Source organism: Megalops cyprinoides, chromosome 17 (genome assembly GCF_013368585.1).
Source record: "Megalops cyprinoides isolate fMegCyp1 chromosome 17, fMegCyp1.pri, whole genome shotgun sequence".
Classification (NCBI taxonomy): domain Eukaryota; kingdom Metazoa; phylum Chordata; class Actinopteri; order Elopiformes; family Megalopidae; genus Megalops; species Megalops cyprinoides.
The window spans coordinates 30,955,697-31,211,248 of NC_050599.1; the positions used below are offsets into that span (position 1 = coordinate 30,955,697).

The window sequence follows — 255,552 nt, forward strand, 5'->3', positions numbered from 1 at the left end:
TCCTCTGAGTCCACCCCTTCCAGACCTCCCAGGGGGCCAAGTCGGACACTCTTTCTATTTTCAGACATAAACATACAGTTGATCAAAATTAAATGGAAACCTGTGTATTATGGCACTTATACTGATTCTGTTAAATAATGTTTAATACAAGACATATATTAAATGGGGCTTGAAAGTGTATAAGGTGAAGAAATAGTACTGATATGCTGAGCAAACCGACATACTTTTTACGCCTAATTGGCCTTTGGCCAAATCAGAGTAGAGGTCTGAGGTCATCTCCACCTCCTTTGCTTTTTGGCGACCTTCTTCATAGCTCTCTGTAAAATAAAGATGCACTACACATTAGTAATTATGTCAGCTATATCCAACCCAAAGGTTAAACATAATACAATAAAAATTTAAGGTGGAATTTGGATTCAGATGCTAATACTTGAGCATTAACAGAACAAACAGCTAAAAGCAATTTACATTTACATTTATTTGTTTAGCTGATGCTTTTACCAAAAGTGACTTACAAGTGAGGACTGACATTCAAGCTATGTCACAAAAGGAGACATTAGTGTAGCAATAAATACTTTGCAAAAATCACAGGACAACCAGGGGATGAGAGTGCAGAAGTCAGAAGGTAGTCAAAAGAGACAGTAGTGGACAGAAAAGGAAGTGCATGGTAAATGCATGATAATCATGTTGGATTTGCTAGAATTTGCAGAATTTGGCAAAAATATACTGTATAAGAATAGTGGAAGCACGAAAAATTCAAACTTACAAGTTGTAAACATAGTGGGAACCTCCCACCGTTCCCAGCTGTGGTCTGGTTCTGTTCCATTTTTCATGGCCTGGTGGAGGGCCATGCCTCTCAGTGAAATGGGCCAGTAGCAGTGGCCACCAAGCATAGAACAGGTTAACGTGCAAGATACATACCGTAGTTGACAAAATAGCCTAAATGTCAGTGTCAAATGATAGAGAAATAAAAAGGTGTGTTAAACAATGTGTACCACTGCTATACAAGGCAGCTAAACTGATTATTTGAGTGAAAAAATGAGACCCGTTTAGTTGAAAGCCTACTCACCACGGCAAGGTATGGGTTCATGAGTGAGGTGTTAGTAAGACGGGACAAGACAGAAGACAAGGTTAATGAAAAACAAACTTTCTTTTTTAAAATTTTTGTTAGATGACTTATTATATTTTTTTTTTTACATTTTTTTTTACATTACACAACAGATACACCTCAACAACAGATACACCTCTCCACAATAACCATGATCATGAAGCACTGTTTCCCATGGAGAACAAATCCTTTGCTCAGCTCTTGTAATTCACTGACCAAATCTCTTAAATAGTCAGTGAGACAATTGGCTTTGAGTTGCCACAAAACAGAGCAATGACAGCAGGCTTTCTCACAACACCCTATGGCAAGCCAAGGATTGGCCAAAACTGTAATGAGGAATTCTTAAACAAAGGCAATCCATCTACATTCACCTGCAATCTGAACACATGCCTGTTTGGAATACAAGACCACATCTGTTCCAAGCTTTTCTCAAAGGCCTTCAAAATGCCAAAGTAGTGGTAAGTACCACCAGCAAGATCCTGGATAGTGTCGGAGGTTATGGTTTTTAGGAGAGTTCTAGCATCCTTTGGTAGTGAGGGATAATGTATTCTCAAGATGGAAAGAAGGGCAGTCAAAGCTACCAAAGGCACCCTGAAATGAACTGCCCAATCACACAAAGACTCATCCAAAGGCGTGACATTTCCCATGTCATCATTCTGGGATTCATCATCACTGTCCCATATTTGTCCCTGATCCTCCTGATCCTAGTTTTCCACATGCTCACCACAATTCACTGCAGCAGTCTCAGGACCACAGGCAGTGAAATCATCCTCCTCATTGTGAAAGGAGGCAAGGAAAGAACTTACCTGCTCTCTTTCTAAGAGTACGTCTATCCATGTGTTCACCAGTGTGTATCGTACCTTAAATGTGTTTCCGTCCTCAGCATAAGGAGAAAGACACATTAGAAATCAACATCAAACACAAATAGCACACAAGTAACAATAGTAACAAACTGTTTATTTTAATAACATTATTTACAACTGATTAGCATCTTTCCTTTATATAGTATATGGTTTAGTGTTTCTTTGCTAGACAATATCTTTTAAATAAATTTAGTTTCTAATTTGATATGTTAGCACGTTTCCAGGCTAGCCATCTCTGAGCTCATCACTGTAATCAGACACTGGATGACTTGCAGATGTTTGTCAAGGTGCTTATGTAGCCTATATGTTGCTGTGGTTTAGATTAAATAACAAGTGAGGACTGTTAGGCTATTAAATAACATTGACAATTGGTATTTGATGGTTTGGTAGTATTTTCTATTTGAGAGTCATCTGATGTGTGGATAAATGCTGAGAACTTGTCTATAGACACAGATGTTAGTTTTTTTTACTCTCGCTTTGTCCCCTCTGTATGGTCTCTGGGATAACGCGATAAGGTGCACTTATAAGGAATTCTGCATTCGAACATAGCCTACACTCGACAAGGCAGGTATAATCGATGTGTAGCCCGCTGTACTAGCCTGTAAAAAGGTTGGAATGACGTTCTCTCACGGCAGTTCTGTACAGATTACACTATGCAGACATAACACTTGGTTTAGCACTGTTTGCTGGATTTAAAAAGGTCAAACAAAGTCCCATTTAAAGATTATCAATATTACACGCAATCACTCCTCCAGAAAATCTTGTGGCCCACCTGAAAAGCTGATTCTGAATGTGAATAGAAAGGGCAAGTGCGTGCACTTAGAAAGCAGGGTAGCTGTCAAATGCCCGCGTTAGAAGTTGAAGCTACTCATTTGTGGCGATTAAAATTATAACTTAAGCAGGGGAAGGACCCATGTACCTAAGTTAACTTACTGTGCCTACCATCAACACTAACCAGCTAACTGCCTGATGGTACCGATAAAGTTACACCCAACTGTTGAAGAATAGGCTACGATGTTTTAACCATTAGTTAAGATGAACTACTAGGCTACTTGTTTGTGCCATGCAAAGTTTTGTTATACTCTGGTTGATTATTCCGGCATTTTCTGTGACCATTTAGGCTACATTAATGACTGACAATGATGAATTACAAGTAAAATATCAGAGTGTTGGCCTAGCCTACTTACCAGTGCCAGACAGAATCCAGTAACAAAATTTGCGCCGTGAGGGCTTCATGAACTGATGACAGTCGGCCAGTGTTCGGTCCACAGGCAGTGAGCCGATAGCCGCTGATGGCTGTTCATTTTCGCCGTGATGACAGTCTGCTTGTGGAACGGGTGGTCTCTTGCGTTGTGTGTTTAATATGATGTTACGTGGGTCGGCGAGCGAGCGGGTTTCGAACCGAGGTTCTTACTGCTCGCTGCCAACCCCTTAAAGCCAGCGTCGTTGCCAGTTGAGCTAAAGGCAAATTGCCGTTAGCCTGTCAGCGACAACGCTACTTAACCAGGTCTCAGGGGGCAGTGACGTAGCCGCTGCAAACCACTCGGCTACCTGCTAACCCGCTACCTAAGGCTTTACGCAGGACTCACACGAGCTAATCACTTCAGCTCTGCTACACTCACCCCCCTTTGACCTCCTCTGACTCCTCAGCGACCACTGGCGGCCAAGCTGTGCTTTAGCCAGTGATCCGGGTCACGGCACCAATGTAACGGGTGGTCTCTTGCGTTGTGTTTTTAATGTGATGTTACGTGGGTCGGCGAGCGAGCGAGTTTCGAACCGAGGTTCTTACTGCTCGCTGCCAACCCCTTAAAGCCAGCGTCGTTGCCAGTTGAGCTAAAGGCAAATTGCCGTTAGCCTGTCGGCGACAACGCTACTTAACCAGGTCTCAGGGGGAGTGACGTAGCCGCTGCAACCACTCGGCTACCTGCTACCCGCTACCTAAGGCTTTACGCAGGACTCACACGAGCTAATCACTTCAGCTCTGCTACACTTGTGTTCGTTACTCAGGCAGTGAGCCGATAGCTGCCGATTTTTGCCGCGAACATGACCAGTTCTGGTCACTTAACCATATGTAATCGCTATAAGATTCAGATAGTGTTGCTCGCCTATTCTGCCATTGTTTATATCACCCATTGTGCTTCATTTAACCACATACTGTGTAATTAAATCCCTGACCCTGGACATGGTCTTCTATTCTACGACATCAGTGAATGAAATGTGTAATAAATAGGCCTAGGGCTACTTCGTATAATTATGCGATAGCCTATCCAAGTTTCCTGGGGTGGTTACTGGACAAACGATTGTGGGGAGAACTTCCTGTAAATAGATAGTTGTTGGTAAATTACCCACCTCCTCACTTTAATTCAATAGTACTCACAAACACCAGATAGTAATCCAGTGTTGGTAACTGCTCAGTAGTGATACAATAGCCTACCCCACCATTTAATTGTGTCATTTAAATGGGTCGGAAAAAAATCTTCGAACAATGCTAGGAAGCTGTGGATAGGCCTACATTTAACACCGGCAGTACACATATGGGCCAAGTAAAAAATATAGCCTAAGCTCTACTACAGCATGTCAGACTCGGGCCATTCAAAGAGACAGTGCGTCAGCCGATGTAAACCTCTGCTGGTGGTGCCAATACTCAGCCAAAATTGGACTGACAGCGTTTGTTATGATACTGGTCGATGTCCGTTCCCTTAGTGTCGGGCCACACACTGTATTACATATGTCTGCCACATTTGCGTCCAAAGCCGGCAGTAGGGTATCAAACCACAATTGGGCCAAATAAGAAAAAAAGTAATCAGCCCTACTACTGCGTGTCTATCTCGGCCCATTCAGGAAAAACAGTGCTTCAGCCGACCCGGACCTCAGCCGACACGGCCAGCTCTCAGCCAGAATCGGGCCGACTGTGCTTGCTATCTGTTATCTCGACATTCGCTGGTCAAAATCCTCGTAACTCCATTTGAGCTTGATTTTGGTAAAATGTTAGTAATGACACATGCAAGTGTCTGACCATATATACAGACACAACGACAACTGTGACAACACGGTGTTCAGTTATTTTAAAAACAGGGTTTTTTTCATCCTGATAACTTACGGTTTTGAACATACAAGGTTACAGCCTGACAGTGATGGTAATGCCAATGTGAACATAGCTTAAGTTGACAGTGAATGCCATAAGAAGAGAGCAGCAGTGCTGAACTTGGTTCAGTATGTATAGAAATAGCATTCCTGTTTTGATGTTCTGTGGGAAGAGTCAGCACAAAACCTGGTTGCCAGTATGTCCTAAAAGATTTTTTTGTTTGCTCCTATGTGTCCTGTCTGAATTTCACCTGCCTGTAGCGTTCCAAGTGACTAATAAGGTAAGTGAACACTCAAGCAAAGTACAGTCAGGCGCCACTTAACATCCATGATACATTCTGTGAAACAGGACGTTATGTGATTTGGTCGTTGTTCGAACACCGTACTATATACTTATGGAGTAGGCTACTGTAGCCAAGATACTGTAAACATACAGTACTGTACTGTATTTCAACTAAAAATAAAATGGGTTGAGTTGGTTAATACTGTACAATACTAAGCATAACACACATTAATATAATGTACCATTATATGCCTGGCAGCGCAATTGCTTTATTTCCATGAGACATGAGATACACGTGTTGCATGCGAGAAGCGTTACCTTCACAACGTCCAACTAGGGATGTTGTCCGATGTTAAGCGGCGCATGACTATTTTTTTTTAAGCATAAAATCATGATTTGCTATGTGTGTTGTATACAAAATGAAGCAGTGCAAATAGTAGGCTCTATTGTGTAGCTAAGTGGAGAAATCCTTAAGGGTGTTTCAGTGAGTAACTTGAGTATTCTTGATGTGAGTTTTTCTCACCATCATGATGCATCCTTTTTAAGAAGGACAGTCAGTGCAATAATGGCATTTTAACAAATACTATTTATATACCAGATGGGTAAAAAATTGCCATTATTAGGAAGTACTTTCTGAAAATAATTCAACCATTGGAGTTTAAATAGTTGTGAAACCATGAAGGAGGATGGCCTCTCAGTGAATGTCCTATTTGCTTAATTGCTAGAATTCTATTTGTACAGAGTTGGATATATGTTTATTCTGTCCTACACTGAACATTGATTTAGTTGAGTAGTGGTGATCTCAATAAGGTGTTGCGAGTCAACTCACACAACATTTTAAGGAGTTAGACTTAAGTGTTAAAAATTTGGGAAAGATGCATTTCCAAGATTACTAATCATGGTGCACAGTATCTGCATAAAATTTCTTAACATTTAAAATTGGGTTCTCCAAAGTCATTCCTGGATTTCTAGTGCACTGGATGTGTATACTTTTAACTGTTTTTGCAGTATAATTGACTGAAATGTTACCCAAAATACCAGCATACACACCAGCCCTCCAGGACTGACTTTGGACAGCCTTGCCATATAACTAGTCATTGTTTGGTTTATTAGTGAAATCTGTGTACTTGTAAGAATTTAGATGTGGTAATTCTATGTAAATGAAGCCTGTGCAGGTTTTTTGATTACCCAAGGAAAACATTGTTTACCTAACTGTGCAAATATAATAGGTTCCATCAAGGTTGAATGAACTATTTTGACATAATTAACAAAGACACTTGAATTGCTAATAAAGCACTAAACCAAATAAATGCTTTCACATGTTCACTGTGACAAAACTGTACGTTGTGTGGTGGGTTGCATTTAATTGATAAATGTTGTCTCAACTGGCACTTCAAGTTATTTTATGTTACAGTTTTTACTGTAGTGGTTCATTTATTTTGAGAGACAGCTATGTGCTGTCCTGTGTGTGTCTGTGTTCCATAGATGCCCTGTACAAAGGCGTTCTGGCGGCAGACAAGAGGAGGAGGATGGAGCAGGGGGTCACACCTTTGCTGCCAGCTGCCTTGACTGAGGAGGTCAAGGAGGAGGAGTTGTCTCCTCCTAAGAAGCCAGACTTGACTGACAGGGATTCATGGCCTATGGCCTGTGACATGACTGACAATGACCCAAACATGAACCATCCAAATGACTATCCAAATGGCCATCCAATGAACCATCCTGTCAATATCAATGATAGCATGAACAATACCATAAGCTCTGCCAACAATACCATGACCTCTGTCAAAAACCTTGCCAAAAATTCTATGAATGACTCTGCTGAAAACTCTGCAAATCCTACCAACAATGAATATGTAAATATGTCTGTAATGGCAAGTCCTGAATTTCCTCAGAATTCTGTCATTCAAGGTTCCTTTCATCAAAGTGATCCTCAATTTGGAAAGAACAGCAACAGACAATGTGCAGCAAACAGTCTGATGGTGATATTAAAGGGTAAGTTGAAGAACGTGTTGACCTGGACAACGGAAGACCTGGATGATGTCCTGCTTTGTGGAGACAATTTATACAGTGGTATGAGATGTGACGGTAAGATTTGTGATCCAACAGGCTGTGGTTTCATCTTTGTCAATGAATTACCAGATACATGTACAGTGTCTTATCACAGCTTCACGATAAAATACAGTGAATCCTTTAATGGTTTATTTGGTGTTGATTCATATGTGGATGGTTGGGCGGACATTCTGATGTCACCAGAAGCAGCAATCACAAGAGCACTTCTGGAGTGTGATGCATGTTTATTGAATGTAAATCTTAATGTATGTGCAATTGTCAAAGAGGGCTCGTGGTATGCACTGATTGACTCTCATTCATGAAGCAGCAATGGTAGATTTGATGTTGCAGGTAAAAGCCTAGTATTTTTTGAGAGATGGGTACACATCAGTGCAGCAGTATGTAACATCATCAAAAATGAAATACATAGGATCATGGGCAACAGAGGTTGAAATATGGGCAGCTGCTGACCCTCTACAGACAACTATTATGACTTTCAATGCTGACAGATGGAATGCATACTCGTGTTATTGTATACCAGGTAGTACACAGACTCCTGACATGAATGGTCATGCAATTTACTTAAACCACTGTAATTCCAACCACTGTGAAGTTGTGATATGTGTTCGAGAAAGAGATGATAAAGTTTGCGCAGGAACTTGCGATACAATATGCGATGACAGTATGAAAGTGCACTTGAGGAAAAAATCCAAAGTTAGCGATAAGTTAGAGAACTCAAAAAAGGTTAAAGCTGACAAAAAAGAGAGAAATATCACAATGACAGGAATTACCAGAAACAGAAACAAAGTACTGCATTGAAATATTTTAAGGGTAAATATCGGGCAGATCCAAAATTTCGCAGATCTGTGTGTGAGTATTCCAAGGCCAAATATCAAACAGACGCAGAGTTTCAGCAATCTGTGTGTGAGTATTCCAAGGCCAAATATCAGGCAGATCCAGAGTTTCAGAAATGTCTTTACGAATATACTAATCAGAAATACAAAAATAATGTGGGGTTTCGGGATTCTACTCGTCAGCGCAATTTAAAAAGATACCATGAAGATGAAGAAGCTAAAGCTGCAATAAAACAAAACAATCGTGAGGCCTATGCAACAAAGCAGAAAAGAAGGGAAAATATTGATTTTGCAATTGATTGTTTTCGTAGAGAAATAAGTGCTGGTCCTGAATATGTTTGTACTGTTTGTCATCGTTTACTTTTCAGAAAGCAAGTTATTGAATGTAAATGAAGTTGCTATGAAAGCAAAGGAAACAATATTGCTGCAATGGCAAAAAAATGTATTACATTTACATATTTGCATAAATGTGATAGTGTATTGTGTGAACGTGTCTGCCATTTATCTGAATCACCAGCATTCAAATTATGGATTTGCTTCACTTGTCATAGGAAAATTCTGAGTGGTAAAATGCCAGAGGAGAGTGTTGCAAATAATATGCATTTGGAAAAAATTCCTGAAGAAATTAAATGTCTCAAGTCTTTAGAACAACATCTCATTGCTCTCCATAATCCGTTCATGAAATTGCTATGTCTTCCATATGGTAAACAGGCTGGCTATCATGGACCTGTTGTGTGCGTTCCGGCAAACACCAAAGATGTCACATCTGTACTTCCCAGAAATGAATCTGATGATAAGATGTTAAAAGTGAAACTGAAACGAAAACTCACCTACAAAGGTCATTACGAGTATCAATATGTTCAAACTGATCATGTTAGAAATGCATTTCACTATTTTGTTAAACATAATAGTTGGTCAACAATTTAAGTGAAACAAATGAAATGAACAAAGACTCAGACAACGATGATGCAATGCAGGAGCAGGATATAACTGAAGAGAATGAAACACACAATGATGACAATGAAGACGAAACAGAAGAAGATTTAACGTACATCAAGGAACATGATTTGTTTTTGGACACATCATTACAACCTGTTGATATTGCCTCAGAAATACTGGATCAACATTTTGACAGCATAATTTCTCTTGCCCCAGCCGAAGGTAATAGTCCTGTTACAATGTTGTCGGATAAAACGAATGAGGCTAAATGTTTTCCTGGACCATATCCTACCGGTGGCCCAACTGACAGATGACAGAGAAGAAAAAATAACACTGTCACGCTATTTGAATGCACGAATACTCAATGCTGATGGAAGATTTGCCAAAAATACAGATTTTATATTTTATGCTCAGTACATATCAGAGCTTGATCAAATTGTATCTAATGTTTCAATTGCATTGCGAAAAGGGTCTGACAAAACATTACTCAAAGAAGTAACATCAGATATGTTAACAGACTCTGAGTCTTTACAGAAGATATTAAATTATGATGAAGGTTACAAGTTTTTACAACCTATTCATGGAACACATTTTGGCAATCTGCACAAAAAGATCTTTTTGCACTTATTAGACAACTTTCAATACCAACATTTTTTGAATCTTTTAGTTCTACAGACCTGAGATGGCCAGAAATGATCAAATCTGTGGTAAGACAAGAAAGAAAACACATTAATGTGGATGAACTTGACTGGTCTGAAAAGTGTGGCCTTCTGAAGCAAAATCCTGTCACAGCAGCAAGAATGATTGATCATAGGTGGCATTGTTTTTTGAAAGAGGTAATCATGTCTCCCACTAAACCTATTGGGAAAGTAAAATACTACTTTTATCGTGTTGAGTTTCAACAGCGTGGTTCTCCGCATGTTCACTGTCTTTTCTGGGTTGAGAATGCCCCACAGATTGATAAGCAAAGTGATGATGAGGTTGCTGATTTCATTGACACCTACACTACATGTGAGTTACCATCAGAAAATGATGGGGAACTTGATGAAATTGTCAATAGTGTTCAAAAGCACAGCACCAGACATTCAAAGGCATGCAGGAAGAAGAAAACTGTTTGGGACTGCCATCCAGTCGTACTGTTGTGACAAGAGGAGGTAGTTCAGAAGAGTTGAGCGGCAAAGATGAGAATACCAGTGCAACAGCAATTCTGGAGAGAGTCAAACATGCGTTATCAAATTCTGAGGTGAGTTTTGATTCAGCCAATGCATTTTTGCCTCTATCGAGGTATCACAAGGTCTTTTTGAAAAAGCTTACAACAGATGTTCTAAGAAAAAAGCATTGCTTTAAAGAGAAATCCAAACACCATTTGGATCAACCAATACAATAAAGATTTACTCTGTGCTTGGCAGGCCAATATGGACATTCAAAACATTACTGATGCCTTTTCTGTAGTAGCGTACATCCTCAGTTACATCACAAAAGCAGAGCAAAAAATGGGATTGTTGCTTGATGTGCAAAAGGAAGGCATGAATGGAAATCTTGAGGCAAAAGAAGCATTTAAACAGCTTGGAAGTATTTATCTACACAATAGAGAAGTCTCAGCTCAAGAGGCAGTGTATCGACTAACAAATATGCACTTGAAAGAATGTTCTCGTAAAATCCAGTTAAGATGAGTTTGCCTTTGAATGTGCTGCAAAAGAAAGCTCAGTATGATGAAACTGCAGATGAAGTGAAAAAAGTGAAGAGTACAGAGTACTGTCAAGGTCAGACATCTCCACAAAAACAGTTCTCTCCAAAAATGGAATAAGTAAATTGAACAACAACTGTGGCTTTGTAAAACGAAGGACACGAACACAACCTGCTGTTGTGAGATATCCAAGACTTTCACCCACAAAAGACCCAGAAAAGTACCATCACTCATTGCTTCAGCTTTTCCTGCCATATTATGAAGACAGCCAACTAAAGCCTGTGCAGTTTGAGTCTTATGAGGATTTTTACAAGTGTGGTGCAGTGAGATGTGGCATTGATGGTGTACAAACAGTGCAATAAATTGTTACTTCCAACAGAGCAATATTTGAAAAAGAAAATGATGAAATAGACAAGGCTCAACTTTTGGAAGAGAATATTGAATTGAAAGACGCCTGGGCTGAAATCTGTACTGAGTCAGAAAAAGAACGCCTTGAATGTGTAGAATTGATGAAAGAGAACATTGTGACGAATGAAGATGATGCTGTGGAAAATATTCCAGATCTCACAGCAAAACCCCAGACTGCTCACACTATTGAAACTAATAATGTTTTAATGCCAAGAGAAGAAGCATTGCATTTACTGAGATCATTAAATGAAAAACAATCAGTAATATTCTATAAAGTGCGTAAGTGGTGTCTGGAAAAAGTTCTTGGAGAAAACCCTGAACCATTCAGATTATTTGTTACTGGTGGAGCAGGAACAGGGAAAACTCATTTAATTAAAGCAATACATTATGAATCAACCAGACTTTTATCTCGAATGTCAGGCAATCCTGATGAAATAGCCGTGCTTTTGACAGCTCCAACCGGAGTGGCAGCTTATAACATTGGAGCTGCAACAATTCACAACACATTTTCGATTGGTGCAAATTGCCATATCAACCTCTCAGTGAAGAGAAAATCAATTCCCATAGAGCAATTGAACAATTGAATGAACAATGAAAATGAACAATTTACAGATATTAATCATTGATGAAATATCCATGGTTGACCGTCGCCTTTTAGCTTACATTCACGGAAGACTGAAACAAATTAAACAGACTGGTGACTATTCACTGTTTGGAAAAGTGAGCATTCTTGCAGTTGGAGATTTCTATCAATTGCCACCTGTCAAAGGGATACCTCTACATGCTGATGGAAAAGGAGTGAACTTATGGTAGGGTCATTTTGCAATTGCAGAATTAACTGAAATTGTTAGACAACAAAATGCAACCTTTACATTTACATTTACATTTATTTAGCAGACGCTTTTATCCAAAGCGACATACAAAAGTGCATACAGTAAGTATAGCGACAGTACGGGGACAAGATGTGTACGGTTCCACAATGAGACAGTAGTTCTCAGCTGAGAGCAAGGTCTGTTTGAGGACATAGTACTATCTGACTTGTACAACTACAGCGTATAGGGCAACTAATACGATACACCTTCAAACAGCAAACTTCAACAACTTCAAACAGCGCAATGAGTGTTGGAGTAAAGGCGGGTCAAGAAACAATTCAAAAAGCACACAGCAATTTACAACAGCACTGATTGGGGGGGGGCAGCAATTGTGTGCTGGGTCAGTCCAGGTAGAGTCTGAAGAGGTGCGTCTTCAGACCCCGTCTGAAGGAATTGGGTGATGGAGCTGTCCGTAGCAGGACAGGGAGTTTGTTCCACCACTGGGGAGCGATGTAGGTGATGTCTAGCAGAAGGAGTACCTCCTGCCTTGACCATGTAAGGAGCGAGGCGTCCAGTTGCTGTTGAGCGCAGGGGTCGGGCTGGTGTGTAAGGCTGGATGAGTTCTTGGAGGTAGGTAGGGGCTGTCCTGTTGATTTCAGAGAAGGTTAGGGTCAGGGTCTTGAATCTGATCCTGGCAGTGACAGGAAGCCAGTGCAGGGATTTAAGCAGGGGAGTAACATGGGAGAATTTGGGGAGGTGAGCCTCTGTCACTGCCAGGAGTGCGGTTTCCGTTGAGTGGCCAGCTCTGAAACCTGACTGATGGGGGTCCAGGAGGTTGTTCCTGAGAAGAAAAGGGGACAGTTGGTTAAGTACTGCATGTTCCAGGGTTTTAGACAGAAATGAGAGGAGAGATACCGGTCGGTAGTTCGTAACATTTGATGGGTCTGTGGATGGTTTCTTCAGGAGTGGTGTGACCAGAGCTTTCTTGAAGTCTGTGGGGACAGTACCAGAGATTAGTGAGGTGTTGATGAATGAGGAAAGAAATGGAGCGATCTCACCGGATATGGATATAGATTGGAGCAGAGTAGAGGGGATGGGGTCCAGAGGGCAGGTTGTGGCATGGTGGTCTGTGATGAGTTGAAGCACTTCCAAGTCTTTGAGCGGCATGAAGGAGGACAGCTGGTTGATGCAGTTGGTCATGGTGGTCAAGAGTGTTGTTGAAGGAGTGAAGGAGTCCCGGATGCTGGTCACCTTTTCCTCGATTAAACCCTGAAATCATTAGCAGAGAGGAGAGAGGGGGAGGGAGGAGGAGGAGGGGAGAAGAGGGTGGAGAAAAGTTTTTGTGGGTTAGTTATGTTAGCATTAATTTTGGATTGGAAGAAAGAGGACTTAGCTGATGTTGTTGCGGTTGTAAATGCTGTTAGCAGAGAGTGATAGGTAGCCAGGTCCACAGAAGATCTGGATTTCCTCCACTTCCTCTCAGCAGCTCGCAGTGCAGTCCTGTCAGAGCGGAGGGAGTCAGTCAGCCATGGACAGGAAGGTGATGGTCGCAATGGCCTGGAGACAGTAGGGCAGAGAGCATCTAAAGATTGAGAGAGACATGTGTTAAGGACTGATGTAGCAGACTCAGCAGGCATGATGGAGAAGGAGGGAAGGGGAGGGAGGGTAGAGAGAACAGTGGAGGTGAATGCGGAGTGGGAGAGTGTGTGAAGGTGGGGGGATCAGTAGGGGGGTTGAGGGTGGAGGGGAGAGTGAGGGAGAATGATACGAAGTAGTGGTCCTATATGTGGAGGGGAGTCACCGTGAGGTGGGTTGTGGCGCAGCTCCTGGTGAACACGAGGTCTAGCTGGTTACCGGCCTTGTGGGTCGCAGGTGATGGCGAGAGATTGAGAGCGAAGGACTGGAGGGGGGAGAGGTCATCGGTGCCGGCCATCGGGGATGTCGCAGATGGAATATTGAAGTCTCCCAGTAGAGTCAGTGGGGTGTCATCGGGGGGGAGCTCAGAAGAGTGTCGAGCTCATCAATGAAGAAGCCGAGGGGACCTGGGGCACGGTAAAGAACAACAATGGTGAGGTTTAGAGGATGACATACAGATATGGCATGGAATGCAAATGAGTAAATGGAGAGAGTATGGAGGGGCAGAGGGGAGTATCTCCAGGATGGGGAGATAAGCAGTCCCGTGCCACCTCCTCTGCCTAGGGGCCCGTGGAGTGTGAGTGAAGGAGTATGAGGAGGACAGGGCAGCAGGGGTGGCGGTGTTGTCCGGGGAAATCCAGGTCTCCGTGAGTGCCAGGAATTGGAGTGACATGGTCTCAGCGTAGGCTGTGATGAATTCAGCCTTTTGAACCGATGACTGGCAGTTCCATAGTCCACCCACCACTGAGAGCACCTCGGAGGAGGACAGAGGGGGATAAACCAGGTTAGCCAGGTTGCGTTTACGGGAGTTGTATCTCCTGGAACGAGAGGAAGAGTGGATGAGGATAGGAAGGCGGCACATGGTGTGATGAGTGGTGATAGAGTGACGAGAGGATTCAGAGAAAAACGCTGGTAAAATTGCCAAGGAAATGACAATGAGTCACTGGCAGCCTCTGTGTTAACTAAATACCTGTGATGCTAATTAGCTTGATCAAACAAACAAAGTACAAACAGCTGGTTACAGCTGAGCACAGGTGATACTTATTGATGATTAACACCACAATAGAACGAAACTGGTCACTGCAAACACGAAGTTAATTACAACTACAGCTGACAAACAATTATAAACAATTATGAAAGCGATATACACTTAACCGTGTCCTGTGCGAAGATGCTGCAATGCCAACTAGATGCACACACTAGATTTGCTGAAATACTGAATCACCTACGGGTTCGCAAAGAAGAGACTATGTACAAGTGATATTGAAATGTTAAAAAAGTGTGAAACAGGAGAAGAGGCTGCAGCAATTCACATATTTGCTACTAACAGTGAAGTTGACAAACATAATATTGAGAGACAACTGAGAGAAGCTGTCCTGAGGCCATCACTATACGCACTGAAGATTTTGACGCAAATTCCAAAACTGGGAGAATGACAAGGAAGGTTGGTCACCATACAAAGGTTTACAACACATTTGTCAGAAAGTGTCTCTAGGTATTGGAGCTTGAGTAATGTTGAAAAAAAAACATTGATGTGTCTGATGGTCTTGTTAACGGAGCATTTGGCACAGTTGTTGGCAAATCAAGTAAATCTGATAATGATAATTTCCCCCCTGCTATACATGTGGTGTTTGATGATGCAAAAATCATCAAACGCACAAAAAACATGCAGAGGGAGCTTCATGGAATGGGTTTCCATGGCCGAGCAGCTGCATGCAATCCTCACATCACCAAGTCCAATGCCAAGCGTTGGATGGAATGGTGTAAAGCACACCGACACTGGACTGTGGAGTGACGAATCACGCTTATCTGGTTGGCAGTCAGATGGGTCGAGTCTGGGTTTGGCGGATGCCGGGAGAACGTTACCTGCCTGACTGTATTGTGCCAACTGTGAAGTTTGGTGGAGGAGGGATAATGGTATGGGGCTGTTTTTCACGGTTTGCGCTAGGCTCCTTATCTCCAGTGAAGGGCAATCTTAATGCTTCAGCATAACAAGACATTTTGGACTATGCTATGCTTCCAACTTTGTGGCAACAGTTTGGGGAAGGCCCCTTTCTATTCCAACATGACTATGCCCCAGTGCACAAAGCAAGGACTATAAAGACATGGTTTGATGGAAAGCCTTTCAAGAAGAGTGGAAGCTGTTATAGCTGCAAAAGGGGGACCAACTCCATATTAAAATATATGTATTTGAATACAATGTCATTACAGTCCTTGTTGGTGTAATAGTCAGGCGTCCGAATACTTTTGTCCCTATAGTGTAGCAACATATTGCTAACGTAAAGTTAAAAGTAAAGTTGTCGAATGTTGTCTGAAATATATAGGGTGAGCAGTAGTAGTATAATTTAATCATCTGTCATTTATAGTATGACTGAAGTGCAAAATGCATCAATTAACCACCTTTAACACCACTTAGAAAATGTTGCATGGATCCAGAGTATAGATCCCCCTGCTATTGACAGGAGAACTAAGCCCCTGAACTGGAGTGTCAGACAAGGAGATGCTTTCTACAATCCAGCTGCTGAGATATTTCAAAGTAGGCATGGAATGGTAAAAAGAGAATGAATGAATGGAACAAACATTCCTGAATGTGCAGTGTTTGACTGAGATTACGTCACTGGCTCTCTGGGATTTGCAGAGGTTGTTTTAATGGATGGATGCATTAATGAGAATGTTCTTTTGTGTCAGGATTTCACCATGCATCGTTGATCTGATTTTTTAAGTGCATCATCACGCCGTTGTGGCTTGTCATGCCAGTTCCCTCAGGAAAGGACCATCTGCCATTCATATTATGAGGCTCATAAATACGACTGCACTATCATCTGTGGATGAGAGACAAATATCCTGTGAGAAAGGTGCTATTCATTAATATACAACTTACATTACAAGATCAGAATCAATTTTCTGTTTGTAAAATAATTTTCAGTATGATTATCTCAGGAATACCACTGTTTTTTCTGATTTTCATAAACAATTCTTTTGAGATTGCAGTCTAGGTAAGAGGAACCAACTTGCTAGCTAGTTATCTCCTTGGAATAAATTCTTAGGGTCTGTCACATCAGCATTGGAAAATATGTTCCTATTTACAGGTAAATGAAATGAGACTCAGCTTCTGCAATGAAAAGTATGCTAAAGGGGTCCTGCGTAGCTCAGTGTTTAAGCCATTCACTGTGAGTATATTAAGAGCCCTATGGCGTGGGTTCAATCCTAGCTGTGCTACAGCTGACACAGCCCACAATAGCAAAAGAAATTGGATTAATTCAGCTTTGGATAAAGTGGGTATGTCAGCAGTGGTTGCCTGTTATACTATTTTAAGGCACCCTGTAAGTGGGAACACATTTTCAAATGTTGATGTGACAGACTCCTAGAATAAACAGTAAGGACATGAACATCATTAGTAAGAAACAAACTGCAACATGCTAGATTACACACTTAGGATAAAAGCAAATTCAGATTTTCAGATGGTCCAGATGTGGTGGACTCCCAAGAGAATCCTGACTTATCTGAAATGAGCAGTGACAGTGGCAGAGACAGTGTCCCTATTCCTTGGTTAACTGGGGACATCTGATGGCTAAGTGTCAAAGAACAGTGTAACAGTGTACAGCAGTGTTCCAGCAGTACTGATGATTAAATATTAAAATAGCTTGCTGTAGCAGTGTTTAGTTAGTAACTAATGGCTGCTGATGATTAGATAATAAAAAGGCTTGTCGAAATACGAGTAGTAAGTACAGTGGTTAGCAACTAGCTAGCTATTCGGGGCGACAGTGGCTCAGGAGACAGAGCAGTCGACTGGGGATTGGAAGGTCCCTGGTTCGAATCTGGCTCATCCTGGCAGAGTGTCGAAGTGTCCTTGAGCAAGACACTGAACCCCCAACAGCTCCCAGTGGCCAGTTGGTAAGCCTGTATAGCAGCCTCTGCCACTGGTAGGTAGATGTGAGGCATATAACTGAAGTGCTTTGAGTACTCAAATGAGTAGAAAAGTGCTATATAAATGCAGTCCATTTACCATTTATTCAGTAATAGAGAGCTGGCAAATTGACAGCACTGAACCTGTGGCTGTTATTTACTTTAATGATATTTTATGGATAATATATTTCACTGTGTCAGGTGGTTTCCTACCTAGACTGGTCTTCTGAAAGACATGAACTGTGGAAGAGATGCATGAACAGCAGACAGCTGCATTGCTACTATGGTATCTAGCTAATGTAATGTGAGCCAAACAGCTACACACAGAAGATGGTAGAATCAATAAACTAGCTAGCTACACAGGTGTATGCATGATTGACTTGCTAGCTAAATGTCTGAAATACCTGTATTCAACTATTTTAAATTTAGTTTTGCTATCAGAAATAACTAGCTTGCTATTGTGCTTCCTACTCAAGACTCACCATCCATTCACCCAGTCAATGACATTGCAAGGAAGCAGTGGTGAATGGTCAATTAAAAAGGCCAGTTACATTAGTTACTACAGTTTTTGCACAAATTTTGCATCTGAAAATACTCAAATGTGCACAGAAAATGTGTGACCAGCCAGTATCCCAAGTGAAAGCATGGAATGAACTGAGTATAAGCAGAAGGAAAACAAAGCAAGCAGAAAGATTTTGTATGTGAGAACAGTGGATATTTGAGCATGAGCTGATGCAGTCTGAACATGAGGACAGAAATTTGAACATATAGGATACAGGATAAATTTGTGAGAAGGGATATATGCACATAAATTCATTTTTGCCTGCTTGACATATGGTGTTTATATCACTCCACATACACCTTTTCCATTTTATGCAATGGTGCAGTGCTGCAGAGTATGCGTGCAAATGCAGGATGAAATATGTGAAATCACTTCCCTATAAAGTATGAGCATCTAACAGAATTCTGCAACAGTGACATGTTGTGAAACACTATCAGAATGATGCCCTACTTCCCCATTTTCTAGCACTTTAAGAGTGAATAAGATAGACATCAGGACTAAAAAGAAAGTGTCTTTTTTAATATGGTGATCTACAAAAGAATAGCAAAGGAGCTCTTTTGCTGCTCCTGCATTATGAGGGCTAGATGGTCCCTGTGATTAAAAAGCCTTAGAACTTGGTTCAACTGATCACAGTGCGCAGACTACATCATGTTCCATCTTGTCTGCTTAACATCACTGAGGGGTCCTTACGGCCTTGTTAGAGTCAGGCTGTCAGAATTAATTATGTCTCTCCCCTCACTGTCTGAGACCTGCATTATACCCCTGTGCCATTGCTGGAATTAAGATCTGAATAATAATTACCACACAAACTGTGAATACATCAGAATCAAAGGTTATGTTCAACTCTGATACCCTTGCCCTTGCATGTGTTGCACAACAGAAGAGGCAGGTTTCTTCAGTGCCACATATTTAGGGGTCCAAGCACCGAAGGTGCTGGAACCCTCTTGTTTTTGCTCAGATTATTATTATTAGGGGTCCAACCACCGAAGCACCGAGCACTAGCTTGTGAAAATCTTCATCAGAGACTTTTACTGCATGAAATTAAAGACCCCCAGGCAATTAGCTTATTTGTGCCTGGACCCCGGAATCGCTGCTTGCAGCTATATTTATTATTAGGGGTCCAAGCACCGAAGTGTCGAACGGTGCCTATCAGAACTGGACCTTCTGTACCTCCCCAAAAGAAAATCACTAACAAAAAATACAGGGCGTCCCTGGCCATTTTTCCACTTTAGGCAAAATATAATTTTACTGCTCCATCCTCGAAAATTGCATTCTAGTTACACATACACACACACACACACACACACACACACACACACACAAATTATCGGATATCATGGAGGCAGTCACTTTATGTGTGATCTGATTTAGGCAACATTGCCAAGATTGTCGTATTTCCAAATTCACCACTAGTTAGCAATCATTCAAGTGTGTGGAAACAAAATGCAACCAGTTCAACGAGATGCAACACTGTAGAAAAACCAGCAATAAAAATTCAGTTTCACTCTCCAATGATGTTCACTTGAAGATGAAATCTTCAGACGAAATTTTTCAATAACCCGGTCATAAAGATGACCGTTGCCAACCCTTTCGCGCGTACGATCACACCGGTGTGATTTGCCATTTAGCGCATATGCTAACCGGTGTGATAACACTAGACTGGAAAAATTCTAGCTAATATTAGCTTTGAGGAAACAGAGATTTAACATTAAAAATTGAGGCGGTGAAAACTATGAGAAGCTTAATAATGCTAAATAATGAATAATGAACCATGTATAATGATTCATTATTCATTCATTATTCAACATAATGAACCATGTAATATAACACGCGCACTACACAGCGTAAAATAAGTTTCGTGCGAAAGGGTTAAGATGACCTGCTGTGTTCTGGTGTTTTTGTGCAGCCTTAGTTAAACAGCTAAGATTCTCATAGTCTTTCCAATTCCATGCACCCTTGTCGGTCCCAAACAACAAGCACTCCCAGCCTCTTGCGTCGAACTGAGCCTGTAAGCCAAGTGTATCACTCCCAGTTACTAGCCTGAAAATGGCGAACATAGCCTGTTTTTGCAGGTTGATTGATCTAAAGATGTTCGGGTATTGCCCAACCTTTTTTTAACAATGTCCATCTTTTCATTGAACGGTCGTCTTGAAAAGGGCACTGATAATAAATCCAACAACAATATCATCTCCACCTGGGACAATATCATCTCCACCTGCTGTGTCAATATCATCTCCACCTGTTGCCATTTTCGACGTTGGCTATCAGTCGCTAGTTAGCATTAAGGTAGGTCTCGTGTCTGAGACTCTAGCTGTTTCTCAAAGTCAAGGATGCTTCCTTGGTAGGAGGGGTTCCTCCAAGTCACGTCCTTCAGAGGCTAGGCAAGACTCCTTCCTAGCATTCAGAGAACAGATAATGGAACAGTCTAGCGAGTGTTCAGGTGTGCGTCATTGAAGAGGTTCCGCGCCACATTTTCAAAAACAATAATGGACGCAGTATTGCTGTTTGTGCTCTTCTTCTCATAGATTTTATCGTTTAGCTAGCGAAGTCAGTGTAAACCAGTTGCAGCTTTACCTACCATCCTGCAGCTACACTTGATAAACACATCAATTTCAACATTTCAGCAATGCATATATTTTACACTACTATTAATTAAACAGATAAAAATGCCACTGGATATTTCTATCTCAAACACAAATGTTATGTTTGAAAGTGGTAACAGCAAGCCAGCTTACAAACTTAGCCTATGCATTGACAGGTTCAGTTAGCCTATCTCGCAAGGTACACTATATGGACAAAAGTATTCGCACACCTGACCATTACATTGTAATGACATAATGTAATGATGTATTCAAATACATGTATAATAGGGAGTTGGTCCCCCTTTTGCAGCTATAACAGCTTCCACTCTTCTTGGAAGGCTTTCCACAAGATTTAGGAGTGTTTCTGTGGGAATTTGGAACTGTACACATCCTGTCCCCGTACTGTCGCTATACTTGCTGTATGCACTTTTGTAAGTCGCTTTGGATAAAAGCGTCTGCTAAATAAATAAATGTAAATGTAAATGTAAATTTGTGCCCATTCATTCTGTAGAGCATTTATGAGGTCAGGCACTGATGTTGGACAAGAAGGCCTGGCTCGCAATTTCCGTTCCAGTTCATCCCAAAGGTGCTCGATGGGGTTGAGGTCAGGGCTCTGTGCAGGCCAGTCAAGTTCTTCCACACCCAGCTCATCAAGCCATGTCTTTATAGCCTTTGCTTTGTGCACTGGCCTTCCCCAAACTGTTGCCACAAAGTTGGAAGCATAGCATTGTCCAAAATGTCTTGGTATGCTGAAGCATTAAGATTGCCCTTCACTGGAGATAAGAGGACTAGCCCAAACCCTGAAAAACAGGTGTGGCCAAATACTTTTGGCTATATAGTGTATATGATCGCTAACCAATGGCTACACCCAAAAGATATGTACCAGTAAGTAGCTTCACCACCAAAGCACTATAAAGAATTACAATGAAGCCACGATAAAATGACGCAGAACTTCAGGACTCTTACTGTTTCAAATGTGCTACGCATCAGTAACAGTCTGGACATATGTTAATCTCCCTAGATGTGTCTGACTTAAATATTCTCACCTTTGAAAATGAGGAATAACCTGCTGTTTGTGCCTTTTTACCTTTTACTATGATGACACAGAAAAAGAGCAGAGCATATCAATTATACTAGCTAGCCCAACAGATCAGATTGTGTAGGTTGTTTAATAAAGCTTCAATTATGTATTGACTGTCTGTAAAATATGTGTAGAACCGAATGGTTGAAAAAAAATAGTTGACCAGCTAGCTAACCTATCTAACTTAATTGTACGCTAACGTGTATGATGCAGCTGACTTTGCTGGATTGCTGAATATGATTTGGATGCTGGTGGGCACAATCAGATGTTCTGTGAAATGGATAGTGACATTTTTTCATAGCAAACTTAATTAAACTAATTTAGCTGGCTAGCTATGACATTTTTCCATAGCAAACTTAATTAAACTAATTTAGTTGGCTAGCTAGCAAGTGATCAAACAGCTTACAAGCTAGATCAAATCTAGATCAAATCTAGCTTACGTTAGAAAGCTAATCAAACATTACTTACAGTACCTCTTATGAAAAAATAATTTGGGTGAATCAGATCTTTTTATTTAAAAATGTAGAACTGATTTATATATATGTGGCATTATCTGGATTCTTGAAACTTATTCAGTATCTCTATCTTGCTAGCAACCTAGCTAAAACAATTTTTCTCATGTAGATACTTCAGCTGGATCACACTGCAATGCTTGTCTGTTAACAGTCTCACTGCATTCTTCTCCCAAGGGTGTCTCCAAGTATTCAGATACATAACACCACCTATCATGATGGAGTGTTTTTCACACCACACTGCGTACTAAAATCTGCTTCTATTGTAAAATCAAGGGAAATCCATTTTGAAAAAAGTGAGGGAGACAAATAATACCCTTTTCCTTTCTTGTCACAGTAAATGAATTTACCATGAACAAATCAACAAGCTGCTCCTCTTATTCACCAACAAATCAGCAATCTGCTTCTCTAATTCACAAATAAATCAACAAGCTGCTCCTCTCATTCACTAACAAATCAGCAAGCTGCTCCTTAGACTCACATGCTTCTGGAGGCATGGCAACAGTAAGGCTTCAGCTGTTTGAGGAAGAAAATGTGGAGCACAGTGGAGGAGGAGCGATAATTAAATCCTGCAATAATTGGGCATCAGTTTGAAATGCTGCCATTGTGGAGGAGTGGTGGTGTGGATAATCAGCAGTAAAAGTGAGAAGTGCTGTCTCCAGCATCAGAAAGATGGGGCTGAAAATTGAGATTTTTACCTTCAGATTTGTCATCTCTCTCATCGGACTTGTGGGCAACCTCATTCTTATAGTGTCCATTCTCAAAATCCCCCACCTCAAAACCTTTGAGATATTCCTTCTGGGACTGGCTGTGTCTAACCTGGAGGGAATCTTGATCGTGGATATTTATGACTTCATTATCATTATCAAGTCCTGGACATCCTCCCTGAGCATGTGGTCCTGTAACACTCTGAGGTCCTTGACAGTGACTGGAGAAACAGCGACGATACTCTTCACTATGCTCATCAGTGTTTTCCGCTACCAGAAGTTACGGGATGTTGAGACTCGTGTTAATCTGCCTGTTGCTATGGACAAGGTGCGCACAGCACTGGCAATGAGTGGCAGCAGTATGCTTCTGGCTGTCCTCTTTGGAATGCCCGTCTATGCCATGAACCTAGACGGACACATGCTGAACTACACACGCAATGACAGCTGCCCCCCAGACTTCTTTCAGTGCCCCAAAAACTACTGTCCTGTATTGAACAGGGCCTACAAGTACCTCTTCCTCCTAATTTGCATCCTGCTACCCCTCTTTGTTGTTACAGTGACCAGCTGTTTCATCATCAGAATCCTGCGGTTCCGGCAGAGGGCAGTGGCCCCCCCACCTGTCCGGCCCACCCATCACCACGGCAAAAAGACCTCTGCCTTCCAGCGGAGCACCACAGCAGTTCTGGCAGCCATGATCATCTTTCAGCTGGACTGGACAGTTTACTTAGTGTTGCACCTGGTCTTAGACCCATACAGCTTCTCATCCTGGTCTGAGACAGAGTTTTTCATCACCACCACCTACTCCACCATCAGCCCCTATATATATGGCATGGGAAATAACCTCTTTTCTGTTAAGCACTTTTAGTAAACCAGCTGTTATGTACCAGCATTCTAAATGGAGGGAAGAAGGCCAAGGATACAGGAAACTCTACTGCTGCAGGTATGAGGTGATTGATTCTGAAAATAGCTGTGTGTCACTGCCATAACATAATTGTTTTTGCCACTAAATTAAGAAAGATTGAAGTGTTTAATTATTTCAAGAAATTTGTTTGAGTAATGTAGTAACATAAAGTTAATGTAACTTCAATACCCACTGAAATTCTTAATTTTTTAAATTAAGGAAGCCTTTTTTCTCAAGTAACAGGTGTGATAGAAATGTGGAAATTTACACATATACTTTAACTGTTCAGTGAGATCGGATTTGTGAGATCCACTTTTAACTGATCATACAGTACTTCTAATATCAAAATTATTTGGTGTTTGAAATCAAACTAAGCCCACACTTTTGAAACATTTGCATACCTATCACAAACATAATCATTGGGGGTCTGTGTGCAGTTTGCCCTCCAGGCCCAGGCATGCCATTGGAATACACTGCATTGCTATGCATTTTGTATTCAGATTTTGCTGTGTGTTTGTAAAGTATTGATGTATTGGGTGTTTGTATTGATTTGTTGCTATGTATTTATCGATATATTCTGTGTTTGTATTGATGTGTTGCTATGTGTTTGTAATATACTATCACACTGCTGTGCATTTGTGTAGACGTTATTTTACCTAAGTACTCATGTGTTCCTGTGTACTTGAAGTTGCATACACATTGCGGTAAAATGACTGCATTTTTGCAGATAGTCAGGTTTGTATTGCAATATTAAAGCAATACAATGTTCATAAACAGGGAACTAGCTAAATAACTTTAATGCCCAACAAAGATGGCAGACCTCTTTTTTGGGGCGGTTCATTTAGAAATAATGACATGAACAATCTTATTGGTAGTATGCAGGGGAACATAAGGAGTTTACCAATGTCTGTCATAAAGTAATGTCTTTGTAATTGGTTACAATAAACAAATATTGCTATTGGTTGCATATGAGAAGAGACAAATGGAGAGAAGTATAATTTAACTTAAATAATATAATTTTGGCCATTTATGCTCTGGCCATTTAAAGTTAAATCAGAAATCTGTGTGCAAATGAAGCTAGGTGGTACAGAAGCAGATATTTTTGGGGTATGCCCCACTAACCAATAACTTTGGAGATGGCATTCTATTTACCATAATTTCTGTCCTATATGTGGAGTGTTTATTCTCAGTTTAGATGGTGTGACACAGCCTACTGGAGGAAACAGTATGCTGTCTGTTAGGCCGCTCTATACATTGTGTTACATATGCTCTTCACTTATGTAATTAAAGAAGTTCATCTCATTTCTGTCGATTACCCTTTTCCTTCCTTTTTCGTTTTTCCTCTCAGCTGACCCTTCTGGGTAAGAAAGGGAAAATAAACAAAATAAATGAGAAGGGCTGGCGTTGTTAATTAAGATTCTAATTTCATGCATCCCTCTGGTCCCAGTGTGGTCCATACACCTACTGTCAGTACTCAGGTAGGGACTCAGGAGCAGACAGAGATGGAGGACACACGAGGGATTTATTACAGTCCAAATCGAAATCCAGAGAACGAGGTCAAAACAGGCGAAGTCAAAAACCAGGAAAACACAGCGAACAACACCAAAAACAGATCCAGGAATCGTGGTCGAGGAAACAGGCAAGGTAATCTAACTGACAGGCAGAACAGGAAAAAGGCTGGTAGCGAAACAGTAAACAGACGAACTAGCAACAAGACAGAGACAAGCAGGGTAGATAAAGGGCTGGGCAGATGAAGAGATGGGATGCAGGTGAGCAGGCAGGCGAGTGGACGCAATCAGGTGGGCGGGGTAGGGCTGGAACACAAGGAAACAATAAACGACCCCAAACCAACTGTACCCACACTCGTTCTCCGGTTTTTGACGTTTTTTCATCCCTTTTTTTCCCATAGACTCCCATTCATTTTCAAAATCACCCCCCTCACACTTCATGGCCTTCCCACTTGGGCACTTTTCACCCCATAGCCACCATACCTCACATGTTGTCTTCGGACAAATCACCCAACACTCAAGACCATGTTGACCCGCACTCATCTTTTTGTCATTTTTTTACTCATTTATTCATCCCTCCATCTTGCCATTGACTTCAATTCATTTTTCAAAGCCCTATCACGCGGTCACACTTAGGCTGTCAGCAAACGGACCTCATATGCTGGCTCAGGTCATGCCATCCAACACTCATTGAAATCCATACTGACCCGCACTCGTCTTTTACTCGTTTATTCATCCCTCCATCCTCCCATTGACTTCAATTCATTTTTCAAAGTCTCACCGCTCAATCACCTTTCGGGCTATGGTCATAGTACCTCATAAGCTGGCTCAGGTCATGCCACTCAACACTCATTGAAAGCCATACTGACCTGCACTCGTGTTTTTGCACCGATTCTGGGTGATAAAGCTAATAAAATAACAGTATAAGTGTGGTTGGGTTTGCACTTACAGAAGAGAAAAATATATATCCGTGAACATTGCTTTCAGAAACATTTTATTTGCAAATATTAAGTGATCTATGAGAGGGCTAAGTTGAACAAACATTAGGAGCCAGGTGAGACAGCTGAAGTTCTGCAGTTTTACAGTTCACAAACTAACAGTGCACTGCCAATGCGGTGTACTCCAGAAGGAGATGATTACAAAGAGATTGGTAGTACACATCATCGAAAAAATTACTGGTTGATATGGAGCTTACTCTCACAAATACCATAGCCAAGACAAGACAACAAGAAAAATGTTAAAAATTTGCAACTAATCCTAAGACAAGTGTGTTCACACATAAAAGGCAACCTGGATGCAAGGGCCAGATTCACTCTCCATGTGTTCGCATGCTTTGTGCATACAGAGCAGATTACAATCAAAATGATGAACATTTTGGAATTCATCAATTTCTTCTTACTTCTTCCTATGTACAAATTTAATCATATGAATTACATGTTGCTGTGCACTTTTACCCCTAGATTACCTCTGCAAAGTCTACCACCGCATATTGTCAGAGCACACACACGGCCTCAAATGCAGACCAGACGTACTCAGGTTCAAGTGGTTTATTGAAGTCATAGGGCAGGTACACAATGTCAGAACAGGCAGGGTCAAAACCAAGGAAGCAGTCCGAAGCAGGGCAGATGAGGGGCCGGGGTCACAAACAAGGCAGACGAGGATCGGGACCAGGCAAGCAGGCAGAACAGGCAAACAGGTCAGAGCGGCAGGCAGAGACAAAGTCGGGGTGTCGGAAACAGGGCAGACAGGGTCGGAACCAGGCAGGCAGGTGGATCAGGCAATTAGGGAAAAACGGCAGGCAGAGACAAAGTCAAGGAACAGGCAAGGTCAACACAGGAAACTCCAAAGTAGAATACACAGGTGGGAATGACACAGGCAAAAAAAAAAAAAAAAACACTGCAACGAACTGGCAACAAGACGGAGACAAGCAGGGCAGATACAGGGCTGGGCTGATGAGGCGATGGGATGCAGGTGAGCAGGCAGGCAGGTGGAGGCCATCAGGGGTAGAACACATGGGAACAGTAAACAAAAGCACATGGACCACATAGACAGACAGGGAGAACACAAAAACAACAGCTAGGGGGCTGAAGTACTGACACATATATTCTATGTGTTGGGTACAAATTTCATTGTTGGAAAAGACAATATGGACAAACGTTTTTATCTAAAAATTGATTTAGTTAGAACATAAGAACATATGATGACGAGAACAGGCTATTCGGCCCAACTAAGCTCGCCATTTCTTAATTAAAGAGTATCCAAAACTGCATCAAGTCTAGACTTGAACACAGCAAGGGTCTCTGCCTCAACTACATGACCTGGCAACCTATTCCATGTATTGATAACTCTTTGTGTAAAATAATATTTCCTTACATCAGTGCGGAACTTATTCTTAACTAGTTTCCATTTATGTCCTCTTGTTTTACAGACTGAACTCACCCTAAAGAATCTATTATAGTTAACCTTATTGATTCCTTTTATAAATTTAAATACCTCAATTAAATCACGCCTAAGCCTCCTCTCGCTTAATCTAAATAGGTTAAGTAACTTGAGTCTTTCCTCATAGCATTTATATTTCATGCCAGGAACTAATTTAGTTGCCCTTCTTTGAACCTTTTCTAAAGCTTCAGTATCTTTTTTATAGTGCGGTGCCCAGAACTGCACACAGTATTCCAGGTGCGGTCTGACTAAGGCATTGTATAATTTCAATATAACCTCTTTAGATTTATACTCAATACTTTTGGCTATATATCCCAGCATCCTGTTGGCCTGTTTTACTGCTACAGCACACTGCCTAGATCCTGTTAAGCTTGGGTCAACCATTACTCCCAAGTCCTTTTCAAATTGAGCACATTCTAGTTTTTTTCCACCCATGAAGTAGTCTTGTTTAAGGTTCTTATTTCCTACATGCAAGATTTTACATTTATCTAAATTGAAATTCATCTGCCAGGTATCTGCCCACTTTTGGATGCTGTTTAGGTCTTCCTGTATTACCTTAGTTGATTCTATACTGTTGGCTAGACCCCCTAGTTTTGTGTCATCTGCAAATTTTACTATTTTACTTCTAACCTTTGCATCAAGATCATTTATGTATATAAGAAATAGCAAAGGCCCCAACACCGATCCCTGCGGGACTCCACTTCGGACAGGACCCTGCTCCGATACAATTCCTCCCACAGTTACAGTCTGCTTTCTATTAGACAGCCAACTTCGAACCCACTCGGTGATGGCTCCTGTAATTCCCGCAGATGTCATTTTCAATATGAGTCTCTCGTGTGGAACTTTGTCAAATGCCTTTTGAAAGTCCAAATAGATAATATCATAAGCCTGGTTTGAGTCCAGACATGCTGTAGCTTCCTCAAAGAAGTCCAGGAGGTTTGTTAAGCACGACCTCCCTCTGCGAAAACCGTGTTGGCTATCATTTAGAACACCATTTCGTTCCAGGAATAATTGCAAATTATCCCTAATGATGGATTCCAGTATTTTGCATGCGATACAAGTTAAGCTGACAGGCCTATAATTTCCTGGTTCAGTCCAGTCTCCTTTCTTGTAGATAGGTACTACACTGCCATGTTTCCAGTCATCTGGTATTTCTCCAGTTTTAAGGGATTGCTTAAAAATAACTGTCAGAGGCTTGTAAACCACCTCTGCTAGTTCTCTGAGAACTCTTGGATATATTCCATCAGGGCCTGCTGCCTTATTTGTTTTACGTTTTTGAAGTTTATCTAGTACTTCTGCATCATTTAAATCAATTTCCTCTATAAGTCTCTGAGAACTGACTGCACCTGAAGGCATATGCAAAAACACTTCACTAGTGAAACTCTCCACAAAGTAACTGTTTAGTGTATCAGCAATAGCTTTGTTATCGTAAACCATAACCCCATCCTTATTTTTTGTACCTCTTATTTCATCCTTAACTATCCTTTTTTGACCATAATATTGAAAAAAACGTTTAGAGTTGCTCTTTGCATCTAGTGCAATTTGTCTTTCATAACACCTTTTGGCTTCCCTTATTTTTTTCTTAACTTGAGCTCGCATATTACTGTATTCAATCTTATTTCTATCTGAGCTCTCCAACTTATATTTTCTAAATAATTTCCTTTTTTGTTTCAAACTGTTCCGCAGTGACTTATTCATCCACTGTGGATGCTTCTTTTTCAGTTTTCCTTTTCTCACTTGTGGAATGATTTTACGCTGTACATCCAGAATAATCATTTTAAATATGCACCACATTTCTTTGACAGTTTTACCACCTAGAAGAGGTACCCAGTTTATATTCCTTGTATAATCACGCATCTTAATAAAGTCAGCTTGCCTAAAGTTGAATACTCTAGCATTGGAGAATGCAGACTTAACTTGCCAAAAAACTTCAAATGTAATTGAACTATTGTCACTTGTATACTGCCGATTCTATCAGGATTATTACACAGAACCAGATCTAGGATTGTGTTCTCTCTCGTGGGTTGAGTAACAGACTGTATCAAAAAACAGTCATTTACAACATCCAAAAACTCTTCCTCACATTTACCTTGACCTGACACAGCTTCCCAATTAATTGAAGGGTAATTGAAGTCCCCCATTACTATTGTCTCACCCTCCTGACATGCAAGTTTAATGTTATCAAAGAGAGTACTACTGACATTGCTATCTGAGGCTGGTGGCCTATAGCATACTCCAACATTCAGGCCTTTTTGATTTTCCCCCAATATCTTAATCCATAAGTCTTCACTAACACCAAGGGGCTCCTTTCAAAGTGATTTACCGATGTTCCAGATTCGACTGCTCACACCACAAAATGTCGATTTTTTTGTTCTTGCATCCAGTCTGTCAAGCTTGTTTACATCTCTGAATCAAAGAAAATATCTTATTTTATCCCTTTCAGCAGCATGGGCCATACCGGGGATCCCAAAGTCAGAATGCCCTTACATGGGATTTGCGGGGTGTTTATGTATGGTAATTACGGATAACATACACAAGCATTTTACGTAAAAATAGTTGGTATTCATCATACAAATGAGGGAAAAAACACAATTCATGAATCCAACGCCACATGAAGGTCCTACTGAAGAAGGGAGAATACTCACAAAACACATATGTCTAACAGAGCCTGACTTTCCAAGTGTCATTATGGCATCACGTCAATGTCTCTTTGTCTGTTGTAAGTACTATGTCTGAATTCTTAATGTTTTTTTTAACATAAATATTCATGAAAGTAATGTCAAGAGTAAAAAAGTCTCATTATTTTTAAAAACTGAGAAATTGTGGGATTTGTGAATCATCATGGGAAAACCTGCAGGGCCCTTATAAAGTTAGCTGCTGATTTTATTGCACAGCATTTGACACATCTTTTTAATCTTACTTTAGTCCCAAATTAACCCCCCCGTTAAAACGGGGGTGACGCTACACTATTGATATTAGTATGGATTTCAGATTACCAATCTCAAAATCATTGGTTTTGGCTAAGGCCCTTGAAACTCTGGTTAGTGAATAGTTGATATAGTTACAATGAAATACCCTTTTTATCAAATTACTAATCTGGTTTTAGGAAGCTATGCAGCTATGCAGCTATGAAGGTGTTTAACAATATCATTCAAGCCCAGCTTGGTTGGTCTGTCTGATCAAGCTGTTGAATGGTTTATCAGCTACCTCACCAGAAGGACTCAGTGTATTCACTATGATGGACTCACTTTAGACCTGTTACATGTCTGTAAGGATGTTCCCAAGGGTTCAGTCCTGGGTCCACTATTATTCACTATTTATATCAATAACTTGGGACAATATGTACCCAATGCATATTTTCATTTTCATGCTCATGATACCATAATTTACTGTTCTGCATTTACACTCAATAAGGCTCCTGATAACTTGAAATCTGCTTGTGATACTGTCCAGTCTCAGCTTTATCAACTGAAGCTATTAAAAACAGATAAAACTAAGTTAATGATCTTTACAAACACCAGAAAGAAACATTTAAATTTCTTAAATTAAATTTAAATTTAACCTTAATCTAAATTTAAACACTGTAACCACTCAAGGTAAGCATATTGAGATTTGTATTGTTATTGAGATTCTTGTGAGTAAGTTAAGGTTGAATTTTGGGTTTTATTTTAGAACCAAATCATACTTTTCTTTTGAATCCAGAAAAGAAAACTGTATGCCGCCACTTTTTACCTGCACTAGGTTATATTGATATATTGTACATCAATGCATCTACTCAGTGTCTTTGCACATTAGATATAGCTGATCACAGTGGTTTGACATTTGTTACAAACTGTGGAGCCCTTACTCATCATTGTACACTGTACTCCAGAGCAGGTTGACCATTTCTGTCCTTCTGCCAGCTCGGTCACTGGTTGACTTTTATTTATGAATCAATCAATCTCTGCTCTGCTTTCTGCTCGATTGCTCTTGCCTGACGAGTTCATGCTGTGTTTGTGGAGTGGTCTGTCTGCTCCTACATCCAAACAGATAAAAATAAAAATTGGGGCTATTCACCTAGCTATTAAATAAGGGTAGGTCTGATCTGCTCCTAAAGTTGAATCTTTTGTTGCCATTAGGGGACAAAGAGGGAATTTTCCTCCATTGAAGCGTTGGCCAATGAGTTTAGCTCGTTAACAAATGTAGCTAATTTGGCACATATTCTACCTCAGAGGTTTTCAACCTTTTTGGGGCTAAGGCACATCAAAGTTCAAACCAGAACGTCAAGGCACACTAACATAAAGTTGGTTATCAAATATGAAGAATGTCACACACATTATGATAGGCTATAATGTCATTAGCAAGATTTGACCCATATTGCACTGCAGCAGACTGTCAAATTACCAAACAGATAGTTAAATCAGACAGGCAATCGTATAATTTATTAAAAATGCATTGAAGTGCATCGGAGCAAGAACTTGTCCGACATAGTGTGGCATCATGAACAGCAACATACTAAAATAAAATAAATAAAATAAAACAAAACATTACTCCATTAACCCTTTTGCACATATGGTCACACCAGTGTGATTTGCTGTTTAGCGTGAATGATAAAACCGGTGCAATTAGACTGGAAAAATTCTAGCTAATTTTAGCTTTGAGGAAACAGCGATATAGCGTTAAAAAATATAGCAAGTGCTAACTGAAAACTATTAGAAGCTTAATAACGCTAATGAAAACATCACGAACTATGTAACATAACACGCGCACTACATAGCATAAAAATAGTAGCGGATTATTTAAACTAGGGTCTAGGGGGGGCAGGGAGGTTATACAGTGAGATGAGTAGGGATAGACAGACTGCTGGAATAGAACACACCATGGCTATTTTATTTGGTAGTGAGGGAACCATGATTGCAAATCAGTCAGAGCAGTACTGTAATGGAGGTGGTTTTGAGCAGCTGGGAGTGGAAAGGAAAGACGGGAAATACACACGTAGTACCCTGAAATTCCTCTGTTTAAATGCTAGAAGCATAAAAAATACAATTTTGGAATTAGAAATGTTATGAGAAATAGTAATTATGATGCTGTTGGGATCGTAGAGACATGGCTTGGTGCAGGGGATGGGGATGAGTATAACTTAGAGGGATATATGCTGCTAAAAAAAGATAGAACCAATAGAAGAGGAGGGGGCATAGCTCTCTATGTAAAGGATAATCTTAATATTCAGGAAATTCCAGGAATGGAGCCCCTTGATGTTTGTGAAGACATATGGATTAAAATATTGGGGGAAAATCAAAAAGGCCTGAATGTTGGAGTATGCTATAGGCCACCAGCCAGTCAGTAGTGAGTAGTATGCTCTTTGATAACATTAAACTAGCATGTCAGGAGGGTGAGACAATAGTAATGGGGGACTTCAATTACCCTTCAATTACTTGGGAAGCTGTGTCAGGTCAAGGTAAATGTGAGGAAGAGTTTTTAGATGTTGTCAATGACTGCTTTTTGATACAGTCTATTACTCAACCTTCAACCTAGGTCTGGTTCTGTGTAATAATCCTGATAGAATTGGCAGTACTGAGGTAGGGGAGCCACTTGGAACAAGTGACCATAGTGCAGTTACTTTTGAAGATTTTTCGCAAGTTAAGTCTGCATTCTCCAATGTTAGAGTTTTCAACTTTAGACAAGCTGACTTTATTAAGATGCGTGATTACACAAGGAATACTGGAAAACTGTGTACCTCCTCTAGATGCCAAAACTGTGAAAGTAATGTGCAGCATATTTAAAACAATTATTCTGGGTGTACAGCGTAAATTCATTCCGCAAGTGAGAAAACGGAAGCTGAAAAAGAAGCATCCACAGTGGATGAATGTAGAAGTGGAAGTCATTACAGGACAGTTTGAAACAAAAATTATTTAGAAAATACAAGTTGAACAGCTCACAGAGTAATAAGATTGAATACAGCAATATGCGAGATCAAGTTAAGAAAAAAATAAGGGAACGCTTTTTCAATACTATAGTCTTAAAAGGATAGTTAAGGATGAGATAAGAGGTATAAAAAATAAGGACGGAGTTATGGTTCATGATAACAAAGCTATTGCTGATACCCTAACTTTCAAAAGGCATTTGACAAAGTACCACATGAGAGGCTCATAGTGAAAATGAAATCTGCAGGAATTACAGGAGCTATCACTGAGTGGGTTCGAAGTTGGTTGTCTAATAGAAATCAGACTGTAACTGTGGGAGGTATTGTATCAGAGCAGGGTCCTGTACGAAGTGGAGTCCCGCAGGGATCGGTGTTGGGGCCTTTGCTATTTCTTATATACATAAATGATCTTGATGCAGAGGTTAGAAGTAAAATAGTAAAATTTGCAGATGACACAAAACTAGGGGGTCTAGCCAACAGTATAGAATCAACTAAGGTAATACAGGAAGACCTAAACAGCATCCAAAAGTGGGCAGATACCTGGCAGATGACATTCGATTTAGCTAAATGTTAAGTCTTGCATGTTGGAAATAAGAAGCTTAGACAAGACTACTTCATGGGTGGAAAAAAACTTAGAATGTGCTCAATTTGAAAAAGACTTGGGAGTAATAATTGACCCAAGCTTAACAGGATCTAGGCAGTGTGCTGTAGCAGTAAAAAAGGCCAACAGGATGCTGGGATATATAGCCAAAAGTATTGACTATAAATCTAAAGAGGTTATATTGAAATTATACAGTGCTTTAGTCAGACCTCACTTGGAATATTGTGTGCAGTGCTGGGCACCACACTATAAGAAAGATATTGAGGCTCTTTAAAAAGTTCAAAGCAGGGCAACTAAATTAGTTCCTGGCACGAAATATAAAAGCTATGAGTTATTCAACCTATTTAGACTTAGTGAGAGGAGACTTAGGGGTGATCTAATAGAGGTTTTAAATTTATAAAAGGACTGGACAAGGTTAACTACAATACATTTTTAGGGTGAGTTTAGTCTGTAGAACAAGGGGACATAAATGGAAACTAGTGAAGAGTAAGTTCCGCACTGATATAAGGAAGTATTGTTTTACACAAAGGTCATGTAGTTGAAGCAGAGACCCTTGCTGTGTCAAGTCCAGACTTGATGCAGTTTTGGATTCTTTTTAATTGTAATGGTAGGCTTAGTTGGGCCGAATGGCCTGTTCTCGTCATAATCTGTTCTTATGTTCTTAAATTCATTTTAGGAGAGTTTACCTCCTATTTATGGGTTTATATTTTGTGGAAATGTGAAGATCAGTATAACCTGAGATCCCAAGATTCCTTTCTGGTGACTGTCCCCAAAGGCAGGACAGAGATGAGCAAGAAAGTCTTTATGATTCCTCCTGCATGGAATAGCCTGCAAAAATATTTGAAGCTAAAGGAACTGGGTTCTTCCTCTGAGTTCAAAGCTATTGTTAGGGTTAAGGAAGACAAGTCTCGGAAACTGTTGATGCTTTGAATAAGTTGTTGTCTGCTCTCTCTCTCCCTCACTCTGGATGCATTCTCACTCACTGTCCCTCATTCTCTTTTCTCTCTCCCTCTCTCCCTTTATTTCTTGTCAAACTCTTGTCTCTCCCTCTCATGCTCTTTCTTTTGGAGGATTTTATTGTTATACTGTGATTGCCTTTTAATTTATTATATTGAGTAACTTTATGTGCTGTTACCTTCTTGGCAAGGTCTCCCTTTAAATTTTTTTTTTTTATCTCAATGGCACTTACCTAGTTAAATAAAGGTTGAATAAAAGATTGAGGAAAAAACCCACTCCCCTTGTTCATGGAGCTTCCCCAGTTCAGCTCCTGATGCAGCATAACTTCAGCTCTCCCTTGCTTATTGGTCAAACCTCAAACCCAACTGAATCTTGAGTCCTTTGAAAGGAAGCACATGGAGGTGAAAGAAAAACAGGCAACCTGGTACAAAGAATGACATAGGGCCCAGGAGAGGCCCAGGCTCACCACTGGACAGAGAGTCTGGTGCAAGAACTTACATGGCACAGAAACCTTCAGCAGATCAGCAGAAATGCCCAGATCCTACGACAGCCGGCAGAGGAGCCGATCTCATCTGAGCATCATCTTGACACCACCAAGAGACACACCAGATGACCATCAGGCAACAAAAATTGATCATGTTGTTGAGGATGGATTTGTAATCCTGTGTATATTCATGAGTCAGAATAATCCCCCACCACAGCTGTGAGGTTCAGGTAGTCTATCCTGATGTCTTATGTTCCTGTAAGAGAAGAGAGTTCCTGGATGACATGATGAAAAGGGTTCCTATAGAAGAAAAAATACTTACTGTTAAAAAATAAATAAAAATTAAAAACAATCTTTACAAGAAAATGTAACAACAAAAACATACTGCATGAATGTTCTTAACTAAAAGAGAAATTCTTGGCCTAAAGGATAAGTTGTTATACTATACAATGCATTGTACGTACTGATGTGTGTGGTGGGCATTTAAAGTTTGGTTTGACTTCATACATACACTCCTGTGTTTGCTTTCAAAGATCTAAGAAAGATGATAACAACATGCATTTTTAAACAAGCATGTAATAAACAATGGGGCAGTGAGGACTTGTCTGAACTGGACAAATATGTACTGTAGCTACAAGTCTTTACATAAAATCTGATATGTATCTGATTTTTTTTTTTTCATAGTCTTACAGCATCTTTAATCTCTGAGGTACTTGGGAGCCCCAGCCAGCATTTTTGCAGATGCATTAAGTTGTACAAACTGCCTTAAAATTCAGACTTTTCCACTTTTGAATATATTGCAATAATACTTAAATGTCATTATCATACTTTGCTCTAACTTAGCTCTACTCTACTCTAATCTAACTTTTTATCATCCGCCAAAGCAATGCACAGCATTTCTTCCTGAATTATTAGGAGTCCAAGCACGTACTGCTGGAACCTTATTGTGTTTGTTATGATTTTTATTAGGGGTCCAAGCACGTAGTGCTGGAACCCTATTCTGTTTGTTCTGATTTTTAGGGGGTCCAAGCACGTAGTGCTGGAACCCTTTTGTGTTTTTTTCCGATTTTTATTATTTTTATTTTTCTGCCATAAAAGTGTCTGCACAGCAAAATTTATAGATGCTAGAGCTACCAAACTTGGAAGATAGGTTCCTATGGTCACCCACTACTCAGGTAAAAAAAAAGACCCCGATTGGCCAGATGGTGGCGCTATAAAGAGCCACAGCGCTTTTTGAGCTATAACTCTTGAACTATTTGGGGTAGAATCAAAATTATTTTTTCCCCTGATTCCCTGGCTTGAGATGAACAAAAAAGCCTCCTGGACCAAAATGATGTGCCATATTGGATTTTCCGCCATTTTGAATTTTTTGTAAAATCTTTAAAATCTATCTCCTCCTAGATGGTTTGTCCGATTTGCATGAAATTTGGTACACAACATCTTCAGAACAAGATCTTTAAATATTATATATAGAAAGTTGCTACGTTAAAAGATTTGGGTGCAGTATGCCAATGAAATTGGTGGGTGTGGCCTCTATTGATATAATGAGCTATAACTCTTGAACGCAATGTCTAATCATCACCAAACTTACAATCCCTCATCTCCAGGCCATTAGACTCCAGCCTAGCAAATTTAGTGTAAATCCGTCCATAAGTAGCACTATAGCAAACAAATGGTCATTACACCTAAAGCACTTGCCTGATCTAGTTCAAATTATTATAACAATATGGCCTCAGTGTACCCATAAATTCACCTGTGAAGTCACCATAAAGGAAGAGTGGCCATATCTCTGCAGTGCTTTTGTTCATTGGCATAAAACTCATTTACACATGCTTACCATGAGGCCTGGGTGGAACCCACCAAGTTTAGTGAAATTTGGCCACTTTGGGGTGCTGTACTGAAAAGCAGGTTTAAACACCCATGTGTCCGTGTACATAGATGTTAATGACATTTTGTTCCAATGGACATCACAAGGCACAGACCACACAAAGAAAATCAGATATTGTGACCAATTTCTTGTAGATCATTACATCATTACACGTCAGGTCCTAACTGGGAAATGAACACATAGTTCAATGTCCAAATGGCATGGTTGCTAAGATACAATCAATTTGTAGCACTCCTGCACCTTTTACCCTACTGCCACAACTAATACACTAAATAGTGTTGAAGAAACACTTGGACTTTCCATATTGGCCTGAATGAAAGACCGTCTTATTTTTTCTACTTCAAGTACTTAAACGTGGGGTTATCTTGCATGGGATGACTACACTTTTTAATGTCATTATACATTAAAAACAGCAGATGGTGCCATTTATCTGAGATTGTAGACTAGTTTATTGTTATTTTTATTTAAATAACTTATTCATTTCAAATTCATTCAAAATGTGATTGCATTTTATTTTCATTTAAATGTGACAATTTCATTTAAAAGATCAGCATGCCTTGTTTTATTCAGTGTGTTTTATTAAGTTCATGTCAAATGAAAGTATTTCCTTTAAAAATTAAGATTTGATCTTCAAAAAGTCTTTTACCAAATAAAGGTGTTGAAAAATGGGGGGTCGTTTTCTAATCAGGGACATGTTACTATATTCTGCTAATATGGTATGTTCTCTGTCATTTTTCCCACGATTTTGGATTTTTTCAAATACCCAAAAATGGCACTCCTCTGACAGCGTTGGCACTTCCTATTGCAATGTCCCAAGAAGGCACACTGCATGGCACTGCTTATGTTTAAGCTTGACATATATGTAGTGGGGGGCAGTACGGTTGTGCAAATGGGTAGCACTACTGCCTAACCATATGGAGGTTTCAAGTTCAGGGTGCGTCTGCTTTCAGTTTGTACCTTGTCCCTCTGTTCATGTGGGTTTCCTCTGAGTATTCTGGTTCTCTACAACAGTCCAAACACATTCAGGTAATGTCATTTAACATGCTATTAGGCCCATAGGTGTGAGTGTGAGAGTGGGTGACAATGTGAAATATCAAATCAAATTTCAGGAGCCCTGAAACTGACTGCCACCAGCTAATGAAATTTCAGCAGCATTTAAACTGACTTAATTGTGACCTATCATCATGAAACTTTGCAGGATTGTTTTGGATGTGTAGCAATCTGTATGAAAATGTCTCCAACTGTCCCAATGGTGGTGCTACATTCCAGACGGCTACACCCAGATCAACATTCATTGACCCAGACACCTAGGCTCAGGTCAACTTTCACTGACACGAGATGGCAAAAATCATTTGGGTTCTTCTAATGGCAAACATTCTTGCATATAATACATGTATTTCACAATGGCAAAAAATTACCTATTTAACATTTACACTACCTGTCACATTTACATGAGAACGGATATCTATAGGACAATAGGCTTAAGGTTATCACGTTTGGTGTAAATCCATGAATGCATATGAAATCCATGAATGTTAGCTGACCAACAGCTAGCTAGCTAGCCACCAATGTTACATTCGTAACATTGATGTGAGAAATGAGTAGCTTGCTAAACAGCTAAGGAATACATAGCTGGCTGGCAACAAGGCGAAACATTTGTAAAATAAAACTGGTTTTTCTTCTTCTTCTTTTTATGCAGACTAGAAGCTACACTAGCTTTTTTTTAATGGCGGTCACAAAGTTTTAGTTGGTCAAGATAATCCCGCCCCCAGCCCCTGATGTAGCAGTTCTTTGGTCTAGACCAGCAAAGTGTTGCTGCCGCTCTCGAACCAGTTTTCCTGCCTGAGAGCCGGTTCTTTGGCTGTCGAAACGCGAAGAACTGGTTCGAGATTAGGCACCGGCTCCGAATCAGCCCTCGAACTGTCTTGGTGGAAAAGGGGCATGTGTGGTCTCATGAGACTGCCGCCTTGACTAAATACTCCCTCTATGGGAGCACTGGAGGCAGGGACAGCGAGTACCCTTATGGCTACTTCATACAGTGAGGGGTGCTTCTCTTTGTAATGGTACCAGAATGGAAGACAATCATGATGATTTTCTCCACTTGAAATGATGTCCAGATATTTTACCAACTGGCTTTGGACTGTTGATGTATCTCTGTCTTGTGAAGGTGCTTTTCGATAATGTGCAAACATCTTCATTTGTTTGTCTGGAGGAGAGTTTTGGACATCACCCTCACTGCTTTCAGCATCTGGCGAGGCCTTGTCTTGCTTGACTCTTTCAAATTCTGCCTTGATGTGCTCTGAAAAACAGAAACAGTGAAACTTTTAATGAAATGCACAAAAGATTAAGCACTGCGACTCTAAGGATTCCATTTACATCATTCTTATTTAGTCCTCAAACTTCAAACCAGCCATGAACCAGCCCTCACCTTTAATTTCAGCCTTGATCTCAGCCTTTTAATCATCCTTCACAGAGACATCATGTTCAAGCCACTGGAACCCAAAGGTAGTGTAGAAAAGGGCCACATACCTTTGGCCCTGTTCACACCTGGTATTAACATGCGTCTTTGGTGATCCGATCACAAGTGGACAGTGCTAAGTACAGGTGTGAACACATCAAGATCCGATTTGAGATCTGATCTTTCAGACCACATTCAGAGGTGGTCTGGGCTGCATATGGCCACATTCTTTTAGCAGTGTGAACACAAATGCGTACTGAGCCACATTGAAGGACCGCCTACTTCACTGACGTCCTCTGCATAACAGAAGTATGTACTCATTCGTGCACCAATGGCATTCACACCAGTGTGATTAGCTGTTTAGCATGTAAGCTAAAACCGGTGCGATTAGAACACGAGATAAATCACCATGTGCACTACATAACATTTACATTTACATTCACATTTATTTATTTAGCAGACGCTTTTATCCAAAGCGACTTACAAAAGTGCATACAGCAAGCATAGCGACAGTACGGGGACAGGATGTGTACAGTTCCACAATGAGACACAGTTCTCAGCTGAGAGCAAGGTCTGTTTGAGGACACAGTACTATTAGATTTATACAAACTTCAAACGGCGCAATGAGCGTCAGGGTAAAGGTGGCAACAAGAAACAATTTAAAAACAAGAAACAACAAGAAACAATTTAAAAATCACAATTTAAAAAGCACAGCAACATGAAAAATATGTTACATGCGAAAGAGTTTTAAAGTGCAACAACAGGCAACAACTGGAGTTTGAAAGCTATGTCAAATGCTTCCAAGCCCCAAAGGTGTAATGCAACATATTACTATGAATATGAATAATATGTGAAGTGTTGTAGTTCTACAAATAAATGTTAGTAGACTATTGTGGGAGTCAAGATTTACGATAATGTGAATATCAAGGGGACATTCTAAAACGCTTAACGTGGCTTAATGTTCCAAAACTGCGATCAATGATCACCAAATTTCTCTCGGACATCTCTTGTCAGAAACAATTCCTCCTGTCAAAAAATCAAAACCAACATCCTAGGAGTATGGTCGTTATTTCACTACGTTTTCCTCTCCATCGACGCCCAATATAAGGAAAAAGCTTAATGTGACTTAATGTCCCAAAACAGCGATCAATGATCACCAAATTTTTCTGACATCTCACATGTCATAAACACTATCTCCTATCAAAAAAGCGTCCATACTCATCACTGTTTTGGAACACTAAGCCATGTTAAGCCATTTCACGTTAAGTGTTTTAGAATGTTCTTCCATAACAACACTTCAGTTTTAGAAAAGTAATTCATAGATGGATTCACAACACTAGCAAACCAGCAAACACCCTTTGACACTACATTATGAAAAATTTTCATTGCAATGTATAACGTGAGAAACTTTGGAAACATAATATCTTGCTTAGCCTATTTAGTTCAACCATACTGGCAAGTTGCCAGACAAATACGGTGAAGTTCAAAATGTTCTAATCTGGCATTTCTGTTTTTTCCAACGATAAACAAAAGATCAGCTGCAGCTGAGTTAAGGGTATTTAATTTCAGTGATGAACAGAATCTAGCTTCCTAGTCAACTAGGTTTTCATTTACAGATACAACATGCATTATGTCATAGTGACAGTCATAACAACATTCGTTCAAACAGACCTTTAAATGATACGTAAACTTACATTTGCAAACAGTTATGATGTTCGTGCTTATTTGCATGTAGAGCAGGGAAGTGAGATCCGATCACAAGTGGTCACTCAAGATGCATGTGGGGACGCATTTTAATGCCAGGTGTGAACAGCCGTATTTACAACCCAGTTGAAACCTGCCCAATCCAGTCCTGCTGCTCCCCTTATCAGCAGGACCCCCCCACAGGTAACCCGAGGCACAGGTGCACCCCCAAGGATGGCCCCAGGTCACCATTTACTGTCTGACGTGTCCGTATCCTTTGGCCACCAATAAGAACCTCAATAGGGCCAAGGATATGGGACAATATAAAGTAGTGGTGACCTCCCCCACCTCAGTACTGCACCAATACCTGTGGGGTGAATTACTGAGGACCGAGCATTGTGTTGTTGTGTACGTCTATGCCTGAGTAAGTACTATGCCTGAGCTCAACTGGTTGTATTACAATTGTCTGTAGAGAGAGAAGAGTGATATGCATTCTTATCCAATGTATGTGTGCACGTTAATGAAGATAGTGTTTGTCTGTTGTGTAAATGTTGTCACTGCCATAACCATTAACACAGTTAAGAGACTGTACTGACCGAATGCCTTTTTCCTGCTTATTCCTTGCAGGAATCCACACACACAAACAACACACACACACACACACACACACACATCCACACGTTCCACACCCACTCCACAACATTTACATTTATTCATTTAGCAGATGCTTTTATCCAAAGCGACGTACAAAAGTGCTTATAGTAGCCAAAGAGGCATAAGTGCAAGATGTGGACAGGTCATACAATGCAGATAGTGCTAAAGCTGAGCGCAAGGTCGGTGTAGCGAGCCAGAACTAATCTGATCTATCAAATACAATCACAGGGACAGTAAAGTACCGCTATACTATCTAAGCAAAAACGTGCACAATACAAGGTAAGAGATAGAGCTACAAGTACAAGTCAGGAATCTACGATTTACAAGGTCAAAGTTACAAGGTCAAAATGGCAAGGGTGTCAGTCCAGGTAGAGTCTGAAGAGGTGTGTCTTAAGTTCACGTCTGAAGGGTTGGAGTGAAGGAGTAGTTCTCAGGGTGGTGGGGAGTTCATTCCACCACTGGGGGGGGGGGGGGGGGGCGATGATGGACAAACATTGTTGTGAGGAGCGTGGGCCTTTCGTTCTGTTGGTGGGAGGAGCGAGGTGTCCGGATGTAGCAGAGCGAAGTTGTCGAGCAGGTGCGTAGGGTAGGATGAAGTCCTGGAGGTAGGTCGGGGCAATCTTTCTTGCAGCAGAAAAGGTGAGAGACAAGGTTTTGAAGCGGATGCTGGCTGCAATTGGGAGCCAGTGGAGGGATCTCAGTAGGGGGGCGACGTGGGAGAACGTGGGGAGATTGTAGATCAGCCTAGCAGCTGCGTTTTGGATGAGCTGCAGCGGCTGAATGGTGCAGGTGGGAGGCCTGCAAGGTGGGCATTGCAGTAGTCCAAATGGGAGAGCACGGTGGCCTCGACAAGTAGCTGGGTGGAGTAGGTGGTCAAAAAGGGTGAATCCTCCTGATGTTGAAGAGGAGGAATCGACAGGAGTGTGTTGTCTGGGCGATGTCGTCGGTGAAGTCCAGCCTGTTGTCGAGGGTGACTCCCAGCCTCTTCACAGAAGTGGAGAAAGTTACTGTGGTGCCGTTGACAGTAACAGAGAGCTCTTGAAGAGGGGAGGGCTTGGCCGGGATGAACAGCAGATCAGTCTTATCGAGGTTAAGCTTGAGGTGGTTGGAGGGCATCCATCTGGAGATGTCAGCCAGGCATGCAGAGATCTTTTCGTTGACCTGGGGGGTGGAGGGAGGAAAAGAAAAGATTAGTTGAGTGTCATCAACATAGCAGTGTTAGGAGAAACCATGTCAGTTAATGACTGAACCAAGTGAGTTGGTGTAGATGGAGAAGAGGAGAGGTCCCAATACAGACCCCTGGGGGACACCTGTAGTGAGGGGAGTGGGTGTGGAGGTGGAGCCTTTCCAGTAGACCTGGGAAGATCTACCGGTCAGGTAGGATCTGAACCAGGAAAGGGTGGTCTCAGAGATGCCAATCTCCGAGAGCTTGGCGATGAGCAGCTAATCACCAGGTTAGCTGGTGTCGAATGCAGCGGAGAGGTTGAGGAGGATTAGGACCAAAGACAGGTCTGAGGCTGTACCAAAAATCCTCAATAAACTTCTGAAACCAGAACCTGACTCCTGTGTCCTGATCGACATCCCACTGTGACAGCAAATTAGCCTGAACCTAGTTTACGGGTGGAACTGCCCCCTCAGTTTCAGGTAGGGTCTAGAACCAATGCCATCAGATAAGTGTTACATCCCTATGCGGTAAACCATGTGTTTCTGGTTAATATATTGTATGTATTTGAACTGTGTGCTGTATTATGTGTGATATGTGGGAGTGGAAATATGGCGCCGACTGATGGCGACATGCTTGAGCCTCTCTCTCGCTGTTCTTAGTTTCAACTTTACTTATTAGTTTGTTAACGCAGCCTACGTTCTCCTTAATCACCTTTGACCGCCAGACACTACTGGACATTAGACAAAATGCTCCAGATTTGTCCATATTTCCAGCAATGCCAGTGGACATTGTCAAACCGGAGGTACCCTGGCGCACTGGCTACAGGTGTCGAAACACGCGGAAGCGAGGAAGACACGGTGGGCTGCTGATGAGATTACGACGGCGTCCTACTCAGACTCCCATCCCAAGCATTTTGCTAGCCAATATGCAGTCTATTGGCAACAAGATGGATGAGCTTCGCTGTCGAGTCAGTGCCCAGCGCGATTTAAGGAACTGCTGTATGTTCTGTTTTTCTGAAACATGGCTAACATCGGATTACCCGGACGGCGCCATACAACTAGAAGGTTTCTCCGTACATTGCTTGGACCAGGCAAAGGACGCGACTGGCAAGTTAAAGGGCGGCGGAATGTGCTTTCTGGTGAACAACTCGTGGTGCACCGACACAGACGTGATCTCCCACTCTTGTTCACCGGTCCTCGAACACCTCACCATCAAGTGCCGGCCATTTTACTCACCAAGAGAATTCCCCTCAGTGTTGTTGACCGCGGTCTACATCCCACCTCAAGCCGATGCTAAGGTAGCCTTGGAGGAGCTCCATGATGCTATTAGCGGGTGCGAGAGGCAGTACCCGCGGGCCATTTCCATCGTAGCGGGAGACTTTAATCATTGCAACCTCAAAACAGCGCTACCGAAATATTATCAACATGTCAGCTGCTTTACCAGAGGCAGCAAGACTCTCGATCACTGTTATTCCACCATAAAAGGAGCATACAGATCTGTCCCACGGCTCCCTCACTTTGGGAAATCAGATCACTCTTCCGTGCTCTTGCTACCTGTTTACAAGCAGGAGGCAAGGAGGGAGAAGCCCTCCGTGAGGACCGTACAGCGCTGGACTGCTGAAGGTGAGCTCAAATTGTAGAGTTTCTTTGAATCTACTGACTGGGCAGTTTTTAAAGATTCTTCGAGCCTACATGAGTACGCTGAAGCGGTTTCTGACTACGTTAAATTCTGTGTGGACACTTGTATTGCGACTCGTACATTCCACTCCTATCCTAATCAAAAACCGTGGATAAACAGCGATGTCTGTAGGAGACTAAAAGAAAGGTCTATTGCTTTTAAATCAGGGGATGATGAACGCTACAAGACAGCCAGATACGAGCTCAGAAAGGCCATTAAGTCAGCTAAAAAACTTCATCGGGATAAACTTGAACAACACTGCTGCGAGGGTGATTCAAGGCGCTTATGGCAAGGCCTGCAAGCTGTCACAAGCTATAAAACCAAGCCAAGTGGTGTCTCAAATACCTCCGCTTCCGATGCTATTTGTTGATTATAGCAGCGCTTTCAACACAATTATTCCATCTATCCTTGTAACTAAGCTGATAGACCTTGGCCTCTGCTATTCCATCTGCAGGTGGTTACAGGACTTCCTGACAAGCTGACTGCAGATAGTTAGGGTTGGAAACAAATATTCATCCACTGTAGTTCTGAACACCGGTGCTCCACAAGGCTGCTGTCTCAGTCCTTTACTGTACAGTCTGTACACATATGACTGTGTGGCTAAATATCCTACTAACAGCATTGTGAAATTTGCAGAGGATACAACAGTTATAGGACTTACTACTGACAACAATGAGATGGCTTACAGGGATGAAGTGAGAAACCTAATCATGTGGTGTCACAAAAACAATCTGTCCCTTAATGTGGAGAAAACTAAGGAGCTCATTATTGACTTCAGGAGAAGTAAATCAGTACACACACCTGTTCCCATAAATAACACTCCTGTGGAAATTGTTAATAGCTTTAAGTTCTTAGGCATTCATATTTCTGACTCTCTCTCCTGGGCTCTTCACATCAGCTGTGTCATCAAGAAAGCACACCAGGGACTCTTTTTTCTGAAGTGTCTCAAAAAATATGGCTTGTCTACAAAAACTCTCATTAACATTTACCGTTGCAGAATAGAAAGTCTTTTGACAGGAAGCTTATTGGTGTGGTTTGGCAACATTACATCACATGATCATACACTCCTGATGAGGACAGTAAAAACAGCATCTAAAGTCATTGAATCACCATTACCACCAATACAGGACATTTACATCAAAAGCTGCAAGAAGAAGGCACTATGCATTATGCAGGACACAAGTCACCCCGCTCACAGTTTTTTCTCTTATCTCCCTTTGGGGAAGCACTTACAGAGCATCACAGCGTGGACCTCCCGCTTCAGGGACAGTTTTTACCCTCAAGCAATAAGGCTCCTGAACAACAGTTCAGTTAGGAGGGCTGAGGTCTGATCTATGGTTTTAGTCTTTTTTTATTGTACTTTTATTGCTATTTATTGGTATTTATTGTTATTTATTGATATTGGGTGGAGAGAGCGCCAGGGCACATTTATTTCATTGCTTATGGTATTCTGTACTTGTAACCACATCACAAATAAACTTGAACTTGATATGGGGAGGACACTGACGTTTGGCGGTGGTAAGGAGGCAGGAACTCCATGTTTGGCGATATAAAATGGTGGACTGGTATACATAAATAATTGAAAACCTGAAGCAATTGGAGGGAAGATCCTTTTTATACAGGATAACAGAGGCAAGAGGGAGAGGAGATCCAGGACTATGCTTCCCAGCTGCCCCATGGGTTGTTGGTTGTCATCAGGACCGCGTCGCTGGGCTGGAGCAGAGGAGACAGTGTTGCTGAGCTTGCTTGAGATGCGTGTTTACATGTCAGTGAAAGGAAAGTACTTAGTATCAGCATACCTTGTATGAATGAGCCATCGCTCGGCCTCCCAGTGTGTTGAAGGCTGTTCTTTCCGTCTTGCCAGAGTTGAGGAGGCTTGTGACCCTGGCTGGAGGAGAAGGGGAAGAGCGGTGTTGGTCACTCAAAGGAGCAAGCTGACTGCTGTTGATTCACTGGCAACTGGACTGATCTTGTGACTGTGGCCAGGTCGCTCGTGGAACTTTGGTTGCAGCTTTTATAAATATATTTGTTTTTTTTTTCTGGTCGGCGTGGGAGAGCCGCCGACCAATGGTGTTTTATATTTTATATTTTCCTTTTGTTTGTTGAGTTGGAACGGTGTGCGTGCTGTTGGGGGCAGGCCTGGGCTAGACTGTGGGTAAGCAACTCTCCCCTCTTTTCACCAAGTGAATTGCCAACGGGCTCAGCAGTGCACAAGGTGTTTGTGTAACCTGAAAAGACTGACAGTAACTGAATGTGTATGTATTTATTTTCCCTTTATCTTGACTGCCTGAACTCGCTGGGTTGTGTTACTTTTGCTGTGTTATGCTACTCGAAGTGTACTGAGCTAGCTGAATTGTGTGCTACTCGAAGTGTACTGAGCTATCCGAAGTGTGCTGTGCTACTTAAAAGGTATTGAGCTATCTGAAGTGTGCTGTGTTACGTAGGGTGTATGGGGTTGGTTATTGGGTTATCTTTAGCCCGGCTCACATTGTGTAGTACTACTCAATTTTTTTTTCTTTTTTTGTTTGTGTTCTTTTGTGCAGCTGATTGCTGCGGTACTAATCATTTGTTTATATTACTCATATCTTGTGGTCTATGGAGATTGCTATGCCTGCAGAGAAACTGTTTACAAATACATTTACCTTCACATAATAGTGAACTACTTCAATACTGAGGTTGTTGTTCCAGTACTATAGGAAGTGTAAGATGTCTCTGTTGTCTTCTTGAACAACAAAGCAGTAGAACATTACATTTACATTTATTCATTTGGCAGACACTTTTATCCAAAGCGACTTACAAGTGAGGTACAATACAACACAAGCGAAAAACCATACAGAGTCACAATATTAGAACTACTGCATGACAAAGTTCCAAAGGTTGGCCAGGCGAGGTACCTGTTAGCAGGAAAAGCTAGTGAGTGTGTTAAGCTATTGCAACCAAACCATTACAACCAAACCTTTACATTTAAACCATTACAACAAAACCACTACACCAAATCAATACATTAAACTATCACTGCCAAAGCATTACACCAAATCAATACGTTAGACTGTTACAGCCAAACCATTACATTTTTTTTTCTTTTTTTTAATATAGTTTAATAGGAGATAGGGGGAGGTGTTTCAGGTGCTCAGGTGATAGTGGAAGAGCTGTGTCTTCAGATGTCTAATTCAGAGAGGGACTCAGCAGAACGGATGAGGAGTGGAAGTTCACTCCACCAACGGGGGACAACGGCAGAGAAAGTCCTGGCTAGCGATTTAATGCCACGAGGCAATGGGACCACCAGGCGCCGTTCGGTGGCAGAGCGTAGCAGTCAGGAGGGAACATAGGGTTGCAGCAGTGAGTTCAGGTACTTTGGTGCAGTTTTGTTGGTCACTCTGTACGCGAGCATCAAGGCCTTGAACATGATGCGGGCAGCTACAGGAAGCCAGTGGAGTGAGACTAAGAGGGGTGTAACATGAGCCGTTTTTGGTTGGTTGAAAACCACACATGCAGCTGCGTTCTGTATCAGCTGCAGAAGTTTGATAGTGCATGCAGGTAGGCCGGCCAAAAGAGCATCTGCTGTATGTCATCAGTGATGGCGACAGGTTCCTTTCTGAACCTAAGCAGGACTCCTAAGCAGCTGTTGTTGAGGCCAGGTCCAGATAGCAGCACATTATTCAAGGATACTCTATAAAACTGTGCACTTGAATTGATTGATATCTGGCATGTGAATTAATAGGACATGTGAATGTAGGAACATAACAATGGAAACACTCCCTTGATGGACTGACACATGAGTTCCAAGAGTTCCAATGCATTTTCCTGCGGGCACTGCTCTGTGGCTGCTTCGTTGCGTTTCACGCTTGGCATTTGTGTCTTTTTATCCTATTTAACATGCTTTTATTGTGTTTAAGTCATGCTGTTTATGTGGATGTGATTCCTTTCTACTTCGCACCTTGCCCGCACTTAAGTATCAGCTATGGATTCTGCTTTATGGTACGTGATTGGATTGTTTACGGTGTTTTTAAAAATATACGGTTTTTAAAAATATATGGTGTTTCTGAAAATATATTGTGCTCCCCTACATTGCTCCTGCGTCTGTGCTTTCTTTGCCCCCCCTGCACTGTCCAAGCCAGCGGGGGCTGGTTTGTGTTGCGTCCCGCATACGTACCCCTGGACACCATTACCCATCTGGGACGTAACACCTTTTTTTGTGGCAATAGTGAGAGTGGCAATAGTGCTGAGGTTGCCACTCTGATGTCCCCCCCTTCCCCTAATCTTACCATCAAGGGATCAGAAGTCCTGCAGCTTTTTAGAGACTGTTACTCACAAAAAAAGTCCAGGCCCAGACAATATTTGTGGAAGTGTTTTAAAGCACTGTGCTGAACAGCTAAAATCTGTGTTTACTGACATTTTAGGTCCTCTTTTAATCCTCTCAAGGTTACTACCCTATGGAAAACATTTACAATTGTGCCCGTGCCAAAAGTTCCCAGACCCATAGCGCCCAACCACTTCCGACCAACAGCATTGACATCAATGGTCATGAAGTGCTTTGAGCGCCTAGTGAGGAAGTACATTGTATCACAAACACAACAACTCACGGACCCCTTGCAATTTGCCTACTAAGCCTCTAGGGGGGTGGAAGATGCAATTCTGACTCTATTGCACTTATTACATACTCACCTTGAGAAACCAAAAACTCACGCCAAGATTTTATTTGTGGACTTTTCATCTGCTTTTAACACTATCCAGTATTTTAGCAGATATATTGGCTACAGAATTTTCACTTGACGCTGGTTTGATTTCATGGATTGTTGATTTTCTTAGCTGCAGAACTCAGCAGGTCAGAGTAGGTACGTCACTCTCTGACAAAATGACAACTTGCACAGACAAAAAAGAATGTACTTTTAAAAGAAATTGTTATCTTTTAATGTCCACAAGAGGTGGCATGTGGCCGACACGGACCCGGTTACCCCTAACCTCCTCCTCATGGGGCGGTGGGATGCCTCCATGGCGCAAGTAATATACTCAGACACTGAGCTCCTGGGGCAGAGACGGTGGCAGCATAGCCAAGTTGACAATTTCTGGGCCCACTTCATTAAGTTTTATCTGGCAAGCCTACAAACAAGGCAGAAATGGCAGAAAGACACTAAGGCCCTTGAAGTGGACACTGTGGTTATGATCGTGGACCCTCAATGGCCCACTGGACGTGTCGTCGCCGTTGGCGCTGGCAGGGATGGACGGGTCCGGACTGCAGAGGTGCAGGTCAAGGACGAGACCTACACTCGCCCACTTGCTCGACTGGTTGTGCTCCCGGCCATCCCTGATGACACAACTGAGCACCCTTAGAATGTATGATGTGGCCCTTTGGAATGAGCAAATTTCCACAGGAAATTTGGGGGTGGCTGTAGAAAAGGGCACGTTTCTGTCTTTGTCTTTGTTTGCGTACCACCCCCACCTCTCACAGGCACTTTGTTTACAACCCAGTTGAAACCTGCCCAAACCGGTCCCGCTGCTCCCCTTATCAGCAGGACCCCCGCAGGTAATCCGAGGCAGAGGTGCACCCCCAAGGAAGGCCCCCAGATCACCATTTGCCCTCTGGCTGGTCCGTATCCTTTGGCCACCAATAAGAACCTCAATAGGGCCAAGGATACCATTAGTGGTGACATCCCCCACCTCAGTATCACACCAATATCCACAGAGTGAAGAACTGGGGAGACCAACCCCTTGGGGACCAAGCATTGTGTTGTTGTTGTGTGTGTCTAAGTAAGTACTCTGCCTAAGTTCAACTGGTTGTAATACAATTGTCTGTAGAGAGAGAAGGGTGTGTGTGCACTTCAATTAAGATAGTGTTTGTCCATAATGTGCACATGTTCTCATACCCATTAATGCAGCTAAAGCCTGTATGTCAAATAAAATGTATAGCTAGTGTGGTGACTCCACCACTCCCCGCCTCTACCGGTCGGGCCAGAGGATCCTTTCCGTTCTTGTGCCTTCAATATGCTGTATCAAATATAGAAATAACAATCTCCAAAATTAATACAAATTATACCTCAAGGTCTGATGTATATAGGTTTATTGTATATGGATCTCTAATCACATACAGTAAACCGGGCTGGTCCACATGGAGCAAAGCAGTCACTCCCTCTCTCGAGACCCAGGTCTGGGGAAGCCCCTCGAATTCCCCTTCTTATATACCTTTTTCCTAAACCTTCCCATTGCTGGGTTTACCTGCTAGCTCCCCCCTCTCATGGTCCACCCTCTTTTACTCTTTTTGGTTTAATTAAACTTTTACACAATTATTTATTTATTTCTCTAAACCATTCTCAAATTTTCTCAGGTTTCTCAGGTTCTTTCTTCCAATATTTTCACGCCAAGCCAAGCTATATTTTTTAAAATGGGTGGAACCCTCCCAAGACTTAAGTTGGCAGTGACCCAGGCTTCCTGGGTCCATTACACCTGTCCTGCAATAACCTTAAGCCGGCATGGCGAACCTAATACAACCTTTTGGCAGGGAGCTTATGCTAGTGCACAGTGTTGCTAGGCTAATACAGTTTTTCGTACCACACTAGCTATCCCATTGCAATGTACTTTGCAACATTGCTAGAATGCCTGCTTGTACCTATTGTGCATAAATGATAAAAGTATACTTATAAATGCTATAATAGCACTACAATGTGCTACAATGTGGCTTTGTATATTGCACATTCAAATATGATCCATCAGTTCTGATTTATTGTTCTTCTGAATCTTTCCAGAAACCACACACACATCCACACATTCCAAAATCCCCAAATAACATCTGAACCCGGAACCTGACTGTGTTCTGACCGACACCCCACTGTGACAGCAATTTAGCCTGAACCTAGTTACAGGTGAAACTGCCCCCTCAGTTTCAGTCATCATTATGGAGCTGTCTTACAATCCTTGTGGCATAGTGTAACCAGATATGTAAACAAGTAAATACCAGATAGCTCATGGTTTATTCAGTAATCTGAGAACGTAATGGTTCTGGGACACTAACTAATGCATTTGTTGTTGAACATATCTGTCACAGAGCTCAGGCAAAGACTCAGGCACAGACAGGAAGGCACGATGAAAAAACGAGTTTAATGAATCCAAATCGAAACCCAAAAACGAGGTCAGAACAGGCACAGTCAAAAACCAGGGAAATCACGGTGAACAAATCCGAAAACAGAATACAAAAATTGAGGTATAGAAGAACAAGCAGGGTCGCAAAACGGGCAGGCAAAACAGAACAAAGAACGGCTGGCAGCGAAACAGGTGACAGGGCGGAGAACTGAGCAGGGCTGGAACACGGGAAAAACAGTAAACATGAGCACATGGACAGAGAAAACAAAGCTGGCTAAGAAGCCACCTTACTGACAATATCACACTTTGAATGAAGGCCTGATTTAATCATGAACACTGGCTCTAATGATCTTATTCATTCAAATTGTTAGCGCCGGTGGTCGGGACACAAACGCGGACCGCAGGATGTTCCGGTTGCAGGCGAGAATAGAAAGGGACAGGCAGTTCGTAAATCCAGGGACAGGCAGGGTTCGAAGCACAGAGAAGCAATCCGGGGGCAAATCCAAAATCGGGAGTCAGGGAGAACAGGGTCAGGAATCAGGCAGGTGAGAGGCAGCGATCAGATCCAAAACGGCAGGCAGGAATCGTGGTCAGGAAACAGGCAGGATCGGTAATGTAGCAAACAACTCTCGAGGAAATAAAGCGCGGGGACGAGACAGGTGAAACACACTGAAACGAACTAGCAACAAGACAGAGACACGCAGGGAAGATATAGGGCTGGGGTAACGAGGAGATGGGAAGCAGGTGAGCAGGCAGGCAGGTGCAGGCAATGAGGGAATCAGGTGGGCGGGGACCCGGCGGGGAGCAGGGCGGGGCAGGAACACAAGGAAAACAAAAGCACAAGGACAGGGAAAACAAAAACACTGCGGCTTAAGGGGGCGGAGCCCTGACAGTACCCCCCCCCCCTACGGACGCCACCAGGCGTCACAGCGGGTTCGCCAGGGTGCCGGCGGTGGAAGTCCCGGATCAGAGCCGGATCCAGGATGTCCCTGGCAGGAACCCAGCTCCTCTCCTCAGGACCGTAACCCTCCCAGTCCACCAGGTATTGTAGACCGCGCCCCCGACGCCGAACTTTCAGCAGGCGGCGCACGGTGTGAGCTACTGCTCCGTCGATCAGGCGGGGCGGCGGAGGAGCCCGGGGAGCTGGGCAGAGACGGCTGCGGACGACAGGCTTGATCTTGGAGACGTGAAAGGTGGGGTGGACACGGCGAAGAGAGAGCGGGAGCTTCAGCCAGACCGCCGTGGGGCTGATCACTTTCGCGATGGGAAAGGGGCCGATGAAGCGGGGAGCCAGCTTGCGGGAGTCCACCTTGAGGGGAAGGTCCCGGGTGGAGAGCCACACTCGCTGACCCTGGCGATAGCGGGGTGCCTCGGAGCGGTGGCGGTCAGCAAACCGCTTAGCCCGAGCCGAGGAGCGGAGCAGTGCGGTGCGCGCGCGTCTCCAGGTGCGGTGGCAGCGCCGCACAAACGCCGTTGCCAAGGGGACCCCCACCTCCTCCTCCTGGGCCGGGAATAGGGGAGGTTGGTAGCCCACACAGCACTGGAAGGGCGATAGCCCCGTGGAAGCAGAGGGAAGGGAGTTAACAGCGTATTCGACCCAGGGGAGGTGCTGGCTCCACGCTGACGGCTCCCGAGATGTCAGGCATCGTAGCACCGTCTCCAGCTGCTGGTTGGCCCGCTCGGTCTGGCCGTTGGACTGGGGGTGAAAACCAGAGGACAGACTGACGGTGGCCCCCAGTAACCTGCAAAACGCCCTCCAAAAGTTAGATGTGAATTGGGGCCCTCGGTCGGACACCACATCGAAGGGTAGACCGTGCAGCCGGAACACCTGGCTAATGAGTAGCTGAGCGGTCTCCCTGGCGGAGGGCAGTTTGGGTAAGGGGATGAAGTGCACGGCTTTGGAAAACCGGTCCACGATGGTGAGGATGACGGTGTTACCGTCGGATGGGGGCAGGCCGGTAACGAAGTCCAGGGCGATGTGAGACCAGGGCCGTCTGGGAACAGGCAGGGGTTGCAGCAGACCGGCGGGAGGTCGGGTGGAGGTCTTGCTCTGGGCGCAGACCGAGCAGGCGGCGGTGAAGCTCCGGATATCCTCCGTCATGCTGGGCCACCAAAACCGCTGGCCAATGAACACCGCCGTGCGCCGGGCTCCAGGGTGGCCAGCGAGCCTGGATGAATGCCCCCACTGCAGGACCTGAGAACGGACAGACTGGGGAACAAAGAGGCGGTTAGGGGGACAAGAGCTGGGACCCGGTTCGTTCTGGAGGGCAGTGCGGACGGCGGTCTCGACGTCCCAAAGCGCCGCGGCGACAACGCATCTTGCTGGCAGGACGGTGCTGGGCTCCTGTGAGTCCTCGGCCGGGGCGTGCTGGCGTGAGAGGGCATCAGGCTTACCGTTCTTAGAGCCCGGACGGTAGGACAGGGTAAAATCAAAGCGGGAAAAAAACAGGGACCAGCGGGCTTGTCGGGGATTCAAGCGCTTAACCGATCTGACGTACTCGAGGTTTTTGTGGTCGGTCCATACCAGGAACGGAACACTCGCCCCCTCCAGCCAGTGCCTCCACTCCTCGAGCGCCAGTTTGATGGCCAGTAGCTCCCGATCGCCGATGTCGTAGTTGCGTTCGGTGAGAGTGAGGCGGTGGGAGAAATAGGCGCAGGGGTGGAGCTTGTTGTCGGCAGGCAAACGCTGGGACAGGACAGCCCCCACTCCCACATCCGAAGCGTCTACCTCCACCACGTACTGGCGAGCAGGGTCGGGTTGGGTCAGGACAGGCGCTGAGGTGAACCGAGCTTTCAAGTCGCGGAACGCCTCCTCGGCAATCGGAGACCAGGTGAACGCTCGGTTAATGGATGTAAGGGCGGTGAGGGGAGCCGCTACCGTACCGTAATTGCGGATGAAGCGGCGGTAGAAATTAGCGAAACCAAGGAATCGCTGCAGTTCTCTGCGGGAGGTGGGTCGAGGCCACTCCTCGACAGCGCGAACCTTCTGCCGGTCCATACGGATACTTCCTGCCGTGATAACGAACCCCAGGAAGGAAGTGGTGCTCTGATGAAAAGCGCACTTCTCCGCTTTTACGTAGAGGTGGTTTTCGAGCAGACGCTGGAGGACGCGGCGGACATGTTGTACGTGCTCAGGCAGGGAGCGGGAGTAAATTAAGATGTCATCCAAGTAGACAAACACGAACCGGTTCAGCATGTCCCGGAGGACGTCGTTGACTAGGGACTGGAACACGGCTGGTGAATTCGTCAAACCAAACGGCATGACCAAGTATTCATAGTGGCCAGACGGGGTGTTGAACGCCGTCTTCCATTCGTCCCCCTCTCGAATCCTGACCAGGTGGTAGGCATTGCGGAGGTCGAGTCTTGTGAAGATGGTGGCGCCCTGTAGCGACTCAAAGGCGGATGACAGAAGCGGCAGGGGGTAGCGGTTTTTTACCGTGATGGCGTTGAGGCCCCGATAATCTATGCAGGGACGGAGGGAGCCGTCCTTCTTCCCCACGAAGAAGAATCCGGCTCCTGCAGGCGAGGAAGAAGGGCGAATGAGGCCAGCCACAAGGGACTCTTGGATGTATTTATTCATGGCCTCCGTCTCTGGTGGAGACAAGGAAAACAGGCGCCCCCTGGGGGGGGACGAGCCGGGCAGCAGGTCAATAGCGCAATCATACGGGCGATGAGGAGGCAACGAGGTGGCGCGAGACTTACTAAAAACCAGCTTCAGGTCCATGTACTCTGGCGGCAGTGCCGACAGGTCCGGGAAATCTATGACTTTGATTTCACTAACTAGTCGTTTCAATTACTACACATTACTGAAAAGTGATCGCTATATTCTGCAGCTCCCCCCACCGAGTCAGGTGTGGGAGTTAGCGAGACAAAAGCCTGGTGTGGCAGCTGGATTACACCCACAACCTATGCATCAAAATGAAGCTAAGAACCTGTAGTTTTTAATTGTATGTGTTAATCTCCTCCATTTTAAAAAAATCCAGTCGAAAGTCATTTAATTTACTACAAATTATTGAAAAGTGATCGTTATATTCTGTAGTCGTCCCCACTGAGTCAGCGCAGAGCAGGCAGCGGACTGAGAGGTGACTGTTCCCAGCTATCACTCAGGGAAACTCTCGCATCAAGAAGGAGGAGGCGTCATGTGCGGGAGCTAGTGAGACAAAAGCCTGGTGTGGCAGCTGGATTTCTTTCAAACCCCCACAACCTATACACCAAAATCTCTCGATTTATAAACCTTTTTTTTTCAGTTTCTGATTGTGCAATGTCCCCCAGTTAAAGGGGGGGGGGGTGTCTTCAGACAGTTCATAAAACTTAGTTTAGTTAAAAATAAAAGAGAGAGATGAAAAGTACAGTATGAGGATGTGATATTTCATAATTAATTATATGCCAATATTAAAACAATTTGATGCTTTGAAGACACAAAAATTGCATTAGGTTAGAAAATACATTTGCCCGATTTAATGTGACTTCCGATATAAACCACGCCCACTTCCGGTATACTATCCGAATATGTTGTACCCCTGAAAGGGGGGTAGAGTCTGAAAAGGGGAGAGACTCATGGAGCTACAGCTCATAGTGCTTTCTCAACAATCGCTTTATTGTCAATCAATTATGCAAACATATTGATCACATATTTCAAATAAACACATAAGGATGTTTTTACATTCTCTTTCGGTTTGGTTCACTTAGTTTTCCAAATTAAATTTCAGTTTACACTTTTACCCTTTTCATCATTTCAGTTACAATATATGTACTTCTTTTACAATATCCCAAATGATAAAACAAGTAGTACAATACTTTTTCATTTATCCAAATGTTAATTGCTCTTGTAATTCCTATAGCTACAATGCAAACAAGAATGATACACGGATACATTTACATGCAGCTAAATAACCAAAAGAATGTCATTTAAATAGACTGCACTGACGGCGAGCTATCACACACATTTCACATGCATTCCATGTGCTGCTCTCGTGCACCTATCTAGCTAATATTGTCTTTTTGCATACTGAACTCGGTATAAACTTCACAAACCATTTAGCATATACACAGTTATTATTCCAACACATTCACATAAAGTGTAATACTCGGTAGTGACTGTATTAACTGCGTTAACAGTATATAACACCTAGGGAAGCTAGCTAGCAATTGCATTTCACTAACTAGCATTTTCTTACATACAGTCTGTTACTCAACCCACGAGAGAGAACACAATCCTAGATCTGGTTCTGTGTAATAATCCTGATAGAATCGGCAGTATTGAGGTCGGGGAACCACTCAGTACAAGTTACCATAGTTCAATTACATTTGAAGTTTTTTGGCAAGTTAAGTCTGCATTCTCCAATGCTAGAGTATTCAACTTTAGGCAAGCTGACTTTATTAAGATGCGTGATTATACAAGGAATATAAACTGGGTACCTCTTCTAGGTGGTAAAACTGTCAAAGAAATGTGGTGCATATTTAAAACGATTATTCTGGATGTACAGTGTAAATTCATTCCACAAGTGAGAAAAGGAAAACTGAAAAAGAAGCATCCACAGTGGATGAATAAGTCACTACGGAACAGTTTGAAACAAAAAAGGAAATTATTTAGAAAATACAAGTTGGAGAGCTCAGATAGTAATAAGATTGAATACAGTAATATGCGAGCTCAAGTTAAGAAAGATATAAGGGAAGCCAAAAGGTGTTATGAAAGACAAATTGCACTAGATGCAAAGAGCAACTCTAAACGTTTTTTTCAATATTATGGTCAAAAAAGGATAGTTAAGGATGAAATAAGAGTATAAAAAATAAGGATGGGGTTATGGTTTACGATAACAAAGCTATTGCTGATACACTAAACAGTTACTTTGTGGAGAGTTTCACTAGTGAAGTGTTTTTGCATATGCCTTCAGGTGCAGTCAGTTCTCAGAGACTTATAGAGGAAATTGATTTAAATGATGCAGAAGTACTAGATAAACTTCAAAAACTTAAAACAAATAAGGCAGCAGGCCCTGATGGAATATATCCAAGAGTTCTCAGAGAACTAGCAGAGGTGGTACAAGCCTCTGACAGTTATTTTTAAGCAATCCCTTAAAACTGGAGAAATACCAGATGACTGGAAACATGGCAGTGTAGTACCTATCTACAAGAAAGGAGACCGGACTGAACCAGGAAATTATAGGCCTGTCAGTTTAACTTGTATCGCATGCAAAATACTGGAATCCATCATTAGGGATAATTTGGAATTATTCCTGGAACGAAATGGTGTTCTAAATGATAGCCAACACGGTTTTCGCAGAGGGAGGTCGTGCTTAACAAACCTCCTGGACTTCTTTGAGGAAGCTACAGCATGTCTGGACTCAAACCAAGCTTATGATATTATCTATTTGGACTTTCAAAAGGCATTTGACAAAGTTCCGCACGAGAGACTCATATTGAAAATGACATCTGCGGGAATTACAGGAGCCATCACCGAGTGGGTTCGAAGTTGGCTGTCTAATAGAAAGCAGGCTGTGACTGTGGGACGAATTGTATCAGAGCAGGGTCCTGTACGAAGTGGAGTCCCGCAGGGATCGGTGTTGGGGCCTTTGCTATTTCTTATATACATAAATGATCTTGATGCAGAGGTTAGAAGTAAAACAGTAAAATTTGCAGATGACACAAAATTAGGGGGTCTAGCCAACAGTATAGAATCAACTAAGGTAATACAGGAAGACCTAAACAGCATCCAAAAGTGGGCAGATACCTGGCAGATGACTTTCAATTTAGATAAATGTAAAATCTTGCATGTAGGAAATAAGAACCTTAGACAAGACTACTTCATGGGTGGAAAAAATTAGAATGTGCTCAATTTGAAAAGGACTTGGGAGTAATGGTTGACCCAAGCTTAACAGGATCTAGGCAGTGTGCTGTAGCAGTAAAAAAGGCCAACAGGATGCTGGGATATATAGCCAAAAGTATTGAGTATAAATCTAAAGAGGTTATATTGAAATTATATAATGCCTTAGTCAGACTGCACCTGGAATACTGTGTGCAGTTCTGGGCACCGCACTATAAAAAAGATACCGAAGCTTTACAAAAAGGTTCAAAGAAGGGCAACTAAATTAGTTCCTGGCATGAAATATAAATGCTATGAGGAAAGACTCAAGTTACTTAACCTATTTAGATTAAGCGAGAGGAGGCTTAGTGGTGATTCAATTGCGGTATTTAAATTTATAAAAGGAATCAATAAGGTTAACTATAATAGATTCTTTAGGGTGAGTTCAGTCTGTAAAACAAGAGGACATAAATGGAAACTAGTTAAGCTGAGTTAAGGCGAGCTTAGCTGGGCCGAATGGCCTGTTCTCGTCATCATATGTTCTTATGTTCTTATGTTCTTTTTGCATATAAAACTCAAAATAAACAAAAACACTTAACATGGACTCAGTTTAATTATGGCATATTCACTAAACAATTACTGTTCAGTTATACATTAGCAGTATATAATGCCTGAAAAGGGGAGAGAAGCTCATAGCGCTTTCTCAACAATCGCTTTATCGTCAATGAGGGAAGCACCGCGATCTCCCCCTACTGGATGGACATAGGCATAACTAATCAATTAAAGATCAGTGTAAAAAGGCCTAACAGAAGATCACCATTCCATCCTTACATTTTAAACAATAAACTTCTTACCATATTAAAGAAACAAAAATTCAAACAAGCTATATTTAAATACTCATTTCTTTTAGCTTGTGCTTATGAATTGATATCATCACTTCATGAATTTAAACTGTGTTTTAATACAAATTTTTAAGGTGTCATGAATACAGATACAGAGACATAATTTTGTTGGTCGAACAGATGCAGATAATGACTTCATAATAATTGAACATTTGCACCATTCTTCAGGGATGGTTCCACTGTTCCAGATGTTAAACAGTGATGTTAGAACTGTGCTAGATGTTCCAAGGTCTGCTTTGAACATTTCTGTGTGTACAAAGTCAATGCCAACTGCTTTGCCGATCTTCATGGTTTGGAATGAATCTTTAACATTCTTTGGTGTTGGTGGATGGATGATAATGTCCAACATGACTGTTGGGTCTAAAGGTTTAGCTGGCGAAATCCAGGTCTGTTTCTGAATATGTTTGTGTGGGAAGCTTGTATCTTCGATTACAAGTTCGTTGTTGGTGCAAAATCCGATTATTCATTCTCCGTTGTAATTTTCTTCATGCACCCATAGTTTCTCATTGTTCTTGGGGTTAGGCTATTGTCACTCCCTACTTTAGTATTGATGTCTCCTGTCACAATTAACATATCATGCTTAGTGACACGTGAGACCACAGACTGTAATTGGTCATACCAATCATCTTTGACATCTGGGTCTGTGTCATAACATTTGTAAGATGGTTAGTTTACAATGTCTTGTATAGAAGTGTGCACACAACAATTGAGGACTACTAGGCTCCAATTCAATCAAGGTGTTCACCCATTTGTTTTGATTGGGTATGTGGGGGCAGTTATGTTTGACCCTCAGGGAGTTTTGTGCCCCTGTCCCATAAATGCATAGCAAGTGGACCTCCGGGTTGGGGGATTTGCATATCATAGAAAAAATAATTGTTACAGATACTGATACAACATTTCTATCAACTAATGGAAGGTCCAGTGTAGACTCGAGCCTATCCAATGGCAGTCTGACTGCATCTGTCCAAAGCCATCAGGACACCAGATGCATTAAATATAGTTTAATTGGATCAAAATGCATTGTGAAGATCAGAATGTGAGAACAATGAAGGAAACCACAAAGAATGCACAGGTCATCAAAGAGATGAAAAGATATCAGCTAGATATATATATAGCTTAGAATAAGCAAGCATAGGTGAGCTGGTTCTGTGTGACTTACCCACAACGAGGGATCAGTAATCCTGTAATCAGGTCATGAATCATCCCATACACATGGCGTGGTCTTAATTATTCAATATAAGCTTTATTGTGGACATTTTAAATGAAAAATTTTACTGTAGGTCCAATTTTAAAGACCTTATTGATTGGTTTGTTTTTGGACAGCAGACCAAAAGAAGGAAACAGATGGATGAGTGTATTCTAGCTAATTTGCTAACAGGTATGAAAAAAGATATTTGCATTTTAACTGGGAAAAGTTCTTCACTTGCAGGATAGAATATTTTTAGCCTCTACAGGGGAAAAAAGTCCCACAATTCCAGCAATTCTTTTTAGAAGTATTGAACCAAATCCACTTCTATCACTATTCATTTTGAAGTGAAACTATTGTTTATCAATAATTGATAAACAATAGTTTCACTTCAAAATGAATGGTAATAGAAGTGGATTATTGTACCAACCATTTATTTACAGCATCCCTACTATATAAGTATGTGTATATAAGTATGTGTCAGCATTCATGACAATTTTGATTGTATAAAAAGCAACATAACAATTTGATTTGTCTAATCTGTGACCAGTTCAAAATGTATTGAGACCAGTTCAAAAAGTATACAGTGTGAGGCTACATATAACATACACTATACGGACAAAAGTAGAACACCTGTTTTTCAGGGTTTGGGCTAGGCCCCTTATCTCCAGTGAAGGGCAATCTTAACGCTTCAGCATACCAAGACATTTTGGACAATGCTATGCTTCCAACTTTGTGGCAACAGTTTGGGGAAGGCCCTTTTCTATTCCAACATGACTGCCCCAGTGCACAAAGCAAGGACTATAAAGACATAGTGAGACATGATGAGTTCGGTGTGGAAGAACTTGACTGGCCCGCACAGAGCCCTGACCTCAACCCCATCGAGCACCTTGGGGATGAACTGTAACGGAGATTGCGAGCCAGGCCTTCTCGTCCAACATCAGTGTCTGACCTCATAAATGCTCTACAGAATGAATGGGCACAAATTCCCACAGAAACACTCCAAAATCTTGTGGAAAGCCTTCCAGGAAGAGTGGAAACTGTTATAGCTGCAAAAGGGGGACCAACTCCATATGATATATATATTTGAATACAATGTCATTACAATGTAATGGTCAGGCGTCCGAATACTATTGTCCATATAGTGTATGTGTGACTACTTTGAGGAGCCATTTGCTTTGATGTAAAGTGGGCCTGCTAAATCACCAGTGACTTCAATCTGCAGAGATTCAGTGTCTGTAGGGAAAGGCATTTTAACCTGCTGTCCTGGTCCTTATATCTCTTGCAGATGTTACACCTTACAATTACATGTTTCACAAGTTGCCTTACACGCAAGATCCAATATCTCTTTCTCACTGGCACTAATATGTCCCTCCCCTTGTCATGATGGTACTGAACCAGCATTTCTGAGTAAATGTGTTTAGGGGACAGAACCCAGGGTAGCAGTGTTGTGTAGTGGTACGTACCAGGGCTTGTAACCAAAAGGTAGCTGGTTCAATTCCCTGTTGGGGCAAGGCACAGCTGTTGCATCCTTGGGCAAGGTACTTAACAATTACCTCTGTAAATAGCTAGCTGTATAAATAGAAAAAAATGTAAGTTGGTCTGCCAAATGACAATAATGTAATGTAATTGGTGTTGCTCTCTGAAGCTGAAATCAGACTGTTGCAATCCTACTTCAGTGCTGAACAAGTCATATTCATCCAAGAATAGTTCCAGCCGTTGAATCTTTGCCATTGTTATGTCCTGTCTTCAGAAGATTAATCTCTTGATTGAAGGCATGCTTCTGTCACATAATTACTGTATGCTTCAGCTTCAGACAATTCCTCTGCTGTTAGCCTGCTTTGCACCCCTTTCATTTCAACAAGTTTGCCTCCACTATTTGCTGTCTATTACTATAAACAATACCATTTAAAATGCTTCTTTTGAATTCAGACACCAAATGGTGTTATGAAAACAAGCCCTTTATGTATTCATCCTTTTTATTATCCACTCTGAAAGTGTTCATGAGAAACTCAAAGTAAAATCACAAACAAAAATGTTAAAATGCAAAAATGCAAAATAACACAAAATGCTCAAACACAAAGTTTTATAAATGTAATGTTGCTTTATTTCAATCCACCTGGCTTACAGAGCTCAGCCTGTTCTCAAGATGAATGATTTGCTGACTGAGCCATTTGGGAGACGTGGTATGTTGACAATTTCTGAAATACAGTTGAATACCTTTGCCTTTTACAGTGCATTTTCAGGGTTGGGTAAGTCTGTAAATACTGAAGCAGAGTATGTGAAATATAATGACAAAAGCACTGTGAATAAAAAGAATGTAAAGGAAGGGGTCAGGGAATTAGGTATGTCCCTTATGTCCCTTCAGTCCCCCTGCCTGAGGACTCTCAGGGAAGAGTGTCAACATTGACAGATGACAGGGTGATGTCATTGTTGATGCTGACTCGGTTGATCTGGTTCAGCTCACGGACACGGTGCTTGAACTCCAGCACTTGTATGTTGTTGACTGCAACTCTAAACTCATTGTAAGTACACAAGATCTTCATCTAAAACAAAGACAAATATGCACCATAGCTGAAATCTTTGATAAGACATTCAGTTAGAAAAATTATCTGTTAGTTTCTAGTGTACATATCTTCATGTTTGTCTTTTTCTTGACACAGTAATATAGCCAAACCTTGTAATTTTCTCTTCTAAAATCAAGATCAATACACGATACACACAGAAATCACTGAGTATTGAAACTGTATCCCAGAATTAGCATTCTGGAATGTCACTTAATTCCTTTGTCGAGCAAACTTAACTCTGGCAAATATAACATTTATTCAAGGGAAACTGATCTGAATTAACATATGCTAAATGATGATATAACTGGTCTGACTCACCTCAAAGGGTTGGCCCTGGATGAATGGGAAATGTGACTGGATGTCCCTCTCCTCTTTGCCCCACCTTTCCCCCACTTTGTGGTTCCTAACAACCACCTGCTTCCCCCCCTCATTAAAGCGAGGGTTGATGTGGAGGGCGATGTCATTGCCACGGAGGAAATCAACTGTGAACCTGTAGAGTTCAGATGAAAAGCACAGTCACCATGGTGATATAGATGATGTCTGCTGAGTACAGCTACAGTCTGAAGATTAAAAAGTCTTCAGATGTGTACAATGCGCACTAACATTTTGGCATTGGGTTTGACCTGCCCATTTATGGTGATCAGCAGTTTGTCGTACACCCCCCTGGGCAGGCCCATGGTATACGGCACTGTCTGAGAGAGAGAGAGAGACATTCCATACAGTATAATGGCCAAAAGGACTGTCACATATTCATTATACTATTTATGGCATGTAGTCTGCATCTCATGCACTTTAACCATTTCTCCATAGAGTAGAGCACTGTCCCTAAATGCTGAAAATAAAGTGTCATCCACCCAGGAAACTCGTCACAATCCCCACACACAGAATAATATGTCAGCAGATTTAAGTGCATACAACAATTTTATTAAAAGGCCAGAAGGGCTATAATTTAATAGGTGTTATTTGGCCAAGGGCCTTCTTTGGATGGGAGATCAATGTTCAAATGAATCCAAGAACTGCTGACTCTGAGTTAAGAGACTTGAGGCATTTACTAGAAGGGCTCATCAGACTAGATTCAGATAATGTCAGCACAGTCACACTGCTCCTCCTTTAGTGCCCTGGGAAATTTGTAATGTGAAAATTAGTCAGTGTATGGTAGCATTTTCTACACCCAGAGCATCTGTGTGTCAGTACTTCGGCCCCCTAGCTGTTGTTTTTGCGTTTCTCCCTGTCTGTCAGTGTCGTCCATGTGCTTTTGTTTACAGTTCCCTTGTGTTCTGGCCCTGTCCCGATCTCCGCCCCGCACCTGCCCACCTGATTTCCTGATCACCTCCACCTGCCTGCCTGCCCAACTGTATCCCATCTCCTTGTCAGCCCAGCCCTGTGTCTTGTTGCCAGTTCGTCTCTGTGTTTTCTCTGTTACGGTCCCACCTTGTTACTTCTGTTATTGTTCCATACTGACTTCTGCCTGACTTCCTACCTTGTCCCTGCCTGCCGTCCTGCCTTGGTTGCCTGATCTGCCTGCCTACCCAGTTTTGACCCAGCCTGTTCCTGTCTTTGATCCCTGCTCCTGGTTTGTTTCTGCCTCAGACTGCCTTCCTGGTTTTTTGACCCTACCTGTACTGCCACCACAAACTTGCCCTGTGATTCCAATAAAACCCCTTGGAACCTGTACACGCCTTGTCTGCGTTTGAATCCATGGCTGTGCCCTGGCATTGTGTGAGCATATGGGAGAATTCACAACACCTAGTGATCCTGTGAGAGTGCATGGGAGGATTCACTGTACCCAGCACTCCTGTGCGAGTGTATGAGAGGACTCCCTGTTCCCAGTGTCCCTGTGGTGCTGTAATAGGATGAGATTATCATGAAGTTGGAAGATCCAAATTGGGATGAAAAGGGGGGAAATGAATAAATAAAAAGACGATGATAAATCATGATGATGATGATAAATGATAAATCAAGTCTACCCTAAATCCTGATTTACCTGCTTTTAAATGACATTTACATGTTGCATCACTTATTTCCAAGAGAAATATGTACTAAAATTTTTTCTTGGATTTGTTCTGTAGACGGTTTCCATGTTAAATGGACTTGTTTTTTTTTTTTTGTTTTTTTTGCATGTAACCCAGAAGAGTGTTGGTGATAAATGGGCTGGGTGGAACAATTCTCACCAAGGGTCCAGCAGGTGGTCCTGGCCACTGCTGTGGGGTGCAGGAGGGGTTCTGGCTAGGCCATCCTGGCTGACCAGGGTAGTTAGCCTGGCCTCCTGGCTGTCCAGGCCAGCCTGGTTGTCCTGGATTTCCAGGCCACACTGGAGCTGTAGGTAGGTTTTGCTGACCTGAACAGGAAGGCTGGGTAGGTTGACCAGACCAGGAGGGTGGGGTAGGCTGACAGGGCCACACTGCCCCCCCACTCCCCTGGCTGCTGTGGCCTGGCCAAAGACTGTTTGTCTGCCATTCGGAGGAGAGACAAGCCACTTAGAGCTCACAAACAATTATACAGACCAGTGGCAGCTGATGAGCCGGAAACAGGGGAGGCTGAAACATTACCTTTAAATCTATCATTACTTTCAACCTGTTCTCCTTTATACTCCTTGATTAACAATAAAACAAATAATTCACAGAATAATTGAGACCAATGCCTAAATAGAGTAAATGCTTATGCTCGCGAAACAGCGCAGATTGTTCGTAGTCTGTGCGCTATTGCGAAAGCTGCAGCATGACGTTGTTTAATTAACAAGGATGGCAATTTGAACAATTAAGTGGCAAGAAATCCCAAAGCTTTCACTTTAATGTTTCACATTATAGCTTTTTTGTGTTACAAAATTCTAATTACAAAACTGAGATAAATTTAGTTAGATCGATTTAAATTACTGAGAATAAACTTTTAAGTTAGGTTGAGTGCAATGAACAATAACGTTTAGAGCACAGACCTCACAAAAGCTATGATGTGTCATGAGCATTTAACGTAATTTAAATCGATAAATGCCATCCTTGTTAATTAAACAATCTCACGTTGTAGCTTTCGCAAGCACACAAACTAAAGACCATCTGCACTGTTTCGTGAGCATAAGCATTTACTCCATTTACGCGATTGGTGTCAATTATTCTGTGAATTATTTGTTTTATTGTTAATCAAGGAAGATAAAGGGGAACAGGCTGAAAGTAATGATAGATTTAAAGGTAATGTTTCAGCCTCCCCTGTTTCCAGCTCACCAGCCGCCACTGATACAGACACTCACAATGAATTGTACAAACACATTAAAACACACATTAAAATACTCACAAACAATCAGATATTCAAACAGACACAAACAGTCCTCATTTTGACTATGTATTGCATTCCTGGAAACTTTGAAAAAGGATCACATGACCTAAATCTTTGTTATTAGCAAGGGTCATATTCCTTAAAAGAGGTTATAAATTGAATTTTCCATAAGGGTTATATAAATACAGGATTAAGTGGAATATTTCCAAGGAATTAACACTGGATAATTATTAGTTCTATATGCTCTTGTATTTTAAATAGGCAGTATTTTATATGTCTAAGTATTTCATATTTCATCTTCCACACTTTCATAATAAACTCCCCTGCAACTATATGCAAATCCTAGAAACCACTGTCTAATGCATGCAGAACCAAACTTAACTTCTATGACTAGTAAGAGTGCTAATTTCCTGTTTAATACTAATAATCACTTAGTAAATCTAGCTATAGAGATATTGTTGATTCTACCCCTGAGTTATGTGAGACATTGTCATTTTTGGCAAGAATCTCAAACAGCAGCTCTCATGAAATCCATCACCAGTGCTGAAGATACTATTCCTACTATCTATATTATTCCTAAAATCCATCTATATTCACTAATCATCATTAATAGTTGTTACAGGATCAGCTCCAGCTACTTTCACAATGCACAGTTCAGCCGCTCCTTAATAAACTTATAAAGCAATAAAGAATGATAAGCAAACCACCCTTATAAGCAGGCAAGTACTTACAAACACACACACACACACACACACACACACAAAGAGACAATAAGATCCCAACACAGACATATAAGTAAACACTTAACACAAAACAACATAAAACACTTACTTACATTCATTTTGTCTGCAATATAAAGGGAGAGCACTGTGTCAGCAGTTACAACACGACTCTACATGCATGCAAACTCACGAGGAGGAGCAATTTACTTTGCTTGAGGACCAGCAAGAAGAACAACATAACCACCATCAGGGGGTGGTGTTGCAGCTTTTGTACAGTATTAACAGATCTGCAAAACTACATAGACATTTGTATTAGAAATCTGCCCAAACATTCTACACTGCACATAATAAAGTATAAAGTATACTGGTTTAGGTAATTGTTTTGTCTGTTCTGTCAGCACAAGAACAACAGAATCTCCTAATTTTTATTAATCCTACAGGGAATGAAACAGGGCCCCACACATTTCTAGTGTTTTGGGCAAGGTTGGACATTTCAGTGCTAGAAGAATGAGAGCAGATGTCCTGTCACAATCCACATGCCTACCACTCAGTCCACATACACTGCAAATCCATCTTGAAGAGACTCATGTCAATTCTATACATGTACAGTTACATGCAAGAAGTGACATAGGCAATTACTTTTAGTCATGAGTCATAAGTATATTTTTCAGCTTTAAAAAATAAATTAGCTTGGACTTGGCAGAATACACCTGAAACCAAAAGAGCAGAGAGTGCATTGCTGAACATGCTGAGTGGGTTTCCATTAAGCACATTTGCAGACCTCTACCAGCGCATTATTAAAAGCATCATAATCCTGTGCAAAGGACACAATAGGACACAGAGGACACAACTGTGACTGCACAACAGTGTCATAATGAGCCCCAGAAATGTTATGGATAAGATTCAATCCATTCTCTTCTATTCTAAGATATTCTATCCATTCTAAGATATTTTGATTTCTGATATTGTGAAGGATATCTTTTATGGTCTCAGCATTTTTACTCTTTTCATTTCTCTCTGGTGCAACTCCAGGAAAATCCTGTGTCGGTCTGCTGTTTCAGAGGCAGTATAATGTCCTGATTCCATGTGCAATGCTCATGTCAGCACCATTGCACACAATGCATGCCCCAAATTAAGAACACACAATGCAATTCACAATGCAAGTGAGTAAACACTGAACTACCTGTGTGTTGCTGTGGAAGTCACAGGGCTCTCTGTTCAGCTGGAGGCAGAGAGAAGCTGAGAGGAAGCAAGCTTATATGCCAATCTGGCGCACAGGAGGAGTCTGGCCACTCCTTGTTTTCTAATTCCAGTTTTGGGAAACCACACCCAAAAAAAGAAACATGACCAATTATCAGTTTTTTTCAAGTCATCTGACATGTTCTGACTGAAATGAAAAAATAACAAAAAATTTGATTTATAACTCCCTGCTTGGCATTGAGACACTGCCCTGCCATCTGTGCTGTTGCTAAGTTATCCTCTGGAGTCTGTTCCTACCCCTATACTCACAGGCCATGTTGTAACACAGGACAGTCAGCAGCTGCTCCAGGATGATTGCCGTACATATTGAGATAATTATGGTGATGTATTATAATTACAATATTATAATGAGTTAATAGCACCATGCTGTTAACACACAATATTGTGCATTTGGGGTTTGGTTCCTGCTGGGTGTTGGTGGTCTGCCTTATTTAAGGAGCTCAACCAGCACACTTTAGTCAGAGTCAGGGTGAAACCTGAAAGAATGTGAGAGCCACCACAAATTAATCTGTATGTGTAGCATCTGTTATGCTCTGTTTTTTTAAAGGCAAGGTCTTTTTCCTCTGGTATATGTTGTATGTGTATATAGTTTATTCAAGATCACTGTAAATAAACACTCCATGACGGAGTCAATGGTTGAGTCATGTTTTACCCACCACATAAAACCCTGTACCTTCCACAGCTACACCTACTCATGCAAAGACCAGGACATGGCACAGAGGCATTCCCAGTCTTTACAGTTTGTCACAGTCAAATGGTGCAAATACTGCACAGTGCTGTTTGAGGATATTAGTGTTGTAATTGAGCTGCCAGAGATGAAAAATCAGATAATCTGCTTTCCGCACGCTCCTCTTAAAAATTAACAAAAAAATCTAACAAGAGGCATTGTGATACTAATCATCTCTGTGAGAAAACACACACTGCAGTTTCTCTTCAGGGGACTCAGGGTACATGATGTCTAGAGTTACAACATATTTCTAGTCATGATCTTTTTTCTATAGATATGATAATTTCCCTTTAGTACCAGAAATCATATCACATTTCTACTGCATTATCTGGCAAAGATATTTTAATGCTGTTGTCTTTTCTGAAACAGAATGTCTTTATGACAAAGCAGATTTTTGACTAGAAAATCCTTTTAGTGACAGCAATGACAGCAGCAGAGAACATGTCCTGAATTGTAAATATTCCTGTTGTGAAGCGACAGTGTCATTTGTTTGCAATTCTGTCTGGATTATGTTGTTTACCTCATTTCAGTCAGCAGTCATGGGGCTTTGATTGGGCATGCCACATCATCGACACTGCTGTGCTGAGGTCAGGCCATGTCCTTCTTCACTCCAGGAAAACCCAGCTGAACACTCATCAGGAATTATGGTTAACCTTGAAATACTCAGTTATAAGTGCCTACTATTACTATGTGCCTACTCCCCAAATGTAAAACTATTACCACGTGCCATAAAAGCTGATATTCTTACATGACCACCTTGGGCCTGGATATACTTTCTTCAAGTGGTTCAATTACAGCTAAATGATTACAAGTATGAGCCATCATGACATTTCCAACATTGTCAGATCTTTCTACTCCAGCTTCAAAGTGGTGTGAAAGTGCAGATGCCTCTGAATTGAAGGATCAGATGATGGATTATCTTTAGCCAGGCTGTTAGTGACCAAAGCCTCAGGTACCTCCAATACCTAAATCTTTAATCAAATCATTAAGCAATTAAGTATTATTAAGTATTATTAGCATAATTGGTCAAGAGAGTTCAACTATGCTTAGAAACTGAGTGAAATGCTCTTGGAAAGGTTAACTGGGAACTAGTTATGATATTCATAGTTCAATCTGTTCATATTATTCCCTGTGAAGTTGGTCAAAGAATGTAAAAATTTGAATGAAACACTGCACATAAATATTGAATGAATGGAATATTCTGTTCAGGATGGTATTTCTTCACTCCCATTTTCTATTCATTTTGTGTGGCTAAATTCAGTTTAGTAGCAAGAAGGTAAGTGGTTGGAATCCAGGACTCAGAACATATCAGATTATTTCTGTAAATCAAATTACTCCATCAGAATCACATGCTACAAGGAAGAAACCCTCCAGCACTGTGCAAATACATTCAGTTACCAAGTGACAAATGCAACAGCATAAAAACACATTAGTGTGCGCACACATACTCCTTTGTATTTGGGCTGATTCAGCTTAATTAGGCTATTCAGGTAAGAAACAGAGGGGAATTGTGATGCTTAAAGGAGCACTTTTTCATGTTAACCCATTCCCATACAACATGAATTTTGAAAATGCAAAATTAGATTCTCTTCAAATGTATCTTACATAACAGAATTCACATCATGGAAATGAAATAAATTACTGGGCTTTCATGCTGTGCAATTAAAGCCTTTGCAGCAATACAATGGCTTGCTATGCAAATACAGTAACATACAGGACCTCAGGAGGAAAATAACTTTAAAGAGACTGAAAATGGAATCTTGGCCAACAAAACTGCCCAGATGGATTTTAGCTTTTTATGTTAGTATTTAAGCATTTTTGTATAATTTTTCATTTGTAACCCTGTGAAGCCTGCCCTAGTTTTTTTTTTTTTTTTTGAAAAAAAAAAAAAAAAACGTATGACGTATATTTATAGAAGTAGCAAAAGAGGAAATATTTCTGCGTCCTGAAATGACCAAGATATTTAACGGCGATAAATTGTAGTTTCTTTTTGAAGTAAACAACAGCCAAGCTGGTTATACAAAAAAATATAGGCAGATTTTCACCGCTGTTGTAGAGCCAATTGTTTATTTGCCGATGAAATATTCGACAGATGGAAAGCGACACGCCTCAAGTACACGACAAAAGAAAGGGGAAATTTCTCCGTGGAAAAATGACCGAGCTATTCAGCGAAATATGAGGTAAATTCATGGTGAAGTGAACGAGATCACCGCTGGTGATGCAAAAAATATAGGCAGACTTGGCATTGATTTTATATCATGTTTACCGATGATACATTTGACACATTGAAAGCCTCCTGTACTGCGAAAAAGAGGAAGTTTCTATGTGGCCAGGTTATTAATGGGAGAATGAAGGAAGCTCATATGGCCGAAATATGTGGCTTTCGGGCGAAACTAGGGGTTAAACTATTTTCATGACAAAGAAAAGTTTAAAGTAGTTATATTAGGGCAATAGAAGACGTAGTATTGACAATAATGGTGAGGTTAAGGGGTTTAGAGTTGTTTTCTCAACACAAACGAGTGATAAACCTGACTATACAAGCTACATAAAATATCTCAAGTTCAGAGTGCACTTGTTATTAAATTTTTGTCTGTTATTTCCCAGGTTTCCAGATGAAATGCCTGTGAATAGATTAGAAATTCTAATACCAACACTTTTAACAGTTACAGCCTTGGCCCAAATATAAGTCTGATCATATGCCAACCTACTCTTTTGCGCTAGAACCTTTTTTAAATAGTAAAATGGACTTTATCAATCCAGAATAGTAATAATACAACAACATTGGTAATCCGTGTAACCCTCCCACTAAGCTGACTTTTACATACATGTATTATTGCACCCCACTACCATGAACACGTGAATAATACACAACAAGGGAGGAGCTTAAGTGGAATGCACCAGGCAGGATATAGGTCTAGGGTTACTGTCTCACACAGGGTGTCTAAGAGGCCTGGGATAGCCTATGGGAATGGCTATAGTTAGATGCTGGATAACTGTCCTCCCTTGCATTAACTACTAATAACAGTGTGAGCCCCCACTTTGAGTTAATCTTCAAAGACTGAATTGTAAACAATGTATCCCACGAATTACAAATAATTGGACTGCAACACCACTAAAATAGCAGACTCTCTAAATGATAGCTGAATGCTCATTAATATCAAAACTCTCATGCATCAATTACTTTAGCGGCAGAAGATGACATTTATTTATCCAAGAAGTGCAATTACGGTTGGGAGAAATAAACAGACATGTGCCCAGATAAGTGCACAACAAAATACAGACAGCGTCAAATAAAATAAATAATAAAAAAAACACTCGCGTTGTAAACACACACATACACACACAGTCTGGGGTATCCTTTAGTTGGCGCGCATGGTGGAGCTCATAATGCCGGACAGAGGCGTGATTTTCTTACTCACGAACCGTTCGTCTGCAGACAAAGGAAACTTCAGGAACATCCGCGTATCCGATGCGTTGTCCTCACACAATCACCTCAGGCTCTGCTGAACACAGTTCTTTTTTCCCTCACCGTCTCCTCGCAGCAATCGCGAAATGGAGTCGTCGCTGCCCTCCGTTGAATCACTCGCAACGGTCTGAAACAGCTAAATGTCCCGTGTAGCTAACGGCTAATCCACAAAATGGCGATCAGGCACAGGAATTCTTACTGCTTCGCCACTGGCAGCCTAGCTTCACGTCCAAACATCAAAAAGTATGGACTATAACCAGTCAAATCATTTTCCGTACAGTTATATGCGTGGACTAGGTAACTAATGTGCTGGCTCCATTTGCTCTTCTTCCAAGCATATTGAGCAATGTCCGATTGAACCGCTCAGGCTGTGGGTCGCCCTGAGGGTGATACAGGGAGGTTCTGGATTTCCTCACTCCAAGCATGCCTAGAAGTTCATGAATGAGATGACTTTCAAAGTCTTTTCCCTGATCTGAGTGCACTCTTTTAGGTAAGCCATAATGAACAAAATACTTTTCCCACAGCACTTTGGCAACCGTAGACGACTTCTGGTCTTTAGTGGGAAACGCTTGGGCATACCGGGTGTAGTGATCTGTAACAACAAGTACATTGCATATATTCCTGGAATCAGGCTCAATTGACAGGAAATCTATGTAGATAAGGTCCATCACTAGTAAGATGCAACAGTTCAGCAGCTCTCACTGGAAGTGTCTTTCGTTGAATACGCCTGGCACAATTCTTGCAGTACTTTTCAATCTCTGCTTTCATACGAGGCCAATAAAACCTCTCTCGCACAAGCTCGTAAGTTTTGTCAAACCCTAAATGGCCAGAAGGATCATGTAATGCCCGAAGGACTGTTTCTCTGAACTCCTGTGGGAGCAACAGTTGCTGGCGCAATGGCTTATTGGGCGGCCTAGAGACTCGGTAGAGGACTGAATCCTTTAACTTCAACTTCTCCCACTCCTTGAGTAACAAAGGGACATCCAAGTGCTTCCTTCTGTCAGTACTATTTACATCCTTCTTGGCAACCGCTCTCAATACTTCCCCAATGCATGGGTCTGTGTGTTGCGACTGAACAATCTCAGCTGAACTCAGCTTGGGAAGCTGATGGGTGCTTACGGTAGACACATTGCAATATGCCCTGGGTATAGCCTGTTTAGATGCCCCAACTAAGTCAATGGCTCTGTGCGGTCCTAAGTATTTGGGACTGCCGACGTGGGATGCCACACATTGCTTTGACACTCGCAGAAGGAAGGATCTCCCACTCATCACCAGGAGTACTCGTCATCGAATGAGGACGGCGGGACAAGGCATCTGCATCTATGTTCTGCTTACCCGGACGATACTTCAAACTGAAATCGTATGTCGACAACACAGCCAGCCAACGATGTTCCACTGCATCTAATTTGGCTGTAGTGAGGATATAAGTTAACGGATTATTATCCGTATGCACCTCAAACTTCCCTCCATAGAGGTAATCATGCAGTCTGTCAGTAACCGCCCACTTTAAAGCCAGGAACTCAAGCTTGTGTGTGGGGTAATTCTTCTCGGATGGGGAAAGGCTCCTGCTGACAAACGCAATGGGACGTAGACCATCCCCTTGATCCTGATATAGTTCACCCCCCAAACCCTCTCTGCTGGCATCAACATGCAGAGTGTAGGGTAACTGCAGGTTGGCAAAGGCTCGGACAGGTGCTTCAGTGAGACTTTTCTTGAGCGTCTCAAAGGCTGTCTCACACTTTGCATCCCACCTAGATCTGAACGGCTCGGAAGGATGGAACATCTGCTTTGCCTCAACATCCTCACTGGGCTTTTGAGCACCTTTATCTTCTCTGGACTTTTGACCAGGCCTCACTGCAGTGATACAGCCCTTAAACAGCTGGTTGAGTGGGTAACTGACTCTGGAATAATCTTTCACGAAACGGTGGTAATATCCACTAAAGCCCAGAAAAGAGCGAAGAGCAGATATGTTCTTTGGACGTGGCCAAGTCTTCACAGCCTCCACTTTGGAGGGGTCTGTAGCAATGCCGTCTCTTGACACAACGTGTCCCAAGTAATTCACTGAAGTGCAACAGAACTGACATTTGTCCAAGGACAACTTAAGTCCTTCCTCTTTCAGCCTGTCCAACACTTTCATCAAACGCTGCTCATGTTCTTCGAGTGTCCTCCCAAAGACAATGAGATCATCTAAGTAGACAAGAACCTCCAAAAGGTTCATGTCTCCAACCGTTCTCTCCATCGCACGCTGGAATGTGGCCGGCACACCAGAAATCCCCTGCGGCATTCTCTCGAATTGGTAAAACCCAGCTGGACAGATGAAGGCGGTCTTTTCCTTGTCAGCCCTGGCCAGGGGTATCTGATAGTACCCGCTCCTCAGGTCTAGCATGCTGAACCACTGGCTACCACTCAGACAGGTAAGAGCATCCTCAATCCGTGGCACTGCGTACTGGTGAGGAATTGTTCTTCTGTTCAAAGTCCTATAATCCACACACATATGTATTGCGCCATTTTTCTTGCGCACCACCACTATGGGTGAAGCATAAGGACTTCTTGACTCGGAGATGATACCAGCTTTTAGAAGATCGTTAAGATGCTTCCTCACATCTGCAACATCCCCTGGAGGCAGACGTCTGGAGCGCTCTCTGAATGGCTTATCATCAGTCACACGAATGGAGTGTTCTGTGCTCTTTGCACATCCAACATCAAGTTCGCCTTGGGAGAAAACTTCTTTTCTTGCCATCATCTTCTTGCACAATCGTTCCTTCCACTTTTGGGATATTGGGGAATCGCCAAAGTTGAATGCAGACGAGGTCAGCTCAACCAAATCTGTGGGATTTTCCTTCACTGGGTCTGTATCTACAACATCAACTGGGAACAGGTGCGCAATGGGCATTTCACGTTTCAGTGTTACTTTGCGAGTGGACATATTCCTCACAATAACTGTGATGCGATGGCTATGAACATCTGTAGCCTTCTTGAGGGTGGGTAAAACCATAAGCTCATCAGGAAATGGCCCCTCTCCAGAATGATCAACTAGGACTGCCTGAGTTGACAGACGACCAGGGAATTTAGGGATGCCAGTAACAGTAGCAGTTCCCCCTGGGGGTAAAGTCATAGGCTTAGCTCTAGCGAGCTATACTATGCCCCTTTCCCTCTCAGCAGCCTCATTTGGGGATTCTTGAAATCTTTGGTAGGCCTGTTTAATCTCAGGATGCACAGTCATGGTGCTCAGGAAATTCTCTCCTCCTTGGAGTTTGCAGGAATTGAACAGTTGTCTCACCACAGAGGTATTTGTCCCCACTATGTTGGAAGCCTCCCCTTTGATGGTTGGGTCAGGACACACAAGCACAAGTGTCTCAACTGTCTCTGCTACTCCAACTACATCGCTATTAAACTCAAGCTTCACACACAGGTAACCATCATAGGGATATTTCTTAACACTGAGTCCCCATATCTCCAAACAATCAATCGGAGTCAATGGCATGTGTTTCAAATACTTGTCGTAAAATGAGCGGTAAAGAAGGGTAACTTGAGACACGCTGTCAAGTAAAGCTTTTGCATATATGTCTTCAATTCGCACTGAGACAATGGAACTAGGCCCAATTAGGCCCATCGGAAGTGCAGCTTTCTGTCTTTTTAGCGGTTCACACTTTGCGGAACGTGTCATCCCCGGGGCACCAGCCCGTTCCTCTACTGGGCCCCTGAGGAGTTTCCCGATGGCCGCTTCAGCTTAAGGAGGTGCTTGTTGACCTTCCTGAGGTTCTCAGGATTCTGGCATTCCCACTGGAAATGACCATCTTCACCACATTTGTAACAGAAGACATAAGCTCGGCTCAGCTTTTGCCGTCGTTCTTCGCATGCGTTTGTGAATGGCTTTCCCTCTAGCCTCTTGCTAGCACTCAGTGGCATGGTCTGTGCAACTGAGGAGGGTGAGGAAACAGAGACGGAGAGCAGGCGAGTTACCTCTTTTTAAGCTCTTGCACTTCTTTGGTAAGACTCTCTAAGGCGGGATCTTTTCTGCAGAAGCAGATACAGGACGGGACTCAAGCTGTGTTGATGCCGCTGACACAGTTGCACATTCAACTGGCGCAACCATGGAGTAAGCAGCAATACGTGTAGCACCAGGCATCTCCAGTATCATATCCTCCTCTTCTCTCACATCGCGGAGCAGCTCAGTGAAGGTAGGGGGAGACTGAAGTTGTATGTCATTCTAACACGAAGGGCAACAAGGTCATGAGGCAAGGCCCCTCTTGCAACCTGCTCGATGTGGGTTTTATCCATGTCAGCCAGGTTAATTCCCCCTTTCCGGAACACCGAGTGAAGCAATTTGTCAATTCTAAGCAGATATGCTGAAAGCTTCTCACCTTCAAGCTAGAATGTGTTACGGAACTTAAACATGAGATCTGTGGCATTCTCTGTAGTTCCAAAGGCTGTCTCAAGGGCTGTTAAGTAATCATTCGCTGTAGCATTAGGGTTACTGACTCTCAGACATCTGACGATATCTGCAGCTGGCCCTTTGAGGCTCTCAGCTATTCTCTGCTTCTTTAAGGAATCTGCACACTTCCACTCATCAAGCATGTGAGTTGTCTGTTCGGCCCACGCATCATATTCTTCTTCTCCATGGGGAGTTGGCTTCACCCCAGAGAATATATGAAGTTTGCGGTAGCCCGGATTTTCAACTGGTACAGCTTGACACTTCTCAACAAGAGAGGATATAGCATTGACTAGCTGGGTGTTCAGGTCTGGAGCTGCAGGGGGAGTGCAACAGAGTTAAGCAGGCCTTTCATGTCATCAAGTGTCTTTCCCTCATTAGCCAGGAATGTCCTCAGTTTGGCCTGAAAATCCCCCTTCTGAGTGGGGATTTGTAGCTGTGGAGCTTCAACAGCAACACTGACCAACCAGGGAGCCCCCTCACCTCTTACACCTATCTGCTCAGGTATTTTGACTGCATTGATATCATTTGAGATCTCAATAAGAATTAACTGGCTTCTCCCAACAGGTGCTAAACAACGGCCTCTCGCTTTGGACCGACGATAGACTTCTGCATTGTCTAGGACGTGATAAAGAATCTCATCTGTAGCATCGACAGGCACATTACTAAGCACAATGGCCTTTTTAGGATTAACCCCCTTCTCTTCACACCAGCTCAATATCTGTTCTGCCTCCATGTTGTAATAGGTTTCACGAAAACAGTCTATTTACAACCCTCAACAGCAAATGTAATGCATACAGTATAAGTTCACATGTGATACAGTATTAAAATTCCATTTCAAGCATCATCACATATTCACCTTAAAAAAAAAACAGCATACAAATTATCCCGGACGAGCCCCCACGTGTAACCCTCCCACTAAGCTGACTTTTACATACAGGTATTATTGCGCCCCACTACCATGAACACGTGAATAATACACAACAAGGGAGGAGCTTAAGTGGAATGCACCAGGCAGGATATAGGTCTAGGGTTACTGTCTCACACAGGGTGTCTAAGAGGCCTGGGATAGCCTATGGGAATGGCTATAGTTAGATGCTGGATAACTGACCTCCCTTGCATTAACTACTAATAACAGTGTGAGCCCCCACTTTGAGTTAATCTTCAAAGATTGAATTGTAAACAATGTATCCCATGAATTACAAATAATTGGACTGCAACACCACTAAAATAGCGGACTCTCTAAATGATAGCTGAATGCTCATTAATATCAAAACTCTTATGCATCAATTACTTTAGCGGCAGAAGATGACATTTATTTATCCAAGAAGTGCAATTACGGTTGGGAGAAATAAACAGACATGTGCCCAGATAAGTGCACAACAAAATACAGACAGCGTCAAATAAAATAAATAATAAAAAAAACACTCGCGTTGTAAACAAACAAACTACCTCTTCTTATATACCTTTTTCTAAACCTTCCCACTGCTGGGCTTACCTGTTGGCTCCCCCTCTCATGGTCCACCCTCTTTTCCCCTTTTTGGTCTGATTAAACTTTTACACGATTATTTATTTATCTCTCTTAACCATTCTTACTTTTTCTCAGGTTTCTCTGGTTTTTCTCTTCCATTATCTTCACGCTAAGCCAAGCTATATTTTTTAAAACGGGTGGAATCCTCCCAAGACTTAAGCTGGCAGTGACCCAGGCTCTCTGGGTCCATTACACCTGTCCTGTAGTAATCCCCAGGCTAGCATGGTGCACTTAATACAACCTTTGGCAGTGAGCTCATGCTAATACACAGTGTTGCTAGGCTAATACAGTTTTTCCTACCACATTCCCCCCTTTGTGACTATATAGTCACACTCGCTTGCACTTGTTAACCTGCTTGCCTGCTACTAGAGTTCGTCTGGCCAGGTAGCAAAACGCCCCCCTTCAGCCACAGCGATCATCAAAAAACGATGGCTGTCGCTTAGAGGGAGATCTAACAACAGCGCAGGGCACGGTGTGGAAAACATCCCCTCCCTTCCAATGAGGGAGCGGGTAAAAGCCACTCCGTGTCCATTAACATACCTACCAGGAGGTACCAATTACCTTCACCACATCACAAACTTGATCGTACCACGTCAAGCTCCGCTTCCCTCTAGCGGGGTTACCTCCTTAATGCATTTGGCACATTTTTGGTAGTAATATAGCTGGTTACAGTGGCACGATCATGCCTGCGTTTACATCAACTATGAGGTTACATCCCTTTAACATAGGTTCAGTGGATTACATTAGATTACATCAGCAATTAGGACCAGCCACGGTGTGATTATACAGTTTACAATGCGTAGTCATACGGTAACAGCAGTCATATATCAAAATCACTGAGTATTAATAATTTTTGATCTTTTCCAGTGTATTACAACTTTATGGCCCCTCTAATAGGGAGACAGTCAGTAGTGAGGTTAGTAACAATACATTTCAGTGCCAATAACATACTTCCAGTTATAATCAGGTGTAAACCTTAGAGTCCCTTCTTTCCGCGGCGTCCTCTGTAGGTATTGTTGGACCAGTGGGCGGAGGAGATGCTACCAGCTCATCACTCCGCCTCTGCTGGTCAGACTTCGTGGTAAGGGAGAGACCCAACTAACTATTCCAGTGCTCTGTACTTATTAGTAATTTGTGCATTCCTAGTATCTATATATACGTTTCTTCAACCCAGGTACTATGCGCACCGTAGAGGGTCCTCACTGTGGAGAGGTTACTAGCACTTACGATGCACAGTGAGATGGGGGCTTCTGTTACACCTTCAGCCACTCAGTCACCTCACACTGGTCGATAGCAGCGTCCTCCGGCAGTAAGCACAGTGGGGCTGGAACAACTGCAAGAGACACTGGAAATTGTCCCGACACAGTGGATATCATCCTCTTAATCATGGATTGGATCAGTGGGAACACGCAGCATGATGCCAACATCAGTAGAATCACCACCAATCCCACAATCCCACAGTCCAATGTTTATTAATGCAGCCTTCCAGGATGAGACGTTCAACCAGTCTAACCAAGTCCAGGGTTTCGTCTCACCTTTCGTATTCCGAACATGCTCATTTCCCAACCTCTCCAATTGCTCCAGTGCGATGGTGATGTTGCCTCCCGGCCCCGTGTGCATTGGGATTACTGCACAACATTCATCCCCAATGCGAGTACACACTCCCTGCTCCTCTGCCAACATTGTATCCAAAATGAGCCTATTTTGCAGTGCCATAAGAGATGTAGCATGTAGTTGTTCCTTTATTCCCCACATTGCGTGCACAGTGTAGTTAATAAACCTTTGCTGATTGTACCATAAGTAAGTAATCCATTCAGCATTTCTCTTCCCTTGCAGATGCGGCAGCCATGTAAGTAGATTGTCTATCGATGCTTCGGACATCGGTCTGTGTTCTTTTGGCATGCCGACTGGCACACCGGCCCAATTTACATATACTCCGGGGATTATTGCCATGCGTCCTGTCAGCATCACTGGTGCACATATGCCACTCCATCCATCTTCTAATGCAGTTCTAAATTGAGTGCCTTTGCCACAGTACCAATATACGTCTGCTATTGGATATGAGCCATTGGCAAAGTTTGGCACGGTGAAAGTATTTTGTAATACTGTCCCATTATCAGCTACCCGATCTGCTGTGTAACCATAGTTAACAACTACTTCTTTACACCTGATAGGTACACCCTTTGTAGTGGAGCATGCCCTGCTGCCGTTCTTATCCCATTCCTTACAAGTCAGCCACGGGTCTGTCTCCGTCACTGTAATCCCCCTTTGCCATTTGTCTATCAACTCTCCTGACCTGTCACTCGACATTATGCAGATTGGAAATTTAACGTTACTCGGCACTGTTATTACTGGTGGTATTCCAATTTCTTTGCTCACTCTCTCCGATTGTATGTATCCCTCTTGATGGCATTTACTCAGCTTAAGCTCCTTTAGTCCCTGCCTAGTTCTGACCCATCCGTCATGCAAGCGTCCATTTAGATCCCATCTCCAGCCTTTTGCCATGTAGTATAATATGCATATTAAGTTACACACTTCTCCTTTTAAACATCCTTTCTGAGTGTAAGGTAACGGTCTCACCTGGGGGCCTTTTTTCGCATTTGTGTTGTAGCATGCTATACAGGTTTTGTTGCTTACTTGCCGTGCTGAGTAATTCATCCACTGATAAAACAGGTTCGTTCCCACTTGCCACTTAAATTGCTCCCTCAGTGTCTCTGTCGGGTGCGGCTTCTGCTCTCTCTGCACTTCACTCCTACTCCCTATGAGGGTGGCACTTACAGCCCCTTTACTCTTGCCCCCTGTGAGGGCCCTGCTTACAACCTTTTGAAAAACTCTCAACCTTACCCCCGTCTCAACAGGGCGTGTGCCCACTATGAGCACCAGCATTATTATCACAGTCACTCCCCACAGTCCCTATGGTGGACACCCGCTCAACCTACTATTCTCCTGTCTCCTGGTTACCACCTGCTCCTCCAACTCCTGCAGGAGGCGCATCTCCTTCTGCTGGCGCTCCTGCCTCTTCTGCTCCAGCGCTGCTACTTTCTCCCGATTCTTCTTCTGCATCTTCTGCTGCTGCCGGGTCCCGCCTGTCATCACTCCGTTCTTCATCTCGCTCTTCCCTCTGTATGGCCCTTATTTGTTCCAGTGTCCGTCCTGGCTCTTCGGCCCTGCAGCACTGATTTAGGTGAAACCACACAGTCTTACCTTCAACTTTCAATGCGGTGGGGGTGGTTAAGACCACCTTAAAGGGTCCTTCACGCCTGGGCTCGTTCCACCTTCTTCTAAAGCACTTAATGTACACCCAGTCCCCAGGCTTCGTTTCCTGGAGGTCCCTTGGAATGTCGCTTTGTCTTCCCTCAGTGGCGCCCTTCACCTGTTGGAAGATGGCTTTATGTATTGCAGTTAGATGCTGTACGTAGCTCGACAGTTCTCTTTCTAACTGCTCAAGTGCCGGTCCACTGTAGGGGCCTCGAAGGTATGGTACTGGCATGGGTCTGCCAGTTAGCATCTCATGCGGGGTCAGGTGCGTAGTCCTATTAGTTTGCATTGTCATGCTCATCAATGCTAATGGTAGCGCGTTTAGCCAGTTAATTTTGCCGTCTGTGCATATCTTTGCTATTTTTGTTTTTAGTGCACCATTAGCTCTCTCTACCATTCCTTGTGACTGTGGGTGGTACACACACCCAAATCTTCTCCTCACACCTAGCGCTTTAGTTAGGGTCTTCATTAATTCAGCCACAAAATGTGGCCCGTTATCTGAACTTATTTTGTCTGGGATCCCGAATCTAGGGAATACCTCTCTGCATAGAAATTTTACTGCTGATTTAGCATCTGGAGTGTTTGTAGCTTCCGCCTCTACCCAACGACTAAACCTATCCACTACCACTAACACATAGCGTTTACCTTGAATTCTCTCTATCATGTCCACGTAGTCAATCATAATGTGTCTAAATAGTCCATCTGGTGGTGGAATGTGGCCGATCGGTGCTGAAAAAGCTTTCCTAACATTGTAGGTTGCACATACTTCACACTCATGCAGCGCACGATCCACCATGTGCGTCAAATAGGGTGACCACCAGGCATGTTGTATGCGTTTGATAACCTCCCCCCTTGCGCAATGGTCCTGACCATGCGCATCCCTAATCAGTGTGTGTATGAGTGCTGTGGGTGCCACAAAGTGTCCTTGTGGTCCTCGCCATAACCCTTTGTTTGGGCCTTCCTGTGTTTGCCTCGCCCTCCTCTTCTTCCAAATGCTAATTTCATATATACTGGCTTGTTTTTGCGCCTCAATCAGGGACAATAAACACCCCGTTGGATCCCCAGGATTATCAGGTTCTTCTGCCAACAACGGGGCAGTAAGGGTTGAACCCATGGCGGCTTCCCGTGCCATCCTGTCAGCAAAGTTGTTACCGTCAGCCTCCAGGGTGCGAGCCTTTTGATGTGCTGAGCATTTAACAATAGCTATTGCCGCTGGTAATTTCATTGCCTCCAGTAGGTCTGCTACTGCATTCCCATGTGTGATGGGTGTGCCATCTGCCCTACAGAAGCCTCTCTGTTTCCAAATTGTTTGTGTCTGAGTCTGTGAAAATGTTTACCTTTTTTCCTGCAGCTATTTGACATGCGACTGTTAGTGCTTTAATTTCTGCAAGTTGGGCTGAACATGGTTGTGATAGTTGTACGATGTGTATAGTACCACTGGGTGCCCCATGGTCAGCACCGATGCCTTTTGATAAGCAAACACAGCAGCTGCCAACCCTTGATAGCATGGAGGTAGACCCTGTTCTTCTGGGTCCAATTTTGTGCTGTAAAATGCCAACGGTTGCTTGCTTGTGGATGTTTCCTGCATTAGCACAGTACTAGCAAACCCTGACCTCTCAGCTATATACAGGTGAAATGGTTTGCTATAGTCTGGATTGCCAAGTGCTGGGGCTGTCTGCATCTGAGTTTTCAAGATCTGAAAAGCTTCCTCCGCTTCCGGAGTCCATTGTAGTTGTGCTGCACTGTAACCCTGTCCTGTGGTCTTAATTAATGCCCGTAGAGGCGCGGTGATGATTGCATAGTCACATATCCATGGCCTGCTAAACCCTGTCATTCCTAAGAATGAAAGCATCTGTCCTACAGTCTGTGGTTTGGGAGCTTTAGCAACAGCTTCTACCTGTGATGGTGCGATGTGTCTCTTGTCCCCACTTAATTGTCTCCCCAAATAATCAACTGTTTGTTGGCAAAACTGTAATTTGTCTTTACTGACCTTATGTCCCCCTTTCGCCAGTGCTGTCAAAACCGCGACCGAGTCAGCCTCGCACTGTTCTCTCGTAGGGCTGCAAATCAACAGATCATCAACATATTAAATAAGCGTACTTGGCATGTCTAAATGTTGTAGGTCCTGTGCTAACACTCTATTAAACACTGAGGGGCTTTCACAATAGCCCTGTGGCAACCTGGTGTATGTGTATTGCTGACCTTGATAAGTAAATGCAAAAAGATATTGTGAATCTGGGTGCAAGGGTACACTGAAAAATGCGGAACACAAATCTATTACCGTGTACCACCGCGTGTCCGGTGGTATGTTTGAGAGCAATGTATGAGGATCGGGAACAATTGGTACTTCTGCATCAACAACTGAGTTTACTGCTCTCAAGTCATGGACCAGGCGATAATCATCAGAATGTGGCTTCTTGATTGGGAAAATTGGAGTGTTACATGGGCTACTGGTTTTAATCAACACGCCTGCCTTCAGCAGGCCATCTATTATGGGTTTGATGCCATCTATTGCTTGTTGTCTCAAAGGATATTGTCTCTGGTTGGGCAGGTTTACTCCCTGCTTCAAGGTAATGTGCACTTGTTGTGCAGACTTTACACACCCAATGTCTGTTTTGTGTTTTGACCACAGGCAATCTGGCACCTGTTTTAATAAGTCCTCATGCTCTGGTTTCAGGGGCATCTGTTTTGGCATTCTGGCATCCAAAAAAACCTTTTCTGCAACGCTATCATCGTATGCTTTCATTGAAATTCTGATGAACTGCTTGATTCGGGAGGTGTGAATGAACTTGTTTTCTGTTGGAAGCCATTCCAAGACTTGTAATGCCCGTCTCACCATCGGTCCCAATTCATGCGATTCGTGGCCATGTGCCACCATCAGCGTCACATGTGGGGTGGCTTTTGGGACTCTATACCACTGCTGATGTTGCAGTGAGGGTGGCAGTGACACTGCAGTTGCTGCTCCTTGTGGTCCAATGTAGATGTCTTGACTAACCACGTGATATTGATGTCCATTGATTACTTCATCCCAACACTCTTCGTAGTCAATGTTTGTACGATACTCATCGTACATGAGGGTGCAGTGTAATGGCAGTTGTGGCTCCGCAGCTTTTCCCAGCTGTGCCTGCACCCACGGTTTCCATGTGTTCCATTGTTGCTGCAGCATTGAGTTTTCCGGGAACAAACGCAGCCAATACACCAGAGGCCGTGACACTCCACATTGTTGTATCAGCATAGACAGCATCGCGTGACATGAATCTTCTGGAATGTCTATATGGATGCCGTCTTGGGTGCACATAATGTTGGCTTTCAGTGGGCATAAAATATCTCTTCCCAACAGGTTAACAGGAGTGTGAGCTGAGTACAGCAGCGGTGCAACTATAGTTTTTCCGGCAATTCGCATAGGGACAGGCTGAGTAAGTGGAATTAACTGCGTTTTCCCAGAGAAGCCCGTTGTCTTAACAGATGAACTAGAGAGGGGGAGATTGGCGCCTGTCTTACCAATACAGGAATATGTTGCGCCTGTATCTATCATAAATTGGTGTTCGCGTTGATTAATAATTACTGGTATGGTGGGTTCATCTTGTGGACATGTAGAGACAATCAATGACATTTCCTCCCCCTCTGGCTTCTCTGGGCCTCCCTATGCTTGCCAGTTAGCTGCTGGCCCTATCCATGGATTGGACGATGGCCCCTCACCTGTTTCACAGCCCATGGGCACTGGTTCTGCCCATGGATTGACTGGGCAATCTCTTCGCCTGTGACCCACCTGGCGACACCCCCAGCACACGTCACCTGCCGGTTGGGGACCTTGGTTGGTGTTTGCCGCCTGTCGATTTGATGGGTAACTCAGTGGCCTTTGCCATCCACCCCTCTGTGGCCCGTTACCGCTCAGTCCTCCTCGTCCTCTTCCTCTGGCCCGTCCGGCTCCTCTCATCATAGGGGGTCGGTGTCCTCCTGTTCCTCCCGCCTGGTTGATATACACATTTATGGGTGGCATCTGCGGGGCGGGGGTGGCTGCTGGTGTCACCAGGACTGAGTTTGCTGGAATCGGTCCTTGCTGCTGTGCTGGTTGTGCTTGTGCTGATGCTGCGTTGGTTGGGGCTACGGTGGCTGGGGCTGGTGCAGGCGTCTCGGCCAGTACCACTGGAGCTTGTGTCTTTCCCTTCTCTTTCTTGTTCTTGCCAGCTGCAGTTGCGCCAGTTTGCTGTTCAGTTGTTTGCTTTGGTCTTCTGCTTCTTTTTTCTCCCTTCGATACTGTTCCACATGGTGTATCACATGCTCTGCGAACATCGGCCAGTCCATCTTCATCAGGCCGACCACTCCATCCAGACGCCTCTGTGCTTGTTTTGGCATGCTTTTCTTCACCATCATTGTAAACAGATTTGCAGTGGTGGTGTTCGTGTCCCAAGGACTCCCTGTTTCCTCTCTCCATACCCTCTGGAAATTGTGGAGGAACTTCTGCACACTCTCACCTTCTTTCAGTTCTTCTCCCTCCAATTTTCGTGGGGTCCATTTTTCTGGAAATTGACGTCGGAGCTCCGCCCATATGCGTGCCCTATATCCTCCGAATCCCACGTGATCTACCACATGTCCCGAGATCACCTGGGACAACTGTGCCCCTCTGAAGACATCTTCTGTCACTTGCCTCCCTCCCACATGCATCAACAGGGCTTTGATGTCTCCCAGGGCCAGTCTGATCCCTCCTGTATTCTCTTCCAGGGCTGTAATCCATTTTCCTGCTCCGTCTGTCAGGTCTGGCAGCCGTCCTGCCAGCCCTATCATGTCCATAAATGACCATGGCACATACTGGGTCCGTCCCCCAGCCTTTTCTATCAGGGGACACATGTTTACTTCTGACCCGCTTACGATGTCTTCGTCAGCATCCCCTTCATAGCCATCCCGGTCTCCTTCCCTTCTTTCACGCCTCTCCAGTGTCGCCCTCTTTGGTACTTCCTTGCCGCTTCTCAGTCTTGTAACATGCAGCATGTCATGTGCCTTTTGTCCCATCAGTTCGAGAGTCTCTTCCTCCACTCTTCTGATCGCTTCCTCAAAGTTCTGCATCCGTTCCTCCCTTCTCGCTCGCTCCACTTCTCTGGTCCGTGATGCCATGTTTCCCATCTGCCCTTTCATTTCTTCTTCCAGCCGTCTCAACATCCTCTTCTCCTTTTTCTTTCTTAACTGAGCTTCCTCTCCACTTTTTATGTACAACTCTCCATGCACCAGTCGCTTTGCTCTTAACTGTGAGGTTTCCTCTCGCTCCTCTGACTCAGGGCTGCTCTCTCTACCCCTCTCCCTGTCAGTCTGTGTCCTGGGTGTGGAGGTGTAGCGCACCTTTCGCCTGACGACTGGTACTTCCTGTTCCTCTCTTTCCTCTGGAGGGGCCGTTGCTCTGGCAAACTCCCGTCGGTCCCAGGCTGTGTGTCGGTCATACACGCCACTTGAACAGTCTCCTGCAAGTTGAGTCTCGTCTGGCCGCTCCTGGCACTCAACACCTGTCAGTGAGACATTATTCAATGACCTGGCTCTGCTTTCTGTTTGAGCTTGGGGCTCTCTGTTCACTTTCATTTTTACTGTCCCCAACATGGGCTCGAATTTTACAGTCCCTTTGATTTCCACATCTGATTCAGGCTGCTCCTGGTCCACTCTGGGCAGGCTTTGACTCCTCACCGGATACTGGCTGGCTCTGAATGATTTCCTGTTGTCTGCGTACGGATGTGGTGGCTCCTGTGGTGCAGTCGCCTCTGCCTTTTTCTGTTTTTCCCTTTTGCTTTCCCTTTCTTTCATGCCCCTCATTGTTGTCACAGTCTTTCCTTCTTGTTTAAACCAGCTTAACACCTCCCTCTCTCTTGCTCTCTTTCCTTCCTGTTTGTCACTTGTGTTCAATACTTTGTAGTATTTTATGGCCATCTCCACTTCCTTACAGTGGGCAAGGTCAAAAGTGCCTTCCTTTGGCCATTGCAGATCCCCAACAGTCCTTTTGTTCCATTCCCTCATACACTTTTTAATTTGCTTTTTGTGTTCCGGATATTGTTTCATTATTAATTCTGCGGGTGTGGTTACTTCTGCGGGTGTGGTTACTTCTCCTGTGTTCCCACCCCTTTTCATTTTCCCTGCTCTCGCCCCCATGTATCCCTGTTTAGTGTTACTGTTACCTGGGGTGTCAACCTCCCTATCTGTTTCCCTAGTCCTAATTAGTATGAATATTTTTCCTACTGTAACCCCTGCCTTATATTTCCTACTAGTGTCTGGGTTATAGGTGTCAATCTCTAGTTTTTCTGAGCTGTCAGTTTCTTTTGTTCTTTTAATGTGAGCCCACTTTCCTGTTTCCCACCTAACTCTCCTTGGCTTAATAACTATGCTTAATCGGGGATTCAACAGCAATCTGTCTCTCCCCAGTACAGCGAAACCCTCTGGTATCTGCAAGAAATCTGCCAGCGGCACCGTCGCTACTCCTTCTGGGTTGTCACACAACCAGATTAATACAGAGCTCAGCGTTCTTTCTGTCCACAATCTCTGCAGTACTGATCTCCACCTGATAGCTGGGAAATCCTCCTGTACCTGATCCAAATTACTCCACTCTGTAAGTTGCCAGAGTTTTAAATTTATTAGTTGAGTGTCTTGATTCCGTTCCACCCCTTCTTGATCTTTATAAGTGCGTTCTAGCCAAAAATGTGTTATAATCCCCTGTGTTTCTATATCCCCCATCTATCACTTATCATCCACCTCACGGTAGCTACCCACAGTACCAGGAACGACACAGTACCGGTCCACAAGGCTAAAAATATCTGCACTCCCTGCTGTGTTTGCTGTTTAATCACTGTCTCCTCTAGGCTCTCAGTCTCTATGTTGGCTTGCTGTACCCTATTGGCCTGCATCCACAGTTAGTCTCCCAGTACCAGTTATAGTTTTTTCGGGGATTCCTTGCCTCATTAATTCCTTCACTCGCACGCCGGGAATCATATAATACCTCAAGCCCTCTATTCCACTCAAGCAAAGACCATCCCCCCTTGTATCTATAAATTCGGTACCTCCTATTCCGTGCCTGGCAGCACGTGCACACCCCTCCTTCTCCTAGCCCCGGACACCTGTATGTCTTCGTAATACTCTGAGGAATTTTTCCTGTCTCAAATGAAAAATTCCCAGGATATCCTAATTGCAGCGAAACCAATTCTTTTTCTACTCCATTCCCGTGCGATTTCCAAAGTACTTCATCTCCTAATTTAATTTTAGTTAACTCTATCACCTTATCTATCCTGCGATTTCTCCACCTTTCTGCTTTTTCCAACGTTAATAGTACAACCTCCACATCTAAGTTAAATTCAATCCTTACTCTTATTATCACAATCTTTTCTGTTTTAATGTATTCTTCAGGGTGTACTACTATGTTAATATTGTGACACCATATACACGCTGGCGTTTTCCTCCACTGCACTCCTCTAAAACCCCAATCGCACAGCTGATTTAACACATAGGATTCCTGACGCTCCCCTTCCATACACTCAAACGTCAGCACTTATATTTTATTTTTATCTTTATCCCTCCACGTCTTCTCTTGGCGGGAGCTCTCCAGGTTGGGGCATACGTGGGGTAAAATGCAAATACCTATTTTGGAGCATACGTGGGGCAAAGTGCAAATACCTATTTTTCGCCACACAATGCGGGCACGCCTTGTACACCCACCACCTTGTTTCTCCTGATTGTGTGCACTCACTATATATTGCTGCCCTGTACCATTCAAATGGCGATTTAGGTATGCGGTCTGAATCAAATAAAAACCTTCCAGGGTAACCCAATTGTAACTGAACCGCTTCCTTCTCTGCTCTTTTCCCGTGTGTCTGCCAAATTACATCTTCCCCCACACACAGTTTTATTATCTCTATTATTTTCCTCCCCTTATATCTCTCCCAGCCTTTTCCCTGCTTACACTCTTTTACCACTACCTCTATGTCTAAATTAAATTCCACCCTTATCCTAACAGCCCAAATACTTCCTAGATCAACGTATTCTGTTGCATGCACTTTAATAGGGGCGTATCTAGTTTTACGACTCCAAATTACTGCTGGCTGTTTTCCAATACCGGTAACTTCAAATGCCCAATCGCTCAGCTGAGTTAACACATAAGACTCATCAGACTTATTCGCCATTCATGCTTATTCACACCCATTCACACAAACTGCCGGCTTCACACACATGCGCGCAATCTCCCTTTATTGGGCCTCTGGAGCACTCTCGGGAGATTTGTAGTGCACTACTGCTGGATCTAATCTTACTTCTCTATATATCTCTCTATGTGACCCTCCGTCGACGGTTCGAGTCGACTCTCTTTACGGCTCCTCAGGTACGTTCCCCCTACTCTTCATAGCAGCGTGGACCACAGATCACAGAAACACCGTCCTGAGGTCGGCACATACGGCTAATCCTCAGACGCCCACACACTACTGCACAGCCACTTGCCCGTGCAGACCTTTCTCCTTTATACAGAAAAAGCGGTATCCACAAGTGCTGTGCCCCTCTCAACCTGCCCGTACAAACCCACAGGCTGCCTTTATTGTGCTCTGCCTATCTGCCTCCAACTTCTGACTGCTGTACCGAGTTTATAACGACCTGAGTTAAAGCGATTGCGAATACCACACACACTAAGAACCAACAAACAATCAGTACATTCAACATACACTCATTCATGCCGCTTGCGCTTACCACTCTTCATTCATTCATACAGCGCATTACATCAGACTTTGGCTATATTTCATGTCCTTTTTAGGAGAGGCTACGCTGCCTAGGGCTGGGCGAATACAAACTGCTCTCAATTACAACAAGTATTAGCAGACTTTGGAAAAAGGCTCTGCTTACCTTTCTTTTGGTGGCCACCGTTGTACCGAGAAGCAGCAGTTTCGTCCAAGCGTTCGGCTGCCCCGAGCCTATCCTGTTCGTGACGCCAATTAAATGTGGTGACTCCACCAGTCCCCGCCTCTACCGGTCAGGCCAGACGTTCCTTTCCGATCTTATGCCTTCAATATGCTGTTTTAACTATAGAAATAACAATCTCCAAAATTAATACAAGTTGTAACTCAAAGTCTGATGTATATGGGTTTATTGTATATAGATCAGAGATCACATACAGTAAACTGGGCTGGTCCATGTGGAGCAAAGCAGTCACACCCTCTCTTGAGACCCAGGTCTGAGGAAACCCCTCAACTACCTCTTCTTATATACCTTTTTCTAAACCTTCCCACTGCTGGGCTTACCTGTTGGCTCCCCCTCTCATGGTCCACCCTCTTTTCCCCTTTTTGGTCTGATTAAACATTTACACGATTATTTATTTATCTCTCTTAACCATTCTTACTTTTTCTCAGGTTTCTCTGGTTTTTCTCTTCCATTATCTTCACGCTAAGCCAAGCTATATTTTTTAAAACGGGTGGAATCCTCCTAAGACTTAAGTTGGCAGTGACCCAGGCTCTCTGGGTCCATTACACCTGTCCTGTAGTAATCCCCAGGCTAGCATGGTGCACTTAATACAACCTTTGGCAGTGAGCTCATGCTAATACACAGTGTTGCTAGGCTAATACAGTTTTTCCTACCACAAAAGTGTAACCTAGAAATAAAAAAATGACACACACAAACAGTTCGAGGGTTGTACTTCCCCAGAATCTTCTGCTTAACGCCAATAAAACTTTTTTTTTTCTCTCCACACAACTCGAACTCTCCTTACCCTCGTTAACCAGGCACAATCCCAACGTACATAGCAACAGTAATCCGATAGGCTAGTGCTTAACCAATCATATTTTTTTCCCACATTTTTGCTCCCATGAACTAACTTTAACAGGATTACTGACATCGTAATGAACACATATGAAACGGAACCACTTGTAAACATGGTAACTAGCCCACTGTAAATACACCTTTACCTTGTTCTCTATTTGTAAATAATTTTATTCAGAAATAAAAGCAATGAATTTCCCAGGGGTACTGGAAAAAAATCTCTAATCACACAAGAAGTATTTTCACTCCTCTGGCACTGTACTCATCTGTAGCCAATTTTTATTTTAGAACATGAGAAAATACTGTATTATGATGAGAACAGGGCATTTGGCCCAACTAAGCTTGCCATTACAGTTAGAGAGTATCCAAAACTGCATCAAGTCTGGACTTGAACACAGCAAGGGTCTCTGCCTCAACTACATGACCTGGCAACTTATTCCATGTGTTGATAACTTTTTGTGTAAAACAATACTTCCTTATATCAGTGTGGAACTTACTCTTAACTAGTTTCCATTTATGTCCCCTTGTTCTACAGACTGAACTCACCCTAAAAATGTATTGTAGTTAACCTTATAGAGTCCTTTTATGAATTTAAAAACCTCTGTTAAATCACCCCTAAGTATCTTCTCTCTAAGTCCATATAGGTTAAGTAATTTGAGTCTTTCCTCACAGCTTTTATATTTCATCAATTCATTTCATCAATTTAGTTGCCCCTTTTCAAACTTTTTCAAGAACCTCAATATCTTTCTTATAGTGCTGTACCCAGAACAGCACATATTCCAAGTGAGGTCTGACTAAAGCATTGTATAATTTCAATATAACCTCCTTAGATTTATAATCAATACTTTTGTCTATATATCCCAGCATCCTGTTGGCCTTTTTTATTGCTACAGCACACTGCCTAGATCCTGTTAAGCTTGGGGCAACTATTACTCTCAAGTCTTTTTCAAATTGAGTGCATTCTAGTCCCCCCCCCCCCCCCCCCCCCCCATGAAGTAGTCTTGTCTAAGGTTCTTATTTCCCACATGCAAGACTTTGCATTTAAGTAAATTGAATGTCATCTGCCAAGTAAGGTATCTGCCCACTTTTGGATGTTGTTTAGGTCTTCCTGTATTACCTTAGTTGATTCTATACTGTTGGCTAGACCCCCTAGTTTTGTATCATCTGCAAATTTTACTATTTTACTACTAACCTCTGCATCAAGATCATTTATGTATATAAGAAATAGCAAAGGCCCCAATACCGATCCCTGTGGGACTCCACTTCATACAGGACCCTGCTCTGATACAATTTCTCCCACAGCTACAGTCTGCTTTCTACTAGACAACCAACTTCGAATCCACTCAATGCTAGCTCCTGTAAATCCTGCAGATTTCATTATCACTATGAGCTTCTCATGCGGTACTTTGTCAAATGCGTTTTTAAAAAGTCCAGGAGGTTTGTTAAGCCTGACCTCCCTCTGCAAAAACCATGTTGGCTATCATTTAAGAACCCATTTTGTCCAAAGAATAATTCCAAATGGTCCCTAATGATGAATTCCAGGAATTTACATGTGATACGAGTTAAACTAATGGGCCTATAATTTCCTGGATCAGTCCGGTCTCCTTTCTTGTAGATACACTGCCACTGGTATATCTCTAGTTTTAAGAGATTGCTTAAAAATAACCATCAGAGGCACGTCTGCTAGTTCTCTGAGAACTCTAGGATAAATTCCATTGGGGCCTGCTGCCTTATTTGTTTTAAGTTTTTGAAGTTTATCTAGTGCTTGTGCATCATTTAAATCATTTTCCTCCATAAGACTCTGAGAACTGAATGCACCTGAAGGCATATGTGAAAACACATCACTAGTGAAACTCTCTACAAAGTAACTGTGTAGGGTATCAGTAATAGCTTTGTTATCATAAACCATAACTCCATCCTTATTTTTTATACCTCTTATCACATCCTTAACAATCCTTTTTTTGACTGTAGTATTGAAAAAGCGTTTAGGGCTGCTCTGTGCATCTAGTGCAATCTGTCTTTCAAAATTACCCTTTAGCTTTCCTTATATCTTTCTTAACTTGAGCTCGCATATTACTGTATTCAATCTTATTACTCTGTGAGCTGTCCAACTTGTATTTTCTGTATTTTTTTTGTTTCAAACTGCCCTGTAACGACTTATTCATCCACTGTGGATGCTTTTTTTCAGCTTCCCTTTTCTCATTTGCAGAATGAATTTATGCTGTACATCCAGAATAATCATTTTAAATATGCACCACATTATTTTCAGTTTTGCCACCTAGAAGAGGTTTTATATTCCTTGTATAATCATGCATCTCATCAGCTCATCTAAAGTTGAAAACTCTAGCATTAGAGAATGCAGACTTAACTTGCCAAAAAACTTCAAATATAACTGCACTATGGTCACTTGTTCTGAGTGGCTCCCCTACCTCAGTACTGCTGATTCTATCAGGATTATTACACAGAACCAGATCTAGAATTGTGTTGTCTCTTGTAGGTTGAGAAACAGACTGTATCAAAAAACAGTCATTTACAACATCTGAAGACTCTTCCTCACATTTACCTTGACCTGACACAGCTTCCCAATTAATTGAAGGGTAATTGAAGTCCCCCATTACTATTGTCTCACCCTCCTGACATGCTAGCTTAATATTATCAAAGAGCATACCGTTAACACTGCTGTCTAAGGCTGGTGGCCTATAACATACTCTGACATTCAGACCCTTTACATTTCCCCCCAGTATTTTAATCCATATGTCTTCACTAACACCAAGGGGCTCCATTCCTTGAATTTCCTGAATATTAAGATTATCCTTTATATAGAGAGCTATGCCCCCTCCTCTTCTATTAGTTCTATCTTTTCTTAGCAACTTGTATCCCTCTACATTATACTCATCCCCATCCCTTGCACCAAGCCATGTCTTTGTGATCCCAACAACATCATAATTACTATTACTCATGACAGTTTCTAAATTTAATTTTTATCCTTCCAGCATTTAAACAGAGGAATTTCAGGGTACTGCATGTGTATTTCCCGTCTTTCCTTTCCACTCCCAGCTGCTCAAAACCACCTTTATTACAGTGCTGCTCTGATTGATTTGCAATCATGGTTCCCTCACTACTAATAAAAGACTTGGTGCCATGGTGTGTTCTATTCTGGCAGTCGGTCTATCTCTACCCATTTCACTATATAACCTCCTTGCCCCCCAGGCCCTAGTTTAAATAACCCTCTGCTACCCTATGCATACACTGTCCCAATGCAGCTATACCCCTCTGGTTCAGGTGTAACCCGTCCCACTTGTACAGGTCACCCCTTTTATACAAGTCCCACTGCTTATTAAAAGATAGCCAATGTGACTGAAGGATTTGAAGCTTTTCACCAATGACAGTTTTCTTTCCCTCAAAGAGGTGTGTGGTATGAGAAATAGTCATTTTTCTGTGCGTCAGAAAGTTCAGCACACAGCTCCCTGTGGAGTTAGCCTGCATGAGCTAAAGGTCCATTAAGGTGTCAGGTGTAAAATGCACTCTATATTAAATAAAATTACATTTTCTATCCACTGGCATTGCTTTGCTCAGTTGTGCCACTTCTCTACACTTAGTAATCTGATTAGTCTGCGAATAGAGTGCAAGTTTCATTTGAACTAAAATGCATACTTTGGGAAAGCAAACCCAGCTTTAAATTTGGGCAATATGCTTGGGTCACACACACACCCAACGTGACTTCTCTCTTTATCTTTGTGTTTTGACTATACAGATCCACTCACAGCGGGTTCTGGTATGCAGGTGTCCTTGTGGTAGGGTGGGGTGACCCAAAGACTACAGGTGCAGCAGCTAACTATCATCCCCCTTTTGGGAGAGGCCTCTTGCTTATTTCAGCATTGTACACTTTAATATTATACAACACAGTGAGCAGTAGATTCCCATGAACAACATTCACACTCACAATATTCTTTTACAGGGACTATATGACATTTTTCATATGTGGTTGATTTCTGGTCCTAGTTAGAACCCTGAAGCAGCAGAGAGGACAGAATGCATGAAAGCATGCATTAGTTTCTTTATCTCAGCCTGATAGAGAAAAGGCCTGACTATGGCAATATTTCTCAGATGATGAAAGGCAGTCTTTATCACATTTCTGATATACAGTGCCATGGAAAAGTATTTGCCCCCTCCCTGATTTGTCCTATTTTTGCATATTTGTCACACTTAATTGTGTTAGATCTTCAAACAAAAGTTAATGTAAGACAAAGACAACCAGAGTAAACACAAAATACAGTTTTTAAATGATCATTTTATTTATTTAAGGAAAAAAGTTATCCAACACCAACTGGCCCTGTGTGAAAAAGTAAGTGCCACCTAGTTACTCAATCAACCAATTAACCAAGTCCAATTGATAATTGGGTTTAATTAGACTAGATACACCCAGGCTTGATTGCTGCAAGCCCTGTTGAATCACATAAATAGAACCTTTCCAGCAATGTGAAGTAGGCTAAAAGGTCTCAACAAGCACCACACTATGCCGTGCTCTAAAGAAATTCCGGACGTGATGAGAAAGAAAGTTATTGAAATATTATATCTGGAAAGAGTTACAAAGCCATTTCTAAGGCTCTGGGACCACAGTGAGAGCCATTATCTTCAAATGGAGAAAACTTGGAACAGTGGTGAATCTTCCCAGGAGTGGCCGGCCAACCAAAATTCCTCCAAGAGCACATCAAAAACTCATCCAGGAAGTCACAAAAGAACCCAGACGAACATCTAAGGAACTGCAGGCCTCACTCACCTCAGATAAGGTCAGTGTTCATGATTCCACCATTAGAAAGAGACTGGGGAAAAATGGTATCCATGGAAGAGCTGCAAGGCGAAAACCACTGCTAACCAAGAGGAACATAAAGCCTCATCACACACTTGCCAAAAAACATCTTGGTGTTCTGTGGACTGATGAGTCAAAAGTGGAACTTTTTGGAAGACATAGATCCCGTTACATCTGGCGTAAAACTAACAGAGCATTCCACAATAAGAACATGATACCAACAGTCAAACATGGTGGTGGTAGTGTGATGGTGTGGTAGCTTTGCTGCTTCAGGGCCTGGGCGAATTGCCATAATTGACAGAAACATGAATTCCGCTCTCTACCAGAAAATCTTGAAGGAAAATGTCCGGTCATCAGTCTGTGTTCTGAAGCTGAAGCACAATTGGGTTATGCAGCAAGACAACAGTCTGAAGCACAGGAGCAAGTATGAATGGCTTATAAAAAACGAAATTAAGGTTTTGGAGTAGCCTGGTCAAAGTCCTGACTTGAACCTCATTGAAATGCTATTGCAGGACCTTAAATGGGCAGTTCATGCTCGAAAACCTTCCAATGTGGCTGAATTAAAGCAATTCTGCAGAGAAGAGTGGGCTAAAATTCCTCCACAGTGATGTGAAAGATTGATCTCCAGTTATTGGAAGCAATTGGTTGCAGTTGTTGCTGCTAAAGGTGGCACAACCAGTTATTAAGTTTGTGGGGGGGGGGGGGGGGGCAATTACTTTTTCACATGGGTGATATAATGTTAGATAACCTTTTCCCTTCAATAAAATGTTCATTTAAAAACTGTATTTTGTGTTTACTAACGCTGTGTTCACATGTAGCGTCTTTTTTGAAGCTGTCATCGTCTGTTTTACATAATAGTCCTATGGAGTAGACTGTGTTTTCAAAAACGTCCTGAGCGTTTTGGAGAAGGTAGCGTTAGCTCTGCAACAATGTATAGCCAGCTAGATCGCTAACAGAATGCTACTGTACGTGCTACTGTTGTTATGGCAACAAAAGACGTTCTCAACTGCTTTTTGGAAAAAAAACGCTGCTGGCGTTTTTTTTTTTTTTACTTGAAAAAATGCTCTGGCCAGCGTTTTTCATCAAAAAAGACGCTACGTGTGAACAAGGCTGTAATTATTCACCGATAAGAATCGGAAAACGGTTTTAACGTTTAAGATGTGACTACATCGATGCGCGGACCCCTGGATCAATCTAAAAAATACCATGAACCGGTCGATGGCTTGATTCTAAAGTTACAAATGGGCTGACTGAATCTTTGCTGCTAATTCTGCATTGCTGCTTTAGTATATACTAAGCTGCTGCGGAAGACTCAACGATCTAATGTTACAAGTCATGTTACTTTCAAAATAATAATGACCGCCTCTCATTCGCTACTAAATCTCCACAGCGTCTCACATTTACCTTTTACCTTTTAGGAGAGTAACGTTAGCATTGCTTGTGAGGTAAAAACAAGAACAACATGTCCGATAAAGCCGACACAGTTTACAGTGCACCATCAAATCTAAAATCTAAAGAAGACTTTTGGATTTTATAAGAAGGAAGGAAAATTGGACAAAAGTCTTGCCAAAAGTCTGTAGAACAGCGATTAAGTACAGCACGACAAATCTTACCACTCACCTATGCTGGCGATAAGGAATCTATGGATGCTAGTACAGCTAGCACAAGCAAGAACACGCAAGACAAAGACGCAGATATTAACCCTTGTGTTAGGTTCACTTTTTGGACCCTTTGGCACTGTTTGGGTCAAATTGACCCAGGACATTATTGGGGTTTTAAAAGCACTACAGAAATAAAAATACATAAAAATCCTTAACATATATTGTCTTTATCTCAACGACAGACACTATAGATAACATTTGTGATTAATGTTTGCAATTACTAGATCACATTTAACAATGAAAGTGTAACTCTACCAGCCAACTTGACCCCATACCAACTGGCTTCCTAAAACAGCTATTGCCTGCAATTGGCACACCACTATTAAATCTTATCAATGCCTCTCTTATGTCTGGACACATACCTCAGCCCTTCAAAGTAGCAGTTATCAAGCCTATTCTGAAAAAGCCTAATCTTGATCCCAATGACCTGTCAAACTATAGGCCCATCTCGAACCTTCCATTCCTCTCAAAAATTCTGGAAAAAGCAGTATCAAAGCAACTCTGTGCCTTTTTACACTCTAACAACATTTTGGAAGTTTTCCAGTCCGGATTTAGACATCACCACAGTATGGAAACTGCTCTCCTGAAAGTGCTCAACGACCTTCTACTCTCCTGTGACAATGGCTGTATCTCTCTTCTTGTGCTACTAGACCTAAGTGCAGCCTTTGATACCATCGATCATTGTATCCTCCTTGACCGCCTCGAAAACCTGGTTGGCAGAAGTGGACAGGCCCTATCTTGGTTTAGGTCTTATCTATCAGAACGATATCAGTTTGTCTCCATCAACAACGAATCCTCCGCTCGTTCCAGAGTAAGATATGGTATACCTCAAGGATCTGTGCTTGGACCTCTGCTCTTCTCGTTATACATGTTGCCTCTTGGCGATATCATCCGTAAACATGACATTAATTTCCACTGTTACGCGGATGACACTCAGTTATACATATCAGTCAAACCCAATGTCCCTCTGAATATTTCAAACATGGAGGCCTGCCTAACAGATGTAAAGAATTGGATGGCCCGAAACTTTCTCCTCCTTAACCCAGACAAAACCGAAATATTGGTCATAGGCCAAAATTCAATCAGGAGCAAACTCACTCGTTTTACACTGGACCTTGATGGTGTCTCCCTTGCCCCGAGTGCAGCCATCAAAGACCTTGGTGTTGTTATTGATCCCGAGCTCTCCTTTGAAACTCACATAACTAACACCTCTAGGACTGCCTTCTTCCATCTGAGAAATATTGCTAAAATCAGAAAAATCGTATCAATTAACGACGCTGAAAAACTAATCCATGCCTTTGTAACATCCAGATTAGACTACTGTAATGCCCTCTTGTCAGGATGTGCAAACGTCTCATTAAAACCCCTTCAGCTGGTGCAACATGCAGCTGCTCGAATCTTAACTAAAACTAAACGCTTTGAGCACATCACCCCAGTTCTGGCCTCTCTCCACTGGCTACCTATTAAATACCAGATCATTTTTAAAATACTCTTACTCACATTTAAGGCTTTAAATGGGCTTGCACCCCCCTATCTTAAGGACCTTCTTCATCCATATCTTCCACAGAGAGCCCTTCGCTCCCAAAATGCCGGGCTTCTCACCATTCCAAGAGTGGGCAAAACTACTGTAGGCGGTAGAGCCTTTTCCTATCAAGCCCCTCTCCTGTGGAACAGTTTACCCTCTGAGATTCGGGGAACAGACTCTCTCTCCACCTTTAAGTCCTTCAGCTGAGGGACATGGCCTGGTGCTGGCGTGGATCATAGAGTCTCTGGTGGACTAAGTGGTCATTGCTTTCATGGACCCTGTGCCGTGATCTGGTGTTGACTGTCTTAGGGTCGCCCTCATGACTATGCCGGTCCCTTGCCTCCCGTCCCCTAGGTATGCTGCCATAATGTTAGCCTGCCGGGGTTTTTCCTTGTTGCACACCTTTTTCTCTGTCCCTCCTCTCCTGCCTCTCTGTTCTACATCCCTGCCATTCTTATCATCCACTAACCACTGTTTTCTGTTTGCTTCCTATCCCTGCTCCAGGTTCCTGTCCGGAGCTGTAGCCCAAGCGTCTCATCCCGTTTTCCAGTCCTGCTACCTCGCTGCCCTGCCCATCAAAGCCAAGACATCCAAGGAGACTATTGTTTGTCAATCGCAAATGTCTTAAAGTACATTGCATAATTTTGTCTCTAACTCTATCTGCCCAGTGCCGGCCAGAAGCAGATGGGCCCCCCCATGAGCCCGGTTCTGCTCAAGGTTTCTTCCTGATAGGAGTTTTTCCTTGCCACTGTTGCCTTAGGCTTGCTCTCAGGGGGTCTCAGGCCTGGGAACAATGTAAAGCTGCTTTGTGACAATTTGTGTTGTAAAAAGCGCTATACAAATAAAAATGAATTGAATTGAATTGAATTAATTCGTTTTTGTGATAGTTATAATTTGTCTAACAAAATACACTATAATAAAGACTTTGGTGACATAAATCTAGAAAAAAATGAAATGGAACAAAGTTTCTATTAATGTTTATTACTTTGAAATGATATATCAAATACAGTATAAGTGTTGAACAATAATAGAAGCATGAGAAACAAAAGATTATTGGCAGTCACTGGCTATGAAATACAGCTCTCAAAAATGCATCTGCAAATGCAGATGATTTACAACAAATGCAAAACACAAACAAAATGTACAAAGTTTTACTGACTGTCAATGAGAATCAGTACCTCTCAAAAATATATTATAATAAAGACCTTGGTAGCATAAATCCAGATAAAAATTGAAATGGAACAATGCAGTCACTGACTATACAGCTCTCAATGCATCTGCAAATGTGGACGATTTAGAACAAATGTGGATGATTTACAACAAATGCTAAACAGTACCAAAATATAAAAAGTTTTACTCACTGTCATTGAGAAGCAGTACCTCATACAAAAAAATACATCTTTGGTGATTTGTTTTGATAATACGGTTATATAGTAAATGATCTACTGACAGTATACACTGCATTTAACCATGCTGCACACTGTTTACTAGTTAATCCAACTTTTGAGTTTGTTATCATTTTGTCTGATTGTTAATCATAGCTGTGATTTTATACATTGCAAGAGGTCCTGGGTTCAAATCCCGGACGAGCCCCCAACCTGTTATGGGCCGAAAATCCAGCAGTGTTGCACTAACAAAGTGGACGAAAGTTGCTGTAACACTAATCCACCAATCCACAGCACAAAGATGCAGTTGAGTAGTCCATAAAAAGTCTGAGCGGTCTATAAAAAGTAAATTTACGTTTATTAGTTACAGAACTAGAGGGTTTTCCTAATCGAACAGTATAAGTTAATTCTAAACATTAGAATCTTCAAAATGCAGGTTGCAAAGCCTCACCAGGCAGCGAGTGTAACAGGTTCTGATTCCACGCTGAAATTGGTCCACTCCTTAAAGTCCAACAACACGTGTTTCTTGATGTTTCACCGCACAAAGTTGCTAACTACTGAACTGCTGGTTACAGCCTGCATGTAAACTTTAGCTTAACAAAGTCAGTAAGTGTCTTTTCCAAAAGTAAGCAATCTCATTAAAATTGCGCTTGAGTCACAGAGCTTTCAGTGTATTTCTCTGTCGATGACAATGTCCAGCTCTTATATAGCATCATTTTAAAAACCGTTGCTCCATGATGTTCCTCGGTGTCCCCGGCTACGCCATCCTATTGTCCAGTTGCTATGCGAAGATGGCAGCATCCATGTTTCTATGCATCCTCCACGTCAGTTCCTCCGCTACGGTTGTTGGTGCGTCCTTCTCTACCGTATCCTCCTGTCAGGACCAGCAACGATGATGTATCCTCACTTCCACCTGTATAGGGGAACACAAACAAAACACAGCAGCCCAGGGCCAAAACCCAGAAACAGTACAACAGACCGAGACATAACAGCTAGGAAGCAGAGGATACAGACAGTCAGGGACATCCAGTTCAGAGAGGTCCAATGCAGACAGATCCAGCTCAGGGAGACCCTGCTCATGGAGATCCAGACAACAGATTAAGATTTATACATAATAATAGTAAGGTGAAAGAAAAGCTCTCAAGAGTCATGGCAAACAAAACCAGTAATATACAGTAATTGTTTTCTATTTCAGATGATGACCCTCCTTGCAAAAAGAGAAAAAGTGCAGCATTGGACCAGCTGTTTGGAGAAATCTTCGAAGTGAGAGCGGCAGCAAGATCTTCAAGGGAGAAGGCCAGTGAGGAAGCCATGAGACACAGAGAGCAGAATCCTTTGCCCATGAATGGCAGCCCACTACAATGGTGGAAAGCACAGGTGGACCAACCACTGCTGTCGTCTCTTGAAAAAAAAAATACCTCTGTATACCAGCCACCAGTGTGGCATCAGAAAGAGTTTTCAGCACTGCAGGAGATATTGTTTCCATGCAACGCAGTGTACTCCGACATGATCATGTCAACCATTTGATTTTCCTATAGAAGAATCTTGACAAGCATAAGCATACATGAACTTCTTCACTGTGGTGAAGTATACTGTGAGGTATAAACAGATTAATATTCGCAACATTATAGTAAGGTGAAAGAAATTATGTGTGTGCGTGTGTTTGTGTGAGAGTGCAAGCATATATGAATATGAATGAATATTTTGTCTCACAGAAGAGTAACTAAAGAGAGAAAATTAATGAGTGAAAGGGATAATGTGATAGTTATTCTGTTTTCAGTGTTCGTGGCAGCTTTGCACTGTTCATAGTACTAAAGTACTAGCTAATGCTGCATTCACATTGTATCGGTACATGGTGCACAGAAGAATGGCACTTTAAAAAAAATGGAATTTTGTACACTAGTGCTTCGTATACCTGCTGCTTACAGCCGCTATATTGTATCCTGTTTTCAGTGTTGCACTTATGTTACTGTTGTGTTACCTTACGTCTCTTGAGTCCACATGACTTGGCTGAAGCACTTATGACATTATGAAATGAGAAAATCGATGTCTTTGAAATGCTTTATTATTATTATTATTGTTATTATTGTTATTATTATTAGTATTATTATTAAACCTCAACAGCATGCTCATTGCTCCCCCATCTGAGCAGACACACAGAACTCCAATAGTCTCCAATAGTATTTTTTTCATCTCCTTTCCTAGTTTCTTTGGCTCTAATTTGTGCCATTAGTAAAAAATTAATATTAATTAATTAATTAATGTTTTCAGTGTTAGAGGGGCTTTGCAAAGTTCATGAATTGCAATGTATTGAAGGGCTAAGACTTCTGTCATTTTTATAATATTTTTGTCTAACTGTGTCTATTGGAAAAGTAATAAACACAATGGCGTGTAATTCTGAAATGATACATTTGTCTTCCATTTTTTCCCATGCCATAAAGTAACAGAAACACTTGGAATTCCCTGGTCTTTTATGAAATATATCTATTTGAAGGTACACAATGCCACGTTTATAGAATTGGTTTATTTTAATTTATAATGGAAAATGAATGTCTACATTAAACAAATGTTAAGAACTGTATCAGATTGCATCGTATTGCATGTCATCGAATCGCACCGAATTGTTCCATATTAAAATGTATCATCCCTGAATGGTATCGGAGCTAGTATCTAGTATCTAGTATCTAGATACGTATCGGATCATCTTATAAGGGAGACATGCACACCCCTTGTGTTTTCTCTGGTTGTCTTTGTCTTATATTAAATTTTATTTGAAGATCTGACACAATTAAGTGTGACAAATATGCAAAAATAAAAGAAATCAGGAAGGGGGCAGATACTTTTTCACGGCACTGTATGCATCAAAGCTCATTTCACTGTTAAAAATGAGATTTTATGCTGTAGGTTTGATGTTTTCAACAGTGATTTAAGTTCTGATATCACTTTTACTCTAAGGGCTTTTGGACCCAAAACTAGTATTTCACTGTTTGATGTCAATGACACAGTTCATAAGAGTATCAGTGGAGCTGATTTCATCTGGTATGGCTCAAATGTACAGGTGAATATCACCTGCACAGCTTGTTACGGCCTGTGGGTTTTGGATACTGTTTTTTTTTCTGTGTGTGTGTGTGTGTGTGCCAATCAGTGCAGGCATGCCCGTTACCGCGTTTGGCTAATCGCTCCACTTGGTCCCCTTTTTGGCGCCAACATTTAAAGAGCCTGTTTACGAGTGTATGAAGGTGCGGTACCAGAGACTGTTTTGAGAGCTGTACAGGAGCTGTTTCAAAGAGCCATTGCAGAAGGCACACCACACAATGTATGCAATGTCACTGAGGAGTGGTACACTATATGGACAAAAGTATTCGGACACCTGACCATTACATTGTAATGACATTGTATTCAACTACATATACTTTAATATGGAGTTGGTCCCCCTTTTGCAGCTATAACAGCTTTCTGTGGGAGTGTTTCTGTGGGAATTTGTGCCCATTCATTCTGTAGAGTAATGAGGCCAGGCACTGATGTTGGACGAGAAGGCCTGGCTCGCAATCTCCGTTCCAGTTCATCCCAGAGGTGCTCGATGGGGTTGAGGTCAGGGCTCTGTGCGGGCCAGTCAAGTTCTTCCACACCGAACTCATCAAACCATGTCTTTATAGTCCTTGCTTTGTGCACTGGGGCACAGTCATGTTGGAATAGAAAAGGGCCTCCCCCAAACTGTTGCCACAAAGTTGTCACAAAGTTGTCAGCATAGACAACAGACAAAGACAAATGTCTTGGTATGCTGAAGCATTAAGATTGCCATTCACTGGAGATAAGGGGCCTATCCCAAACCATGAAAAACAGGTGTAGCCAAATACTTTTGTCCATATAGTGTAACTAAGGGAAACAAGTAACTCACAATTGGTTAAGTAGGTCCTAAGCCAATTCAGTTTGTCAGGCAGTCAAGAGGAATGTCATGGTCAATGACATTGAGGTCATGAAGACCCAGGACAGATAGTTTCTTGGTATCCAGGACTCTAAGATCATTTACAGACTTTACAAGCCATCTCTGTACTATGTATTGAAGAAAAACTGGATTGGTACAAAAATGCTGTTTCTGTTCAAGATGTCACTCATTTGCATAAAGGCAAGCTTCTCTAATATTTTACTGAGAAGGTAAGTTTGAGATTAGTCTAGTTGCTTAGAACTGAGAAATCTTAAGGTGCTTTTCTTTAAGACAGGTCTTTAGACAACAACCCAAACAACCCATCTTCATAGAGTGGCTAATAGTCAGTACTTGGCCTCATAAGTTAAAACTTAAAAAAAATGAAGTTGGAATTGCTTAAGCTTTACTACAACTTTAGTTAGTAAATCCACATCAGTCAAGGTAAGAATCTAAGATGGCCTCACATGATACGGGTTCGTTTAAAATACACCTATTGTTTAATGTGTAGTGATCCAATGACCAGAGCCGTGTATAGAGAGAGTATGGACAACTCATCAACTGTTCTGCACTATGATTGGTTCAGGGACTATCACGTGACTCATGGGTGCCATGTTGTAACCTAAGTGTCATCCCAGTCCCCATTCACGATAACAGGGATGCAACAAATATTGTTGTTTTTTTTTAAACATTGACTTTATATTTCACATCACCAGTTTTTTTTTACAGATGAAGCAGTTATGTAGCAGATTATCTGTGCCATTCTGTTGTGGTTCATTCTATTTTTCTATCTATTTTTAACCCTTTCGCGCGTACAATCACACTGGTGTGATTAGCCGTTTAGTGCATATGCTAAAACTGGTGTGATTAGAACACTTGGAGAAATTGTAGCTAATTTTTGCTTTGAGGAAACAGCGATTTAACTCTAAAAATATAGCAAATGCTAACTGAAGTCTATGAGAAACGTAAAAACGCAAATGAAAACATAACGAACCATATAAGGTAACACGCCTGCTACATACCATAACAAATAAGTTACATGCGAAAAGGTCAAAACGAAATTTGCCGTTCAGCACTTCTGCGTTTGCCACGGCTTTCAGTAATTCAGCCAGGTAAATATCCGCGCTGGAATTACGGAAGGAAGTTGCGGTCAAACTTGATAATATGATTAATTTGCGTTTTGCGTTAAAAATTAACACGTTAAAGTTTCCAGATTAATCGTGATAGAGCATTAACGCGTTAATGTTGACAGCCCTAATAATAATAACGATGTTTCTTTCGTGATTTTTGAGTGACTTTAACCACTGTTAGCCTACAAGATTAGCCTACATGAGGGAACGGAAGAAGAGAAAGGTAAACACTGACTGCTTAGAACTACGACTTACTACCAATAGTTGTTTTACGGTTTCTTTTCAGTTATTGGGGTACACAGGCACGGGAGTAATTTTTCGGGATCCTGTCCGTCTTATACGACACTTATAACAACATTTATGAACCTGTTAGTGGAGAAAACAGCGTTTTGCTTTGACATAGCATGTTAGTACATAGGAACGCACTGTAGAACCTTCAGACTTAAGGTTACAAAATGGCGCCCTATGTTGGAGTTGTCCAAACTCTCTCCATACACGGCTCTACCAATGACTGCTAGACTACGCCACCTTCTGGTTAAGGAGCAGGAGACACCATAGTTAAAATCTGAATACTAAAACAGGTGATTTCCCCACGGAGAACAAACCGCTCTGAGACATGAATTGGAAAAATAGAAGCGTCCTTTATTACATATAGTTTAAAAACAATATTTTAGTTTAAAACAATTACTTCCGCCTTGCAGGGACAACCAGAGTCTGCTTCAGGTGTGCCAGCTCCGCCCCGACCACCGTGCCTGGAAGAGTGAAAGAGAACACACCACATGCACACGTCACCCGATCACCTGCAGTCGCATCCGCGAAGTGAACACAGCACCCCAAAGATGACCAACCAATGATGCACCTCTTGTAGCCAAGCGCCCAGACACCGAGCAGCCAGGACAGGAACAACCGCCCCAAAGCAAACCCCGGCTCCCGTACAGGTTAGCCAGCTAGCACAACCAAGTAGCCCACGTCTTTTCGTTGGGGAAGATTTAGACAGCGGACCGGTTTTACAATGCGGTTCACCAAAATAAATAACCGTGGAAACAGTGGCTGGCACGGTTCCTTTAAAGGGAAAACATAATATTAGAATCGCCAGCCACGTTAAATAAAAAAATGCATTTCCACAAGTCAACATTACCATCAACATACTTCACAGGTTCGTGGCTCAGCTTAACGCGGGTCCAAGTCAGATGGAACATGTAATTAGATTTCCAAGCCGTCTCACCTTCCGCAAAGTTTACCCACAGGGAGCGGCACACTACGGAAAACAACCATGTGAGTATTGACACTCCAAACAATTCAGGCAATAAATGAGTGAAACAATTTATACCAATTATACAATTTATATACATCTGCGACTCCCAGAACCACGTACTAAATGTGGTCTCCCGCTTCCCAGGAGGGGCACACGATTCCTATATCTTACAGAACAGCTCCGTGGCCATGCGCCTCGAACAAGGAGCTGCTGGTGATGCATGGCTCATTGGTATATATCTTTGAATAATTATTTCCTCCAACAGATTAGGTTGTCCTGTTGCGGGTCCCTTTCTTCACAGTTGTCAGTGTTGACCTTCTGCCTTGTTTTGCTGCCTTGTCGACCTCGGCGTGTTTTTTTAGGCGGCGTGGAGGTGCAGGGCTTAGTGTCGTTGGATTGTCCTCCTAAAAAATCACTTTCCCCACTAGAGGCTGAAGTATATGTGACATTGTCTTCAAAGTGGACTCTTTTTGATGGCCAAGTGGTTTTGGTTTGATTGAGCCATGGATAGACTCTGTTACCTCTGTAATCCACTGTATCTCTGCGGAATTTCCTGATCTTCGTCTCTTGTAAATGCTGTTTAAATTTTGCTAAGGAGGTCTTGAGAAGTTCAGTTTGTTGGTTGAATGCTTGCTCATTATAGGAGGCTATTAGAGAGGCTTTAGTTTCTTCAATATCTTGTTTGATCTTGAGTAGCTCTTTCTGTGTAAACTCAACAAACAGAAGGGTTAGGTCCAAAGAAGCCTTATTCATGATCTCACACCATCTTTTACAAAACTCTGGATCGTCACGGCCAATGGTGGGAGCTTTTTGGATGCGAAGGCCTCTCGGTATTCTGCTGGCTCTCCAATACTCACTCAGGGTGGAGCCATGCAGATTGTAGCGTATTTCTTTTTCAAGAAGATGTTGGTAATGCTTGATTGAGTTTTCAATATTTTCCGGTTGTAGAGCATTGGCCTCGTCTCTCAGGAACAAAATGTTCTCAGAATCTTCAAAGCTATAAGAAAAAGTAGTTGCTTTGCAGTCAGTCATCTGGTTGATCGCCTTAAAGGACGCCATCATCACCAAAGGATTCTCATGATGGAGCGGCAAACAGGCCAGGCCCTACATCCTGATGAAGTAAGCCTTCTGAATAAAGGTTTAAGCTTTGTTCCATATAAATCTACTGATCTCTTTGTCACAAAGATAGAATTATTTAAATTTTTCCGCAATGTCAGATTGAAATGTTACTACAAGGACACTACAACAGCCCTTTCTAAGACATATCACAGTCATGGCTGAGAAAAATTTAAACCTAGAAGTACTTTTTGTCCTCCTGTCTCCAATTCATCAATTGACACTTTCTGTAGGCTGGTAGAGTGTGATGTTGAGCAGATTTTGACTGACCCTCACCCTAAAAACAGAATGTCTAACTTGACACCATCTGAGAAACAGGCCCTTGTTAAACTTTGCCGAGACAAAAATATAATTGTCAAGCCAGCTTATAAGGGAGGTAGTCTGGTAGTTATGCCTAAATCTTTACATGACCAAGAGGTTCTGAGACAATTACAGGACACTTCATATTATGGAGCCTTGCCCTCTGACCCCACTATACAATTTAAAAAGGAAATAGAAATATTTCTTCAACAAGCCCATTCTTCCTCATTAATTTCAGATCAAGAATTCAAGTATCTTTTTAAACATTTTCCCACTAAGCCAGCCTTCTACATTTTACCTAAGGTTCACAAAAATCTAACTAATCCACCAGGCTGGCCAGTAGTGGCAGGGAATAATAGTCTCACTGAACCACTTTCTAATTTTGTTGATTTTGTACCTTTGGTTACAGCCTTCCCAAGCGATCTCAGGGACACATCTGATTTTCTACACTGCCTGTCTCAGATGGGTCACTTAGGTCATGATGTTCTACTTGCCACTATGGATACAAACATACCCCACACTGAAGGCTTGACTTGACATTTTTTGAATTTACGGACTGATGATGATGGCCTGCCGGCCAAGTTCATTGTAGAGATGGCTGAGCTAGTTCTTACTAAAAACTATTTCTTTTTTGAACATCTGTACCGTTTACAGATTAATGGCACAGCCATGGTGCCACCATGGCCCCTGACTATACAAACTGTATAGTCAAAAACAGTATGTCTTCAATAATAATCCATTTTTACACAACATCATTTTGTTTAGGAGATTTATGACTGTTTTGTGATTTTCAGAGGCTCATTACCTGAAATTGAATTGTTTGTCATGCATATGAACTGCTTAAGATCATCAATTAAATTCACTTATACAGCCAGTACCACCAATGTAAACTTTTTAGATACATGTATTTCCATTGTTGGCAGACACATTCTCTATTCTTTGTATAGAAAAGACACAGAGAAAAACATTTTACTCCATGCAAGTAGTGCCCACCCTACATCTCTTAAACAAGGCCTACCCTTTAGCCAGTTTACAAGACTACACCGTGTCTGTTTTGACAGAAATGATTTTGAAGCCAAAGTGAGAGTTCTGTATAGAGATTTCAGCATAAGGGGCTACCCTGATAGCTGGTTGGATGTAGCATTACATAAAGTACGTACCTCCTCTAATACAGGTTCTCAAGATCTGGCTTCCAAACTAAAGGACAACTCCTGCATCCTTAAGCTAACTTACAGTCCTTTGAATAGTGACATTAAAAACATTGTTAATTCTCACTTGCATATCATCCAAAGCGATGACCAATTTAAGAGCCTTTTTAAAAACTTACCTCTCTGTGTCTTTTCTAGGAATCCAAACCTAAGAGATAGGCTAGTCTGTGCTGACATTGTCACCTCTCCTCCAACTACTCTCTCAAATGCCCAGGGTAATTTTCCATGTAAAAGCTGCATGTCTTGTTCCCGCTATTTAAAGTTAAAACTCTTCACACATCCACACGCACAGAAGACATACAAAATCAAACAGTTTATTACGTGTAAATCTACCCATGTTGTTTATGTTTCACTTTGCACTTGCCCACTTTTGTATGTAGGAAAACAGCCAGGGCACTACGAACAAGAGCCCTGGAACATTTGAGTGCAATTAGGAGACAGGATGACACACCACCTGTCACCCGGCATCAGCTAATCACTCCATTGCTGACCTGCAGTTCCCAGGCATTGAGAAGGTCTACCCCAAAAGGAGAGGTGGTGATTTTAACAAGAGACTGCTACAAAGAGAGTCCTTCTGGATTTTTGAGTTAAAAAGCATTTTTCTGAAAGGAATGAATGAAGAGATGAATTATAGTTGCTTCTTATAAATATTTGTTCTTTAACTTCTGCACAACCTTTTACATGCATGCATTTGTTTGATAGGTTGCATCTGGTGGAAGTCCCTCCCCTACACCAGTTTCTTGTTCACTTAGATCCTACTGTCTTTTTTAGTCAATGTCTGTAGTTGCAGCTTTATGAGCATTGAGAAAAGCCAGAGGCTTTTCCTCTGATATCTGTATTTATTAATAAAAGTAGCTCCTTTTTTCTAAGACTTTGTCTTTCAGTCACTCAGAGTGCGAACCTTTTCTACTTCATTTTTCTACAACTGGTTTTTACGCACCTCTCCTTAAGTCTACATCTGAGCGCAACAATATCCTCCTCCTTCATAGTTTGAATAACAGACATACCCTGTTAAACTTGCATTCACTGACGATGTCATTTATGAGTCTTAGCACTTAAGAGACTCATGTTCAGTTTTAGTGGGCTACTATGCAGCATATTTTTAATCCAAAAGAGGAATTTTAATCAAGCTACCAACATTCTGTCCCATTTGTAATTTTCTATCACTGGGAAAATGGCTGTAGGAGACAACAGACAGAGTAGGGCAATGAGATGCAGGCAATTCATGAGTATTCCCAGTACAGGATTATCAATTAACAACACAATTTTTTTGTTTCTAGAGAGCAGATGAGCATCTCACCAGTAGGATGAAGTCTATCTGGCTTAAAGAAGGCAGGTTCACCATAAAAAATTGGGCGTCTCTTAGGACACTCTTTCCTAACAAAGTTATTCAAACTGAGGAGGCAGCTAAAATGTTCAGCACCTCAGGTGTATTCTGGTAGGGGACATGTTATAAGTCTTTTTTCAGGTGCTCTCAAGTATGGTGAGGAGGGTATGTAATGTTTCTCTACTTTCACTTACTCCCTCTGTCTGGTGTCATTTGTGCCAGTATGTTTTATGATTGTACCCCATGTTCCTGTATTCTGAGAAAATGGCGGGTGGACGTGATTCTTCGTCAGCAACCTGGGCAGCAAGAAAACAGTAGAGCCTTCAGGCCTGGATGAATCAGACAGTTTAAGATCCCTCACCATACTGCTCCCAATGGGAGCATGTAGTATCAGTGGGTGTGGGGCAAGATGAGGTATGAGAATGAGGCTCTCTCTACGTGTTTCTAACCTGAATCCAAAGGGCAGGGATTAGAACAAGACGCCCTCAACAGACACACCTTGGCCAGGAATGTGAGATGGGTGAATGGTCCCCCATGACTTGGGCAGAGAGCAGTAAGTCTGTTCTTGACCCCTTGCACAAGCTAATGCTATGTTATTGGCAGTTCCTGAGGCACAGTCTGCAGCAGTCATCATGAACTAATTGCCTTCATCTCGTTGAAAAGGCTGATGACCCTCTCTTGGTGCTCAACCTTTTGACTGCATTTTTCACACATGACAACCTTAGCAAAGTCCTCTTGGCTCACCACGATAAGCATGTTGCATGACATATATTTAATAGCCATGAAATTCTCCGGGCTTTGCTTCCTGGGTGAACACATAGATTTGGAAACTGGCTGGCTAGCTTGCTAGATCAAGTGGCCATAGCCATGGTCTTCTGAAAAGTTGCTGAGAATTAATTCCAGAGGAAATTAATAAAAAAACATGTTTTCTTGTTTTCTGAGAACAGTCAAAAAAGAATCAAGAAATGAAAGAAGAGATTTAAATAAAAATAGATCACTGTCAAATAATTTGCTAGCTACTTCTCAACTGTGAAGTAGAGGGTTCTGGCATAGCTACCTGTGGTGTCATTGGAGAGATACATTTGTTACAGTGGATTTTGTCCAATTGTCCCTGGATACCTTTGCTTGTTGCAGAGTCCTTCCCTATGCACAGTCCTTCTCTGCTTGCTTCCCAGACATGCTCAGGCGTTCTCCACCTCCAGGTTCACCTATAGGTGTGACCAGTGCATCCTCCATCATTGAGGCTCCATCATGTGAGGACCCTGGAATGACCTTTCATCCTTAGGACCCATTCTGCACATTGTCTATAATGAAACTACACAATGGTCACCAATTTGATTCTCTGACCACAAATGTCAGTATCAAGTCCAGCAGATAGAATAGCAGAGTCTTTCCCTATGCACAGTCCTTCTCTGCTTGCTTCCCAGACATGCTCAGGAGTTCTCCACCTCCAGGTTCACCTATAGGTGTGACCAGCGCATCCTCCATCATTGAGGCTCCACCATGTGAGGACCCTGGAATGACCTTTCATCCTTAGGACCCATTCTGCACATTGTCTATAATGAAACTACACAATGGTCACCAATTTGATTCTCTGACCACAAATGTCAGTATCAAGTCCAGCAGATAGAAGTGAGCAGAATAGACCAGTTAAAAGAAGAAGCAAATTGCAGCAAGTTATTTAGGCAGGCAGCCTAGGTGGAAATGGACATATAAACACAAAAGACTCTGAATACATAAAACAATAAACTATTAACATGATCAATAGCCACTACATTATCATTGTAAGCAGACAATAGTACTTATAACAGAGTTTGTCTCACCTCAGTTACCTTCCAAAATGTCCCAAAAAACTGCCTTTGAAAGAGTTTGCTCTCAAACTGCATGAATAAATTGCAAAACGAATATCATTTTGTAAAGACAGTGTCAGAAAGCACATCATTAATCCCATGCATCAAATTACATTTCAAAATACATATCAGGCTTTAAGTAGACAAGAATATTATCATTTACTAGATAATGAATGTTTTACACAGTATACTACGTTGTAAAGACCAGGACTGAGCATACATGAGCAACATAAGTGCACAAGTGCCTCTCACCATCACCTTGGAAAACACCACAGTCCTGGAGTGCAAAGACCCTCACCATGACATTTGACAATGATCTGACATACATGGATCATGTAGACATACTCAGTAAGACCTGCAATTTCATCCTATACAACATATACCTATACAATTTACTGCATCTACATCACCTAATCAACCCAACTCTATGCCATGGTCCTCTCATGTCTAGACTACTGTAACTCTGTTTGCTGCCCTCCCTGCATGTGTGATCAAAGCCCTGCTCCTCAGTTGGTCCACAATGTCCCCAAATTCTCCCATGTCTCACTCTTCCTGATCTCCCTTCATTGGCTACCCGTGGAAGCTTGTATCCACTTCAAAACACTGGCGTTAGCAGTGTTGTGCAAGTTTACACTTCACAAGAGCTAGCTCAAAGTTTAGTTCACACAGATTAAAATGAAGTTCACATTCATAGTTCACAATTTTGAATTTTGAACAAGTCCACAGTCCCAGTTCATTTCTTCCATTTCTTAAATGAGCTGCTCCAGAGACTATTTTATGTGTATGTCTACATGTGCAGTGATTGTTATGCGGGATATGGACAGTTGGTTGCGAGCTGTCAAGCTGTCTACCCGATGAGCTGCACTAATAAAAACATCTCAAGTATGGAATAATGCCATCCGTGTTTATTCATCAAGCAGTAACTTTAACACACCCAAGGATTCCTAATCTCGCGCAAACCTGAACAAACTCAAGTTCATGTCCCTTAGTTGCAAACAGATACATTCAAGTTCACCGTTCACCGAAAAAATGAGCATGTTCAATGAACGCGCTCTTTTAACACGTTCATGCACAACACTGGGTGTTAGGCTACCGAGTGGTCAGGGAAATGGCTTCCTCTTATCTTCAGTGGATTACCTGGCCCTACACACCAGCCAGACCACTGCGTTCAGCTTCTTCAGGATGCCTGGCTGTACTTCCCTTCTCGCTTTACATCCAGGTCACATCCACTGTCTGTCTTGGCCCCTATGTGGTGGAATGAGCTTCTTCTTGCTAATTTACACAAGTGATTTCTGTAAATTAGCCATTCTGCAGGATCTAAGGAATAATAAGCACTAACTCAATTCAAACCTGGCTTCCTCTCCCCCAATGTAAAGCATGCTGCTGAGAACTACACAGTATGAAGCTAATCCTCCTTCTAATCATCTTCGACATAATGCTAAAACAAGGTCATCTTTATTTTTTAAGGATACTATGAAATTTGTCCATGCCTTAAATTCTCAATTATTAGTCTAAATTCCCTCCCTCCACATCAGATAGCGCAAAAAATCTGCTGCTAGGCATCTAATGGGAGTAAATAGGAGATTATCTCAAATTGTACTGGTTAAAATTTGCTTACAGAATTGATTGTTTTTACAGTTTATTTCTCTGACTAGATAATAGTTTTCCTGGTCACACTGTAGAACTATCAGCCCCTACATTCCAGAACATCCTCTTAGTGCACTTAGATGGCAGGCTGGAGTGGACTACGAACACAGAGGCCCTTTACAAGAAGGGCCAGAGTCGGCTTTACTTCCTGCGGAGACTGCGATCCTTCAACGTCTGCAACAAGATGCTGTAGATGTTCTACCAGTCTGTGGTTTCCAGTGCCATCTTCTACGCGGTGGTGTGCTGGGGGTGTGGTCTGAAAGCTGGGGACGCTAACAGACTGAACAAGCTAGTCAGGAAAGCCAGCTCTGTCATAGGTGGTGGAATTGAGCTGGACTTACTAGGGGCGCTGGCGGAGAGAAGGATGCTTAACAAGCTGGTGAGCATCCTAAACAACACCTCCCATCCTCTCCATGACGGGCTTGTGAAGATGAAGAGCACCTTCAGTGGCAGGCTGATCTCCCCAAAATGCTCCACTGAGAGGCACAGAAGGTCTCTTCTGCCTGCATCCATCAAACTATACAACTCCTCCCCTCTCCGCTGCAACATGGGATTGACTGGCACCTGATGCCCTGTGCTGTCCCCCCCCCCCCCCCCCCCCCCCCCCCCCCCCCCCCCCCCCCCCACACACACACACACACACATAATCGTTGCGCATGGGACAATAACTGTTCTCTAGCCATCTGGTCAGGATTTGCACTATACAGTTATCAATGTTTTGCATATTGTACAACAATAACTGTTTTCTACTGCACTTCATACCGTATAATAGCAATAACCTTACCCTTGTTTATTCTTGCTTCATAATTCATTTTATACTATGTATATAATCATAGCACATGCACGATAACTTGCACGATAACTCAACGCATAATTGCACAAACTTTTATCTATTTGTTGTATTTTATACCTCTTATTTATTTTATTCAATTTATTCTTTGTTGTTTTGATGTGTGTCGGACGGTGCAGTTGTGACCCTCAAATTTCCTTTGGGATAAATAAAGTATTTCTTATTCTTATTCTTATTCTTATTAGATCTACAGATTAGACCTTTCTCTCTAGCTTTGTCACCTGACTGAAAAATAAACTTTTCAGGTGAGGGCTCCCAGGCTCTGGAATGGTTTACCTATGAACATTAGGGTTGTTCATTGTTTTCTTTTAAAACCCTTTTAATGCCGCATTTCTAAAATTTGGCTTTTAAATATTTAAAATTTTCTACCAGTCTACACTAAATTTGCTATATATTGAAACTGAATGCAGTACATTTTATTATGTTTTACTGTATTTTTCATATTTTTTCATACTTTTGTTTGTGCATAAATAAAGTCATTAATACTTTGGATGAGTGATAAACTCCTATTGCCTCTAATGTCCTAATATCCTTAGTTCTTGATTAACCGTTTCAAGTTTATGGTCAGAGGAAAACCATAATGTAAAAAAACAGATCCAGAAAAGAGAAAAGAGACAGATCCAAGGAGAATGTCAATCAGAAGATTTAATTTCAAAAACAGTGCTGAATCAAACTGCTCAAAATCATGCAAAAAGCCAAATATTTTTCATGACGACTTTAGAAACACATATGGAAAAGGGGAAAGTGAGGCTTACAGGCTAATGTGTGGGAAAGGGTAGGGAAGGTGTGTTGTAAAGGGAAGGGTGAGGCTTACAGGCTACTGTGTGGGAATGGATGAGGCTAGTGAGTGGGAAGTTGTGAGACTCACAAGCTAGTATGTGGGAAAGTGTGGGGCAAGCAAGTGAAAAAGATGTGGGGCCGGTGTGCAGGAAAGGTCAGAGTGAGGCTCACAGGCTTGTGAGTGGCATGGATTGGCCTGAGGCCACAGCTCAGGTCTGGGCTGAAAGCAAGCTCCTCGAGTGTTGGGAAGGAGTCTGTTTAGGCATACATGGTCAGCTGGAGCCACTGTATGTGGAGAAAAACAAACAGTGTTAGGTACAGTTTGAGCACCTCTACCCAAAACTGGTCTCAAGGTAAATTCTTACCTCCAGGACATTGAGTTTAATAATGCCATCACCATCTTTATCGAAGGCATGGAACGCCCCTGCAAGGACATCCCATTCACTTTAGAAAACAGTAGTAAGAAGCAAGCTGCCCTGCAAATGAACTTAAAGTCTGCACCTTCCTCATGCTGTTTCTTTATATGACACAATAATTCTATTTTTCGCTGTATGATACTTACGAAACATGCCTTCAAGTCGCACCAAGCAGCAGATGAAACTGTCAAAGTCCATGTTCATTTTCTCATTGGCATAGCGCATAGTAATAATGTCATACAGCTGGTTGTTGAGACGGAAGCCTGGGTGGGACATAAGACAACTGTAGTGACTGATCTATGTGAAGCCGACGAGTTACCTTTGTTAGCCTCAACCTTTTACTCAAATCTGAATCAGTACCATGCACTCCTGAAAAGTATTCAGGCCCCAACCCTTTTTTCACACAAATGATTTCCACAAACTGAGATGTTGACTAATTAGACTGAGATGTTTTTATTTTTGGATCACTCGACTTAGTTAGTTGGGGAGCGGCAGTGGACAGCAATTTTGAGGTATTTCCACAGGTGCCTGATGGAGTTAAGGTCAGGACATTGACTGGGCCGCTCACGGATGTCGATTTTCTTCATTTTTAGCCGATCCAGTGTTGCTCTGGTAGTGAGCTTTGGGTTGTGGTCCTGCTGAAACACAAACTTCCTCTCTAGTTTAAACTTACTGGCAGAGGGCCGTAGGTTTTTATCCAGAATCTCCATTTATTATGCAGCATTCATCTTCCCATCAATCTTGACCAGATTGCCAGTCCCTGCTGCTGAAAAGCACCCCCATAACACGATGCTACCACCAGCATATTACACTGCGGGGATGATGTTCCCTGGCTAATCAGACCTCTCATCAGACCACAAGACCTTCTACCATATCTTTGCAGTATCTTCCAAGTAATGTTTTGCAAAGTCTTTACAGGCAAGCATGCGCTTTTCTATCAGCAAGGACTTCTTCCTTGCCACTCTTCCATAAAGGCTCTTTTTGTGCAAAAGCTTGTTTGACCCATTGACATCATTTCCAGCTGCAGGGACTGATTTTAGTAGCTTGATTAGAGTGACAGTTGACATCGTAGTAGCCTCTCTGATAAGTGTCATTCTTGTTCGGCGACTAAGTTTAGGGGGGTGGCCTGCCCTAGGCAGTGTGGCTGTACTTACATATTTCTTCCACTTCTGTATGATGGACTGTACTGAGCTCCAGGCTATGCTCAATGCCTTTGAAATATTTTTATATCCTTCCCCAGATTTGTGCTTCTCCACAATTATATCCCTCACTTGTTTTGAATGCTCTTTTCTCTTCATTTTGGTTTGTTCAATGGAAAATCCATCCATACTGTTTGACGTTATAGAGAGGGAAGGTATTTATGCTCATGAACTCATTCAAAACAGGTAATCCACTATTTTCTTGCACAGGTGGAGACCATTAACAAATTGGATGAGTTTATGAGACAATGGGCCATATGTATCAATCTTTGTGTACAACTTGCTGTAGGAGCATGCATATTTTCTTACGTCCTGCCATTGATCCTCAACATCAATCTCTGCAATTCACTCAGATTTACCTGGGATCTTTAAATGCTAATTCCACTAATTAAAGGTGTGTCTCGGTCCATATAAGAACAATTGTGGGAGTGGACGTTAGGCACGTTCATGTGCACATGATCTCACGCTGATTTGATTTACGATCAGATTTATGAAGACAATTAGGCGTATGGAGGTTTTTCGTCAGAGTTATCAAACACCACATACGCCTAATTGTCTGAGATTATGTGCACATGAACATGCTTAACGTCCACTCCCACAATTGTTCTTATATGGACCGAGACACGCCTTTAATTAGTGGAATTAGCATTTAAAGTGATAAAGTTTTGATAAATACCATTTTATATGTAGAAAAGTGCTCAGCATGATTTTAGTATGTACGCACCGTTGATACATGTGGCCCAATATCTTGCACCTGAGCAAAGTTAGCCTAGTAATTACAAAGGGTATGAATACTTTTTAACCCTTTCGCATGTACAGTCACAACAGTGTGATTAGCCCTTTTGTGAGTATGGTAAAATCAGTGTGATTAGAACACTAGATTGAAAAAAATCTGGCTAACATTAGCTTTGAGGAAACAGTGATTTATTGTTACAAAGTATAGCAAATTCGGCAGTGAAAACAAGTGAAAACAACAAACCATGTAACAAAACATGCACGCTACAGAACATAATGTAAGTCATGCTGGGGGGCAGTTGGAAATATTTTAGAATTTACGGATTAAATCTGGGAGTGGGCTCTGACCTGCATCATTGACCGCACTCCTCATCTCATAGCTGTTGATTGTGCCAGAGTGGTCAGCATCATAGCGTTTGAAAATACCCTGCAGGAAGAACATAATACTTAGTGACAGTACATGTGTATTTCTATTCGTGAAAAATGTGTCTGGATTATTGTAGGGCTCCATGCACACACATACTTCATAGCTTATGTGGTTCTGTGTTCACATGCAGAACCTGTTTACACCAGATTTCACTGCCTGGTTTCCTGTAAAGCGGGTTCCTTTTTCTGTAATGGTTATTTGGGAGCACACAACAAATCATGTTCATGTTCAGAATCAGAAGAGTGTATTTCATCAGTTGTGGGACGAGCATCCAGTGTTCTTCTAGATCAGGTTATTTTCACTCTCAATAGTCAATTATTATAAAAAAAAATATTTTAAGCTAATACTTGCGTTATCTTGTGCTTCGCAACTATAGTTTGTAGCTTTTTACATCATTTTGTAAGCTGTGTTAGTTTGTTTGCTGTATATTTATTGTTTGCTGCTGAATTAGTTTTATTGTTTTCATAATTAGCTGGGTGGGAGTTTTGGTCACAGCGCTATTTAGTTAGAGGCTGATCAAGAGGGTGTATTTAAGTAGCAGAGTAATGCTATAGCAGCAGCTGTAGCAGCAGCCTTGGTCAGACAAAGACTCGGTCAGTCCAGCGAGGGAGAACATCAGGGTGAACAGCATCATTTATCATCCAATCCCTATGACCACATCCTGCAGAAGATGCACTTGTCACTGTCCTCCATGGTCTCGAATAGGAATGCAGGATGATATCAACACGACATCGGTATCGGCTGAAGTTAATTATTGGCATTGGCAGATATGCAGATTTCTGCCGATGTGCCTGGCCAATAAGGTGACACCTTGACTATGTACACGCAATGACGCTAAATGTTTATTGTGAGCGCCAGCATCAAGGTTCAACGTGTCAGCTGTATGGAAGTATTTTGAAGTATTTGAAACAGATAACAAACTTGCTGTTTGCAATGCTTGTAAAGCACCAGTGATGCGAGGAGGGGTAAAATATATAGCTAAGTTTCTCGCTCTGGGAGGATGCTAGCTGTGTGCTGCTAAGCTTGTCTCTGCTTCTAGATGGGCGTGAGACCATTTTTAAATAACACATCTCCGTAAGGAGATAATGTGATTTGAAATGAAACAAGACAGCCTGCGATTGCCATCAGCCACAATGAGTTTGAAAATATCGGCAAAATGGAATATCGTCAAAAATCCAATATCGTGCATCCCTAGTCTCGAACATTAACAACCTTGTCGACCCCTCGTTGACCTCCGCAGACAACCAAACTATTGCTGGGGGCTTGTGGAACTGTCAGTCTGCAACTAGAAAGGCTGACTTCATCATTGCATATGCCTCCCTCCTCTCTCTTCAGTTTCTCACCCTCACAGAGGTATGGATCACCCCGAACAACACTGCAACCCCAGCAGCCCTCTCCGCTGCAAACTCATTCTCTCACACTCCCCCTGGCCTCTGGTGGAACTGGGCTCTGCATATCCCAGTCCTTGAAATTCTCTGTTCTCCCTGTCTCTCATCTGTCTATGTCATCTTTTGAATTTCATGCTGTGGCTATTACTAATCCCTCTACAATATGTATTGTTGTTTACAGACCACCTGGACCCCTGAGAGACTTCCTTGAGGAACTACATATTCTCCTTTACAGAGGAAGTAACCCCCTGATCCTACTGGGGGACTTCAGCATTCACCTAGAAACGTCCTCCCACTGCTCCACTCCTTTGACTTCACACTAATGCAGTCACCTCCGAAACACAAGGCAGGCAAATAACTGGATCTGATGTACCTTCGAGGCTGGGTAGGGTGACTGCTCTCGCCCTTCGCTACAAATGGTGTCAGTAGTGGGATGGCTTGCCGCGAGGCCATCAGAGGTGTGCTTAGGGTATGAGCTGTATGAGGGTCCCCCAGGTTCGGTTAACCCCGGTGTGTGAGGGACCCCAGAGATGGGTGAAGCACGGTGTGAGGGACCCCAGAGATTGGTGAAGCACCAGTGAGTGAGGCACCCTGGGATGGGAGAAGTATGGTGGGGGATGCGTGAGGGACGCCTTGGTGCGTGAAACGCATGGGCGCGCTTCCTGAAGGGGAGGGCAGTGTGACAGAGTGCCATCACTACAGTTGAGTATGCGCTCTGACTGCCATACCAACGAGCCTGGCTCTTTGGCGTTGTGGTCAAGTTGCAGGGTTGGTACCCCGTAGACCCGGGTTTGAGGCCGGGTGGGGTGACTTCTCTCAGCATTCGCTACAGTCTGGAACCATAGGGCAACTGACTGTCCCATCCTGACAGGGTTGCTTGTCTCAGACATGATCCCTATCTGTACTGGTCCTTCAGTGGTGGAATGAACTCCCCATGGAGATTGGGACAGTAGAATCACTGGCCATCCTCTGATGCAGACTGAAGACCCACCTCTTCAGACTGCAGCTCGTTTCCACCGCAATCCCTGCACCCTAACACCTGATACATCTAGTATTTGATATTTATTTTACATGTAGTGTTGCAATGTATTACTTGGCTACCGAAAGATGCACAAACCTTTTTAAATCAAATTAAATAATCTGTGGTAGGGCTCGAAGAGTGTTATGCTCACACTCACTGGTCTCTGGTAGTGTTGTTAGCATGTTCTTACACTGTCACTCATTTAATTTAAATGGATATACTTTTGTTCTTTTGTGCTGAAAGTTGCTGGATGAGAGCATAGATAAATGCATGTAATGAATAAATGTACTGATAGCTTCTGTTTCCATCACATTTCCCTCCAATTGCTTGCACTGAAAGATCTGCCGTCTTCTTTATTTAACATTTCCACCCATTTTCCAGGAACCTCTGTGCTGCCTTATTCAAGGGTCAGGAAAATATTTTCCAGTTTTTCACAAACAGCCCTGGGTTTTGTTTTTTTCCATCTGGAAAAATCCACTATTCTCTATGCTCATAGCTCTGTGAAATTTACCAATGTAAAAATACACTAACAAATGAATACATTTCACTGAATTTGATTGATTCTACACACATTGACCTTGCATCAGATCAGATCACATGTTGGTCACAATGGTAAAACTATAAACCTCGTATTGTACACTATCTAGATATGGTGTTGTTAGGGATAAAAAACACCTTTATTGATGCATTTGCTAACTAATGGATGGACTTTTGATAACTAGTGGACAGGGCTGGGAGGGTTACTTTAAAAATGTATTCTAATACAATTACTAATTACCTGTTAAAAAATGTAATCAGTAACCTAATCCAAGTATCACAATATTAAAGAAACGTAACTTGATTACTTTCCCTTACTTTTGGATTGGATTGGATGTGCTGGTGAAATTGTTTAGCCTAATAAAATGTTTTATGTTCCTTGTTAGGTTTATTAATTGTTTGTCCAGGTATTCCTTTCTTTGTTATGCGCGAATGCGCGTTTAGATTAATAGCGGTAACCAGGGTGCAAAATACAGGGGGTCTCGGGGGTGTGAGACCCCCCATATTTCGCAGATAAAAGACAGATAGACAGATAAAACTTATGCAAAGTAATATCTTTACTAATTTCTTCACCCATTTTCACACTCCTGCTTCTCGGTTGAATAAGTCACGAAGTCCCTATCGCTTCACAACGTACCACATATCAAAATAAACAGCAGAACTTGCCCTTTCCGATGATTTCTCTGTGTGACGAAGCGTTGTCGAGTAATCCAGTTTTGAAATCACAGCAAATTTCTGCATTGTCTCCAACATAGGGCTGATATTATTTTTCGAACAAAGTGGGATGTAAACACAAAATAATGTATTTGCTTTGAAATGAGTTAAAAGCCATCTCCCAGCGCCCTCCCGTTTTGTTGTTTCTCCCGGGAAACTCCTGTAATTTCCATCGCAAACTTTATTATGATTAGTCGTCATACACGGATCCATAAGTTTTGCATGTTTGTCTGAAGTTACCCAAGTTGCCAGATTGTCTATGGCAACTTGGGGACCCCCTGACTGCCACCCAGTATTTCGCACACTGGCGGTCACTATGCGAATTTACTAACTATAATGTTAACTTAGTAGCTAGCTAGCTAACAGTACTAAAGTTGTCAGAACAGGTTGCTTGCAGTGTGTGTGGTATTTGGTCAGAAGAGATGTGATGAGGCTGTATTAGATTGATAGCTAGCGATATAGCTATTAGTAATATGATAGTTGAGGAAAGTGCGTGAAAGCCAAATAGCTAGCAAGCTATCAAGCGCTCTACATTTTTTTTTTTATTGTAGCTAGCTAAGGTAGCTACAGTATATGTTTGTTTGCAAGGTTATATTTGTATTTGTCAGCCGAATGTGATAGTAGCTAGCTAGTTACGTTTATTGTTTTGTTTGTATTGTAGCTAGCTAGCTAGATTTGTCTTTGTAAGTTGGTATTTGTACTTTTCAGTTGAATGTGCAAGTAGCTAGCTAGCTAATTTATCTTACAAACTATCAAACGTTAACGTTAGCTAACTGGATTTCTGTGTAGTACATTTGCAGTTGGTTTTACCTATATTTGTTTCTTAAAATTATATGTCGAGTCCTTGGATGATGACAGCATTTTCACAGCTGTAAGGCATAACTTGCACTGTAATGTGATGTTGTTCCCCTTTTCTGCTTTAATGACAAACTAATGGCGAAATTTCCACCCAGTGAGAGCATTTTCTTTTCACTAGAGGACATGATAATAAATTGGCAACTGTAAGATTGCCTATGGTTTCACTCCAGACCAGAGTGGTGTTGTGAGACTCGTTCAGTGTTGTAATGTGTGCGCATGTGCATGGTAGTATATCGTTCTTTATTTTAAAATGTATTTTAAAATTGTAATCCTGCTAATCCCATTTTTACTAAATGTATCGGTAATCTGATTACGTCTTTTTTTTTGTAACTGTAGTGGAATACAGTTATCTTTTTTTGTATCCTAATTACGTAACGCCGTTACATGTATTCCGTTACTCCCCAAGCCTGCTACTGGAAACAATAACTTTTCCTAAATTAAAGATAACCAGCAAGCTAGGAGTAAGTAGAAACAGTAAAATTTATCCAAAATTGTAACAGTAAATACAGTTAAAATTTAGAAGGTTGACACTCCTATTTGGGGTGACAACATACAACATTTATCTGTTTTACAGAAAAATTAAACACGGACAGTCTCACATAATGAGATGTAGCAAAGGGTACACAGGAGCATTCTGTGCACCTGGTCACACTAGACTCCTGGGGTGGTACTTAAGTTGATATGCTCTCCTAAGCACCACACTTCATGGAAGCTGATTTCATGGAAGTGGTCCAAAGAGTAATGTGAAACACACCCATTGTCAGGACCTCCGCCTGAGATCTTCCTGTTCTGTGTTTTCCCCTGTCTGTCTTTGTGGGTGTGTCTTTGTTTTTGTTTTTGTTTTTATCTTGCATGTGCTTTTGTTTACAGACGCCATGTGCTCCATCATCCAGTGGAGGGACGGCATCTCCAGAGATCACGGTGACCAACCGTTTCATGCCACTGCAAGACGAGTTGGCCAACGATCCTGAGAGTGGGAGGACTGATGAGCCCCAGGGCACCCAGGTGGCCTTATCCTCCAACAAAAAGGAGTTAGTGATAGTGGGGGACTCAGTCATTAGAGGGGTAGATAGCATAGTGTGTTTGCGTGACAAGGAGTGTCGCACAGTCTGTTGCCTGCCTGGTGCCCAGGTTGGAGTCCTCCCGCAGCCTGCAGACAAGCTCCTGGCCAGAGCGGGGGAGGATCCAATGGTCATGGTACATGTTGGACCTAGGAAGGGGTATTTGGGGTTCTGCAGGACAAATTTATTGAGCTAGCGGGGAAGATCAGGAGCAGAACCTCCACGGTAGTCTTCTCTGGAATTCTACAGGTACCACATGCAAGCAAAGGGAAGCATGCCTTTATATGGAGGTTTAACACGTGGCTACAAACCTGGTATAGGAAAGAGGGGTACAGGTTTATGGGGCACTTGGACCCCCTTTGGAACAGGGGTGACCTGTACAAGCGGGATGGGTTACACCTAAACCGGAGGGGTACAGCTGCATTGGGACAGCATATGCTTACGGTAACAGAGAGTTATTTAAACTAGGGCCTGGAGGGGCAGGGGGGTTATATAGTGAGATGGGTAGGGATAGACAGACTGCCGGAATAGAACACACCATGGCTAAATATTTTATTAGTAGTGAGGGAACCATGATTGCAAATCAGTCAGAGCAGCACTGTAATAGTGGTCGTTTTGAGCAGCTGGGAGTGGAAAGGAAGGACAGGAAATACACATGCAGTACCCTGAAATTCCTCTGTTTAAATGCTAGAAGCATAAAAAATAAAACTAGAAACTGTTATGAGTAATAGTAATTATGATGTTGTTGGGATCACAGAGACGTGGCTTGGTGCAGGGGATGGGGATGAGTATAACGTAGAGGGATACAAGCTGCTAAGAAAAGATAGAACTAATAGAAGAGGAGGGGGCATAGCTCTCTATGTAAAGGATAATCTTAATATTCAGGAAATTCCAGGAATGGAGCCCCTTGATGTTTGTGAAGACATATGGATTAAAATATTGGGGGAAAATGAAAAGGGTCTGAATGTCAGAGTATGTTATAGGCCACCAGCCTCAGACAGACAGCAGTTTTAACTGTATGCTCTTTGATAATATTAAGTAATAGGGGACTTCAATTACCCTTCAATTAATTGGGAAGCTGTGTCAGGTCAAAGTAAATGTGAAGAAGAGTTTTCAGATGTTGTAAATGACTGTTTTTTGATACAGTCTGTTACTCAACCTACAAGAGAGAACACAGTTCTCGGTCTGGTTCTGTGTAATAATCCTGATAGAATCGGCAGTACTGAGGTAGGGGAGCCACTTGGAACAAGTGACCATAGGGCAGTTACATTTGAAGTTTTTTGGCAAGTTAAGTCTGCATTCTCCAATGCTAGAGTTTTCAACTTTAGATGAGCTGACTTTATTTATTATTATTATATATTATTTATTTTGTTATTTATTTTAGTGTGATTATACAAGGAATATAAACTGGGTACCTCTTCTAGATGGCAAAACTGTCAAAGAAATGTGGAGCATATATTTAAAATGATTATTCTGGATGTACAGCGTAAATTCATTCCACAAGTGAGAAAAGGGAAGCTGAAAAAGAAGCATCCACAGTGGATGAATAAGTCGTTACAGAACAGTTTGAAACAAAAAAGGAAATCATTTAGAAAATACAAGTTGGACAGCTCACAGAGTAATAAAATTGAATACAGTAAATATGCGAGCTCAAGTTAAGAAAGATATAAGGGAAGCTAAAAGGCATTTTGAAAGACAGATTGCACTAGATGCAAAGAGCAGCCCTAAATGCTTTTTTCAATACTACAGTCGAAAAAGGATAGTTAAGGATGAGATAAGAAGTATAAAAAATAAGGATGGAGTTATGGTTTATGATAACAAACCTATGACTGATACCCTAAACAGTTACTTTGTGAAGAGTTTCACCACTGAAGTGTTTTCACATATGCCTTCAGGTACATTCAGTTCTCAGAGTCTTATGGAGGTAATTGATTTAAATGATGCAGAAGTACTAGATAAACTTCAAAAACTTAAAACAAATAAGGCAGCAGGTCCTGATGGATTATATTCAAGAGTTCTCAGGGAACTAGCGGAAGTGGTGTACAAGCCTCTGACAGTTATTTTTAAGCAATCTCTTAAAACTAAAAATACCAGATGACTGTTTAATGGATTAATGTTCATGGCACAGAGGACTGTTTACCAGCCACTGTTTGATTTTGTTCCACAGGTGTCGGAACTCCTGTAAGTTCAGTCTTCCTGTCCCATCTGTCTACAGAGATGCAGTTAAGATGACAACTGTTTTCACAGTAGCACACACCATGCGGACACACCTTTCATTGCAGATATTTTATCATTTGATTATTCAAGTCTATGAAATATTAAAAGAAAACATGTTAAAGCAATCAATACCATAAATGACAAATATGAATATAGAGTACAGATTCCAATATGTAACAAATGCAGACATATGTGCTTTTGATACATGTGTAGGATACATCCATTAGTGCAATCATACTTCTGCAGCTCTCCAGAGTGAAGCCTTCTGCCCTGTATTCTTTGTCTGTGGTGACAGAGGGAGACAAAGGGCCTGATTTTAATGGTGTAAAAGTCTCTACCACAGTGTACAATGGTCAGGTGCATGCACAAATACATGTGGTCATGACAATGTGGCATTTTCAAGCTTTGAGTCAGTGCATTTGGTATGAAACCTTCCAAAGCCAAAGTCTGCGTGCTTGAAGGTAGCAGGTTCCTTCATCCTATAAGTGGTTTTCTGCTAAAAAGATCTGCGCTTTTTCATCAGTCTGTAGAGCCCACTCGAGCCGAACCCAGCCTATACACACATACGCACATTGGGACAGTCCGTCCAGTGAATAGGTTCTATTGCCATTCATTAGCCCATGTGTGATAACGCTGAACTCAGTCGTGCCTGAATGCACAAGAATACTAATGCTGAACAATAGGCAAGGAAAAGCATATTCTGATGAGGTAGCCAAATTGGTTTCCTTTACACCATGGCTGGACCTAGAGGTGGGCAGGGGTGGGCATTGCCCACCCAAATTTTAGCATTGCCCACGCAAATGACTGATCATTGTTCTGGCCAGAAGCATGTGTATCAGAGTATCTGTCAGAGTAGTTACGCTCGTTTGGAATCCTGTAGGCGAATCATTGGCTAGCTCAACTAGAAACTGTTCCAATTTCTGATTGGTTGGCTGAACACTACAAAACTTGTAGACAGAAAAATTAACTGACAGTTCTACAGTGCATGGCTCTTGCTTGAAAACTAGATCATAGTTTCTCTCCATTGGCTACCTATTAAATACCGGATCGTTTTTAAAATACTCTTACTCACATTTAAGGCTCTAAATGGGCTTGCCCCCCCCCCCCATCTTAAGGACCTTCTTCACCCATATCTTCCGCAGAGAGCCCTTCGCTCCCAAAATGCCAGGCTTCTCACCATTCCAAGAGTGGGCAAAACTACTGTAGGCGGTAGAGCCTTTTCCTATCAAGCCCCTCTCCTGTGGAACAGCTTACCCTCCGAGATTCGGGGAACAGACTCTCTCTCCACCTTTAAGTCTAGGCTCAAAACATATCTATATAGTAAATCCTTCAGCTGAGGGACATGGCCTGGTGCTGGCGTGGATCATAGAGTCTCTGGTGGACTAAGTGGTCATTGCTTTCATGGACCCTGTGCCGTGATCTGGTGTTGACTGTCTTAGGGTCGCCCTCATGACTATGCCAGTCCCTTGCCTCCCGTCCCCTAGGTATGCTGCCATAATGTTAGCCTGCCGGGGTCTTTCCTTGTTGCACACCTTTTCTCTGCCCCTCCTCTCCTGCCTCTCTGTTCTACATCCCTGCCATTCTTATCATCCACTAACCACTGTTTTCTGTTTGCTTCCTATCCCTGCTCCGGGCTCCTGTCCGGAGCTATAGCCCAAGCGTCTCATCCTGTTCTCCAGTCCTGCTACCTCGCTGCCCTGCCCATCAAAGCCAACTGCATTCCAAGAACCGGACATCCTAGGAGACATTCTTATAATAACTCTGCTGTTATTGTCTGTCAATCATACATGTCTTAAAGTACATTGCATAACTTGTCTGTAACTCTATCTGCCCAGTGCCGGCCAGAAGCAGATGGGCCCCCCCTATGAGCCCGGTTCTGCTCAAGGTTTCTTCCTGATAGGGAGTTTTTCCTTGCCACTGTTGCCTTAGGCTTGCTCTCAGGGGGTCTCAGGCCTGGGAACAAAGTAAAGCTGCTTTGTGACAACTTGTGTTGTAAAAAAGCACTATACAAATAAAAATGAATTGAATTGAATCATAGCGACATTTTTCTCATATATATAATTTAAAATTGAAATATTAAAAAAAAATCAGTGTGCATTTATTTATTTATTTTTGACAGTTGTATTGGTATTTTTGACAGATACTATTATTGGTTTTGTGTTGTGCAGTATAAGGAGCGTTTCTGGTTTAGGTTCGGTTACTTAGCTAGTCAGTTCCTAGCTAGTTAGCTACTGCTAGCTTGAAAGAGTGGTAGCTTTAGGAATCAGAAGATTAGCTTACATTTCTGTCAGGTACAGGCTGTTGGTAGCCTATAGGCTATACTATGCATTTTTTTTTTGATATGCTGTAAAAAGAAAATTATGCATTGGTGAATAAAAATTAAAAACTAAACTGGGGAAACCCAGAACTGGGCCTGCTTTACACATCAGATTTTCCAACTCTAAATAAATCACAAATTGCCCAAATTGTTTATACACTATATGGACAAAAGTATTCGGATGCCTGACCAGGGACTGTAATGACATTGTATTCAAATACATATACTTTAATATGGAGTTGGTCCCCCTTTTGCAGCTATAACAGCTTCCACTCTGCTTGGAAGGCTTTCCACAAGATTTTGGAATGTTTCTGTGGGAATTTGTGCCCATTCATTCTGTAGAGCATTTATGAGGTCAGGCACTGATGTTGGACGAGAAGGCCTGGCAATCTCCATTCCACTTCATCCCAAAGGTGCTCGATGGGGTTGAGGTCAGGGCTCTGTGCGGGCCAGTCAAGTTCTTCCACACCGAACTCATCATGTCTCACTATGTCTTTATAGTCCTTGCTTTGTGCACTGGGGCACAGTCATGTTGGAATAGAAAAGGGCGTTCCCCAAACTGTTGCCACAAAGTTGGAAGCATAGCATTGTCCAAAATGTCTTGGTATGCTGAAGCGTTAAGATTGCCCTTCACTGGAGATAAGGGGCCTAGCCCAAACCCTGAAAAACAGGTGTGGCCAAATACTTTTGTCCATATAGTGTATGTGAACAAGCTTAACAACTCTGCACAGTGAAGGCTTTCAATTCACCTTAGACATGGCCAACTGAGCAATTTTTCCTAAATGAACATGTCTAAAAACTTGCAAAGAAAAGGAACTTTTCCCGATGTGAGGTGGAGGTGCTGTTGATTGAGGTGCAGTAAAGATCAAATATAGTGTTGATGAGACAAAACACATTTTATGGTAGCACTTTACAATAAGGTTTCAGTAGTTAACATGAACTAATATTAGTTAACATTCACACCTTTAAAAATGACTAACTAATGTGTGATGACACTTTGTTAAGCTTTAACTCATGGTACCTCATCATGAATTCATTCTCTTTGAACACATGTACCTGCTGTGAACTGTTTTGCCTGACAAGAAAGGCGTCTATGCTACTTCTATGTTAACTCCCAGAACCTCCCTCACAGCACACAAAGATTAACTTCTGTAAGACATAACAGGGAATTAGAATTCATGGAACATTATTACGAAACAATATCTATAGGTTTGGTAGTTAATACTGAAGCTAACATTCACTACCGCGTGGAAACTAATTTCTTGATCTCTACAAAATGTATGAATTTATGGCATGTATTTACAGCAGCATTTACTTTTACCTTACCTTGGAGAATGTTGGATCTTTTAAAAATGATTTTATCATTTTTCCTTCTAAAGTACTGGAGTAAAAACGTATTTGTCAGCTCTAATGTCTCTCATATTGTACTGATACTGTCTGCTTTGACATCCTAAATTAAGTGGGTAATTATGACATTTTAAACTATGGGAAAGATGCAGTGTATTTGGGGTCACTTTTCAATAAAAGTAAAACAGCAGAAGTAATGTTAAACCATTTGTGATGTTTCCATGTGAGGTGACTAAAATACCATAAACCCTAACAGTATCAGTCCATTTTGTGAACACTGCCACTAAGAATCCATCATACAATGTTTGCATTTGCAACTAATACTGTTGGGGATATGGACACATATTTGCAACCAAAACCAAGTTTATTACAGTGCTTACTCTCAGCATCTTCAAAAAGTAATGGCATATGGTCCTGACCATCTGGTAAGGGTTGTAAGGGATGTAAGATGAAAAAGTATTGCACTCACATTTTGAAATCACCTTGTTAAGAACATTCTTGAGTTCAATGGCAGTGATCTCCAAGTCCTGCAAAAAGAGAGCCCATGAAATTGTGTTTTTTACTGTTTTTAACCTGTGATTTTTTCTTTTAACACAGGCAACAACAACAATTTGGAAGTTACTAAAACTCAACAACACTTACACAGCTACCAGTACTGGGCATATACCTGGAAAATTAATTTACAAATTTTGAATACTTTTCTACCCTTTATGCAACAGCGTTTTTTGGGATCATGGCTATTTTTCACAAGTCATACGGCATTCTACAGTGGAGTGGGTGCTCCCTGTAGGATAGGAGCAGGATTAACTCTGAACCAACTTTAATTCAACATCAAGTATGCCCTTTTGCCATAATTTTTGCTGAGATTTTATATACCACCTCTTATCATAAAAAACAACAAATTGTGACAATGATTACAAAAATCCATGTAAGTTTTCATAAAAAAGACAACAGAAATATGTTAGCATTTTCATAAGTGCAAACTTTGCTCTCAAATACCAAACATGTCAATGGACAGTTTACTCTCAAAGTTTCAAATGATTTGAATGATAAACAGTGCTTTTTCCTAAATGAATAATGGTAGGGGTTGTAGATTTTATTACAATGACAGAAATATTGACTTTCCTCCCCAATTACATTTAATAGCGTATATATAACAACACTCTAACATTTCTCAGACTGAGGTCTAAGCAGTATCTTCCAATCAACCAGATGTAGGCACCAAATGACACAACTGAGCTAGAATGGAAGTGGAAACTGCAGGAGTTGAAACAACCAATGTGGTGATGAGAGCACCAGAATTTGTCTATTTCCCATTCTACTAAAGTAATACATTCCCATAGGCATTTACTGCCTGGTTGTCTAGACACAACTCCAAAATGAAGTTTGACTAAAATCTCTTAACATGTTGGTTCAGTGCCAAGACTAGGAGTAGGATAACTTCAGATCATGGAGTTGAATTTAAGACTTCAAAAGACTAAGCCCTGGTCCCCTTAGTTACTGTTGCTGTTGGCTTTCATGATGTTGGCTGAGTTAAGGCCACCAATGGTAGAAAGTGAAGGAACCAATTTACTAATGTCACCTATGTTAGCTAATGTTAGCTGGCTATACATATATAAATACACACACACACACACATATATTATACATGCGCCTAACCCTAACCCACCCCTTGCTCATACCCAGTGGCAGACTCAGGCTGTTTGAAGGGCAGGGGGCGAAAAAATAAAAAGGGCACCTACTGCAAGACATGGGGCCCCACCAGCATGCAAAAAGCTATGATGCATCATGCTTGATGAAATATAGTCTTCACCCTTGATTAAGATTAATGGACAGTGTCAATGGACAGTGCAGATGAGATTACATCAAAATGCTAGCTACATATTAGCCTAACTTATTGGCCCCTTGCAAGAACGCAGAAAAGATTTGTTAGCGGCCATGCAATGTGTTTTGAATATAAGCAGGATTTGAGAGGTAAATTCAAAATGTTATCAAAGTACTTGGCGGCACCCCTAGACTGACGTCACGGCACCCACTTTGGGAAAGCCTGCCCTAGAGGGCACGTTGTAGGGGAGACTGTAGGGCACTGCATCTCATTTCCTTCACCAGGTTTTTGTCTCTCCTTTGCAAGGGCACTTCATTGTGTTTTCTCACTTGGAAGGGCATCTAAGAGGGCACTTCATGAGTTTTTTTTCATCAGAAAGGCACCTGTAGGGAACCTCAAGTTTATCCCATTGTAAGGGCACCTATATGGCACCACATCACATTTTCTCCACTGGAAAGGGAACCCTTTGGGACACTGTTATGTAGGAGCGGCACAGAGGGCACTTCATAACGACACCCTTTTCCATTGGAAGGGAACCCATAGGGAACGTCAACTTTAGACCATTGTCAGGGCACCTTATAGGGCACTGCATCATGTTTTCTCCACTAGAAGGGCACTCATTAAGAAACATTATTGAATTTCCTTGCTGTAGAGGGCACATCTTCATAATTTATTGCATGAAGGGGCACCCTAGAGGGCACTAAATTATTTTTTCCCATGTGAAGGGCAGCCAATAGGGCACTTCCTCTTGTTTTTGCCATTCTAGAGGGCACTTTAGCAATGCTTTTTCAACCATGGGGGCACCCCCTGAGTCCGCCAGTGCTCATACCCCCCACCTCTAATCCACCCTCAGTATTCATGTCACCTAACCCTTAATCCACCCTCTTGTACTTTCTCCCACCCCACCCTGACCTTACTTACATCCCCAGCAATCTGCTGGAAGATTGTACGAAACAGCTTGTCCTCCTCACTCTCCTCTTCTGCCAGACCTGGTTTTGGCTACACAGAGAAGACAGAAAGAGAGTCTGGTATGAGCTGGGGATATCCCCATCCAGCCAGCAGATTATTTTTATCTTACATTTCCCCCCAAATACTAAATCACATTTGTACTTGTCTATGCCATTTAAGACTTTATATTATCATGTTTTCTTATGAAGGGGTGAAAAAAGATCAAAGGAGTTAGGCTCATGTTGTTTGGAAAGCTTTTTAGCGGGTACATGTGTGTACAGTGGTTTTCTGAGCCAGTCAGTGAGTAGGATAGTGAGGCAGGCCAACTATGTGCCTGACCCTTTCCTTCTCTTCCCAGGGCTGGTGTCTGTGCTTTCTTTTTGTGTCAGCAGGGGGCTGTATCACCACAGTTCAGATACAGTATACTCCTGCTGAGTTAACCATAAGAGGACAACTTGTGGGTCAGCATGCTGTTTTATTTTAGTCAAAGGTCTTGCTCTCAAGGGGCAGATTGAATACCAGACTTTCACTGGGGTAGTGGGGGGATGGGGGGAGGGGGGTAAGATTTCCCTCTCCTTGACCGACCTTCCCTGTTCCCCAACAATGAGAGAATTGAAACCTTTTCTTTGTCTGTCTTCCCATTTGGTATCTGCTTCTCGTACTCATCCAGCTCTATCTCCTTATTGGCTTTTGCTCTGTCTGACACAAACACAATGGGCTAAGGAGAGACACAGGAAGGGAGTGGGGTAGATGGAGGAGAGATGCAAAGAGGGTAAGAGAGGGAGTGAATGGAGAAGAGACACGGGGGGGGGGGGGGGTAGAAATTTAAAATTTTATATCATAATGTGATCATTTTTTCATGCTTTATGCGATACTTGTCATTAGAAGCAGGCAAAGAGGACAACATGCAATTCAGCAGACAACCTCTCAATAACCAGAGCATGACATGTTCAGATAGGGATTTCCAGAGAAAGCTACTGTCATCAAATATTAAACACTCTGTAAGCATATTAAATTATCTGAAGGCTCAGTAGGGGTTTAAAAATCTTTTTTTTCTTAAAAATCTATTAAGATACAATGTCAATATATAAGCAGCAATACAAAATATATCGACATATATCTGAGTATGCACTTCCATACAATCCGATTCAACATAACCTTAAAATTATTCTATGCTTTTAAAGAAATTTAGGGTAGCTATTTAATTCTTTTTAGTTATTATAAGTAATTCATTATATGCAATTGAAATAACACTCAGATTACTGGGATTGCCACAAGTACACTACAGTTTCATCCTTATTACTGCATTAATATGGATACACATAAATAATCAGGGTATGGAAGGTATTGATGAACTCCCATCAACATTAATACAGCTATAATGTTGCTTTTGTTTTGATATGGATCAATGTGTCATCACATCCCTAATGGTTAGGGAGAAGAAGATATTTTGTGCTCAGTTTAAGAGTTGAATCCTGGTTACTGTCCACCTTTGTCATCAGTGGATGTTTTTCCTTGCCACCGTCACCTTGGTCTTTTTATGTGGATATCCTAAGGTTTTCCCATACATTCAGCATTTCACAATGTATGGGATTTTTTACACAAATAAGTTATTACATCTGACTTAGTAATGATTTAATAAGAAACAATCTTGTATTATATTTAATTTGTTGCTTAATTGATTGTAGAATTACCCTGCCAAACTATACAAGAAGAAGCAGCCAGTGGGTTTGCAAGCATTGCTCCCTACTACATGCCACATTGCTGCTTAGTAGGCATCAATCAATCCATCACTCACCCTTTATTTGTTATAGTTCATTGAGATTTTCAGAGAATACTATATGGCATAGTGGATTTTTTTCAGAGGGAATCAAAGAAACAGAAAACCAAGAACCAATTGGGAAAGACATATAAAACTATTCCCCAACCCCAAAACACTTGGAAAATAACGGAACATAGCATTGGGGTAAGACATTAAAGGCATCAGTTCATTGCAGCAATTCCATTGTATAGTGCAGTGCATGCAGTACATACAAGACTAATCCCTGTAGTCTTTTATCAGGAACAATGGATCTTGTGTCTGACGCACCTGCCTGGAGCTTTAGCTACAAGAATTGACTCCTGACTCCTGGTCCACCTCTGTAAAGGTGCTTTTTGACAAATGTCCTTTGTAAAAAATGCTACACAAATAAAATGGAATCAAGCCCTTCTTACTTTTATCCTTCTCTCGGCCCACTATAATATATCATTGGTAAGCATGTCAATAAAGCTACATTTTTGGATTAATCTTCTGGTAAAACAACTTTACATACAACTTTACAACTTTACAACAACCAGTAATACAACAAATGTGGGGTAAGCTTGAATGAAGTTACAGAAGCTTCCATTCCTTTTCAGACAATTGAAACTCACAAGATTAAATGTACATGATTTTATTCTTAGACAATCAGATGAAGAACATTCTCTTAATCATGGCATTTGAAAAAACGTTTCACCTCTGCTGAGTCGGTATTATTAATTTACATTCACATTCATGCAAACAACAGTGATTCCATCATTACATTCCTTATTACCTCTTTGTCAAGGGTAGATTGTCTATTTAGTGATATGAATAATGAATAATTGATTAGTTTAATTGTTTTTATGACTCTGTTTTATGTTTCATGATAAATGCATGTTACATTTGTTCTTTTAATTTGTGTCAGGGCATATTCCCCAGGATAAAGTTCTACATTAACAGATGGGGAAGCAATAATGTCCTTTTCCCATTGTGTTCACTGAAGCAGAGACATGCATGGCTGTGTGCAGTACCTTTTCTTTCTTTTTTGGTTTCTTTTCTGGCTATGGGAGACAAGGAAAAATGCAATATATTTCAACAAGAGGGACAGGAAAATGACAGTGTATGCTAAGGATGTTGTGGACTTTTATGGCAATGTGTGTCTCACACGATCTTATACCAGTGGTGCTAAGGTAGAGGAACAGAGGGAAGGGACAGGTGCAGAGCATAGAGGAACTATGGAATGAATGGAATAAGAGAAATGGAATTAAAGAAAAATAAAAGCACTCACCACTGAATGGTCGGCCTCAATCTTGTTCTCTATTTCCCTGAGCAGAAAGCAGCAAAACATCAGTCATTGTGACAATACAGGGAGGTTACATTTTCAAATAAAGCAATAAGAACTGGGCCAGGATAACCTCTTTAATGAGCAGAGGGTGTGACAAAGGTGTACCCCTGCACCAGCCAATTGGGACAGTTGCATTGTACCTTTAATACAGACTCTGCCCCATGAGCAGGCTACATCCTTACTTATTCATATCTCACAGTGCAGGACTAAAATACAGGTGTACTCCATGTATGTATTGTAGCAGGGATATGTGAAATACACAATAATTTAAAATAAATAAATTTAAAATGGTTAAACATTTTTCAATCATGTTTCAATCAGACCTGTTGCCACAAGTGTATAAAATCAAGCACCTAGCCATGCAGTCTCCATTTGCAAACATTTGTGATACAAAATGAGTTGTTCTGAAGAGCTCAGTGACTTCAAGCGTGGTACTGTGATAGGATGCCACCTTTGCAATAAGATGGTTCGTGAAATTTCATCCCTGCTGGATATTCCACGGTCAACTGTAAGTGATATTATTAAAAAGTGGAAGCGTTTAGGAACAACAGCAACTCAGCCACGAAGCGGAAGACCACGTAAAATCACAGAGCGGGGTCAACGACTGCTAAGGCGCATGGTGCGTAAAAGTCGCCAACGCTCTGCTGATTCCATAGCTGAAGAGTTCCGAACTTCCACTGGCATTGATGTAAGTACAAAAACTGTACGGCAAGAGCTTCATGGAATGGGTTTCCATGGCCGAGCAGCTGCATGCAAGCCTCACATCACCAAGTCCAATGCCAAGCGTCGGATGGAATGGTGTAAAGCACACGGACACTGGACTGTGGAGCAGTGGAAACGTGTTCTGTGGAGTGTCGAATCATGCTTCTCTGTTTTGGCGAGTCTGGGTTTGGCGGATGCCGGGAGAACGTTACCTGCCTGACTGCATTGTGCCAACTGTGAAGTTTGGTGGAAGAGGGATAATGGTATGGGGCTGTTTTTCAGGGTTTGGGCTAGGCCCCTTATCTCCAATTAAAGGCAAACTTAATGCTTCAGCATACCAAGACATTTTGGACAATGCTATGCTTCCAACTTTGTGGCAACAGTTTTGGGAAGGCCCTTTTCTGTTCCAACATGACTGCGCCCCAGTGCACAAGGCAAGGACTATAAAGACATGGTTTGATGAGTTCGGTGTGGAAGAACTTGACTGGCCTGCACAGAGCCCTGACCTCAACCCCATCGAGCACCTTTGGGATGAAGTGGAACGGAGATTGTGAGCCAGGCCTTCTTGTCCAACATCTCAGTGCCTGACCTCATAAATGCTCTACAGAATGAATGGGCACAAATTCCCACAGAAACACTCCAAAATCTTGTGGAAAGCCTTCCAAGAAGAGTGGAAGCTGTTATAGCTGCAAAAGGGGGACCAACTCCATATTAAAGTATATGTATTTGAATACAATGTCATTACAATGTAATGGTCAGGCGTCTGAATACTTTTGTCCATATAGTGTATGTTCAGATTGGTGGATAAGTACACAATTTGCTATTGCCTTGCTATTGTGAGTAACTATTTCTCAAAGTTCATTAGTGGCTGCAGTGACGTGACTGCAACCAGCATGCCAAAAGAAACTTTGCACTCAGTGAAAGCAATATGCCCAGGTTGTGGGGTCCTCATCCTCCATACAAGGGCAGAATTCACAGTATGGTGATGCTCTGCAGTCACAGCCTGCTAAGCCTACCATAAATGGCATCCATAACTGCCATTCAGAAATTCTGTGCATGAATTCCATCCCTAAATGTGCACCAAGGACATCCTGATATTTAAGCAGAGTTCAGGGTGAAAGAAATCATGTACTGGCTTTAACTACATAGTGATATAGACAGAGGATTCATTGAAGCACACCTACTGGCCAGTGGCAACAGACACACTCAATCCTCTCCATTTTCGTCACCATTTCTTATAATACACTAAATAATCTGAGAGGCTGTCCATCCCCCTGAGGCAGTTCTGTGGCTTCACCATAACTGTATCACACACCACTGGATCTGAAGGTAAACCAAGGATATTAGCTGGAGGAAACAGATTTAGTTAATTTAGTTAGATCTTGGACAGATTGGAATGGTATTTCATAGTGAAGAAGTTACAGTCCATGGGCTTAGACTGACTGTCATTCAGGGAATTCCAGCAATCTATTCTGGTACGCACTTGGGGATTGAAGTTGTGAACTGTGGAATGTGCACTAGGAGGAACCGCCATTGCATGTGCACATAATATCAGATTTCCATAGTTACAGATGTAAATAACTGTTACCATCCAGAACCCCGCTGTATCTCTGATGATGGACAGATATTAGGAATCAAAGCAATATTGTAGTGTGCAAAATACTAACAACCAACACACTGCTATGCTCGTTAACAAAATGTTTATTGCATTACATTACATGCAATTAGCAGGCACTATTATTTAGAGCAGTGGTTCTCAACCCTGCTCCTGAAGGCAGACTGTCCTGCATATCTTCTATCTATCCTGCCTGACTGAAGTCATCAGTGGCACTTTTTATTAGCTGAGCACACCTGATTTAATCAAGCAGCAAGGATAGATAAAAGATATGCAGGACAGTGTGCCCCCAGGAGCAGGGATGAGAACCACTGATCTAGAGCAACTTCTATTGCAAAAGCACAGAGTGTATACATCCAAGTTATTTGATCAACAGTGACAGAGCTGATCAGCAACACTCCCAGATCAGTGAGTACAAGCACAACGCCATTCAGGACAGCCTAGAAAACTATGGGAAGTTGTTATGTATATACACTACCATATATCACAAAATCACATAATATTCCAACCGAATGGCAATAATTCAAGTAGTGAAGCAGTAAGTAATAGAAGTAGCAGGTTCTAGAGGACCCAAGATGAAGTGTAAAGAGGTGGGTCTTCTGTCTGTTTTGGTAGTTAGTCAGTGATTCTGTCCTGACCCTCAAGAGAAGTTCATTCCACCACTGGGGTACCAGGACAGATAGGCATGGTGTGGTGTGTTGGGTGGCAGTGTAGCAGTGTAGTATAGCACCAAGGTTTTTAACTTGATGTTAACAGTAAAAGGAAACCAGTTAAGTGAGGTGAGTAGGGATGTTACTAGGTTTAGGAAGGTTGTCGACAAGTTGTACAGCTGAATTCTAAGTTAGCTACAGGAGTTTGATGGCACAGGCAGGAAGACAAGCAAAAAGGGCATTACAGTGATCAAATTAGTAGTAACCTACACCCTATAGTGTATATAGTAGTCACATTCTAGAAGGAAATGGTTTTCAGACTTTTGGGCAGTTAAATCAAAACCAGTCTTTTCTGACTGATACACAAAAGGCAGACTCTGTTCACTCACTCAGACATACTCCTCTTTTCAGAGAAGACCCTGAGGATGAACTCTCCTTCCCGGTGGGGCTCGAAGGTGGAGGGTACAATGACATACTCTCCAGGGCTTAGCCGGAAACGTTGTGTAACCTCACGCAGGTTAATGTAGGACTTGCATCGTGCCTTGGAGGCATTGAACAAGAAGAAATCCTTTGGTATATGCTGCTGATTGCCTTGCATCTAGCTCAGGGACAGACAGAGAGAAAGTGTGCATTAGGGTGCAGAGAAAGCATTACACACGTTACATAAACTGGCATGCAGCTTTCCAAACTGCTCTGTATCTAAAATTAGATGTAGGCATACCGCTGTACTTATGACAAGTAATATTTACAATGAAATATTGGGATATGGCTTTTGATGTTTCCCCATGCAGATGTCAAAATTGTGTTGTAGCAAGAAACAGAATGTAAACAGTGTCAGTAACTAATATGAAAGAATATGTACTTATAGGCACAAAATAATGACATATGATAATAACAGATAAACAGAAGTTTCAAAGCAATTGCAGAAAAGGTAATTGCGCATGTGTGTTGTAATTAGTGTGGTTGCCTTTTAACCAGACTCCTTAATGGAGAGCATAGAATCTATTCCTAATAACATAGCTACTAATATTTTTGAACATTGCCGCATCTGGTTTTAAACCAGTGCATGTTCAGTACCATTGATAAACAGAACATTCACAGCATTACACATGTCTATGTTGCTGTATTTTAATGTGAGAGTGCATAACAATTGCACCCCTGGATTCTATCTCCTGTTTAGACCCCTGCTACACCAAAGGAACCAGTGCCTGGGGTTAAGCTCTTGTGCCCATTCTCGTTATTTACCTTATTGCAGATACTTTCATTGTGCTTATTGCTGCTATACTGGTATTCTTCTGCTGCAGCTGCCTCCCATCAATGTTCTCAGTAAATCAGGTCTATGGGGTAAACCCCTTTGCCCTCACTCTGTTTCACTTTTTTTTCTTTTTTAGAGATTGGGAAAATTGAAGCACAACTTGAAGATCCACACACAGCACAGGACAGTCACATGCAAGTTTACCTCAGCCCAGTTAAACTGGTTATTTTGTACGTAGTCTTTCCAGTTCCTAAGTTCACATATGCATATTTCTTTTATAAAATACAAATGGCCATAATTACATGCATACATGAATGAGCTTTCAGATTCCACCCAGTGACTGCCTTCGTGTGTCTTATATGGTGGGTACTTAAGCCATTGTTTTAAATTCAAATATCAACAGCAATTAAATGAAAATGGAGTAAAAAATGTGCAAAGGAAAGGAATGGAGTGATCAACATAAAATGAGTTGTCAATGAGACTATATGTTTTATTTTATTTAAATAAAACTGAAATCCATCAGACAGTAAGCATCTCCATTGGTTTCTTGTAGCCCCTGCATCCAGGAGATGGCTCATGCCATTGTTCCTTACAGGAGTCCTAGCCACTGAGCAGCCTTGTTTAGAGGTGTAATACAGGCGTCACAAAGGAACTGGATGTGATGAAGTTATATCCAATTAACACAATTAAATTTGTTTGCGGCTGCTGCCCTTATGGTTTTATATTTTCCCCATCATGTTGGGGAATCCATTAAGGACTTCTTTTTGACGTGCTGTTGAACTGCAGTCTGAAAGATATGACCGTATCATGTTGCCATGTGAATGATGTCCTTCAGTACGTGGGTGTTAGGATTGGGTCACAGACACATCAGGTGCACACACTCTAATTTTTTTTTTTGTTTTTTATTTGGCACATAATGCTCATGTCATCATGCAGCTAGAGGCATTCTCCCTTCCAGATAAGCATAAAAAGATGAACCACTGGCTGGAAGAGGAAGAGAGGAAAAATAGATCCATTGCAGCACGCTTGAATATGGCTGAAATGTTGGTGACTGCTTTTTGATTTTAGGAAATTGCTCTTATGTTGGGGACATCCATAGTTAGCATTTGTTGGGGTTTGCAACAATTTAAGTCATCTTGATGCTGTTGTCTTAAATGGTATTTGTTTTTTGCTGGGACAACAGTCAGTAGTTAGGTTTTACAAAATTATGCAAAATATATCTTAGTGACAGCTGGAATACGCTAGACATGCCACTGAGATCCCTCTGAAAGATACCTTTGGCCAGCAAACGAAGGGTTGAGAGGACTTGCACCTGCACCTTAGTGTTGTTTTATTTAGTTTTACCTAGCCGAGTTCAGCATCTTACAAAAGAGCTCATGAGCCATTTATCCTGATGCGGTAAAAAGCCTCCCTTGGACTTAGACTACATGCTGTAACCTTAGCCTGTGGTTACGATTGGGGTATTTGTATTCATGGATTATTCCCCCCTCCACCCCTTGCCTTGTTAGGGGGACAAGCACCAGTGCTGCGTAGGCACCCTATTGTTTTGCTAGGATTTAAAACATTTTTTAGTCTTTTATTTTTCTTTTTCTTTTATTATTCTGTCTTTTCAAGCCAGCTATAACTCTGCTACAGTGTATCTAAAATGGACAAAATTTGGACAGTTTCTCAGGAACTGTGGAAGTCCTTTGTCATCAAGGATACATGTACTTGCCCAATGGGTCACTTGGTAAGGCCAAAAATTTTGACCTCAAAAAATTTTCAAATTTTAAATGGTCATTACTCATGAACCACATGTCACAGATGTGAAACCAAGTTCCAGTTTCCAGTTCCAGTTCAAGTGTTCCACTCCTTCCATAGATTCTACTGATATATGTAGTTATCTTAAAATGTCATTTAAATAGTATTATGCAAATTAGGGTTATTAGCCTATTAATATAAATGACTTCTCAAAAACCATTGGACCGATCTGCATAAATTGTAACAGGAATCAGATACGGTCTCTCTCAAGTCTTTTTAAAATAAAGATATTCAATCATTTTCACTTGTATCATTTTATGCCTATATGCTCATGCATATTTTATACTATTGACAAGGCGCATATGGGTTCCAGAACTGCTTTATTTTCTCGGAAATATCTTTTCAGCTTTTATGATTAAAATGAGTGTCTTGCAAATGCATTCATCAATGAGGACTAATAACTCCGTAAGGAAATCTATTGGCCACCAGGCTTTAGGTTAGGAGGTGTAGCTTTGTACCACCCATTGTAAGAAATACAAAGGTCCTGTAGCAAAGGTCCTGTAAGGAAGAGCAGTCACCCCACCTGGCCTTGAACCCAGGTCTAGAGGGTACCAAACTGCAGCTTTGTGCGCAACGCCAAAGAACCTGGCTTTGACCATGATGCCAAAAGAGCCTGGATCTTTGGCGTTGCGGTCAAGCTGCAAGATTGGTACCCAGTAGATCCAGGTTCGAGGCTGGGTGGGGTGACTGCTCTTGCCCTTTGCTACAGGTCCATAAGTTAAATCTGAATCCCAACACACAAGGCATGCAAAACAAAACAAAACAAACACTGAACAGTCTGAATCAGCTCCTGAGTGAATTGTGTAACAGTAACCCATTCATTAGGCAGAAACAATCCAAGGCCAGTGGAAAGGGATTTACTAATTAAGCAGCAGTCAATTATCACAAGCAGTGCTACATAAATGAGACAGCAATGTGGACAAATCACAGTGATTTTATCACAGCATCACACCAAGCCATGACTCCATTTTCCCATACCTCCTCTGGAACCTGAAAGAGAAATGGAGAGGAAATGAGTAGTAAAGATGAATGAAGGGATATACATGTCTGAAGGTGTATTTTACAGATTTAAGATTATATGGATCTCGATTGCTTTGGCTCCCCTCTCGATTGCTTTGGCTCTTGCTCGATTGCTCGATCGCTCTTGCTCGACTGCTCTAGCTTGGACGAGTTCCTGCTGTGTTTGTTGGTGTTGTGTTTGTGGAGTGGTTTCTGTGCTATTACATTCAATCGGATAAAAATAAAAATTGGTGCTATTTACCTAGCCATTACATAAGGTAGGTCTGATCTGCTCTTAAAGTTGAATCTTTTGTTGCCATTAGGGGACAGAGAGGGAATTTTCCACTTTTTTTCCTCCATCGCAGCTAATTCGGCTCTAGCCGACGAGAGGTTTTTTGTGGTTTTTCGCCCTCTCAGGAGCAAATCTCTAAATAATTAAGCAGCACACTTTAGCTAGCTATTCGGGTAGTTTAGCTAACTAGCCGGTTCACTTTTTTACCTTTTTCTACTATTTTTCAGCGTCAGATTTTAGGATATTCTGATTCTGGTTGTGTTAGCGCGTCTGCGCGTTTGCTGAACTGTAAACGTAATTTTATTGTATTAGGCTAAGTGGCATTTCTTGCGCTTGATTTCTGCCTTCTGACTGTTCTGAGCCACCTCGGTGCTTTTAGCTGGTAATTCTGTCTCGGCAGTAAATCCTTATTTAGGGAAAGCGTTTACAGTTAGGGGAAAAAATGTGGCCAAAACTGTGCGAGAGTTGCCGGATGATCGGATTTCTGGAGGGAGACCTCCAGAATGAGTTCATCTGCGACCATTGCCGACTTGTTGAGCACTTGGAGAACAAGATTCTTGATCTCGAGGCCCAACTAGCTGGACTCCACAGTAATCCTGAATTGTTAGAGTTCCAGGAACTGATTAGTACGCCCTATAGAGAGATAGTGTGCTCACCCAAGCCGGGTAGGGGGGAAGATACAGACCAGATAGGGCGAGAGAGCTGGGTTACAGTAGGGCATAAACATAGAAAGGGGCACAAAATTCCAAGAGGGGCAGTATCTCCAGAGATTGCGGTGACCAACCGTTTCGCGCCACTGCAGGACGAGTTGACCCACGATCCTGAGAGTGGGAGGACTGAAGAGCCCCAGGGCACCCAGGTGGCCTCATCCTCCAAGAAAAGGGAGTTGGTGATAGTGGGGGATTCAGTCATTAGAGGGGTAGATAGCATAGTGTGTTCGCGCGACAAGGAGTCTCGCATGGTCTGTTGCCTGCCTGGTGCCCAGGTTGGAGACCTCCTGGAGAGCGCGGACAAGCTCCTGGCCAGAGCGGGGGAGGATCCGGTGGTCATGGTCCATGTTAGAACCAATGACATAGGAAAGGGTAGGTTCGGGGTTCTGCAAGAAAAATTTATTGAGCTAGCGGGGAAGATTAGGAGCAGAACCTCCACGATAGTCTTCTCTGGAATTCTACCAGTACCACGTGCAAGCAAAGGGAAGCAAGCCTTTATATGGAGGTTTAACACGTGGCTACAAACCTGGTGTAGGAAAGAGGGGTACAGGTTTATGGAGCACTGGGACTCCTTTTGGAACAGGGGTGACCTGTACAAGCGGGACGGGTTGCACCTGAACCGGAGGGGTACAGCTGCACTGGGCCAGCGTATGCTTAGGGTAGCAGAGGGTTATTTAAACTAGGGTCTGGGGGGGCAGGGAGTTTATACAGTCAGATGGGTAAGGATAGACAGACTGCCGGAATAGAACACACCATGGCTAAATATCTTATTAGTAGAGAGGAAACGATGCTTGTAAATCAGTCAGAACAGCACTGTAATAGAGGTGGTTCTGGGCAGCTGGGGGCGGGGGTAGAGGGCAGGAGAGGCACACATGGTACCCTGAAATTTCTCTGTTTAAATGCTAGAAGCATAAAAAAAAAATTCTCGATCTGGAAACCGTTATGAGTAATAGTAACTTTGATGTTGTTGGGATTACAGAGACGTGGTTTGGTCCAGGGGATGGGGATGAGTACAACGTAGAGGGATACAAGCCGCTAAGAAAAGATAGAATCAAAAGAAGAGGAGGAGGCGTAGCTCTCTATGTAAAGGATAATCTTAATACTCAGGAAATACCAGGAATGGAGCCCCTTGGTGTTAGTGAAGACTTATGGATTAAGATATTGGGGGAAAATCAAAAAGGCCTGAATGTTGGAGTATGCTATAGGCCACCAGCCAGTCAGTAGTGAGTAGTATGCTCTTTGATAACATTAAACTAGCATGTCAGGAGGGTGAGACAATAGTAATGGGGGACTTCAACTACCCTTCAATTAATTGGGAAGCTGTGTCAGGTCAAGGTAAATGTGAGGAAGAGTTTTTTGGATGTTGTAAATGACTGTTTTTTGATACAGTCTGTTACTCAACCCACGAGAGAGAACACAATCCTAGATCTGGTTCTGTGTAATAATCCTGATAGAATCGGCAGTATTGAGGTAGGGGAACCACTCAGTACAAGTGACAATAGTTCAATTACATTTGAAGTTTTTTGGCAAGTTAAAGTCTGCATTCTCCAATGCTAGAGTATTCAACTTTAGGCAAGCTGACCTTTATTAAGATGCGTGATTATACAAGGAATATAACTGGGTACCTCTTCTAGGTGGTAAAACTGTCAAAGAAATGTGGTGCATATTTAAAACGATTATTCTGGATGTACAGCGTAAATTCATTCCACAAGTGAGAAAAGGAAAACTGAAAAAGAAGCATCCACAGTGGATGAATAAGTCACTGCGGAACAGTTTGAAACAAAAAAGGAAATTATTTAGAAAATATAAGTTGGAGAGCTCAGATAGAAATAAGATTGAATACAGTAATATGCGAGCTCAAGTTAAGAAAAAAATAAGGGAAGCCAAAAGGTGTTATGAAAGACAAATTGCACTAGATGCAAAGAGCAACTCTAAACGTTTTTTTCAATATTATGGTCAAAAAAGGATAGTTAAGGATGAAATAAGAGGTATAAAAAATAAGGATGGGGTTATGGTTTACGATAACAAAGCTATTGCTGATACACTAACAGTTACTTTGTGGAGAGTTTCACTAGTGAAGTGTTTTTGCATATGCCTTCAGGTGCAGTCAGTTCTCAGAGACTTATAGAGGAAATTGATTTAAATGATGCAGAAGTACTAGATAAACTTCAAAAACTTAAAACAAATAAGGCAGCAGGCCCTGATGGAATATATCCAAGAGTTCTCAGAGAACTAGCAGAGGTGGTTTACAAGCCTCTGACAGTTATTTTTAAGCAATCCCTTAAAACTGGAGAAATACCAGATGACTGGAAACATGGCAGTGTAGTACCTATCTACAAGAAAGGAGACCGGACTGAACCAGGAAATTATAGGCCTGTCAGCTTAACTTGTATCGCATGCAAAATACTGGAATCCATCATTAGGGATAATTTGCAATTATTCCTGGAACGAAATGGTGTTCTAAATGATAGCCAACACGGTTTTCGCAGAGGGAGGTCGTGCTTAACAAACCTCCTGGACTTCTTTGAGGAAGCTACAGCATGTCTGGACTCAAACCAGGCTTATGATATTATCTATTTGGACTTTCAAAAGGCATTTGACAAAGTTCCGCACGAGAGACTCATGTTGAAAATGACATCTGCGGGAATTACAGGAGCCATCACCGAGTGGGTTCGAAGTTGGTTGTCTAATAGAAAGCAGACTGTAACTGTGGGAGGAATTGTATCGGAGCAGGGTCCTGTACGAAGTGGAGTCCCGCAGGGATCGGTGTTGGGGCCTTTGCTATTTCTTATATACATAAATGATCTTGATGCAGAGGTTAGAAGTAAAATAGTAAAATTTGCAGATGACACAAAACTAAGGGGTCTAGCCAACAGTATAGAATCAACTAAGGTAATACAGGAAGACCTAAACAGCATCCAAAAGTGGGCAGATACCTGGCAGATGACTTTCAATTTAGATAAATGTAAAATCTTGCATGTAGGAAATAAGAACCTTAAACAAGACTACTTCATGGGTGGAAAAAAACTAGAATGTGCTCAATTTGAAAAGGACTTGGGAGTAATGGTTGACCCAAGCTTAACAGGATCTAGGCAGTGTGCTGTAGCAGTAAAAAAGGCCAACAGGATGCTGGGATATATAGCCAAAAGTATTGAGTATAAATCTAAAGAGGTTATATTGAAATTATACAATGCCTTAGTCAGACCGCACCTGGAATACTGTGTGCAGTTCTGGGCACCGCACTATAAAAAAGATACTGAAGCTTTAGAAAAGGTTCAAAGAAGGGCAACTAAATTAGTTCCTGGCATGAAATATAAATGCTATGAGGAAAGACTCAAGTTACTTAACCTATTTAGATTAAGCGAGAGGAGGCTTAGGGGTGATTTAATTGAGGTGTTTAAATTTATAAAAGGAATCAATAAGGTTAACTATAATAGATTTTTTAGGGTGAGTTCAGTCTGTAAAACAAGAGGACATAAATGGAAACTAGTTAAGAGTAAGTTCCGCACTGATGTAAGGAAATATTATTTTACACAAAGAGTTATCAATGCATGGAATAGGTTGCCAGGTCATGTAGTTGAGGCAGAGACCCTTGCTGTGTTCAAGTCTAGATGCAGTTTTGGATACTCTTTAATTAAGAAATGGCGATCTTAGTTGGGCCGAATGGCCTGTTCTCGTCATCATATGTTCTTATAACCTTATAACCTTATATTAAGTTTATCTGTTGTGTACCTACACTATATTTGGAAATACTTTGACAAACCTTTCAATATGTGAATCTGAGCAGAAGTGTGTTGATAAAAAGTGATAAACAGAATATTGGCCAGGGGTTACATGCCAAAATTAAAATCAGAATCGGATCATAAGGGACACCTCATAGATTATGAATCCAATGGTGAAGAGATTGGCACCCAGCTTGCGTTCTTTACGACGGTTCATCTGCATTAGTGCCACAACAAAAGTGCAGGCAACGTCATTATCTTCAGGGTCATCATCCTCCTCCAGAAGACGCAGGCGGTACTGTGGGTTTGTCCAGAATGTGTCTAAAATAGACCATATGAGAGGCTTATGAGAGACAAATCAGAAGTTTAAGTGACTTAGCTATATAGCTACATATTGAGCAGAATGCAAGAAGGTTAAAATGTTAAAATATATGAACTGTCTTACTACTGAATTATCTGGAATGCAAATATGTAAGTACATGCACATGTAGTACACACATCCTAAACTTGTATATCCACATTTGTTCCTTAGGTTTGTTAATATGAACAGTTGTGTCCAAATGTTGGCAGATGTACACACAGTTCATGAGCAAAACTATTTCCTTCTGGTTGAATAAGGAAAGGTATACAGAGCAGAGGAACAGTTCTATCATGATTCCCTTTCTCAAGCTTTTTCCTTCAGTTTCAATCCCTCCTCATTGCTAGAATGTCTGGGAATAAGAAAAACACTGCTTCAACATATGAAGTGCTCTCTAGTGAGCACCTGAAACCATCCTTACACATCTCTGCAAATACTGTACTTCTAGCAAAGTAGACCAGGGTCTGGTCCACAGCTCCTGCAGTTAAGCTTGTAGCTTTCCCTGGAAACCCCCCACTCTGCGCAATTTAGTGGTCTAGTTTTGTTGCTTTAGCTTGTACTTGTTGGGAGATTGTTAGTGCTACTTTCACAAATTATGATGATTTGGATTGTTCATTGTTGCTCTGTTTGCAGAATAAACAGTATAATGTAGCAGCTTCAGATACTTATGGTTTGGAAACCCCCCAGACTAACAGAAAATTAATCTAATGATCTTGGCATTCCAGTCTCATCAGGGGAGCTACATGCAATGCTGGAGACCTGTGAAATACCAGGTCCAGGAGCAATTCCCCTGGTACTATTGCTATACTTGAGACATACAAACACTTGAGACTCTATATGTTAAATGCAATCAGTCATTGAAAAAGCCTCCTTTCTTGACACCAGCTAAACACCACCTTTACAATATATCTGTAATACCTAATAAAGATCACACATAATGTGCAAATTTCAGCTGATTTCTTGATCAGCTCTGATGTGAAACTGTATGTTAAGGTCCTGGCTTTTAATGCAGCAAAACAAGTGGGTAAATTAGTGAACCTTGATCAGTTTAGCTTTCTGAAAGGATGCCTTTCTGCTAATAGTGTAGATCATTCATTACATATAATACATTTTGCAAGGGAGTTGGACTCCCTATGTATTGACTTGTGTATTAGCATTGGTTTTTCATTAGGTGCAGAATAAGCTTTTTAACAGATGTGAGTGGAAACATCATTGGATAGTAATGGAGAGATTTGGTTTAGGTGAAAATTTTCTGTTGTGTGTGTATTGTATTATCTATCTGCGTAGTTTCAATTAATGGAGGACAGTACACTCTGCACCTTTTAGGGCATCTCGATAGGCCCACCCATACTGCCCAGGCCCGTGCCTATGAACTCTAACTCAAGCCTTAAGGGAAACAAATCAGACAACATGCAGCTTTCCCAGTCCAAACACAGTCTTCTAAACATACCAGTTTGCTGCTTGCTAATGGCATTTCACTATACCACTCTGTACTGCGGACAGTACTCAGTTTCACCTCATCGACTGGATCACTGTCATGCCAATAATCACAATAATGCATACGCTATCATGTGCTATTGCTTGCGTATGTTATTCTGTACTTAAAATTTATTCTAAGGATACTTTGGTGAGATGAATGATACCTGTTTACACAACTATGTTTGTTAGTATTTTTATGATAGTAAACAGCTTTGGTTACAATGTCCTAAATCAGTCAATAGCAATAGAAGATGGAATATATGTCCTTCAAATTGCAGTCGACAGAAAGTAGTTCTGGTTGCTATGGGAACCTGCCTGGATAGTTCCGACAGCCCCCGGCTGAACAGCCCCGCACCCAGCGGCCCTCATTCACAGATACTGTCCACTTATGGATCTTGTCTTCCTCCAGTGCATCAGGGGTGAGGTTGCAGATCTCAATCTTAGTAAAGTTCTTTTTAAAGTCCCCAAAGGACATCCTGCAAAGGATGGATTCAGAAAAGGTATAAGAAGACTAAGGTTGAAAAAGGACTTGGGAAAATGGTGGCAACGCATAGTTCAGAGTATAAAAGTGTGTGCTACAGACACCCTAAGCTCACTCACCAGAAGTCCCCATCTTCAGTGTTATGATGCTTCAGCCTCTCTCTGTCCACCTGTGAGATGGATGCCCACTCCCTGGAACTGTGCACAGCATTCACTCAGATACAGGGGACATCCTACACCTTATACTTGCTAAAATAGTTTCCATTAATGACCTAATATGATGATCCCTTAAGAGATACAAAAATGCACAATAATATTTTATTCATGGCCTCAGTGCTTTTTATGAGTGTTTGTAAAATATGTTAGGCAGTTACACAAGATGGCAACCCGTGCATTAGTGTCTGTCTCAAAGTGTCACTTACCTGTCACTCCAAGGCCCGTTCCACTCCACCTGGCCCCAGGGGTTCCGTAGTCTCACTAGCTGAACTTTCGTCTTCTTGTGATCAGCCTTTGTCACCTGACCAACAAGTAAAAGTGCAACATATGTAATACTTCATAGTAGTATTTGAATGAAATAAGTATGAAGAGTTAGCATGGAGATTTAGACCCTTCACTCCATACCAGAGCACCAGTTAGTTCAGCACATCACTATTCCCATAGAGGCACTAGTCATTTGGAAAGGATAGCTTACATTCCTCAGATAATATAATTAATTATTGCAAGGTTAAGTTCCAATCTTCACTGTATTCCACCTATCCTATGTTCCTATGTGGAGGTCCTGTTTCCTCACCTCCACTACTCCTGTGACAGAGTAGGCATGGCCTTTGACAAGTCCATTAGGCATTCTGGTTTCTGAGCGGTCTGGAACCAAGGACTGTGGGACAGAGGAAAAGAAGCTATACACATATGTAGCACCTGAAAGGCTGATCGACCTTTTGTCTACATAACAGCACTGTTTCATAGTGAAGAGCAATTTTAGGATTACATTTTTAGCCACATGTTTCTGAAATTACCAAGGAGATCTATTAAGGAAGGTGTTAATACAGGGAATGAAAGTGATACCTACCCCAGCTAGCAGATCCCCAGGCTTGCTCTTCTGGGCATCAGTGATCATCTTGTCAATAAGGGAGCCCAGCACATTTGGAGGGGGTGAGAATCCCAGTGTATCCTGCACTCAGCACCAGATAGGGAAGATGAGCATATACTGTGTGAGAATCCCAGTGTGTCCTGCACTCAGAACCAGATAGGCAAGATGTGTATATATTGTGTGTATATACACACACACACAAACACACACACACACACACACATGTTTTTGTGTCATACCATTTTCTAAGAGTGCTCTTAGTTACTCCTGGCTGGCCCCTCAAATGGTGTGCTGATGTGCTGATGCAGAAGAGGGGAAGTACTCACATCAATGGAGCAGCCCATGAGGGAACCCCTCTCCAGGGCTTTCCTCATAATCTTGTATAGATCTTTAGGTGCTTCCTTTATTTCATAGAACTCTGTCACGCCGCCTGTGAAGTCTTCCATGGCCTCTGTGGTGTTGCCACCCTTCAGTGCCTCATAAGACCCATGCAGCCTAACACAGGAGCAGGATGCTGTGAGAAGGTTTCTCTGCAGATGAAAACTGCACACTTTGGCCAAGCAACTGAACTTTACAATGCAAAGTTAATATAGGATGAACAGATGTCTCAAAGTCATCTTTAATACTGCATTCTATCAGTTCTACAGTATATCTACTTGTAAATTAAGTTTTTGGTTGAGGTGTATCCATTTTGCTTTTCTTTTTGCTGATGCTGCTTCCTGCTGCCTGACTCACTTGACACCAATGTTTCTTTGCTGATTGCTAATTGCAAGTTTGCCTTTCAGTTTGTGTTTCATATTTTACTTAAAATACATGTTCTCAGTGACAGCTACAGCAGCCTATTTGTCTCAAAAAACCTTTGACATTGGATACAACAAGCAGATACAACCAAGTCTGGACTCACCATAGACACGGGACCACAAATTCCATTCATCCATATGTAGATCACTGAACAGTCCATTACAATAAGACTTTGATTTTGGACCTCACTCCTCTCTTTTGAGTGAAAGTATCTTTCAGTATCTTTCAGTATCAGTATCTTTAGTATGGAGAACAATATCTTTCACTTATTTTAAATAAATAAATGAATAAATAAATGTTGACAACAAATAAATAAAAAAAGTTGACAACAAATGTATTCATAAATAAATACATGGTTTATTTATTGATTTAATTCAGCTGGTCTTACATTCCACTTAATTTATTGTAGACTCAAGAGTCTTGAGAATTGATGTTGACTTGCTATGAAGTGACAGCCATGTTGCACAAAAAAAGTGCTAGAGACTTGCGTTTGTCAGGGAAAGAATGTCTTGTTTCGCCTGGAGGGTTTCATGGAAGATTTAGGTCAGCTGAGATTGATGTAGCTGAGGTAAAATACACTAACCACATAGATAGCAAAATAGGAAGCTTCTCAAAGATCTTTTCTTTTTCAACTTTTACACAGCTGGTTAGCTAATAGCATAGCTGGACTCAGTTACTGAAATGTGTTGTGTTGTGGTTTTTTTTAATCTGTTCCAAATAAACCATCCCAAAGCCTTTGTTTTTGCTTCACAAGTTCAAAGTTCAAAGTTTTTTAGTTGTCACATGCCAAGGTACAATGTACAGTAAGCAGTGAAATGATGGTTGTCTGCTGTTGGTAAAGATGCTACCATTTACTGGGTTTCTGGGCAAAACGCATTATGGGACAGCTGAGGTGGACTTACTAAGTTCACAATGTCTCCTACCGTAGAGAAAAGTAATAAGTCTGAGACCGGTAACCTGTGACTCCAGAGTGGTGTGCTACTCTTTGCCTGCCCCCTCTGGCACCAAAGTGAGCAATTAGCAGTCCTACAAAATTGCCTATTATTAGACTTGTAAAATAACATCTCGAAACACACGAACAACAAATACAATAACAATAATATTAATGATAAAATCTGGCTACACATCCCTCATTCACTTACGCTAGTGAGCTGATCACCAACAGTCAAATGTGGTTTCAAAATTACACGCATTAGCAGACTGGGTATTAGTGTAGCATAGTGGTTAAGGAGCAGGACTCATGACCCAGAAGTTGCTGGTTTGATTCCTCGCTGGGGCACTGCTGTTGTACCCTGGGACAAGGTACTTAACTCATAATTGCCTTAGTAAATATCCAGCTGTATAAATGGATAACATTGTAAAAAACTGTAACCTATGTACTGTAAGTCGCTCTGGATAAGAGCGTCTGCTAAATGCCAATAATGTAATGTAAAGCAAACTTTAGCCTTGGTATTAACTAGCACATCTGGCTAAAGTCAGTTTAACTAGCTTGCTAACGTTTCCTGATAATGTGAAATGACTATGTTATTACCTGTTGGTTTACAAAAATAGTTATCTGTCTTATGTAGGTTGGTCTGGACGTTAATATAGAAGTAGCATATACATCCTTCATGTCAGGTAAAATTGTATGTGCTGGCTAGTCAGCCAGCAAACTGAAGTGATTTTAGCTGGTTGTCAACTATATAATGGCAGATCTAGCTTGCAAACTAGATAACTAGTAAATGATCACGATCACAAACAATGATAATTTTTTGGTTATCTTAAATATATTCTCACACTAAAACAATCACTTTAACTGACTATTAAATGAATTGCATAATCACTAACATCAGTTACTTTAGCTATTATCTTATTTCCTTATATTAGCCTGTATATTTTGGAAGTAAATTAGCATTAACTGGTATTGAACATGGAATAATCCTTGATAACTAGCTTTTCTACTCTTCAAAAGTTGCAGCAGTGAGTTAGGGGTGCAGATTCTTTTCATACAACACTGTTCCTCACTGTGTTTTCTACACAGCTCCGAGTTCAGGCCCTGGTTCTATTATGTCTAGTCTACTGTAACTCCCCTCTTGCTTGTCTCCCTGCCTGTGCCATCAGCCCCCTGCAACTAATCCAGAATGCAGCTGCATGACTACTCTACAACCTCACTAAATGTAGTCAAGTCACAGCCTTCCTCATTCACTGGCTTCCTGACAGCCCCTTCATACCTCTGATCAGTCTTCAGAACTTATGCACCAGCTAAATCATTATGGTTTGCAACCCTGGGGCAACTCACTGTCCTCTCCTGACAGGGTTGCTGCTCTCAGACACGATGTCAGTCTGTACTGGTCCCCCCGGGGGGAGTGAACTTCCCACGGAGGACAGGACAGCAGAATCACTAGCCATCTTCTGATGGAGACTGAAGACCCACCTCTTCAGACTGCATCTCAGTCACACTCCGATCCCCACCCCTAGCACTTGCTACTTGTATTATGTTCCCCTTATTTGCTTGTAGTATCGCTATGTGTTATGGATATTGTGATCTGGTGACATATATGGTAGTGTATGTACTTGGCTTCTCCTACTTTTCTAGGCTGTCTAGTCAGGTTGCACAAGTTTACTTGGGGTAGGGCTTCAGTAATGTTATGCTCACACTCACTGGGATGGGAGTGTTGTTGCTGATCAGACTCTGTTGTTCATCCAACGTGAATGGTTATACTTCTGTACTTTTGTGCTGGAGGTTGCTCTAGATAAGAGCTCTCCTGAGTGTAGCTCTCCTGTGTTAGTGTCTCTTTGCTGGTTTCTTGTCAAGTACCAAACCGATTTCAAGGTACTTCTCTTGAAGGTCTTGTACCTTCTTATTTCACAGAACTGCTCCCTCCCTATCAGCCCACATAACTGCTTCATTCACAAAATTCTGGTTATGTGGTACTTTCTAACGTATCAAAAAGTTCAGAAGATGGTAGAGCATTCTCCTACAGAGCGCCAGTCTTGGATTAATCTACCCAAGCATACCAAAGAGTCAGACTCTGTCTCAATATTTAAGTCTAAGCAAAAAACTCACCAATTTAGTCTGTGCTACCATAAACTGTAGTCTAGATGCAGACCTGGAGAAGAAGATAGCCATAGAGCCATACAGTGCCACAAACCTTTCTTACTGTCAGTCCTCACTGCTCAGGCATCGCAATTATGGCCAGCTAACTGTGATGGGGTGGGCTGGTTTGAGTGCCTTCCTATAGCTGTGCACATTCTCTGCTTCTGGCCTATTAGTTATATTGCTATAATTGGTGGTGATTCTTGTCCATGTCTCTGTGCCCTTGTATCTTTTATTGCTCTTAAAAACTGGTGGCTGTGTTCGAATCACATGTATGCATTTGTCTACTCCCATATGATTGCCTTATGATAATCTATGAGATGTCCATCTGCCCTGGGACCTGAGGCCTCAACCTGCTACAGAGCCAAATCTTTCCAGTTCCCCAGCATGCCATTAGCTTACCACAACACTGATATGAAAACATTAAATGTTCAATATCCACAAGCCATGGGGCTATGCTTAAAACCACCAATGGACAACAGATGCTCCTATAGTTTGTTGCTGACCATATCCCAAAACATTAACAGACTACTAATTAATTTCATGATGACTTACTCACTCACCACTATATAAATGCGTAGAATTGATTCTTGAATTGAAAGATTTTCCATGAGTTTCACTCAATTACTTCTTTGTTAGCTGTCAGGGAGTAATTTTCAGGTTTTCCCAGATTGACCTTTCAGTTTTTGGATTCCTGCTGGAAAATGTCTGTACAGCACTTTTTGACAACCTTGGTTGTAAATTGCACTACATTAAATAAAAATGGCTGTTGTTGTAGGTTCTTTGCCATTTTTTATTGTTTAACCTCGAAGCCTCCAACATCAACAATTTTATCCTCATTAAAACGTTTTAGAATCTACAGTCTATCGTGGGAAATCAGCTGTGTGAGTTGGCCAGGTGTCATGGAAAACAGATCATTAAGCAAGATGCTTGTTTGCATTACTGCTATTCAGTCAACAATGTAATAGGTAAGTTGAGGTAAGTTTCAGCAGTTCAAATTATCCTCAATTGTCTGAACAGCTGGGGTGAAGCTGAGGTCTGATATGTTCAGAGGAATATTAATGCGGAGGTATTTGATAGCACTTATGGCGTTTTGTGGGCTACAACATCCATTTGGCTTCTTTCAGGGGCTGTGGATTTATTTCAGTTTAACAGGTAGTCTTGAAATATGTGAGATTATCAACTTTTTATATTGAGATTACTAAATGGTATATCATGTACATATAAACCGATTGTGAATAAGCCTGGTCCTGAACACTGTAAGTGTCTCTGCTTCCACCACAAATCCTGGCAAGACATCCCATGCATTTATAACTCACAGAGGTATCAGTATGAACTTCCACTTGTGTCCTTTTGTTCAGACAGAGACAATGCAGAGATAAGCTTCTGTAGTCAACTTGATATATCACTTCTAAAATTTTTAAAACATAATCAAATCTCCCCTGATTTTCCTTCCTTCTGGACTAAGAAGATAAAATGTCTTGGGTCTATCTTATTAACTTGTCTGGAACCCCCTCTGATTTATTAAGCATAATGTCCCTGTGCGAAAACCATGCTGACGGTTTCTCTCCTGGCATAATTCTAACCTATCCCTTATCATGCATTCCAGTGATGGAGTGAATGCACATTCTAGTTTTTTCACTGTGAAAGGCTTTGAAGACAGGCTGGTAGATGATTTGTATAAAAGTTTTATCGGGAAAAAAACAGGTGTCTAAATTCCTAAGTTGTACATAGGAAGTAGTTTGAATTGACTTCATAGAATTCCTTTTAAAAACACCAATCAGCACATGTTTGTTGATTGGAAAACCTATGTGATTAGGACAGATTAACCCCTAGAACCCAAAAGCTGAAAATTGTAGCCATATGAGCTTACCTCATTCTCTGCCGAATATCTCAGACATGTTTCCGTGTATAAATTTCCTGTTTGTTTTGCTGGGTACAGGAAGCTTGTCACTATCAATGTGTCCAATACATCATCAGTAAGCATAAAATTGGCTCTGCAATAATGGTGTAAAGTATGCCTCATTTACTTAAAAAGAACTCTGTTTAATATCTCGGTCATTTCAAGAAGCCGAAACATGTTTTGTTATGTACAAGAAATGTGTATCTTATATGCTGTTCAATCAGATTTCTGTTACAACAGGACTGTATACAACAAAGATGTAATTTCTGCCTATTGATAGCTGAAGTGTATTCAGATGCATGTATTCCTCAGTGTATTCTGAGATCCCTCAGCTCAGCTGATCACACAGACAACAACACAAAATTCACTGATCATTGGAAGCCTTTTTGTTCTATTTGTAATATAACTGAAATATGAACAGATTTATTATTACAGCTATTTATATGGGGTGCCGTTTAGGAAAAAATAATCCACTTAGCGTGTATATATATTGGATTGGTTTGCACATATATATATCGGTTTGATGTGTACATGTATTGGGTTTTCATGCACGCATATATTGGTTTGTCATTTTTGTTTGTCATTCAAGCAGATATTGGTGTGTCGTTTACACATCTATTGGTTTGACATTTACACACCTATTGGTCTGAGTGTCATTTATATTGGTTTGATTTACTTGTATTTTGGTTTAATATGCGTATGTATTGGTTTGTCATTTACTTATGTATTAGTTTCGCCATTAATGATTGTATTGATGCATTGTCATTGATGCATCTATTGGTTTCATTGTCTCTTATATTGGTTCTACTCACTCATGTATTGTATTTGATGTGTTTATGGATTGGTTTGTCACTGACACATATATTGGTTTGTCATTTACATTTGTATTGGTTTGGCTTTTTCACATCTATTGATTTAAGTGTCACATATATTGGTTTGCTATTTATGCATCTATCGGTTTAATTGTCTTTTATGTTGGTGTCATTCACTCATGTATTGGCTTGATGTACTGAAGTATTGGTTTGTCATTTTCGTTTGTATTGGTTTGTCATTTACGCACTAATTTGTCTGAGTGTCATATATATTGGTATGCTATTTACGCATCTATTGGTTTCATTGTATCTTATATTGGTTTCATTCGCTCAGGTATTGGTTTCATGTGCTTATGTATCGGTTTGCTACTTACACACCTGTTGGTTTGAGTGTCATTTATATTGGATGGATGTGCGTATGTATTGGTTTGTCATTTACGACTGCATTGGTTTGTCATTGACACACCTCTTGGTTTGTCTTTGACGCATGTATTGGCTTGTTCATCAGTTTGCCATTACAGTCAGGCACGATGAAGGCAGCTTAATTTCGCTGATAGTTTTAGAGTTTTTAGTCAAAGTATATATGTACACAAATAAAAATGTCTAGTATTAAAATATTAAAAATATTATTTTTCACATTTAATTAATTTACATAAGTGCATTGTCCCATACTTAAGATTTTTTTCTTTTTCGAATAATTATCAGGCACATGATTTTCACTGCATAAGCCAGGACCCCACATTGGCGTCCGTAGAGATCATAGGTTTTCGATTTGACGTGCGTCTGCGTAGTTCCCATATTGGAGCGGTCAAGATCCGCTCGGAAACAAATACAATGTGTATTGAGAGATTCAGACTTCTCTACAAAATCGACTGTAAATAGCTTAATTCTGTACTGATTTTCATGAAATTTGGTTTAGTTATAAATGTGGGAAATTGAACATGATACTGGTAACTTATTGGAATTAAATTCAGTTGCTGGGGGTGGATCTAATCAGCTCTATGCCAAAACATTAACCTTCTGAATAGCCACAACTTCCTCTGGGACATGCAGGCTCCGATCAATGAATAGGCAACAGCAAAGTGTGATTTATTTAGAATTTAAGCTTTTGTGAGTTTCTCCAAAAATGTAGATTTCTACATCTCTGTAAAACTATACTGTTTCAAGGATTTTAATCCTTAGAACAACAGGTGATCACATGTTGCTGAAAAGGGTGAGAGGGAGAGGAATTGATTTGGTCCAAGACAGGGAACTACTTTGACTCTTACTTAGTTGTTCTAGAGCCCAATTACTTTATGTTTACATATGACTGCACTGTATATCTGAACATTGGTCTCAAACACATGACACACTACATTGTAGGTAGTATTGTATTATTATATTATAGAATTGTATTGTAGTATTACTATATTATATTATATTACATTATATTTATTATATTATATTATAGTATTGTATTGTATGTGTCAGTGTCTAAAGTGAATCAATGAAGATGAAAATAAAATATTTGAAATTAACAATATTTGTGACATTGTTTGTGTAATGGCAACTGTCCAGCCTGCAGAAGTGGACTTATCATATGTGTACGGATGAACTGACTGGATGTTCTTCTCTTAACTGGAGTCTGGGGAACAAAAATAGTCTTATTTATTTTATTAATGAGCTGATTTAATTATTAATACAACAGCAAGCAACCAGGTGGCTTTATAACAATATAATACATATAGAAATCTATCTATCTAGAAATGACAAACCAATAGATGCGAAAATGACAAACCAATATAAACGTAAATGACAAACCAATATAAACGTAAATGACAAACCAATATAAACGTATCCAATTCTTCAATCCTCTTCTTATGCCACTCCAGCTTCTCTTTTAGAAAGTTCAGTTCTTGTTTCTCCTTGTTAAGAAGCACTGTTGCAGTAGGGACTAAGTCAGAGGGATGTAGTCTACAATCAAAACTTGAATTGTCTATACATCCTGAATATAAAAGGCCTTTGAAGCAATGTATGTGATATATTTTATCCGGCCTATAGAGTACAGAGGTGGGTACATCATCACTGGTTCTTCGCTGGTGTCGGAAGTAAATTCCCCATGGAAAATTACAATGGGCTTCACACACTATCTATCTGTAAGTTCGGATTCATTTCAGGAGCTGGGAATTTCCTGAATTAACCTGTTCGGTGTGAGGATATATTTGGACTCATCAAATGTTTTGATATTTTCCGAAAATGTTAAGATTTAAGACTTGTAGTTTGTTTTGTAGTCCACTTTTCAAATGACATATCCAATAGAGCAATGCGGGGGGAACGTCCTGACAAATCAGATACCACCATCTCATCTGGACATTCTGGGATCTTCAGTTTGGAAACCGTTGGCTCTGAACCCACCCACCTAGGTTTGCTAGTGGAAGACACAGTAGCAAAGACGACGACAGTTGGTAGTTAGCTAGCAAACAAACAACCGTAATCATTATAAAATGGTTCAGTGCTTTGTCCCGGACTGCAGCTACCATACATATGTGAACAACTGCAAATTTTTCAGGTTTCCAAAATGCCCCACGGCATAGTTTTACATTATGGAAACCGTGAAGGGTATCACTGTAAGCATAACATCAGAGAGACGTCTATCAAATGTAGTTAACTGAATGTGCATTTTCACTCAAGTCGAGTGCCCAAACCCACGTGTAAGCAGAATTATCTTTTTGATTACACATCAAGGTGTTTCCAACTCTGTTGATATGTCTCAAAGGCTTCGGGCGTTTTTCATCATTCAAATCGTGGGCTAACAATCAGTCCACTTAGCAAGCTCGATGGGTGAATATGTGGTAACCTGACTTTGCTAGCTAGCTAGCTGGTTAGCTATGCTACCTAACATTACACTGGCCTACACTCACTGACACCCTGTAGGTCTTATCCCTCATGCTCGCACTGACCAAACCGGTGATATGGCCCTCAAAACAACTGAATTCCTCCACATGCCCTGATTTATGATGGTTTTTGCCCCGGGTCTCATCCTTAAAGAGGAGGAGAATATGACTAAGCAACACCATTGCTGCTAACGAAGAGCTTGCTATTGCTGATATTGATGACTGCTAAAGATGAGCTTGCAATTAGCTGCTATAGCGATAGCTGATAGCGATGATTAGCCACACTCTAACTAGCAAGGACGGAGAACGGGAATGAGAAAGCTCTGTGGTTTCATGGGACTTGTAGTTTTCGACCCGATTTCACCCCCATACAACCTGAATGAGAGCGAAGCAAAATTCGCTGCAATGGAAGCATAGGGTCGGCCTTATACATGGACCCACCCCACCAGAAAAGGAAAAGAAAAAAACACTTTAGATCGTTTTTTGGAGCAAAGACTACTGTAAGTATGGTAGATGATAGTGATAGGTGTGTGTGGATTTATTTAGCAACCACTTTCACGTTAGTCATCTTTTGAATAATTTGGCAACAGCAATTGTAGCCTAGGCTATTAGCTAGCTAGTTTATGTACTGTTGAAACTACTGTATGTTAAATAAAATTTGATTTCAGGATACACTGAATATGTTGATAACTCAGGGCTCCCGCTCGTTGACACAACAGATTAACTGGGACAACACAGCTAGCTACAGCAGTTGTTTAAAAAACACTGGGCTAAAAAACATTAAGTTCATAAGGTAACCGCCTTTGCAAATCAAGGATGTAGGAAGTATGGGCTACTCACCGCACGCTATTTTCGATATCAAATTCTCTATAGCCTACTATTGAACAGTATGCTGTTTGAGTATGTCGTAAATGTTCATATATAACGTTAGCTTGTTACTTACATTATATGGACAAAAGTATTTGGCAACACCTGTTTTTCAGGGTTTGGGCTAGGCCCCTTATCTCCAGTGAAGGGTAATCTTAATGCTTCAGCATACCAAGACATTTTGGACAATGCTATGCTTCCAACTTTGGAGCAACAGCTTGGGGAAGGCCCTGTTCTATTCCAACATGACTGTGCCCCAGTGCACAAAGCAAGGACTATAAAGACATGGTTTGATGAGTTTGGTGTGGAAGAACTTGACTGGCCCGCATAGAGCCCTGACCTCACCCCATCAAGCACCTTTGGGATGAACTGGAACGGAGATTGCGAGCCAGGCCTTCTCTTCCAACATCAGTGTCTGACCTCATAAATGCTCTACAGAATGAATGGGCACAAATTCCCACAGAAACACTCCAAAATCATGTGGAAAGCCTTCCAAGAAGAGTGGAAGCTGTTATAGCTGCAAAAGGGGGACCAACTCCATATTAAAGTATATGTATTTGAATACAATGTCATTACAGTCCCTGTTGGTGTAATGGTCAGGCATCTGAATACTTTTGTCCATATAGTGTATTTTGCTGATCGTTAATGAACAAGCTAATGTTAGCTAGCCAGCTGTTTTGTCACTGGCATATTGCTGAGGTAAAGTTAGTAGTGATGTGCAGTTTGTAAACAAACAAATCTTTGAGGTGAACTGAGTGTACTGAATCGCTAGTCTAAAAGATTCGTTCCTTCCTCTTTGCAAACATGCACGCTGATTAGCTGGCATAGCAGCTATAACTCTCCCTCCAGTGGATATTAACTATGCGGTCTGTCCATGAAGCAGCCTATCACAAAACTGTATCAGCAGTATGTTCATGACGACAACTAGCCAATGGCTGAAATGCTGAAACACTCAAAGCACCTCCCACTTGCCATGTCAGCACAGTGGCTCAGTGACTATGCTGACCATGGTGACTACACCCTGTTCCACCCACGGTGTAAGAAGGAGCGCTACCGCAGGTCATTCATCCCGACTGCGGTCAGACTGTTTAATAATACCATTGGGCAATAAACTCCATCACTCAGTAAACCAATACTATGGTGTAGCTCTCAATTTTCTACTTCACTGATCATATATAGGTTGCACTCAGTGCTCATTTCTGCACTGTATTTTTTTTTTACTTTTAATGTACATATATTGACCATTTTATTTTATTGATTCTGACTTCTTATATATATATATATATATATATATATATATATATTATTTATTTATTTATTTTTTTGCTTTTTCTTTTGTATTTTTGTATTTTTTTTAACTTATTGCACATTGCCACTTTTGCCTTTCTATCTCTGTCTTAATGCTGCTGTGACAAGTGAATTTGGGATCAATACAGTTCTTAGATCTTATCTTATCTTACAGCATATGACTGTCTCTGGAAGACTCGAAACACCCCCATTGTGTACTGTGTACTGAATGACCTGATGTACTGTTGACAAGTTCTCAGTACAACAGTTCCTCCAGACTCCAAAGGTTCTCTGATTATGCTGACGATGTGGGACAATGCAAAAGAGCCAGTGACTACGAAGACTCTAAACTCCCCCTACTGACCTGATGAACTGTTGACAAGTTGTCAGTACAACAGTTCCTTCAGACTCCAAAGATTCACTGACTATGCTGACAAGTTCCCTGTACACCGGTTCCATTCCCCTCAAAAGAGTCATTGACTATGTGTTGCCAGAATAGCTAGTTCTCAGTATAGCAGGCTTGGGCTACATCCACCGTTCACTGTGACGATGCAAAAGGAATCAGAGCGCTTCCGTGACATTATTATAGGAATTATAGGAAAATATTATTAAATATTATTTTGCTCATCTACCTAGAATATTATTTTATTTTTACAGTTTTAACAGTAGCATATTTTAGGTGCGCACAATGTATCATAGTTCTTGTTTATCACAACTGCAATTTTACGTAGGCTACGATTTATTTATTTATTTAATTTATTTAATACTTTGCGGCTGCACGATTGTTTGAATAGCATGGTGCAGTTTCACGTAACGAATATTACAATTTAATTATTATTAATTTCATTGACATTTGATTTCTCACATGCTGTTTTGCCGCAGAGCAGGCTAATAACAGACATGATGTTTGGAACAATGTAGAGTAATTTTTAAAATGCAATAAATCTATTTACAGATTCGTGTATGCCGCCTGATCGGATATGGAAATGAATCAGTAAGTTGAACATTCAAATCATTTTATTGTGCTGAACGAAAAGAACCGAATCACTAAAAAGAATCATTTTGAACACCACTAAAGGTTAGTATCAACTAGCTAGCTAGTAGCCTAATACTGGTTGGAGAATTATGTGCTTATGTAACCTGAGCATTCAAAGTATCACAGCTCAGTAAGCTATGCTGAAAACCAATTTCTGTGTCAACTGTTGCGTTAGCTTGCTGGGCAATAACATTAATGTAAATGGACACCTAAATGTTTAGACCAAATAGATGACTACCAGCCTTATTTCAAGCCATCCTAATATTGTTTTATTCTTCAATCAAGATGTATGCTCTGTGGTGGAAAATTAGGCATAAGCATTGCCACTTTCACCCCACCAGAGGAAAGCGGAGCTTGACGTGATACGATTAAACTTGTTAGTTGGTGGAGATAACTAGGTATTGTCATTGTAATATTAGCCACAAGTGTATGTTAAGGTGGTTATTTGCTCTTATAAGCACTACCATTGCTCAGGGTTATTCTAGTTCATGAAACACTGCTTCGGGGTCATCTGAGGCAAGAAAAACAGAAGAGTGGTACCAGTAAGGGTTGGCCCTGGCAAATTGGCCAGGTGCCTGAAGCTTTAAAAAATGACATTCAGATGCGGCCTGGAAATAATGGGAAATTCCAGGCTGTGTTTAGAAATAAAATAAATGAAGATGGAATATTAAAAAATTGGCAAGCGGTGTGACCCAGAAATAATTCAAACCCAGACTGCTTTTAATAATAAAATAAATGGGGATGTGTAGAAAGTGTAAAGAGTGTGTCGAAAAATGGCGAGAGAAGGAGGGACCATACGGGAGGTTTGAGTTTAAGGCCCATAACGGGTGGAGCCAGGAAAGATCATAAAAGAAGGATGCATTTAGGGGGTTTTTCAGACGGTTTTGGTGAGTGACTGATTGACTGACTGCTCTGCAGACCAGCCCGGTTTACTGTATGTGAGTTGTAGCATATACAATAAACCTTTTGCATCAGACTCTGAGGAATATTCTCTGTATTTACTCTCTGCGATTCTTTTATGACATTGATTGATTTTGAGTTGTTACAGCACAATTGTGGAGGGAGCCACCGGTCTATTCGGCCCAGACTGGAAGGGGTTTTTCCCACAGCTCCTTTAAGGACTGGGATTATGTATATAGACCTAAAATTCATAGCAAGTTGTCCCCCCCCCCCATCAAGCTGTCTCCTATGCCCTTGGTCACAGGTAGTTTTTTTTTAGCCTAGCTTGATAATTTTCAGTTATTTTCAGAGGAAATGTCGAAGATGAATCGTAAATGAATATTGATCACGAGTGCCGGGTGTTCAACGAACAATGGACTGATCATTTTCTTTTCCAGTTTTGCAGATTTACAGCTCTTTTCCTAATTTAAATGTAAAATGTGTATTGTTCAATATGCACATTTGGCTTTTCCCTCCTTTTTCAGAATGTTCCTCATTCAAACCTTATGTATTACACTACTTGCACTAAAATGGTTGAATAAAATGATGATAATGGTTGGAATGCTTAAGAATTAGTTTGATTTTTTTACTATTATTATGTTTTATTATGTTTTCTATTATGTTTTATATATTACTTTGACAGTATGCCATGGCAATGTAAAATAAACCCAGCTAACAATTGTATATAAACAGATTGAAATATATCATTACATGTAATGGGTTAATATTCAACTAAAGTAGACCTGTTGTTGCCCACAGAACTATTTACTGTTACTGACATACTCCAGCCCTCGCAATGAGCCAGGCAGAGTGATCTGGCCCCCCTAAGAAAAAGTTTGGGGAACCCTGCGTTAGACAAAGAAAAAACCAAACCAAAAGAGATTTTGGCGCTAGAGTGAGGGAAAATAAAAGATCCAACCGCAGACCATCATATAGAAACATCCAATCACAGACAAATTTTTTGATGATGTGCGCCACAGTCCCACTACAACCATGTTACTGACAGGAGGACAGAGCGCGTTTTTCTTCTGAAGAATCATGGATGATCCGGATGGAGCAGAATCCTTTCCCTCTGCTACCTCTGCGGCTAGTACCCATCCAAAGAGGTGCCCAAGGAAGAGACTGGACAGTTTGAATAACTATAAGCCAAAGATGTCAACAGATGAGTGAGGCAGTAAGATTTTCATGTTATTTTATTACCTAGCCAGCTAATTAAACTGTTCGGGAGCTAGCTAACGTTACCTGACCTTACTTGACTGGGTAGCAGGTAGCTAGCTCGCCACAAACATTATCAATTGTTAGGTTACTAGCTAGCTAAAATGAGCTATTACACTGTAAAAAATGTCTGTAGATTATACGGTAGACAACTGTAAAACCACAACAGTAAAAGACCGTAAACTCTGAAAAGGTTGAAAACAGTTTTCATAACAGTGAAACACCGTATATATTTATATATATATATATTTATCAGCCAAAACAATAATTTTTACATATCTTTTCTGGAAAGAGTACATTAATCGACTGTTAAAAACTCTTGCATTTGTTCATAACAAAAACATGCCATAATATATAAAACAGTCAACACATTCATTTTTACCAAACACCAACAGTTGGGTCAGTGTGCGTCGGCAGTCTGAGTTTGTTGGCGTTTGTTGGATAGAGTTGGATAGAGTTTGTGGAGTTGGTGGAGTTCTACATGTCCACTTGGGTCTGGTGAAGTTGGAGAATGTCTGACCAGTGTAGACCGTTTTCCAACAAACTACAACATTCTGAGAGCATGTTCCCATAACAACTAGCCTATATCTGCATGCAGAATTACCAAGCACACAGTTGTCTTTGATGTCGATATATTTACAGCTGTGCATCACTCACTCACATTGTAGTTTTGCATTTGAAATGGCTGGTTTCTGGGCCGAGGAACACGAAGAACACCTGATTGAGTTGTGGGAAGAGAAACCCCAACTCTATGACATAAAGACCCAGGCGTATTCCAACTGTGATAGCAAGATCAACGCGATCAAACACATTGTGGAGAAACTGGAGACCTCTCGTGAGTAACCTGTTAACGCTAGGTAGCCTAGCTAGCTTGTTAGGTTGTTAAGTTTCATGACATTCAGTAGCCATTTCAGCATCAAAATACCAAAGTCCTTTTTTAAGGAAAATATAGGCCTACGTTAACAATTATTTTTAAAACAGGCCTACATACAAAAATTGAGGATGTGGAAGAAGCGCCTGAATTCAAAAATGTTTTCATCAGTGATCGGTGCATTGCATTTTCCTGTGTTTTTTTTTTTTTTTTTAAGCAACGGTTATAACTTCATGCAAGTTAAGCTGGTATCCCACTTCTCTCCCGTGCCTTTTTTATGGACTTTGTAGACCAGTGGTGTCCAAACCTCTCCTGATTCAAATGATCAGTTTGTTATTCAGTAGCTTCAGGAGTTCGTTACGAATTGATCATTTGAATGTTGGAGATGGTAGTTTTAGTGAGTTGTATCTCACTAAAACTAGAAATGTGTGTATGTTTTACATAAAATTACAGGGACAGCATCTTATTCCAGTATCAACTATTCAGACCATTGTGGAAGAGATGCAAAATATACATCAGCTGGGACAGACATATACTTTGAATAGGTTAAACTCGGTTCTGAAAGATTTGTCAGTTTCGGATAAAAAAAAAAAAACTTTCACTTTCTTTCATCATCTGTTGGGGCATTCAGCTGGGCCCAGTTGAAAACGACCATGTTACTGGTGGAAGTTCTCCTTGATCCTTCCACGTGGACTAGTCTCTGCATCCAGTCAGAACAGTTATGGTGAGCGATTCCATACAAACAGTCTGCTTATTGTAATTATGGTTTAGTGTAGTGGTTTATACTGTAAACTTAGAAATTTAAGCTGTGGCAAGTATCTCTCTCTCATCTTTGCCTTTCTCTTTTTCCATCTGCTTTCTTTCTTCTGCCAACTGTGGGAAGTATCCCTGATCTCCTCCTTGTCTTTGATTTTCCCTTTATTCTTCTGCCTGTTCACCTCACGTTATCTCTCTCTCCAGCTCCTCACTGTCTTTAAGTTCATCTCTGGCGCCATACTTCTATGTTTCTTTGTAAGCGTCACATCTTCAGATGGTTTAAAGTTGAAATGGACATTTACACTTTAATGTTGTAAAAATGTAATAGAATTCCACTGTTACTATGGCACCATTCTTAAGTTAGGCTGGCAGTTATTAACGTTGTTCAGCATTAACGGTAGCCTATATTTTGCCTACAAATCTTTTTGTAAAATCTAAAAAATGTATACTTTTAGAGGAATATGGGAAAAGAAAATTAATCTTAAGGAGTGAACTCAATCCGGCTATAACAACAGCACACAAGAACAGAATGTGGGTGGAAATAACCGAGAAAATCAATTCCTGAAATCTAGCCATTAAAAGAACAGTACCAGAAGTAATGAAGAAATATGAGAATATATCTGTCTTGGCAAAGAAGGAACTAACCAACTTTCGAAAAGAGTCAACTGCAACTGGTGAGATAGCTATAGCCTAAGTCAAGTGAGATAATATCGATAAGCCTAGCAAACAAAATAGCATGTTCTAGTCTAAACCATTGAGCTATGTCATTGGTCTAAACAAGTCAACGTCACATTAACAGGAGGAGGACCACCCGCTGCAGAGTTATCCCAGACCACTAAGATGGTGCGGGATATTTTAGGGCCGGATTCACCGGTCCTGATCGGAATTCCAGGCGGGCTTGAAAGTGAATCTGTTGCAGAGGAGTTTAGTCTAGCTTTGTAATAAACTTAGCCTAGCATTTAAAATAATTCTAATCTCACATCTGTAGGGAAGAACAGTAACATTCTGCAGACAAAAGCCCAACAGATCACAGCATGGACCCTGAAGTTAGACCTGCTGCTAAGTAAGAAATTTACATAGGATATAAGATCTAATTATAGCCTATTTAGGTCTAGCATTCACAAGCTTTTGTGCATGTAAGTTTGCAGGCTCTTTTCCCTGTCACATTCCTACAGCCTAGGTATGTCATGTCTTTCAGAAAGCGAGTTACTAAGATGGACCTAAGGGAGGAGGTTGTGGAGCTGCAGAAGGAGGTCTTGCAGCTCCAGAGGGAAAAGCTTAAACTTGAAATTCAAAAGTTGCAGAAGGAGAAGGAAAACCAAGAGTTGTACCATATAATTTTAAATAATAAATTGCTCCAGCTCCAGAATTAAGGAAAAATAACGATCACAACAATTGAAGAATAATATTGCCATAACATCACAATTGAATAAATAAATTAGGTACTGACAGTATTGCTATGTCTTTTTTTTCTAATAGACCTATAGCTGCAGTAATAAGTTGTTTCTCATACAATGCGCAATAATAGCATAATACTAACACTACTAAGTTAATCTACAAAAAATGCATTGACTATTGCATTTCTGATGTTGTAGCCATCCATCTGCTCGTGTTCTTCACCAGGGTCCATTGGCTGTTCCACCTCTATTTCAGGATATTTCTTTGACATGTTGTATAGCACAACGCAAGCAATGATGATCCTGCAGGCCCTTGGTGGTTCAACGCGGAGCTCACCATGCAGGCAGTGAAATCTGCGTTTCAGCTGCCCAATGGTTCTCTTGATTATTGATCGCGTGGTTGTTAATGAATTGTTGTATCGTTCCTATATGGAGAATGGGGGAAGCTCAGCTGTAGCCTATAAACAGACACGTTATGATGTAATGTAATGATTTTTTTCATAGGCCTACCTGTGCTGCGTTGGCAGGATTCATAAACAGTGTCATAAGCCATGGTCGGCAAGGGTAACCACTGTCTCTCAGCAATATGCAATTATGTACACCTACCTCAAAATCCCGACCGAGTTTGCTTTCCCTAGGAATGCGAGCATCATGTGTGCTCCCAGGCCACGAAGCCACTACATCTCTTATTTTGCATTCATGGTCACATACCAGCTGCACATTTATGGAATGGAAGTTCTTTCTATTGACATACTGGTCTTCGTGTGTCAACCAACAGCTGGAGAACCGCTGGTACAGCATGGTTGCGCTGCGTTAGATGTGATAGATCGGCCTCTAAATCATTTGCCATTTCATATATAGATAGTCAGTTAAATCTGTATTTGAGAATTAACATATCATCTGTGGAATGATCCAGAGGGTTTTCCCTATCGCGAAACACTTGCCTAGGTACGTCCTCCTCTTCAATAACTTCAATAAATTCAGCCATAGTGCATTAAAGTTTTCGAGATGTGCCGGTAAGGTAATGTTTTTTGTCCCTTAACTAATCTAAGGGAAAACGGATGTTAAGGAACTTTATGCAATGCTTAACGGATTTTAAGGGATTACTTAAGGGGAAAAGCAATACCTAAGGGAAATCTTAAGACTTTTCATAATTTCACTCAAGGGAACCCTTAAATGGAACTTAAGGGTTTTTTTTTTAATTCAACACCCTTAAGTTTAAGGGACATTTAAGGGAAATTTAAGTGAAAGATTTCACTTAAGGTGTTTTATGCAACCGGGCACAGGCCCTGGCCAGTGGACCATGCACGCCTACAGGAGAGCAAGGACATGGAGGCCAATCAGCTGGCCCATCGGCTGCAGTTCATGGCAAGAGTGAGCGTTTTTCCACTTGGTGTCCTTTTTTGTTAATATCTAATGCAATACTTTGATATACAGTATATGTTAACGGTCTGAAACCAGGGGTCGGCAACCCGCGGCTCCCGAGCCGCATGCGGCTCTTTAGCCCCTCTCTAGTGGCTACGTAGCTTTGTCAAAAAATATGGAAGTGAATAACATTTTTTTACATTTTTTTGCCATCGTTGTAGGCCTAAAGTCATCCTTACATTATCCAATGTTCAAAATGTATTGCGTGATATTCCATTCGAGAACGATAAAATAACGCATGAACGCACAAACACACTACGGTAAACAAAGAACAACAACTGTATGCTTTTGGTGTTTCCTGAAGTCTCGCACAATAGACCAATACGTCCATGTCATCACACAGGGGGCTGGTAGCAGAAAGTGGCTTTGGCTCCCGTAGGTTTACATGCAAAATTCACGACTTTCTCAATGTTATTAAATAACTTTACCATGTTTATATAATGTTGGTATAATTTTTTTTTTGCATTGTAGCAGTCACATACTACCAAATATATTCTCACCAATATGATCACATGAGTAACTTTAGAGATTTATTTTAACGTGGGTTTTCCCCCATAAAGATAAAACCGCTACCTAGCTGCTAACTCTAGGTAACATTACTAGCCGGCAGATTCCCCATACAATCATATGGTCTTCCCCAAATCGGACACGTTTGCTTTACAATTTTTTTTTAATTGTAGGCGCACAGAATCGTTACTGTAGACTGATATGATTATAACGATAATATTCATCTGATAGATCATGTAAAATTATGAAATGTAAAATTACACGATGGTAACACAATAAAACACTGTCGAGAATGGTCAATTTTCTGTTGGTACCGGTTAGGCTACTGCCTGGTGGCTTTCTGCCACCAGCTAATGCTCACGCACCGCAATGTTTGTAAATATAGGAAATGCAAAGTTAAAGTACCAAATAATCATAAATAGCCTACTGCAGTCACCTTGTGGTGAAACATATGAATGAATGCTCATTTAGACCTATTAGCAATGTTGATAGGCTAATTTAGACTGATACGTTGTGGTAGGCTACCTGCATTTAAAGGGCTCAAATAGGCCATTTTTTGTGGCTCCAGACAGATTTTTTTTTCTTTCTGGCCAAAAATGGCTCTTTAGATAGTAAAGGTTGCCGAACCCTGCTCCAAACATATTTTATGGATAATAAATGATTAAATTACTAATATCCTACCACCACTATTTCATTGTACTAAAATTACTTCTGATCCTGTTATTGTTCTGTGCTCTCTCCCTATGCTGTTCCTGATCCATTGTCATTCCTCCCCAGCCAGGCCAGATCCTTGATGTCCACATGCTGCACGCTTTTTGGCTTCAGCTACAGGAAGGCAACTCCTTGGAAACATCTTGACAGCTTGCTGATCTATTTAAGGCTCTTTTTATGCCAACAGACTGTTAAAATCTTTGGACTTCTGCCTACTGACAGTGGGAGCAAGCAGGGCATTCCTGGTAATTCTGTTCAAGCACATTGTTTCACCTAAACTACCATCTTCATGTGTAGCTGAGCTGTCTGGAGCCAATTCAGTTTGATTAAAATGCTTGGTTTTGATCATTGAGATATTACATGCAACCTTCACCTTTAAGTGATAGTGTTATATAATGAAGTCAATGAGGTTTTAACTAAACTTAACACTTATGTGGTGTTCGGGTCAAATTGACCCGTTGTATACTTTTATTAAAAGAAAACTGATACAAGAAAAAAAAGTTGTCAACCTGAAACTCCACGGCCTTAGCTTATTTTCCGTGAAGAATTTGTAAAAGAAAAAAGATCATAGAGTGCACATGCTACAATACCCCCACACATTTATGTCCCTCATATGATATTTGGGTCAATTTGACCCGCATACAGACAAATACACACACAGACACACACAAACACAGACAAACACACACACACACACATAACACATCTACACACACAAGTACATCTGCAGTTTACATACTCTGAAATTCTGTGCATCATGTGGTGTGTAGATAGTGTGGTGGAAAATGATAAATGATTTGATAAAGTGTATACCCCATATGTAAATTATGAGTATTGCCACTTTCACCCCGCCCCAGAGTAAAGCGGAGCTTGACGTGGTACGATTAAGCTTGTTACATGGTGGAAATAAGTTATTGCCAGCAAACATCATAAGCATTGCCAACAGATGTTAGCTTTTGATTTTAACCACAGTTATTGACATATTAACTGAAGTTATTGATATATTACATTAGATATTTATTTTATCTTTACTGTACATGTGGAGGTCTGGAAGTGTATAAGGAAACCAGACAATCTAATATGTTAGCCTTAAATAATATGTATTCTATTATACTTCGTATGGTGGAAAATATTGTTTGCATTAAGCACTACTACTGAATAGTAATATGATGTGATTCTATGCCTAAATAATGCTGGGGGTTACCCTAGGTCATAAACATTGCATGTAGGCCATTGTAAGACACCGCTAGGGGGGTAATCTTGGGGTTATTACAGGACAGTGGGTGACCTTGGAGAAGGAACACTGGCTTCAGCATTGGCCCTCCCTGGAAGTCACCCCAGAACCTTCGTGCACTATGTTGCTGTTCTATAGTCATGCCAACTTCTGTTGGTTCATGGTCTACGCTTATTGTATCTTCTCTCCCTTCACTTCTCCTATTGGTTTACGGTCTACGCTTATTGTATCTTTTTCCTCTGACTCATAGTCATGCCACCTTCGCTTATTGTATCTTCTCCCCCTGACATGCCCCTACAGCGTGTCAGCATGTTTTTGCCTCCTTTTAACATATGCATCCCATATTAGTTTTATATTTTCTTTTAGGAGTCATACAGCTAGAAAATAAGAGCTGATTGCCTGCTTTGGCCTAGCTGACATCTACTGGCAAATGCTTGCCAACTGTATGTGGATTTACTGCTGTTTGTCATAGTTGCCCATCATAGTAGTGCTGAGCCAACGGCCCCCCTTTGCGGGGTTTAGTTCTTCTGGCCCATCTCCTGGGCCGTGTCCAGACGGGGCCTAGTTCTTACATTAACCCTTTGTTTTAAGGCTTAACCTTGTAGCTTATGGCACATAGATATCTGTGTGCCTTCTTACAGTCTGCAGCACCGTGGTCTGGCTAACTGAGTTACTTAACCTTTTTTATTATTTAAATGTGGGCCTGGAAATAATGGTAATATTCCAGGCATATATGCTGTGTATTATTTAATTATGTTTAAAAATCATATAGGTGTGGAGTGGAAATAATGGGAAATTTCAGAAGTGTTATGTTTAAAAATAATATACAATTAATGACTATGGAGTTTATGGGACTTTCCAGGCGGGGTAAATGTAACAGCTTAAAAATTAAATAATGGTGTATTAAAATGGAAAATGGGATGATCTTGAAGGAGGAGCCTGGGAGGAGTTGGAAGTTGTGGTCTGGGATAGGAGGAGTGAGAAAAGGCATAAAGGATGGATGTAGGCTGAGGGGAAGGGGGAAGTGATTGGGGAATGTTTGTGAATGTATACACACCGCATATACACCTGTTGCTCCGCGGACCAACCCGGTTTACTGTATGTGATTGATCACCATATGCAATAAACCAAACAACCATGATTACATCAGACTCTGTGAGGACTTATTATTTTCTGGAAGGCATCAAAATGTGGAGGAAGACCCTCGGTCCATTTGGCCCAGAGCAGGGGGATATCCACCACAATAGGCAGGCCCATCCACACACACAATCCAGTGTTATCTCAGAATTATTTGAGAGATGTATTTTTCAGAGGTACTGCTTCTCAGTGACAGTGAGTAAAACTTTTTATATTTTGGTACTGTTTAGCATTTGTTGTAAATCATCCACATTTGTTCTAAATCATCCGCATTTACAGATGCATTGTTGAGAGCTGTATAGTCAGTGACTGCATTGTTCCATTTCAATTTCTATCTGGATTTATGCTACCAAAGTCTTTATTATAATATATTTTTGAGAGGTACTGATTCTCATTGACAGTCAGTAAAACTTTGTACATTTTGTTAGTGTTTTACATTTGTTGTAAATCATCCGCATTTGCAGATGCATTTTTGAGAGCTGTATTTCATAGCCAGTGACTGCCAATAATCTTTTGTTTCTCATGCTTCTATTGTTGTTCAACACTTATATTTGATACCTGTATATCAGTTCAAAATAATAAACATTAATAGAAACTTTGTTCCATTTCATTTTTTCTAGATTTATGTCACCAAAGTCTTTATTATAGTGTATTTTGTTAGACAAATTATAACTAACACAAAAACGAATTATACTTTCATTGTTAAATGTGATCTAGTAATTGCATACATTAATCACAAATGTTATCTATAGTGTCTGTGGTTGAGATAAAGACAATATATATTAAGGATTTTTATGTATTTTTATTTCTGTAGTGCTTTTAAAACCCCAATAATGTCCTGGGTCAATTTGACCCGAACAGTGCCAAAGGGTCCAAAAAGTGAACCTAACACAAGGGTTAAGAGGTGTGTTTATAGTAATATACTGTATATGACACAATTGACAGTTGACACAATTGAACTGTTAAATAGCATTGAGTGTTTGTGTATACTAAGTCTAATTAACCCAATCAACATTGAGCCCCTAATGGCATTTTACGGGGAAAAGTAGTATTTCATTTTACACTGTTAATTGTACAGTAAAAATTATATGGAATAAAGCAGCATTTTGTTTTAAATTGGACATGAAACAGCCTAATTTTGACAAGTTTTGTACAGAATTAAATGTGTTGGAATTTATTTTGAGAAAATTTTAGATATAAAAAGATTACATGTTAAATTATAACAGATTTATGTGTGGTACTAACTTATGCTACTTCTTTGCTATTAGACTGGGTCGGACGGTCTGTACACCCAATCTTATAAGAGGAAAAGTCAAACACGGGGAGCGGCCTCGGACTTCAGTTTGTTGGTCCGGTGAACCACCAGTATGCGTGACTCTCGTCCACATCGTCCTCCTTTAGAAAGTGTTCGCTACAAACCCTAGCATCACGGCTAACTGGGGGATTCTTTCGAACCGCTTGCCGCTTAAGAGGCAAAGTATGAAAGTGGACAATCTTTCTTTGGTTTTGACTCTATAAAATTCATTGCTGCATCCAGGGGCAATACAAAAGTGACCTCCCCTTGTATGCTTTTTTAGTTTGGCTTTTCTTATTTTCCATTGAGTCAGTGATTGTCAGTGCTGTCACTAGTTAGCTATTATGAACTAATATAGAACGTCCAAGACAACCAACCTCATGACGTTGCATTCTACGCTAAAAAAAGATGGCGCTACACTTGTTTCAGAAATGTAACTTAGATTACTTATTACTTTTAATCCAGTTTCACTGACAGTGTTAAACCTATAAGGATTTTTAGAGTGGGAATCCATCTTGTAAATTATGTTAACAACATCTAGTGTTTCATGTCCACTTTAAACACTGTTAATAGTACAGCAAAATACCATGGTACTGTATTTACTTCATTTATATGGTGTTCATACAGCACTTCCATGTTAATTATACGGCAAAACAGTGTTTCTTTCTATGGTTAAAACTTCTATTTATACAGTGAAATATGGAGTCAAACACCGAACTTGACCGTAAAATCAACTTTACTGTAATAGTAGAAAAGGTTCAACCATATTTATTACGGTGAAATTCTGGCAACCACAGCTGCCAGTTTTTTTTACCATAAAAACAACGGTATATTCTTTACAGTGTACTAGGATTGTTCCTGCACAGCATTTTTTCGGTGGCCACAGAGGTGAAATTGCATACCGCTGAGGTCAATAAGCAAGTACTCACCCTTCGCACTTTTAATTTTATTAGATATATTCATTATGCATCTCCTTTGCTATCAATCCCATCACCAATTAACACATTTAGGCACTGACATTTCCATACGATAGTTTGGGAAAACTATCTGGGCACTCAACCAACCACTCAACCAACACCCCAACGTGAGCACTTTTGAACGAGCAGATCAGTGGAACAGTGAGAGTAACACTATGTTGTCTGTTCTTTAATATTTTAATGCTTCTTTAAAATGTATTGTTTAGTTATGCTTTGGCAGCACAAATGTGTAATTTATCGTGCAAATAAAGCTCTTTGAAATTGAAATTGAAAATGTATCGGATTGAGAGGGGGAGGACAGTGAGAGAGACAAGATTGTTGTTCCTGTTGTAGTCCACAGAATTACTGGAGTTGCTGGCTTTCAGTGATGGCTAAATAAGATGAGAATGGGTTTGACTGTGAATTTATTTTTTAAGCTGTATAATTGGCATGTCCAGTTAATGATTAGCAGCTATTAGCTTGGTAGCTGGCTAACTGGTTAGCTCTTATTATCATTTATTGCTAATGTAGCTAACTAACAGCTATTTTTAATAGCTCTTATGCATGTATTGCATTTACCATTGCTAAGCCTAGCTAATCATTGTTACTGTTTACATTTTACTTACATTACATGATTTTTTTTCTTGTCTTTGAGATTTATTTACCAGACACATGGCAAGAGTTACTCAAAATAGCAATTTAGAATTTTAATGTAGCTGTGTATTGAATTGAGAATTGATTCTGACTTGATTCATAAGATGCCATTATACTACTTCTAGTAAATGTCTACTTTTTTTAGGCTCTGACCTAGCTCCTACTGCAACAGTGCTTCTTAAGGAGAAACAAAAACTGAACTTTCTGAAAGAGAAGTTGGAGTGGCATAAGAAGAGAATTGAAGAATTGGATACAGAAAGAGATTTTCTTCGTGGACAACTGTCCTCCCAAAAGTGTTGATTTTTCAACATGTGTGAATAAATATGTTAACCTTGCTTCTGTTGCATCTTACTTAGCATTTCATGTGACAAATTTGTATTTGTAAGTATAAATGTTAGTAAGTCATTAATAAATGGTCATGCATGTTACACTTTACAATAAAGCACCTTTCAGCAGTTATAAATGTTAGTTACTCATTAATTAAAAACAGTGGGGCTTTTGTTTTGGTCAGATTTTGCCTTATAATGCCCACTCTTCAGCCCCTTCCAGCAGTTCTTAATTTGGTCAATAGACCCGTTTACCCCAGCTTCATTAAACTTCTCCCAAATTTGCTCTACACAGCTTGTTGTTGCGGGATTTGTTGACTATTCTTAATTCTTTGACAATGTTTAACAGCGTGGTCGCCGCCGTCAACCAATTTTCGGCACTGGATGCCATGTTTTTTTTTCAAACTCTCATGCATAGTAAAACGTCAGTACATCATTATTTCACGTAATGAACATGCACAGAAAGAAATTGAATTCTCAATTGGATTGGGGTATTTCATTACGATCAAGGTGTTTACACGGTATTTTCATTCTGATTGAGCTTCAATCCGATTATTAACGGAATGTTAGGCTCCATGTAAACACACCTATTGTGTTTTTAATTTTTAACGGTTTTTTAAAGAATGTTCATCCAACTAAGGTTCTATACAGTTATTTTTAGAATGTTCACTTAGCATTGTTGTGGCTAACATTTTGGCACCCCCATGTTAAGTCTATGGGCATTTCATCACAGTTTCTTCAGAATTGTAAATGTTAATTCAAAAACTGTACATTACACGAAAACATGAGTTAGAAAAGGCACAAGCCACCCTAAATACATTGTGAGTGAGAAAGTAGCTTGACAATTTAATGTATTATATGTGTAGTGTAAAATTGTTGGAATAATCACAGTTTTGAACATGTGAAATTTCACTTGTTACTGTATCTACTCGTTAGCTAGTTAGCTTTAATACTATACCTACTAGCCTACTAGGTAGCTGAATAGCTAATCCAGTGCAGCTAGCTAGTGAGCAATATTAGCTTAAACAATGAAAACGAGAACTTACTTCAAGATGCCTCTTCAGGTTAGAGGTCAACTCTTTTGAAGCGGATAACAGTTTGGTTGCTGGCGAACACAGCTTGCATTGTACTGTTATGTTGTGACCTTATTTGAAATTTGAAACTGAAATGCTCCTGGTATTTCCATGACATAAACGTGTTGCGCTGGTTGCTTTCTGTCTTACTCTCCATTCTACTGTCTTGTGAGTCAGGCAGGCTGCGCGCTTTTGTCTTCTTTTTTTTTCCGTGAGGGGATATGGGAGATACACCCTGGAGTTGCCTATCATTGGATAGATTTTCCAACTGAATAAATATTAAATGATAAAAAATAAATGAAATTAAATGAAATCCAATGTAATCCCTTCAGTAATCTAAATATTTTTAAAAAGTAACTAATTTGATTACCATCAATTTAAATGGTAACTGTAACGGAATACAGTTACTCATATTTTGTATTTTAAATACGTAACGCCATTACATGTACTCCGTTACTCCCCAACCCTGCTCATTAATATATGGTTGTGTGTTTCACACTTTACAATAAGGCACCCCTCAGCAGTTATAAATGTTGGTAACTCATAAATACATGCTGATGTGTTTTACACTTTACAATAACCACCCTCTTGGCATTTATAAATGTTAGTAACTCATTAATATATGGATGGTTTAGGCAGGCCACAGATATCTGAAAGTGGGCCCAGCAGGCAGTAAACCACGTAACGGAAGATTACCAACTGTGCCACACCTGGAATGCTGTCCTAAAGAAGACGCCAACCAACCCCAAGCATCACAATACTACCACCTTAATATCCTGTGTACATAACCACCTGGCAGCATATGTCATATCAACACCTGTGACAGTCATGAGGAAGGCTGCTGACAGCAGGTTGAAAATATCAGTTAGCAAATAGCAGTTAACAACATTGCTAAGTTCTTAGTCTGTGAATCTGGTAATTTCATATCTTAATGTACGCCAAATTAGCCTTCCTGACTAATAAGGCATCCTATTGGTGGTTAAGTGGTAATAAATTGTTAACATAGATGAAGCTGACAGTTGTACATGCTGACTGCTGAAGGGACAAGATAAAATAAGCTAGGCAACCAGCTTGTTCTTGCCAAATAATGAGCCCACATCTATGTGTGAAAACTGTTATAACCATTTATTAATGATTAATTAGTGTGTTTACAAGCTAATTAATAACTATTAATAAACCCTTTATAAGGGTAATCTTATTGTAAAGTGGTACTTATTGTTTTGTATTGATTTTATATCATTATTTAGGTATATATTCATTTATTGTTGCTTCATCTATAGTTGTTTCACATTTTACACCAGTAATATTTATATAAATATTTATTGTTTACAGTGTGTTAAAAATTAATCTTTGTCAGCATAGCATCATCCAACACTCAGCTGATACTTTTTCATGTTACAAAGCATTAGAATATCCCTCTGCAATGTATATATATATATATATATATATATATATATATATATATATATATACACTCCAGACAACCTATACTTTTAAAAGTCTTTGTAGAGATAACTACAAAGTTGATTATATGTAAAGGAAGAAAGGGGTCATTAAAAAATTATATTCAACAAACATAAAATTATTTTACTTCATATAAAAGGACATATCAAATCCCTCATTATTGTCAGGGCTGGTGACATTTTGTGCTAGCCAGATTAATTCTGAACAAAACTATATATGGCATGTCACTAGCACTAGTGCGAGCTAGCACTTCCATTGCAGCAAATTTTGCTTCGCTCTCATTCAGGTTGTATGGGGATGAAATTCACTCTGACTTCACCCCCATACAACCTGAATGAGAGCGAAGCGAAATTTGCTGCAATGGAAGTGTAGGGTTAGAGATGGAGAAGGAGATATTGTTGGCCGGAAATATTTGAAGTACTCTGTAAGGTAGCCATCTGGCCCCTGTAATTTATTATTTGGCATGGCTAGAAAAGCTTTTTCAAGTTCTTCAGCCATAACAGTTTTGTCAAGATTATTAGATTGATCTTTAGTCTCAGTGCTGCTTGAGAAGGAGTTAATTTCTGATTGGTTGTGATTATGGGGAAACTTGTATAGTTCACTATAAAAGTACAGATTGTGTTATTCATATAATTTGAAGTCAATTGTAAATGCAGCATTTTAGGGGTAGACACACTTCTATTTAGTTAATTTTGTTGGTTGGTAAGATTCTCGAGGTTTACAAATACAATTTTTAAGATTTTTAAGATTAATTGACTTATAAAATTAATTGATTTCACTTCATTCTACAGTTCTGGTCAACATTATTGGCACCCCTGTATTTTACTTACATAACGTACAATATCTTGAGAAATAATTGAAATAATTGAAAAAACTTTGTATCATCCGATTACTTTAGTAGAATGTTCAAAGTCATTCAACAAAAAAGATGCCTTTTCAACTTACATGTTGTTATTTCACAGAATAAACATAAAATGTGACATGGACAACATTAAAGGCATCCTTCCCTAATATTTGATTGCACAACCCTTGGCAGCAATGACAGCCTCTAGTCGTTTCTTGTAGCCATCTATAAGCTTCTTGCACCTGCCTGCTGGTAGTTTCTGCCACTCTTCAATTGCAATTTGTTGAAGCTCTTGAATGTTTGCAGGATTCCATTACATTACATTATGGCATTTAGCACACACTCTCATCCACAGCGATTTACATTAATTACAGTTTTTTACAATGTTATCCATTTATACAGCTGGATATTTACTTAGGCAATTGTGGGTTACACAAGGGCCCAAGGGTACAGCAGCAGTGCCCCAGTGGGAAATTGAACTGGCAACCTTCCTGTTACAGGTCCAGCTCCTTAAACACTAAGCTACACTGCCGCCCCAGTTTCCTTCTTCCAATAGCAGATTTCAACTCATTCCAAGGATTTTCAATCAGATTGAGATCAGTACTCATTGCTGGCCAAACAGTCCATTTTTTTCCTCAGCCATTCTTTTGTGCTTTTGGATTTGTGCTTTGGGTCATTGTACTGCTGGAGGACCCATGATCTTCGAGCCATACCTAGTTTTCTGACACTGGGTTGCACATTTCGCTCTAAAATGCCTTGGTAATCCTCTGATTCGATGGTTGTTTTAACACGTTCAAGGCCTCCAGTACGGATCTTCCAACATACTTAACTGTAGGTAGGGTGTTCTTTTCCTTGTAAGCTTCATTTTGTCACTTATAAACAAATTGCTGGTCTGCATTGCCAGAAGCTCTACTTCGGTTTCATTTGTCCATACAACATTTTCCCAGAAGGATTGTGGTTAGGTAGGCTGTCTAGATAGGTCTTGGAAAAGATCAGTCTTGCCTTTTTATGTTTTTTCAGCAGTGGGGTCCTCCTTGGCCTTCGCCCATAAAGCTCTTCTCGGTTTAGTGTGCAGCATACGGTACGGGTTGAAACCATCACTCCAGATTGCTCCAGGTCAGCCTTAAGCTCTGTGGATGTTGTACGTGGTGTTTTTTCACAGTTAGCACCAACTTCCAAAGACTTCTCTGATCAATTTTCCTCTTTCCACCTTGTCCTGGGTGGTTCTTCACAATTCCATGAGCAGAAAACTTCGTAACAAGATTGTGAACTGTTGAAACAGGGATGCCAAGGTCTTTGGAGATAGCGTTATACCCTTTAGAATTCTTGTGTTTGGTGATAATAGCATTTCTGGTGCTCTCAGACAGATTTCTTGTCTTCACCATTGTGAAAAAGGAACAGGGAATGAAGATGGCAATATTAAGCATTAAAGCCATCATTCATTGGTTAATTCAAGTCATGTGAGCACTGACAATTTATCGCAGGTAAGTCTAATTTCACTGCAGTGAAAGTCTACTTCTTTTCAATCTTATTTGAATTCTTTGAAAGGGTGCCAATAATTGTGTCCATGGCAATGTTTCTGTTTTTACACTTTTTCCAACCATTTCTTTTTAAATTGGGGGCCAAGCAGCGAAGCTGCGAGGCACCCATTGTGTTTCTACCTTTTCTTATTATTAGGGGCCAAGCACCGAAGGTGCTAGGCACCTATTGTAATTGTTAGAATTTTTCACTATTATTATACTTTCTCCTCTGGGAGTCTATGGCAGCCCATAGAACCCCTTGGTGGATTTTTATGAAATTTGGCACATTGATAGAGGACAGTCCAAAGTATCCAGGCCTCAAATTTGGGGTCAACCCATCTATCTCTGTAGCGCCACCAACAGGCCAAACTTCAAGGTACATTTTTGCTTATAACTTTTGAACCGTTTGTCCTAGAGTTGTTATCTTTTTTCCCCTGAATCCTTGGGTCATGACGATTCGAAAGCACCCATTGGCGGTAAAGTCTGCCATATTGGATTTTCTGCCATTTTGAATTTTTAGAAAAACCTACTTTTGCGAACTAGTCCTAGGCCATTGATCCTATCACCAAAAAATTTGGTACGTACATCTACCGATGGGTGTGACCAAAAGTTATTCAAAGAATTTTGCTAGGGCCAACAATGTGGCCACTGTCGCTGAATTTCCATGCCGAAGACACCACAACAGGAAGTGAGTCATATCTCAGCAGTGCTTTGTTGGAGTGATGCCAAACTTGGTATACTTGTTGTACATGTTGGTATTAGCAACACTGGGTATGCAGCAAGTTTCATGAAATGTGGTCACTTGGGGGCGCTATACCATTAAAAATCATTAAAATACCCATTACTCTGGCAGAAAAGCAGATATCTCAACTAAATTTCTTGTGCTTCATCAAAGTTAATGGGAACTATCTGGGAACTTATGAAACCTCCACATCAGCCATTTTGTGTTCCATCCATCCATCTTTGATTTTGTCAAAAACACATTTAACCACTTCCTCCTAGAGTTATGGCACAATAGGTTTTGTGTATTACCTCTTTGGACCATTGTCTTTAAGAGTTGTTAAAGGATAGTTGCCAGGTTGAACAATGTGGCCGCAGTGTACCCACAAATTCACCCGTGAAGTCACCATAAAGGAAGAGTGGCCATATCTCTGCAATGTTTTGGTTCATTGGCATAAAAGTTGATACACATGCTTACAGTTAGGCCTGGGTGCCACACAGCAAGTTTAGTGAAATTTGGCCACTTTGGGGTGCTTATACTGAAAAACAGGTTTAAACACCCATGAGTCCATGTACTTAGTTTTTAATGACATTTTGTTCTAATGGACATCACAAGGCAAAGACCACACAAAGAAAAGCAGATATTGCGACCAATTTTTTGTAGGTCATTACATCATTACATATCAGGTCCTAACTGGAAAATGAACACATAGTTCAGCATCCAAATGGCATGACTGCTAAGATACAATCAGTTTGTAGCACTTAAAATAGGCACATCACCTGCACCTTTTGACCTATAGCCACAACTAATACATTACACTAATACACAATTAATACTGTTGAAGAAACACTTGGACTTTCCATATTGGCCTGAATGTTAGACAGCAGGTTTTTTTTTACTTCAGAAATTACATCTGAAAAGTGGAATTGTCTTACATGGGAGGACCAGACTTTTTAATGTCATTATACATTAAGAACAGCAGATGGTGCCATTTATCTGAGCTCGTTGAGTGGTATTAGAAATCCCAGCAGACTAGTTTATTTTTATTTTTATTTAAATGTAGTAATTTCATCTAACAGATGTAGAAAAAATATCAGAGTACCTTGTTTTTTTCAGTGTATTTTATTAAATTGATTTCAGATTGAGATTTCCTTTATTGTCATTTTATCATGCACTTGCGTACAATCAAGAATGAAATGCAGTTTCTCCTATATCAATAGTGTATATAAATTACAAAGAGAATTAAAACAACATATATCCATAAACAATACACTCAGTTTTGTAAACATTTGGAGGGGAATAGCAGCATGACTCTATGGCGGCATGTCTTTATGGTATAGTTGGAGGGGAATAGCAGCATGCACTGTCAATAAATGTTTTTTTTGTCTGTACAAAAAGTGCCAGGTACAGCACGAAATGGATTGCAGTAGTGGAGAATAGTGTCTGTCTGGTCCTATGGGGGGATTAATGGTTCAGTGAGGGGGTTGGGGGGGGCAAGAGTGTTCATGATCTTCATAGCCTGGGGTATGAAGCTATTTAGAAGCCTGGTGGTATCAAATGAAATGATTTCTTTAAATAAATAAGATTTGATCTTCAGAAAGTCTTTTGCCAAAAAAAGGTTTTAAAAAATGAGGGGTCCTTTTCTAATCAGGGACATTTTATTATATTCAGCTAATATGGTATGTTCTCTGCCATTTTTCCCATGATTTTAGATTTTTTCAAATACCCAAAAATAGCACTCCTCCAACAGCGTTGGCACTTCTCATTGCAATGTCCCAAGAAGGCACACTGCATTTCATGGCACTGCTTATGTTTAAGCTTGACATATATGTAGTGGGGGGCAGTGCGGTGGTGCAAATGGGTAGCAGTACTGCCTAACAATATGGAGGTTTCAAGTTCGGGGTGCATCTGCATTCAGTTTGTACCTTGTCCCTGTGTTCATGTGGCTTTCCTCTGGGTATTCTGGTTTTTCTGCCACAGTCCAAACACATTCAGGTAATGTCAATTGGAGATGCTATTAGGCCCATAGGTGTGAGTGTAAGAGTGGGTGTCAATGTGTCTGTTCAGCCTGTGATGGATTGGTGTCTTGGTCAGGGGTTGCTCTCATTAGTTGTCTACCTGGTGGCCCTGAGGTGCTTGGCCCCTTCATTGCTGCTTGCAGCTATATTTGGAGGCCAAGCAGCAAAGCTGAGAGGCACCCATTGTGTTTCTACCTTTTCTTTTTGGGGGCTAAGCAGCGAAGCGAATTACTGGGATTTAAAACATACTAGCTGTGCCTGATAGTACTGGGGGAGTTTCCAAGGCTGAAACGTGAACTTGTGATGTCAACCTATTCAATCTGGCCGCCATATTGGATTTTTTCAAAAACACGAAAAAAGTTTCACAGGTCAAATTTGGCACACATGATCTTCAGACCAATCCTCACGAAAGTTATTGAATGGATTTTTTTCACTTTTCGAAAGTGTTCACCCAACACAGCCAATCAAAACTTGGTACATGGACTTGAGACCCCATTGGGGGGATGCACATGAAATGGTGGTATTTTGCTTCTAGGGGGCGCTGTTATTAACAAAAAAGTATTTTAGCTGATAACTGTTCATAAGCTGGGATTTATATTTCACATGAAACTGCTTGTGAATGCTTATAGTTATGCATGATGTAATAACATCACATTGCCATGGCAACTTTGGTCTGCTTTGCTGCTTGGCCCCCTCATTACTGCTTGCAGCTATATTTATTATCATTACTACACCTCTTTCTTCCGTCATTGAAGTCTATGGCAGCCCATAGAACCGTCTGGTAAAAAGTTGTGAAATTTGGCACACTGATTCGGGACCCTCCCTTGATTCTTTTGACCAAGTTTCATATCTGCACCACGAGCGCTCTAGCGCCACCAACAGGTCAAAGTTGGACCTGCATTTACACATGTAACTTTTGAACCGTTTGTCCAATATTCAAAAATGAGGTACTGTTGGAATCCTTGGGTCATGCCGAGTTCAACACGCCATATGACGTCAATTTCCGCCATGTTGCATTTTCCGCCATATTGGATTTTTTGAAAACATGAAAAAAGTTTCACAGGTCACAAATTTTGTCCAATCTTCACCAAATTTGGCATACGTGATCTTCAGACTAATGCTCACAAAAGTTATCAAATGGATTTTTAATTTTCAAAAGTGTTTGCCCAACAAAGCCAATCGAAATCCGCGGCGAAGCCGCCAAACAGGAAGTGAGCTCATATCTCTGCAACGCTTTCACATGTCAAAACCAAACTTAGTACATGGACTCATGAACCCACTGGGGGGATGTACAAGGAATTTGGTGGCATTTGGCCTCTAGGGGGTGCTGCAATTAGCAAAAAAGTATTTTAGCTGATAGCTGTTTATAAGTTGGGATTTATATTTCACATGAAACTGCTTTTGAATGCTTATAGCTATGTGCGACGTAATAATATCACATTGCCATGGCAACTCTATGAACTCTATGAAACATGTGAGTGTATATCAACCAAAGCTGTTTCACTACACACTTTTTTAGGAGATATTGTACATTATGTACTCAAAATACAGGGGGGGCAATAATGTTGACCAGAACTGTATTTGTCTGTTTTTGTATTAAACCATGTCAAGCATTTATCTCCCTTCTGACAGAAACCTTTGATGCTTTCACAAACCATAGTGTTGTTTCAGACCATTAAACTAAAACGATTTTCAGTATTTAAAACAATGTACAAGTTTGTAACACAAAAATGTATAGACAGCAAAATGAAACAAGGAGAGGAAGGAGCACTCTTACTTAGCATAGGCCTTCTCCAGGAGAGCACTCCAGAATTCATTCCGCTTGGCTGACTTGGTAAAAACCAATTGGTTATTGAATGTGGGGATTCGGTCATCTATTACAACATCTACCCAGTTGCCATAGCGCCAGAACTGTGGGACACAGCAAAAGTATGATTAGGAGGAAAGAGAGGAGAGATGGTGGTTAAATGGAAAGTAAGAGGCATAGTCCTATTATTAGACCATTACATCCTCAAGGAAGTTGACAGTGTGTTTTACTAAGAAGCCCAAGGGCACACTACATATGGGGATGTGTTTCTCACCTGGAAGTGGAAAATGCCTGCATAGTTCTCTGTGAAGCTCTGGTCTGCAGGGATGACTCTGTAAAGCAACTTCTCATTCAGTGTCAAGGAGGCAATGGCAGCCAGCAGCCAGCAATCACCTGAAGAGGTTATTCATAACAAACATTTTCAAAACTCCAATAACTGAATTATGGGTCTAGAAAGGTTTTATTGTTATGTGCAAAGCATTTTTTCAAGAATTGACCCAGTAATTTAGAATTTTCTTGCAATCTAGCTTTGCGCAAGTTCTTCTCAGCAGATAGCTGTGAGCTGCAGGGAGAACTTCCCGGGAGGACAGACACACAGCTGCTCAGCTTCCCAACTCAGGGACAAAGACCAATTAGACCATTAAACAATAAATCCCTGTGTCATATTTTCTACTTTTGTAACTCAAAACTTCTAGGCTAGCTGTCAATCTGAAAGGGTGAGGTAAATTTAGATAGAAAGAGTACGTAAGCTGATACAATTACTTAAAAAAATATCTGCTTTTTTTGTAGATTGCTAGCATTTCAATTCAGTGCAATGAGATATCATGGTTGGTGGTTCTCAAGCATTTCTAAACTGAGTATCCCTTTTCACTGCAACATGTTCTCTGTTTACCTCCTCCAGGAAATTTGTTGGGTCTCACCTTATACAATGCAATTGAGGTGGAAATAAAAAATATATATATTTATATTACATGTGGGCTAATTGTCAGTATTTGCAAACAGTATTTAAAGAGCTCAGATAGCTTTTACAGATGATAATGATCAATTTCCATGGTGATGAGTGGCCTTGCTTGTTGCAGTGGGGTGTTTCGATGTTAGGTGGGATGGGTGACATTTTCAGCTTTAAGATGCTCTTAACTGACAGTCTAAGTCTGTGCTTTGATTTCAGTGCATTTAGAGCAGAAAATCTCATTTACAGAGGTATGTGGTTACAAATGGCAAAAGCACCTGGCAGCACTGTCTGAAAGCCCTAGATAATTTGTATATACATTTATCCAGAAGTCTGCCAGTGGTTTGTGTTGGTATTCCATTTTAAAACATTTGCAGCGATCTCAATTAATTTCTCAGATATTGGGAGATAATAAGCAAGGGCATCAGGACAGCACAAGAAAGGACTGAAGATACAGGTTTTGCTGTGTGAGATGCTCTTTAATGTCTGGCACAATCTGCCAGATCAAGCTGGCTGGCTGACAAGAACTCTTGCAAGGCAAGTTTGTAAATCACTGTTGATGTTATCATCCATGTTTAAAATAGTCGCGGTCATCCAGTTGTAAAGCAAAAATTGCTGATTTGAATCCACTAACTCACCGAGTCATTATAAGGCATCAGACGGTGATGTTTGATAAAATTTGCCATCTGTGCTGCTCTCTTGGCCTTTTCCATCATCATCATCTGTCATGTCTGCAGTAGCTCATCCTATGGTGTGGGGTATGCCCACTCTGTAAGTCACCATGTACAATGCTTCAAGAGCCTTCTTGTTGGTGTCATCTGTCATGTCTGGCATTTACTTGCTTGGCGAAAGTCAAGAAACTGGTCTTTCCAAAAATATCCTCAAGTTATCTTTATTTTGAGCATATTTGTATCATTTAACAGTGAGAGATTTAACAGTGCAACAGTGCAGGTTTGAGGTTACTTTTATACATTTGTAGGGGGAAGTTAGTCTTCCTCACAGGGGCAATGCCAATTATGTAGGGACAATGCCTACAATTAGAGAGGGGTACCACTTACGTGTAAGGAATATCCTTACATGAGGTACCAATTATGTTGGTGATAATTAAAATAAACACATGGAGGCGCCATACAGAATATGGTGTCTACCATAGTGGTTAAAATAAAATATCAGTCTCAAATTCGTTTCGTATATCAGTCTCATAAAATATACTAAACTATTAATAATCATAATCGAAATTACCACATCAATAATCTAATCTTAATCAAATCACAATATTATCTATTTAGCTAACTAAAAAAACAACACTGTTGATTCAACTAAGAGGTGAAGGTCTTTAGAATTCTGATCGGCAGAGGTTGGCGATATTCATTCCACCTGTAATATAACAACACACAACCTTGGAAAAATAAGGCATTTATTGAAATACAAAATCAGAGTCGGAAGGCACATGTATGTACAGTAAATGGAGCACGTGTACGTATTTACACTAATGTGTACATTTGCGTGAATGTCTTGTGCAAGTGTATGAGCGTATGTGTGTGTGTTCCTTTGTTCTGAGTGGCGCTTGTGCTGCGCGTGCACGCTGAACACACGTGTTCAAAGAGAACAAAGGAACATGCGTGTGGCGGCGAGTTTGAGTTGCCCATGTGCATGTGTGAACGAACATAACGTCTGTTTGGTACAGGATATGTTCGGACGAATGATAACCGCGGGGTTATTCTGTGCGGATTAAAGGAGGTACCGGGTGTTAGTAAAACGATACGCATGCAAACACCCTACGTCTCTGTGTGGTATCTTAACTAACGCTGTGCGGTGAATAGTGTGTGACAATCAGTTAGGTACAATGAAACACGGCTAGTTACATAATGATCATAATGATCTGAAACACACGGATGTACAACATTCATCAATGTAGCTAACAATCGGGTGTTTCGCTATGCAAAGTCCTATGCCCAGGGTTATAGCCTACTGTAGCTCATGAAATGAGGTTCCATTCTTGCGGTTCTGTGGATAGTTTCGCTGGCGTTTCCGTCGTCGGGGAGCCAGGGCTGGTCTGGTTCAGTCTGGATGAGGGTTTCTTTCGGGAGACGCGTTGAGGTGGATCCGGTCGCACCTTTGTCTCTGGCTAGTAACAAGTTCGCGCTGCTCTGATCGCTGGCGCTGAAACTCAGCTCTTGCGTTATTGATCTCCGCTAGTAATTCGTCGCTAGCTTGGAGCATCTGCTTTCCGTGTCCCGTCTGCGTGGTGCGGCCTTCGGGACAGAGTGAGCGATACGTCCGTCTTTTTCGGACGCACGCAGAAAGAGAGTATGTCCGTCGTCTTCGGACATACGCAGCAAGAGAGAGAGCAAAGGAATGCACCCGTTTTTTACTAGCATCGCTGAAGGGGGCATTTCCTGCTTACTGTAGCTGTTTTTTGGTTGGGTGAGAGGTCATAAAACTGCAACATCACTTCCGTGAGATCGTGTTTCACATTAAATGCGATTTACGCATTATAGTCGGCAGGCCAAGACCCTTAAAAAAACTTTTGATGGCATTTTTTGTTAAAAGTTGGCAACCATGCCAGAAGTTATCAGCATGGATTAAGGTTTCAGAATAACCCGGTTGCCAACATGGAACTTGACCTTCAAGGTCAAATATTGAGGTCAAAAGGTCAATTGAGGTCAAATTTCAAGTTTTTTCTATTTTGTGATGTACTTTCATAAAATATAAACTTTTTAAAAATAAATATTGGATAATTAGTGCATGAAGGATAGAAATTTCAAATATATTGATTAATTTGATTTGGATATTTAGAGTTTATATGGCCATTACTCCTTTATGGTATGAATAATACAAAACGTTTTTATGTTTATCTGTTTGTTTGCAAGATAACTCAAAAAGTGCTGCACAGATTTGGATGAAATTTAGAGACAATGTGGGTATTGGGACAATGAACAGCTGATTAAATTTTGGTGTTGATCCGTAACACCATCTCAAATTTGTGGGTCAGCGAGCCATATTGCCTTGGCGGAGATCTGCGCTCCCTGAGTGCTTTTCTAGTTGTTGCTGTGTTACAAGTAGGCTGTCTCATGTTCCATCCCTGCAGTGTTAAGACATCCATCAGCATCACAACCACATGCAGGTATACAGGGCTGTCCATTCTTAAGGCAAGTGCAGGCATGTGTACGGCATTTGGTTCTACAACCACAAGTAACCAGTTCCAAGCAACTACTTGGAACAGGAGGTTTCCTAAGCCACACAACTACCAACTGTTGGTCTACAACCTTCCAACCTCCCGTCTCCTCAGGGGTTTCACTAACATCTACCTTGTCAGACTGCAGCCATACCTTTGCCTGATGATTTGCACGTGCGAGATGCAATGCCAATGCATCACTTGTTGGTGGTAACATTTCCATAGCTTTTTTGCCTTTTTGAAACAAGTCATGTCTAGCCCTGTCAATACCTGAAGATGTGCATGGTGCTTTGTACAGATGACACAAAAATTCCTCAACGTCACCTTGAGGCCCATCCCGACCAACACCATGTAACAGTTCTGGGTATTGCAAGTACACCGTCCAACATGACTTCTTCCCATGTCCAGCAAATGAGGAGACAGTATCGCAACCAGTTAGGGCATGGAAGCCGAGTACATTATCCACTACTACCTGAGGTAGACTGTCATTGATAAGATGTACTGGGTAGCACTCATGTTCCTTGGAAGTCCCACTCATCATCCACACCTTGCAGACTTGGTCCCTAGTGAAGTAAAGAAGCAGAAGGAGAACATCAGTATCACGGCACTTCACAATGATGTTCTCGTACCCAGCATTAATTGCTTCCAGCATATGTAGGATGATGCGTGTGTCAGCCTCCTCATGGTTTGCCTGTAAACCATGAATAATTCCACGTGTCGTGGAAAATCCACTGGGGGTGCTTCCACCAACAACAATCTCTTTGTTTGTCTCACTTGGTCTGGCGAGTCTGGCACTAAGGAACATTGCAAGGTCCTCCTTGTTCTCATCAAGTGCAATGAAGTTCTTCCAGACTTGGGGAAGTTGAAGATCATCCCGATCGATCACCTTACGAATCAGTCTCTTTTGACCAGCTCTTTTGCTCCTTGTAGCTGATTTGATAGACAGGAGTCTGTACTGGTCAAACACCACATCAATCCTGGACACTCTGCCACTGAACTCCATCATCACATTCTTTTGAAAGTAGTTGGCATAGTCACCAAATGTCTTGCATTTGGATGGGTTTCCCAGTGACTGAATCAATGCATGGCCATCTATGATAATGTATGTTTTTCCTGTGGTCTCTGGTGTTCCCTTGACTGTCTCTACACCAAGATCCTTGGTCAGCAGAGAGAGCAATGCAGACTTTTGGGTGCTGTTCATTTTTTGTTCAGTGTTTGCCAGACTAAGTGGCACAAATGATAATTCATGCTCCAATACTTTGGGGAGATTGACTGCACGCCCAGCTTGTGCCGCATTGAACAGTCTCTGCATCAGTTGTCTGTCTGCTTTGATTGTCTTGCTGGCCTTCTGCTTCTTATCCTGAACAGGAACTTCATATAGTGTTGCAAATGTCTTCGACCTCTGATGTTTCTGGCTAGCAAAGAAAGGAACTGTCTTCTCAACTAATCTCTCCTTTACATTCTGTTTCACGAGTTCCATCTCTTTTCTTTCTGCAGTCAGGAGATCTGTGGTTACTTCATCTGTGGCTATGTCGTTGGTTGTCAGTGACCTCAGCTTTGTAGTGTCTGTGGCTTCTGTTTTATATTCTGCAAACACCTTAAACCGCTGAAACTGGGCTTCAAGTTTTGCTACAGCATCCCAGTCCTGTTTCCGTTTAGATGGAAGGCCATCCTTCCTAGTTGAGAAGTTGTCCTCTTTGTCTTCATTGCATAGGCTGAATAGCTGCATCGTGTCCTCTGAAATCCGGGACCTCTCAGACCAGGTTGTGCAAAAACTGTCTCTCGCCGTGTCATTCTTGGTGATTCCAATTATCCCGTTGGATAATTTGCAGACCTTATTCACCCATTCTGTAGCCTGGTCTACTGGAACTTGGTTGAATCTTCCACTATGCCGTTTCACAACAAAATTCCCGGCCAAGAACTCTTTGTAAACGTCTGGTGCAGTCTTTGGGAGCCCCTTCATGTCAGCAAGGTAGACAGGACCCCACCGTGCATAATTGAGATGGTCGTAGATGGTCAGCCATGGTAGCATTGCTTCAAACGAAGCAAGATGAAGTAACCAGTCCCCATCACGATTGGCACGGATGAAGGACAAGAGTATCTCCACCAACTCAAAATATGATGTTGGCAACCACTGGATTATGTAACCTCAGAACCCAATAATAACAACTAGCATGATTGCCAACTTTTTAAAAAGATTAGCATGAAAATAGAGCCCCCCAAAGAGGCGAACCATAACATTTATTTATCGTTTTGTATCTTTTGACCTTCAAATTTGACCTTAAATTATACATTTGATTTTGGCAACCAGTGGATTCTGGAACCTCAGAGCACCCTCATGACATCTAGCATGGTTGCCAACTTTTTAAAAAGATTAGCATGAAAACAGAGCCCCCCAAAGAGAGGAACGATAACATTTATCTATTGTTTTTTAACTTTTGACCTTCAAATTTGACCTTAAATTCTAAATTTGATTTTGGCAACCACTGGATTCTGGAACCTCAGACCCAACCAATAACTTCTAGCATGGTTGCCAACTTTTTAAAAAGAATCCCATGAAAGTAGAGCCCCCCCAAAAAGACGAACCATGAATATTTTTTTTTTTGACCTTTTGACCTTCAAATTTGACCTTAGAATATAAATTTGATTTTGGCATTTTGGCAACCAGTGGATTCTGGAAACTCAGAGCCCACTGATAACTTCTAGCATGGTTGCCAACTTTTAACAAAGAATGCCATCAAAAGTGTTTTTTAAGCACATTTCCTGGTGTTGGCCTGCCGACTATGATATGCACTGCCAATTAAAATATTTTGTGTTCAACCTCCTAAAGGTGTAAGGCAATCAACAACATCATCCATTGTATTATTAGAGAGGTACAGAACCACACATCAGGACACATTAACATGAATGAAACAGCATAAAATCTGATGAGATCACTATGTTATGTGTATTTACTCATCAGTTGTTCTACAAACCCTTACATTATTCTACATTTTCATGTATCAACATGGAACCAATCCTGCTGTGCCATCGCAGGTGAAAGCTGCAAGCCTACCTGAGAAGATCCTCTATCCTTGACCTTTCACCTTAAATTGCATCTGACACAACAGATCATGACCGACACCTGTTGCTTGATGGCAGTGGATTTGGACCTGGTGACTAGTGCTAAGGTCCCTGTGCTCTCCCCATAAAATCTGCACCTGTCTTCTCTCTGGTAATCTGGACTCTCTCCCTTAGTGAACTTCTAACCACATACCCATCTACATCCACAGAATGGTTGATGCCCTAATCAATACCTCCATTACAAAAGGGAGGAAGGCAATGCGCAAACTCTGAGAATCACGTGCAGACAGTGAGATCAGCCATGACGGTGTAGCCAGTCGTTCACACAGGTGCGTTTTTCAATTTATGTGAGTTTTCCATTTCAAGGAATACAAACCTCTCTTTTCTTTAAAAATTGATGGTGGTCCTCACTCAACATCAACCGTGGAGGAAATTGAAAACTTCATTGACGGATACCATAGCAATCTGTGTGAGATGCCCAACCAGCCCAACAGAAGCCCAACCAGCGCACAAACGGCTCATCAAAGAATGGGAAACCCAAGAAACACTACTGGGAATCCTCCACTGACACCGAGGACTTAAACCCCCTGATACCAGAGGTTAGTGTGCTTCATTCTATTGATGCAAGACTCTGCGGTCTTGAATTTAATCACAAAGAAATCAAGGACTTAAAAAGAGATAATGAGTGCTTGAAAAACACTGTTGAAACCTTAACTTAGGAAATGGACAATATTGTTAAAGAAAATAACAAGGCAGAATGATAACTACTATTGATTTAACTACTATTGTTCTATCTGCCCAGTGCCGGCCAGAAGCAGATGGGCCCCCCCATGAGCCCGGTTCTGCTCAAGGTTTCTTCCTGATAGGGAGTTTTTCCTTGCGACTGTTGCCTTAGGCTTGCTCTCAGGGGGTCTCAGGCCTGAGAACAATGTAAAGCTGCTTTGTGACAACTTGTGTTGTAAAAAGCGCTATACAAATAAAAATGAATTGAATTGAATTGAATTGAAAATAAGACCATATTGGACATACAAACGCGCAGCATGCGTGATAATCTGATTTTCTCTGGGATCCCTGAAAATAAATCCAAAAACCCGATAAACAATTAAAGATTTCATGTGAACTGAACTAAAGCTTCCCCCTAATACTGTTCACAACTTTTCACCGGGCTCATCGCCTTGGAGTCACAGCAAAGAGAGGGCCTCGGCCCATCATTGCAAAGTTTGAACATTATCAACAAAAGGAGCTGGTGAAAGGCAGGAAAAAGGAACTCGCTATGGCCTCAACGATCAATTCCCTCGCAAAATAAACGAATGCCGCAAGAGGCTTTATCCCATTCTAAAAGTGCATCGAGCAGAAGGGAAAAGAGCCCCAATCACTGTGGATAAATTGAACATTGACAGCCAACTATTCCGTGATCTCAAGATTACTCTGTGGCTTTTCTAATGGAAAAGAACATTACATGTACAACTAATGTTTTTCAGTCTGATTCTGTGTCTGTATATAAACTGAATGTCCGTTTTCTTTGTTATATGTTAACATCACACATATTTGGAGTTTATGCTCAAGTGCCTGCTTCACCTCTCATCATTTCTTACTCCTACAGTAAAGCTCATGGATGCACTGTGCACTGTAGTATGGTGTTTCCATTGACATTTCTGCAATTAATGATGCATAATGATACTTATAAAATTATCTTTGATGTTATGGGTGATAGTGATTGTGAGTATGATGGCAATGACAATAATAACAACACTTCAAAATGTTAGTTCTAAACATGGTAATATTTATTATTCACTCTATTTCTTTTTTGTATTTATTGATTCTACTACCAATGATATAGAGTAAACCTATCCAATGTCTTCAACAAAGTATATAAGTTGGAATGTCAGGGGTGTTAACTTGGCAAAGAGAGTCAAAACACTCACTCCCCTTCAAAACCTTAAAGGAGACATCTGTCTATTGCAAGAAACACACCTCATTAATTCAGACTATGAAAAATTAAAAAATCAATGGGTTAACCAAGTATTTGCAGCATCTTATACCTCTAAGAAAAGAGGTGTGCCAATATTAATCAACAAAAACACACCTTACACTAACAATTCAGTCACAGCAGTGTCAATACTGAAGCTTCATAACCGGTTTGTTTTTGTTTTCCCGGCCATGTGCTTTTGTTTTCTGTGCTCTCGTTTGCCTGCCCTGCCCCTTGTTTCTCCGCCTGTGGCTTGATTGCTCATCTGTTTCATCTGCCCGCTTGTTCACCTGTGTCTGGTTTGCTTGTTAGCGTGTGCATTCAGACCCCGTCTGTTTCCAAGCTTGTTGCCAGTCCGTCCCAGTTATTCTGTGTCGCAAACAGCAATCTCCTGAGTTATCATTCTGCCTGCCTGTTTTTTGATCTTGCCTGTTTCCCAACCACGACTTTGGATCTGATTCTGTACCGTGCCTGCCAGTTTTGTTTACCCTGCCTGTGTCTCGACCTCGCTTTTCGGATCCAACTTTGTACCGTTTGCTCTGCCTGCCTGGGTTTTTGACATCGCCTGTTTGACCCCGTTTTTTGGACTACCCCGGTGGACTGAAATAAATACCTGTGCATCCTCTGCCTCTGTCTGTCTGAGTCCCTGCCTGAGCCCTGACAAGCAGACCGTGAAGGACGTTACATAATAATAAATGGTTCCATCGGAGATGTCAAGTTAACAATAGCAAACATATTTGCACCCAATGAGGACAACCTCACATTTTTCCACAGTTTTTTCTCTCAGCTTATGAACTTCTCTGATACAACTATCATCCTTGGAGGTGATTTCAATACAGGAACAGGAACTTGAACCTCGACCGTTCAAACACTACACTACAAAATTCTACAAAATTCTCCAGACCAATGAAATCCACAGAAACATTACAACAATACATAAATGACTTTGGTCTCAGTGATAACTGGCGACTACATAACCCCACTAGCAGAAAATATACTTATTAGTGTGGTGGATATCCCCCTGGTCTGGGCCAAATGGACCGAGGGTCTTCCTCCACATTTTGATGCCTTCCGGAAAATAATAAGTCCTCACAGAGTCTGATGTAATCATGGTTGTTTGGTTTATTGCATATGGTGATCAATCACATACAGTAAACCGGGTTGGTCCGCGGAGCAACAGGTGTATATGCGGTGTGTATACATTCACAAACACTCCCCAATCACTCCGCCCTCCCCTCAGCCTACATCCATCCTTTATGCCTTTTCTCACTCCTCCTATCTCAGACCCCAACTTCCAACTCCTCCCAGGCTCCTCCTTCAAGATCACCCCATCTTCCATTTGATACACCATCGCCACCACCCTCGCTCCAGACGCTCTCGCTTGCTACCTGCTGCTCCTCACCTGTTTCGTGCTCCGCACTTCCTGTTGCTCGTTCCCCGAACGCCAGACGCAAGACGCCGATCGGTTAGGACCCAGCCAGGACCCAAACCCGGAGTACTCGCCGATTTCGACACCCTCGCAAAAACTACAGACGTAAGTAGCCACTAGTTACGTACGATGGCTTCTCGCAGCTCTGTTTCTCCAATCCTTAGCTCTCCTTCCCCTCGCTGTCTCCCCTGCTCTGTGTGCAACATGTTTAGTTATTCCTTCTCCGCCATTACTACCAACTTCACCTGTGTTAAATGCGAGCTTAACGCTAGGTTGACGGAGAAGGTAGCAGAATTAGAAGCACGCATCCGCACCTTATACGAGATTAAAGCAAGTGAAAAGTTTATCGAATCCTTTTCAGTACCGGATGCGTCAATTAGCCTTTCCCCTAGTTTAACCCCGGCAGAGCCTTTGCAGCAAGGCGAGTGGGTTACGGTTCGGGAAAATAGACGCAAGCGCAAGCCCCCGGTGCACCACCAACCCGCGGTTCACGTTTCCAACAGGTTCTCCCCCCTCAGTAACACACCTGCTGAGAAACCTGTTAAAAGAGCCCTGATTATTGGCAATCCTATTCTTAGAAACGTGAATGTAGAGACACCAACGACCATAGTCAATTGCATTCCTGGAGCCAGAGTTTCCGACATTGAAGCCAATTTGAAAGTGCTGGCTAAAGCTAAAGGTAAAAGTAAAGCGAAATATTCAAAAATTGTTATTCACGTCGGCGCTAACGATGTTCGCATGAGGCAATCGGAAGTAACAAAGTTAACTATTAAATCGGTGTGCAGGATTGCTAAACAAATGTCGGATTCAGTAATTTTCTCTGGCCCCATCCCCATGCGGCGCGGTGACGAGATCTATAGCAGATTAATGTCACTTAATCGTTGGTTGTCTGAATGGTGCCCCTCTAACAACGGGGGTTTTATAGATAATTGGCACAAGTTTTGGGGGAGGCCTGGTCTTTTAAAACGAGATGGCATCCACCCCTCGAGGGAGGGTGCAGCTATCATCTCTAGAAACATGGATCATAGTCTGAATTCCTCTAAACCTTGACTTATCAGGGCCAAGGCCAGGCAGCAGACTTTCTGTCCTATACAGATGTCTGCTTTTTCCCTGGAACCACCGCTTAAAAATCCCATAGAGACAGTGTCTGTTCCACGACCCTCCGTCCCAAACTTCTTAAAAACATCCAGTAGGGGCATTTGTGCTGATAATTTGATAAAAATTAAGTCTGACAAACCTGAAAGTACTACCTGTAGACAAATGGTCCTTAAGATTGGGTTAATAAATATCAGATCGCTACAACCTAAAGCTTTATTAATAAACTGATTACTGATCACCAGTTATCTTATGCCTGACTGAAACATGGCTTAAACCTAATGACTTTGTTGCTCTCAACGAATCAACTCCTCCCAGTTATTGTAATCACCAGGTCCCTCGACCTACTGGTAGAGGTGGCGGCGTTGCTGCTGTACACAGCTCCAAACTCTGTGCCACCCTTAAACCTGGCTATAACTTCCATTCATTTGAACTATTAGTACTTAGCTTTGCACATCCTGACAAGACTGCATTTCAGCTATTTACCCTTGTTATAGTTTACAGGCCACCTGGCCCTTACAGTGTTTTCTTATCGGAATTTGCCAATTTTCTATCTGACCTGGTTGTCAATATAGAAAAAGCTGTAATAGTAGGCGACTTTAATGTCCATATGGATAATGAACATGACCCGTTCAGAACAGCATTTTTGTCCATCATCGAATCCATTGGACTCTATCAAGCTGTGGACAAACCCACACATTACCGCAACCATACTCTTGATTTGGTCCTCACATATGGAGCAGACATTAACCAGGTGGAAATTATGCCACACAATCCTGTGTTATCCGACCACTATCTCATCTCTTTCAATTTACTACTAACGTGCTTCACATACTCGGAGCCTAGATTTTCTTCCAGGCGCACGCTTTGCTCTCTTACAGCAAATGCCTTTATCGACGAGCTCCCTACATCATACTACCTGCGAAACGAAATCTCCTCTAGTTTATGTTCAAGGCCTAGCTCAACTGAAATTAATCTATTCGCGGACAGTATCGACTCTACTTTGCATAAAACTCTGGATGCCGTTGCTCCCCTCAAAAGGAAGAAAATCACAGACAAGAAGCTAGCACCTTGGTATAACGACCATACTCGTGCTCTCAAACAAGCTACGTGAAAACTCGAAAGAAAATGGCGCTCCACCAAATTACAGGTTTTTCTCCTGGCGTGGAAGGAAAGTCTCCTAACTTACAAGCATGCCCTTACAGCTACCAGATCCAAATATTTCTCTACCGTTATTGAGAGAAACAAGGACAATCCTAGGTACCTGTTGAGCACTATCGCCAGATTAACCAAGAGTCCTGCATCAGTTAACCCTACCATATCAGCAATTTATAGTAGCAATGACTTCATGAACTTCTTTGATAGTAAAATCTTAAAGATAAGAGACACAATACAAAAATTCTCATCAACTTCTGCCTCCTGCCTGGCCAGTCCCGTTCCAGATTATGTAGGCATGTCTATTAGGCCCACCTCGTGCTTTGACTCTTTTATACCCATTGAATTTAGCGACTTTTCTTCTCTTATCAATTCATCTAATAAATGTACCAGCCAACTTGACCCCATACCAACTGGCTTCCTAAAACAGCTACTGCCTGCAATTGGCACGCCGCTATTAAATCTTACCAACGCCTCTCTTATGTCTGGACACGTACCTCAGCCCTTCAAAGTAGCAGTTATCAAGCCTATTCTGAAAAAGCCTAATCTTCATCCCAATGACCTGTCAAACTATAGGCCTATCTCGAACCTTCCATTCCTCTCAAAAATTCTGGAAAAAGCAGTATCAAAGCAACTCTGTGCCTTTTTACACTCTAACAACATTTTGGAAGTTTTCCAGTCTGGATTTAGGCCTCACCACAGTACGGAAACCGCTCTCCTGAAAGTGCTCAACGACCTTCTACTCTCCTGTGACAATGGCTGTATCTCACTTCTTGTGCTGCTAGACCTAAGTGCAGCCTTTGATACCATCGATCATTGTATCCTCCTCAACCGCCTCGAAAACCTGGTTGGCATAAGTGGACAGGCCCTATCTTGGTTTAGGTCTTATCTATCAGAACGATATCAGTTTGTCTCCATCAACAACGAATCCTCCGCTCGTTCCAGAGTCAGATATGGTATACCTCAAGGATCTGTGCTTGGACCTCTGCTCTTCTCATTATACATGTTGCCTCTTGGCGATATCATCCGTAAACATGACATTAATTTCCACTGTTACGCGGATGACACCCAGTTATACATATCAGTCAAACCCGATGTCCCTCTGAATATTTCAAACATGGAGGCCTGCCTAACAGATGTAAAGAATTGGATGGCCCGAAACTTTCTCCTCCTTAACCCGAACAAAACCGAAATATTAGTCATAGGCCAAAATTCAATCAGGAGCAAACTCACTCATTTTACACTGGACCTTGATGGTGTCTCCCTTGCCCCGAGTGCAACCATCAAAGACCTTGGTGTTGTTATTGATCCCGAGCTCTCCTTTGAAACTCACATAACTAACACCTCTAGGACTGCCTTCTTCCATCTGAGAAATATTGCTAAAATCAGGAAAATCGTATCAATTAACGATGCTGAAAAACTAATTTGTAACATCCAGATTAGACTACTGTAATGCCCTCTTGTCAGGATGTGCAAACATCTCATTAAACCCCTTCAGCTGGTACAAAATGCAGCCGCTCGAATCTTAACTAAAGCTAAACGCTTTGAGCACATCACCCCAGTTCTGGCTTCTCTCCATTGGCTACCTATTAAATACCAGATCGTTTTTAAAATACTCTTACTCACATTTAAGGCTTTAAATGGGCTTGCCCCCCCTATCTTAAGGACCTTCTTCATCCATATCTTCCGCAGAGAGCCCTTCGCTCCCAAAATGCCGGGCTTCTCACCATTCCAAGAGTGGGCAAAACTACTGTAGGTGGTAGAGCCTTTTCCTATCAAGCCCCTCTTCTGTGGAACAGCTTACCCTCTGAGATTCGGGGAACAGACTCTCTCTCCACCTTTAAGTCTAGGCTCAAAACATATCTATATAGTAAATCCTTCAGCTGAGGGACATGGCCTGGTGCTGGCGTGGATCATAGAGTCTCTGGTGGACTAAGTGGTCATTGCTTTCATGGACCCTGTGCTGTGATCTGGTGTTGACTGTCTTAGGGTCGCCCTCATGACTATGCCAGTCCCTCACCTCCCGTCCCCTAGGTATGCTGCCATAATGTTAGCCTGCCGGGGTCTTTCCTTGTTGCACACCTTTTTCTCTGCCCCTCCTCTCCTGCCTCTCTGTTCTACATCCCTGCCATTCTTATCATCCACTAACCACTGTTTTCTGTTTGCTTCCTATCCCTGCTCCAGGCTCCTGTCCGGAGCTGTAGCCCAAGCATCTCATCCCGTTTTCCAGTCCTGCTACCTTGCTGCCCTGCCCATCAAAACCCACTGCGTTCCAAGAACCGGACATCCTAAGAGACATTCTTATAATCACTCTACTGTTAACTACTATTGTCTGTCAATCGTAAATGTCTTAAAGTACATTGCATAATTTGTCTCTAACTCTATCTGCCCAGTGCCGGCCAGAAGCAGATGGGCCCCCCCATGAGCCCGGTTCTGCTCAAGGTTTCTTCCTGATAGGGAGTTTTTCCTTGCCACTGTTGCCTTAGGCTTGCTCTCAGGGGGTCTCAGGCCTGGGAACAATGTAAAGCTGCTTTGTGACAACTTGTGTTGTAAAAAGCGCTATACAAATAAAAATGAATTGAATTGAATTATTTAATTTTTAAACTGTTACATTTACCCTGCCTAGAAAATCCCATAAACACCATAGTCATCAATTGTATATTATTCTTAAACATAACACTTCTGAAATTTCCCATTAATTCCACTCCACACCTATATGATTTTTAAACATAATTAAATAATACAGAGTTCATTTTATTTTTAAGCATATATGCCTGGAACCATTATTTCCAGGCCCACGTTTAAATAATAAAAAGGGTCAAATAACTCAGTTAGCAGACAGCGGTGCTGCAGACTGTGAGAGGGCACACAGATACTGTATCTATGTGCCATAAGCTACAAGGTTAGGCTTTAAAGCAAAGGGTTAATGTAAGAACTAGGCCCCGTCTGGACATGGCCCAGAAGATGGGCCACAGGAACAAGACAAAGAAGAATTAAACCCCACCAAGGGGGGTCGTTGGCTCAGCACTACTATGATGGCCAACTATGACAAATTGCAGTAAATCCACATACAGTTTGCTAGCATTTGCCAGTAGATGTCAGCTAGGCCAAAGCAGGCAATCAGCTCTTATTTTCTAGTTGTATGACTCCTAAAAGAAAATATAAAACTAAAATGGGATGCATATGTTAAAAGGAGGCAAAAACATGCTGACACGCTGTAGGGGCATGTCAGGGGGAGAAGATACAATAAATGAAGGTGGCATGACTATGAGTCAGAGAAAAAGGATACAATAAGCGTAAACCGTAAACCAATAGGAGAAGCAAAGGGAGAAAAGATACAATAAGCGTAGACTACGAACCAATAGGAGAAGTGAAGGGAGAGAAGATACAATAAGCGTAGACCATGAACCAATAGGAGAAGTTGGCATGACTATGGAACAGCAACATATTGCATGAAGGTTCTGGGGTGACTTCCAGGGAGGGCCAATGCTGAAGGCAGTGTTCCTTCTCCAAGGTCACCCACTGTCCTGTAATAGCCCCCAAGATTACCCCCCTAGCAGTGTCTTACAATGGCCTGCATGCAATGATTATGACCTAGGGTAACCCCCAGCATTATTTAGGCATAGAATCACATCAAATTACTTTTCAGTAGTAGTGCTTAATGCATACAATATTTTCCACTATACAAAGTATAATAGAATACGTATTATTTAAGGCTAACATATTAGATTGTCTGGTTTCCTTATATACTTCCAGACCTCCACATGTACAGTAAAGATAAAGTAAATAGCTAATGTAATATATCAATAACTTTAGTTAATATGTCAATAGCTGTGGTTAAAATCAAAAGCTAACATCTGTTGGCAATGCTTATGATGTGTGCTGTCAATAACTTATTTCCACCATGTAACAAGCTTAATTGTACCACGTCAAGCTCTGCTTTTTCCTGGGGGGGTGGGGGGTGAAAGTGGCAATACTCATAATTTACATATGGAGTATACACTTTATCAAAAATTTTCCACCACATTAGTCTCCACACCACAATTTACTATCCCGGATTGATTACTTCTTAATAAGCAATTCTATTATATCTAAGACAGAAAATGCAAAGATTCACCCAATTATTATTTCCGACCACGCCCCAATCAGCTTCAATCTCATAAACAAAATCACTATAAAACCACATACTACATGGCACTTTAACACAACAATACTGACAGACTCAGAATTCAATAAATACCTGATCCAAGAGTGAACATCCTTCATTGAACTGAATGACTCCCCAACAACCTCATCTACATTGTTATAGGAAACAGCTAAGGCAGTATTAAGAGGAAAAATCATCTCATATTCTACCCACAGAAAAAAGAAAGAACAAGACTTGGAAAAAAAGCTTGAGCAGAGAGGTGGTAAGCTTACTCTGCTAGTAGCCGATAATCCATCAGATGACCTTCGTAAAGAACTCATTGAAGCCAAATATGAACTTGATACCATCATAAATAAGAAAACCCAATTCTTTATACAGAGACTCAGGCATAACCATTTTGAATAAAATGAAAAATCTGGGCAGTATCTGGCAAATCAACTAAAAAGACAACAAGATAAAACGATCATACCAGTCATTAAATCTGAAGGGAATACCATGTCAGCTCCAAATGATACCTCAGCAACTTTCCAGTCCTTTTATAATAACCGTTACAAATCCAACTGTACATGTGATCCGTCTGCAATTCAAACCTTTTTGACAATATCAAACTCCCCAGGCTAAATAAAAATCAAGTAATAAATCTAGATCAACCACGACTTTAAAAAAGCACTGTTTTCAATGTCAAATAATAAAGCACCTGAAGCCGATGGTTTCCCAGCAGAATTTTATAAACATTTCTGGCCAGCAATATCACCATTGTTTATTAAAATGGCCACTGAAATTAGAAATTCCTCGGTCATTCAACCCCATATGAACACAGTACTTATATCACTCCTCCTTAAACCTAATAAAGACCCAACTCTCTGCTCAAGCTATCGCCCATTATCTGTCATTAACACAGATATTAAAATCATCAGTAAGGCACTAGCCATGAGATTATAAACAGTCATACCTTCTATAATACACCCCAATCAAACCTTCATTAAAGGCAGGCATTCATCAAGTAACATGCGCCGCCTTTTCAATCTAATCAGTATAGCCAAAAACAAAAAAACCAATACAATTATCTTGTCATTAGACAAAAAAGCATTTGACCGTGTTAACTGGACATTTTTATTCCCCACATTAGAAAGATTCGGTTTTGGGGAGTCATTTATCCAATGGATCAAGATTTTGTACAACTCATCCACAGCATCAGTAATCACAAATAGTATAATTTCACAACGTTTTACACTTCACAGGGGTACAAGACAAGGATGTCCACTCTCACCCCTACTATTTGCCCTGTTTATTGAACCCCTAGCAGCTGCCAAGATCATTGGTATCATCACCCTGAACACAACCCATAAGGTCAGTCTATGTGCAGACCTATTACTATATACACAAAATCCTCTAACATCACTTCCAGCTATTTTCAATCTGATTGGGACATTTTCCACCATCTCAGAATGTTCAATCAACTGGTCAAAATCCATTTTTCTCCCAGTCAACCAGGACCAGTGGAATGCTGTGTCCCCCAATCTTAATATCTCTACAGGTAACATTCGATATATCGACATTGATATTTCCTCCAACCTTTCAGAGTTGTTTGAACTGAACTTCATGCCAATTCTTAAAACCACTGGGAATCATTTAAACCGATGGAATAACTTACCACTCTCACTTTCTGGCCGCATAGCTGCAGTGAAAATGTCAATCCTACCAAGAATCAACTATCCTTTTTCAATGACTCCCGTCTTTCCAACAACCAATTGGTTTTCTACTCTAAACTCAATAATCACAAAATTTTACTGGAAAAATAAACAACCAAAAATTAAACTCTCAGTACTTCAGAAAAGCTTAAATGGCTTAAATGCCCCAACTTTTTTCATTACTTCTTAGCTAATCAGTTACAGTACATAATGATATGGATATATTCAGACATGCAACAAGACCCCTGGCTTGAAATAGAACAGTCAATATGTGAACATCTCAGCATTAGTTATGACCTACCATTCTTGTCCCAATCAATCAAAAAACATAATTGCTATAAGACCATCACCATTTCAACAACTCTGGAAGCTTGGTGGAAAATCAATAAGATCACCAACCACCCACTTAATCCCTGCAAACTCACACCAATTTGGAACAACCCAGATTTCTTAATCAATAAGACCCCCTTCATATTTAACTCATGGAAAAGTAAAGGAATCACCCACGTACACCACCTATTTGAAAATGATTAATAGAAAACATAGCATCCATTTCAACATCTAAGAAACCTTTATCTAAACTATGTTACGTGCGGCGCACTGGGCGTGTGGAGTCTGGGTCGCCTGCGTCTCGGTCCCCCCTACTCTTCCGCTCTCTCTCCTGACGCAGGTATCCCGAGACGCTGCGCCCCGCCTCCTTGTTCTGGATCGGCCAACCAGAAACAGGGGGGCCCCGATTTAAAGATGCTGGATTCTTGGGGTGCTGTCTCACAGTTTTTTGATCCGTCGTGTTCATCATTTTTGCTAACAAACTTGCCTGTACCGTGTTTTTGATATTGCATCGTTTATTGACTTCGATTTTGGATCTTGTAAATGGTAAATGGACTGCATTTATATAGCGCTTTTCTACTCATTTTGAGTACTCAAAGCACTTTACAGTTATATGCCTCACATCTACCTACCAGTGGCAGAGGCTGCTATATACAGGCTTACCAACTAGCCACTGGGAGCTGTTGGGGGTTCAGTGTCTTGCTCAAGGACACTTCAACACTCTGCCAGGATGAGCCAGATTCAAACCAGGGACCTTCCAATCCCCAATCAACTGCTCTACCTCCTGAGCCACTGTCGCCCCCGAACGTTGTCTCGGTTTTGGTTGCATTCGATTGTCGTGGGAGGAGGACAGGTAAACTGGGGGATCCCCGTGTGAGGGTTCGCTGTGTTAGGGTTAGGTTAGAGGCGGGTGCCGCTCCTGTGTATTTTTTGGTTAAGTTAGTTAGAGTAGGTAGGTTTTTGTTTGGCCCTGCCACCCCTTTTGTTTTTGTATTCAATTGGATTTGTATAGGTATGTAGGGTTGGTTTTTGTTTTGTTTTGTTCTTTTCTTTGGCACCGTCTGTTGTCCCCCCCCCCCCCTTTTCCTGTGAATGTTTGTCATTGTAGATCGTCTTGTAAATACTGTAAATATATCGTGCTCCCCTACATTGCTTCCACGTCTGTGCTTTCTTTGCCCCCCTGCACTGTCCAAGCCAGCAGGGGCTGGTTGTTTCCTTTTGTGTTGCTTCCCATACGTACCCCTGGACGCCATTACCCATCTGGGACATAACAACTATATAAACTCATATCATCACCAAAAGAAAAAACACTATCCATCCCAATTACAGACTAGGAAAAAGATTTAACAATCAAGACTGATCTCAGTGTCTGGAAACAAATATGTAGCAACATCTACTCCATGTCTAACAACTCTCGACTACAGCCAGTCCAGTATAAGATAATGCACAGAACACACATCACCAATCGCAGAAAGCACCTCATGGGCTTTGCCGATACAGATATCTGCCCACAATGCACCTTCAACATTGTTATTGTTATTATCACTCTTTTTGGCAATGCACAGCAACCCAAAATTTCTGGCAAACTGTAACAGTTGAACTCTCCAAATTTCTAGGCCACAGCATTCCACTATCCCCATCTCTTTGCCTTGTAGGAGATCTCACACCCATCAGTCATCTTCACAAATATCACAAAACCATACTTATCACATTGACCATAGCCAAAAAAACAATACTGCTTAACTGGAAATACAGGCACAAACTCTCAATGTCACAATGGCTCAATCTGTTAATAGACTATATATCAATGAAATGAATCTCAGCTAAAAACAATAAACAATCCAAACAATTCAGTGATACCTGGGAACCCATCCTCGTAAGCCTCAACTAGCAGACAGATTGACCCCCCGGCATTCCTTTCTTTCCTTCCTTCCTTATTTATTTACTTTTTTTTTGGTTATCCATTTCCACTATTCATCAGCTGTCATTATTATTATTATTATTATTATTATTATTATTATTATTATTTCTGTTATTAGTATTGTTGTTACGGTTATCACTTATTATTCACAATCACTACTATTATTATTATTATTATTATTGATGTTGATGATAATGATGATGATGATTATTATTACTCTTACTGTTGTCATTATTATTACTGTTGTTATTACTGTCATCATGTATTGTTATTTACCATAATAATAATAATGATAATAATAATAATAATGATAACAACAATAATAATAATAATAATTATTATTATTATTATTATTATTATTATTATTACTGTTGTTATCGTCATTATTATCATTTATCATTATTATCATTACTATTATGATGGCTGAAGATTATCAGACCCAGTGATGTTTTGTGTTGTATGTTATGTTTGTTATGTTTGTATGTTTATCTATCAATAATTTTGTGTTATATATGTTTGTCTATCAATAAAAAAAAATACATCCACAGAATGATATGATATGTCTGAGCCTTGGGCCCCATATGAACAATGTGCAATAAATGACTTGTGCGGGTATAGTTTTTGAATCTTTACTCAGGAAATGCTGTCAGAACAACACTCACGGTTCCATAACTAGCGTTTATGCATTTGCGTAGCGTTACATGCCCTACTGCATGGGAACTTATGGGAACTCGAGTCTTTCATAACACGCACATAACAACACAATAACCACCCCACTAACCGAAGCACAGGAATTATGAGTGAGACTGGTCCCCTTGAAAACAAAAAGCCCTAAATTTTGATAAATTTAGTGAATGGAAATAATCTGATACCCTTTGATGCCCACAGAGTATTTCACAAAGTAAAATAAAACAGCCTCTTTTGGCAAAAAAAAGATCCACACAAATTAAAAGCAAACTCATCATTTGGAATTTAGTCCAGTTACCACACGTCAAAATGATTGTAAAATTGTTCTTGTTATTTTCATCAAAATGTGTTGAACTGTGTTCACACTTTACTTTCAATCACTCTAACTGTGAAAATAATTATGGTTCTCTCTGTTCTTGCACTCCTTGACCTTGCACAAGGCCTGCCTATGAGACTGATGACCATGAAATTTTACAGAATAGACTTGACAACCTTGTTGTTCCTTGTCTTTGTCTTCAGACAGAGATAATAAGTAAAGTTTAACTCTGATAAACTGAACTTTAATAGATTTAACAGTCTTTGAATAGCATGGAGAGATCTGATGGCAAATTATGGGTATGTTTTACCAGGATTAGGCAGATGGCCTGTGGTCAAGAGCTGCTGACAGAGCCCTCCCTGGGAAATTCATGAAGATAGGGCTGACTGGAAATCATGCTGCAGCTTCCTGGTATCCCATTCTCTGATTGACAGGGGCCAGTGGTGCCTGTCTCTCAAATCATCTTCTAAGTCTCTCTGTCAACACACATGCCTGCGGTTGCAGCTGTCTCTGTCCTTCAAAACTGGAAATGCCAGCATAATTGGGTTTTGAATGTATGGCATGGCATTTCAGACACCCATATTATATCACTTTCTTGCAAATGGTATGGAAATTAGTTATCAGTTAAATAATATATATTTCCATTGTTTTCTTTGCTTTTTTTCCTTTTTTATCATATACTCTCCCCCAGCTAATCTGCTGCAGACTTGTTTGTTGCAGGGGCCATGCCAAGAGGTCTGTGCCCTGATAAAGTTACTGGAGCTCTCTTTTTACACCTTTGTCCCCCTGGCTGTTAGTCAGATGCCATGCATGACAGATGCAGTGACCTGGAGCTGAGGTCACAGAGTCAGGAATAAGACTACACTCTGGCCATACACAACTGTGGATGTCTCTTAAATATAATCAGCATTAAAGTAACCTGTCATTCACTATTTATATGATGTAACGTTTACACATTGCTCTGCATTACTAATGTCTCTTGTATCTATACTGTTGCTCATGTGAGGCAAAATTACATCACTTGCTTTGTAAGCTACGCTGAATAAGAATGTCTGCCAAAATAATGTAAAATGAATTATTAATAATTCAATTATTAATAATACCAATAATACCAAATACCAATAATAATACCAAACAATTAATAAAACCAACCAATGCTGGGCCGTGACTAAATCAATAAAATCACAAAAGAACCAATGCATCCCATATATCTAGAGAATAACACTTCTGGGCCATTGATATGTTGGAGGTTGTAATGTTAGCATATGACCCTGAAGCTGGGGGGCATTCTAGTGTCAGATCAAACAGTGCAGCAAACAGGGAGGGACACTGCTGAGAAAGATGGAAAATTTGTGAAAGCTCCAGGAAAAGAACAATGGGCCACAGACTGGGTTGTAATCACCACTGTCACAGGCACAGTTACAGATAAGCAAGTCTTGATGCTGGGATTAAAATTGTGAGGGCATTCATGCCAGAAATATCAGATTTGCCCCATATCAGATTTGTCTGCTAAATAAATCACAAGCCTTTGCAATATCAAGTTTCTCAGATACTGCTTACCCAGGTCTCCCTGGCAGATGTCAGTCCTGTTGGCTCCTCCTAAAATGAACTGGGGGCTTTCACAGATCTCCTATAGGAGAAACAGACATGGTTAAGAAAGAAATCCAAAATAATATTTTTAATCATTGTTTCTACTAGTCGAATTGCCAATCACATGATCATTGATGGTGAGGCCTTGGATTTCAGCAAAGAACTATCTTAGAGATTTGCATACATTTCAGGAAATTATGCAGTATTTTTAGTGCTTGAGTAGTAATTATTACCAGATTTACAAGATTTAAGGTTGCACATTTTTAACACTTTTAATGGTTTCACAGTGGGGGGGGGGGGTGACTTGAATTTACTCATTGTTATTAGAGTTTTAGTTTAATTATTACTACAATGAACTGAATTATTGTGGTTATTTGTGTTATTTAACCCTTATTTAACCCTTTCCCGCATACGGTCACACCAGTATGATTAGCCGTTTAGTGCATACGGTGAACCAGTGTGATTGGAACACAATGTTGGAAAAAATTGTAGCTAATGTTAGCTTTGAGGAAACAGAGATTTAACATTAAAAAGTATACCAAATGTGGTGGTTAGAACTATGAGAAGCTTAATAACGCTAATGATAACAATGAAATATTTAAAGTAACATGCGCGCTACATAGCATAAAATAAGTTACATGCGAAAGAGTTAACTGAATGAGTTACTTTCAATTTTGTCCCCATGCTAAAATCTTATCCTATCCTTATGCTATTATTTTGTTTAAATAAAAGGAAGTGTGTTATCATTTTCACACACTTAAAATGTTTGTCATGATAAATGCTAAGAGTAAACCCCATCCCTCTGAACCGAATCACTACAGACCAGTAGCACTTACTTACACAAAATGTCTTGAGAAACTGATACTGAATGCCATCCTCCCATTTGTCAGCCCACAGCTAGACCCACTCCAGTTTGTCTACAGGGCTAAGAGGGGGACGGAGGATGCAGTGGCATGCCTCCTCCACACTCTACTCCAACACCTGGATACCCCTGGCCACTATGCCAGGGTCAATTTTGTAGACTTCAATTCAGCATTCAATACTATTCAATGACATTTGGTCATCAGTAAACTCAACAATCTCCACATTCCATCTCCTCTCATCTGATTCATATACAATTTCCTCAGTAACAGATCCCAGGCTGTCAGATCAGGTACCACCACATCCCCCCTCATCATCATCAATACCGGTGCCCCACAAGGCTGTGTTCTGAGTCCATTTCTGTACACACTCTACACCAATGACTGTCTCAGCCCATCTCCCATTACAAGGTACTTCAAATACTCAGATGTAATGTCACAACCAAAGTCAATGTTAACGTTATTTTGTGAGTTGAAGATTAACGTTACCTAGCTAGCTTTGTTGCTAAATATTGATGGCTATCAACATTAGCTCCTACTGATCTTAATGGTAAACTCAAATAACAAATTAGTTTGCTATCAGCTAGTTGTTAATGGGCAGCTAATGTTAGCTAGCTAAATAAAAAAACATCCAAACTTATACTTTACTAGCTAGCTATTACATACATTATGGTCACTGTTGTTAGGTAACTACTTGTGTGTGAAAGTGCTAACAGCTTCAAGATAGGCAGCTAACATTAGTAGGATGAGAAAACAAGCTTGTTAGTCTAATACTAAAATCATAAAGAAATGAAACTTCAGTTATTGTTGAGCCCATTTTTATGTATACTAAATTCCAATGCAGTAGAACTTCATGTGTTATATGATGCTGACACCTGTAACGTGAACTTTGTAGGGTACTAAGTGTCAGTTTGACCTACACCTCTCCTATACCAAGCAGCGGAAACATCTTGGCTTGAAAAAAAAAAGGTGAAAAGATGTGCAGTTTCTTCTGGTCATTACTGCCTCCTTGTATAAGGAAGGATAGTCATTAAATCATTCATTAGTTGTGTTTGCTAGCAAGTTTAGTCAGTTGGCTTGCTAGCCAGTTAACTTACTTACTTAGCTAAGTTTAACCATTACAGCAACTAATGTTTCCAGTGCATTTAGCAGATGCTCTTACCCAGAGTGATGTACATAGGTTACACTATTTACATGTTATCCATTTATACAGCTGGATATTTACTGAGAAAACTGTGGATTAGGGATCTTACCCAAGGGTACAGCAGCAGTGCCCCAGCTGGGAATCGAACCAGCAGCCTTTCAGTTACGCACCCTGCTCCTTACCACTTTGCTACACTGTCACCCCATTTAATCTTGCAACAACAAAATTTCAACTGTGCCCTTCCAGCTCCCCATGACAGCTTAGTGATTGCTGGTTAGACAGCAGCCAGCAGTCTCATGAGAGGTTTCGCTCAAATGGACCCATCTCATGTCACTGCCAGGTCATCCTGAGCAAGACCATTTTCTGTCACCATGAAATACTTACTGAGGCAATTCTGGATTAAGTACCTTGCACAAGGGTACAACAGCAACGCCCCAGCAGGGAATTAAACCAGCAACCTTTTGGCTCCTTACCACTATGCTACACTGTCATCCACCATGACAATGTGGTTGGGTCACATGGATAAGAGGACCAAAAAAAAAATAAATAAGGTTCTATCTAACCTGTATTTGTGGTCCAGCAACAGTTGCCACAACTGTCTGACATTTAGCCAGACAGCCATCTACTTAGCCAGACAACACTAGCTAGCTAACCAGCATCAGCTAGATAGTGTTTGTTGGATGAGGTTCGGATATTAAGATGACTTCATCTAGCTAGTTAGGCAATATTTGCAAGAACAGCCCTTTGTGGAGCTGCACAGCAACCTCACCCACTTCACTTTTTCATCATTTTTGTATAAAGTATAACTTGTGAGTTATTTTTTAATGTATTTTGTCATTAATTAACACACACACATACACAGTGTGTGTGTGTGTGTGTTTGAATTTGTGCTACTAGGAATGTGGATGAATGTTGTGTTTGGTATGTTGTATTGCCTATTTGTTTTGAAGAATTACTAAAGGATGGAAAAAACTTCCGCAAAAAAAGTTTATTCTGCTGTGGTGCACTGTGGACAGAGGAGTCACAGAGAGACTGTGCTCATATGAGTGGGATGATTGTGTTTTATGTACAATTGCCAAGTCCAAAGAATAGTGGTGAAAAGGCATTCAAGAGAATCATACAAGATTAGAATGTTTGACATGAATATTTGTACATATTAATGGTTGATAACTTGTATAATACATACTGACAACTCATGTAGGGGTGATTCAGACCTGAGATATACACTGATGAACCAAAACATGATGACCACCTGCCTAATATGCTGTTGGTTCTCCGTGTGCTGCCAAAACAGCACCGACCCGCTGAGGCATGGACTCTACAAGACCCCTGAAGGTGTCCTGTGGTATCTGGCCTCAAAACAATAATAGCAGATCCTTCAAGTCCTGTAATTTGCGTGGTGGAGCTGCCCTGGATCGGATTTGTCGGTCCAGCACATCCCACAGATGCTCAATCGGATTGAGATCTGGAGAATTTGGAGGCCAGGGCAACACCTTGAACACTTCATCATGTTCCTCAAACCATATCCGAACAATGTGTGCAGAGTGGCAGGGCGCATTATCCTGCTTAAAGAGGCCACTGCCATCAGGGAATACCATTGCCATGAAGGGGTGTACCTGGTCTGCAACAATGTTTCGGTAGGTGGCACATTTCAAATTGACATCCACATGTCCCAGGACCCAGGGTTTCCCAGCAGAACATTGCCCAGAGCATCACACTCCCTCCACCTGCGTGTCGTCTTCCCACAGTGCATCCTGGTGCCATCAGTTCTCCAGGCAAACGGTGCACACATACACAGCCATCCACATGATCTGAAAGAAAATTTGTGGTTTGTCCTTCCTCGGACCACTGTCGGTAGGTACTCACCACTACTGACTGGGAGCACCCCACAAGCCTTGCCGTTTCAGAGATGCTCTGACCCAGTCATCTGGCCATAACAGTTTGGCCCTTGTCAAAGTCGCTCAGGTCTATACTCCTGCCCATTTCTCCTGCATCCAACACGTTGACTATGAGAACTGATTGTTCTTTACCATCTAATCTACCCAAACTTTGACATGTGCCCTTGTTTGGAGATGATCAATGTTATTCGGTTCACCTGTGAGTGGTCATAATGTTTGGCTCATCAGTGTACACGCTTTGTGTTAAATGGAAATTGGGAGGTGGGGGAAACCCTTGGACTGAGTCATATATAGGAAATGGAAAGACAAAAAATTATTTAATCAAACAAAATAGTATTAACCATAGTCAGACTACATAGACTACACAAGTAGACAAGATGCAGCTCTTTCATACTGAAACATTTAAAGAGCCTGTAAACGGTTCTGACAATCTCAAAAGATTAATCCCCAGGGTTTTGAGCTTATTGATAAACTTACCAGCACTGCTAAAGTCACAGGTGATGTTGAAGCTGATGTTTTTTTTCACTGAGTGGAAATGTTAATTCTATTCTATACATATACGTTATTGCCACCCTTATGCAGCTAATGTTAGCAGAACCATGCCTACACCTAAGGGCTATGACACAAATTCACTAATTCTCACAAAACCACTGTTGCCAATTCCAAAAATGTATTCATAGATGATTCATTCATTCCTTTCAGCTTCTTAGCAGAAGCTGTTATCCAGAGCTACTTACATAGCTTACAGTTTTTACATGTATGTAACTGCCCTACTGGGGAATCAAACTGGCAACCTGTGGGTTACAAGCCCTGCTCCATTTATAAAGTAGTCACAGTTTTCAAAGCATTAGCATTAGCATTAGCATTAACTTTAGTGTCTTAACCTCTCCATTTCTGTCAACATGTATTGTGTTTCATGTTTGGCTAAGCATCATCAGAAACTTTAACTGTTATTTTCACATTAATTGCAATAGTGGTAGTACTGTAGTTCAACAATCTCAGTAATTGCATTTTTCTATCGCACCATGTTTGTTTTATGGTCATCAACATAATATTAACTTATAATGAGTCAGTGTTTTTATTTAATTTTAGCAAACAATGAAATATTGTGTTTGTTTTTCTTATGGAATATACCAATCTTAATAAACATTAGCAAACATTCAGGAAAACTTTAAGTGCTGACAAAATATTCTGAAAAGGTCAATTTAAATTTGCATCTTATCTGTACAAAGCCATGATGCCATAAACCTTGAGTTGTGTCATCAATGTGGCCATAATGGATGACCCAGGCAATACAGCAAACTCACCTCTTGGAAAATACCAAACTAAGAAGAACAAAAAATCAAAACATCATTGCTGTCTGTTTTGGTGCCATTCGGTCTATTCCAGTGTCACCATTATAATGTGCCTGCCCTCTGACTACACCCATAGGACCCTCCATTACTTTATACTATCAATGGTTATCCACTTCATCTGGTGTACTAAGTGGACTTTGGCACGCTGCCCCTAACCATCTTTTTTTTCTCTCCCTGTCTGCTCTCCATTGCTTAAGGCTACACGAAGTCACTTGAGGATAGCCTGACATGCCTGGATTGTATCCTTGCAGTCATGATGCTAATTCTGCTGCTTCTACGCTCACTTATGACCTGCTCCCTCTGTGAGGTGTTTCGGAATCAGAATCAGACTTTATCAGCCAAGCATGCTTTTGTGGAATTTGACTCTGATTCTAGTGTCTCTTGTAGTGCTTTCATACAACATCAAGGTGACAACAATAAATACCAATAAAAGTAGTCATATAACAAACAACAACAGTAGTGCAGGGCACACACATGGAATAAGGATGGAATGAATGAGGTATATAAGAATAAATATGAACAGCTACTACACAGTAAGTTAACATCTACTGCACAATAAGTTAAAGTGTACATGAGTGCAGGCTGTGTCTGTACAACTATTATAGTAGTTGTTTTATACAACTATTGCACTGTGTTATACACAGCTATTGCACAATGAGGATGAGATAGAGTGTATCTGAATGCAGGCTATGGATATGTACAACTATATTTGTGGAACTATTGCACTGTGAACATGCAGTAACAGAGATACGGTTGATACATTGCTGATTTAACAGTTCAAGAGTGTGATGGTGTGTGGGAAGAAGCTATTCTGGTGTTGGCTTGTTTGGTGGGTAGTGATCTGAAGTGCCTGCCGGACGGAAGGAGGTCAAATATGTGGTGGCCAGGATGTGATGGGTAAGCATTGATTTTGCCTGCCCATTTCCTGGGTCTGGTAGTGAAAAGATCTTGGAGTGGTGGCAGGTTAACTCTGATGATCTTTTCTGCAGTCCTGATGGTGTGCTGTAGTCTGTTGATGTCTTGTTTGGTGACAGAGCTAAATCAGACCATTACAGGTGGTGAGGACAGACTAAATCAGTGGTTCTCAACTGGTGTGCTAGTGTGCCATGAGGCAAAGTGAAGTGTGCCGTGGAATTTTGAGGAACCCGATTCATTTTTATATAGGTGTATGCACATACACTGTGAAAACACTGATGTCTTATATTGTGCTATTAACCCCCTCGCACGTAACTTATTTTTATGCTATGCAGCGCGCATATTATGTTACATGGTTCATTATGTTTTCATTAGCGTTATTAAGCTTCTCATAGTTTTCAGTTAGCATTTGCTATATTTTTTAACATTAAATTGCTGTTTCCTCAAAGCTAAAATTAGCTAGAATTTTTCCAATCTAGTGTTCTAATCACACCAGTTTTAGCATACACTAGAATTTCCAATCTAGTGTTCTAATCGCACCTGTTTTAGCATACGTGCTAAACGGCAAATCACACCGGTGTGACTGTACGTGCGAAAGGGTTAATGGAGTAATGTTTTGTTTTATTTTACTTATTTTATTTTAGTATGTTGCTGCTCTTGATGCTGCACTATGTTGGACAAGTTCTTGCTCTGATGCACTTCAATGTTTTTTAATAAATTATATGATCGCCTGTCTGATTTTGTTTGATAATTATTTGACAGTCTACTGTAGTGCAATATGGGTCAAATCTCACTAATGACATTATAGTAGGGATGTGCAGAGAGCCCAGTATTTAGGGGCCAAGCACCGAAGGTGCTAGGCACCTATTGTAATTGTTAGAATTTTTCACTATTAGTATTATTATTATTATTATTATTATTATTATTAAGGTAAATATTGGGCTCTCTGCACATTCTATTGTCTAGTGAAATTTGGCCACTTTGGGATCTTATACTGAAAAACAGGTTTAAACACCCACGTGTCCATGTACTTAGTTTTTAATGACATTTTGTTCTAATGGACATCACAAGGCACAGACCACACAAAGAAAAGCAGATATTGCGACCAATTTTTTAAAGGTTATTACATCATTACATATCAGGTCCTAACTGGAAAATGAACACATAGTTCAGTGTCCAAATGGCATGGCTGCTAAGATACAATCAGTTTGTAGCACTTAAAATAAGCACATCTCCTGCACCTTTTGACCTACTGCCACAACTAATACACTAAATAGTGTTGAAGAAACACTTGGACTTTCCATATTGGCAAGGCAGGGTTTTTTTCTACTTCAGAAATTACATCTGGAAAGTGGGGTTGTCTTACATGAGAGGACTAGACCTTTAAATGTCATTATAAATGGGTAGCACTACTGCCTAACAATATGGAAGTTTCAAGTTTGGGGTGCGTCTGCGTTCAGTTTGTACCTTGTCTCTGTGTTCATGTGGCTTTCCTCTGGGTATTCTGGTTTTCCACCACAGTCCAGACATATTCAGGTAATGTCAGTTGGACATGCTATATTACCCATAGGTGTGAGTGTAAGAGTGGGTGTCAATGTGTCTGTTCAGCCTGTGATGGACTGGTGTCTTGTTCAGCGGTTGTTTTCATTGTCTACCTTTTGGCCCTGTGGTGCTTGGCCCCTTCATTGCTGCTTGCAGCTATATTTGTGTTTGTATCTGTATTTGTTGAGGCAGCAAAATTATTTGTATTTGTATTTGAATAAAAGTGGAAATAAGTGTAACAATTTTTGTTTTTATTACACTTCTACTTTTAAGATATTAAAGTGTTAATATAAGTGTTCTTCAATAAACTCGTAGGCCTATAATAATTATGAACACTTAAATGTAATATTGGTTTATGGTTTTCATAAACCCAGCAATAAACACAGGACATGGCTGTGTTGTTGATGTGGTACTTGTGGGGGTTGGGTGGATACCAGGTTAGGATGCTTGAAATGCAAGTGATTGTGCATTGCAGATGTTGACAGATGTTTAACATCTTTGCCTCTGCTGAATTCACTTTACAGATCACCTTGGTTTGATCTGTGCTGACTGTGAAATGCTGCCAGACAGCACTTGTGCGGGGTTTTTTGGCTGGGGGAGCACTACAAGTAGGCTTAGCATGCACCTTCTCTATTTCATTTTCCAAATCCATGTTGGAAAATGGGGTAAGGCTTGGGGGACAGCAAATGAGCCCACTATTTGTGCATTCGTATTCAGATTCGGCTCCACCCCTACATTATAGCCTATCATAATGTGTGTGACATTCTTCATAATCGATAACCATCTTTAAGTTGGTGTGTCTTGACGTTCTGGTTTGACCTTTGATGTGACTTAGCCCCAAAAAGGTTGAAAATCTCTGGACTAGATCGCTGTGTAGAACTAAACCAGCAATTCCTATGGCAGGTTTAACTTCTTCAGATGGTGCAGGAAGTATATCCTTTGCTTGGCCTTTTTTGCAATGGAGATGGTGTTGGTCTCCCACTTTAGGTCTTTGGAGATTATAGGTCCCAGTAAGCTGAAGGTCTCCGCAGCTGTGACACAGCCTGCCTAGTATAGCAAGGGGGGTCAGTGGTGGGGGATTCCTCCTGAAGTCCACCATCATCTCCACTGTCTTGAGTGTGTCCAACTTTAAATTGCTGTTGCTGCACCAGAGGGCCAGCTGCTCAACCTCCTGTCTCTATGCAGACTCGTAACCAGCTGGGATGAGACCAATGACTGTTGTGTCACCCGCAAACTTCAAGAGTTTGACTAAGGGGTCCCTGGAGGTGCAGTTTTTAGTGTAAAGGGAGAAGAGCAGTGGGGAGAACATGCAACCCTGTGGGGTGCCAGTGCTGATTGTCTGGGTGGTGGATGTGAGTTTCCCCAGCCTCACTTGCTGCTTCATGTCTGTGAGGAAGTTGGTAATCCACAGACAGGCACAGTGAGCACTTTTGGCAACTGTGCTGGGCCTGTGTCTGTGTACCCCTTCATGATCCAGCTCCACAAAGGGTAGGCTGGATCCCCCAAGAGCATAATTGGCACCTATGTTCCACAGATGACTTCTGTGTCCTGAGAAGATTGAGAACATAATATAGACCTATTGACATTAATATGAATTAATATAAGTTACATTGACATAAACAAGATGTTCATTAAAACAAACAAAAATGACTAACTCCCCTCTCAGCCCTTGCATAGATATCAGAGTTCCGCAACACTCTGAAGTCATGAACACTGCTTGGCCATCCGACATTGATGTTCAGAAACCTGATGCAGTAAACCATTATTATTAGCTTATGATAATACATCTGATTTGTGTTGACACCTTGACTAATCAATTAGTCTAAGCATTCATTAAAGACAATTAAGGAGAGCACATAAAATACTTAACACTTTCTTCAAAAGCAGGACTATTACACTATTACACATTGGGAAATATTGTAGGAAATAACATTTTTACCTGTACTGATGGTCAACAATGGCTTGCAGGATAACAGAGTGCCACCCTTTCGGAATAAAATAGTCGCTGTGGCTGTCTGATGGTGCAATTATTGGGATATGGCTTCCATCAATTGCCCCACCGCACTGAAGAAAGCCCTACCATGCTTTGAAGCCACGAATGACCTCCTTCAGGTGATGTTCCACTGAGAGTCTGATATATTTATGCAGTAGAGACACTAGGGCCCTACAAACCTCATGTACAATAATGCACACTGTAGTTTTTCCAACCCCAAAAAGATGGCCAGGGTTCGATACCCAGAGCCCGTAGAAAGCCACCATAATGCAATGGGAACTCTTTTTTCGACAGATACTGACTGCCGAAGGTGCGTGTCTTGATGGGCAAGACGGGGTTGCAGAAGGTTGCAAAGCATCCTAAATGTTCATGCACGCATTCGGAAGTTCGACAGCCACATTGCGTTGTCAAAAGTGCCCTGGATTACACAAGTCCACCGCTCACAGCTGGTCTGTCTGCACCACACTCCTCACTGGACAGTGATACCGGTGGTGACAGCTGCACGAAATAAAGCGGAGCAGGCAAGCCTCCTCCATCTCTGACGCTGTCTCGTTATTTTTATAAAATTTGTGCTGCAGATACATATTTCCATGTTGAAAGTAAGCAAGCCCATTTCATTACCCTCCATTTTGGTTAGCTTATGTCAACTGCTTCTACTTCCGAGTGCTGTAGCATAAGCTAATCATGATTGGCTCCAGTGCAAATATTTTTTGCACGAGACCCCCCCCCCCCCCCCCCCCCCACCCCAAACAAAAGGGCATGCTCATGCGCACACACATGCACGGACACATACACACACACAACCACTCCAAACAATTAAATTAAATAAGTGGTGGGTAGAAATAATATTTATTTTTAACCCTTTCACATGTCCGGTCACACCGGTGTGATTTGCCATTTAACACATATGGTAAAACCAGTGCATTGAGAACACTAGATTGGAAAAATTCTAGCTAATTTTAGCTTTGAGGAAACAGCAATTTAATGTTAAAACATATAGCAAATGCTCACTGAAAACTATGAGAAGCTTAATAACACTAGTGAAAACACAACAAACCATGTAACATAACACGCACGCTACATAGCATAAAAATAAGTTACGTGCGAAGGGGTTAATAAAACATGCAGCTTTGGAACATTGCAATAAGGAAAAACAAAAATACATAAAAATAGGCTATGACTGAAAACCGTAAGTGTTACACACAAGATGGTAAGGTGGTATATATAGCTATCAAAATTCCAAGTAATTTTAGTGATATCATTGAATGGTTACTTTGAAGACTGCATGAAACGATCAATGTGCGAGTGGGCCCGCCTACAATAGTAAAGCAGCAAAAATCGCCTTCCTACATGGGCCCCTGACAGCTTCAGGGCCCCGGTGCACTGCACCGGTTGCAGCGTTGATATTTCCACCAGTGTCCAGGAGCAATGTCATTACTATAGCAACCAATGTGGATAAGACTGAAAATGAGGATTGCTACCTGCACACACAGATTGGATCTGATCACTTGCAATATATAATGTGGACAGTCAATCAGGATGATCAGATTCTGATTGAATATGGTAAAAATCCAATTTGGACTGACAATGTGAACATAGTAAAAATTATCTCTGTTACTGAAGCAGACGGTACAGTATGCTTGAATAATAGCCAGAAAGACTGCCATGAGTTCTGGATGAAAGTGTAATTCTGCACATGCCAAAGCCATACAGCTTGGGAAAATGTTACTGGGATTGAATTTCAGTCAATGCCAAATGTGTCTCAGTTTAAATTTCCAGCCACCCGACCTTTAGCGTGTGACCAACTGAAGAATTTATTCACACCACCAAAGGACATTAACCCTCTGGATCCCATTGACCCACCGGTGGATCAGCTAGGTTTCTGTATTAATATCTCAGCGATGGCACAAGCTACAGTGTTGGTTCAAGTATCATCTGAATCTGTCATTTCCGCTGATTATCTTTGGATTTCAATGCTAGTCCAAACCAAACTGGAGATATAAAAGTTTGTTGTAGCCCCCCCCCCCCCCCCCAAGGATTAACTTGCATTGATTTTGAATAAACATTTTCCTGAAAAAAATCTCACTGTTTCAATAATTTTGTCCTCACCAGGAGCATTTCTAGCTTTTGAAAAGATCAGGGGTCAAGTCAAGTTTGCCTGGGGCTTGTCTGTCTTTTTTTGAAGGGAGATCATCATTGGTAGGTTGGGAAGGTTATATCTACCTTTATAATAAATAAATATTATCACATCTTCGGGCACTGCAAGTCAAGTTCCGCTCTGTTACACAGTCTGTCTGTTGTTTTTCTAGAAATACCTCCTTTTCAGGGCAAAAATATTTGAGGCTAGGCTTAAAATATTTGGGGCTATAGCCCCGAATGATTGGACCTAACAATGCCACTGGTCCTCACCATGCTGTGTGTGATCATGTCTACATTGTGACTATTATGATAAAATTCACTTCCAAGTGCTATAAGGCCTTGCCCAGACATTTTTCATAAATCTACTCAAAATCACTAAATGCATCTGGCACACAATATGTATAAGCCAGCAGTGTACTGCAGTGGTAAGTGAGATTTACAAGAAACCTTACATAAACATTCAAGAGATATTGAACTTATGAATTTATGTTTTTTTCAAAGTTTTTTTCAAAGATCCATGACTCAATAACTTTTTTTACTGCTTGAGGCCTTGTGTTAGGCTGGTAGTCTTTCTTAAAGTTGAACAAGAGGGCTCATTGTGTAGCCCTGGGTCTGCTGAAAACAATGATATGCAGTATTAGTGTATGAGTTGGACAGATGGGGTTGGCCAGGCACACAAGTAAAAGTTGCAAGAATGGGGCAAAATACCCCCAGGACCCAAAAGGTTAAACCATATGACTTAGCATTTACATTTTAAAATGAATCTGGCCTTTAAAATGAATCTTTCCATGGGTTTTTTACAAATTTTTGGGCACATCTTTTTGAGCGATTGAGATTCTTTTCTGTCACTGTCTACTGGTACATAAATTGTTGTCATTTCATTTGTTTTTAGCTTTTTACCATACAGAACTCTATTAAAACAGAACAAAATTAAATTATTGGTCAGATTTCTGCTTCTGTGAGCAATTCTGTTTGTTACTTGGGAATATTTTTATGCTTTTTTTATTACAGCTTGATACATAAAAGGGCCTAGTTGATATGCTGGTATTTGTTCCAGCCATAACTGGAGTTCTTCATATTTAATGAGCTGGTAATTAATCTGAATTAGACAGGTTTGCCCCCAAAGGATACACTATGTCAGAAATGAGTGTGGACTGTGAAGAATATGACTTTATCATTCCAAGGAAATGCTAGTCAATCAGATTGCTTCTCAGACAATGGATGCAATTATTTCTGAAATGTGCACTGTAGTAACATTGGCATCCTTCTTTGGTTCACTGATCAGATGGTTGGCTGATTTCTTTAGGTCTGAGGTCATAAATGGTGAAGGTGTGGACATAATGACAATGAACCTAAGCCTACCTATGGAAAATGTGCTCTGAGACAAAAATTATTAATAAGCCAACGATGTATTCCCTCGTGGTATACAACGAACATAATGATTGCACTGAAACATTGGTAGCTAGCTTGCAAAGTGGTCTTACATACTGACTCTTAAAGAAACAGTTGTGCCAGGTCTCTTGTGGCACTGTACCCTGCCCTTTTTTTGCTTGCAGACGTATTTATGCAGTGGCGGTATTATGCAGGGGTGGAAGTAACGAATTACAACTACTCCTGTTACTGTAATTCAGTGCAGGAGCTGGGTATAATTTAGGGACTGAAGATTTGGAGATATAGTAACAAAATGGAGACAGAGGACAAAAACATTGAAAACAGTGAAAATGATGAAGAAAAGATGGAAGACGAGTGCCCATGACCACACCTGGAAGAATTCCTCATGTACAAGGGGAGAGAAGGAGACAGCGTGCAAATGCAATGCAAACTTTGTTTGCCGTGTACAGTGATATACAAGAATTCCGCCTCTAATCTCAAAAAACACATTGAGGTAAGAGGATTTACAGCTATTTGTATGTTATTGTTTTAGCTAATGTGTGCGCACATGCAATCTTAAATAATTAAACTACAATAGTTAAAAAAATGATATCGCAAAATATTATGACAACCACTTTCATTACAGTAGATTAAATCAGTAGTCATTTAACCGAATTTACCACACTTTCACATCATGCTAAACAATTAAAGATTAGTTTAATAATGCATTAAATATCAACATTTAAAAAAGTAACTAATACTCGTTTTTGAGAAGAATACTTTTACAACTTAACTTTTACTTAAGTATTTTTAAACACTTTTACTTGTAGTTGAGTAATATTTAAGTAATGCAATGGTACTTTTACTTGAGTACAGATTTTCAGTACTCTTTTCACTCCTTCTATTATGATCTTCAGTATTTATGGGCTGTAGCAAAAGGCGAGAACAGTCACCCCACCCGGCATTGAAGCCGGGTCTACAGGGTACCAAACGTGTGACTTTGACCACAACGTCAAAGAGCCAGGCTCGTTGGTATGGTAGTCAGAGCGCATACTCAACTGTAGTGACAGCACTCCGTCACACTGCCCTCCCCTTCAGGAAGCGCGCCTGTGCGCTTCACACACCAAGGCGTCCCTTGCACATCCCCACCGTACTTCTCCCATCGCAGGGTGCCCCACTCACTGGTGCTTCACCCATCTCTGGGGTCCCCTCGTATGGCTCACACACTGGGCACGCCTCAAATGGCCTCGTGGCCAGCCATCCCACTGCTGACACCATTTGTAGCGAAGAGCGCGAGCAGTCACCCCACCCGGCCTCAAACCTGGGTCTCTGGGGTACCGAACATGTGACTTTGACCACTACGCCAAAGAGCCAGGCTCGTTGGTAGGGCAGTCAGAGCGCATACTCAACCGTAGTGATGGCACTCCATCACATGGGCCTATAAAATGTACTGCTACCTGATTCGCTCACTCAGGGTCATGTTTCTTTATGTGGGTAGTGTTCGCTTCTTTGCTTGCTAGGTACAAGTTTGGAAAGAGACACTTAGGGACTGGTCAGCAACTTCCCACAGACAGTTTAAGGAACACTTCTTTGGATGGCTCCTCTATAATGTTACCTGCGTACATGGCATCATACACACAGCATACTTGGTATTGGAAGGTATTGCTGCATTCATTTATCAAATTTCCTGGTTGTGCAAATGTACAGATATGGAGGTTTTCACAACATCGTACTGTAGGTAATTCATATATTCTGATCTGCATTACTGTATTCATACCTTCAGGAACATTACATGATTAATAGCAATAAAACAAGGAATGTTTGCATTAAAAAGTTGTTATTGTGGCTATTGTGGCATTTTGGACAATATTCTTGTCTGAAATGACTGAAATCTCACTCATCAAAACTACATCAACCTCAGCAAAACTTGATTCAACTAACCCTATAATTTAATCATTCATACTATCTTCAAGTAGAGATGCTAAGTAAAAACACTGTATCCTCAGGCGTATTTTTCTCAATTTCTCAAAGGCAAAGGTTAGTGTGTACTGTCACATAACCTATGAGCTTATGGAATAGCCGGCTGTGTTTCTTAGGAGATTATATCTGCAGATTTTGTACAGGGCGCTAGCCTCAAAACAAGAGAAATTCATGAAGTGCACATCAAATCTACTCAGGATAATGCAACAAACTGCTAAAAAGAGTGTGTTACCCAAAAGCTTTTTTGTTTGTGAGGGCAATGTACCTGTAGAGCTTGCACTGAAATATTGCCCCCTGGACAGCCTCATTGCGTCAGTCCTGAATTTTTCTAATGTCAGCAGATAAAACCAGCGACATGTGCTACCATGTACTTTCTAAGGAATGCCTTACACTACATTATCATCATTTAGCAGACACTTTTATGCAGAGTAAATTACATAGGTTACAATGTTATTCATTTATACAGATGGATATTTACTGAAGCAATTGTGGGTTAGGCTCTTGGCCCAAGGTTAGAATGGCAGTGCCACACCAGGGAATCAAACCAAGCCCTGTTTATGATTGGGCAACTGATCCCTGTAGGTGAATTAGCATGGCAGGTATTTTAAGATTTGAAAGACCCATAGAATGTCTTTTTCTCCACTTCATACGGATGAGTCCATTGATACATCAAAGGAATCAGGTCTTAATGCGCACAATAATAGCAAAATCATCACTACTTTCTTTAGAGCACAATCCTAAAAAATTCATTTCCTAGGTCTTCTAATTGAGTTATGGACAAGACAGCTGATACAACTGTCCTAGCAAGCCAGATAACTAGGGGTCTCTGGATTAGATTGGTGTGGGCCTCCCTTTAAAGCCTGAATTAGAGCCTGCATTACAGCCCTGTGTACTTAGAGCCCTGTTAGAAACCTGTGTACTTCACTCTGGCATCTGTCATTAGTAGGGTTGCCACCTGTCCCAGTTTTGCCGGGATTGTCCTTTTTTTTTGAGCGACTGTCCTGGAAAATTAATAATCTTTCCCAGGACACGAATTGTCCCGGTTTTTTGCGAAAAATGTACTTCTAATTTAGAATTTCATAGTTTCAAATAAAACCTTATTTGGTTTCCTTCTACTTCTATTCTGTTTTCTTCCTGGTTATGTTTATAATTCCAATCATGTGCCTGTAAACGGGTAAAAACAGGTAAAACACAGCGATGATTGGCCATGTCTATACTTTTATTTGATTGGTAGCGGAAATATGAAAGCTTACCTTATTGCTTAGCAACTGCCCGGGCTGCCGTGTGCATCCACATCCCCGACCCCACTGTGAGTTCAGTTGCTAGCTAGAGGTAACGTTATTATTATTTTTTTAACTTTCTATTTATTTTGTCGGTTTCGTGAAATGGGGGAGAGACGGACGAGGAGGATGACAAAACAAAATCGGACGAGCCACCAGTGCCAAAGAAAAACGATTTACAATGTACAACTCAGACTGGTCGAAAAGAGAAAACTTTTCTGAATGGGCAAGGCCCACCCAAGGAGACCTGTTCTCTGCCACCTGTGTTTTTTGTCCAGCCAAAATTTCAGTTAAATATGAAGGAAAAACAGCGCTGGAAATCATGCAAGAAGCACCAGAGTTTTAAGCAAATGCAAAAAATCTAGTCATTTTAACTTTTATGACAAAAAAAAGTGAAGAAAAAAGGAAGACGGGATAGCAATAGCGGAGCTTAGCAGTGTATACCACGGAGTGCTTCACGGCCACAGCTACTTATCTACGGATTGTGGCAATACAGTAAGTGCGAAAAAGAGGTGAGAAATGTCAGTGTTAGGTTGAAATTCATTCAGTTAAATAGTTGTTTCTAATCTATTATAATACATCTAATCATGTTTTCACTTCTAAAGAGTATACCTTTGGACATATGGTTACATTTTATAGTAATTATAATTAGACAGTATATGTTTAAACGTTAAAGTAAAAAATCTATTTAATGTAGAAAGGGACAGCAGCAGGAGTCCAGGGTGAGTGCAACTGCGTCAGGGAGTGCGTCTGCGTCAGGACAAATATAGGTAAGGGAGGCAATAAGGAGTCCTACAACTGTTAACGTAGTATATTTGGAAATATGGTTTAATCCCCCTCCTCCCCTCTCCCCCAAAAAAAAAAAAAATTGGTCCAAGTGTCCCGGTTTTTCACAAATCAGAGTTGGCAACCCTAGTCACTAGACCACAACACTATCGAAGGATGATGTGGGAATATGCAGAATCAAATTCGCAATAGACCTGGCTTACTGCAGTTCAAAGTACTTCCTCCCCTAGAACCCTCTAAAGCCAAACTTTAGATATACACATGGTCAGAGCTAACATGCATTTGATGTCACCAGGCTTCAGCTACCCTTGGCCATCTATTTCAGACATGTCTGAAATTACACAATATCTGGTCAGATATCTTCAAGACATTCTAATACATATGTGATGAATACATTATAATTATAATTGTCCTTGACTATATCAGGGTGTGTAGGCATCAATTAGATGCCCTGGCTTTCAAATCCTTCAAAAAATGCTGGTTGCCCTGGTATGCAAGATGTGTAGCTGCCTAGCTTGGGGTAATTCCTGGGCAAAGGCAAGTGAAGCTATCTGTGACATGTTTACCTTCCATGAAATTCAGTTACCATTTCAAAAACAGTACGCATCAATGGCAATGTGAGTGTTTTTAGCAAATTATAAAGACTTCATGTAAATATATTTGTGTATTTTACTTGTTACCATTCGTACAATAAAATGCTTACTGTAGATATATGCCAAATATTGCAGTACTACACCGCAATGGTAGTTTGCTAGCTCACATTACATTGCAGGTGCTTACAGTGCAGCTGTTCTAATACATTCATATGTCTCCTGCATGACAGCATTTTAGCTAACTACCTAACCAACTAACACCCAGTAACCATTCTTAATTGATAAATATGTCAATGTAATCAGGATGTGCATGTTAAGTTACAATGACTAACTAGATGCAAGTACGGTACAATGCATTAGCATGTTAGCTCACACATAATCTGGCTGGTTAATGAAAACAGTATAATCGACATCAATAGTTCTACTTCCTCTTTCATTAAGCCTTTGAATTTTGCCACAGTCCACCACAGAACTGAATACAAAAGTGAAAGCACAAAGGAAAAATAAGAAGAAATTCCTGACAGCAGAGCTGAATTGAACTGAACTGAACTGAACTCAGCCAAGTAACAGCAGAGCTGGCTGCTGGTGTTCTATTATGGAGACATGGTAACCATGCTATAGTTTAAATTTAAACCAGCTTTCAACGCAAATTGGCAAAATTCAGCATGAAATATCTCAGCCATTTCATCATTTTGCTGTGATTTTGTATGTGAACTGTGACTATGACAAGCAACAAATTGCGACCACAGTTTTAAAAATCTGTGCAGTAGTGTCTGTAAATATGACAACACAAGTACATTAGCAATTTTATTGGTGCAAACTCTAAAACACTAATTTACTAAATAACCAATAACTTACTCTTAAAATTTCATTACAGTACATTATTGTCATTTAGTAGATGATCTTATCCAGAGCAATTTGTAAGGTCTGTAGAACAACGATTAAGTGCAGCGGTAGCACGACAAAACTTACCACTCCCCTGGTGAGACGGCATGGTGAAACCTATGCAGGTGACAAGGAATCTGTGGATCCTAGTACAGCTAGCATAAGCAAGAACACGCAAGACACAGATATTAAACACTTTCTCCAGCCACAACTTAGCCACAACTTGGCAAGGTTCAGGACTCTGCTCTGGCTCTTGCTCGATTGCTCTAGCTTGGACGAGTCCCTGCTGTGTTTGTTGGTGTTGTGTTTGTGGAGTGGTTTCTGTGCTATTACATTCAATCGGATAAAAATAAAAATTGGTGCTATTTACCTAGCTATTACATAAGGTGGGTCTGATCTGCTCTTAAAGTTGAATCTTTTGTTGCCATTAGGGGACAGAGAGGGAATTTTCCACTTTTTTTTCCTCCGTCGCAGCTAATTCGGCTCTAGCCGACGAGAGGTTTTTTGTTGTTTTTCGCCCTCTCAGGAGCAAATCTCTAATTAATTAAGCAGCACACTTTAGCTAGCTATCCGGGTAGTTTAGCTAGCCAGCCGGTTCGCTTGTTTACCTTTTTCTACTACTTTTCAGCATCAAGATTTTAGGATATTCTGATTCTGGTTGTGTTAGCGCGTCTGCTGAACTGTAAACGTAGTTTTATTGTATTAGGCTAAGTGGCATTTATTGCGCTTGATTTCTGCCTTTTGACTGTTCTGAGCCACCTCGGTGCTTTTAGCACTTTTTTAGCTGGTAATTCTGTCTCGGCAGTAAATCCATATTTGACCCACGATCCTGATAGTGGGAGGACTGAAGAGCCCCAGGGCACCCAGGTGGCCTCACCCTCCAAGAAAAGGGAGTTGGTGATAGTGGGGGATTCAGTCATTAGAGGGGTAGATAGCATAGTGTGTTCGCGCGACAAGGAGTCTCGCATGGTCTGTTGCCTGCCTGGTGCCCAGGTTGGAGACCTCCTGGAGAGCGCGGACAAGCTCCTGGCCAGAGCGGGGGAGGATCAGGTGGTCATGGTCCATGTTGGAACCAATGACATAGGAAAGGGTAGGTTCGGGGTTCTGCAAGAAAAATTTATTGAGCTAGCGGGGAAGATTAGGAGCAGAACCTCCACGGTAGTCTTCTCTGGAATTCTACCAGTACCACGTGCAAGCAAAGGGAAGCAAGCCTTTATATGGAGGTTTAACACGTGGCTACAAACCTGGTGTAGGAAAGAGGGGTACAGGTTTATGGGGCACTGGGACTCCTTTTGGAACAGGGGTGACCTGTACAAGCGGGACGGGTTGCACCTGAACCGGAGGGGTACAGCTGCACTGGGCCAGCGTATGCTTAGGGTAGCAGAGGGTTATTTAAACTAGGGTCTGGGGGGGCAGGGAGTTTATACAGTCAGATGGGTAGGGATAGACAGACTGCCGGAATAGAACACACCATGGCTAAATATTTTATTAGTAGAAAGGAAACGATGCTTGTAAATCAGTCAGAGCAGCACTGTAATAGAGGTGGTTCTGAGCAGTTGGGGGCGGGGGTGAAGGGCAGGAGAGGCACACGTGGTACCCTGAAATTCCTCTGTTTAAATGCTAGAAGCATAAAAAATAAAATTCTCGATCTGGAAACCGTTATGAGTAATAGTAACTTTGATGTTGTTGGGATTACAGAGACGTGGCTTGGTGCAGGGGATGGGGATGAGTACAACGTAGAGGGATACAAGCTGCTAAGAAAAGATAGAATCAATAGAGGAGGAGGAGGCGTAGCTTTCTATGTAAAGGATAATCTTAATACTCGGAAATACCAGGAATGGAGCCCCTTGGTGTTAGTGAAGACATATGGATTAAGATATTGGGGGAAAATGAAAAAGGTCTGAATGTTTGAGTATGCTATAGGCCACCAGCCAGTCAGTAGTGAGTAGTATGCTCTTTGATAACATTAAACTAGCATGTCAGGAGGGTGAAACAATAGTAATGGGGGACTTCAATTACCCTTCACTTAATTGGGAAGCTGTGTCAGGTCAAGGTAAATGTGAGGAAGAGTTTTTGGATGTTGTAAATGACTGTTTTTTGATACAGTCTGTTACTCAACCCATGAGAGAGAACACAATCCTAGATCTGGTTCTGTATAATAATCCTGATAGAATCGGCAGTATTGAGGTAGGGGAACCACTCGGTACAAGTGACCATAGTTCAATTACATTTGAAATTTTTTGGCAAGTTAAGTCTGCATTCTCCAATGCTAGAGTATTCAACTTTAGGCAAGCTGACTTTATTAAGATGTGTGATTATACAAGGAATATAAACTGGGTACCTCTTCTAGGTGGGGCGGCAGTGTAGCGTGTAGTGTAGTGGTTAAGGAGCAGGACTCATAACCGAAAGGTTGCTGGTTCGATCCCCACTGGGGCACTGCTGCTGTACCCTTGGGCAAGGTACTTAACCCACAGTTGCCTCAGTAAATATCCAGCTGTATAAATGGATAACATTGTAAAGAACTGTAACCTATGTAAGTCGCTTTGGATAAAAGCGTCTGCCAAATGAATAAATGTAAATGTAAATGTAGGTGGTAAAACTGTCAAAGAAATGTGGTGCATATTTAAAACAATTATTCTGGATGTACAGCGTAAATTCATTCTGCTGAGAAAGTGAGAAAAGGAAAGCTGAAAAAGAGGCATCCACAGTGGACGAATAAGTCGCTACCGAACAGTTTGAAACGAAAAAGGAAATTATTTAGAAAATACAAGTTGGAGAGCTCAGATAGTAATAAGATTGAATACAATTATATGCGAGCTCAAGTTAAGAAAAAAATAAGGGAAGCCCAAAGGTGTTATGAAAGACAAATTGCACTAGATGCAAAGAGCAACTCTAAACGTTTTTTTCAATATTATGGTCAAAAAAGGATAGTTAAGGATGAAATAAGAGGTATAAAAAATAAGGATGGGGTTATGGTTTACGATAACAAAGCTATTGCTGATACACTAAACAGTTACTTTGTGGAGAGTTTCACTAGTGAAGTGTTTTTTGCATATGCCTTCAGGTGCAGTCAGTTCTCAGAGACTTATAGAGGAAATTGATTTAAATGATGCAGAAGTACTAGATAAACTTCAAAAACATAAAACAAATAAGGCAGCAGGCCCTGATGGAATATATCCAAGAGTTCTCAGAGAACTAGCAGAGGTGGTTTACAAGCCTCTGACAGTTATTTTTAAGCAATCCCTTAAAACTGGAGAAATACCAGATGACTGGAAACATGGCAGTGTAGTACCTATCTACAAGAAAGGAGACCGGACTGAACCAGGAAATTATAGGCCTGTCATCTTAACTTGTATAGCATGCAAAATACTGGAATCCATCATTAGGGATAATTTGGAATTATTCCTGGAACGAAATGGTGTTCTGAATGATAGCCATCAAGGTCGTGCTTAACAAACCTCCTGGACTTCTTTGAGGAAGCTACAGCATGTCTGGACGTAAACCAAGCTTATGATATTATCTATTTGGACTTTCAAAAGGCATTTGACAAAGTTCTGCACGAGAGACTCATATTGAAAATGACATCTGCGGGAATTACAGGAGCTGTCACCGAGTGGGTTCGAAGTTGGTTGTCTAATAGAAAGCAGACTGTAACTGTGGGAGGAATTGTATCAGAGCAGGGTCCTGTACGAAGTGGAGTCCCGCAGGGATCGGTGTTGGGGCCTTTGCTATTTCTTATATACATAAATGATCTTGATGCAGAGGTTAGTAGTAAAATAGTAAAATTTCCAGATGACACAAAACTAGGGGGTCTAGCCAACAGTATAGAATCAACTAAGGTAATACAGGAAGACCTAAACAGCATCCAAAAGTGGGCAGATACCCGGCAGATGACATTCAATTTAGATAAATGTAAAGTCTTGCATGTGGGAAATAAGAACCTTAGACAAGACTACTTCATGGGTGGAAAAAAACTAGAATGTGCTCAATTTGAAAAGGACTTGGGAGTAATGGTTGACCCAAGCTTAACAGGATCTAGGCAGTGTGCTGTAGCAGTAAAAAAGGCCAACAGGATGCTGCGATATATAGCCAAAAGTATTAAGTATAAATCTAAAGAGGTTATATTGAAATTATACAATGCCTTAGTCAGACCGCACCTGGAATACTGTGTGCAGTTCTGGGCACCGCACTATAAAAAAGATATTGAAGTTCTAGGAAAGGTTCAAAGAAGGGCAACTAAATTAGTTCCTGGTATGAAATACAAAAGCTACGAGGAAAGACTCAAGTTACTTAACCTATTTAGACTAAGCGAGAGGAGGCTTAGGGGTGATTTAATTGAGGTATTTAAATTTATAAAAGGAATCAATAAGGTTAACTATAATAGATTCTTTAGGGTGAGTTCAGTCTGTAAAACAAGGGGACATAAATGGAAACTAGTTAAGAGTAAGTTCTGCACTGATATAAGGAAATATTATTTTACACAAAGAGTTATCAACTCATGGAATAGGTTGCCAGGTCATGTAGTTGAGGCAGAGACCCTTACTGTGTTCAAGTCTAGACTTGAAGCAGTTTTGGATACTCTTTAATTAAGAAATGGCGAGCTTAGTTGGGCCGAATGGCCTGTTCTCGTCATCATATGTTCTTATGTTCTTATGTTCTTAAGGTCTAAGGTAATCAGGGGATCTATAGCCCGTTTTATTGCTAAAGACTTACTTCCTTACAGTGTTGTTGAGAGTGATGGCTTTTGTGACATGGTAAATATGTTAGAGCCAAGGTACAAGATACAAAGTAGACATCCGGGCTGGGAGCTAAGGAGTCATGTCTTACAGATGAGAGTATTCAATGAATCACATACAGGGAAAAATATAGGCACATTATTGAATGAAGCATGTGTTGACTGGAACATTGCTGATAAAGAACCAGCCTTGGTAACTGATAATGCCAGAAACATGATTGTAGCTGGAGTGGAAGCAGAGATGACCCCTTACCTCGGGTGCTTTGCTCACACATTAAATCTGGCCTCACAGAAAGCCTTTCAAGTGAACACTACTGCAAAGTTGCTGGGAAGAGTGAGGAGGGTGATTGGGTTTTTGAATCGCAACAGTTTTTGCCACACTCATGTCAAGGGAGCTCAGAAAAGGGGAGGAAGTGAACACTCTGACATCTGCATCGCTGAAGACATAGTCAAGGTGATGGCACCTGTCAAAGTTGTGACCACTATCATGTGTGAGGACGAGCAGCCCACAATCTCAATGATTGCCCCCCTCAAAGCAAAACTGCAAAAGCACTTTGAGGCATCCGATGAAGACACGGCACTCATTACTGAGATGAAGAAAGTGTTTAACAATGGCTTTGAGAAAAGGTACACACACCTCCATGACCTTACAGTGCATTCTAACAGTTGCTAACAGTCTACTTTTGAACGTATTGCTGTCACTAGCTGTATTCTGTGACTGCTGGTACTGCACACTGTTTACTGTCTACTGACAGTATACACTGCATTTAACCGTACTGCACACTGTTTACTGTTTAACAACGAATCCTCTGCTCGTTCCAGAGTAAGATATGGTATACCTCAAGGATCTGTGCTTGGGCCTCTGCTCTTCTCATTATACATGTTGCCTCTTGGCGATATCATCTGTAAACATGACATTAATTTCCACTGTTACGCGGATGACACTCAGTTATACATATCAGTCAAGCCCGATGTCCCTCTGAATATTTCAAACATGGAGGCCTGCCTAACAGATGTAAAGAATTGGATGGCCCGAAACTTTCTCCTCCTTAACCCGGACAAAACCGAAATATTGGTCATAGGCCAAAATTCAATCAGCAGCAAACTCACTCATTTTACACTGGACCTTGATGGTGTCTCCCTTGCCCCGAGTGCAACCATCAAAGACCTTGGTGTTGTTATTGATCCCGAGCTCTCCTTTGAAACTCACATAACTAACACCTCTAGGACTGCCTTCTTCCATCTGAGAAATATTGCTAAAATCAGGAAAATCGTATCAATTAACGACACTGAAAAACTAATCCACGCCTTTGCACATCCTGACAAGAGGGCATTACAGTAGTCTAATCTGGATGTTACAAACGTCTCATTAAAACCCCTTCAGCTGGTGCAAAATGCAGCTGCTCGAGTCTTAACCAAAACTAAACGCTTTGAGCACATCACCCCAGTTCTGGCTTCTCTCCATTGGCTACCTGTTAAATACCGGATTGTTTTTAAAATACTCTTACTCACATTTAAGGCTTTAAATGGGCTTGCCCCCCCCCTATCTTAAGGACCTTCTTCACCCATATCTTCCGCAGAGAGCCCTTCGCTCCCAAAATGCCGGGCTTCTCACCATTCCAAGAGTGGGCAAAACTACTGTAGAGTTAGAGCCTTTTCCTATCAAGCCCCTCTCCTGTAGAACAGCTTACCCTCTGAGATTCGGGGGAAAAGACTTTCTCTCCACCTTTAAATCTAAGCTCAAAACATATCTATATAGTAAATCCTTCATCTGAGGGACATGGCCTGGTGCTAGCGTGGATCATAGAGTCTCTGGTAGACTAAGTGGTCATTGCTTTCATGGACCCTGTGCCGTGATCTGGTGTTGACTGTCTTAGGGTCGCCCTCATGACAATGCCGGTCCCTTGCCTCCCGTCCCCTAGGTATGCTGCCATAATGTTAGCCTGCCGGGGTTTTTCCTTGTTGCACACCTTTTTCTCTGCCCCTCCTCTCCTGCCTCTCTGTTCTACATCCCTGCCATTCTTATCATCCACTAACCACTGTTTTCTGTTTGCTTCCTATCCCTGCTCCAGGTTCCTGTCCGGAGCTGTAGCCCAAGCATCTCATCCTGTTTTCCAGTCCTGCTACCTCGCTGCCCCGCCCATCAAAGCCAACTGCGTTCCAAGAACTGGACATCCTAGGAGCCATTCTTATAATCACTCTACTGTTAACTACTATTGTCTGTCAATCGTAAATGTCTTAAAGTACATTGCATAACTTGTCTCTAACTCTATCTGCCCAGTGCCGGCCAGAAGCAGATGCCCCCCCCCCCCCCCCCCTCTGAGCCCGGTTCTGCTCAAGGTTTCTTCATGATAGGGAGTTTTTCCTTGCCACTGTTGCCTTAGGCTTGCTCTCAGGGGGTCTCAGGCCTGAGAACAATGTAAAGCTGCTTTGTGACAACTTGTGTTGTAAAAAGCGCTATACAAATAAAAATGAATTGAATTGAATTGAATTGAATTGAATACTAGTTAATCCAACTTTTGACATTGTTATCATTTTGTCTGATTGTTAATCATAGCTTTGATTTTATACATTGATTATTACTAGGAAGCAGAGGATACAGACAGTCAGGGACATCCAGTTCAGAGAGGTCCAATGCAGACAGATCCAGCTCAGAGAGACCCTGCTCATGGAGATCCAGACAACAGCACAGCTAGTTCCCAGATCCAGGATGAGCCAAAAGGTGTGTTTTTTATACACTCTGAGGTATAAGCAGATTAAGATTTATACATAATAAGAGTAAGGTGAAAGAAAAGCTCTCAAGAGCCATGGCAAACAAAACCAGTAATATACAGTAATTGTTATCTATTTCTGTCTATATTCTATCTATCTATCTATCAGATGATGACCCTCCTAAAAACAGCAGCACTGGACCAGCTGTTCAGAGTGAGAGTGGCAGCAAGATCTTCAAGGGAGAAGGCCAGTGAGGAAGTCATGAGATAGAGAGAGTGGAATCCTTTGCCCCTGAATGACAATCCACTACAATGGTGGAAAGCACAGGTGGACCAACCACTGCTGTCATCTCTTGCAAAAAATACCTTTGTATAACAGCCACCAGTGTGGCATCAGAAAGAGATTTCAGCACTGCAGGAGATATTGTTTCCATGCAACGCAGTGTACTCCGACATGATCATGTCAACCATTTCATTTTCCTAACAAAGAATCTTGACAAGCACAAGCATACATGAACTTCTTCACTGTGTGAGGTAAAACAGACTAAGATTTATATTTCGCAACATTATAGTAAGGTGAAAGAAATTATGTGTATGCATGTGTTTGTGTGAGAGTGTAAGCATACATGAATGAATATTTTGTCTCACAGAAGAGTAACTAAAGAGAGAAAATTAATGAGTGAAAAGGGGATAATGTGATAGTTATTCTGTTTTCAGTGTTCGTGGCGGCTTTGCACTGTTCATAGTACTAAAGAGCTAATGCTGAATTCACATTGTATCGGGTAGATGCATGGTGCACGGCAGAATGGCACTTTAAAGAAATGGAATTTTGTACACTAGTGCTTCATATAGCTGCTGCTCACAGCTGCTTTATTGTATTCTGTTTTCAGTGAAATGTTGCACTTATGTTACTGTTGTGTTACCTTACCTCTCTTGAGTCAACATGACTTGGCTGAAGCACTTATGACATTATGAAATGAGAAAATGGATGTCTTTGACATGCTGTTTTATTATTATTAGTAGTATTAGTATTATTATTATTGTACCTCAACAGCATGCTCATTGCTCTCCCATCTGAGCATCTACTAGGAATGCAGCTCAGATATACAAAGTACTGTTGTTTCCTTTGTGAATGGGATAGCCATGCTAAAGAGTCACATTACATTAAAAAAGAGCTGGCCGCTCCATAAGCATTTCGTTCCAGGGTAGAAAAATGTGGTGCATAAACCACTTGTCGACCCAACAAACATATTTCTGCCTCCTCTTCATATAAATGTTGGATTGATGAAAAATTTTGTGAAAGCAATGAACAAAGAAGGTGATGGATTTCACTATTTGAGACAGATTTTTCCAAGAAAAACTGATGCCAAGATTAAGGAAGGCATTTTTGTTGGTCCACAAATCAGACAGGTCATCAATGACAGGGAGTTAGAAGATCTGCTAGTGGGGCCAGAGAAAATAGCATGCATATTGTTGAGAATTTTCTTAGCAACTACAGAGCACCAAACTACATTGAGCTGCTTGACAACATGCTTAAAGCATACAAAACCATGAAGTGCAACATATCATTGAAAATTCATTTTCTGCATTCACACTTGAACTTCTTCCCTGCTGATCTTGGTGCAGTCAGTGACAAACAAGGTTGAAAGGTTTCAATATCATAATCTCTATTTTTTTCAGGAAGCAAAACATTAGAAAAAACTTCTTGCCCAGTGTATTAGAAACACAAATTAAGACACCAAATAAGAAAAAACTGTTCTGTATGCACATTCCTGGTGAACACTTTCATGTCTGTGTTGCTAAAGAATAAGGCACAAGATGTCGTCTGGAGACAGGAACATTGTTGTCAGTGTTCTTGTGTGTGTTAATAAAATGTTTTGCAATCAAATGATTGCTTGAGATGATTGCAGTAATGCAATGGGATAATTGTTTAACAAGGGGCTTCAAAATGAGGCTATATCAACCTCTGCTGGTTCGAGTCCCTCCTCACAGACAGTTCCTTCAAGGTATCCTGGAGGGGTGGGGAGTCCCAAGTCCCACCGGCTAACCACTGGGGTACCTCAGAGATCGGTGCTTGGCCCCCTCTTCTCTCTATACACAACTGCACTGGGTCCTATCATCCAGGCGCATGGCTTCTCCTACCACTGCTATTGCGATGACACCCAGCTCTATCTCTCATTCCAACCTGATGACCTCACTGTCTCAGTGCGGATCTCTGCCTGTCTTTCAGATATCTCAGCCTGGATAAAGGAGCGCCACCTTCAACTCAACATATCCAAGACTGAGCTCCTACTCATCCCAACCAGCCCATCAATCCAGCATGACATCACTGTTGAGCTAGGCTTAACAACACTGACTGTGTCCAGGTCTGCAAGGAACCTGGGGGTAGTAATTGATGACCAGCTTAAATTTACTGACCACATCGCTACAACTACCAGATCATGCAGATTTGCACTGTACAACATCAGGAAAATCAGGCCCTATCTATCTGAAAAATGAAAATTTTTGTCCAGGCATTGGTCATCTCAAGACTGGACTACTGACTACTGCAATGCTCTTTTGGCTGGCCTACCTGCATGCACTATTAAACCTCTGCAGTTGACACAGAACGCGGCTGCACATCTGGTTTTCGAGAAACCAAAAAGGGATCATGTTACACCTCTCTTAGTCTCACTCCACTGGCTGCCTGTAGCTGTTCTCATCATGTTCAAAGCCTTGATGCTTGCGTACAGGGTGACCAACAAAACTGTACCTAAGTTCCCTTTGCTCACTGCTGCAACCCTATGTTCCCTACTGACTGTGACTCTCTGCCATCAAACAGTGCCTGGTGGTCCCGTCACATGGTGGTTTTAAATCCAGGACTTTCTCCACCGTTGTCGCCTGGTGGTGGAATGAACTTCCACACTTCATCTGTTCTGCTGAGCCCCTCTCTGTCTTCAAGAAACATCTGAAGACACAGCTCTTCTGCTCGCACTTGAGCATCTGAAACACTTCCCCTCATCTCCTACTAAACTATATATAAAAAATGTAATGGTTTGGTTGTAATGGTTTAACATACTCATTAGCTTTACCTGCTAGCTTGTACTTTGCCTGGCCAACCTTTGGAACTTTGTCATTCAGTACTCCTAATATTGTTGAATCTATATTGTTTTCCGCTTGTGTTGTATTGTACCTCACTTGTAAGTTGCTTTGCCCTGCTCATTAGCACGCTCTAGTGGTGCCATGTGCTGCATGTGAGCACGTGGGAGGATTGCATTCATTGTTCAAGTGTAGAGGATATTGAAGTGGGGTGAGCTTGATACAGTTATCCATTCCAAAAGAAAAACATATCAAAAAATATGTTTTTTTTTTTTTTTTTGGGGGGGGGGGGGGGGGGGGGGGGGGCAACTTATAGTTGGTCCAATATGTAACATTGGAACATTATGCCTTTAAAATGTCATTACAAATGACCTAATAATTTGGCATTTACTAATTATTTTACCTGGATTACCCAATATAAAACCTGATGAAAATTATCAACCAAATTGATTTCGGAGAAAAATATGTTCTGTGTACTTGTGTATTTATGAAGTCTACACCTCTCATACCATTTGAATTCTTTAGACTTAAAGTCATGAACATTTTACAGATTTATTTATGAATTAGAAGATTGGATGCTAATAGAAAGCATCCAGTGTTAACCACTTTAGTCATTAACATTTTAACAAAATCATCTCTCTGTATATCTTTTCCGAGAAATGTTAGTCATTCTGTCCCTGAAAGTAAAGAGGTAGAAGTACAATAATGCTTTTGATTTGACAATAAACTTTTGACTTGCATAGATAGCAAAAAAGGCAGATAATGTTAATGACTTTACTAGCTATCCAGCAATGCTTACTTGTAACTGTTGCAAAATATCTATGTTTAGCTTTGTAACTATGAGAAGATGCGATAACAGACATTTTCCTTCCCTTTTAGAGTACATCCAAATGTATTTGTGTTTGTTCTGGGCCCTGGTTTCAAATTATTACAAATCTTGCAGTAATTAACCTTTTTCAGGTCACCTTCACCTCAGTAGCTGTACAGCCATTGGATTGTTGGTTAAATGCTTAATTGAGGTAGTATAAAGGAAAGTGGCTTATGCTGCAGGGAAATCTACATCAAGCAGAATGTACTGAATCTCTTGGTAGAGGTGGTGATACTCACGGATGGGCGTTTCCACTCAATATTGATGGGGAACTTGTGGCTATAGAAGAGGGAGGAGTCATCAGCAGGAAAAAAGGGATCTTCAAACAGCACATTTTTACGCAGGTATTTATCCCTCAGTTCAACGAAGTTCTTCAGCCTCTTAGCATCAATAACAGCATGGTTACGATTCAGAATGGCTGCATAGATGCCACCAGGCGTGGTAGAGGGAAGGCCCACCTTTTTGGATGGCATGGGAGATGTTCCATCTAACAGCCCTGGAAAATGAGTTCCTACTCTCTCCTTTTCCCTCTCATCCTTTTTCTCTACATTTGATTCCACTTTCAACATTGGTGTTGATGAATTGTTACAAAAATAGCTAAAATTAGCAAAAAGAAAGTCTGAAGTATAATGAAATATCAGTGCAAAAATCACAAGACAGCTCTCCGTAGCTTTTCAAGGAAGTTGCAGAGTGCAGATTGATCCGTATTGTGTTGGTTTGATGTCCAACTCTGAGCTCCTAAAACATCTAAAAGTCTAAAAGCTCCCCAGATAAAAAAAAAAAAACGTGCAACTAGCCTTGTCTATTTTTCACAGGTAGACAAATAGAAATGCTTACTTTTGATTTAATTTGCTTGCAGTCTCTTCCCTAGCTCTTTCTTCTGACTCTCAACTGCTTTAAATACTCTTCGCATACTAGTTTATTCTCACAGCCCATCTGTCCTTCTCTGCTGCCATTCTAAATATAACCATCTTAAAGAGTGTGAAGGGACCTACTTTTAAAAAGGCCCTCTCTCCTATCATTCCCAGGTGGGTTGTCTCGTGTCAAAGGAGACAAAGCAAGAACGTCTGGCATCCAGCAAAGATATAATAAATAATAGTAGTAGTAATAATAATAATAATAATAATAATAATAATATACATTTTGAACTAACCAGGCAAAGGTTTCAGGAATAACACAGGTATCCAAGGCATTACAATAATAGAAACCTGAAGAAATAAAAGCCTTTGTAATTAATAAAAGCATGCATAATTTGAAACTACTGTTTTAAAATACTGTATATTCATTGTGCTGAGCCACTTGAACATTCCATACCACAGTGACATCTAGAGGTTTGATCCAGTCAAGGCAATCAGCCCTCTCATTCTGAACATGCTCAGTATCATGTATCTGAACATGCTCAGTATCATGCTACAGTTTAACTCCATTTCCCTTACCAGTGAACACTTTCATTTAATAAATACCATCTTCACTATTGTAGAGAGATGCCTAATTATGAAGGACAGCATGTGTTTTTAGTATGTGAACATCATACTTGTTTGTAGCATATTCACTTTGAATGGGACTTGATGATCATCGATTTGACTACTTCTGCTGCCATGTGACAAATGTATGTTTTTTGAATGGGATTCAAAATGAAATCCTCTTAACAAATTTTTACAGAAAGCAATACCAAATTTACCAGATACATTTATTACTATAAGTTATCATGTATGGATACATTGTATCTATGTTAATTAGCATCTTTATCATCATTAGTCACTTAATCGTTGGTTGTCTGAATGGTGCCCCTCTAACAACGTGGGTTTTATAGATAATTGGCACAAGTTTTGGGGGAGGCCTGGTCTTTTAAAACGAGATGGCATCCACCCCTCGAGGGAGGGTGCAGCTATCATCTCTAGTAACATAGATCATAGTCTGAATTCCACTAAACCTTGACTTATCAGGGCCAAGGCCAGGCAGCAGACTTTCTGTCCTACACAGTTGTCTGCTTTTTCCCTGGAACTACCACTTAAAAATCCCATAGAGACAGTGTCTGTTCCACGACCCTCCGTCCCAAACTTCTTAAAAACATCCAGTAGGGGCATTTGTGCTGATAATTTGATAAAAATTAAGTCTGCCAAACCTGTAGTACTACCTGTAGACAAATGGTCCTTAAGATTGGGTTAATAAATATCAGATCGCTACAACCTAAAGCTTTATTAATAAACAAATTGATTACTGATCACCAATTTGATATCTTATGCCTGACTGAAACATGGCTTAAACCTAATGACTTTGTTGCTCTCAACGAATCAACTCCTCCCAGTTATTGTAATCACCAGGTCCCTCGACCTACTGGTAGAGGTGGCGGCGTTGCTGCTGTACACAGCTCCAAACTCTGTGCCACCCTTAAACCTGGCTATAACTTCCATTCATTTGAACTATTAGTACTTAGCTTTGCACATCCTGACAAGACTGCATTTCAGCTATTTACCCTTGTTATAGTTTACAGGCCACCTGGCCCTTACAGTGTTTTCTTATCGGAATTTGCCAATTTTCTATCTGACCTGGTTGTCAATATAGAAAAAGCTGTAATAGTAGGCGACTTTAATGTCCATATGGATAATGAACATGACCCGTTCAGAACAGCATTTTTGTCCATCATCGAATCCATTGGACTCTATCAAGCTGTGGACAAACCCACACATTACCGCAACCATACTCTTGATTTGGTCCTCACATATGGAGCAGACATTAACCAGGTGGAAATTATGCCACACAATCCTGTGTTATCCGACCACTATCTCATCTCTTTCAATTTACTACTAACGTGCTTCACATACTCGGAGCCTAGATTTTCTTCCAGGCGCACGTTTTGCTCTCTTACAGCAAATGCCTTTATCGACGAGCTCCCTACATCATACTACCTGCACAACGAAATCTCCTCTAGTTTATGTTCAAACCCCAGCTCAACTGAAATTAATCTACTCGCGGACAGAATCGACTCTACTTTGCGTAAAACTCTAGATGCCGTTGCTCCCCTCAAAAGGAAGAAAATCACAGACAAGAAGCTAGCACCTTGGTATAACGACCATACTCGTGCTCTCAAACAAGCCACACGAAAACTCGAAAGAAAATGGCGCTCCACCAAACTACAGGTTTTTCTCCTGGCGTGGAAGGAAAGTCTCCTAAATTACAAGCATGCCCTCACAGCTACCAGATCCAAATATTTCTCTACTCTTATTGAGAGAAACAAGGACAATCCTAGGTACCTGTTTAGCACTATCGCCAGATTAACCAAGAGTCCTGCATCAGTTAACCCTACCATACCAGCAATTTATAGTAGCAGTGACTTCATGAACTTCTTTGACAGTAAAATCTTAAAGATAAGAGACACAATACAAAAATTCTCATCAACTTCTGGTTCCTGCCTGGCCAGTCCCGTTCCAGATTATGTAGACATGTCTATTAGGCCCGCCTCGCGCTTTGACGCTTTTATACCCATTGAATTTGGCGACTTTTCTTCTCTTCTCAATTCATCTAATAACTCTACCAGCCAACTTGACCCCATACCAACTGGCTTCCTAAAACAGCTATTGCCTGCAATTGGCACACCACTATTAAATCTTATCAATGCCTCTCTTATGTCTGGACACGTACCTCAGCCCTTCAAAGTAGCAGTTATCAAGCCTATTCTGAAAAAGCCTAATCTTCATCCCAGTGACCTGTCAAACTATAGGCCCATCTCGAACCTTCCATTCCTCTCAAAAATTCTGGAAAAAGCGGTATCAAAGCAACTCTGTGCCTTTTTACACTCTAACAACATTTTGGAAGTTTTCCAGTCCGGATTTAGACCTCACCACAGTACGGAAACCGCTCTCCTGAAAGTGCTCAACGACCTTCTACTCTCCTGTGACAATGGCTGTATCTCTCTTCTTGTGCTACTAGACCTAAGTGCAGCCTTTGATACCATCGATCATTGTATCCTCCTTGACCGCCTCGAAAACCTGGTTGGCATAAGTGGACATGCCCTATCTTGGTTTAGATCTTATCTATCAGAACGATATCAGTTTGTCTCCATCAACAACGAATCCTCCGCTCGTTCCAGAGCAAAATATGGTATACCTCAAGGATCTGTGCTTGGACCTCTGCTCTTCTCGTTATACATGTTGCCTCTTGGCGATATCATCCGTAAACATGACATTAATTTCCACTGTTACGCGGATGACACTCAGTTATACATATCAGTCAAACCCGATGTCCCTCTGAATATTTCAAACATGGAGGCCTGCCTAACCGATGTAAAGAATTGGATGGCCCGAAACTTTCTCCTCCTCAACCCGGACAAAACCGAAATATTGGTCATAGGCCAAAATTCAATCAGGAGCAAACTCACTCATTTTACATTGGACCTTGATGGTGTCTCCCTTGCCCCGAGTGCAGCCATCAAAGACCTTGGTGTTGTTATTGATCCCGAGCTCTCCTTTGAAACTCACATAACTAACACCTCTAGGACTGCCTTCTTCCATCTGAGAAATATTGCTAAAATCAGGAAAATCATATCAATTAATGAAGCTGAAAAACTAATCCACGCCTTTGTAACATCCAGATTAGACTACTGTAATGCCCTCTTGTCAGGATGTGCAAACGTCTCATTAAAACCCCTTCAGCTGGTGCAAAATGCAGCCGCTCGAATCTTAACTAAAACTAAACGCTTTGAGCACATCACCCCAGTTCTGGCTTCTCTCCATTGGCTACCTATTGAATACCGGATCGTTTTTAAAATACTCTTACTCACATTTAAGGCTTTAAATGGGCTTGCCCCCCCCCCCTATCTTAAGGACCTTCTTCATCCATATCTTCCGCAGAGAGCCCTTCGCTCCCAAAATGCCGGGCTTCTCACCATTCCAAGAGTGGGCAAAACTACTGTAGGCGGTAGAGCCTTTTCCTATCAAGCCCCTCTCCTGTGGAACAGTTTACCCTCTGAGATTCGGGGAACAGACTCTCTCTCCACCTTTAAGTCTAGGCTCAAAACATATCTATATAGTAAATCCTTCATCTGAGGGACATGGCCTGGTGCTAGCGTGGATCATAGAGTATCTGGTAGACTAAGTGGTCATTGCTTTCATGGACCCTGTGCCATGATCTGGTGTTGACTGTCTTAGGGTCGCCCTCATGACTATGCCGGTCCCTTGCCTCCCGTCCCCTAGGTATGCTGCCATAATGTTAGCCTGCCGGGGTTTTTCCTTGTTGCACACCTTTTTCTCTGCCCCTCCTCTCCTGCCTCTCTGTTCCACATCCCTGCCATTCTTATCATCCACTAACCACTGTTTTCTGTTTGCTTCCTATCCCTGCTCCGGGCTCCTGTCCGGAGCTGTAGCCCAAGCGTCTCATCCCGTTTTCCAGTGCTACTACCTCGCTGCCCTGCCCATCAAAGCCAACTGCGTTCCAAGAACCGGACATCCTAGGAGACATTCTTATAATCACTCTGCTGTTAACTATTATTGTCTATCAATCGTAAATGTCTTAAAGTACATTGCATAACTTGTCTTTAACTCTATCTGCCCAGTGCCGGACAGAAGCACATGGGCCCCCCCTCTGAGCCTGGTTCTGCTCAAGGTTTCTTCCTGATAGGGAGTTTTTCCTTGCCACTGTTGCCTTAGGCTTGCTCTCAGGGGGTCTTAGGCCTGGGAACAATGTAAAGCTGCTTTGTGACAACTTGTGTTGTAAAAAGCACTATACAAATAAAAATGAATTGAATTGAATTGAATAATAGTGTACAGCCAAGGCGGGGTAATTATTTTTATAATTAAACAGGTGTGAGATTGGCAACAATTGTGTACAGGAAAGGCCAAATATGGAATGAGAATGATGCCAAAATGTAAGACAATGGTGTACAGAAAATGTCTTATGAAACTGAAGGAGGGGGTAAGACCATAAAAGAAAGATGTATTTTGGGGGATTTTTGGACTGCTTGGGGGGGACTGCTTGGGGTTATGACTGATGACGCTACTGCTCCGCGTGGACCAGCCCGGTTTACTGTATGTGAATGATCACCATATGCAATAGACTCTTGAGAATGATATTTGTTCTTTATTGGGCACTGGAATTCACGTTCTGTAATTATTAAAAAGGTATGTATAAATTATATAACTTAGAATTGTTACAGCACAAGTGTGGAGGGAGCCTCCAGTCCGATTGGCCTAGACTGGGAGAGGTTTTCCACCACATTTATTGTCGACCCAGATGGGACAGGTTCGGAGCGGCCAAAGGCCTGGACAGATGTACTGATTCTCGGTGCAACAGCAGCCGCAACTAAAAAGTAAGCAGCGCTTTCTTCCAAAGTCTGCTAGTTTGTTGTATCCGAGAGCAGTGTCTCTGCCCGGGCCAAGGCAGTGCGAAGCCCCTCCTGTAAAGAATCTATATTTGTTAAGAAGGAGTTTGATGTAATGTTGTGTGCATGAGTAGAGTGATGAATGGGTATGCGAGAAAGAATGCCTGAATGGATGCTTAATGTGATAATAGTGTGTTGGTTTATTGCCTGTGTTGCCTTTGCTGGGGGTTCAGTTTATTTCGTATTGAGGCATCTCAGACAATACAATAAGGGATAGAACGATAGAAGAGTGCACTGGTGCAGTTTTCAGTGATTCAGAGGAGTTGGTGTTCTATGTGAACAATAGAAATTTTGGGAACTGTTTCAGGGTACTCTGAAGGGTGTTTTGGTGTGAAGTCCTGTGGATACCGCTCTCTCTCTGTGTTATGGTAACTGCCCTCTCTGTGTTAGGGAAGTGTATCAGACGTGACGCCGTCTTTCCCTGTCTAAGGAAGTGTATCAGGGCGTGGCATCGTCATTCCCTGTGTAAGGAAGTGTATCAGAGAAAGGTATCAGAGAAAGATTTAATAGTGAAGTATATCAGAGGGAGAGGTCTGAACGAGCAAGCATTGTTTGTTGTATGCATGAAGTGTGTTTGTTGGTATTCGGCAGTGGAGGAGCAGTGATACAGGAGACCATAGAGAGTGGTTACTGTGACAGTTAGGGCACCTGTGGATACCACTTTTCTTGTGTTTCTATGTGATGGAAGTGTAATAGCAAAAGGTCTGAATGGGCAGGTGATAGTGTGGTATTGTAAAAGTTTTGATCTGCTGATCCCAATTGCTGATAGGATCGTTGCTCGACCGGTTTGTGCCGGTTGGACAGCAACCAGAGAGTAAAGGGTAATATTGGCCAAAATAAGTGTATGGGTGTGCTGGCTATGGTGTGAATGGGTATGAATGGAGAGTGCGCCTCGTGTATGTAGTGAGTCTTATGTGTTAAATCAGCTGACAATTTGAGCATTTGAAGAAGTTAATTGGGGAAGGGCACCAGCGTGGATCTGGTGCCATAACACAAATATATGCAAGGGAATATTTTGAAATTGGGAATATCTTAATAATAAATTTAAGGGTTGAATTTGATCTAGATCTAGAAGTGTCGCTGATGAGGAGAGCACACAGAGTAGACAGGAGACGTGTGATTAGGAGAACAATAGAGGTTGTAAAAATTTGTGTGGGGGACAGTGTAATTTGGAAAACCTATGGGAGAGAAGCAGAAAGGGAACTGATTTTACTGTCAATGAGTTATCCCAGCAAATTCTCATTTGAAACAGATAGTATACCTAAGTTACCGTTTGAACCATTTAGGTGCTCAGCACCAATAGACGGGAAGCCGTGCTTACCATCTGAACTAAAGTATCAGCAGTCTATCATTTAACCCCTCATGGAACCCTTTTTTCTTAGATTGGGAAGGTGAGGGTTGGTAAAAGGCGTGGAGGGGAGACGACAGTAGGATAAGTGCTTTTTTGGGAATGGCAGGGTATTTAACCATGTTATTTAAAAGAGCAGTCGTAGCTGTATGCAAACTCCGCTTCAGCCTTGCCATCTAGGAATCTCTTTTGAACCATAAATTATCTTTTAGTCTTTGTTAAGATTACGTTGGCATAAAAATACACAGTGATGGTTAGAAACAGTATTTTGTACCTCTGTCGCCTCATCTAAGGCCTGAGGGGCCTTTTGAACATTTAATGATGGACTTTATTGAGTTGACACCATACCAAGGTAACCATTATTGTTTGGTGATAGTAGACATGTTCTCTAAGTGGGTAGAGTGTTTCCCGTGTAAAAGAGCTACAGCTCACTCTGTGGCTAAAGCACTGATGAGAGAAATCATCATGGGGCCAGATGGGGCCTGCCCACAAAGATGATGAGTGACAATAGTTTGCATTTTGTAAATACCGTTATACAGAGCCTTTCTGAAAGCCTTTAAATTGATCTGAGAGCCCACTGCGCTTACCACCTGGCCAGTGGAGGTGCAGTGGAGCAAGCAGACTAAACTTTGAACACTAAAACTTACTAAGCTGATGGCAGAAACTGGACTGTTATGGATTTGAGCGTTGTCTTTAGCACTGATGTACGTAAGAACATAAGAACATATGATGACGAGAACAGGCCATTCGGCCCAACTAAGCTCGCCATTTCTTAATTAAAGAGTATCCAAAACTGCATCAAGTCTATACTTGAACACAGCAAGGGTCTCTGCCTCAACTACATGACCTGGCAACCTATTCCATGAATTGATAACTCTTTGTGTAAAATAATATTTCCTTATATCAATGCAGAACTTACTCTTAACTAGTTTCCATTTATGTCCTCTTGTTCTACAGACTGAACTCACCCTAAAGAATCTATTATAGTTAACCTTATTGACTCCTTTTATAAATTTAAATACCTCAATTAAATCACCCCTAAGCCTCTTCTCGCGTAGTCTAAATAGGTTAACTTGAGTCTTTCCTCGTACCTTTTATATTTCATGCCAGGAACTAATTTAGTTGCCCTTCTTTGAACCTTTCCTAGAACTTCAATATCTTTTTTATAGTGCGGTGCCCAGAACTGCACACAGTATTCCAGGTGCGGTCTAAGGCATTGTATAATTTCAATATAACCTCTTTAGATTTATACTCAATACTTTTGGCTATATATCCCAGCATCCTGTTGGCCTTTTTTACTGCTACTGTCGGGGCTCAGGCAGGGACTCAGGCGCGGACCACGGGAGCGTCGGGTTCCGTGCGTCTTTAATGGAATCGTCAGGCAATTCGCTACTCCGAAAACAAGCAGGGTCGAAAACCGGGAGACAGTCCGTGGACAGAGCGAGGATCGGGAAATCGGAGCAGGCAAGGTCGGGGAACCGGACAGGCAGGCAATCAAGCGAACGAGGCAAGGAGGCAGGCAAAAACGAGGTCAGGGTACAAGCAGGGTCGAAAAACGGGAAACAGGCAGACAGAAGCATAAAGCAAACGCGGGGACGAAACAGGCGAAAAACACTGTGACGAACTAGCAACAGGACAGGGAAAAGCAGGGAAGATATAGGGCAGGGCAGACGAGGGAATGGGAAGCAGGTGTGCAGGCAATCAGGCGGGCGGAGACCGGGCGGGGAGCGGGGCAGGACTAAAACACAAGGAAAACAAAAGCACATGGGCAAAGGAAAAAACAAAAACTCGACAGCTAAGGAGGCGGAGCACTGACAGCTACAGCACACTGCCTAAATCCTGTTAAGCTTTGGTCAACCATTACTCCCAAGTCCTTTTCAAATTGAGCACATTCTAGTTTTTTTCCACCCATGAAGTAGTCTTGTCTAAGGTTCTTATTTCCCACATGCAAGACTTTACATTTATCTAAATTGAATGTCATCTGCCAGGTATCTGCCCACTTTTGGATGCTGTTTAGGTCTTCCTGTATTACCTTAGTTGATTCTATACTGTTGGCTAGACCCCCTAGTTTTGTATCATCTGCAAATTTTACTATTTTACTACTAACTTCTGCATCAAGATCATTTATGTATATAAGAAATAGCAAAGGCCCCAACACCGATCCCTGCGGGACTCCACTTCGTACAGGACCCTGCTCTGATACAATTCCTCCCACAGTTACAGTCTGCTTTCTATTAGACAACCAACTTTGAACCCACTCGGTGATAGCTCCTGTAATTCCCGCAGATGTCATTTTCAATATGAGTCTCTCGTGCGGAACTTTGTCAAATGCCTTTTGAAAGTCCAAATAGATAATATCATAAGCTTGGTTTGAGTCCAGACATGCTGTAGCTTCCTCAAAGAAGTCCAGGAGGTTTGTTAAGCATGACCTCCCTCTGCGAAAACCGTGTTGGCTATAATTTAGAACACCATTTCGTTCCAGGAATAATTCCAAATTATCCCTAATGATGGATTCCAGTATTTTGCATGCTATACAAGTTAAGCTGACAGGCCTATAATTTCCTGGTTCAGTCCGGTCTCCTTTCTTGTAGATAGGTACTACACTGCCATGTTTCCAGTCATCTGTTATTTCTCCAGTTTTAAGGGATTGCTTAAAAAATAACTGTCAGAGGCTTGTAAACTACCACTGCTAGTTCTCTGAGAACTCTTGGATATATTCCATCAGGGCCTGCTGCCTTATTTGTTTTATGTTTTTGAAGTTTATCTAGTACTTCTGCATCATTTAAATCAATTTCCTCTATAAGCCTCTGAGAACTGACTGCACCTGAAGGCATATGCGAAAACACTTCACTAGTGAAACTCTCCACAAAGTAACTGTTTAGTGTATCAGCAATAGCTTTGTTATTGTAAATCATAACCCCATCCTTATTTGGCCATGGGGTTTTTAGGACTTTCCAGGTAAAAGATAATGGTGTATTGCGTGAGATGAAGTGATCTTGAGGGAGGAGCCTGGGAGGAGTTAGGGAATCAAGTCACGGTAAAGGAGGAGTTGGGGAAACAGCATAAAAAGAGGATGCAGACCAAAGGGTGTCAGGGTGTCAGGGTGTCAGGGTGGGGATATGCTTGTGAATGCATTGTAACCTGTTGCTCTGCGGACCAACCCAATTTACCGTATGTGATTGATCACCATATGCAATAAACCAAAGCCTTAACTTACATCAGACTCTGTAAGAACTTATTAGTTCCAGAAGATATCGAAGTGTGGAGGAAAACCCTCGGTCCATCTGGCCCAGACCAGGGGACATCCGCCACACCGCCCGAGCAAAATTCTGTGATGTAATCACTGCCACCTATTTCATCCGTCACATCTCCTAGATACAGCCCTAGTGGTGGTTCCCAGTCACCCTCCTTAGAAACAAAAACAACACTGTGTGTCGCTGTACAACAACCTATCCCCCAACTTATCCATAAGATCATACAATTCTAAGCATGCATGCGCCATTGTGAAAACTCCAAGAAACACGTTTATGTCACAAGTTTGTCTGCCTTGACCAGCCGCATGATGCCACTGAATCAATGCAACATCCTGCGGGACAAACAAAAGGTGTGTGACATCATACTCATCACCAAAAATGTATCGCACAAACTGTTCAGGGACTGTCAACATTTCCGACACGGGCAAATTCTCCCTCATTGAGAAGCGCCCCCATAAGCTGTTTAATAACAACTTTTTGATGGATCTCCAGGCTTGGTTCACACATAGTTTTTGGGATTCAACCTAATATTCTCCTTGTCAAAGTAATCGTCAATATAAGCTCTCTTGTCAGCTTCTGTCACAGTGTGCACCGGGTAACCACTAGCCTCCTGTTTGTACCGCAGAAATGTTTTCACATAGTCGCAAAACAATGTGTCGGAACTCTGAGGGAAATGCCACACTACGTCTATCCTGTCCACTACATACCCCTTTTCAATCGCCTTCATTAGTTCAATACTAACCCAACATCCCGAAAGCGACCTTTCCTCATCGCTATGGTAACAGGGGGTGGTCTGATTTTCCTGTTCGGCACATGTTCAACAGAGTGGAAACATTAATTTACCATTACAATGATAGGGAAGGAAGGGGTGAAGTAACCCTCGCGGCACATGCACTGTTGCTTTGACTAGGCCATAGTAATTTTCGAGAGGTATAATATGCGGGTGACCTATGGGGTAACTTTTCCTAGCCTGGCAGTATGGGTGTAAGCTTGTGAAATCCAGATACCTAATTTTTTCACCCTCCTTAGCCTTGTAGTACAGCTTGTAAGCATTTGTCCTACCGCCAAAGAGGCAGTCTCTAGGTCTCAACCACAACGGTGGTGTGTATGTCGCCATGAATGCGACAACATCGCAATGATTTTGTCTGGCATGCTTCCACTCGCATTCCCACATGACATCAACCTTCAACCCCTACACCCTTGTAAGGGTTTCCAGTTTGTCATCAAAATGCCTTCTGAAAACACCATATGGGGTCAGGGCTCCACCCCCCTAGCTGTGGTGTTTTTGTTTTTTCCCTGTCCATGTGCTTTTTGTTTTCCTTGTGTTCCAGCCCCGCCCCGCTCCCCACCTGATTGCCCCATTACCTTCACCTGCCTGCCTGTCCACCTGCATCCCATCCCCTCATCAGCCCAGCCCTATTTCTACCCTGCTTGTTCCTGTTTTGTTTGCCAGTTCGTCTCAGCGTTTTTTGTACCTGCCGTCTTGTCCCGTTGCCTGATCATTTGCCTGCCCGGTTCCTGACCCTGCCTGCTCCGGTTCCCGACCCTGTTTTTGTCCATGGACTGCCTTCCGGTTTTTGACCCTGCCTGCTTTTTGTTTCGCTACTTACCTCTCGTCATGTCGGGCGGCAGTGTAGCATAGTGGTTAAAGAGCAGGACTCGTAACTGAAAGGTTGCCGGTTCAATCCCCGCTGGGGCACTGCTGCTGTACCCTTGGGCAAGGTACTTAACCCACAATTGCCTCAGTAAAAATATCCAGCTGTATAAATGGATAACATTGTAAAGAACGGTAAGCTATGTAAGTCGCTTTGGATAAAAGCGTCTGCCAAGTGAATGTAATGTCATTAATAAACCCGCCTGGAATCTGAAGCTCTCTTGGTCTGCGACTGAGTCCTTGCCTGAGCCATTACAATATGCATCTTTGACAACGGGTGAATGTGATTTGGGTTATAACGACATTTGTGCCGTGTGATGCATGCAACCGTTAAATTCGAGAGCTATTCTGATGGCAGTGTTTTTCATAATAGCCGTCAACATAGTATTTACCAACCATCCTCTCACCGTGAGTCAGAGCATGTTGCACATCTACATTTCTGGCTTTCTTGACAAATTCTAACCATTCAATGGAAATGTTTGAATATGTCTTGTGTTGGTTACTGTATGCGTTATGCGTCAGGGCAAGCGTGGCTTTGGAGAGAAAATGCATCTTGTAGACAGCCATACAGCAGGATGCCAGCATAGTGTGATTAAACAGATCAACTCCTGTACACTGAATAAACTCATTGCGGTATTTTAAACACACTTCTCTCAGCAGGACGACATCGTTTCTGCCATAAGTGTACAGTTCTTTCTTGAAGTCAAAAACACCACCAGAAACTTCGTTGTACCGTTCGTCTAACTCCGCCATGTCCTTATCCGACATGGACTCATAACCAAAGTAGTGTTTGTTGGAATAAGTGCCGCGGTAGTTGTCATTTACCGCCTTATTAAATTTGGGTGGTAAATATCCTTTCTCCACAGTGCTCAGATTTAACACGGCGGACATTTTAGCAAGCCACATCGGAATGAACGAGTAGCTGTCTATGTATCGCCGCTTCAAAGGCTCGTCATACATGGAAATCAGCCTACACCCCATCATGGTGATTTTTGGAGTAATCCCCACTTTGGAAAAATGTTCCAAGAGAAACTGTCGAACCCTGCAGCGTTGTGTGCCAGCCACGTCTAAACTTTTTCCAAAAGTTTTTCAACACAGTCCTCCCCTTCAGCTGTAAACACTTCACCCTTAAATGTGATGGCGCAGACAAAGTTGGCACTATGTTTACCATTCTCAAACCAAGTCTCAAAGTCAATGTACTTGTCGTCTGTTTTTTTCAACGTGATGGGTTGAATGTAGCAATCATGTTCAGCGTCTGGTGCCCGCAATGAACAGAACGCCCCGTAACGCATTTGTGAGCCTTTGGTTTTTTCACACTAACATGGCAGCGTTGGCTACATTTCTTACAATA

At 41.4% G+C, this 255,552-nt stretch overlaps 2 protein-coding genes across 4 annotated transcripts; one reads left to right on the forward strand and one right to left on the reverse strand.

The window, feature by feature from the left end:
• Positions 1 to 23,037: 23,037 nt before the first annotated feature.
• Positions 23,038 to 23,937, forward strand: LOC118791872 (dopamine receptor 2). The gene has a single exon (XM_036549350.1). It carries the CDS (start codon positions 23,038 to 23,040, stop codon positions 23,935 to 23,937), a length of 900 nt encoding a protein of 299 aa, XP_036405243.1.
• A 93,059-nt stretch (positions 23,938 to 116,996) lies between these two features.
• Positions 116,997 to 242,505, reverse strand: LOC118791806 (calpain-3-like). 3 transcript variants are annotated; one of them, XM_036549263.1, is made up of 25 exons: positions 242,028 to 242,123; positions 241,809 to 241,848; positions 211,407 to 211,476; positions 188,191 to 188,309; positions 187,887 to 188,020; positions 152,719 to 152,887; positions 152,372 to 152,473; positions 152,096 to 152,179; positions 151,728 to 151,822; positions 151,426 to 151,503; positions 151,141 to 151,301; positions 149,140 to 149,309; positions 144,244 to 144,255; positions 140,600 to 140,808; positions 137,187 to 137,223; positions 136,930 to 136,959; positions 134,738 to 134,836; positions 134,092 to 134,169; positions 131,815 to 131,872; positions 127,900 to 127,964; positions 127,605 to 127,673; positions 119,807 to 119,885; positions 117,671 to 117,787; positions 117,474 to 117,532; positions 116,997 to 117,393 (listed from the first exon to the last, which is right to left on the reverse strand). In XM_036549263.1, exons 1-25 carry the CDS (start codon positions 242,054 to 242,056, stop codon positions 117,367 to 117,369), a joined length of 2,190 nt encoding a protein of 729 aa, XP_036405156.1. In that variant the 5' UTR covers positions 242,057 to 242,123; the 3' UTR covers positions 116,997 to 117,366. The 3 variants fall into 3 exon arrangements, with proteins under 3 accessions (XP_036405156.1, XP_036405155.1, XP_036405158.1); XM_036549262.1 differs by having other exon boundaries at positions 241,809 to 242,505; XM_036549265.1 differs by lacking the exons at positions 151,141 to 151,301; positions 151,426 to 151,503; positions 151,728 to 151,822; ... (6 more) ...; positions 241,809 to 241,848; positions 242,028 to 242,123 and having other exon boundaries at positions 140,600 to 140,812; positions 149,140 to 149,198.
• Between the last annotated feature and the right edge of the window lie 13,047 nt (positions 242,506 to 255,552).

Bases quoted from the DNA above. Each gene is read 5' to 3' on its own strand.
- LOC118791872 (XM_036549350.1), top strand. From the start codon at position 23,038: ATGGGGCTGAAAATTGAGATTTTTACCTTCAGATTTGTCATCTCTCTC.
- LOC118791806 (XM_036549262.1), bottom strand. From the start codon at position 242,138: ATGTTGAAAGTGGAATCAAATGTAGAGAAAAAGGATGAGAGGGAAAAG. The intron at 137,224-140,599 runs GTGAGTGAACAG...CTTTCTGCTCAG, and splicing joins GAAAAGAGGAGTATGTCTGA to GGAAATAGAGAACAAGATTG. The intron at 127,674-127,899 runs GTATCCTACACA...GCATCTCTGTAG, and splicing joins GTATGATTGCACTAATGGAT to ACAGATGGGACAGGAAGACT.